Raw genomic sequence first — 276549 nt, forward strand, 5'->3', positions numbered from 1 at the left:
TAGAGGACTAGTAATTCTTGTTTCTTTGGTTAGCATCATTCAGGACAAATGTAGTTTTAGTTTCACAGAGTTTGTAGGGTACAACCAGAGAAACTTGCCAAAGGATTTGAAAGAAATGCTTGAAAAAAATCAGAATTTAAACTGGAAATAATCAGAATTTAATGTCTCTGGTGGACAAGGAAACCACAAAGGATGTTTAAAGCAGTGTGTTTAATTCCATACCAATTTCAATATCAAAGGTGTATCTCTAAACACTTGGTAGCAACCTCTGTAGGTTCCACTCGAGGCTTCATTACACTCCATGCTAAACATGGCAAGAGACAATCCACATGTAAAACAAGCACAGCTAAATAGGCAAGACAAGCTGAGACAGTGTAACAATTTATTATTAAAACTATTTAGAATAAATGTAGAAAGGGGCTGACCGGCAAAACATCGTTGATTGTCTTCATGCCTTTGTGTTCCAGGCCAAATTTATGCTTGGAGGGACACCAGGATCATGATATAGCTGGAAAGCATTCATGAAATTTCTGTTTTCCCTGGGAGGGATCCATTTCTCGTAATTATCAGCCTGAGTAGAGGCCTAATCCATTGCTTAAATTCCACCTTGATTTACATCAAGTGCCTATCCAGAAGGATTGATCAGCTGCCCTGGGTAACCTGAACATATTATACACCTCTGCCTTCCTGCCCCTTCCTGCTCCAACAAGATTACAAATTACAGGAGACTTCTTAATAAAAACCAGAAATGCCAGAATTCAGACTGAAAACATGCATCAGTATAGTGCTGTGGTTAACAATGTAAATGCCTTATACTTGTGGGATAGGGTGGTGCTGGTGGGATTTTTGGTTACATTTTTAAAATCCCTTAATCTTGTCTGGGAAGCAAACAAAATTATCCCATTTCTCCAGAGGGAGTTATTACCAGCCTCTCAGAATTTCCAGCTATACCATCCCTCAGTTCCTGCAGTGGGCAGAAATTTGTTTCCCACAGATGGGGAAGTGGAGCTTGGCAGTGATACCAACCCATTGTTGCACACATTTATTCAGACTCAGCCAGGGCTCTGTTTGCCAGTTTACTTCCTTCATTTTCATTCCACCTCAGCACAGGGAATTACCTTTGGAGATGAAGGTGGGTCTGTTCAGGCAGACAGGGTGGGATGCCTGGAGGGGACACACTTGCTCTGAAGGGACAGACTCTCATGCTGGAGGGCTCCAACTAACCCCAAGGGAAGAGAGGTGGCTTGTCAGGAAGTGTTTGTCCTTTAAAAATACCTTTGCCAGGACTAGCACCTTTCTGTTCCCGCTTGTAAACATCTGCACTGAGGAGGAGAACGGCCTTGCAACAAATTATCTTTACTTGGGTTCTTTTATGGAGGTTCTGCTCACCTTGGCAGACATATTTTGCAGGATCTTGCAGAATCTTGAGCCCTTGGGGAGTTTTTTAGTTTGTAGTTTGCATAGTTATTTCCCACTGAGCATGTTTAGAAACAGCACATGGTTCCCATGCTCTTCTTTGGGGCTTGCAGGTGGTAAAAATCTGTCCTCTCACAGTTATTAGTCACATTAATTTGTGTCCACACTAAGTGCTTAATATGAGATGATCAGGTTGAACAATTGTATATAACCACCAGTTCCCAATAACCACATGGGCACAAAAGCCAAAGAAATGGAGGGTGTTGATGTGCTCACCTCCTGTCTGTGGGTGACAGCTGTAATTAGCAGTGACTGCAAATGTGTGTGGGATGGAGACAGCAAGAGAGCTGAGCTGGGCTGCCCTGCACTGGGAGGTGAGAATGGACTGATGAACCTGTGGGAAACCAAAGACATGATCTCAGTATTTACAGCATTGCCATACCTGAGATGCAACTGCTCTTGTCAGCCATGAAAACTGAACGGTTGTGCCTTTCAGACTCCAGTAATTTCTGAATTAGTTAAGAAAAACACACATTCTGACTGGAGAACTTGGAGCCACACGGCCTGTTCGTGTGCACTTGTTGTGCCCTCTGCCACAGCTGCAGTGGCAGCTGGAGTGTGAATAGCCCTCGTGCTAATTAAGCATTCACATTAATCACTTCTCAGAGCTGTTTTTAGTGGGGTCCACGGCAGAGCAGGGCCCACAAGAGGGCCCCCAAGCCATGTTTAGGGCTGCTGCTGGTCCCCCTGGGGCACCCCAGAACTGACGGGCCCCAGGACAGCCCCTCTCCCTCTGATGCCACTGTCTTGCTCTGCTGTCTCTGATCATTTTAATTATGCAGAATTATATTTATTTTTGCTAAATGCCAGCTAATTCTGCCACTCTTCTGAGGCATCTGTATGACACTGGCACATTCCTCAGTCCTGCATCTTTGCTGGAGCCCCCAGTACTCAAAAATCCACAAGGTGTGTGTGCCCAGTAAGTGCTGCTGTGCTACAAAACACAAGGGATCCTGCCAACCCCATGGCTTTAAGGGATAGAGCCAGCAGACTCAGGTTCTGATGCTTCAAGTTTTCAGAATCCCATAAATAGGATTTTTATACAGTGTTTTTCAACAAGCTGTTGTGGTAGATTTTCCAAATTCAAAAAAATTCCAGGTACATTAAAAATGCCCAATATGCTGATGATCAGGCAGTGTCCTGGGTGTTTAACACCAGCTTGCACATGCTAGAGAGAATCCTCCTGCAGTGCAAGGTGCTCCTTACATGTCTGCTCCATTAGGCACAGGCATGGATTTAGTAGGGCTTGGGAGGAAGGGGTTTTAATTGATGCTGCCAGATGCAGCATAGACATCCTGGGTCTTCTTGATGTGGTTATAGGGCTCTGAAGTGCTTTCCATGACCCACACCATGCACACTGGGATGACTTCTGACTCTGGAATAGTTTCCACAGAGAAAATATGGCCCCAATTCCTCCTACATCTGATGTTAATCTTCAAAATACGTGGTGGAGGGCACCTATTTCTCTGGGAAGGAGGAGAAATCAACCAACTGATCTCACTGGATTTCTCTCTTCCTGGCGTGTTGATGATGCTGTGGCTGAGCTGCATCACCATTAGTAACACTTCCTGTTTCAGTGTGCAGGGAATGAGTGGGCTCCAGGAGACGCCAACATTTCCAGAATCACGGAGGTTTTCAGACTTCATCATCATCCAGAGCAGGATTTCTCAGTCCTGGCTCTAATCAACCTCTAAAATCAACATTTTAGTCACCTGAACGTTGGTTTGAAAACTCGTGTCCCCTGGAATTGCCGTGTCAGCCGGCGAGAGCAACTCCCAATTACAGGAACTAAAGGAAGTGTCCTCCTCACTTGGCCTGTAAGAGCATGTCACTGTCTAAGTCATTTCTTTCAAAGCTGACATAGTAGGTTTATCCCAGACATTCCTCTTATTCCAGAGGAGAATGCGGATAATGAACCACATAGAGAAGAGGGATCCTGTCCCCAGTTCCTGTGAGTCAGAGGGGGAAGGCCAGGAGTGTTTAATTGGCAAAGAGGAAGACACAAGGAAGAAAATGTCCCTCATTACCAGAAAGATACAGAAGAGCTGAGTTTAGAGCTGGAAACAGGTAAAGGTTTCTCAAGAGGAAGATTTGCAAGGGCACATGGAAACAGCTATTTCTGAAATAAGCCCTGAATAACTGAAAGTTGAAGCACTGACAAAGAGAGAAGATGATTTACATAATAAAAGAGGTTTTAATTAGAATAATGGGTTGAAACTGAGACAGGGAAAATGTATCCTGACAAGATGATCTTCCTGTGGGGCGCATACAATGTGTGTCTGCCCAAAGAACTCCCTTTGGAATCATGGGAAGTTTCAGATATCAGCCCACATAAGCAGATAATCCAGTGCCATCCTGATTGCAGGAATGGGGGACCTGCAGGTTTTAGGTCTCGTTTTGGGGAACCAAAGTAACTGAGGGTTTATCTCAATTGGTAGATGTTCACCTTCAGTTCTGCTTCCCTTAATTTCCAGAAATAACTTGACAAAAAGTGGAAGGGGCCTGCAGGGACAGTTAGTGAGCATCTCATATGCTGCTACAGTGGATGCAAAGTTTGGGTTTCAGTTTAAGACATGAGAGTGGGTGAATTTTTGTTCCACTCACATTTTTTATGGGTCTAAACGGATCTTTGGAGGGGGAAGGGGAGCGAACTATTCCCCAGATTTAGATGGATGAGACAGATAAAGATATTTTCCTTCTAAAAGAGGAGATTTAATGTTCCTAATCAAATGACTAAACTATTAGTTCAACCCAAAATTATTATGACATACAAGTTCCTCCCCAGCTGTGGTGATCACCCTCCAAAACCTGCTTGAGTCAAACAGTGGCAGTACAAACTTGAGCAGAAAAATGTAGTGTATAGGTGGGGCCAACGCTTTCTTCACAGTGTGTTCCCTCAGGCATTTTCGTGTTGCTTAATTCCCCTGCACTGCTCAGCCTTACCAGAAACTCTGCACCACAACTGAAGATTTACTGAGGGTACAAGCTCAGCTGAAATAGTTGGAGAATGACCATGACCTAGCTGGGAATGTGAGGCTCAGCAGCCAAGAGAAGGTTGTGCTCTGGGAGACCTCACTGCAGTGTGATGTGTCGCACGGGAGGCTTGTCTCCCTCCTGGGTGACTGTGAACTGAGAGCCAATGGAAGTAAAAAGTGCCATCTCATGGTCTTAAAACTGATTTTATTTTTTCCTCCAAAGGTTCCATGCTTGTCTGAGCCTCTCCCAGTGACTGTGCACAGCCTGTGGCCCACAGCACCAGCAGCAAGGACACGCTCACAGGACAGGGACAAGAAGCACCCACCACCTCACACATCTGTGGGGTGTGTACAGTGAGGACTGGCAAAGGGCTTTGTAGGTTTGTTCTGTTACTTTTTGCCTTAGGAGTGGCAGGGGACAATTAACAAAAGCACAAATGCAGGAAAAGACACAGGAAAAGAGTTACAGATCCGTTCTCCCCATTGCTTGTTATTGTCTTGTGCTTATCTCATGTAACTTAACCAAGACAAGGGATAACCATGACCTGAAGTCAAATACTGATGCCACTTGCAAAAAGCGGATTTTTACTGCACTTATTTCAACTTACTCAATACTGAATCTATCCCTGCATAGGGAATTGGCCAGAGGTGTGGGAATTAGAGAGATTCAGGTGGAAGTGATCACACTACCAGGTGGAGAGAGGGTATAATAAGGGAGGGAGGGAAGCAGCTTTTTTTCTTTGGCAAGGGTGGGGTGGGTGGAAGCTGAGATACAGGATTGGGTTCATCTCTGCTCTGTTATTCTTAGTGCTTACATTAGCATAGTCTCTGGGAGCCCTGGCCATGGTTCAGCAGGGCACTACTCAAATGCAGAATATAAATGTTCAAGTTCCCAAGCTCAGCTATTAAGAAGGAAGAAAAGAGCAGAGACAGACTGAAGAGTATCATGGGCTACTCATTGTGATGAGCAGGAAGGAGTCTCAGGGCAGCAGCAGCACTGCAGCTGGAGAGCTGCTTGAATTGGGCCCAGGAAGCATAGTTTAGAGGAATAGGAATTAATTAGGATGTCTAACTATTGGATAATTATGGCAGTCCCAATAATAATGCTGTTTCTTTGGACTCCTCCACCTTTGCTTTTTTGCCCAAGCAAAAGAAGAAGCTGCATAGTGACATAGTTGTACTGGAGGCTTCAGTAACTCTTTATCTTTCTGTGAATGGGACTGTTCTTTTATGGCAAGAATCCTGGGGGATAAAATCTCCAGGCATGTATATCATGCAAATATGCACAACAACATTGCTGAAGAGGCTGACTTGGCCCTGCAGTCCAGACTGCACCAACTGGTAAGTGATACACCAGTATTTTCCTGGAATGATTTTCCACAAGGCTGTTAGGTGATAGTCACACACACTTCCAGGCTAATTCATTTCTCTATGTTGCTCAGCTGCATAAAACAACCTCTTATCTCACAGTTTATGAGCATATTATTTAAATAATTGTCAGTGCTACTCAGTTGCCTGGAGTGGTGTGAAAGCTCTTTGTACATGTGTGTAGCAGCAGAGATATGATCCCAGAACAAGTTTAACTTCACAGGTAAATCTTCATGTGGCTTTTCAACATAAACTATACTGCTAGCATTGAAGGCATACACCTTCTTTTAAAACCACAGTCTCTGTGGGATGTCTTGTGGATTCTTCCCACAACAGATCAACAACTCTGAGTCCTTTTCAGACAATTTAAATGCCCTTTTTCCACGGTGAAAAATCATGAAATATCCCTATAAATCAATTAAATACTATGCTCAGTGGAATTGGGCTGCTACTACTACTTGGAGTGCTCAGTGTTTTAATACTTAAATTGTGGATTATTTTTAAGGAGTGGGGAATGGAATGATGACAGTAAGTAATTTACAATTATTCTTGCTGTTACCTAATGTTAAAAATGCTTTCAGATAATGGCTCTTCCCCTTAGTGACTACCAGTTAGGGTACTGAAAATCACAGAATTAAATACAAAATCTGAATAACTTTTAATGTGGGTTTGACTGGGATCATGTCATATATCAGCAGAGGAACAAATGCAGCTCTGACTTGCTGATGTCAGATGGCAGAACTCCAAATGCTCAATCCCTCCCATCTGGGGTTTCCTTCATCTTGTTCATTTTAGTTTCTAGTGAGTCTAGCACTTGCTAGGAAAACAAAATAATGCCAGATAGGACTTCTGCTGCTTATTTGTGCTGCACAGGCTATCCAATGCTAATGTTTTTCAAGTAATTTTTATTAAGGGATGCATGTTATTAACATTCCTGACCCTTATGGCATTTCTTTGGTAGCTGGAGCAGCTGGTGAGTGCTGTAAAGCTCTATAAAATGGTCTACATAGTCATGATAGAGCCTATTGCAAAACCCTCCATGGCTTCTGAAAAATGCTGTCCTTGTCAGAAACCTCAGGGTGGAGCAGGTCTGGGAACATAAAGGTTGAGCAGGTTAATGATTAAAACTGTAAGAAAATGTTTGCACGAGTGTGACTTACTGTACTTCTGCCTCTCATTTCCTGGCTCTTAAGCCTGTCCTTAAAAATAGCTCAGTTCAGACTGAGCCTCAGTTCAGGCCATCCTATGGTTGGCACGGGATGTCCTTGTCTGTTTTCAGGCAGATCAGCTCCAAGCAGTCTGGGCTGCAGTTCCCTAAATCTCACAGTTGCACAGGGAAGGCCACGCTCAGGTTCAGTGAGTCAAGGCTGTCCTTGTAATGCAACAAGAAGCTGTTAACACAGAGCAGGCAGGATGGAGTGTAACCTGTGTGTGTGAACTGTCAACAGCTCACACAATCTTCTGCACCTCTCCACAGGCAGGTTTGGAGCAGGGCTCTGCCTTTCTTGCTGTAGCTTGTCCCAGTTTTTCTCTTTGGATAACTGCCACTACATTATAAATAGACCACACTGCTAGGGCCTATATTCTGCTAAACCACACAGATCTGGGTGCTTTCAGATATAGCTGCTTTCTGAGTTCAAAGTCCTGCTCGCTGCCAAACCCATTTTCTCTCCTTAGCAGAAGAATTTCTGTCACTGTGGTTGATGCCAGAGGTAAAGCAACAGTCCTCAAATGCACCTTCACCCAGATTTAATGTAGCTTTGCCTCTTTTCACATTTCTATTCTCAGAGCGACTTCAATTAAACAGTTTCTCGCATTTTGTGTTGAGATCTGAGCTGCTGCTCTCCCAGGCAGGATGAAATGGCAGGATTCAGTCCCTTTTCCAGGTCATTACACCAGCAGGTAAGAGACCATCAAAGCAGCTGACTCTGGGTTGTCATGTATTAACTTGGGCACAGTCATTTAACAAGATGTGAATGATATCTCCTGATACAGGGTTTGGAATATATCACCACAAATTTGTGTTGGGCAAAGGTGGATGTGTGCTCAGCACTTCCACCTGATGCCAAATCCAACCGGCCTGGGCCTGTTTCCCCACACAGCTCCTGGGAAGCTGGTTCATTACAGGGAACAGTGCAGTGCTCCTGGCATTTCACACAGTGAGATCTGAGGCAAATGGAATACCCAGCAGTCCTGTTTTTAAAGATATCGACTTCACAGGAAGAGTTTAGTTGCAGTTTGTAAGTATATTTTAAAGCCATATTCTTTGCATTAAAATCTCTGGATCTAGGTCATAGTATCCTAAGATATTTTGGTTTTACTTCCAAATTTTTTATCTACCTCCTACCAAAAAAAAAAAGCCACCAAAACCCCACAAAAACTTGACTCTTTCTTCCCTTGGCTACAGCTGGGCAAAGATTCCTGTTCTGCTGCTTGCATGGTTCACCTTAAACTCCCATCTAATAATCAAGTAAAGACCAGCAGCTGTAATTGCACCTTGCAGGTCTCACAGGCAAAGACACACAAATTTTTAACGTACTATTTCTGGTGATAAAGGAGGAACTCTATAAAAAGAGCAGAAGAACTTATGGTCACTCTTCTGGCATGTCCCAGAACAGAATTCTGCATCAGCCATTGCTCAACAGCTCAGAATTAGCAAAGCTGAGACATGCAGCACAAAGTAACACCAGGACTGTTTATGTGAAACCCAACTGTCTGTGTTCCCACAGCCCCTCTGGGTACACATTCATCAGAAACTATTATAGGTGGGGAAAGATCTAAACACGCCCACCGTGTTTTCACTGACATTATCGCTGTGAAATAAGATTTTTCTAAGGCCTTTTCTAATTTTTCAAAGTCATAGCAAAATCCTTTTGCTTGCTGGAGCACTTAGCAGGATCCTTTCCTCATTTCTGCTTTGGAGTAGTTCCATGCTATATAATAAACTAAGCATGACATAAAGGGGGTCATTTACAACCCAAATGCATGTGCATAACCATTTTCCTTTGAAAACAGTATGTAAACTGCAGAGCAGTGATGGTTTGAGATATTCTACTGCTGCCATTAAGTCATCCCTGAGCAACTCAGCTTTAGTAACATTTCAGTGTATAATTATTGCGTGTGTGTGTGTGTGTCATCCCGCTTTGGCAGCTGTGAGGTAAAGGCTTTGTTGTCTAGCGAGTTCCTCTCTGCTCCCTAATTTCAGACGTAGCAAACCCCGTACGGCCGCGGTGCTCCGGCGCTGGCCCTGTCTGAGCTCCCCAGCTGAGCACCCTGGATGACTGGAGAAGGGTGGTTTGGCGTTTTTAGGATAGTTTTGAGCTCGAACGTGGTTTTGTTCCTTTGGCAGATGAGCTCTGGATGTTGTTGCAGCATCAGCAGGGCCCTGCTTTGATCCTTGGGCCGTTCCGAGGCTCCTCGTCCCCGCCGGAATGGAGGTGTCGTAAGCAGGGTAAGTTCTCCGGGAGCTCTGTGGGTGTTTGGGGCAGGTGATGTTTCTGGAGAGAGTGAAATCTTCAAGAGACAAACACAAAACCAGCTGTTCAAATGGAGAAGGTTTTTCTGTCGTGCTTGTTTCTGTTTTTCTAGTTTATAAACCCTGAGCTGTGCCACGTCGACTCCTTGGGCATTCAGGAGTGAAGAAAGATGGACCTGATTTCATTTGTATTTGCCAGCCCCAAATCACTGTTGCACTTCCTAATTCCTGTGCCAAGGGGATCGAAAATATAATATCATACAGGCCAAACTTTATTACATTCATCTTCCACTGAAAGTTTCAGTTACTGTGGAGACTGTTGAAAGTAAAATCCCCAGGCTTGGTAGAATAGTTTTTATTTCAACTCAGTAAAATTTCTTCTTTTTATTTAATTCAGAAATAAGCTTAAAGCACTTTTCCTCAGGGAAAAACATTGCTTTTCAGAGTCTTTTTAAACTTCTGTTAGGAAAAACCTTCATAGGAAAGAACAAATTTCTCCCTGAGAAGCAAATGAATTTTTGATAGTGCATACTAATGCCCCTCAAAAGTTTAAAAATCTTACAAAAATATGAAACTCTTTTCTATCAAGTGAAACTTTCTGCTGATAGGACTCATAATGCTTTAAGTAATGCACAAAAGTCAAAATGAAGTTTTATCAGCTTTCCCCTCAGGGAGGGGAATTTCTTTTTTATAAGCCAGTAAGAAATTAGGTCGCAGGTGCTGGCAAGTGTCATGGGCTGTTGGAAGGATCCTGTGAATGGAACAGTTATTGACAGTCACTTCCACTCCTCTGCCCCCAGGGAAGAAAAGACCTTTGTGCCATGATATCACAGCTGAGGGTTTCTTTTGATTTGTAGGATTCTCTGTTTAGCCACTTCATTTATAGTTATTGAGCTGTGAAGTTATAGGTATGTATGATTTTTCTTGTTCTCAGGCAAGCACAAGGTGAGTCTGTGATAGTGTGTAAAGTGCCTGCTTACTGTAGGAATGGCAGAATCCCATTCACCATTACAGATAAATGCTCTGCTGGGGGTCACATACCAAGTCCTCGATGTCCTCAGATCCCCTTCAAAGTAATTCTCAATACTATAAATCAATGCAGTGGTTTTGTCTTGCTGCCGACTTCAAATAAGCCACTTCCCTGGTGGCCCGTAAGTAACAATTAACTTGATAATGGGAGTAGAAAATAGTCACAATAAAAGACAATGCTCCATATCAGGTTACATAAGCGACATGATGTGACACTTTTCAGGCTGTTGCACTATTCTTCTCTACATGTCATAGATTAGAGAAAATGATAGTGGCCTGGAAGCTGTTGATGAAGGCCCTGGCTTAGTTTTCCTGTAAGCATACAATTAATCGTGATTAAAAATGAAGCAGATGCTACCTCAGCACTGTAACGAGGTACCTCTGCTGTTGTGCCTGCAGTTATTTACTTGTGCAGGCTGAGATCTCATTTAAAACAGGCTTTTTGGCTGAGACTACAGTCAAATGTCCTGTGTGCTTTTGAAAGCTTAGTCCCTGTATACAAAAGTGAAAATCTTTTTCCTTCCCAGAGTGTTTTCTTGTATCGCTGATGGCTCAGCAGCCCTTCATCATTCAGTACAGCTCCAGTGCTATCTTTGACTATTTTCACCTCTCCTAAATGATGCAGCCTGTGCTTGAGCCACTGCTAAAATCTCTGTGGTGAAAACTGGCTGCAGAGATGAGGCTTTGAGCTGCTGCCCTTGCAGAAACGTGTTGCCGTGTCTGAGCAGCTCCAGCGTCGCTCACAAAGGAGAGGCTCTTCCCTGTGGCCACTCTGTGCTTTAGAGATTTAACCTTGGTCTTTATTTCTCCAGCTCTTCCTGCCCCTCTCTCTGACCCCTCTGACTTTGCTCACCTCCCAGCTGTGCCCCTCTGAATTTGGCAACGCCTTTTGCTGACACACTTTTGGAATTTTTAGTCTGTTTCCAGTTATTCTCTTGCTTTAAAGTCACTCATTTAGTGCAGCTATTTAATGTCCATCTCCATCATATTCTGGTCCCCTCATATGTGATTTATGTCCAGTGCCACATTTGCCTCTTCCTTGAGATGGGAAATGTCTTTGCCCATACACTGCTTTGTATTCTTAAAGTACTTAGTAAGAAGTAAATAGCAGAATTATTTATGAACTGAGTAAGACAACAGTCATTTGTTTTAGCTGTGTTAAGACTAAATGTTTATCAGTGTATTCACTGACACAACATGTGTCTAGAGACTACGTGAATTGCATTTCCAATGGCATGGACAAAAACCTTTCTCCTGCCTCGACTGTGGAATATCCAAGTTCAGTTCTTTTGTGCATTTACTGCAGTGAAAGCTACAACGTGCTTTGTATGCAAGTGTACTAGGTAAAAATATTTTCTCTTTGTAAATTATATGTATGGAAGTTGTGATATGAATTCTTAGGAAATGCATCCAAACTAGGCATGTTTCCAAGTTGCTCTAGTGTGAACACATCTATCAATGGCAGAAAACACAATAAAAATTTATTTCCATGCCTGTTTCTTAAGCCAACCTTAGCAAGGTAAGGCGTCCTTTCCAATATTTGAAATTCCTATTCCATTTAGTGCCAAGAAATGACAGCTGCACTTACATGTGTTTGGGCCCTGTAAGTTCTCAGTTCTCTGTATGTGGGATTGAAAATTCCCATAATTAAACATTTGTTGTTTATGCATTAATAGACTCTATTCAAATATCAATGTATTTGATATTCCTGGCTCCTCTCTCACACCAGGTGTCATGTCTTTTCAAACACACTCCTCAATCTGCTCTTTGTATCTTGATATTCCCATAATGAAGGAATCCTGGAAGGAATCATTGACAGCACTGTGACAGGAGCAGAAAGTTTTGTGTGTACATTTGTCACATTAAGGAAAGTGGAGTAGGAGGGAAAAAAATGTGTAGTTCATTTTGTGCAAACTTGCAGGCAAATTATTTTTGCCATTTGTCCTTGGGTATGGAGGGCACTCCCCTCATTTCCTGGGAAATGCATCCCTGACCTCGTAATGGTTTTACATTCAGTGAATTTTAATGTATCCTGAACTCACCTTCTCGCTTTCAAATTATCCTGGGTGATTTAAAATGATGCCCTTGAGTGTTAGATTGAGAAACAGGGAGATAGTTATTCATTATTACTTACAGAATTCATGCTGTGGGTGTTCAGAAGCAGGTAAGGTGCATTAAGATCCTTTTGTGTCATGTGGTGGTGACAATTTCCATCCAGTAGAATCATGTTGTTGTTTTTTTTTTTCTTTTTCCTGAAGAAATGTTGAGAAATGTCACCAGGACACAAAAATTCTGGATATTATGCATGTGATGGTTTAGCTGAGCTCAGCTTGGGCACTGGATTCAGTCTCTTACTTCAGTTATTCTAAGGCAGTGAAAAGTTTCAGGGATTTTTTGTTCATTACCCTTCATGTCTGGAACCTTCCTTCAAATATTGTATCAGTTGCACAGACCTTCCTGAATTTTTTCTGGAATTTACCCCTTTCTGAAATTGTCTTGGACAAAGCAGACTACTCAGATTAACTGTAAATATTCACAAACTTTAGAGGTACTTCTAAAAGTCTTCTCTGAATAACATCCACTGTCGTTGTGATTGACAGATCCCCTTCAGTTTAATTTAGGCACAGGCTTGAATTTATAGTTCTACTGGTGCCACTTTTAATGGTACTTCATCTAGAATTAAATTTAATGAGTCAAGTATAAAACCCTCCTGCCTTGATACATGAAAGGGCATGTGCTTAGCAACTGAAAAATGAAAAACTTAAAGCCCAATCAATATTTGTGTGTTTATTTGTGTATAAATAGGCAATTTGGTCACTATACTTCCTTCAAATGAACAGGAGTCAAGTAACCATGAATCTCTCTACTGCAGGAACATGATTAAAGATAACAACGAAGTTGTTCCACTAATGGGCAAGAAAACAAATCCGTCTGGAATTCCCCCTTCAAACCAGCAAGAGAAAAAGGTGACTGAAAGCACTCCCACGAAGAAAAGGTAGGACTCCAGCTCAGCCTAAACCACTAAAACTCCCTGGTTTATCTCCTTTAGTTGATGTTGGCACTGAGATACCACTAACATCTGTATTTACACTGCAAATATGAGTGAGAGAGACCTGGTAACACAAGATGCCTTCACATGACCATGCTTATGGTGTTTATGAGTGGAAGAGTTAGGAACACATATGATGTGTTTACTCTAATGGGACAAATATTTAACCCTTGTCCCAGAGCCATCAGGCTCATATGCCAGTCTTTAAAGTCTGTTTCTGATCTATTTTGATTAACAATACTTCATTGTTTTATAAAATATTCACTTTCATTCATAATTTATATTAGAGAATTAATAAAGGGACTAAGGGTTTGTATTTAATATGAGTGGGGAAATATAAGCTGTAATTCCTGCCTGATACCATGCTATTGAAGGGAACTAAGTTGCTGTAGAGCAAGGCTGAATTTTCATTCATAAACTTTTCACTCTGGATGATAATTACTAGTTATTATGGCAATTTCTGAAACTCTGAAGGCCTAGGCAATTGTGGCTGTTCTGACATTTATAATTCTCAATAATCAGAGGAATCACTTTTCACAGAAATGGTGCCATTAGTTATTTGAGACCCACTGCCTGGGTGGTCCCATTTGTCTTTCTGTCATTAAATCCAAAAGAGAAGCTCTCTGGTGGCATATGGGGGAGATGAGGTGTCTGAACAGCTCGTGATACACCCAGTACTTCAAAAAGGGGCAATTCCATGGGAGATTGTGTGGTTGTAAGAACACTGCCAAACCCAAACCCTCAATTACTTACCTCATATCTCACATTCAATTTTGTGGCCTCCAGAACAGTAACTGTGGGGTTTTTCCCACCTCTCACACCAAGAGAGGTGTGGCCCACAACATTCCTGTGATACACAGCACCCAGGTCCCGTGAATTTTAATGCAGGGGTTTAACATGTTCTATTAATTATATGTTCTGTGCTGCTTTATCCTGTTGCTGCAAGACACTTCCTCCAACTGTGCCACCAGCAGCTGCTGCACTTCCAGGGTGGCATCTCTCACTCAACAAAACATACTGGCAATATGCATTTTCTTGAAAGACAATGACATTCTCTTCTCGAAGGCCCTGGAATTTGGATTAACAGTATATAATTAAGTACAGGAAAACTGGGAGGAGGCTGCAAACGTTGTCAGAGCCTGCTGATGTTTGTGGGCAGTGCACCAGGGCCACGTAAGCACTTGGGTATTTGCTGGCAGCTCTCCAACTGCTTTGCACGGTGGCTTTGGGGTTTTTTTTCCCCCATGATATCCCCAGGTAACCCACATGCCAGGGTAGGTGAGGTCTGGCAGCCTCCAAAACAGGGTTCACTCCATAGCTGCTGTACCTGCCAAAACCTTCAGCAGGAACACACTGCTGGGAGAGCAGGAGCTGCTCCGAGACATCAGCCTGTGATGCACTGTCCCCTCAGGGGAGAAGGTCCAGCAGAGCCCAGACCTTGGCACTTCTGGCTTTAGGGAGCCTCGCTGCAGCCTCCAACAGGTGTTTGCCTGTTGGGACAGCTCCTGCACTTCATGGTCAAGGAATGCAAAAAAACAGGATGAATCCCTGTTTTTTCCACTCCTCCACAGTCCCTCTGCCAAGTCCAGACCTCAGTGAAACAGCAGTGACTGGCACAAGTGATGGTCCTGGTTCTGCCTGGGTTTTTCCTACCCCCTGCCCAGGTAATTTCAGGGACACAGTCCTGCTAACCAGAAGTGACATTTTACTTGCTGCCTGATTAGAACACGTTCACAGGCACATCTCAAATGTTAAAAGGTCATAAAAGTTTAAATAACTACACACAGTGAATTATCACTTGGGTCACCAAGCCATTGGAAAGTGAGATGAATTAGGTCATGCTGTTTTTAGCAAACCATCAGCAGGTTGTTCAATAGGGTTCTAACAACATACTGCATTTTAGCATCACTACATGTACTTGACTTCAACAGGATTCTTTGGGGAAGATGCAGTTAAAAAAGAGAAAGAAATACCCTATGGACTAAACCATAAATATTAAATGAATCGGAAGCATTTTCCAGGTGACTACTGGAACATTTTTAGAAATGTAACACAGTTTCTGAACAGCAGCCCATGTGGGAGTTGCTACACCCACCACTGGAACTTCTCTCTCTGTGGTGAACTGTAGCAATGTTTTAGTGAGATCCAGTAATACCAAGCCATTGATTTTTGCCTCTCAACTCTGCAGGCTTTTAAAGGATGATATCTTCCTATTATTTTCATTTGCCTTTTCTGTGTTGCTTCAAATTATATTTTTCACTATAAATAATTACATCTATATTTATATAATTATTTATCAGGAAAAAAAATAGTTAAATGTCATGCATGACTGGCAAGAGGACACAGTCAGTCCTGGCTGGTGGAAATGCCTGATGTCATTTAACATGTGACCTTTCAAACATTCTGATTTAATCATTATCACTGCTGATGGGTTTGAAATGATCCATCTGATGGCTCCTGGCTGGAGAAACAGGGAGTAGGATGCAGTAGATTAAAAAGCAGTTGTGAGTGTGTAGCTGAGCAGTGACTGGGGTTGCATTTGGCTCTTTGCACTGGAGCTGAATGCAAGGCTGGTTTAGGGCTGCTGGGGTTGCTCTTAGACATGTCAGGATCTGATGCCATGTGTTCTAAAAATACCTTAGGAATTTTGCCCATCTGCCAGCATGAAAGAGCTGGGCACAGTGCTGGAGGTTGGGATCTCCCCAGGGGAAAGCAGATAAGCCTCTGTTCCAACATCTTGTTAGGTAATGCCAGAAAAGATTAATTGTCAAGCCTGCCCTAGGTATGTACTTGTAGAGCTCTGCTTGGTCTGTGGTTGGACTTGCCTTTTATTACTAATATTTTTTAAATGCACTGTCTTCAACAGTTCCCACTTTTTCCTGGAGATTGATGGTTTTGAAAGCAATGCCACTCCAAATAACACATCTCCCCCTGTGTTTTCAAAACCAATGGATTCAAATATTCGTCCCTGGTAAGTTATAGATGCATCTGCAATAGTCATACTGCAAATAGATATCTATTTTCTTTCCAGCAGCTACTCCTTATTTCTCCTTAGACTCCAGTGCTAGAATTTCACATGAGATTTCATAGCTTTTGGTCACTTCAAAGACAGAACTTCACTGGAGTCCATTGTTGATCAGTAGATGACTTATCTTTATCTACTGCTGACACTTGCATGGAATAAATCAGGCCTCAGTTTTAAGTAATTTTAAAATCAGTACTTTTTTTATTCTTAGCCTCTCATTAATGGTACATTAGAACAAACTCCACAGCTTAATTTAGCAAACCCTGTTCCCAGCTGGGTGCTGACGTCCTCCCTCTATTGCTCATTAGCAATCAAGCAACGTGAAAATGCTGAGTCTGAAATGTTTAAAGCAGCCATTTATGCTGAATGAATAGAGAAAAATTATGACTGGGAAGAATGCATGACATTTTTAAAAATGTGTGAGGTGCCAACAGCCAATAACGATGAATAAGGGAAATATGTAACAAATCTGCCAAAAGCCCAGAATGGCCAAAGGTTTTTGTGTTTCTGATGGGTGTCTGCTCAGCTTTTTGGAATTAGCTGACAGTCTGATTTTGGTTTCAGAGGAGAGAGATCCAAATTTCTTCCTCTCGTTCAGAGACTGACCTGCACAAGACACACACAGTTTTTGCCAGACATTCCTCAATTTTCTGCAGGAATGACAGATGGAATAAAAACAGACTCTGAGCTCCCAGCTTTAGTTCAAAGGGAAGGGAATACCTTCAGAGCAGTGCTGGACACCTGCATTGCTGTCCATGCATCTGTTTTGTCAATAACTTATAGTTCAGATTCCTGAAATTATTAACCTGAGGTAGTTCATCAAATCTGAACCTTGCAGAAAACAAAAATAAAAGTAAGAAAAATTATAATGAGTTTTAAAGTCAGATCTGCTTGTAGGGCTGTCTGGAAATTATGTACAGCAATTACAAAATACCAGTTCCATTGAAATCCTCTAAATATATTAACTAAATACGTATTTAAGGCCCAGTCCTCAACTTCTTTTAGCTGAAGCTTCCATTCAAGTCAGCCACAAAATGCTCCTGAGTTGCCAACAGTGTTCTGTGTAGTAAAACTTTGGGTAAATCACTTCCATTCTGGGCTTGCAACCCACGTGCTGCTACTGATTTAGCACTTGTTTTGTGGCAAATGACAAATTAAGCATGTGAAAATGAAGATTGTAGCATTCAGGATGATGCATAAGATGCAGTGATCATTTAAAAAAAAAGGAAGAAAAAACTTCTCACATTTTCAGGATCTGTAGTGAAATAATATAACACAAAGCAGATTGCTTTCCTAATGTGTTTTTTTTAAATATAATAAAATCCTGTGAGTCTCTCAATTTTTACCACTTATTTTAAAATTCATGCGGGAGATAAAATTCCAGAGTTAAAATGCACAATTTCAAATTAGACTAATTTTAGCTCTGCTGTAGATACTGCCTCCTACCACTGACTGATTCTTCATGCAGTTTGCTAAAATATCTTCTAATATCTTTGCACATGTGCTTTTCTGTTTTCTTTAGTGCTTCTGGAAATGGGGAAGACATGGATTCCCCACAGTCTCTTCAGGATGATGCCACTGAGTATAGTCCTAATGTAGACAGTTGCTGGTGAGTGGAGACAGGAATATTTCTCAGTACATTTTCAATGGATTAAGTTTATGACAGGAAAGATATTCCTTATTTTGCCTGCCATGTTTAAGGAAAAAGGTCATGTGTGTGCACGCATTTCTGATTCCTCTATAATTAAATGTTGAAATAAACAACTCTAATCTCTGCTTTTCTCAGATTTCATGCTTAGTGTGAGGATTCTTCATACCTAAAGTCTGTTTTCTAGATGACAACACAGGACCTACACACCATGCACAGCTAGGCATGAGCTGGGGGTGTTTCTGACTGGGGGAATTATTAAATCATTCTTATTCCAGAATAACAGATAATCAGGAAAGAGTTGTCAGATATGAGGTTAAAAACTTATCTTCTGCTGGAGTGCAGCATCAGGAACCTCAGCACTGAAGTCAGTGAGTTGTGGGCAGATCAAAGAAGTATTTCTCAGCCTTTGTTCTAAAAGAATGGGTGAACTGGTGAGAACACAAAACAAAACACTTGAAAAATGTGCTGGTTTATTTTAAAACACCTCAATAACCACTTACCTGAAAATAAGCAAGCTGGGAAATGTTCTGTGAGATCCATGCCGAGATATATGTGGAAGCAGGGCAGGTATGTGTTGTCTGAGGCAAGTAATTGTATTTTTATTCCCTCTTCTGTAGAAAATAATATAAAAAATATAGTAAATGGAATCAGGAATTTCGTTATTTCTTGCAATCCAGTGCTAACATATCCCAAGGGCCTGAGCAGACCAGTGCCAGGAAGAAGCTGAAGCGATTCCTATTCCGGGCAGTGTCGGAGGGGAACGTGGAGGAGCTGCAGTGTCTGCTTGGGGAGCTGAAGGAGCGATCCAGTGCCTGCACAAACATGACTGTGCCAGGTGAGGGGTGCAGATACCCAGGGGGAGACTGTTGGCTCTTCTGGCAGCACATTTGCAGCCTAAAACTGGGAATTATCTCTGTGCAGCAGCTACTTTCCTGTGAATTTGGGTCTGTCTGGAGTTATGGCGGTGGAATGTCCAACAGGAAAACCAGTGGCAAAGAGTTTATGTTCATATATATCCTTCAGGTTTAACCCTTAATTAACAAAAGTTTAGTAAATCATGATGATCTAATCCTAAAAATTCACTCTTGTAGATTATCTGATGAAAAAATTCACAGCTTCAGATACCGGCAAAACTTGTCTGATGAAAGCTCTGCTGAACATCAACGAGAACACAAATGAGATAGTGAACATGCTCCTGTCCTTTGCAGAAGAAAATGGTATTCTGGAGAGATTTATCAATGCAGCTTACACAGAAGAGGCATATAAAGGTACTGCCATCTGATACCAGTTTCAGGTATATGGTTAAACATACCACCCATAAAATACCATTCTCCTCAAACACTCTAATGATGGTTTAAATTCCTAAACCAACTTTAATTCATTTATTCACTGGTGCTATTCACTGTGAAATATCATTGATATTTCAGAATGTACTTGAGAGATTCCTGTGTCTGTTTTTCCAGGCCAGACAGCTCTAAATATTGCCATTGAGAGGAGACAGTACGAAATAACCCAGAGCCTCATAGAAAAAGGAGCTGATGTCAATGCTCATGCCCAGGGTATTTTCTTTAATCCCAAACATAAGCATGAAGGCTTTTATTTTGGTAAGTGGAAATGTGATCTTTCTGGAAAAGTTAAGAAGGAATACCCAAAGCTTTTATAAAACAAGAGCTTAACTCAATACAAGCAATAGTAAATGTACTTTCATATGTTAAGATTCTTAACACAGTCACTCTTTTATAATCTGATTTGTAATAAAACATGAACACATGTTGCATTTTATGATTTTGTAGGTGAAACTGCACTGGCATTAGCTGCCTGTACCAACCAACCAGACATAATTCAACTGTTAATGGACAATGCCAGGACTAATATTTCTTCTCAGGATTCCAGAGGAAACAATATCCTCCATGCATTAGTTACTGTGGCAGAGGACTCCAAAACTCAGAATGATTTTGTAATCAGAATGTATGATATGATATTGTTGAAAAGTAAAGACAAAAATTTGGAAACAACAAAGAATAAGGAGGGTTTGACACCACTACAGTTGGCTGCAAAAACTGGGAAATTAGAGGTGGGTATTATTTCAGTAGCATCTAAGAGAAACTAGTGCTCTGACACATCCTTTTCCAGCCTGGTTATGCTGTTATGTATCAGTAGTATTTAGTGAGCTAATTTTGTTTAAAACACAAGCAAACATTTTCATTGCCACGTTGCTTCTACCTTTCAAGGTTTCCCTGTAACTCCCCCTCTCTGTATAAAATACACATTGTTTAAAAACAGCTTGGCAAACCCTTCTGTTGCACAGAAACTCAGAAATTCTGCATTTATTACCATATTGCACTTATGCAGTCTTTGAACAGTTTCAGAAAACTCACTGGAACTGCTCTGTTACGCTGCTGTAGAATTTGGTTTTCAGAAATCTACTGAATTGTAAAAAATTGGCAATGGGATAATTTAGAATTGTTTAAGTTGAAGGAAGACATAAATGAACACATGGAAAATTTTGCTTTTATCCTTTAGAAAAAGTACTCTGACAGAAAATATGGAGGCATTAGAAACTCTGCATTTAATTCTTGGAGGTCTTTCATCTCCTACACACAATTACAAATACATTGACTTTGCACAACTGTACAAAATGTGACAGGCAAAAGGGTGGGGTTTGAGCCTGTTATGTTCATGTGCTTTCCCCTTTCCCATGACCAACACAGCTGCTCACAAATGATCCTGTTAATGTTTTAGATTCTGAAATACATCCTGAGCAGAGAGATCAGAGAGAAGCCGAACAGGAGCCTGTCAAGAAAATTCACAGACTGGGCTTATGGTCCTGTTCAGTCTTCTCTGTACGACCTGACAGAACTGGACACCACTGCAGACAACTCAGTGCTGGAAATCATTGTCTATAACACAAATATTGGTGTAAGTTGCCTATTTTTAAAATACAGATCCATTTTTTCCTAACAGTACACTCATTTCAGATGTGTTAGTCTATGTATTCCAATGAATTACTTGTAAGAGTAAACTGTAATTTTTGTTCTTAGTTTTTGTATCGGGAGCAAGATAAATTTTATACCTCTGTAGATGGTCACCTGTAAGGGACTATGCATTCAGCTCTTGAAACATGGACTAGGCATTTTGGGAATGTCTTTTCCTGCATTAGAAGCATTAATTTACCTTGTGTTTAAGTACGGCCAAGCTGGTCAGGCCAAATAAACTTCACTTAATAGGTATGTATTTTACATGTTTAGGAGTGTTTGCTTTTCAAAGCCAGAATTTTACATTTGCTCAATTCTAATACTGCCATAAAACCATAAGACCAGAAGTTCACATGACAGTTTTAGCTCCATCATAACTTAGCAGACAGAGAATGGCAGGTTACCCCAGCATGAGTGGGAGCTGTCCCATTGCATCTTGTCACGTTGGGGTCTGACCCGTCTCTGAGCACAGATGTGTTTCTGGATCAGAAAGGGTGGGAACTGAGTGAAATGCACAAAGTACATGACTGAAATTCAAGTTTTAATTGGTTTATTTTGGTTTTTTTTCCCCTACAGAATCGTCATGAAATGCTGACTTTGGAGCCTCTGAATTCCCTCCTGCGAATGAAATGGAAGAAGTTTGCACGACACATGTTTTTTATGTCGTGCTGTTTTTATTTCCTGTACAATGTAACTTTAACATTAGTTTCCTACCACAGGCCTAATGAAAATAAAGTGAGTACAGTGACTGAATCTCACCAAATTTCACTGACTTAAAATGCAGTAGGGTTTCCTGAATTGTATTGAAAATGCTAAACCAGAAGCAGTTGTTGGAATATCTGGCTGTAGGGAGACCAGGCTCTCCCACATCAGGTACCTGGAAGGAAGCAGAGCAGTAAGAGGATATAACTGCATTTGCATTTTGTGAAAATGACCCAAAATACAAATACATGACACAAAGACAGGTTGTTAAATTTCTGAAAGTGTGGAAAAGGTATTTTTCTGTTAATAGAGAAACTTCTGCTATTTCAAATATATATCTGTTAAGGGGTTAATTCTTTAAATCCACTATGAAAAAAATCCTTACAGAAAGGGAAATAAATTGTGTACCCATGTGGGGAGGTTTCTTGTTGCTTTGCCTTTTACCCTTCAGGTAAAACTGAGTCTTTATTTTTGGACCTGTCTTGCAGGCTCCACCTTATCCACTTGCTCTGACACGTGGAGTGGGATGGCTGCAGTTGTCAGGACAGGTGATGGTTATGTTAGGAGCAATATTTTTAGCCATTAAAGAGGTAAGACTTTTTATTAACACCTGTATTGCTCTGTGAAACAGCTATGAGGGTGTTTTCCCTTCAAATTTTCAAGGCAGAGATTTGATATTTTTATAACATCAACATTGTCAAATTACTGGCTTTAAGGACACTTCTGAATTAGAACTTCTGCTGGAAAAAACGTGGTATAATTTTGCCAAATACTGGAAGTCATTAAACCCAGTAACTTTTAAATTATGCCAGACATGACAGGATTTTAAACTTAGAAGTTACAGCTGTATAAAAAAACCCAACTCTATTTCTGGAAGTTATCATGTCTTATTAGTAGATGCATTATTTTAGAACACCAATGAAATTATTTTGAAAACTAGATTTTGAGACCTGTTTTCCCTTACTACCACATCTATATTTTCTATATCTGTCTACATAGAGTGTAGCCATCTTTCTGCTCAGGCCCTCAGACCTGCAGTCAATTCTCTCTGATGCCTGGTTCCACTTTGCATTGTAAGTCTGATGTGCACATATATATTTTATACTCTGTAGAAAATGCTTCTGTATCTCATGGTCACAGGGAATGTGCTGCTGTAGCAAATGCTCATCTTTTTCTCTAGATTATCAGATTTAGAGGGATGGATGTAATCTTACCTGCAGCTTTTCTGTAACAGCTGTTCTGGGGAAAATAGTTCACTGAAAGTCAGCTTAAATAAATATAATCCTTATACATTGATATACTTACACCACCTGTACTGATCTATTTTATTGTTAAAAAATAGTGGCAGTATTCATGGGGAGAATACAAAGCAGAATGCAATTACAAACTAAGCATAAAGAGTGAAGAAGTCTTGTTTTCATATTTTTCCACTGTGTTGTTAGTTTTGTGCTAGTAATTTCTCTTTTACATATATGTGTTTGTTTTTTAACAGTTTTATACAAGCTTTGCTTGTGATCTTCTCTGTCTTTTTGTACTTGTTTTCCTACAAAGAACACCTCGTGTGTCTTGTTTTGGCAATGGCCCTTGGATGGGCCAATATGCTCTATTTCACCAGAGGTTTCCAGTCCATGGGCATTTACAGTGTGATGATTCAAAAGGCAAGTTTTTCTTTTGTTTTACCTCCTTTATAATCCTCACTTGTTCTACATTCCATATCAAGTACATTTAGCAATTTAGGTGTATTTTATAGTTCATATTGAAATATCTTATTTTCAATTTATACAGGGCACACTAGATAACTTCAGTGGCAGAATCTAGTTTATATCTTCAAACTGACATTTTATTATATTAAATTATTATACTAAATATAATTGTGTTTTTTTTCAACAAATGTAGTTCTGCAATTTAATTGCATCACATGCTGTAATGTCTGTATTGTACAGAATTAGTCACCCTCACTCAACACATCAGGCTCTCAAGCATGAGATAACAAATCAGACCTTTGTGTTTCTCACTGAGACTAAACCAGTTTACTCAATGAAAGCAGTCTGATACTTTACTGTGTGCCTCACCTGTATCCCTGCAGAATTCATAAGCATAAAACTAGTCCTCAATTTTAATTTCTGACAACTATTTCATTTAATTTCTAGGTCATCCTGCAAGATGTGATAAAATTCTTAGTTGTCTATATCGTGTTTTTGCTGGGATTTGGCGTAGGTAAATATTACTGGAGAAAAGCACTGATGCTCTGTGTGAGTAAAAATTTTAGCGTTGTTATTCATAAGAACCCTGTTTTCATGATGAGAGCTCATGTTGGGGTTTCTTCTTGATATTAAGTTTAGATGTGAACAGATGAGTCATTTGGCTCTTAGTTGCCTGCAATTCCATTTGGACATGGGCTCTTTCTGCTTCCTGGAAATCCTCATCTGGCTGCTGGGTGTTGCTGGGCAGCTCTGGCTCTCTTTGCCAGTGCACTGTGAATTCTTTAGGATAAAATGCCACGTATTCCTGAAGCATGACTGTGATTGAAATTTTCTCCTGCCTTCTCCTCAGCTCTTGCTGCCTTGATTGAGACCTGCCACGAGGGTGGTGAATGCCATTCCAACAGCAGCCTGGGACCTGTGCTGATGGATCTCTTCAAGCTCACCCTGGGACTGGGGGATCTGGAGATCCAGCAAAACTCCAAGTATCCTGTCCTGTTTCTTCTGCTCCTCATAACTTTTGTTGTGTTGACTTTTGTTCTCCTCTTGAACATGCTGATTGCGTTGATGGGAGAAACAGTGGAGGATATTTCTAAAGAGAGCGAGCACATCTGGAAACTCCAGGTTTGTTTGGGAGTTTGTTTTGTGAAGTTTGTTTAGCCCAAGTTTAGCTGCTTGGGCTAAAATCTCTTGAGCTGTGTCTATGGTAACTCATACTGTCACAACAGGTTAGGCATTAATGATAATCCCCATTTGTATATGTGAGTGAATAATGGAAATAACTAATTTCAGTGTCAGAGAATTGTAATAACTTCAGATTTAACAACGTCTAAAAGTAATATTGTGGCTTGGATTTCCAACCCATGCACTGTCACATACCTTCATGACTTTTGCTCTCCTGAATATGGTGTTTCACCATCACCAGGAATCTGTGAATCCCTATTTTCCCACACAAACAATCAGTGATGTGCCTCATTACTTGGTGTTGCTTGTGGGTGGTGGGATGGAGGCTTGACATGTTATAATGAAGCTGCAAACTGCATATGCTGTGGAATCAGACAATATTGGACATGGTTAACCATACTCATTTATTGTTAATAGAGAGCCAGAACTATTTTGGAATTTGAAAAATTCTTGCCAAAATGTTTGAGGAAAAAATTCCAACTGGGGGAGCGCTGTAAAGTGGCTGAAAACGACACCAGGGTGTGTTTAAGGTAAAGCAAAGCTAGATTACTGTGCTATCAATTCTGCCTTGTAGGCTGCTTCAAGGTTACTTCTCCTCTATAAAATACTCCTAGTATCTCTACAAATTATACTGGGTGTACAAAAATATAATTTGGGGTGTTTTTTTCAGTTATGACCAATTGTTTTAAAAAAGGGGAGGTGTAGATAATTTTTGGTAAGAAAACAGATTTTCACCTTCATATATGTCTTTACTGTGCAAATATGCAGTAAATGTTACTTTGTCATAATCTCCTTTGAATGCTAGCTTAAAAGTAATTATATTTAAATTGATTGCTATTTGGTGATTACCATGTTAAAGAACGATGCTGTTTTATCAAAAATACTGAAGGTGTGTTTCAAGCTGTACTCACAGTGTGTTAAATTATAAAGCAGTCTTGGTATCATTCTCACCTTCATGTGGTACCTAACACTGCAAGGGACAGTCAGCCTTTTAGTCCCAGGAAAGCAGGTGTGGGTGGTAAAGTGTGACAGTCCCAAGAAAGAATAAAAAGGAATGAGCAGCAATGTAGCTGGGAGATAATGCATGATAATAACACAACTTATATCCAATATAAACAGGATTAATGAAGTGAAATGGACCGAGTGGAAAACACATGTTTCATTTATTAATGAAGATCCAGGGCCAACAGGTACTGTGGGGTTTTATGACACTGTATTTTTGAAAGCTTTTCTTATAAATGCTTGGATATAGTTTTATACCTTTAAAAGCATAAAATCACATAATCTAGATGTTCAGCCACACTTTACTGCTGCAAAAACTGATAGTTTACATGGTAGGGGTGTTAAATTATTTTAAAAGATTTGGAGTGAGGGTTGGTTACAAACATGTAATGATTTGTGATAGGTGTTGGATGACAAATTGCCCCTCATAAATGTTGATCAGGAAATCCAAGAGACTCCTCTGCTGCCAGTGCTGGAGTGCTGTGGAGAAAGGAGCTCAGCCTGAGGTGTCCAATGTCCCTCTGGCAGCAGGACTCAGGACACAACAGGGGCATGTGAGGATCCGGGAGACAGACTTGTTCTGAAGTTTCTTCTTGAGCCAATTAGCATTTATATTGCTTAAAGAATGAGCTCAGTAATAAGGAAAAGGGGCAGCCAGAACACTTTGTGTAAGATATGGTAGTAAACTGACAACTTGCTGTTTAAATAAATGCATATTTTTAACAAACAAAAAAAAAGATGTACAAAACTTTGATCTTGCAAACACAGTTTCTACCATATCCTGTTTTGTTTACAATGCATTTTTTTGCAGATCCAAGCAAAATTCAAGATAATTCAAGAACTAATAGCAAAAACACCTTGAATACGTTTGAAGAAATGGATGATTTGCCTGAAACTTCCGTTTAGCTTGTGCTGTATTTGATATGTGGCTGTTCTGAAGGTTAAAAAGCATCAGCAGTGGATGCTGAAAGCTTTGTGGATGTTTTGGACAGCTGTAACCAGCTGAAACACGAACTTTCAGTGACACAGTCTGATGGCTTCAACCCATTTAATCAGGGCAGCTGAGCTGAAATAAAAAAGGACTATTCACTGGTTCAGTTTTGAGCCTCTCAAACCATTGCTGTCCAAGTTTGTGTGACGCTACTCAAACTTGGCTCTAGATGTTTAACTGGATAAAAAAGGTCAAATGTGAGATATTTCTTCCTTTTGTGGAAAATTAAGGTCATCGTGATCCCAATCTGCTGGTTTTTTGGAATCTCTAACTCATGAGAAACTCATTTTGTACTCTGAACAAAGTTAAGTTCTTGACATGGAGCAAAGAAAAGCATTTCAGTTCTGAAGACGACTAAATGAAGTATGTTATTTTGAAATAACCAAGTTCTGGATGCATTTGCAGCTTTTGCATTGACTGTCAGTGTTATTGGAGGCTCAGTCCCACAAGTTGGAGAAGCCTCTTCAGGTCCCAGTAGCTTTGCCTGATCTGTTTTCCTCTGTGCAGTCCCCAGGGTATAATGTGGTGTTTACTGCTCTTTATTTATTACTAAGTGTTTGTGTCTCCCCATAAAAAAATAGGGCAGAAATATCACTCATGATGGAGGATATTTCTGACTTTGTCCCACTCATGATGTCTTTACTTTTCCTCCTTGGCTTTTCCATGCTGTTGCATCTTGCTACATAAAATAAGTTATTGCCTTGGAAGTTTTTCTGAATTCATTTCTGCATTCAACCACTTCAGGACAATAAGTCAGTATTTCTTCCCAAAATGAACAGAATAAGTTCAGTGCAATGCAATTGCAGACTTGTTTTTATTCAGAGAACTATGTAATGCATTTCTGTGGCACTTTTTATTTCACCACCTGTGATGACCTAGTACTATGAATTATATTTTTAGTTTTCTATTTCATGTGTAAACATAAAAAGAAATATTTGTTCTATGTACTTTTAAATTTCAATTAATACATGATGTGTATTCAGTGTCATGGCTTTTCATCAGATCTGTTCACGTGGTGCCTGTTTTAAAGGTGCTGTTTTAGGCAAGGCTCGGGGGAACTCGGTTCTGTGTTTGAATGATAATAAGAATTGCATTGGATTTTACAGCCAAGCCTGCTGTGGGCAAAATGATCCCAAGGACTTTCTTACCCCAGAAGAGAGCGTGAGGGAAGGACAGCACAGAGCTGTTTGCAGGGATTGGGAACGTGGCTCTCGCTGCCCAACCAGCCTCCTACAGATGCTGAATCCTGTGTTTCCTACCACGGATGGACGGGATCCAGTGGAAACCTTCAGTTATGTTTGTACAGGGCAGAGGAATTTGAGGGGAAGGACCTTCACAGACCATATAATACCTGAGCATTGTTTGCCTTCCTTAGTAGGAAATGGGAGCATGAGAAGAAAAATTCTTGTGGTCTTGGAATCTTTCATCTTTGCTGGTTAATTTTGCATCGAAACTGCCAACGAAGGATTTTGCCTTAGGACTCCACAGTTCTGTTTGGATCCTTTTCAGTGCCAGTTCTTGTTCAAAGGAAAAAAAAAAATACCTCTTCACACATCCTCAGGAGCCAGAGAGACCCGTGTTTCTGTGGGTTGTCACTGAACACAGGCTGAGAGGATGTGCTGTGCCAGTGTCCAGGTACAAAACCGAACGGACAAACTGAGGAAGGAGCTGAGGGGCTGTTTCTAAAAGTGCTTACTGAGGAAATACCCTCCTTGTGTGGCCCCAGAGCTCTGGCAGATCACACAGACTGGCTCCTGTCTCGAGGCTCTCACCAAGGACACTGTGAATGATGACTGGAGCAGGTGATTCTGCGCTTTTTATACAAAAATGTTTATTTAAATTAAAGAAATAAAACTTGTAACTCAATAAACATTCTGTCCTCTGTTTTTATTTGATTGCCATAGGAGTTACACAAAGACAAGGAAAAAATACTTTAAATTTAGTAGTAGATAAGGAAGACATCACTTTTCAAAAGGTATAATGTGGGAGTTATCTGGACAATTAGTCTTTCGGTTAATAGTTAATTAGAGTATCCTTATGAAAGTTCTTAATGTTTATCACTAAATTGTCAAATATGTTAAAAACAACTTAAGAAAATAAATTAAACCCCCATTTTCTTCTCTTTCTCAGTTCCTATGACAGACTTTCTCTCTGCAGATACAGAACAAGTCTCGAAATTCTGAGAGGTCTCCCCGTATGGAATCCTTCCGAATTTCCATGCTGAAATACTCAGGTATGGTTTGTGCATTGCTCTTCATCAAAACCCAAGTAATTGCTTAAATTTTGCCTTTTTCTCTGAAAACTTTTGGGGTACAACAGTTGATGAAAATTTTGTTTGGAAAATGTTATAAGCAGTAGGTGGATACATCTAGGAAGTGAAATGACTGTAAACTTCTGGGTTTTTCCATTGCAATAGAAATTTTCTTCTAAAGGTTCACTGGTTAAGCACATCTTTTCTTTCTGAATTTCAATATTGCTCCAGTATGTTTCCAGCTACTCAGTACTTCCTAAAGTCAACCCTTTCTGTCTTTGAATCAATGTTCAATCAGAAAGAGCTTGAATTAATCTTGTAATACTTGGAAAAGCTTTACATTTCATTTTAGTGTATTTTTCTCAGGAATCCTGTATTTTTAGCTTATTTTTATCTTTGTAAGTATAAAAAGAAAAACAAAACAAACCCCAAGGCCTCCACTTCAGCACAGTGGGAATTAGTCACATATGCAGATAGTATCATTTATTATATACCTTTGTTTCTCTCTCCTCAGCTTTTCCTTTGTCTCACATTTTGTAAGTTTATCTGAGGACTTAGTTTCAAGGCTCTCACCCCATTTTAAAAAGTGTTGGTTATTGGAGGTTTGGGGTTATAAAATAGAAAAACTGTAGGTTTTTTATATATAATGTAGTTTTGTGGATAAGCATCTTCATAAAAACTTCATAAAATATTCTTTACATCTCTAGGAATCCTTTAGAACAAGTAAACAGGAGTCATAATCAGCATTCTGACAGTATGTCTCATCTTAAAAGTGCTCAGCAAGGTTAATTAAATTACAATTTAAAATTAGATTCTGCATTTACCTATTTATTCCATGAATTACTGCTGACTGACCCTGGATTTCACAAAGAAAAACACTTTTTAACAGAAAATCCATAACAAACTCTTAAGAAGTGCTCTGGTTTGAGACTGAGGACCTGAGGTGTTTTGCATTGAGTTTAATTTTCTCTGTTTTTACAAAAGCTTGTTTCTTTTCATAATATGCAGCTTCATTAATAAATGTTGGATAGACTGTGCAGTTCCCTTGATATGGAATTACTTTTCCATCAAGAGTCAAAAACAGAGGATCACCATTGTTCAGTGGCTGCCAGTCTTGATCCTTAGGGAAAGAAAATAAAGAGGATATATTTACTTTCAAGTTTTTATATATTCTGTAATTCCTGAGTTTATGCTCAATAATTGTAATTTCTGCAGTTTATGACAAAAGCTTTTAGAAGAATTCCTTTTAATCTGCAGCTGGTAATTTTGGATGTCTGGCCCTCATTTTCAGGCTGGTAGAGGTGAACTAGAAGGAAACTGCAGATGCTCACAATTGATTAAATATATTCTAAAAAATTTTAGAATTCAAAATTAGATTTATATTTTAAAATATAAGCTATCATATTGTCTTTTTCTTTTCAGTTTTAGGTTCATAACTTATTTTAGATTCAGTGATTCCCAAGTCAGTCCCTGAAATAGTGATGACCTTAGTGAACCATAGGGAATGTCTGCAGTATTCAATGAACCCATTGGGAATATTGGCATTTTAAATATTTATTACTAAAATACACAACAATGTAGCAGGAGCAACACAAGAATACGTAGAAAATGTCAGAAATAGAAACTATTCCAGCATTTACCTGCAGTTTAGGGTGAATAATAGCAATAATTTCATCATTCTTATTCCTGGGATAATCTACTTTCTCCATTATTTTAAAAACCTCGATTGTACACGGTGGAAATTCTTTTCCTAGAAAGAATAAATGTAATTTAATGTCAAAATGAACAACTGCCTGTTAAAAAGAACAATACATTATTTATTCTCTTTAGAATGGCTCAAACCATTGGGTTGTTCCCTCAGAGTGAGTTGCAAAATGATGATCCAGTCACATATTGTAGCATATGGAGCCCAGGCTTAAATTTGCTGCTGAAATGTGACTTTTCCCTGTATAGTTAAAAAGATCTATTTTGTAGACGAGGAAATCAATGAAAGGCCTGTGTTTGGTAATGCTGCACAGCACAGAATGGTGTCAGTGGTATTTAATCTTTACCATTCCAGCACAATAATGAAAATTCTGGCATGCAAAACTGCATTATTTTCCTTCTACTTCCAAAAAAAACCCCAAACCCCACTGATAAAATGTACTCTGAAAGAATTTTAAATACCTATTTTGTCAGGATGTATTTTAGATAGTACCCTGGTCTAACCAAATCTTACCAAATGTATTGACTTTCATTTTAGAGAGCAATTCTCTCCCCACCCCTTTGTACCTGTTGAAGGGTGACAATGTTGTAGCCCAGCCTATTTTAAATATTCTCTTAAAACAGCCCACTGACGTGACACAGGAGGTTGTAATCTCTCATTACCTTCATTAAAAAGCTGCACAAAATCAAGGCCATGTTTGACAATCTTCCTCATTTTGTCCAAAATATCAGCTCTAGCAACACCTTGTGGCTGGGGCCCCACCTCGACTCCTGTTTGCAGATGAGGGAGATTATTAGTGTTGCAATAACATAACACAGGCTCACACTGCACAGCAAAAATAGGTGTCTGATGGGTCAGTGTTTAATGTTTTTAAGCAGAATTGTAAAGCACAGTTCTGTGAGATTTAAGGCAACAGACAATTTAGCTCACCAATCTGGGTCAGTTAAAGAATTGTATGTATGTTTTTGAGTGTGCTATGAGGGTAAGAGAAAGAGCCAATATGTATTTGTTTCTCTTATTCTTTTCCTCATGCTGTCTATTCATGCTGCATTTTAGAGAATTCGTTGTTTAATAGGAAAAGCAAAGTAATGATTATTTTTTTGTTATGGTTATGATTCTGTAAATGAAAAAGTTAACCAATTCCATGCAGAACATCGGTTCCCCCTTCCTTTATCACATAGGGATAACTTCCTGACTAACAAACAGTGTTTCAGCCTGATTTAGAGGACATAAACATTGATTTTCTGGTTCTGTTACTTCCTCCTTCTCCTCGTATATTATAAATATTTTCTGCAAAAAGTGAGTTAATTGAGTTTAAGAATTTCCATCTGGCTCCTGTATTTTGCAAGCCAGAACTCTGATTGTGTAAATCAGAACTCTTCAGAAGAATGAATAATCATATAAATTCAATTCAGTAAGCATATTGTCAAACAAACAACTACTGGTGATCATAACACAGTGAAACGAACACATCTGGAAACAGCCATGTTTTAAATCATTTATGGGGGCTTAAAATAGTCTTTAGTTTTCATATTTACCGACAGGATGTTTTGCTACAGATCGAGTTGTTGCATATTTCAGGCTGGGATGTTCGATGAGCAGAGCAGGGCAGAGTTCTGGAGCCAGAGCCTTCTGTGGAGACGGTTTAAAGACGTCTTTGTTATGCAAATGGTTTAAAATGTTGTGCCACAAAAGATTACTGATGCAGAAGTGATTTACACAATGTCTTCAATATGTTGCCTTTATTTCAAGGCCCTCAAGGAAGTAGGACATCTTTAGAAAATGCACAAAGCTGTGTTTGTTGGTCTCAGTTCCATTAACTCGGGCCAGGCAGCTCCACTGAACCACAACTGAGCACAGTTCTAGTCTGAGACTGCCAGCAGAGAAAAATCTCCTCAGCAGGGTTCCAAAACTTAGAATTGAAACGCTCTAAAGCAGATTTCAACTTTGTTTTGGTTTTATTTTGTTTTTAAATGTTAGGTTCTGTTATGAGGACACAGACTGTGAATTAAGCCTTATTTCAGTCTTCTTTTTTGCCATTTTTGCTGGTTTAGACATCTTTCTTGATGACTGCCCACCATTGCCCTTCATGTAATTTTAGTTTTCTGTAGCTCCAAATATCTTAGAAAGATTTACATGGAATATATATCATAAGAAAAAATTAAAATGTTAAAATAGACCTTGTTTCTAAGGAAAAAAAATTAAAATTCCACACCTTTGGCCCAACCTGGATTCCATCAGTCATTGTCACTAGAATTCAACCAGCACTTCTGCAAACCTGACTCTATTAAAATTTATCAGCTTCAGGAACAGCAGAATCAAACAGATTCTAAAGCCATATCTCTATTCCTATAAATACTGATGAAGGGAACATTTCTCATTACCCAGTTCCATTATTTTTTACATGTCTTTATTTAATGAAATTAATGTTTAACTATTTAGCATGTGTGACCCAAATTTATCCAAGTTCCTGACAGATTAGTGTGAAAGCAGATTAAATTACATTAATTTTCTTAGTTGTTATTCTAAGCATTCCTTTTTGCCCATCAGTCTTACTAATGCTCATTTTAATACATGAAGATTATGATGATTTAAAATCTGAATTACCTGATATTATAATCAAATTATTAATTATCTCTGATTAAAAAAAACCATCCTATGAGTAATTAAATATTTTAAACAGTTTTGCAGAATAAAAAATAGTATATTTAAAGAAACTACAAAATAATATATAGTAATACAACATTACAACTAATAATCTATTTTAATAGTTCATTTAAATTAGTTTTACCTTGATATAATGAACCATTTGAATTGTAAAGTCATCCCTGGAGTTTTCAAGAATAAGGGTACCACCCATGTTAGAAGTGGTGTTGTGAAGGTCAAAAATAAGGTCATAGGCATCATCACTACCTTTTGGGCCAAATATATGATTGATTTCCTGAGCCCTTCTCACTTCATATGGAATATCTTCCACCACTGGCCTGCTGTTAATATCAGCACAAAGAAATTAGTGAGCTCATTCCATGGCTTTACAGTCAACAAAACATGTATAGCCTTTTCTTTTGACTTTAATTCCATAATGGACTGGAGTTGAAATCACCTATTTAATTACCAAACTCTTAAAAAACTGGCTGAATGTGTGCTTGAAAAAAGCAAGTGGGATTGTTCCACAGGTGTTACAATTATGTGTCTTGTGCAGAAGGGTGTTAGAATCATTCAGTCTGATTTTAGCTGGAGACAATTTACTTCTCTCATTTCTTTGCATCCCAAAATTTCCCCCATGCATAAAACCAACTAAAAATTTATCAGCATCTTGAAGCACTTCCAAGATTGGATCCACCTCCTACTGATGACAACATTCAGACATCAGTCCATGATGTTTTGCCTTGGACATCACTCTCAAGGTCTTTTGTAACTTGTTTTATTTCCTATCTTCTCATACTCCATTGCTTTCAGCCCTCCTGAGTCTCAAAGCTCACAGAATATTTTGCTGCCTCAAATCTGTTCCTCCTAAGTTTTAATACTTGTGATTTCAGGTGACTCAGCCTGTATTATGCTTTAAAAAAAAATGGTCTCAGCCTAAGGAAAAGTCTGGGATCTGCTTCCAGTGTGTGTGAGGGCTCTGTAGGACACAGGACACATCTCTCCTGTGTAATAACAGCGTATAAAGCCTCTGTGGGCTCAGACCTGGTCCCTGTGGACAGTAAATCTGGTTTGGATGACAGGCCTGGGACACCACCCAAGTACAATCCAGACACACCTACAGTGTTTTGCACTAAACTCAGTTTTCTTTCTCAATACAGCTCCAGCTTTGTAATATTTGAATTTTTTAAGAAATACTGGTATTATGTTGCATAAAGGAAGTTTTTTGTGAAATGCTAACAAAACACCTTACTATTTGCATGGGTATTTAAGCATCACAGGAGGTTGCTGAGGAAAATTATGGGATCACCGCTGCTGGATCATTAGAAATGGCAAGACATAATCTGCTAGGAATATCTATATGCAGTTGATCCACTGGTGTGATGGAGGTGGATTAGATTTTTTTATGTGAGCCCTTAAAGCTCCTTTTTCTATTTCTGACTCTATGTATCACATAATCTACCTTTGTATTCCTTAGTTCTGTCTTTGGAATTTGAGGTTTCTTCACATAAAAGTGTTAAATTTATGCTTCTTATTGAAGCCAATGGGACTTACACCATTACTTGGAATAGTATAAGGGTTTCACTCTCCTTATTTGTAAAATCTTAATTTATAATCTTGAAGGTTCTACACTGAAAGGGATCACAGGAAGCTAGTCAGTAGTGCTTTAACAGGACCAGGCAACTTCATAGGATTTACTGAGGAGTATTATTTAAAAAATGAAGACAACCTGCAGGTGTCTTAATCTGCTGTTTTTTCAAGTGTTTTATGTTCAAAGCAGCTGAAAGCAAACAAAACCACTTTTGGTTTTTGTATGTTTTTCCTAAGTAAACAATTAAAAGAATGACCTCAACGCTTATGTGTTAACATCTGTTTATCTTAGATATAATAATCAACAAAAAAATTCTAAGATGAAAAGGCAGCTGAAAAGGTGTGCAGGGTAAGAGTAACTATGTTTGCAGAATATATGCAATATATATTTCCTTCAGTGGTATTCACCTTTACCATTAAAAGTGTTCTGAAACAGAATTACCTGGTTAGCATGCAACTATACCAGGAATAAGAATGTTTATACAGCAAAGTACACCTCTGGAATAGGTATCTCAAGAGCACAGAAACTTCAAATCCTATTCAAAATGTAAAATCAGTTACTATTTTACAGTAATTACAGGTTGCATTTCTTCTAAAATAATGAGTCAGTTAAATTATTGAGATTTTTTGGCTATCCTTTTGCCATAGATTATTTCTAACTTAGCTAATTTCAAGTTTTCATCTTTTACTGTACATAAGTGGAATTAAATACATTTCCCTGCTTTGTGTGCCATTCTTTCAGATACTCGGATGTCAACACTTAAATTGCTTTTATCTGCCATTTCCTGCAAATATAATTGTATTCAGGAGAGCTCCAAAGCTAAATTGCACAAGACGTGAGAAATAATGACTTTGCAGCCCAGAACTGTGATACTCCAATTCACACAAATACAGCTGATCTAATGCTATTTTAAAATGCTGTGTTTAAGGTAATGTGTTGGCTGGAGAGTCATTCTGCCAGCAATAGGAATGAATCTGTTAACACTCACGCAGTTCATTCTTTTTTGGGTTAAAGGTCAGGGATTTCAGTTATGTGACTGCACAGTTAAAGCAGCAGTGGAACTCGTGTTAACATTTTAATCTGGAAAGGATTTTTAAAACTGCAGTTTTAAAAGTAAAACAACAGAAAGCCCAACTGTTCTTACCCAAGACTGTCAGGGTCGAAAACCCGGTTGAGATCACAGTCAATGTATCTCGTGCACTTCTCCACAGCTCTGGGGTTGGTGAGAAATGGTTTCACTTCCATTCCAGGTCTTTGGATCTCAGCTCCATTCTCTTGCCAGTGCCTGACCAGTAACACCCCTGATAACTCATTGCCATGAGTTCCCCCGAAGATACCGACCCGTCTCACCGGAGGTTCAGCAAGAGCAGAGGAGGAGGAGGAGGAGGAAGTCATGCTTTTCAGCAGCTCTGACAATTGCTGAAGGCAAACCAGAAAATAATGGTAAAGTAAAACGTTTGCCTCCAAAAAGAAAAAAAAAAAATAAAATTTCTTTTCAGTAGGAGACTCTTTAAGCCTGTTTAGGTCAGATGGGAAAGAAAGTGAATGAACATTTCTCTGAGAGTTCTTGACTCCCGTTTTGAGGTGGGAGTTGCCAACCTGACCCTCCTCCCTCCCAAGGAGCCTCCCCTCTGGTTTCCGTATTTAGAAACGTCTCCAAGGCTGCTCATGGTACTGTTACACAGTTCAAAAGTTAACTTCTCCAGGAAACCTCTAATAATTTATACTATGTAGGTAAATCCTGTGCTAATGACAGTATAAAAGGCTTTTTTAATGTAAACTTTAATAATGCACTTATATATCTCTGACATTTTTGCACTGCAAACTATACGTAACAAGTATTCTTGTGTATGTTTGGTTGCATAAATATTACACTATACAAGGGCAGAATAATTTAAAGGGAGCAAAACCAGTAGAATAAGAACCATATCTTGGCTCTAGTCCTGCACAAAATGCTGAAACATCAAGTATTTTAATCTAAAAAACCAAGAACAGCTGAGTTCCTCAAAGCATGTTGGGGCTTGTACGACCTTTTTCGGTTTAGAAATCTGAAGAACAGTGATTAGAAGGAACAGGAGCTGAAATTACAGTGCAATTTATCCATGACTGACTTACCAAGCGTTCCTGGCTCCAGTTCTATCTCGGGATCTGCTAACACAGACCTCTAACACACTGAAACAACTTTGCCAGGGACAACCCTCTAACTTCTGCAGTCTCTTACTAAAAAGGAAACAGATCTAGACCGCGATGGGACAATAGTTGTGTTCTTCCCCCCCAAAAAAACTTAGTCAGCAACTTTTCTTCCATTTCCAAAAGCTTTCGAAAAGGCTTCTGAAACTTAAGCCAAAGAGCAGCTGTAACTTCCATCCTGAGGATCAAAGCATTTAGAATAAACGGTCTTAATAACAGAAAAATAAGTTTTAACTGCTGTCAGTGACAGAAGTATTTGCAATTAGTATCTGACACGCAATATAAACATAAAAAAATGTTACACTGCAAGGGAATAAAGAATGTTTATTGAACAATTCCTTTTTATTAAGATTACACTCCAGTGACTGAGAGAGTGTTTGGCTAGTGCCTGGGAGAGGCTTTATAACCCAGGCTGACAGACTGTAGGTCTAGGAAAAGCTAAACAGGATTTATCTAGACAAGTTCTGCCAGGAATATATTTCCTACAAAAGTTCCTCTCTCTGTTTCAGATTTGCTGAACCTTACAGCAAGTTAATACAGGGAGACTGTTTACTTAAACACTCAACTGTATTACTCCTGTACTTAGAAGCTGTCAGATATTTAATCAGAGTAAGTAATTTATTAAACAAAGTAGTAAAGTTGTATTTTACAGCTCTGGACAGTCTGTGCTGTCCTTTGACCCGTCTCTTCAGTGGTGGTGCCAAAATGACCATTGACACACTGCCCGAAAACACGATTTGTGATCTGCATCTGGGTTTGCTGCATTTAAACACGGCATCAATTTGAGGAATAAATGGCAAAATGCAAATGTGCAGGGTTAGAACATATAGTTTGTCTTTTATTGCCGCTAGCACTGTAATGGTTATAATTCCTTCCAAAAAGCTGAATGAAACACAGAGATCGTCTGTGCGCTTACCTCATTTAACATGCAAGAAGTTTGTCTCCTGAGAGCAGCGTTCTTAGGACAGTGACAGTGAATTTCCAAACATAAGTTTAGGAACCAAAGCCCTGGAGGTTTCTTTTATCCCCTTAGAGCACTTACGGTCCAAACGCTTTAACTCCTGGTCTCCCAGGACAGGCACCTGCCAATTTGGGGATAAATGTAAACGCTTGGAAAGTTTTAACTCTTCAGAAATAAACACTGGGACCAATCCCTTGTTCCCGTGCTTTGCCAATGTTTGCACTCTGAAAAATTATGTAGGATATTTAGTTTATTAAGAATTCAGATTGGCTTGATGTGCTACATACAGATGTGCATCTGTGATGTGCATCTGAGAGCTTGGAGTACAAGCCACAAGCTGAAAAACGTATGTAATAATAACATGTAAATGAAACTAAGCCTAGCTATTAAGGTCATGAAGGTACGTGTATGTGTGTATATATATAGTGTATAGAACTGCAATGTGGCTCTCCAGAGCCTTCCAAGGCTGAAGAAAAAGCATTACAAAACAGGCTCCAAGCATGCCAAGCACTAAGGTTTTACACAGTTGAAACCAGCCGCGTGTAAAAGCCAGAACAGTGGTTGAAGAGGAAAACAACGTGAAACTGTGGATAATTTTATTTACATCCACGTCTGTGTTTACACATTTGTGGGGATTCAGCTCCTGCCCTGTGTTCTCTTAGGCTGACGCTGGACACCACGTGGGCCAGTTTACACGTGGTAATTAAGCCCCACCGAGGACTGATTAAATGATTTAATGGTTCCTGGGAGCCGCGCTCCTCGCCCCAGCCCGGGCCGGGGGGTTCCCTCAGCGGGGCTGCCGCAGCGCCTTCCCGCCATTTTCGCACCGCCTGAGGCGCGAGCGCGCGGCCGAGTGTCCGTTATTTTTGGCGGGCTTCGCCTCAGGGCTGACCCTCACCCCTGTCCCTCAGTCCAGTCCCTCAGGGCTGACCCTCAACCCTGTCCCTCATCCTTGTCCCTCAGGGCTGACCCTCACCCCTGTCCCTCATCCCTTCCCTCATCCCTGTCCCTCAGGGCTGACCCTCACCCCTGTCCCTCATCTTTGTCCCTCAGGGCTGACCCTCACCCCTGTCCCTCATCCTTGTCCCTCAGGGCTGACCCTCACGGCTGACCCTCACCCCTGTCCCTCAGTCCAGTCCCTCAGGGCTGACCCTCACTCCACACCCTCAGGCTCCCTCCACGGCGTCAGAGCCCTCAGCCCGCGGCCGGCGCTGCCGCCTCCGTGTGAGGCACTGCCGAGGGTCGCCCTGCTCTGCCTGAGCTTACTGTTTTTCTACAGCGTTTTCTCTGGGTTTTAGTTGCTTATCTTCAGAAGAGGCCAGAAAACAACACGCTCTAAGCTCCTATGCGGTGCAAAAACTCTCTATAAATTGAAATGTAAAACTTAATGGGGTTTTATTTTACAAGCGTTTTACTGGGGGCCATTAGGTTTCATAGTGCTAGGAATATGCTTTAAATTGTATAACGACAATGGACTAGAGGCTGCTTTAATGTCATCGCACGTGTAATTGATGTATCTCACAGAAGTAAAGACTAAATTGATCTATTAGTCAGCTGTGGTAGAAGCTGCGCTTCATTCTTATTAACATTTTTAATAGCTGCGTATGGTTAACTGTCAGATCAAAATAAATGTAGAGGGAATGTCTTGTATTATTTATACATCTAAATATGCAGTATTATTCATATGCCACTGAAGGCAACATGCACCAGTAGCTAAATCTGATAGAATAGCAAGTAAAGCTGCATACAGTCTCTGTAGTATCCTCAATGTGTACATTGATACACAAAGATTACAAGTAGATTAATCAAAAAACAAATATGGCAAAGTACCTATACCTAACATGCTAATATATATTTCTTCTGTTTGTAATATTTGGTTTATAGTAATATCTTTTTGATTTGTGATGTATTTTATGTATGAGGGAATTGGCTAAAGGTTTTAGATCTGTACCATGAAGTACAGAAAATAAGTTTATTTTTGAACCATAATACTATTTTTCACATAATAATTAAACTGGTTTTATCTTCAAAGCTTTGTACCTTGCCATCACCTTTGTCTGCAATGTATAAATACGCATTTTTTTATTAGTGTTTCATTTTCAGGAATTTTAAAACAAAAATCCTTGTATTTGGATATATGTGTACTTTTAAATTCAGGAGTGAATTCAATATTTTTTCAGCACTTAAAAAAAGTGGAGAATAAAACTTTTACTTCAAAAATATAATCATTTGGGCCTTTAATCTGCAAAAACCAGTTGCATGTTATGTATGTACCTGTGGATCTTCTAAATGCAGTACAGCTGCTTGTATGTTTTAGGCTTGTGTCTGAAGTGATGCCAGTCACTGGGTCTGCAGAGTTCACAGAAACTGCCAAAATCACATGAAATTTGGATGTGTTTACGGCATTAATTAATTTACTTTGCTTATCTAACTTCCATACAGCAAATCTGGAGTAATCAATACATCGTTGCCTGTTAAGACTCAGCAAAGAAATGAAAAGGAGTTTTGGTGACACCTCAACTCGCAGCACAGCAGGTACTGGCCCTTGTTTTGTGCTTTACCACTCACACCTCATTATCCTTTTGTATATAAATATATTTTTTTATATATATATACACACACATAACTATACATGCAGTGTGCACACAGGATGTTCAGAATTCAGCCCTAGATCCCCATTTCCTGAGTGGACTTCAACGGGTTACCTGTTTATTGCAGCACAGGGCAAGATTTTGGCTGGATTCAAGGAACTGGTCACTCAGGGAAAGGTTTCCTTCACAAGATTATGTGCAGGACAGAGGGCTGGGAATATCAGTTCTGTGAGGGAATGGTCTGTTAAGTGTTTATGAAATGTAATTCCTATGGGTGATGTAAAATAACTGTTAAGTCATTTTATTTATTAAGTGTAGATTGTGTATCCTTTTGCTATTAATATGGTATTATTACTTGAATTTTAATTTTAGGTTGTCTGCCTGTACCGCTGTTCAATCAGAAAAAAAGAACTAGACAGCCCCTCACTTCAAATCCAATTAAAAATGAGCCAGGTGCCGGTTCTGGGACTCGTACATATGACTTCTCTCCCACATCATTTGGTAAATAAGATATATTTTATTCTTTTTAGAGGCTCTAAATCAAATAAATCTTAACTTCCTGATTGTATTCTGAGTAATCAGACATTGTCTTTATCAAGAACTTTATGCACCCTTTATATCTATTTCTGAAAAGTTCATTATGTAAAAATTGTCCTCCAGGAAACTTCTTTCTCCTCCATACAATTGAGCTTTTTATACTTCGTGTCTAGAGGGAGTTTGACTCTTTGTGTGTTGGAGAATGAAGTAGCACTGGCATTTAAATCAAGTCTCTTGAAACCGACCTTTTGTTTTCAGTTGATTTCAATCAACATTCAAGTCCTGTGTTACAAGAAGAAACATTTATAAGATGTCTTTCTTGTAGTCCAGAAAGGAACTTCTGTTCTTCAGTTTGGGCTTGGAAAGAACAGTGTAGAATTCTGCCTTTAGTGCTTTCATTATGGTCTACTTGTAATAAAGTTAAAAAGTTTCCTTATAATACAGTAAAAAAGTCTCTGTTGCTAACAAGTCTAATGTTTGTAAATGAACCGTTGTCTAGAGAAGCAACCTACTTGTTAGAAGTTGCCTTATAATTACAAATATCAAAGGATCCCATTCCCTTTTTTTTTTCCCACCTTCTCCTTCCTGTGTGAGCCTGTTTGTGGGACATTAAGCAGATATAGAGTAGGAGCCCTACATAATAGACCTATTACTTTTCAATCTTCTCTGTACCCATATCCAATCCTTTGCCTTTTGAAAATTAGGCTGGGGAACTGCACACCCAGAAGTGGCTGAACTGCAGAAAGCAGCAAACAGTGGGTATGTAAAAGCAGGTTATTTGTTGCTTTTTGATTTTTATTTGGATACTAATTGTTTCACAAACTATGATCCATGTGTCTTTCTTACAATAAAGCTGCTACTATGTCACTGATACTTTAAACTTATATTTGAAAGCCAAACAGAACATCAGATGGCTCCTTCCCTCATGAAACCACCAAATGCATCAAAGTTTAATTTAGCAAATGCTGGAAAAAACTTGGCTGCCTGCAGGTTGGTGGAGTCTTTAATGTCTATTATCCTTCCTTTTTGTTCTCATGTGAAAATACATCTTACATTTTCCCATATTCCTGTAGCATTCAGAGAGACCCTTTTAATTCTCAGATCATCACTGTAGTCCTAAATAATTACATTGTGCTTATGAGTCAAACCCCACTGAAATGACATATCTTTCCAGTGTACCTAATGAGGCCTATTAATTAGACCCAATATCAGGCCTATAATTCAGTCTTACCGTAAAAGTTGATTGAATTTTGCTGGTAATTTTTTGAGATTTGCCTTTACTTGAAGTTTGGCCCACTTCCAACCCAAATTTATCAATAGACTCAAATAAGATTCTATCAGTTTATTTTATATAAAAACTTATAATTAAGACTGAACACAACTGTGCTTTTACAGATTGAGGAAAAGCTGACAGATTCTGATGCCTGGAGCTGGCAGGAAAACTTCCAGCAATGTTACAACTGTCCATTTGTTCCCTTCCTCCTGTTCCTTTCCAAGGGCAAAAAGAGAGTGAATGTTTCAAACAAGACAAAATGGAACAGGATTCATTTCTGAGCTGCCTTTATTAAAGAACTGTGTTAGAAATAATAATGTCAGCACTAGAGTTTGTTGTAAAATGATTTCCTCAGTGATGGTGGTAGAAGAATTTGGAAACATCACTCTCAGAAGAAACTTTGTTTATTTTACTTTAGACTTATGGAAAAAAATGTGAATCTTGGATCAGGAAAGATCCCTTGTACAGGGCAGGATAATAATTGAGGGAAGTTTTAAGGCCTGTTGAAGTCAGCTGGATTTATGCACAGGTGTGATCCCTGCCCTGCATGTGGATTTATTTCAGTGTATACTCAAGTGCTCTAAGTCTGGATGTTTTTAAAGCTAAAGCAACAATACATAGATTACTTTTATATACCTTAATTACGTATCTGAGTATCCAGAACAGATACTGTGATACTGAACTGTGTCTGATGTTGCATTGCAGGAACAGAAATGAGTATACTCTGAGTAACACAGCAGATTCAAGGTCTGAGAGTGGAATTACTCAAAAGTTTGGGAACCTTTCAAATAATTGGAAAACTGTCCAGCAGCAAAAACCCCCTGGTAACCGTAATTCATCTCAGCTCCTCAAAACAGAAACCAGCCAGACAAACACAGCTAAAGGACAGTGGCCAGTGAAACCTAACCCTGCATCAAGAAGTCTGCAGGGTCATAGTCCAGCATATAAATTTAACTACAATATTCAGCAAAATAAGATGAATGAAAACCAAATTGATTTTGTCCCAGAAGAAAAAAGTCAGGTAAAACTTACAGGGAGAGTTAATAGGAATACACAATGAAGAAAGCAGTAAAAAAAAAAAGAAAACTGATGAAAGATGAAGCTTTTGTCAGCCCAAGCTGTCTTAGTATGAACACTTAAGTTTCTGAAAATTTAGAATTGAGATTTTTCATACTATAACTACAAATCCTCAACATTATGTTATAAACTTGCAGGGAGTTGTTTGTATATTCTGAACAAATGCTCTAATGTAAATATTGGCTATTTAGCATAATATATAAATGTCTATGTGCCTTTCAAAATTATGAGTGTATATGTCTAACTTGAGCTTTTGTCCTCCTCTGAAAGGAAGTTCCATCATCTCAAATAAAAATTAGAGACAAAAGGAATTCTTTGCGAATCCTGTCTGCAGTCATTGAAAGTCTGAGGCACTGGAGTCAATATTCTTACAAAGCTGCGCTGTTATTTGAAGTCTTAGGTAAGCACAGTTGATTGGGCTATAACTGATGATAATGGTGGGGCACCAGCGAGAGAATTTTATTCACTTTTGGCACAATAGCTGAAATACTTAAACCCCCAAAATGTTGCTGTGAGCACCATCTAATTTTCCTTCTGGGAGATCCATTCAGCTATCAAAGGTGACTGAAATAGGTACAAAATTAATAATTCAGTCATCTTCCAACATTTAAGCTTCCTCCATACTGTTTCTTTTCTTTCCTTGTTTCTAAAATGTGTTACAATTAATTTTCCTATTTTATAGGAACCTTCTGTAGAGAGGTACAGTTTGACAATAATTCTTAATACAATTAATGTAGGAATAGATTTGAGTCTGGGATGCTTCTAAATATAGGTACAGACTTTTAGTGCATTACACTTTGCATTTAATTGCTGTTGTCTGAGAAATGAACATGACAAAAGGCTGAAATGACTAAACTTTACAACAAGGTGAATAAGAATATACAATCTGTTGGCATCTCAGCTATTATTTTGACAAGACTGCAGATATTTAAGTTGATTTGCATGTGTTCCCACAGAAAGCTGATGCTGACTTGATATATCTCAGTGATTTTGTGTAGTAAATGATGTTTGGTGTCTTGGGGTGTCATTCTTAGTACTGCTCTTTGTTTACACCATGACTAATTTCTGTAAATGGCACAGGCACACTGGATTCTGCAGTCACACCTGGAGCTTATGGGGCAAAGAACTTTCTCCTGAGAGATGGAAAGGAGACCCTGCCTTGTGTGTTTTATGAAATTGTGAGTATTCTGTGTCTGTACATAACACAGGCTCCAATCCCTTTTATGAAGTTAATAATGTGTTGTTCTGATAAAGCAGAAATATTCTGTGTAAAAGGCAGGCTGGATGCTTATACCATATTGATCCCAAACTAGAGCAATAATCCTGTCACTACTTAGGCATCCTTAGGCTTCTGTTTCAGAAAAAAAGGTGGGACTTTCAGTTTAGCTTTTAGGTAGTTGATAATAACAAAAAAGCTGATGTAAATTCCTTCTGTTTGATGTTCTTCAGAATCCAGCCATGCAGAAAGCTTTTGTGGGAGGTGACATAATTGTTTTATTTGTTTATTATGCTTTGATGAAGGACCGTGAGCTTCCAAGACTAATTAGAGGCCGAGTGCACAGGTGCATGGGAAACTATGATGCAAAAAGGAACGTTTTCAAGTGCGTCTCTGTAAGACCAGCAACTGCTCCAGAACAGAACACTTTCCAAGACTTTGTGAAAATTGCAGATGCTGAGATGACAGCATATGTAAAAACAATGAATGAGATGTAGAAGTTGAAATGGTTTCTCTAGTTTTCACTGATCATTACCCAGAAAGGCTGGACATGCTAAAACATTTCCCAAAGCTAACAGGGAGGATCTGGTTAAATAATTGGAAATATCACTGTGCTGTGTTTTGTTTTCACTATTACTTTAGCTCACCCAGTTAAATATGCAATAACAGGGTTTTGTTACATAGTACATTAGACTTTACTGAAGAAATTCTGAATTAAAATGCCAAATTTTGCAGTAGGGCAACTGTCTTAGAATTCAGATTTCCATTGCTTCTCATTGTCTTCGATTTTGAGAAATTCCTTCAATACCTGTTTCAAAACGTTGACTGTATAATTCTCTTGAGGAGTATTTGGTCATGGTTTAATAGGTAACAAACATCACAAAGTTCTCTGGGTAGAAAGTAAAAAGACAGTCTTTATTCCTCTTCAGTTCCAAATAACAGGTGCCCTTTCTTTTGCTGGATGACAAGAACATGTGCAAAAGCTTTGCTAGAAATGAACATAAGAGGTACTACATAAAGATTCCACAGGATGCAGCTGTATCTGCCAGGTATTCCTTGGGTTCCCATTTATATGCTATTTGGTTTTTTTCTTTTTTTTTTAAACAAATAATCAGTATAACACCTGTATAAAATAGCAACAGACCCTGAAGCTGTAGGATGATTCTTCAAGGACACAGAGGAAGTTGAAAAGAAAGAATTATTTGAAGGCAGAACTTCCTCGCCTTTGCCATATAAACACCTTTCATGAGGGATGGACCATGTACATGTTTATGTGCCTTTTGCCTTCAGACATTGACTTTCACAGGTTATTCCTGCTGTTTCTATTTCCTTTTCCCCTACTTCAAAAGCTTTGTAGCAGATCTGTTGGGAGTTGTAAAACAAAAGACTTGTCAAGAAAATAGCAAACAGGATGGGGGTTTTTTATTATTTTATTATACAGTGTTGGCAATTGGAAATTTCACATTTAAAATAATTGAAATATTGTATCCAACAAGTCAAATACAGAAAACAGTTAATATTCTAAAAAGGAGCCAGCTAGTCAACGCAGAAACACATTAATGGAAAATACAGCTTTTAGTTACACTTAAAAAATTATATATTTAGAATAAAACTTGAACCTGGTCCAGTAAATTGTTTGACTTGCAACAGGAAAACGCTTTTACACAGTTTAACGCGCAGACAGTCTTTGTTTTAAAAAGTGATCTGTCAGTGTCAGCACATGTATTGTCAGCAACAGCCCCCTCATGTTCCAGTTGAGATCTAAGGTATGTGCTTTACTAACTGCTGTAAGAATCACTTGCACCATCACCTCCACCTTCTGTGCTAAGCTGGTTCTGAGCGTGGATGTGTCAAGGAGAGCTTTGTCTATCCACTGTGGTGGTCACATCCACGTATCTGATTCCCTTTATGTGTTATAAAATGTTAAAGTTGCACATGGAAGCATTAGCTTAACTCATAAAAGGTGCAGAATATTACAGGATGCAGAGGCTGATGATGTTCACAACAGAAGCTGAGGTTTAAGAAGTAAAGGATTTGGTACAGCAGTGTTGTGAATGGTAAGACTCTGCCATAACAGTATTTTAAAATTACAGAGGAAGCTTGAACTCTGGGACCAGGCCTGTTATCAACACCACCCCAGAGTTGTAGTCCCACTGATTCCAGTTGAATGATTGATGCTTCCAGTTCTGCACATTGAAAGTTACATTAATAAGTAATGGCAGGAATAGGTCGTTTGTGTCTACTGGGTATGTTATGGCTGTTAATAAAAATCTAAAATGATTTTTACTTTCAGTAAGTGTTTAGATCTTTGCAAAAAAAAAGTTCCTACTTTACACTAACAAATCACTTTTTCTAGTGAAACATTAAGTGAACAGTTGTAAACATTACACAAAACAGAAAAAACCCTACACAATACAGTTTATACACACTACTCAACATTTTTCAGTTGTTGGGTGGTTTTTTTTTTAACCATATTGATCCTGTCTTGTATAATGGTTCTAGTGTAAAGGCACAGGTTGGTTAGGAAAGAAAAGCCTGCATCTCTGTCTCTCTACTTCATGGTGATTATTTTCTTTTTGCATGTTGTTTGTTATTCCTCACTTTTCTGACTCTTGTATGAAAATTATCCGTTTCAGGCATTCATTAAAAAAAGTGTAAGACATTACTGAAAAGCACAGTACTGTACAGAAGTGACTGAAATTTATTCTTCTTACTTTAGGGCATTCCTTCAACCTATTTTGTTAAATATATAGAAGATTTAATTTCCTAGTCCCTGTGAGCAGAAGTGCATAGCATGTGCTCTCTCTTTCTTGGTGTACTTCATTCTACGTTGGAATCTGTATTTTCAAAGATTAGTAATGGAACTCGATAAATTTGTGTGCAGAATTTGCTCTTAGAGTGCCTGGAAATGTAACAACAGGACAATTATTTTGGAAAACAGCACAACTTTCCACTGAAGTTTAGAAGGGTGAGGAATGTAAACAAGACTGCAGAAGTCTTTGATGTATATTAAGATAACACAGTGATTGTTCCATCTGTTTGCATTTTCTTGTACATCCTCAGCACGTCTCTGTCTGTCCCTTCACGTACACCTTCCGTTACAAACAATAAAAATTCAGGAATCAGTTGGACTCAGTTAAGTGAAGAATAATAAATTTGATCACCTGGTTTGTGCCAAAACACAAAACTAAGAAGTACATCTCTGAATTAAATATAATCTATGTGATTTTTCTTTTTTAATAAATAATAGAAAATAAAAGATGAGAATAGAATTAGAATTCTATTTTTATTTAAAAGGAAAAACACAACAGGTGGGCGAGATTAGAACCCAATGTTTCTTTTGCTTAAGGCAATCAAGTGCACTTATTTCAATGCTTGATAGTAATGAATTCAGTGCTATTGTGGAAATCAGACCTCACAAAATTCCCATACAGACTAATGAAATATGGCCATTTGCTAGTTCTGACACAGCATCAGATTCTTATTAGTTGAGTTCAATAGCATTTCACTTCACTTTTGTCTTTTTACAGCAATGGACTCTTAATTGTAATGGAAATACTAGAATCTAGTTCATTCTGGCTTGGATTATCACTACATGTAAGGGCCATCGGGCACAGACAGTTTTGTAAACAGAGATTTTTGTTTTCAGCCTTAAAAAACAAACAGTACACCCCAAAATCTAAAGTCGTAATAGTTCAATGAATTTTGTAAAATTCCACTTAAAATTATAATTTAAGAAACACCAAGACCGAATTCTTAGCATTTTTTACCCCTGTTGTTAAAACTATTAAATCATCATGAAGCCTTTGGAAGTAGTTAGATCTCTCAGAAAAAAAAAAATCTAAATTTTATGCAAGTCTTCATGCAGAGGACTCTAAATCTTGGCAATTAGAGCAGTAGTAAAAAATGTGCCCACAACTTACAATACATATATAGACTAAAAAGAAACTTTTTTCTTGTATACAATTCTTTTTAGCTATCAAGCTTAATTTTAGGCCATGGCTACTAGCAGGTGCTTTTTTCACTAATCAAAATAATTGTAACAAAATATCATAATCGATTTTAAAGTTACTGGGTTCATAAAAGTTTTGACGTTTAATAATATATCAAAAGTGAATTGAAGCTTTTAAGACTTACGATTTTGAGACACAAAAGAAACTGGGAGGTAGACAGATGTTTTGAGGATAAACTGATTTTTTTTTTTTTTGTCTAAGGCATTATGCCACTATTTGTTTAGAGCAGTGTAAAGGCTGCTGATTAATCTTATTTCAATTCCAGAGTGTTCTCTGCTCATACTTACGGAAGACTATCAATGCACTTTTGGTCCTTGTGAATCTGACCTTCTCTTCCCCATCTCCTTTCCTCTCTTTAGCAACACAGCTAACTGGAAGTGCTATCATAATTTCTGCCCATTACCTGTAGACAGGAATGTTCTGTTCTTAAAACAGTAATAAAATACTATAAAATAGTGGGTATTGGAGTTGGAGATATGTGCTCTTTTGGTGCATATTTTGCAAAGAATGGTAAAAAGACAGACAACATGACCCCAACAATTGCCAGCATGTACCCCCACCCAATCTGGCAGTCTCCTGCATAGTAGATGTCTGAGTTCTCACAGAATCTCTTCACAGTAGCAGAGTTGAAACCAAAAGGGTAAACCAAAAGCCCAGAAGCCATAATGAACACTAGAGAGGAGAAAGAAAACACACCAATTATTATCGAATGTTAATTCCATTGGACAAAAAAAAAAATCCTTATCTTAGAAAGGCAAATATATATTAAAATCAATGGGAAGAGTCATAGCTTAAAACACCCCTTATGACTGGCAGATTCTCTTCCTTTTCATAATTACCTCTTGTGCACAGCAGTGGTGGGACATGGCAGCAAGGTGGGATTTTTTCATGAGAGCTCTTGCCACTACACAACTTCAGAAACGCTCCAATCCAAATTATGAAGCCATGTCAAAAGTATGATGATTCAGATCTAATGGAATCCAGAGGAGAATTCCTATGTTTGCAGATTCCAAACCAGCTCCATTTTCTTCTCAACAGCATTTTTGTGCTTGAGACAAACAATTACTTTGTTCTGCCAAATAAAAACTTTCAGTGAAAGAGTTCAAATGTAGTTTTTCAGATTCTGCTCGTGAGGTTCTGGCAATGTGAGCACTTTCTCATTATTTGCATTAGTACAGACTCAAATTGTTTAAAAAATCCCAAAGACTGTGAGATAAAAACCAATACAATAACTTTTAGCAGTGGAGTCTCTCACTATAGGTTTTTGAATTCTCTCTCTAAACTTAAGGATTAGAAAAGTTTTCAACCTAAGGTTGAGACCTAAAATATTAAGACCTAAAGTTCTTATATTACCTAATTTTGACAGCTTGGGCTCCAAAAGCACCAAATAAATACAACAGGACATGCTGTAGAAGTCTAAAGGTTCAGTATGTAAAGGCACAGGGCTAAAGAAGGAAATTTTTCCAAGTAGGCATCTTTTACTCCTTCTAGCCAAAGAGGTCTAAAATACAAGCAAAGCTTAAGCCACCCCTTGGTGTTGGAAAGCCAGACTTGCCTCCTGCAATTACCCTGCATTATCCATTAGCTTTTAATCGCCCTTCACAGATTTTACAGTCTTTAATGAATATAACATGTTACATTTAAAGATCATGGCTTACGCAATTAATTTAAGGAACATCAGGACCACTTTCCCAACTTCGAAAATAAGGCTGCCCAAGGTTTAAATCATGGCTATGATAAAGATGCATTAAAAGAAAAGATACCATCGAGCATCTTTTTCCTGCCTTCCCGTTCTTCCAGGATATTGTTCTGTTCAAATTCGGGGTAGTGATTCAAGAATAGCAGCAATCAGAAGTAACAGTTATGTTTGAGCTGATAGATAATTCATCACCAGCAAACATCTAATGAAACATTAGGATTATAAAACAAACACTACATGCTATTCTCTGTGTTTGTAATTGCCTTTCAGGTAGGGCACGTGCATATGACTCCAATTATAATATTGGAGAGGCTTAATCTTAAAAGTATCCACTAAAAACAGGCAATCACTCATTAATCTTTTTTAATTAAAAACCACTTTAATAAGCTTGAGGGCTGGATGAAGTCAAAAAGTTTAACACACTCAGCCTGTAAAGTCCCTGAATAATTTGAATTAAACCTTTCCTTCTAGTCTAAATGGAACTGCTGAGTTAATCCCTTATAGAAAACAGTAAGACAAAGAAAATGGAAGCTAAAAGGAGAGAAACTGGAGCAGCAGCAAACCTGCCAGTGTGTTTCCCTCTGGGTATCTCACTGAGGGGCACAAAGAGAAGCTCCTGCCAAGAAGTGGAGCTGTCAGAGCCAAGTGTTTCACGTGCCCTTGCTCCCACAAACACCCTCTTTCCTTTAAGGCTCATGAATAATTGTTCAGTGGTTGCTGTGGCCTTCCTCTCTTTCCAGGCACAAGGTGATGTTGCAGGAGCCAGTGAAGGGAAAAGTCCTTCCCAGCACAAGGAACATCCCCAGCACATCTCACACTCCCTGATCCTCAACCAGCTGCACCTGCTGGAGGTGCCCAGGACAGGAGGGAGCCCACAGACCTGGACACTGAGTTCTTGGCAGCTGTGTTTCTGCATCTAGGGTCTGACATTACCCAAACATGCAGAAGCTGAAGCTAAATACAAAGAAGTAAGTTATATTATGCAGATCTCCTCTCACTACACACATATGACACCACTAAAAACAATATAAAATGAAAATATAGTAGAAATGGAGCTAAACTAGACACACATCTCTTACAACAGGACAAGGGGCAAGAGCTCTAAATTAAAAGAGGGAAGATATAAGGAGGAGATATAAAGAATACACTTTCCATGATGACTGTGGTAAAACACCAGCATGGATTGCCCAGAGTGGTGGATGCCCCATCCCTGGAAGCATCCAAGGTCAGGTTGAACTGGGCTCTGAGCAACCTGATCTAGTTGAAGACACCCCTGCTCCCTGCAGGGGGTTGGACTAAATGACTTTTGAAGGTCCCTTCCAACCCAAACTGTTCTGTGATTCTGTCACCTTGTTTAGCAAAGGTCACTGAGCTTTCCCAAAAGAAGAAATAGAGCTAAGGGCCAGCACAGCCTGAAAGTCATGTGACACTCTTGCACGCCCAGGAACACAGAGCACCACCTCTGGAGGCAGAAACATGGGAAACAACCTTGGAGAACAACCAGGAAAAAGGGAGACTTTTCCTACTGCTGTTGTAAACTGTGAGAGCGTTAAACCACTGAGCTGATGAACAAACTAAACTGTGCTAATCCATGGACCTGTGCATTGTAGAGTCACTCCTGGGATGGTGCAGCTGGGAAGTGAAGCCATGGGATGCCTGAGAGACTGTGGTGTCCAGTGGGTGCACAGCACGGCCCCACTGCCACCCAGACTGCTCGACTGCATGAGGAATCTGGAAACAGCCCCGGGGTGCAAAACCTTCTGTAAAATGTTGGCAAAGCGAGCCAGTTTTAAGAGAAACAGCCACTGCTCTAAGCAACAATCAGGTCTAAAACTAAAACTTCAGTTTGTTCATTTTTTCAAAGCCGAAATAGTCCTTTTCACCATTTGGTGAAAAAAAAGTGATGCAGAATTGGAAACAATCTTTTTTTGTCATAAAATCCTTTGCTTACTGTTAAACTTCACTGTTTTTCTGACACTGTCTCAACCCCTTGCTCTGCTTCACGTATGTCCATATATGTTTTCTTTTTGATTGGGTTACACAGAATTATTTTGAAGGTTGTGCTTGACAGTGACACCAGTGTTTTGATTACCACTTGGTGCTGATGTTGCATGGTGTGATTTGATGGAAGAAGCTTTATTTTTTCGAAGGCTACAAATAATCTGTCACAGCTGAATGTACGTGTTCACGTATCAAACGGGCTGAAAAGTTACCCATGGTTTCATATCCTCAGGCATGTCATAGAATGACCTCATTATTCTCATTTAGGTGCCCTCTTTCTTACAAAGACTCCAAATATTGAATAGCCCGTTATTATCTGCAGAAGCCAAGCTTTCAGGCATGGTGCTAATGACTCCTTAATGGGGCTGTCTGTCAGCAGCACAGTGAGCTGGGAGAGCACACAAAGAAACAGTGGGGCTCCATTTAGGTTCCTCGTAGAACACTTACGCCTCTGCACGGCTTTCCAACAACAAACAGCACTTTGAGAGGTGTCAGAATACAGCAGTGAGTGCATTTCACCCTTCTGTGCGGTGTAATCCTGCTGTCGAACAAGGTGATAAGGCCAGACAACATATTGGGGTCTGTTCTACAGCACGAAGCCAACTGAGTGTGAGGGGACTTGCTGGTAAAATGGGGAGTTGAGTTCTTTTTTTAACATGGCTTGACTGATCATTTGATTCCTCTCCCATCAGGTACTGGGTCCTGTTAAAAACATGCTTTTCTTTGTTTGTTTTATCTGACACACAGTGTTTGTTATTGCTGGGTCTGCATCACCTGAGTTCTCACACGTGGTGTTTGTTGTTGCTGAGTCCTCATCACCTGAGTCCTCCCCAGTAACTCCCAGCCACTGCTGACTGCAGGGCAGCCCAAAGGCAAGTCCAGCACAGTGGGTCAACAGTAAGTCATATTTTATTTCTACTTTATAATCTCTTGCCCTCCCAAACAGTTACAGTCTCACCCTCATCCTTTTTGCTTCCCTGGTGTCCTACAGCCAGGTGGTAAATGGCAGTTTCTCCTCTGCAGGGTTTGAAAGCCAAAGCTTGGTTTTATTTTTACAAAGTAGATTTCTGAAGTTGTTTGATTTCTAAAGAAAACAAAGGAGGGCATTTCTTCCAGGGGAAATGGGGCTTTTTGTGGCAAAAAAATTGTTGGTGATAATACTGAATCAATGGCACTTCTACTCAAGGAAAAAAGAATTTGCTGCTATTTTAAAATCCAATAATCTATATCTCTTTATCACTGCAATGGTTTATTCATTTCATTAAGCTCCTGTAAAACTGTTTAATTATTTAAATCCATCACATACCATTTTCCAGTTTATTTTACACCAAAGCAAAGCTCTGCAGTTCTCTGGAGCGTGTGCAGAGGGCACCAATGTACAACGCTCTCAGATACCATGACAAAAAAAGGCTATTTCCATTTCCACTTCTTTTGGCAAGACCGATGGAGTTTTCAACATGTGAAACACAATAATTGAATCGTTTTCTGTATTGTGAATCAGGAATGTTTAAACTTGGCTAAGCTTGTGTTTATCCTTCCATACTGGTGTTGAAATGGATGGAAATCCAGAGATGGATCACAAATACAGAGAATAGAAGAAGCTGTTTTATTTTGTTGTGTTTGTTAGTATGTTTAGATGATGTGTAGTACTAGTACTTATCACCAGCAGTAAAATATGATGTGTGCATGAATTTTCTTCCTAGAATTACCTGCTGTAAGGGGATTAGTTTGTCTTAGAAGTTAATTTGCTTACTTTAGGAGTATATTGTATTCCTGATACTTGTGACAATGACAGATTAATTGCAAGCTTGTGGGACATATCAGAAAATCATTAGAATTAGGGCTGAATCATAGGCAAGCAAGAGTATTGTTCCAACCCTATTACAGATTATCACAGTCTTATGTCTTCTTGGAAGATTTTTATTGACAGAGCTTAATCTACCAAAGCAATTTTCAATCATCTCATCAAGAAGATTCCTCTTATATATAATCCATTACCTCCCTTATTAAAGCTGGCAGTTCTTATGTACAATCAGTTGACTTTGAATAACATATTTTGTCTCAGTTTCATACAGTTTATTAACCTAATAATTTTATTAGCTCCTCTTCAGCTTTTCTTTGTGTTTATGTGATTTTACTTCCATAATTTAAAATGAGTAAGCAGATGCTGATATTTTTGTAGCATGCCTGAAGGGTTTCTACGTTTGAGGTATTTTGGGCATAGGTGGGTTAAATTCTCTTGCACAAAAAGGAGGTACCTATATATCTCTTCCATATATATCTCTTCCAACAGCTGGAAACATAAAGACAAGGCTAAATAAGATCCAAGGTTATTGTTGGCAATAGCTGCACATGAGTGTACAAATAGAAACAAGATGGAATTTTGGGCTATTAGCAAGCTTAGAAATTTCCTTTTAACTACTTTAGAAAAGGAGGAATTCCCTAGATCTGAGGAGAGCTGAAATATATCTAAAATCAGCAGGCATCATTTTAAATGCCTGTTACATATAAATAAAATAAACAGGAAAGCGACTGTAAAATAAACAGGAAAGTGACCTGTCAAAGATAAAAGAAACCAAACAAAATCCTACTGTCAGAGAAACAAAACTTTGGGAGGGGTGAGGCAAACAGGGACCACTGTTAAATGCCATTCTGCTCTGCTGAGCTGCTGGCAGGTGCACGGCAGGTACCTGTAGCTCAAACTCTTGGAAGCAGCCCTGGCAATTATTCCCTCCAAGGAAACCAAAATGAAGAGCAGGGAAAAGGGATAATAATGCCCATATACTTGGTATCAAGATGTAGCTGCCTCCCTTTGTAACTGAACAAAGAGCTGGAACTCATAATAACGGCACAGCCACTCCTGACACATCACAGTTTAGCTCTTCTTTGGAAAGAATTATTCCATTGGCGTCATTTCAGTCAAACATGTTGTGATTTGAGGAGCATCTATCAGTGCTGGACTGTTGCCAAATAAGTAGATTATAGCAGTTCCTTTTCTGGCTTTTCTAAATGGTGCAACTCACGAGCTCACACTTAGCAGCTGTAATATAAATGTAGTTGTAAGGAAAGCTGTGTAGCTTGTCAACCCCCTTTGTAGCTAACAAAGGAAATGCATTCGTTTGTACCACGTCTCCAAACTCTGTGTTTAAATAAATGCTGAGTATTGTGACTCCAGCTCACAAGCTAAGGAGCTGCATCAGATATAGTAACTTGTATTTTTATATATATACATATATGCAAAACTGTGGGGAAATATATTTATATCAAAAGCTGGGAAGTGTTTTCCATTTCAGTTTATTTGGATTTAGCTGAGGTGGAATAGGAACAGGTTATTCTAAATAAAACTAGCACTGAAATAAGGGTGCCCATACACCTTTTTTACACATCTTTTTAGTGCCCCTTCAATGCCCTGTTCAGGTTCTGTTGGCACAACTCCCACACTCAGACAGGCCCTCATTCCACAAATAGCCTGTTTCAGAAATGTGTAACAATTGTAGGAATAGCTGAATCTTCCTCACTTATTAACTGAAGGGAGTGGAATCTCACTATCCAGACTTTGGAATAGAAATTCTCTGAAGCCATCACAGAGGTAATTGGGCTTGGTAATTACTGCATTAGCTGCAAGTTTATTAAGGGCCACAAAAGGAAATGCCATCCCAGTGACCTTTGGGGCTGCATTTCACAGCATGTTTTCTACATGAGAACAAATGATGAAACTTCACTATTTCTGCCAAGCGAGTGGTAGCTTTGGTGAAGATTTATGGCTGTAATCTGGTAATCTATGGGCCTAATCATGCAGTTATAGAGTTGCATGTCATTTACTCAAAAAGGCTGAAATGATCTAGCACTGTGTAGACTGTGGTGAAGGAGTGCATTTTGTCATCTGCAAGGTTAGAAGAAATACAGCCTCTTTAGCAGACTGTAAAAGAGAGACAAGAGCTAATGTTTCTCCAAATAGCAGCCTGTTACACAAAATTTTACAAGAGTCAGAGGGCTAAGAAATGGGGACTGTCAGATGCATTTGGACTGTCATTTGGAAACCATTATGATTTTCCTCTTTTGTACCGCTTCAATAATTATATAGATTTTCTTTTCTTTTTTCTTTTGAAATTATTTAAGTCATGCTCACTTCATCTCTTTCAGAGCAGCAAAAACAGAACAGACTAATAATGTAATATTGACATATTTAAGTGTTGGGTTCTTTATCTGAGAGCAGCATGTTCAGAATGTATCGTGCCTGTAATGTGCCTGTGTTCCCTTATCTCTGTTATGTTCTATTCAACAGTTAGGAAGTGCTAATAAAAAGTGCATATTTCAGTTGTTCTATTTTAGGTAAACATAACATGGTACACATTTCCTAAGCAATGCACATTGGTTAACTGTGCAACTCCGTTTCTACAAATAGCAATAGGAGTGGCAAACACTTTGCTTCTCTTCTTAATTAACCTACCCATGCCAAATCCAGTATGTTCTTCAGCACAAGCAGGGAGTTAAATTGATGCTTGAAAATTTAAATTAATGCTTCTTTTTGTGATCTTTTGGCTAAGAACAAGAGCAGCTTCAGTTTAGCATCTGATGCATTCCCTAGCAAGGAACAGTGTCAGCCTGGGTCCGTGTGCAGCTGGAAGCAGTGAGGGAGCAGACACATTATACTGTCTTTGCTTTGGAGCCAGCTCACCTGGGGAGGGGAGATGCTGCCCAGCCTGCAGCAGGTCTTGGCTCCTGCTCTGGCTGTCAAATCCAAGTTCTTAAATAGCTATTTAGAACAGGGGCTGAGGTCCAAAAGACAGGCAGTGATGTGTAGATCACCTGAAATGTCACGATTCGACATGACACATTTGCTCCCTTCTCCTCCCCACCTGCTCGCCCCACAGGTCTGCTTTAAATCAATCTTCTCACCTCTCCCAAGACTCACAATTTAAGCAGAGCAGACGCTGATGAAAACAGATTTATAATGAAGCTGGTGGCCATTAAATACCAGCCTTACACCAGAGGTGACCTTATTGTAAAGCGTTGTACAGTGAATTTATTGTGACTTTGCACATTCTATACCTTGTCTCGCACGCTGCAGACGTGGCAGCCGAGGCAGTGGTGGCAGGAGGTCTGAGAATAATGCCCACGTCTCACTTCATTACAGCTGCACTTCACATCCCAGCAGTCTTCAAGCCTCAGGGACAGCGCATTCATTACCTCTTTCAGAGACATGTATTTTACATATATGGCTGAAAGGTGATTAGAATCCCTGACAGAACAGCATTTTATCTGGAATGCAACCATGAAAAATCCGTGCCTAAAACAAAAAAGACATCCTACATCCCTCTCCTAATTGATTTAAGCTACAAAGACCAGCCTCAGTTTTCCCGGGGCACAGGAACTACCAGGAAGACACAAATTGCATGTTTTCAAATCTCCTTATAAAAACTCCTTGACAGGGGGTTGAAACCGGAGTTTTGTGTTTCTCAGATGTCCTAGTGCTGTGAATGTCATCAGTCAGCAGAAGCACACGTGCTGCCACCTGATCATAAAGAGCAGTTCTGTAACAACCCTCATTTCACGCTGCTGATTCCAGCCCTCCATAAATCAGCAACACCACAAGTAATGTTGGAAATAATCGTGTGCTCCCGAGCTCCCCTCTTTTACGGCCCAGGTGCCACACAGCTGTAGCCATATGGTGGAACACATCCTGCTGAAGTGGGTTTTAGCAGCACCTCCAGCAGTGATGCTCCCCGAGTGCTTGGAAGCTTTTTAATGCTGCAAACTGGAGAAGTGCAGGTGTACTCAGTGGTACCACTGCAGTGGTTTTCCTAACCTTTAAAAACGTCACAAATGGAATCAGCTATGGCTTAAACCAGATGCTCTGCAGCTGAGAAATGGGGCAGCAACTGCTGCTTCACTGAAAGCTGCCTGGAAATGCAGGAGGTGAGCCCAGGGCTGATCCTCAGGCAAGTCTGCTGCGTGTTGCACTCTGACCCAGCCTCCCTCAGTCAGTGCACCCTCTTTCTGCCATCCAGCTTTTCTTCCTGAGCAGGGTTTGCTCACACTGGTTGCTGTCAGTGCAGATGAATCAAAAAATGAACACCTCATATTTTGACTTCAGCCATGTTTGACCCCTGTGCTCCTCAGCCAGGTCTTACACAGCAACTGTGAGGAACGTGTCCTCCTAAAACACGTGGTCAAACACTACCAGGCTGGTTGTGCTGGTCCAGCCACCACTCGGCTGGCAGCAGACAGGTCTACTTTAAAGAAGCCCCAACCACCTCTCACACAAAGAGGTTGATTTAGTCCAAGGCTACTGGAAGAAATGAGCCAAAAGTCAGGTGGCATCTCAGTGCTGAGCACCCTGTGGGGCTGCCAGCGGGAAGGACCAGAATTCTCTTTACCTCCCACTGTGGACACTGTTTACAGGCACCTGAGCAAGTCCCTGTGCAATGGCCCCTGTCACCTGCAAGTCTGCCATTCTAGTGCACTTCAAAGGCAGGTTTGGGCTCATGTACCCTCTCTGCTGCACAGAGCAAGAAACCCAACACTCACTGATGTGTCCTTCAGTTCTCAGCTTGTAAACATACAAATTATCTTCAGGGCATAGTAAAACAACAACAACAAAAAAGAGTTGAGTTCTGAGGCAGAGGTACCTAGATTAGAAAAATCATGTAGAAATCCAGAGTAGTGATAGAAATGCCCCAAATTACAAGCTGAATAAAAGTGATTTGGGATATCTGATGATACTTATCAGGTCGGCCCAGCTGCACAATTTCCCATCTCCAATTAAACCAAAAGGCCTAGACTTCCTCCTTCATTAATGCCTCTGAAGGATTTAATGAGTTACTTCATCAGGTTAATAAATCCCTTCAATAACTTTATTACACTTTGGTACAATTATTCACGTGGTGCAGCTAACAAATGATCATCATTTATATTTCCTGACAGAATAACTTAGTTAATATATTTGGACCATGAAATACAAAATCCATAAATAAACCATGGGGACAATTGAATGTCTATGTGGGGGAGGGTTTTTTTCTGTCTCCAGTTAGGGCTGCATTGGAAATCCTGTCTCTTGTGCAAGTAACTTCAGGCAATGCTAAGGAGAACTGCAGGAGGTTGGTGCCCCTGGCAATGTCCCGCTTCCCACTGAGTGTTTAGAGGGGAGATGAGCTGCTGCAGCACATGTGCCCCTGCACATAACCCATATTTATTTCCTCCAGCACTCTATCAGGTTTAAAATCCAGCTTCATAAAGGCTGTTCCATTCCCTGAGGTTAAAATCTCCAGCTGATTTTGACGAGGCGCAGTGACACCATCAGAAAATAGCATTCTATTCTGGAAATTATTTTAAAACTGAATTGAATTGGTTGCCATGCCATTTGTTTTTCCTGTGGCATCATAGTAAATGACATCATCAATGAAATAACCTTAGGGGCAAGGGTGTTTGCAGAATCTTAACCTCCGAATGGCCAGCAGTATTACAGCTTCCTATTACCAGATTAATAATATTTATGGTAGGTAGACTGCAAGAATGGGACCACACCATTTATTTACTTACACTTGATAGCCACCTCTGGCAAGAACAAATTTCCCATTAATCACCACCTTATCTCTGTAAGAAACAGTTACTCTCAAGGACATCTGTATTATTCCCATTGTTTTATTAATACAAGAATAGCTCTGCTACGGATTTTTTGACATTGAACTTTATTTATTTTCTAGATTTTCTTTTCTAAGGGAAGCTGAAATGCTTAAATAGACATTGAACTTTCTTAATAAAAAAGCCACTTAAGGCCCCAACCATAGCGAGGGACATATTTCTCTGAATATATTTTTATGTAAAGAAACTGCAAATCAGTATCTCTTTCTTCTCTTTTTCATCTGCTGAAACTCCAGTTATGAATTCTGAGTTTCTCCAGGGAGTGCAGATGACCTTGTTAACTTGTGAGAGTGCCAGAAAAGCAGTGCCCTCCAGTCCAGGGGGTCAGGGAAGTGCAGCCAGTTTCTAAGCTCAGATCTTGTAATCAAAAAATGTATATTTCTCTCCCCTTTCACGTAGTCTATAGGTAGCATTTTAAACCTTACATATTATATTGGGCTCCAGGATAATTTTTTTTCTAATTTTTCAAAAGCACTGCATCATATATTTTAATCTTTAAAAAAGAAATCAATACAGGCCCAGCAGGGGACAATATCAGACGGCCAAATTCTCTTTCATGTGAGAAAAGCATTAGTGGAAAGACTTCCATGAGCTGAAATTTGTGGAAGTTTCTTCCAGTTTGGCTCTGCTTAGTTTCCTAAACCAGAAGATGGTTCCAGATAAGCACAGGTCTCAGGACAGCTGGAGGGACCAGGGCTCTTCCCACTAGCCCTGATTGACTTGTGTGCAATCTGCTCTGAAATAATGAAGCCACAGATTCCCATTTCCTTTCCTTTGGGCTCCAAGTGCCACACAGAGCTCAGGGCAGCAGGGACTGTGACTGCAGAGGAGACACGAGCAGCATTTAACAGCTGCTTTCCCCTGCAACCCCCTCAGCTCTGGCTGGGAGAGCAGGAGCTCCTGAGGCTCCTGTGGTTTAGACAGAGCAAAGCAAAGGACTCTGCCACCAGCCATGTTCCCCCCTCTCTCTCCATCTGTCTCAGCCAGGGCACAGCAGACAGCCCCCACACTGGTTGTGCTCATCCACCCTGCAGGCCAGAGTGTCCTTTCCATGGAAACTAGAGCCTGAAGATGGAGGAAAGGAAAGAAAGGGAGAACCAGCCTGTGCCCTCTTCAGAAGTGGCCAAGTGCTTGGCAGGAAGCACCTGTTGCCCAAACTCAAATAATTTATCTTGCACTAAAGCCTTATGCAATATCAGAATTAGGTGCTTGTGCTAGTGGAAGGGGTGCCTATTAATGTTAATTTGCTGTTTAATTAGGTGTCCAATACCATACAATGGTGAGACACTTGCTTGGACGGGACAAGCCCCCTAATTGTCAGGTGAACACACATCACGCCTGCCTCCTAAACTGAAGCATTGCTCACACAGCAATTACTCTGGAGTCTGTCAAATGTGATTTAACCAGTAATTTGTTTGCAAAGTGAAAGGTGTGCTTTCAAATATAGCAAAGGACCTTGTCCTCTTCCTGTCCCTGTGCTGCTGCTGGGCCCAAGCCATGCTGGTCCTGCCCCAGCACACCTCTCCTCGGGGACATGTCAGGTGTGGGTGGGGTTGGCTGAGCCAGGAGAGCAGAGGGGGCCCTGCAAGCCCTCGGTGAGTCTGTGCTGGTTTGGCAGGTTCTGGTGACCTGGTGATGAGTGTGTGTCAGTGGGGTGTGAGGATGCTGCTGGAGGAACACCAGCCCTGCAGGTGGGTTTCTCTGACTCAGGCACCTCTGCTCAGCTGTGCCTGCCCAGCTCCCCCCAGCCCTGCTGAGAGCTGGGACCCCCCCTCTGCCACAGACACTGGCCCCAAGGCTGCCAACCCCACACCACAGCAGTGAGAAAAGCCCCAGGCAGGCACTGTGTGACAGGGGCTTCCTTCAGGACTGACAAAAACAACCCCACAGCATTTCCATCTTCTTGCATTTAAATGTTTGAGTTAATAACATTTATGGAGCAGCACGGAGAAATGAACTTAAATACATCATTTGTCATCTTGGGATACTGAATTACACCATTACTGAAAGAGATACAGAGAAATGTGTCCAATAAACAGAGTGTAGTTTGTACAATTTGCTTTGCATTTTCCATATCCTGGAACAAGCACAGGATAGTCAGGCTCCTTAATGATCATAATATACGTGCAGAAAGAGCAGTTCCCTGAGGGCTCCTGATTAATCAGGGAAATACTCATTTGTTCTGGCAGAAGTGATGTGCATCTAGGCAGGGCAAATGATGAACCCTAAGTGCACACAGCAGCCATCAGGGGCCAAAAGTTTCCATCCATTTAACTCATTTTCCCTCCAAGAAGAAAAAAAAAAACATCACCAGGACACAACAGCACTTGTTCTTGATCCCAGTTCCTTTAGAGTTTTGTCTTGCAAAGGCAGAAAGAGGCCCTGCATTCATTTTAGAGACTTCCAAGCTAAGACATCCCTGCTGCTTCCTTAGATACACCATCCAGAGGAGGATACAAGGTCTCAGCTGTAGGATCTGATTACTGTGTGATGGACTTGGGAACAAGTTATAAGATTTAAAAGATTTTTTCATCAGCTGATCTAAATCCCTGCCTGGATTTTTAGTACCCAAGAAGTGTGCCCACTGATTCCAATCCTCCCTCCCCTCTAGCAAAGCCATTAATTTTGTGGTTTGGCACAGTTGTTGCCACCTAGAAGTTCGCAGGGCGGTGTTTGGTAGGAAGGAGGTGAATCCTTTGTGCTGTTACACGTATTTCTCTGGTGTTCATTTTCAAATTAGCCACAGAAAGGCCAAACTAAAAGCAGATGTGTCATACTTTTCTCTGTACGTTTGGAAGTTCAGTCATGGAAATATCTTTGTCAGATAAATGAATTCCAGGTCATTGGGATAAACACATGCAATAAAATACTCGTGTGTAGGAGAAAGCCTGGACAAAAATGTGATCCAACAACTCTTCAAGGAAATTGCTGTGTAAGAGATCCAGCTTTGAGGCTTACCCCAGGCTTCTGCATAACATGATAGTTAGTACTTTAAATTGGAGAAAATGTGATGGGATCTTTTGATATTTTTCCACTTGCTTTTTCAATTTCATGGGATCAGCAGACAGGGAAGGAAACCAAAGCTGAACTAATGCTGCGCTTTTGCCTCCACCACTGCCTGAACACATGGCAGAGATCTCCTGGTGGAGAACTGAGTAGCTGTTACCCTTCTTATGGGCATCCCAAAATTGCCAGGAAATGTGGATTTTTGACTTGTTTTCAACATAACATGAGAAAGAGGAAAACCAGAAATAAATGGGAAGGCTGAAATATAATTGGAAAGAAGTGGTTATTTAGTTTGGCTACTGATTTATTAATGCATGATAGTTACTTACTGAGGAATAAACCCTCACTTAAAAATGTTCCTCAGCTCTAGCTGGGATTATTTACCAGAAATAAAAGCAGTTAAAGAATTAGAATGAAATCCTGCACATACTGAGTCAACAGAAATGTTGCCACTGACCTCATTAGGCCAGGTTTTGGCCCCAGATATCTACAAAGAACCACAATTCTCTTGCAGTGTGACTAGCAGATTAATATTTGACAACACCAGTTTATCTTTCCCTACAGAATCCTTCGTTTTTCTGCAGCCAGCCTAAAAACTATGCTCCACAAGTTTGTGTTTCAGTGCAAGACAGGCAGTGTTCCATGTTCCTTTTAGGCTGTTTACCCAACGTTGCCATTCCCATTTGGCTGAAGCACTTTCTGAAATTATTATTTTGCCTCCATGTCCCTTATAAGAATTTTTGTCCTCTGAGGTATCTGCTTTCTCAGCAGCAATTTTAAAGCATTTCAGACTACAGAAGTAATATAAAATGGACTCTGTTGCTCGTATATATCATAAAGCACATGATCCTTTAACCCTGTCCTTCTAAACCCATAAGCACTCGCTTTACTTCAGTGATTCACCACATGCTTTTGCAAGGAACATTTTGCACCTGCCACCACAACACAGGACAAATGCCAGCTTTGCAGGAGAAAACATTAACTAATTTACACAAAGCCTTAGGTGGTCTATTAGCCCAGCATAAAAACAGGAACTTGTAATTACTGGATCCTCGGACAGAATTAAACTTGATTGACTACAAAAGAAGCAACAAGTGGAACAATTAACAACAAAGCCCCAGTAAACTCCTCTGGTGGGAAGCCATGGGCTGGCTGAGTGGGTGTGACAGCTCCATGTCTACCTCTGCTGTCCCAAGGGATGTGTCCACAGCAAACCTTTAACTTCAGACAGGTGAGCTCCTGTCAGAATCACAGTTCAGCTCTCTGCTGATCCGCTGTGGATTGTGTAAGACGCAACCAATAACTTACTCAGCACAGTAGCAGCCTTCCAGCATCATTAATTTTGTCAATTCATTCTTTCCCCTGTGTTTCTGGACATGGTGGTTCCTCCTCCCTGGCTGATGCCATTTCAAAAGGATACAGCTCAGTGGAGCATCATGAGCCCAACCCGGCAGCGCAGCGGATCCTGTCCCGCAAACCCAATGGAATAGTTGCTCTGTAGGCTTAAGTTCATTAAGGTAATTGCAACTGGTCAGTGTCACAGGTGCACAGTTACATTTGGGATGGCAAAACCCATCCCAAAGAAAAGCATCTCCACTTTCCAGCCCCCCAGCCACACAGGTTAATTGCAAGTTCTTGCCAGTGCCTGAGGTAAGGCGGGAACCTGGGGGTTCTGTCGCAGCTTCCGTCCGCAGTTTGATTTAATGCCCTCTCTGAGCAATTGCATCTCAGTGCTTGCAATAAGGAAATGTCATAAAGGTACCTGCTGCCTAGTCCAATATCTTTTGGCTTTGACAGTTCAAATCTACAGCTTTAATTCAGGAGCCTGGAAGCCTTGTATTATGTACACACTTAGTGGAGGGGTGAAGGAACAATATTTTATAGAGTTCACCTGTGATCAGTGACCCATGGAGGATATAACCCCTCGGACCCTGTGAAATGACTTGCAGACAAATTCATGGTCCAGATTGTTCAGCGGCAAATTACAAAGTCCTAATCAAACCCCAGTGTGCCTGGATGGACTGACTGGAATGTTTTGCCTCCGTACAACAAAGAGTTGAACTTTCAGCAGCTTGAACAAGTGCTCAGCTGGGTTCTCTCACCTGTGAGCACCCAGGAACTGGGTCAGGGAGTGTTTAAGCAGAGGTGAAGGGAGGCAGCCACTGCCTGGACTGCTCCCCCATCCCAGAGGGAGGCCCACTTGGACATTCCTGCTCCTTTTGCAATCCAATTTACATCCCACGTCTCTGTTACCTCTGTGTTCCCAGGGGTCACGTCAGGGGCTGTTATGAACTGCAGGCACGGCAGCACTGCAAACATCCCCAGCGTGTGCAGGAGATGCAGCTGTTTAATGAGCCCTGCTGTCATTACAGCAAAATGACTCAAGGACTTTCTTAAAAAAGCCTCTTATTTATGGTATCATACATTACCTTAATGCCTTTTTGCTGGGAGGTGCTTTGAAATACTGCACAAACATTACAAGGTGGTCCTGAAATAATGGGAATTTAAACACAGTCTAACAAGGAAAACATAAATATCGGATGGAAGAGAAAGAATTTGTTGAAATTGGCTGAAATCTTCAGCAAATGAGTGTCCTTAGGAAAAGTAGGCACCTCTGAGCTGGAGTTGTACAGCATATCTTGCTGTATGGGAGTCAGTGCAAGTGTGTGCTCTGGCACAACTTCCTGATGGAGAGGTCTATATGTGAAGTGTAAAAATTAGTAAGAATTTCCTTCTACCAGGAAAGCTACCTAAACCCCAACTTTATGAAACAATGCTATTATTTACCTGTAATATTCAGAAAGCAAGAGCTACTTTTTCCAGGCAGTGTCTCAGTTTTTCAAGAGAATGTCAAAAACCTGTACTGATGTCCAGTCCTCATCAAAGCTTTCCATAACCCTGACTACAATTAACCTTCTGCCTCTGCCACCCCACTCTGAAGTTTTCCTTCTTACTGAGTTTCATGTGTTTTTCCTCTGCTGTCAGTTTGATACCTGCTGCTATTCCATGACTTACCCAAAATTATCTCTGACTTCACCTGGCCCATCAAACTCCTCCCATCCCTTCCATCACATTTCAATGACATCCTCACTTTTTTTTTTCCCTTTTTTTGGGTAAAATATAGATTAAATTTTTGTATTGTGTCCAGTTTGTATTTTACAGCATTAGTTTTGGTTTGTGCTTTAATCTGTAGTGGAGAGATGGGAAATTTGATTTGTGCCAATCTCTGTGTGTGTTAGAACAGCCTTTCTTTTGCCAGATAAACACGGTCTAGATGAGCCCTCCATGAACTATCTCTGGGCATCCCTGTTTGAACAAGAAAAATATCTGCAGTCCCTATGTGGTGAATAAAGGAGATATCTGGGGTGTGCTTATTTAAACCTGGCCAGGTCCTCATGTTCCTACAGGGGATAATTACAGGTGAAATCTTAAACGGAAATGTCTTAATCCAAGTGGGATCATCTGCCAGTGCCCTTCCCATCAAAACTCAAACAGCAGCAAGGAAATGAAGTGGTAATGACAGGGCTTCCACTTGGCCTCTAAATCTCTTTTTCTTAGGTATCCATATTTTAATGAACTTTATATGCTTTTTAATGTAGGAGACATTTTGATGATTTCAGATACAGTCTCTAATTAAACATTCTGTAATTAATCTTGGTTTATCTATGTAAAATGCCAAGGAATTCGAGCAAGCCAGGTTAAGCCCTACTTAAACTCCAGGACGTGCAGGGAAGACAGTCTAACACCAGGCTTTATAAAGCTCTCCTGGGAGCAGAAGGGTGGCTGTTGGTGCTGTGTTGAGGCTGGATGTGCTCCCAGCCCAGCAGCCCACGAGCCTCTTGCCTCTCTTAACTATTTATTCAATCATTTTTCCCCAACCTTTGATGAGATTCCCATATGGGATGTGGCATTTATGAAGCCACAGATTACTTTAATCTGAAAAGAACGTTTTGGGAAACACACAGGCGACATAAATATACTGAGTTTTGAATGTCTTGGTTCTCACATGCCAACGTGTAGCATCGCATCCCAGAAAAATACATTTTAAATAATAATTTTAATGAATTTGTGGAGGGTCTGGCTCCTGTCCTGTAGACAGATCTGTGCCATGCTTGCCTTTGTTTGCTACATCTGTGAAACATCCATTATTTTTCCATAGTGTAAATGATCTCATTTCTGTTGCTTTCCCTGCGACACAGTGCCATACTCATTCCTCCTTCGAAAATTTCAGGAAGAGAAGCAATTTGTAAGAATGACAGGAAAATGGCTTCTCATCTGTGTACACCACAGCAATCTGACACACAGGGAGAGGCTCTGGTGAGATTCACAAATCCTAATTCCCACTGAGTTTCGAGCAGTCCAGATTAATAAAAAAAAATAAAAATTCACATTGACCAATTTGATCATAAAGATTCTAATTCAGCACAGGTTAATTGAGAAGTCAGATTTACTGCTATCACTTCTGGAGAGGAGGGAGATAAGCGAACACAATGACTCTTTATCAACAATATGGAGACTTCATTTAAAGAGAGAGCATTAGGTTACAGGCTGGAAGATTAGTAGCAATCAGCCTGCTCTCAGAAAAGAAAATGCACTGGGTGATAAAGATAGAAGGCATGAAGCTGGGTGCATAGAAATGAGGTTTGATGCCAAATATTACAGGTCAGATCTGAGCTATCTGTCAAGTTGGCACTGATCATTGCTGATGCACAATTATTATTACTCACCTGTGATCAGGTCATTTACCTCTATCAAGTCAATGGCTCCTCCCACCCATTTCATTTGCTAATGGCATTTTAATGAAAAAAAAAAGTCCATCTAATATCTCTTTGAGATGACTAACCATTGTATAATAGTACATAATGGTATATGAAATACATTTACTTTTTCCCAATCACTCATAAAAAGATATCAGCTGTTATTCTGTTCCTTAGCCACAACCCCATAAATCTGAGTGCAGTTCTGCCTTTAAAGGTGGCAGGCTTATTTTTCCTTTTTCTTTGTGTGCCATGTGTTTTCCATACCAAAAAGTGCCTGTTTTGTTGCGAATGACAGAGGGAGAATTTAAAGGGATGCTGGAGGATCATAAAGACTCCCTTCTATCCAATCCCAAGCAGGCATTCACCTTATTGTTCTGCTGACTAAAGAATTAGAAACTATTAATATTGTCTCTGCTGGCAGGTCAGAAAAATACTTATTCTGTAGTCGAGCAGATTAATCCAAAGGGGGAAATAACCCTGCAAAGCCCTGCACAAGCTGGGTCTCTAACCAATCCACTTTCTAAAGCCAGATGTTTTCAATCTGTTCAAGTGTTAATCTCATGATACGTCTTTTGATGCCTAGTGAAATGATTTCAACATGTATTGAACTATTAGAGAATTCATGTAATTAGTGCAGTTATTATTCCTTATGAAGGAGAAGGGATGAAGCCCTATCAGTGAGTTTTCAGTCATATGCTCATGTTAATTACTGAGGTGTGTTGGGACCTCTTGCCATTAGTTTTTTTGATGATGCTCTGGATGCTGCCCAACTTTAGCTACTCTTTTCAAAGAAACTTAACAGTGAAGTCAGACACAGGATAGTACTGGGTAAGGGGGCAGGGCTGAGGTCAGAGGTAACTGTTTTACAGAGCCCATCATGGGTGTGAAAATAGATTTGCCAATGAAGGCACTGGAACCCAGTCTCTGATATTTACTCCAGCAAAAACTGGGTAACCATGAGATGTAGTTATTCCTGAAAAACTGAGATTTTTTTTATTTCCTTCTTACACATGCCTTCTTAGTCTTTTCTTGGCATGACTTTGGTCTGCTCTGATAAGGAGCTGGTTTGAAATACGGCAGCCAGACTGTGAGTTTTAAGCCAGGGTCCCTTCCGTGGCAGGTGCTGATGGGATCTGCTGTCAGGGCCCACTGTGTGAAGAATAATGGCTTGTGAGAGGAAGGTTACAAGTGAGGTCAGGAGGCAGCTCAGGAAGCCTCGTGTTTCATGTCAAGGGTCTTAAAGTGTCTGGGAGGGCTGCAAAAACCTTCCTCTGGGGCTGCTGACTGACAGATCAGCGTTGTGATTGTAAACTGATTTGGATAAATCATGTTGATCTACCATTTGCAAAAGGCTTTAAGAGAGCTGTTGGCGAGTTATGTGTCCCTGGGACATCCTAGATCAAATCCATAGGGAAAAAAAGGAGCTTATGCCTTCCTCTGTGTCCTGCTGGCATCCCAGAGCAGCACCTCCATGCCAGGGAGCTGCCCAGCCTTAAACTGCCTTTTCCCCTCTCATGAGTCTCCCCAGACATCCCGGTTCCCCAAGGGCCATTTAGCCCCTAAATCCTTCAGCAAAGTCCCTTTGCCTCACAAGCAGACAGTGGGTTTTGTCTGTGGGAACTGGCTGGCAGAGAATACGTGCAGTTGCAGACGTCTGTGTTACCCACACGGGGTGAGGAGTTTATCGTGGGGCTCAAGGGGGTGTGGTGGGAGGTGAGGAAGAGGAATCGGTTTAAAATTAAAATGAGGATTTTTTTTACTCGTCCTTAATATTTATAAGGCTCCTTTTGCCTCACAGACAAATCCTCCAGGAGGAGATGGAAAGCTGCTCATCCTTATTTCTTGTGCCTTTAGTTCGGCTCCTCATTGTTTATCCTACTCTAAGCAAAATAACTGTTCTGGAAACGCAGTCATTTACAAAATTCAGCCTACTAAGCCTTAAACAGCAGAGACATGTCCTGCTATGTTTGTTCCTTTGTTGTTACTATGGCATTACCACACATTTTTCCATGTAGGAAAGGAAATCCCGTGGAGACCAGATAATAAAGGCTTGAATTTCCAGGGCACAGTGTCCGTCTCGCCTCTTGACCTGTTTGACACCCTCTTTCACCAAACCCGCATTCACTGAGTCCCAATAAACAGCCAGCCATCAAAGGAGACACTTTAAAAGGATTGCTCATGGTTGGCCTTGATGAAATATACATTGGAAAACCTGCATTTTAATCACCTTTGGAGTTCTGCATTTCAAAAATGGTTTTGTTTAACTACATCAGACTTGTCATTCAGGGAAGTTTCCTTCCGTAGGATGCCTGCATTTAAAAGTCAAGTTAACCAAACCCAAACAAATTTCCCAGGAGGCTGTAACAAACCAGACAAGCATCTCACACGGCCAGCTCTGACCTCTGCACTGTACCAGGTGTATCCCTGCTATCTGCAAGGGTCTGAGATGCTGCCTGGTTATCCAACATCACCAGTTCTCAACATGAGGTGTCACGAGGATTCATCAAAACCACTGCGTGTTGCTTGTTGGAACAACCTTGGCTTAAACTCTCCCCTTGCCTTGACATTAGTTTGCAAAGATTAATCCTGTGCCCCAGCCAGCCTGCTCTGCCTAAAGGCCCTGATCATTCTGAGTTGCAGAGTCGTTGTGCCTTGTTCTATCTTGGAAATAACTATTTCATGGTGTTACCTGAAATTACCTTTTGCATACATGTTAAAATTAACCATGTGTTAATATAAGGTTGTAAAATGCTCCAGGACATTCCTCCTACATGAATTTTCATTCAGGCCAATATACAAGGAAGTTATCATACTCAGAACCATCATCTTCAACTTATTGTAATGCGTATGTAGTTATGATTTAAGTAAGTGTCACCTGTTCATGTAGCTATTAGGGCAGAGTGTGCAGCTCACAACTGACTAAAGAGCAAATATCTCAAACTCAGACTTGTTCTGATGCAAAATAACATGGTTAGTTTGGGCCAGACTTTTTGGGCTTCATTTGCTATCTGTCTTCCACTGCTGTCACTTTTCCGTGACATAATTCAGAGGCACTGGCCTGGCCATCCAGGGCCTTGTATCCTCTCATCTTTCCAAACTCCATATCCATATTGCACACAGGATATTGCAGCCAGAAGACAACACCAGCCAGCACAGGATAATCTGCCAGAGGCAACAAACATACAGCTTGTGGCCTTCCAAATTCTTCAGACAACACAGGCAAACAAACAGCAGCTTTGCAGACTTAATGGATTTTAATGGATTTGATGGATTCTGCATCAGCAGTTTCTAATGGAATATTTAAAGAGGAAAAGTTCCCACAGAGATTCTGAGGAGAACTGAACTGACAGTGCAAAGGCTCCTCTTTGCAACACTTGGATGCTGTGAAAGAGAACTCAATGGCCAGATTCAAAATCTTTATCTGTTTTGAGATGTCACAGAGTTTTCCAGGGATAGGAACTGAGCTGTGTCCATGCCAGGGGCTTGTCACGTTCCACAGAACTTAATAGTGGCAAAAGACACCAGTAAACCATGACCTCCTTGATCAGGGCCATTTGACTCAATTCCCCAGAGCTGGTGAAGAGAAAGCACAGAAACTGGGGCTGCAAGTCTGCTCCCATGCCCAGAGGGAAGCTGTGACTTCAGATGGAGAGTTGTTCTGCAGTTACCAGAAAGAAGACAAAGCCTCAAATTCCTTTGTTGAGTCCAGACACATTCCTCCTAGTCACATATCCTTGACTTTGTTACTTTTGCATAATCTTTGAACTTCAGCTATTGATAAATAAATTGGTTTACAAACCAGAGAGTAAATCACCCTTCACTGCTGAGCTACTATTGTGCCACTGATTTGTAAGGGAGCTTTCAAGCTTGTTTTTTAATCAGTTTGGCTTGACATTTTCTTTTCCTACTATTATTTATGAGCTCTATCTTATGAATGGATTATGTAAAATAGTTTAATTCCAGTTGTTGCAATTTCTCAGATGCCATCACACAAAAGCTTGCTTTGACTAGAACACTCAGGTCCAGATTTTGTTCTCAGCTGTGCTGATACAAATTAGACCATCATCCACAGAGATCAGAAAGGCTTTCCTCAGATTTACAACTGCTATGAGCATTTAGGAAAAACTCTGAGCAATGATTTTCTCAGAGTAAGCAAAGGCTGCCTCTCAGCAGCGTGTTCTGCAGATGGGGTCAACCCACTTAGCCACTGTCCTCAGCTCAGAAACTGAACCTGATGATTCTTCTTGCAAGGAATTATCACTGCATTCAGCTGTGACTTGACTGCTTTTGTTGGAATGGCAGAAATGTGGATGGGTGGATTTTTGAACAATTTCTAAGATTTTGGGTGCACTCAGTGGCTTTCAAGCACCTAAAACCTGGGTGCTAATTAAAGCAAGCACATTAGTCCCCTTTTGATGGCAGGTGTTAGCTCTCCTCTGTGAGAGAACAGGCTACTACTGTAGCAAACCAACAACTCTTGAGCCCTTGCACATAAAAACTATCTCCAGATGCCAAAAATCTTGCCAGTTATTACTCTCCATTTCACAGGTTTCTCTGATCTCTCAGTATCTGACTTTGCACCTGAGTGTTGAGCAGAGAACATGTGAAAACAAGAGCTTTGTTGCTAAGGAGCACTTGGTCTGTATTATTGCCGTTTGTTTCCCTGTGCTGAATGCAGGTTCATTCCCCGGGATGAAGCACATGCTGTGTCCTGCAGCAGCTGTAGCTGAGGTGCACTGTCATTCAGAGGAGAGAGAAAGAACAGTAGCTACAAATTTCTGCTGTGTGTTTGCTCACTCAGGTTATTGCTCTGTGCTTTTCTCGACTCAGGTCACTCGGTCAAGGCCCAGCTCTGCACCCACCCAGTGTTGTGTCAGAGCAGGAGCCTCCCAAGGAGGCAGCCTGTGATCTGCCACTTGCAAGCCAAACGGGTCACATTTGTCACCTCAGCACACGGAACTAGGAATGGTTCATTTGTATGATGTTCTTGTGACAACACGGAGCCATGAAGATGATGGATGTCACACAAACCATTACAGGGCACTTTTTCAATGACTGCAAACACAGAGCAAGGCAAAAGGAATGCATTTTTGTGCGTGTAAATGGAGCAATTACAACCAGAGGCACGAGGACTGAATGTCTGCAATCAGTCCCTTGGCTGAAGGCCTCTCAGCTGAGCTACCCAGGGCTTTCCAGGTGTGCCTGGTTTGCATCCAGGCAAGGAGAGCAGGCAGGACCTGCACTGCCCAGGCTGATGCCTGAGGCCTGACATACTGTGGCCAACGAGTTTTGCTGGTGCTCTGCTGCACCCAACACAACTCTTCCCTGTTTGAACTACAGAGGTCCCAAACACCAGCCTTTCCTATCCAGCACAAGGTCTGTAATAGTAATTTATCCTTATTTAGAAAGGCATGTTATTCTAATGGCATCCCATGCCGGGCATGATACAGTTTAAAGGTTCCTCCCTGGTTACAAATGTGACCTTCATTAACTTGTCTTTGTGCGCCGAAATCTACAGGAACAGCTCATTGCATTTTCAATTTAATTTAATTTGAATGATAATTTAAAAGTTGTTTGATGCAAATGCGACCATCTGCATCCTCACAGCTGACACAGTTTTTAAAGATGAGTTTGTCAGCAGGGGTGGGGGGAGCTTGATGGGAAATAAGAGCCACGAGCTCCCAGGAGTAAACTGTGAGTGCCTGGGGCTGAGCGAGGAAAAGGAGAGGAGCTGAGTCAAGCAAGTGCTGGTTATCAAAGTTGTACATGACTATTTGAGTTTGGAGCAGTGATTACAAGTCATCAGACCATCCCAGCTCGTGGCACTGCTTGTCTGAGCTGCAGTAACTGCCCCAGGTATGTGCTCATCAGACCTGTTGGGACATAAAACACATGGAAACTCGACTGCCAGGAGGGGCTGAGCCAGGTTCTGCACTGCCCTGTGCATGGAACTCCAGTGCCTGGCAAAGACACTGGCTGTGCCTCTTGTTATGGTTTTAATTACTGCCAGTAACAACAGTGTCCTCAAACTAAGAGCTCACAGTGACTGTGTGTGATGTAGAAAAAAGCTCTTGTTTTGCTCTGGCTACATTTAAGCTGTAGGTTTCTGAGAACAAGTGCCTGCCTAATTCCTCCCCTCTGCTGTGCACCCTGCAGTACTCAATGCTTGAGGATGGTAAATAATAATAATAACAACAGTGCTAATGGCTGTTTGTTCACACTTGGTACTTTGAATAATTCGATAAAACTGAAACCCCGAAATGTTGTGCTGACTTTTCTAGAACTTGGTCCGGCTTGACTCCTGATTTCCTCCTCGAGTAGTCTGATAAAATGGGCTGTGTCCAATTCAGGCTTTTGAAAAGGAGCCAGTGGAAACATTTTGCCCCTAATGCTTCCCTGGAAGCCTTGGTCAGGAAGGATAGAAAAGAGCTCCTTGCTGAGCCCTCACTCGGCAGCAACAGTGCTTCTACCCCAGGGAATCCTGCTTGGAGACTGGCATCCCAGGAGGCTCCAACAAAACCTACATGAACTTTCTGCCCTGTACCCTGAAAATCTTCTGTACTTCAAATAATGCTTTTTTTGGCACCTGTGTGCAACAGCCATTGCGCTGGTGCTCTGGGAATGGGCTTGAAAGCTTTTAGCTAAATTTGCAAGCATCATCTCCCTTGCCAGTGTGAGTCAGAATGAGGGAAATGAGAAAAATGACCCTTTCTAATCAGGAGGGATGATTGGCTTGGCACTGTCTGTGGCTTGGGAGACCTGGTTTTAATTCTTAGCACAACCCTGCGTTCCTGAGAGGCTGAATTCTCTCTTCTAGTGATGCTCAAATTTTAGTGCTCCTCAGGAGCAGGCCATACCCATCTCTGCTCTGTTCTGGGTGCTGCTCTCCTCTCACCAGCAAAATATGAGCACGTGCTACTCCAGCACAGTGGAGCTGTAAGCACAGGCTATGCCACAACACTCCCAAGGAAGACAGACCTCTTTTTAAAATGAGAGTGCAGGTTATGAACTGTGGGGTTTATTTAAACCTAGGAACTAGATGAAATATTGTTGGAGAAACAGCACTTGCCATTGCAGAGACTTTAACTACTGATGCATTAATCTAATATTTTTCTCACCCTTCATTTAAACCCATGTTTTCTGCTATTTCTGTTGAGATCCTTAAATTGGGACATGGGAGATCACAACACCTTTGACAGCAGTTGCCTAGAATTCCCCATATGGCTCAGGGTGTTTTATTTCCCCATGTTTCAGGTGCCCCTGAGAGCTGTGTTAGCAGTCACTCAGGAATACCAAAGCTTAGAGCTACTTGTGTGGCTGCATCTGAGAGAGCACGAGGCACAAATGACTTTGTTAAAACTTGGTCCCATTTAAAGTTTCCAAGCAGCCCATCAGCATCCCTGGCTCTCTATCCAAGAGTAGAAAACTAAATGTAGTAACCTGATTTCTAATGTATGGCTTGCTCTGCAAATGTTATTTTGACTGTATTTATGGGCATTAAAATGTTATTTAAGTCAGTTTTTGGGAACAAGAAAGAGTGTTCCCTGGTTTTCTTATGAGAGAACAGACTGAGTGAATGAGGTGAACAGAGAAGCTGAGAAGGTGGTTGGGAACAGAAGCTTTAAATTGTGACTGTGAGGCTGATTTCTGCTCCTTCTGCTCTGTGTCAGTGCTGCTTCTCTCCAAACCCATTAGAGAAACACTTAACAGAAAAAAGCAACCCCTCGGGAGAGCCTTCCACCTCCTGTAGAGATTTGGAAGAGAGCTTGCATCTACCCATTAGAGAAAAAGTACTTTTAGCTTTCAAGTTCAAATGATGGATCAAAACAACATATGCTAGAACTGAACACAGTCTTGCTGGGAGGGGACTTGCCAAATCTAAGCCTGCTCAAGCAATAAATAATAATACTAATTAGGCTCCTTCCCTCAGGAGCACCCAATTTTGTGATAGTGATACAATAGGGCATTGGAGCCTCTCTTCTTAACAGATATTCAGAACACCATTGAAATGTTAAAAAAAAACCAAACAACATGCACACAAAACCACTTTTCTTGAAAACAGCCGGTTATAGACAGTTATGTTACTTGTGACTCTGTTTTCCTATCGCTGTATATCAGCCACTTCTGAAAAAAAAATAAGAAAAAAAAAAGGAAACAGCAGCTGGTCTGACTATTGCATTGCTATGCAAGACAGGGAAAGCAGCTATTTTATGTGAATACTGATTGCAAGTGAGAAAACTATGGACACTCTTTAATTTTCTCACAATACTTAGTTTCCTGGTATCAAACATCTCTGTGATAGAAATCTTATAGTTTGGCTTTCAAGAGGCAAAATCACTTTAACTGGTGTGTTAGAAGGACTGCAGATTTCATCTGTCACTGAAAATCCTTCTGTGCTTCCTCTACAAACACACAAACATCAAATGGTGGAGCTCTTCCAAGGCTGTCAGCTCAAATACCCTTTACTGGTCTGGAAGATGCTTAAAAAGGGAAGTTTCAGAAACAGGGATGAGAAGACTCATGTTTCAGCTTCTCCAGGCTTGCTGCAAAAACTCCCACTACATGCATTGCCCCTTGCTGCTAGTTCAGCAGCAGGGCTGGGAATTCAGCTATTTTTTCCCTCTGGATGTCTAAGCTTTGGCTTTTTCCTCTGCCTAAACCTTGAAACGAGTGAGAGGAAATGAATGGTGCTTTTCCAGCAGCAGCTCTGCCAAGCCCAGTTGGAAAGCCGTGGCTGATGTGCCATTTAGTGCCATGAGCAGCCAGCAGTACTGGTGCAAGGGGGGCTGTTAGTGCCTTTGTTGTAGGAGAATTTTAGCACTGCTGGGGTAGGAACCCCCCAACAGCTTGGTAACTAGGCCCTCACCCCCTCGTGTCCTCATAAATTAAACATAACAGCAGCTCCTGCAGACAACCGTGTTCTAATAAATCATGTAAATAGTCTGGGAGATTCACTGCCCTTTATTTCACTTGAGTCCCGTAACTCAGCTGTTAATTGGATCTGAGATAAAATCTGTTTTACTGCACGTTCCCTACGCAGGATTCTGTAAAGTTCTTTCCAGAATAATAACCTATAGCGTTTCCCTCTTTGTTTTGCTCCCCTCTGGCACCAAGGAGAGCAGTAAGGCAGCACAGCCAGGTTCAGGAGAATTTTCCTTCCTTGTGGCTCTCCCAGTTTGCCCATCAGCTCCAGTCCCCAGGGGAGGCTCACCCTGGTTTTTGCAATGGCAGCACAGCTGCCGACACTCGGCTGCTCCTGCCTCCAGTCCCAAAGCAGTGGTTTCCAAGGGGCCTGGCAAAGCAAAACCCCTTTGGAGCAATTATCCAAGGCTGTTCTAACCAGCAAATATTTTATCCTAATGGTAAGTTTGTTTGTCAGAAAGATACTAGAAAGTTTTGGTGGTTTAACTGGTGTAATGCACCTTTTCAGCTGGAAAATGTCATTGATGAAACAGATGTGGGATGTACAACCAAACAGGCTTTTGGAGGTTTTTTTTCCTTGGGAAAGGGAACCCCAGTTGTTTGCCCCTTGCTTTCCACTAATTGCATCACAGAAGAAATTTGATGTCTTTTTAGGATAACTGGTTAAAGAGATGAATAAAACTTTCACCTCTGGGACTGAGGAAAGGGGAGCTTTTTTTCAGGATGTTCTCTCAAAACTCAAATGGTTTTAGCAAGAAGATTTTTCTGTGAGGTCTCTTGCCTAGAAATTGTCACCTCCCTGGTCCTGTCCTGTACAGAATGTGTGGCACCAACTCGGCATGTGGCCCCTTTTCCCTGGAAAGCACCTTGCCCATGCCTTGCTGGGCACAGAGGTGACACAGCACATCAACTGAGCTACAGCTGCCTGGATACTGGGTTTATTGTTTAGAGACCCAACCTGAACCGGTATCTCGGAGCAACAGCAACATAATTAGCTTTAGCAATTAACACTGCTTAACTGAAGCTGCTGCAGGACCAAAGGCGCTTTTTTAGACCGCAGAAGCAGCAATTAGCATTTCATTAAGGTAACAAGCCTAGAGAGGCTACTGAGCCTGCTGGGGTCTGCTGATCTAATTTTGGGAGCCATCGATAAGCCCTAGGGGCATTAAAGTGAGATGCATCAAGTCTTTCATCACCACATTTGGAAAGCTGAGTGGAAAGTGGCATTTTCTTGATGAAGGGTCACCTCAGTGTACAGGTGAGGTGGCACTGGGCAGCACTAACTCTGAAAAGCAGGTGGGTGCAGTTGGGTCTGTACAGCCCAAAGAATGAACCTGGGGCCTCATGGGACCCCAGGAGGCAGAGGTGGTTCAGGGAGGCTCTTCCACCTCCAGCTTGCAGGTTCTACCTCTAATTCCCTGTTTTATCAGTACCCCCAAGCAAACATCCTTTTTGTTAGTGTTCCAGAGCAGAATATATTTGTGCCCCAGTTTCATGTTCGGTTCTTTGGCTGGTTTGGTTTGAAACATAACACGTGTGTTGGGAAACAGGCACTTATTTTTGCTGGGTTTGTGGGGTTTTTTTAAGTCTTGCCTGCAGTTGTGGCTCGGTGGTTTGTTCACCTTAAATCTGAGGTCAGTTCTACCTTGAGGAGAAGGGGCTGACACCACACAGCCAGGTGTTAGTGCTCTGGGTCAGAGTGACCGGGTACAGTCACCCCTGGGGAGTTGGGATGGTGGGGAATCACCCCATGCATATACAGCTTTGGAGCACCAGGTTTCAAAACCCATTGATACACTGCATGTCCCTCCCTGCCATCATTTGTGCATATTAAACTCCAGCTAACACAGCAAACAGTGTTTAGTGGTTTTTCTGGGAAATACCACCGTAGAATCAGCAGAACATACCTTTTTTTTTTTTTTTTTTTTTTACTGTTCCTTGGCATAACACAGGGAAAAAACCCATCCTGCTATGAAGCTCTCTGATATTCTGAGGGTTACTACCCAGTGCAGCTGCTAATGGAGCCTCTTTTCCTTGCAATCTGCTTTGCTTTTCTCTCTGCTTTATGTAACCAGTAATTGTCAGTAATCTGGAAGTTTGCTAAAAAAATAGGCACAGAGCTGTACTTCTGGGAAAGGGGCTGATATGATAAAGTCAGGAACTTTCTAAATAGCAGTTTTATTGGACGGTGTTTCTGTTGCAGCCAACAAGGAACGCTTTGGTGTCTCTCTTCTGAATCAATGCTGTTGGGGTTTGGAGAAACATTCCTATGGGATATACATTTTTTATTTCCATAAGGGCTTTCTCAAAAGAGCCTGTTTCTGGACATGCTAGAAAAGTTGGAAGGCTTTCCTGTTTCCTGAAGATGAAAACTTACTAAGGAGGAGAAAGTGTGTTGCCCCATTTGCTTGTTACTTTGATTAAGTGAGAAGTTTTTATTTATGACTGTGTATCAGGCTTGGGATTTTCGAGGGGGAAGAATAAGAAGAGAGTCTCTAATCTGGCTGCCATTGAGTTTCTGCCACTGGGCTGCACGGAAGGGAAGGAGCTTGGCAATGGGACACCCATTGATAGGCTGGGGACAGGCTCCCTCCCTGTGATGTTGGCGTTCAACGCCCTCTGAAACTCTGTGACCCCAGCGCTGGTCACCAGCGTTTGTCACAGCTCATTACACAGCAGGAATGTGGAAGCCCAGTGACCTTTCCCAGAGGGACAGGCAGAAAAGCAATGGCACAAAAGAGGGAAGAAAATGTTGTACACTTCAGAAGGGAAATAATTGAATGTTATTGTGATGGAAAACACTGGGCTGACAACGGGCAGGGACAAAAATGTTCCTTTTAGGGTGTCGGTTGTGGGCTTTGGACTTCTATTCAGCTGGGTGCAGCTTCCCTTGCTGTAACCTTTGGCTACCAGGGAATTTCAGCAGGCTGGGGAATAGCTCTCAGATCCCAGTGACAGTGGGGCACAGGGAAAGGGAGCACGTTGGTGATGCACTGGAGCAAGGATCAGAGGTGGGAGAGTTGGGGATGTCCTGCATGGCTGCCAGGCAAAGGAAGGGGGGGGCCCAAAAGGGACATTTCTAAACTTCTTAAAAAGCCAAGGCAAACTTTCAGCCTTTGTCCTCAAAGCTCTCCAGCTTCTGTAGTGGGAGATTGGAGCCCCTGGGACTGCTCCCAGCTGTGGCTCCAGAGTTTCTCCTTTGAACGGGTCCATGTTTCCAACCAACTTGTTCCTCCCTTCATTTTACTTCCAGTTTTTATTTAATCTGACTTCTCCTGTCTCCGGAGACAAACTGATTAATTCTTTTCCCCTTCGTAGTCCCCTGAGTCCCTTGTTCAATCTTTCCTGCCTCAGTGAGATCTTAATAAATGCTGCCTGTGGCTGGAAGTGGGATTGGGTCTTGGCACTGTAATTAATTCTTTACTTCCTCCATGGCTTCAATATGCTATTTACAGCCGTCAGCCCCTGCAGGAGGGGAGGTTTGCAGACTGCCTCCAACTTTTCCCTCTGATTAATGTGTTTTATCCACCTTGCTTTCTCCTTGCTCTTTTGCATTTTTTGCTTTGCTCTGTATCCAGTTTACTGTTGACATATGAAAACACTGATGGACTTCCAGTTAAAATGCAATCTCAGAGACAATTGCCAGGCTTTTCTGCTTGCTGGTGCTCTGTTATTTAAAAGCCTCTTGGTCCAGGCTGGCTGCTTGTGGCAGGACATCCAGACCCATTGCAGCTGCATGACCATGCTCTGACTGTAATCTAAGTGCTTTCTGTAGCCTCCAGCAGCAGCTTACAAGATTTTAACTCCAGCACACTGACTGTCAGCCCAGGGAGTGCTTTGGAGGCACTGCACAGGAGGAGGATGGAAGCAACTTGGAGGGAGGTGGGTGAGATGCAGCACGAGTCTCTGGGAGGATTGGAAGGCCTGAATGAGGAAAGGGTTTGTGGCTGCTGGCAGATCAGCAGAGGGGAGCACAGTGAATGCTTGAAGCCTGCAAACACTATAGAATTATGTAGGCTGATACCATGGAATATAAATAGGAGTGGATAGAAATTAATCTAGGGATAATTGGGCTGAGTGGGGGAGCTGTTCCTTGCTGGCTGTGGGAGCTTCCAGCAGGGAAGGAAGCCCCTGTTTGATATTGAGGGAAGTGCCCCAGCCTTCTGCCTGGGACCTGCTCAGGGTTTCAGCAGTGAGCTGGAAAGCTGCATTCAATATGCCAGTGAGGAAGCGAATGCAAATTTCCTCCTTCTCTCTCTTTTGGGTGAGATTTATGCCACCTCCACATGCACAGCCTCCTGGCAGCAATAAATCACAGAGGGGGAGGGAATGCTGCAAGGAAACTGTTACCCTGCAGTTCCTGCATCTGCTCCTGGACATGGAGCCCCAGCAGGGCAATCCTGGAGCACCACATGCTCCCACTCCTTCCCACTGCTACACTGGAGACCACCCTCCAGAGCCTGAGGATTTGCTTTTTTAGTCATCTGCCTTCCCTCCCTCTGGTGCAAGTGTTGCTTGTGTGCCCAGGCTGAGATGGAGCCCGTCAACCCCACCCTGGCAGACAGGTCTGTTAGAGACGAGCCCTTTGCCTGCTCTGTGCCAAAGTCCTCCCCAGCCTGTGATGAGCTGGGCACCCCCAGAACTCCAGGCCTGGGCTGCACTGCAGACCTAAAACTGGTGGTGTTTCAGCAGTGCCCTCACCCATTTGGACCCATCGAAAATTCACAAGGGCTGGAGGGCCTGGTCCAGCCCAAATTGTGGCTGTGCCCAGCTCTGGCCACAAGAGCTGGTATGGGTGGGAAGCACTCTGCTCCATCCCAATGAGCATTAAGTCTGCTCACCCTGCAGGTCTGATACAGCTTCCTTGACCCCTCTGTCACCTGACAGAGGTGTCTGGGTTCAGCTCAGGGAAAGCAGAGGAGTCACAGAAGCAAAATCAGGAAATATGCCCTAACAGTATCTCTCATCTGGGGACTAGAGAAGCACCAGCAGCCCCCCCCCTCTCCTTGGGCACTCTCAGCTGTCACCTCTGCACTGCAGAAATGGAGGCAGGGCAGGGCCACAGACAGGAAAGCTCTCGGCACTGGTACCAACCCTGCAGGGCAGTAGCTCAGTGCTCTGCTCCAGTTTGCAATTCCTGACAAAACTAACCAGCTGATCTGACAGACCTTGTCTTTCCCCAGTAGCCTCAGCCACCTCCTGGCCTTACCTTGCAGCCCTTCTGCTCCTGGGACTCTGGCTGGGCAGCTCAGGACTGGAGGCACAGGAGATGCTGATCCCCCTCACACTGGCCATGAGCAGAAAGCACAAGAAGACACGGAAGGGACAAGTTCCCTCCAGTGCATCGTGCTGAGCCCAACGCGCTCCACTCCCCAGCACCCCTGCAGCTCTGCAGGGCTCAGCCAGGGCAATGAGCCCTGCTCCAGGGGAATCCGGGTCCAACCTCTGGGAAAGGCATTTGGCTGCTGCCTGGGAGCACCTGACTGTGGTTTAATCCCCTCTCAGGGCAGAGCTCTGACCAGCCCCCAGCACAACTAGGACAGCTAAAAATACTCGGTGCACAAAAGAAGTAGTAATTTGGGCAGGACTGAGCCAAAGGGATTTATCTCAAATCAAAAGGTTCAAGAGGTGCAAAACGTGGTCCCATCAGGTCAAGCATCAGAAAAGGAGCAAAGATGTGAAGCAGTCACAGGCCTTAAGGAAAGCAGCAAAATCTAAGGATTTTGCTAAACTTCACAGCAAGAGCAGCAGAGCCTGTAGCAGCAGTGTGGGGAGGTGCCTGCTGATTTCTCCACCATATGCTGACTTTACCTTTACTGTCAGTCTAAATTCTGCCAATTATTAAATTATCCAACTTGCAGCAGGAATGCAGTTAGATGTGATCCAAATGGTGTCACTACAATTATGGTAATTATCTGAAAACAAGCCAATTACTTCCCTCCTCCTCATGCCAGTTGGTACCAAGATAGCAGCTGTTCGAGGCAAATTTGTTATCACATTACTGTACATTTGTTAAAGGTTGAGGTTATAGATTCTAGCCTTTTAAATATTAAAAATGCTATAAAGTCATGGAGTGTATAACATATTAGGATTTTTTTTTTTTTTAAATGTCGCGAAGGGAGAAATTTCTTTTATATGCCAAGAGAGCTGGTGGGGAAGTGATTTACTCATGATGGCTGGCTGGAAATGTGTACTTTGCAATCAGCAGACAACCAAGCTATAAATTAACCTGTGGCAGCTTGTTACCTCTACCCATGTAAAATGAACTAAATGCAAAAGTTTTCTGAGGATCTTTTACATTTCTCTTTCTTCAGTTTTTGGCGTTCGGGGTGCTCAACACATCCAGAGGCATCTTGCAGGATTGGCCCCTCTACTGGATGCACTTTCAGCAGCTCGTTCAGTTTGTCAAGTCTTTTGGCTCATTTAATCCTGTGAGAAGCAGCACCACTCCCTGATGGAGAGTGAAGCAAAGGAGAGCTCAGTCTCCCAGGCAAAGTGAGTTGGGCCAACGCTGGGCAGAGCCATGGGAAACACTTCACCCAGGTGAAGAGGCTCCTGAAAAGTCATGTTATTGAGGCATCTTTTACTTTTGACCCGTTCGTTGCTGAAGGTGTCAACATGCAGAGCCCACCACTTGCAGCCACTGCCAGAGGTGTGAAGGAAGTGCCCTCAGAGCACAGATCACTGTGACCTCTTGTTTTGCACAGACCTTCCTTGCAGAAACTGGAGTCTTTCATCCTGTGTTAGCCACCATATCCTTGCTTGGACTGACCTTAAGTTTTTTTCCCTGTGATGTTTTGAAATCTTTGGCTTTGATGTGCGTAAAACACTCCTTTCAATAAATGTCAAGAGCAGATTAGAGAAAATTAAATGGCAGAAAGAAGAGATTCTGCCTTTTGGCTTGAACAGCATTTTCATGACAACTGAATGAATCTGCTATGAAAAATGTGAATTTCCCTCTCAGTGCTCCAGGTACATGCCAGTGGGATCTTTATATCTGTGAGCTTAATATACACCCCCATGCATCCATAATTCCCTGCAGCTTGTGTGCAGCCACAGAGCCAAGTCACAGGGCAGAGCCCAGCTCCCAGGAGCAGGTTAGTGGCATTATCCTGCTGCTTTGCTTGAAATAATTAGCTGTGCTCACAGATGACCTTCTCAGCAAGCCCTAAAGGCTGACAGATTTGGGTTATATTGGAGCAATGGAGAGCAGCACGTTGCAGAGTGCCCCTCCTGGAGAAATCCTGCTGCTCACTCCACTGCCAGCCCCAGGAGCTGGAGCTGGGCATGGCGGTGCCCACGCAGCTGCAGCAGGGGGGCTTCTCACTCCCACAGACAGAGGATGCAGCCACCGGGCTCCACCACTTCCCTGGGCATCCCTGGTACCTTCCAACATTCTTAACTGATACCATCTGCTTTCCTTTTCCTTTCCCAGGAAGTTCTTGTGGCTATCAGAGCCACGTGCCAGGACTCTCATTTGGGGTTGTGTCCAGTTCCTACTCCCTCGGCAACACGTGAAATACCACCTCCCACAGGAGAGTGCAGGTATGCTCTTCCCTCCTGATCACTCAATTCTTCCTTGTTATCATTTAAGATTTACTTATTACCTTCATCCTTTTGCTTCACATGAAGTTATTTTCGTGTTTGTTGCCTGTTAAAACTGCCCAGTTCAGATTTCACCCTGTTAAGCAGCAAAACATTCAACCACAAGGATTACATTTGATAGTGTTTTTAAAAAAAAAAAAGTAAAAAAGTAATCCAGGCAGTCCCCTGCCCAATCACAGCACTAGATATGAGTGAGTGTGTAAACAGGTTTCTGCTTATCAGTCCTGCTGCTATCTGCTGCACACAAACTGCTCAGCCTCACAAAATCCAATTTCCAAGAGGTTAGAGGAGGGAACTGTTTGCAGAAACACAGCAATACAAATCTCCAAAGCCACAGCCCTCATTATGCTGATGCTGAAGAGAGCAATGATGCTTGATGACTCCTGGCACCTAAAGGTGACGTTTACTTTTGTGGCTTTGATTAGAATCAGCCCAGCTTTGCCACGAGGTTGTTGCCTCCTGTTTTTCCATGCTTTTGTGGTGGGTCAGAGGAAGCAGTTTGAGCCCCCACTGTGGCCCGAGCAGGCACTGGGCAGGGGGGGTCTGCAGTGCACCCTGGCCTGGCAGCACAACCATCACCTTCTGTTTTCCCCTAAAAAGCTTGGAAACTCAACTTGGAAACAGTGACACACTGGCAGGAGAGACAGGAACACAGCCACTGCCTCCCATGGGGTGCCTGTACCAGGCATGGAGTGAGCAGGAGAAGTGGTGTGTTCAAGGTACAATGTTCTGAGCTTTTGCCCAAGACCTGGATGTGGGCAGATGCTGCAGCTCAATCCTGGAAGAGCTGAGCCCTCCAAGTGCCCACTGGCACTGGGGAGGAAGGAGCACAGCACTGGGGATGCCACTGGGGCTGGACCTTCTGACCTGGCTGCTGTAGGTGACAGCAGGAAGGATACAGCAGCATCCAGGGGCAGCAGGGATGTGAGATATAAAAGGAAAATGTCCCTCAGCCCCTGTCACAGACACGAGCTCTTTGTTTATTCCCAGATAGAGTGATCAGGCAGCAGCCAGCCCACCTCTGCTCCCAACACCTCCTGTGAAGGGCTGTTGCCCAGAAGTTCACTGCATCAGTAAAAATGCAAACTGTGAGCTGATTAGCTATTCATAGATAGTCTTTCTTGATTAGCTCACCATTAATATTTCAATGTCAGAACTGGATGCATACTGCCTCCCTGCTCTCTTCCTTCCTGCTTAATTAATTTTGACCATCACCAACAACCGTCTCCGACAGATAGCAGAAATTGAAGTGGGCTGTTCCATGACTTTGCTTGCTGTAAACAGCTATTTGCAATTCCTTTTCATACATCACCCAGCCGTGACAAAGAGATCACGGTAGCAGAAAATGAGTCTCCCTCGTAAGGACTTCAGAGCTCTGAGAGAACATTTGCTTATTCAATAAAAATAATCAAATAGACAATGCAGTAGGCACAACTTGGCAACCAGATTTGTGTCTCACCTAGCAATCAGCTGGCTGTTATGCCATTAAATAAAAAGAAAGGGAGAGAATTGTTAATTTATCTTTAAGAAGAAAGGGCCTTTGATGTAGGGTAGCTCATAAAAGCCATGATGTGGCCCAGCTGTGAGGGGGTGTGATCATTGCTGCAGCCCCAGCAGTGGTATGAGCAGCTCACTTCATAAAATGCAGGTTGCATGGCTGCCCGATGCCCAGCACACACATCCATGGCTGATAACAGGACGTGCTGCTAATAGTCTGTTTGATTTTATTGATGTGCTCAAGATATATGGGGGCAGGAGGAGCAGTGAGGCAGCAATTATACAGCAGTGTTTGTTCCACCCCAGCCCAGGGGACTGTCTGCCTTCCTCCTCCTGGGCCTGGAGGGATGGGGAGCTCTCCTGCATGACAGGAGGGCAGTTGCCACCTTCCAGGTCCACGGGGTCCTGACACAACACACACACTGGGATTGGTGTCACAATGTGCCTGCTTGGGACCAAAGGCAGCACTGGGTTTAGGAAACAGTATTTTTGTCTTTCTGTGCTGTCTTTTTGTCTTGCTGAACTGAAAAATAAGCCCTCTGCTACTGGACATGCTCCACATCTCCATCCATTGCTGCAAATCACCCTGCCCCAAGCTGCAGCCTCTCCTTTCCCAGGGAATACACCCTGATGGTGACCCAAAGCAAGCAGAAAGGCAGGAGCAGCGTGTTGCAGCTTTGCTCAGCTCCATCCCCTCCACACCCTAACTCAGGCTGTTAAATGCCTGGCCAGAGCTCACCATCTGCTTCCAGTCTTCTAGGAATACCACTGAGTAATTCAATCAAAAAGTAGAAGATCCTTGTTTCACTGCATCATAAGTCACTCTTCAAGTAATTATAATTTTATACCCCTATCAGGAGCAACAGGGGCTGTTCATTTTATGGGCTTTAGCAGCCAGAACTGTGCTTCTGCCAAGGTTACGGCTGGGAGGAGAACACAATTTAACATTTCCTCAGCCATCCAAGGCTTATCCATGTTTTCAGCTTTCTGGTTAGGCAAGTGAATAAAGCCCTGAAGGACCAAGGCCTTTGTCCAGGAGTGCTGTTACTACAGAGCATAGAAAATGTGCTGGCTTGGACCAGAAGAGCCAACCAAACTATCAGCATGAAGTTGATTCCCAGTGGTGTGAACATGCCAGGTCTGCCCTTCCAGGGCAATGCACAGAGCAGCTTCTGCAGCCCAGTGATTGCTGCCTAACCAGGGAGCAAAATCCTACCTTATCCCAGCAGCTGGAGGACACACAGCACTCCATCCATCTCACACTGCCTTAGAGAGGTCAGATGAGATTAGTTCAGGGGAAAATCCCTACCCACTTGTTCCATCCAAGATGCCTCGGATGCAAGTCATAGGACTTAAAAAAAAATAAAATAGTCTTACAAAAAGATCCAAAAAGGAGCCTTTTGTCCTTTCAGGAGCCTTCTGATGCTCTTTGGGGTAATTTCCCCACTTAGACACTTCCCCTATCCTGTCTCCCCAGGCAGCCATCCCTTAGCACCACTGTCATTTCCAGGGCCAGTGCTCCACCAGATATTCAGTCTTTTAAACAAATTTATTCCCTTGACTTTGAAAAGGACTTCACCATGTTTCCATCTGTGTTTACACTCCATGCAGGGTCAATTTCTCCTCTGAGCAGATCTGTTCCTCACCAGCACAGGAATCCGACTCAGACAGATCCTGCCAGGAAGGCAGAGCAAAACATTTCCGAGCCAGTGCTCGTCTGGGAGCTGTGCTACGTGTCCACACGGGGACTGAGACCTCTGCCAGACTTCCTGCATTGTCAGGCTGTGCAAAAAGGAAGTGGATCTGGCCCAGAGCCACTGCTCCTGTGTCTGCTCCCAGGGCTAGCTCCCCAACTCACCCAGCACCACCTCCAGTTATCCAGGATACTGAAGTCCAAATGCTCTTCAGAGTAAGCAAAGCAAGACTGAAATGCTCTCTGTCCCACCCAGGCAGCCAGGAGCCCACAGTCAGCTGGGACCCTCACGGTCAACCAGGGCTGTAGGTGTTGGAAAGACTCATTTTGGTTCTGTTCTCAGAGAAATCCTCTCTCTGTGCATCCCTGCTCCTAAAGCCAGACTGGCTGATACATGGACACAGCTGTTTTTAACTGCCTGGGCAATCTGTGACACAAAGGACAGTGAGCAGCTGCCACCCAGATTTATCACTGTGCTCACCAGGGATGGGCCAACACATCTCTGCTGTACAGGAATAGCAAGGCCCCGTAATGACTTCCAAGGTGGATCTACAGATAACATGAGCTTCATCTAATCTCAGGAACACAGATTCTGAGGCACTTGGGGGGTCAATTCTTCACCCTAAATTGACATCAACCTTCAGGTTTCAGGGCAGAATCTTGGTGCTGGCAGACAAGTGTACGAGCTGATGGCACCTCTATAAACTGTCCTGCTCTGCGTCCTGAGAGCTCCTTGTATGTTCAGATGCCTGTTAAATTACAGCCAGGATCCAACCAGCACAGCAAACATTTATGTCTCCCACCAAGGCTGTCTTCTTGCTGCTCATATTGGTTTAGAACATCTCAATAGGCCAAAAACTTCCAACGTTGGCAGACAGAGAGAGCTGAGAACTGGGGTTGACCAAAGCTCCCTGAAATGCATCCTTGAACAGACTGAACTACAAACTGCTCCTGACAGCCCTGAGCTCCCTGTCAGCATCAGAGAGGACAGGGAGGCTTTTTTTCTCAGCATTACACCCTTCACTCAGTCCAGATGGATGAGTGAATAAAGATGACAAGATCTCTACACAATTGCTTCAGGATGCAGAAATTCACCTATGAGCTCCTTCCCCACAGCAAGGGAGGATATTCAGGTGGTCCTGGAGGGGGTTTGCAGGGATCTGTGTCCATCTTCCCAGCCAACAAACACGAGCCAAGCAAGGTGGGGGAGAGGGAAAAGTCAAACTGTTTATGAAGAGAAACATCAGCTGAACACATAATCACATAGCAAGGAAGTCAGGAGACAGGATTCTTAGCACTGTGGGCATGCAACCAGCAGGCTGGGCAGCCACTAATCACAGCTATTAAATGATAAATGCTCTGAAGCCTTGTAGGATCTGGTTTGTTATGCAACCTGAACTTGCAAGGGAAGAAGGACCCTCTCCTGCAGTGGTTCTGTCCTGCAACAACCAACAAGCACAGTTAAGCTTCATTAAAACCATTATTAAAGCCACCTCTTGCCAAAAATTCATGAGGGGCCCTGCTTGGAAAGGTATGGCTGTTCCAGTAACACCCCTGAGCTCCAACCTGGTGCCTTGAAAATGTTAGAATGAGAGTAAATGTCATGTGTTGTAGAAGAAGGAACTGCCTGGAAACTGAATGGAGAGTCAAAGGCAAAGAGAAGCAAATGAAATATGGATTTTCCCATCTGAAGCACATGGCTCTGGCACAGTGCTGGGCTCCTTGGGGCTTGTATTTCCTCAGGGGCAGCAGAGTTGGAGTCCCAGTGGCACCTGTTATTTGTAGTTTCCATTTATTACAAAGCACTGTTATTATTTACAAAATATACTTTTTTAATGGACTGCTACTGCATCCAAGTGCAATAACTGGTCTAAGCTCAAATCCCTAGGAGAGCTGTTGAAAGAGAAGCAATTCAGCCACATATTAATATGACAAGGATTTCCCCAGGTTTAAAGGAATAGAAAATATGTTTTGTACAAGTGAAATAGTTCTTTCTTGCAGTATAAAGCTGCTCTTTTCCAATGATAGCAATGAAAGGATATTGCTTCTGTCACTGATGCCACTGGAAATGTATTGCCCCTCTCCAAGGAACCAATGAAAGGACATGGCTGGTTTGTTCTCTAAATAAGGCTACTGAGAAATACACTGCTGAGTTCCCAGCCTGGAGGGAGGGCAAAGGCACCAAGTCAGTAGGTTTATGCCAAAAAGCACCTGGAGAAAATCAAAGCATAGTTTGAGAGCTAAGCAGAGGAAAGAAAACTGTTCAGAAGTCAGCTGGTAATTAATCCCTACCTCCCCTCACCGGGGTGGAGTAGGGCTCAGCTGTACAGCACAGCCAGGATCTTTCTCCTTCAGCAGCTCTGCACCTTGTATGAAATGAGCTTAAACCCTGGGGAAGGCTGATCTACGCTCAACCTGTGGCAGGGAGCCTGGCCATGAGCAGAGCTGCCAGCCCCTCTCCCTTTTGCTGCTATTGTTTAATGGTCTGGCTCTCCAGTGAAGATTTTAGGGTTTGGAAGTAAAACCAGGAAATGGTTCTCAAATCAAGATGTTCTGTCACTTGAATGTATGCACCGAAGTGAGCACAGAGAAATTACTGTTTCAGCAAAGTAAAGGTTTCCTCCAGTGAAAGGCTGAAGTTGAGTCGATGTTTGTGGTTCCACTTTCGTGCTCGTCCACCTGCAGATCTGACAGGTTCATTTTGCTCCCCTGCAACATCCTCCCAGGTGACACCTTCCAGTGGGAAGGCAGGTGGAAAAAAAGTCAATTGTTGGTTTTATCATGGGAGTTCACCAAATTCTTAAACATGCAGAGACTGGTGGAGTAACATCTGGGCTTTGGCACTGGTGCCCAGCATCTCTACAGGGTTCAGAGCAGTCCCTGCCCCAGGACACACTGGCACAAGGCCCAGGATGGTCATGGCTTTTACTGAGTTGAATTCTGGAGGAAATTGGCAAAAAATGCAGCAGAAGAGGACTCGTATCAGTGAAAGTGAAAAAAATGAGAGCACAGGTAACTCAGGTTTAAGCAATGCTGGTGCTGGAGTGAAGCACCTCTTGGGCTGGGCTGTGACTGAGCCCCTCTCCAGCGCCCTGGCAGCAGGCTCCTACCCTCAGATATTCATTAATTGTGTCAGGAATTAGTGAGAGCCCACTGACTGAATAATAATGTGTCAGAGGCAGTTTTTTGACTTTGCTAATGTAATTAAAGCAAGCAGGCAGGAAAGCCTTGCACCAGGGAAGGAACCAGGGCTCCTGACAGTGTGAGTCAAGACAAGGGGAGAACAGAAGAGCTGCCCTTGCAACTCAGGAACTGGAATCATCACCAGACTCAGCTTTTATGCTGCTGTGTTTTACTTTCCTGCCCAAGCACCTTGCACCAAGGCTGGACTTGGCTTATTTTTGGCAGTTCTTCTCTTGCTTAGCCAAATCTTGCAGTTTCGAGGGACCTTTCCTAAATGGCTGGAAACAGCTTTATGGCAACATTTTTTTAATGCTGCTCTGATGATTGAACACATCCAGCAACATCCTTGCATCAGGACTGAGCATGTTTTTCAAGACTGCCACAAGAAGAGGGCCCTGCATTAAAAGCCACGACGCTATTTTTAAACAGAGATGGGGGAAGCTTTGGGTGATTTTAAATCAAATCAGTGCCTGGACAACAGGGCTCTGCTTCCCCCCTGCCTCTGCCTCCAAGTTCCTCTTCCCAATCCCAGGGATGTCTTGTGACAAACAACCCTCAGCTTCAACAGGATGGGGCTCTGGAGCCGCCGCAGCCACAAACACGTCCATCAGGAAACCGGCTGTGGGTCGGCCTGGCCTGGGCTGGGAGGGAGGGGGTGGGAAAGGCTGCACAGCCTGGGAACGGCTCCCACCCTCGTCTGCTCAGCCATCCCTGAACATTTTTAGTGTCGGTTGCAGCGCTGGTCTCCCAACCCCAAACTGTCCCCTGCCCTGGGGACACGTCTGCTCCATTTCTGTCCCCTCCCAGAGGTGCTGCGGGGCCGTGCTGTGGCACTGCTGCACCCGGGAGCGCTGGGCGTGTCCCCACTGCCCGGTGGCCCCTGCCGCATCCTTGGACATTGCTATCCAGCACTCCCGAGAGCTGCTGGTGCCACAAGTCCTTCAGTGCACTGGAAGGCACTTCAGGGGAGGTGCCTTCCCCTGGTTGTTATTTCAATCATGATTTCTTGGGGAGGGATCCAAGACTTTGCATGGGAGTGATGGCTGCAGGGAAGGGAAGAGTTTCACAGGCTCCTAATGGCAGGTCAGTAATTACCAGGCAGCCACGACCCCTCTATTTGCTGCTCTGTGGCTACACTAGCAAAGGTCAGAGTATAGAGGCAGCTTGGTTGTACACCCTCCTGGTGCTGTTTTTATCTAAGTTACTAATTACACATTACCTGTATGTCACCAGGCTGATCGATAGGAGTCTGAGGAATCAATATGGATGTGGATGATGGTGCTGTTTGCCATTCAGAGCCTGCACACGCTGGGAAAAACAGGGCACCATCGATCCCAAAGGTGGGCTGAGATGCAGGGCAGGATGGAAGGCACACTGAGGGGGGAGGACCACACTGCCTTCCTAAATGACACTGACACAGACACTGGGACAGTGTCCTGGCCAGGGACCTGCCATGGCTGTGCTCCCCCTAGCACGTGCCTGCATCCCAAGACTGGGGCAAACCTCCCACCCCGCAGCTCTCCCTTGGGAATGGCACGAGCCACTTTCATCTAGGTTGCTTTTCAGTCCTTGGGACTTAGTACTATTTAAACAGTTCACACTGATCTGAAAATTGACAATTCTCCCTCTTAATGTATTCTTACTGGGTGATCAGTGCCTGAAGTAATCACAGGCTACTTGAAAAATCACAAGGTCTCCTGCATTTTGCTTTGCTGCTTAACTGACCAAAAGCTGAGGCCACCTCTATAATGCCATCATGTTGCTGCCAGCAAGAGAGGTCTTGGCTGCAGAATGCAATCAAATTTTGCAGGAAGAAGCTCTTGAGACTGCCATGAAATTTGGGATTACAGCGTGGCTAAATGAGGGAATTGCATAACTGGGGCTTTCTGCCTGTCTTGCTGGAGTTCTGTGACTGTTCTGATTCTGTCGTAGCGATGCTGGGAAATTGCTCTTTGAAACCAAAAGAGCCCTAGAAAGGCATAGGCAGGTCAGGATCATTTGCCCTCAGCACTGGGTTTGTCATGAGCAGTGAGTTGATGGTGGTAGGATCAGACAGAGAGCAGTGTGGGGTGAAAGCAAAACTCTCCCCAAAGGCTTCCTCATGCTTGACTGTGCCTGTGCCCTCAACAAGGTGCAAAGCTCTGCAGCCCTCTCCTGTCAGGCCACTTCCCAGGCGCTTCTTGGAGACCAGGGAATGGATCAGCACCAGTGGGGCAGCTGAGGTGTTGGATCAGCCACCCCTGGCCAGCAAAGCAAGAGCCCTTTGCCTGAAAAGCACGTGGCGAAAAGCTTTGAAAAAGCAACACAATCCTGGGCTTATTGAGGCTTTTAGGGTAGCAAAAGGAGCCTTGGAGGGGGGCTGCTAGTCCTGACTATGAAGACTTGTTGCCTTTCCTAAGCAGCAGATGGAATCGACTCCAGTGCTAGAATAGTCACCAGCAGCTTAATCCTACAGAAGACCCAAAATCCTTCCCTTAGTCCCACCAGCCCCAAAAGCAGAAAACTGCCCAGATTTGCTGTTTGGTGGGGTTTACTCAGCCTCAGTTACAATCTCAGTTGTCACAGTAGCGAGCCTCACTCCCCTGGAGAGGCCATTCCCATGGGAGTGCAGATGCTCCTGGGCCAGGGAGCGGACACGGTCCGTGCTGGAAATCTGGCAGAGGCTGTCCTGACTCCCGGCAGCCCCAGCCTTCAGGACACTCCTCTAGCTCAGTGATACTGCTGGGGCTGTGTGGGCTGTGACAGCTCGGAGCAGAGCCTTGGGGCTCCCCAGGGTGTCACTGACAGGTCCCGTGGGTGAAGCCAGTGCCTAAAACACCAGGATGGTCCCATATTCCTTCCAGCCACTGGAAGGAGCAGTCACTGGGAGTCACTCGAAATCTGGTCTAAGAGCTTTGCAAAGATGAGCTGTAATGTCCAGCTATAAACCACAGGCTCTTGGCCAGCACGTGGAAGCCACCAGAGAGGTTGTACAGGAACAACCAGCTCTGGAGAACATTCTCTGCCCTCCCCATACAGCCCCATACAGCAGGAGACATTTCTCCCTGGAATTAACTCCTATTTTTAAAATCCCAGCAAAGAGGCTTTTGCTGAAGAATGACTGTGGCAGGATTTCAGCTGTGCCCCCATTTGCCCTCCTTGTCCCTGGGCTTGGCCCCAGGACCCTTCTCCATCAGCAGTGATGGGCTGCAGCTGGGGACTGGGGCAGCCCACTGACCCACATAAATGGGCCACCTTGGCTGCCCCAACCTCTTTGGAGGGGCTCCTCTGCAGGTTTGGGAGGAGGGATCCTCCCAGAAATTTAATTTCAGTGAGCTGACATCACAAATGGGGAGTGAGCCCCGTCTCTAATCTCTCAGGAGCAGCTTTGACTTTGTGAGAGCTGAGCAAATGTTCTTTTATCCTTCCCCCTCTCCCTGTTGCTCCTTTACCCTTTCATTAGGGCTCATCCTCTTGCCATTTGCGTGGAGATGTTGGTTTGTTTATTTTCTATGGGGTGGATGCCAGGCATCAGGAATCATGTGTTCAACTTATGGTGGCAATTAGCCCAGCTCTGAACCCTGATGGCATGTCTGCATCTGCAATTAGTGCTCTGCTCTGCTCTGTCTGCATGAGGTTTCTATCTTCCTTCCTTCTGGGGCTGGAAAAGGCACAACTTGGACCTCTAAAAAAATTGCAAGAAAGTGTTAAAGCTGGAGTTTGACTGCCCTTGCTGTGGGGCTGTTCTCAGGATTGATTCCTGAACCAAACAGGAACCAATCCTTGGCCTCTGCACTTGGATTTATGCAAGTGCAGCTCGGGGCATCTGTCTGAGACAGTGCAGAGCCTGTGGGAACTGATTCTGGCTCTGCTGGTGCCTCTGCTCATGCACTTTATGGCCTGTTTCATGCTCCTGGCTCAATGCACCTGGCTCTTTATTAGGACATCACATTGCCCGAGTCAATGATTTATAGCATTAAGCTTATTTACTTGTGTCTTTGGTGCTTTGCAAAATACCTCAAGTTGGATTTTTGGGATGGGAAAATGGGAGCAAAATTTGGATTTGGGGGGAGAAGTGTCAGGGCAGGCAAAGGAAAGGTCCCTGTAGGACCTGATGTGCTTCAGGGAAACCTGGGTTCTGGGAGAAATATGGTCCCCCTCCTCCTTCCCAGTGCTCTGCCAGCATCTTGTGGGGTTCCCCTGGCAGAGTTGCACACCCCCCACCATCAGAAAGCTGCTCTACCAAACCTCATGGGCTTGCTCTGCTTTCCTTCTCTCCCATATAAATTCACCTGTCCTAAAATCCCTGTTTTTCTCTGAGATAATGTGATTTTTGGGGAGCAGTTTCTCTCCCTGTCACCTGCAACTGATTTCTATTGAAGAGCTTCCTCCTGGGGAGGGGGTAGAAAACAGGGAGAGAAATTATGGAGGGGCAGCATTTCTGAATCCAAATACATTAAACCATTTAATTCTGTTGACTCAGGGCTGCCTGGCTCTGAATGGGAATTAATCCACAGTGCACAAAATTAAAAAGCACATGACAAAATGCTTAGCAAGGCACTGCCAGGGTTTAAAGCAGCCCATTAGCTTGCTCGAACGTACCCAGTAAATTTTCATTTGTCAATAACGCTTAGAGCCTACAGTTTATTTACAGCCTGTTCAATATTACCAGCACCCCTCGGAGCGCCTCATTTGTATTTATCTGCCACAGTTGCTTTCCTTTCCAGGGACTCTTCCTAATCTCTTGCTTTGTAACTGCTTGTCTTGTTGCAGAGCCAGACGCAGCAGGAATGTGTCCCCCTGCCACAGGCAAAGGTAATGTGGGGTTACCCCTTTCCATCCCAATTATGCCCTGCATGGGAGGCCACCTGCAAGGCCACCCTGAGCCGCCTCCCAGTGACCCACCCCATCCCCGGGATGGGGCTGGGACCTGCTGCCATGGGGCTCCACCAGTGTCCTGCACCCAGGGGACCCACTGGCTGCAGCCACCAGCCAGCACAGAGGGGTGATGGGAACCCCCAAACTAGGAGATGGAGATAGGCACAAGCAGCTGCCTCTATGGACCCACAGCCTGGCTGAGCTGGAGCAGCCATGGCTCCTCCATCTGCCCCAAATCAGCTCCCGTGGGATGAGCCCTGGTGAGGAGAGCGTGTAACAGGATTTCCCCCAAAAGCTGCTTGAATGCTGCCAGGCAGATAACAAAGCCTGTCTGACCCTGAGGATTTCTCCAAGGAAAGGATTTGATTCTTGGGCACAGACATGAACGGGCAGTTTAATCTCCTGTCATGGCTCATGTCCAGTTGGGGTCATTTGGTCCAACACTTCAGCTCACAGAGACGTGGAGAACAGGTCTTGGATGGAATTTGTCCCTCCACAGGGAGAGCAGCAGGAGGACAGATCTTCCCCAGCTGCCTGCCTTCTTCCCTCTGCCTTCTTACCTCTGAGGCAGAGGTACAGGCAACTCAGTGCAACTATAAGTGGATGCAGCATCAAGAGGAGGTGGGGCTGGGGAAATACAGGACAGGTTGGGCAACCACCTGTCTCAGGTGTAAAGCTCAGAGAGGAAGATCCCTCCAGAGGCTAACCATTAACAAAATGGCCCAAATGGAACTGCAAACTTCACAGGGGACATCTACTAGACCCCGGGAGGTGCAGCAGCACCCTGCCAGCAGCCAGCTTGGTCTCCACCACTCACCACAGCCCCCTGTCCTACATAAGATCCTGAGCCAGGAGCAGTGAGCAGGACCTGCAGCTCCAGCTCTGCCAACAGACCTGTGTATGTGGTGGGAGGTGACATTGAATAGATTCTACAAGGGTGGATGCAGGAGGCAGTTCCTGAAGAGCCATTCGCTTTACTCCCAGTGTTGGTTGGGGTTTCCAAGCACCTCTTGCTGCTGAGATCCGACACTCCGTGAACAGACACCCCATCCTCCCACCCCAAAGAGCCAAGGCCCCGTCACTTGCCTGCTGCTGTCTGCATGTATCCAGCCAGGGTGCAGACCCGCCGCTCGCAGGCTCCGCCGGGCAGCAGGACAGCGACGATGGCCAGCAGGGAGCTGAGGGCCAGCAGGGCACAGCCGCCCGCACACAGCACGGCGCTCGTCTGCAAGGACACAGGGGCTGTCAGCGAGCCACCCCCGCTCTGTCCCCACCACACCTCCCCACAAATCCCCCCTCTGCAACTGGGAAGTGAGGCCCTGTCACAGGTGACTTCTCCCACCTTCTCCCTTCCACCTTGTGTTGCTTAAATTCACCGTTAGGTCTGAGCCCACGGTTCACCCATCACCTGGTCCCAGGGGTTATCAGTATTTGGGCTACAGTGGTAATAGCAAATGTATGACATGCATGAGGGGCTATGTCACTATTACATGTGTCATTTGATGTCTGTGATGTGTGTTGGTGCCTCTGCTGAGGGTGAAATCTTGTGTCAATGCCCGCCCCAGTAGGACTGGCAATGAGGGGGGATTTGCCACTGATGCTCCATGGTGGGGATCCCACTGTGCTGCAAAGGTTCCATTGCAGCTCTGCCAATACAGCAGGCTGCTCCCACCCCCTGCCCAGCTCACCTCCAGCAGTGTAAAAACTGGGAAATGCACTAATTTATGGCAAAACAGGTCATCCTTGGGTACCCAATCACTGCACCGTTGCTGTTTCTGTCCCCATTGCAGGTGATGTTTCCACCTCTGCCAACGGGATGGCACTGGCAGTGAGCTCGTCCCTGTACCATCAGGGGCACGTGCCAGCCCAGCCAGGGGCACAGTGTGGCCAGGGATGGTGAGAGGACCCGTGACCCTCCTCCTCCAGCACCCAGCTTGTGGCAGCAATCAAAGAGCGTGAGGGCACCTTGGCCCCAGCACTGCGGCAGCCACGTCAACTCCTGTCATTTCACAGCAAATTCCATGGAATGTTTCTGGCTTTGGTGAGTCACCCTGCAGTAACATCCGCCTCAGCTCCCTCAGGCACTACAGCTCTAAGACAGGTCTCATTCCCATCTTCCTGACAAGCCTTGCTTTTATAACCTGGGCAGGAGCTGCCCTGAGGAGCTCAGTCCCACTTCCACTCTCGTCCAGCCTTCTTGTCCTGCTGAGACATCCTGGTTAGGAATGCATAACTTTCCTTCTTTATTTTCCCCCCTATATATGAGCTTTTGGGCAGCCATGGTTACTACAGAAACAAACCCAATATGTGTTTCCATATGGCCCCTCTCACCAAAGCTGTTACAAATCAGGAGTAAATAATCTGCAAAATGAAAGTTATCCTGCAGGAACCACAGGCAGGCTGACTGGGGGAAGAGGAAGTGGATTTACCCTTGGCTATGGGGGCTCCAAACAGCTAGAAAAACTCCCACTAGTGGTGTGGCCCCACAGGTCTGGCACTGCCCTCATCTACCTGTGTTATTCACTGCTGAGCTGGTTTTTAGCAGCTGGACTGGAAGGTGCTGGATGGCACAGCCACTGCCTGCAGGGTCCTGCTTGGGAGCTGCCACTGCTCCAAAAAGGGACACACTGGTTCTGGTGAGGGACAGGCCAGGGGAGCACGGTCACAATCCTGTCACCCTGGTGTGTTTCCCTCCATGCTGTGCAGTGATTAGAAATCAGCATCTTATTTATAGCCTATTTATGCACTGCACAAGCAATGCAAATGCTGTCCCAGCAATAAATTAATTCCTGACATGCAATGTAAAAGGCACAGCAGTGCAAACAGCTACCCAGAGAAATGGAGAGGCTGTTCCAGCAGGGATATCTGCTCCTCTCTGTGCCTTCCAAGTCACTGAGACCTGAACAGAGAAGTGCTGCAAAGTCAAGGCACCCCATCAGGCATGGGGCAGCTGCCCTGTCCATACCCCAGGAGGGATCCACAGGGTTTGGGGTGGGGTGGGATGGGTGACCCCATCACACAGACACCCTCCCATCATGGGGCCCTGTGGGGAGAGCAGCCCCAGCCCTGCTCCCCACCACTCCCAAGGCAGCAGCATGGTGAGGAAATCAGGATTTATAACAAAAAAAGGATTACTCTGCCTGGCATCTGCATTTCACCTTCCGCCCGGCAAAACCATCCTCCTTTGCGAGGACCATTAATAATTTACAGTGATGAATTTTTCAGCAGAAAGGGGTCTTGTGAAGCAGGCTGGTTCCTCTCTTGTGTGAAGCATATTATTTTTAATGATCTAGGTTTTCCTTAATTGTGGTAGCACAAATCCCCTAAAAACTCACAGCTCCTGCTGGAAACAACCGATGAGCCGCTTGGGCTGCTAATCCCCACGGAGAGGTGTGAAGATGCTTTTCAGGACAAAGTGACATGAAAAAGGGTACAAACAGGACGGGTGCAGGTGAGTGTTACACTGACTGAAGAGCTGGGTCTGGTCTGGGACCTGCCATGAGGGTTTGGAAACAAGAGTGTGGAGTCCCAGGGTCACAGCACCCCGATGTGCACAGTGGTGGCCAAAGAACCATCAAATCCAACCAGGCACTGGCAAAGGGAACTAAGGTCTTGTGAATAAATGTGAGAAAATTCATATGAGAGTAGGTAAATGGTGAGGGTTGGTTTCTGCCATGTGGGCCAGGAATGCTGGAACACCAAATGGCCATAGGGCAGCTCTAGGGGCAGAAGGGGCAATGCCACTGAGCAGGTTTATGTGGGGCACAAGGGATGGCAGGGGAATAGCTGTCCCAGCATAGGGGACAATGGAAAAGGCACGGCACAGGGCAGATGGCAAGAGACCCTGCTGCACACTGACACTCTTGGTCTGCTTCCCACAGTATGCCAGGACACCACGGCCAGAGCTGCCTGAACACTAGGTGTGTGCTGTTGTCACCTCCCAAAACACTGGATATGCTCTTGGAAACCAGAAATTTTTCCTTTTGTCGCAACCTTTCCAGGGCTTCAGCTGGGAACTATTCCAAGTGCTCCTGCCCTGTCCTGGAGTCACACCTGCAGGTCAAGCAGCCGCTTTTGAAGGAAAATAACAAGGCTTAAGTTTGAAGAAGTCCATGGAGCAAAGGTACAAAACAGCAGCAGCTAAAACCCTCTCCTTCCCACTGAGTAGCACCTCCCTCTCTCTCTTCCCTGTTTATGCCTGTTGCATCTTGAGCGGAAAGGAGAGGATGCAGGAAACAGGATGCAAAGGCTGAAACCCAAAAATAGACTGGAGTGGGGGGAAAACCGGGATGCACAGAGGCCGCCTCTGAGGGCCCAGTCAGGAGCAGGGAAAAGCCCATTCCTCTCAGCACAGAGCACAGGTCCCAGTGCAAATCCTGCCAGGGAGCAGCAGGACTGGGTGAGCTGCCCACCCCTGGGCACTGCAGACCCTCGAAGGTGCCAGGGAGACCCCCGGGGGGAGCCTGGGGCTGTGAGCAATCCTGCCTCTGCCACGCAGGGAAAAGACATTAAACCATGTCAGATTTTCTGCTCCCACTCCCAGGGAGATTAATTGTTTATCCCCAAACAAATTAATCGTCCCCTGGTGGGACTGTAAATATGCCTTTATGTAGCGTAATAAATTCCGATTAACAACAATCCCCTGCCCGTTATTTTAATATGTTACAGGTCTGACATGAGCCGTGGCTGTGCCATTCACTGAGCAATAAATCTGATGAAGATGCTGTTTCATTCACCAGAAAAAAAAAAAATCAAAATTAAGATGTCACATAATGACTGTCCTGGGAAGAATTCCTTAATATCCCTAATGAAAACTTTTTAAAAATTAACTCATCTTTTGAAACCAAAATCCATGGGCTTTCCAGCTTAAAGTGGAAAGGGTGAAGGGAGAAAAATCTGTCCAGTCCAACGAGTTAGTGCTGAGAAATGTTACATGGTATTTGGCTTGGCAGAGATAAACCAAATTGGCAAAGCTCCTGCCATCACATCCTGTGAACTGGGTCACACCACGATGCACATTAGTTTATTAATGCAATTTATTAATTGGAACTTGACCACCCCCAACAGCTGCTATGCTGGATGGACCCGGAGCTGTAGGCTGAGGGAAGCATTACAGACTGCTTGGGTGTTTCAGCCCTGCTCAGAAGCTTAAGCATCTTTGGAAATGGGAGCAGAAAATAAATATCCTAAATAACTAGGAAATAAAGCCACAGGCTAAGTGAGAAAAAAAAAGTGAGGGTCACAGCATGTCTGGCTTTCTAGGGATGTCTGTTGAGACAGAAAATGTTTGATAAACCCCAAATGAGCTGGAAAAAAAGGGTAAATTCAATAGTAAGAGAAGAGGTGGGAAAATTAATCAAACCATTTTCATTTTTACAGGCTGTCCCTTCCCGTCAGAGCTCTCTGTGGTTAAATATTCATTATAGGAATATGTTTTGGGGTTAAACTGGGTAGTGCTGTACCTGGAGAGGTAGCAAGCAAACAGACACCAAGGTTTTACACTTGTTAAAAAAATAAATCAGTGCTGGGTGGAGGTGCTGAGAGGTGACTGGGGGTTTGGGTTTTGCAGCAGTGCTGGTAAAGACCCAGGTGCCTTCTCCTTGGGCAGAGGTGCAAGGGATCTCGGTAAAACCAGGGAATATCCATCTGGGCACAGTAGAGAGGCTCCTGCCTCGGTGGGAGACGCTGCCTGTGCAGGGTGGGTGGATGGAGCCTCACAGCTTGTTCATATTTCCCCCACACAAGTCACAGAAACAAACATCCGCCATCTGGTCGGCATTAAAGCGACGGCCAGGAAGAGGATCCCACACGTCCCCATCTTCTCCTCCCCGGCAATTACCTTCCTTTCAGTGCCATCGGAGAGCTCTCTCCTTCCTATTTGATCTTCCCTCTCCTTCATCCTGGCTCCCATGTAAATGACATCCCCTGCCCAGGATCGCAGGGAAGTGCCCAGTGTTGTCCGATGGGGATGGTGGGAGTGGGTCCAACCTCCCCAGACCAGCCTGGCAGTAACGCAGAGCCCCAGGGGTGATGCTGCCGGGGAGGTGGTGATGTCCCAGTCCCCTGAGATGGGATGTTTTGGCCTGGGGCACACAGAGAAGGAGAGGAGCTAACAAGGCTCCAGCCATCATTTCTTCCTCTTCAAATGCAGGATTTGGTTGATGGGGACCTGCCCACACCACAGCACGCACAGGGGGTACCTCTTCCCAGCCCAGATTTAGCTGCTTGTGCACAAAATTCAGCACCACCTGCACCAGGACACAGCTCAGCCAGTTCCAGCCTTCCAGGAAACTTTCCTGCTTTCCAGCTAATCAGGTATTCACTAAAACACCGGAGGGATTAATGCCCAAACTGATTCAAGGGGGGGGAGGAAGGCATTTTTTTAATTAGGGAGAAAATAAGAGACAGATAATATGTCTGATGAATTAAGGCTGTCTCTCTTTCAGTGCCATTGCATCTGGGGATGCTGGAAAGCAGTTCCTAATGGCACTGCTTTATCTAAGAGGATGATGGATAATGGTGAAAGAGAGAAAAAAGGGAAAAAGTAAGACATTAGCACATCAATGGTGTGCCTGTGACCTCCATCAAGGGATGTGAACCAACTTAATGAAATTTTAATTAGGCAGCAAGCAGTGCTCTGTCGCTGGGTACCAGATCAGCCCTTCTTACCCAAGCTCTGTTATTATCCTTCCTTGGGATAAGCCCTTTCCTGGCACTGGCAGCAAAGCTGGGCTCATCGCCTTGGCCAGGGAATGCCCCGCAGGTCACACCACTCTCCCATCTGGCTTTTCCTCACCAAGCCAGTGGAGAGGAGCCTGAAGGGAGTGGGACTTGCAGCCTCAAGAGGATGGAGGGAATGTCCCACTGCCAAAATGTCCCTGCTGTGTCCCTGCCACCCTGTGCCAGACTCCGCTCTGGGCCCTGCAAAGGGGAAATGCAACGTTCACCCCAAAATGTCTCTGATGCACCAGGACAATGCCCTTCCCAAGGCCCGGGGTTCAGCATTTGCTCTTCCCCGAGCAGGTGTGTGGGCAGGTGACCCAGTGTGAACTGACCATCACTGTCACGAGTGGCCACATCTCAGCTGAGCCCCAGTCCCTGCCCAGCCCCTGCAGCCCAAGCAGTGGCCCCAGGGCTGGCACCCACCTCTCCCTGCTTTTGTTTAAGTAAAGCAGCTTCCATCTCCCTTTGAGAGCAGTGGATAGAATTAACCCTGAGAGCAGCCTGTCTGCATTTCCAATTAACCTGACCTCCCCTGGCCCACCCATAAGCTGGTCCTGTCTCAGCACCCCTTTCAGCCCAGCTTAGCAGTGAGTAGGTCACTGATCAGTGAGTCCTGGTAGTGGTTTGTGGCTTGGGTACTGAAACGTGGGGCCACAGCCCAGGAATTACAGGTTTCCCCAACACTGGGTGTTTTCTGTTCTGTTAATGTAGGTCAAAAAACTCTGGGTGGCTGATGAAAGGAGATAAAGTTTACTGCGAGGCAAATGTGCATGAAGGGAAAGATGGTGATTTCAAGAATTCCTTACACTTAGGACTTAACAACTCTTGCCAATGCTGTGTAAGTGCAATTAAAAATCAAATGGATTGGTAGAGTGAGCCAGGAAAGATCTGCTCTCTTGGGAAGTTCTTAGGTTGAGGAGCTAAAAGGTGATTTCCTGATAATCCCAAATTAACATGTTGGCTTGATACATGACTCTGGAGGTAGAGCAGACCCTGCCCAAGAGCCAGCACACACACGGCTCCCTGCTTGGGTCATATTGCAAGCCAGGGACTCCCAAAATTCTCATTTCTCCCTTGTGCCAGAGCCTGCGCTAGAAGAGGAGTGACAGATTTTCCAAATATCTTCCCATCTCCATGAGCAATCTCCTGATTCACTGGGATCAGGGCTGCTGTGTAACTACTCTGCAAACCTGACCTGAGCAGGCAAACCTCAGATGACATCAGAGACCCAGGGCTGGACTGACACGGCGAGAAACCAGCAATGAAGGTTTGTGAAACCCTTCAGCATTTCCCAGTGAAAGGGTAAGCAGGTTTACTTTACATTTTCACTAAGCTTTGCTGAGTCTTTTCAATTCCTGCTTGAAAAACCAGGAAAGACCCACTTGAGGAACTCCTGGGGTCGTACAAAGCCTTCCCCCCATCCTGAGCAGGTTGTTTTGGGCTCTGCTTCAGCATGGCATCACTGGCTCCATAGGCAAATGGTCCATGTGGTTTTACCCTGACTATCATGGGCTGATCAGCGTCTTTGTTATTTTAGATTACATGCTTGGCAAAGCCTGAAAATAATTGGAGACTATCTGGAAAAATAAAAATAGAAATTTGAAATGTGGCAGCACTAGCTTCCAAAGTGCAGCACTGAGACAGGAACCCATGAGCCAAATGCTCCCACTGAAAGAGAAGATAAATTAGCTCAGGATGAAGCACTATTTTGCATGTACACATAGGCACAGAGTGATCTGGCACCAGGAAAAAGAAGAGTACTGAGATGCAGTGAAACAGCTCAGAGCTCAAAAGTTCACTGGTTTCTCCCAGCTCTACCTGTTGGCCTCCCAAAGCAATCCCCTCTCCCCACAGTGCCTGCACCCCTTGGGACATCCCTCTCCAGCCCTCACAGCTCCAGGACTTCTCACAATGGATCCTCCTTTCCATTAACTGTCTGTGTAAGGCCCTCACTCATAAATTGGCTGGGCAATCTCACCATCCTTTCTCCTCACTTGGCTCCAGCCAGACCCTCTCCAGTTCCCATCAGCTCCTGCATGGTCTCAGCCTGTCCTCAACATCTCCAGCCATTGGGAATATTTTATTATATTCTAATCCATCAAAGAACCATCATGATGCTGAGCATGGTGCAAAGCTTCAGCAGCCTGAGCACTGACAGGGTTAAATTAAAGGTACCCATGATATTAGAGAGCTGCAAAGTAATTATGAAAGGAAGCAGAAAAAAAGCCAGCAACTCTAAGCAGACATGAAGGCCCTCTTAAGAGAAGAAAGGCATGTTAATTAACCTCCAGACATGATTCAAAGCATCATTTGTAGCATGATTAACATAATCCCCCAATTGCACACACACAAATGGCATTAACGATCATTTGCAGGACTGAACGGCTCCCCCATCCCTTCAACAAATCGGCACATTTGAGCAGGGAAACCGCTGGAAACGTGCACGTTTCAGGAAACAAAAAGAACAACGTTCCCCAGGGACGGACACCCCGGCTGTGGGCTGTGCCCACCCCGTGTGCTGCAGGTGGGCATCCTCCCCAGGTGTGCTCTCAGCATCCTCCCCAGGTGCTCTCAGCATCCCCCCAGATGTGCCACCAGCTTCATTCTAGAAGAACTCTTGACCCTGTGTCACCTTTTGCTCCCTTTGCCAGCCACAGCCACAGCTCACACCCCCCTCACCAGCCTCTGCCACTTCAGCAAACGCTGGGGGCAGTTTTCAGAAGCTCCCGGATTCCTGTCAATGTTTGGCTCGTGGCTTTCGTTTAAAAAAGGAGCTGCCCACCAGATTGCTTGAAAGATTGGAAATGAATGCCACAGTTCTGAAAGCAAAGAAAAAAAGAGCCACAATTTCCCCATCTCTCCAAAAAGGAGAATCTCCTGCTCGAACTCGTGGACAGGGTTCCCAGCACTCAGCTCCCCCCGTCCTGAGCACCGAGGCGTGTGGGCTTGGAGGCTGCTCATGCAAGAAAGCCAAAGCTGTCACCTGCCTCAGCAAAGCTGTCAGGGATATTTTATCATATTCCACCCCATCAAATAACCATCACAACAGGTATTCCCACAGTCATCATGGCAGAAAGGTGGTAGGGGAGCACTTTCCTCTGAAAGCCACTGCATGGTTTGTTGTTCATTAATTATCTGGGCGGTATTAATAAAGGTGACATGGACATGTCACCAAAATCCCCTGTAAACTCCACTCAATTCATGTGATATTCATCCTTTCACAGCCCAAGCTCAGAGGCTTTGCACTACTTTGTATTCTGGATGTCAGTGTTTTCAGAGGCTGAAGCTTGTTCAAATGAGTCACTGCTGAGCTTCATTATCTTTAAAGTTTGTTATTACTTGGGAGTGTTTATCTGCATCACATTTGCAAAAACATCTGAACAAAGGCCAGCCCATGGAAACAAGAGCATTTTTGCACCTTTTTATATAAATAGGAAGGAGTTTATACAGCTGGTTCTTTTCTTTGCAATTCACAATATTTGTCTTTAATGCCAATTTTAAGGACCGTGATGGGATTTAAGCAATCACAGGCAGACCCGGTGTCCTGGGAGAGATAACAGCGCAGCTCCACGGCAGGCTGAGCACCCCAGCTGCTGACACCCTTTGTGCCGGGCACAGCCACGACCTCTCGGGGATGCTGCCCTGTATTGTGATCTGGAGGAAGTCCACGCTTGTGTGTTCTGAGCAGCAGCAGTGAAATCGCACTCACGACCTCGGGGTAAGAAGCTAAGAATGAAGGGAGAGGAGGAAGAAAGGGCAGGGGCAAGCAGGGGGCGGGATATTGGGACCAGGCTTTGTGTGGTCCCAGTGTGACAGGCAGCTCTTTGTCACCCTGGGACACCACGACAACCCCAGGCCCCACGGGACAAGCGGGGAGGCCTTGGTCTCCTTCCTCCCAAAACCTGGTAAGAGCATCACCCAGGGGGGCTGGGCAGGGGGCAACCACAGTGCCCCCCGTCCAGGCTCGATTTCAGGATCCGGTGTCCCAGGGGCAGCGGTTTCAGCCACCTCCCTGCTCCCTCCTCCTCGGCAAACTCAGCCAGCAAGTGATGCTCAATACCCCGCTGGCAAGCACCAAAATCTCTCCATCTTGTCCCCCGACTCCCTCCCTCCCGCAGGAACCTGCCCGGGCAGGTTGGAGGGACGGGAGGCCCCGGCAGGGCGGGGTGGCCGGGTCGGACCTGTGGCACGGCCGGGACGTGCCCACGGCCTCACTCGGGCTGCACTGACCCCCACACCAACATGAGGCTTCCATGCAGCACCCCAAGCACAGCCAGGCATCCAAAAGTGGGATGTGACCCCACAGCGACCGTGGGATACCCAGGGAGTGCTGAGGAGATGCTCAGAGGAAGGACATGGGGGGATGCAGGGGATGAAAGGGATGCTGGAGAGCAGCACAGGAAGATGCAGATGATGCTCGAAGGCAGCGTGGGGGATGCAGGGGATGCCTGGGATGCTCAGAGCAGGACAGAGATGCTGGAACACGTCTGGGGGACAGGACAGGGGATGCTGGAGTGATGACAGGGGGTCCTCAGGGACGTGAGGAAGACCAAGATACTGGAGAGTCTGGAGCAGGTCTGGGGGGATACCAGGAGGTGACGGGGTGACGCTGGGGAGCCCAAAGCAGGCAAGGGAGGATGCAGAGGAGGTGATGGGGATGCAGGGGAACCCGAACCAGGCAGGGGGGGATTCTGGGGATGTCGGGGAGCTCGAAGCAGACAGAGGGGATACCGGGGAGGTGATGGATGATGCCAGAGAGCCGAGGGAAGGGCAAGCGGGATGCCGGGGAGGTGACAGAGGATGCCGGGGAAGTGACGGGGGATGCCAGGGAGCCCGAAGCAGGCAGGGGGGGGATGCCGGGTCGGTGATGGGAGATGCCCGGGATCCAGGGAAGGGCAGGCGCGATGCCGGGGAAGTGACACGGGATGCCGGGGAGCCCGGGGGAGGCGGTGGGGGGTGCCGCGGCGGGGAGGCGCTCACCTGCCAGGAACCGGAGGGGATGTCTCCGAAGCCGCCGGGGCCGGCGGAGCCGTGGCAGCCCCGGGGCGGGCCAGCGCAGCGCCAGAGCAACCCGAAGCCGGCGGCGGCTCGGCCGGGCGGCAGCAGCCAGGCCGGGGAGAGGAAGGCGGCGGCGCAGGCGGCCAGGAGGCCGGCGGAGAGCAGCGCCCAGAAGCAGCCGACGCCGCTGCACATGGTGCGCCGGCGGGGCTGGGAGCCCGCGCCCCGCGCCGCCCCCGCGCCCGCCACCGGCACCGGCACCGACAGCATCGGCGGCGCGGGGCGGCCCGCGGGGCCGGGCGCGGGGCCGGAGCGCTGCCCGCGCCCCTGCGCGCTGCCTGCGCGCTGCCTGCGCCGCCCGCCCCGCGGGGCGCGGCTGAGCACGGGCGCGGTTGCGACACCCGCGGCGGGCGGGGGGAATCCCGGGGCGGTCACCTGCGCGCACGGTTTTGGGCTGTTTTACGCCGTTTCGCTGCGGGGCGGCCGCTAAAGAGTCGTTTTATTCCTGCGGTTGCCGGTGATGTTTTTAACACACGCGCGCTCCCCCCACCAGTGCCCGCGGACGGCGATGCTGCGGCTCCGCGCCCGCTGCGATCCCGGACGGGGACACGCGTGGGGAATGAGGGTTTGCGGGGGGTTTCTCGCAGCCCAGGTGTCACCGGGGGGGGGGGGATTTAAAAACGCGGGGTCCTCGGCTCCTCCGTGGGAGGGAGATCTGCTCGGGGTCTGCTCGCTTTGAGCGATGTCAATTCTATCCCTTAATCCCGCAGGTTTCTCCAAAGTCTTGGGGGCAGAGTGGGGAGAGAGCGAGGCAAAGCGGCTGCCCGGGAGCCTGCGCTTACTTTAGGTGTAAAAACTGCGCCTCCCAGTGCAGATGGATTTTTACAACAGTCATTCTGAAACTTCATGGATCAGGTTTTATTCCTTCTAAACCTCCTGGTCGCTGTCGCTGTGCAGCAGGAATTGATGTCTTGTCCTTACGCCTCGCAGATCTGACGGGGTTTTCTCGACCTCCAGAAGCTCAGCTGTCCCCCCGAGCGGACCCACGTCCATCAGCCGCAAGCCAAAAGAGCCAAATCCTTTCTTAATATAGCAAAAAATATCTTTATCCCGCCCGAACGTCCTCAGCCGTGTTTGAGGCACTTAACTGCCGACACCGCTGAAACAGTTAAAGGTATTTTTGTTAAAAAAAAAAAGGTTTTCCTTTAGATCCGGGGTGCGTTGCTTGGTGTCTCAGTTGCAGCCTTTGGAGAGGGCTCAGAGCCCGGCAGTGCTGGGAAACCCGTGCGGTTCCCGGCAGCAGAAGCCGGGGGCTTGGCACCCTCTCCTGGTGTGCGCCCGGAGTGCTGCGGCAGGAGCCGGGCTGCCCCGGGAGCGAACCGATGGCAAATCATCCGCACTTCCAGCTCAGTTCACGGGCACAACCTCCGGGATAACGCGCCGCGGTTCTGTCTGGATGCAGCGTTTGGGCTTCACGGGGGTGTGTCTTGTCCTGTGGGACATCCTCCATGGGGATGCTGCTTGTCCTGTGACTTCCACCAGAGTTTTGAACGGACAAAATCACACTCAGCCTCGTTTTTTCCCCATATCCCTGGGTTGCAGAAATACCCGAGAGCTGCCATGTGCTGCATCACTTCTTGTACTCCTTGAGGCATTTAGAAAAGCAAAGAGGGGAAAATAAAAAGCGTAAATGGAGAAATGCAGAAAATGGTCTTAAACAAGATTATTATTTTTTTTAACTTTCCACTTAAACGAGATTATTGTTTTTCAAGTATTTAGGACACCGTAGAATGGCCAAAAACTTGGGAAAAACAAGGCGGATTGGAGAAAGGTCATCTGAGGTGAGTCCCACACAGCTCTGGCAATTCCATGTGGGCAGAGCGGAGGTGGGAACAAGCTGCTTTGTTTTCACTAATTCAGAATAATTCCGGAGTGGCACTAAAGCCCTGCAGAAAAGGCTTCCTTGCTGCAGGAGCAGCCTGGGGAATGGCTCAGAACCTGGTGTGTGAGGGCTTTTCTATTTGTCTCTGCTCCTGCTCAGTGCTCCTTCCCCAGAGCTCGGCTGCCCAGCACATCTCCAGCAGCTCTTTCTGCTGGGACTGAGCCTGTTTTTCCCCTTTCCCCCCCCACCATTTTACGCTTCAAACCTCAAGTTTTAACCCACCCACTCACCCACTGAGAGTCACCCCTTGCTTGTGCCCAACCACCAGGCATGGAGGAAGAAACCTCCCTGCTTGGGCATGTGCTTAGTGGAAGGAGACAAGGAGGAGTTGCAATGTTTTAATGAAACCAGTTTTTTTTTTTCCAGGCTGGGACTGGGAGAATTCTCTTCTTTGAAATCCCCAGCAGAGTTGAGAAGCCAGTACCAACCCTCCTGTTCCCATGGACTGAGGTCAGCCACATCCAAATTTGCTGGGAATTCTGTATGTGCATGCAGACACTTGTTTTCCCATTTAAAAAAAAAATAAAAAGGAGAAAAATATAAGTCTGTAATTGAAGCTGCTGAGACTGCAGTTTCGGAGCAGCCCTGCTGTGATGTATCAGTTCCTTCTTCTTCATTTTCCAGCTTCCCCAGCATCCTGTTGTGCACAAATATATGTCTGTGCTGCATCTTTCCCACTCTCCCCCCCCACTAATTCTTGGATTCTTAGTGATTATGCCTGTATTGCTTATTTTGCAAGATGTCTGATTATTTGTTTGAAATAATATTGTATTATTTTTTAACAGTTCCAATGGCAATGTTTGGAATATATGGTTTTTAAGCTCTAGTGTGTTTCTGTACAAAGGCATTTTTGACTCCTTATATATTTTGGGCATTATTACTGATTCCAGAGTAAGATCTCAGCTGTTAAAGCCCTTAGTCATATAGTTTTTATTATTTGTATTCCCAAAGTAGTGAGAAGTCTAAATGTGAGAGAGAATCTCAGCATCATGTGAATACATGTAAACAAATGAACTGTCCCACAGATGTGAGAAATGGGAATGGCCTCTAACATGATTTGTTACATTTGTGTTTTTGTGCTGTAACTGAGCAGGGCAGTTCCCCGTGATTAATTACCCACGTCAAAGACGCCAAAGTCTTGTTCTGCTTTATTAGTTCTGTCTAAACAAGATCACTCCATTTAGATCTTATTAAAGTTTGTTTATTTTTCTAGCTGTGGAGAGGGAAAAATCACCAGGCAGGGAGGCTTTTTTTTTTATTTGAATATTTTAATTCAGGGAGGAGTCCCTCAGCTTCTCTGACATTGGCCAACCCATGTCCTGAAGTCATGTTTCAGCTGATTGCTCAGACAATTAAACTCTCACGTGCTGTTAAAGACTCCGGAACCTGCTGTCACTCACTCTTCCAGTTCAGATCTCCAGTGACCAACTGCAGATTGGAGCTTCAGCCCTTCTCCACATTCCCAGAAAAGGGAGAAAATTTTAATCCAGGAAAGGTAATTCATGTCAGACCCTCATATCTTGAGGTTTCCTCAGTTATCCAGAATCTGATGCAAAGAAAATTGAATTATCCCAAAGACTCTGACAGGTTGGATGAGGTTTTTGGAAAAGGAGCTGCTGTTTGAAAATGAGTTGCAACAGAGAAGGTTACATAGAAGGTTTCCCTCACCAAGTGGGATGAGCAATGCCTGCAATTCACCCATCGAAAAGGATGTAAATCACTGCATTCTTCTTCAACCCCAGCATTGAAACCCAAGAGGAGTGGGTGCAAATTTCTTTGACAGAGGCTGTTAATTCAGTGTTCCCTGAGTCATCCCATTCTTTCCTATTTGCTCATGTTTTGAATGTTTTAGTCTACTAGCAGTCTCTTAGGTTATGTGCCAATTAAATAACTCCATTCATTATGCAGAAACCATATAGGATAGTTCATTATCCCCCAACCAGCCTCTGGGCGTGTGTACAAAACTGTATCAAAGAGCATCAGTTAACAAAAATAATATCAAAAGAGAAAATGCAGTTGCTACAGGGTGTTGATCAGCTGCACTATCCTGCCCAAGAGACGGCTCCAGACCAGCCCTGTAAGACCCCCATGTACCTTTTATGCAATTTACAATTTATGAGTGTTAATTACCGAGTGTTTGTAAAGAGCTTTGCAACACTTGGGTGAAAGATGGTGCAGGAACTTTCGTAATGATTATTAATCACATCATTTTCTCGTGGCTCAAGCACCGAGGGCAGGACAGTTACATGGCAGAGGGGTGACACGGGGATGGCAGAGGAAGAGCTGCAGCTGCCTCCTGTGATCCCTGCACCTCCTGCAGGGATTGTTTTGGGATTCTCGTGGTGTTTTGTTAATTGGGCCCATGGAACAAGGTCCTGGGGATCGAGCCCAGAAATGTCATGGCATAAAACACCTCGCAGAGGAACTGGGCTGAGAGTTGTATGCTTGGAAAGGTAATTCCTGCCTGGTATGGAGCACTAAATCCCACAGGAAAGCGACTCAGTTTGTGTCTCTCCCTTCTCACCATTGCTGGAGTTCATGGCACTCACGGCAGATTCCCAGGAAAAGGCTGGATGGTTTGCTGCACGGATCAGGTATGGTTTGGGGAGAGCTGCTCTCTGGGTCCGTGTCTCAGTTTCCTCATACACAAACCAGAATTTATAATAACACTCTTTATACAGTGTTTGCAAAGCATTTATATGAGAGCTCTGCTCCTCAGAGATCAACCTGAGTGCTGAGTTATAATGACAAACGTCCTTGGTGGCTGAGGAAAGAGCAGATTTGCCTCGGGAGGATAATTAAGAGGATTTTTGTGGCAGGATCCGGGACGCAGACGGAACTGACTTATCAGACAGCAATTGCCAGGACCCGGCAGTGTCCCCACGTCCTGACGGGCGCTATGCAGCCTGGCAGGGATTTCTGGTGTGTCCTGGTGGTTTGGGATGGAATGACGGAGCTGCCACATTCCTGCAGCAAACGAGGCACCGACCGGGGCCACGATGTGCCCTTGGCATGAGGGACCAGAGCTGGGGCTGCAGAGCCCACAGACCCTGGGCAGGGGTCGGATGGGGGCCGGAGCTGGCCATCCGTCCCCGTGTCCGTCCCCTCTGCTGCGGCCTCTGTGGCCAAAGGGGACATTTTGGGCCACATCTCAGAGGTCTCCAGATTCTTTGCAGGGCACTTGGCTCTCGTGGCCCTGCTATGACACTTGCCCGCTGTCACCTCCCCTCAGGGCCATTGTCCCCAGCCCTCAGGATCACTGTCCCCTGCCCTCAGGGCTCTCCCCTGCCCTCAGGACCATTGTCCACTGCCCTCAGGACCACTGTCCTCTGCCCTCAGGGTTATTGTCCCCTGCCCTCAGGGCTCTCTGTCACCCGCGCCCACGGGACGCGCCCGAGCTGCCGCAGCGTCCCCAGGTCACCTGTGCCCTCAACCAAGATGGCAGCCCCCGCCTCCCCCGGCCCGGCGCCCCTAGCCCTGATCAAAGATGGCCGCCTCTCCTCCCTTACCGCTGTGGACCCTTGCCCTCACCCAACATGGCCGCCGCGAGCCATCCCCCTTTTGGCCGTCTCGCCCGACGCCGCGGCGGCCATGTTGCGTGCGGGCGCGTCCCGCCGTGCCGCGCGGCCACGCTGGGCGGAAGTGGGCGCGGGGCGGTTGTTGACAACATGGCGGCCGCGGGCGCCGCCGCGGGAGGAAGAGGCGGAGGGAGCGGTGGCGGCGGGCGGGGGCAGGAGCCCCATTCATAGGGACCGGCCCGCGCCCTCCCTGCCTCCCACCTTCCCCCGGCCCGCCGGCCGCCGAGCCCCCCCTCCCCGGCGCTATGTCCTTCTTCAGGAGGAAAGGCAGGGGGGCGGCGGCGGGCGGGCGGCCGCCGGGCTCATCCCCCGCGCGGCTGCCGGGCCCCGGCCCTGCCGCTCCGGCCGCGGTGAGCGGGCCCCGCGAGGACGGCCGGGCCCTGCGGAGCGGGCTGGGCGGGAATGACGGTGAGTGTCTTCCCCGGGGGTGGGGGGGCTCTGAGGGGATCGCGGGGTCTCGACCCCTGGTGAGCAGCTGCGAGCGCGGACCCGGGCGGAGAGGGGCCTGTGACACCCCCCACACCTCCCGCGGGCTCTGAGCCTTTTAGCAGTTTACAGGTAATTTTGTCACAATGCTGACGTACGTGGGTTTTTACAAAAATACAGTAGGCTAGAAATGTACGGCGGCGGCTGAAAACCCCAGTTAAAAAGGGAGCTCATCACACCGAGCTCTTTGTGAAAGCCAGAGGAGTCACTGGCAGGTTATTTTGTCGTTGGTTTGTTATGGAGCACAAGATTGGAAATTTAGGACTCCTGAATTATTTATAACGCTCCAATGGCACAAATGGATGTGGTGTAAGTGTTGTTTGAGAGTGGAGCGTTTTGAGGGCGCTTGTGCTCGTTCTGCAGTGAGGGGCACTGTGCTTTCAGTCCCCACAGCTGTGGTTTGGGTGGTTTTTATAGAAAGTGGCACCTTTTAGGAAGGGCCTCTTGGGACAGTTCTGTCACCTCGTGACTCTGTAGCTCAAGCAGTGCAACCATTGATCTTTGCCAGTGGCTGATGCAGCGCTGTCCTAAAGCCTTTCTCGATTACTGAACCCAAAATGCACATCTTGGGAGGGAAGAACGTGGTACCTGAGGTGGTGATGTTGCTCTTGGCTGACACGTCCTCTGGGGCTTGCTCAGCCCAAGTAGCAACGCTGAAAATGTCATTCCTTGTGGAGGTTAGTTCTGGAAGAAATGAGTCTAAACTGTTCTTATCAGCAGATACGAAGACTCTGGAAGTCCACTGAGGGCTTTGCAAGTGCCATAATCCTTTTTGGAGTGCTTACATTCAAACATTGAGCTGCAGAATGAAACTTTCATGGTGGTTATAAACTCTTCAGAAACAGCTTTTGCTGCTTCATTGGTGGGAATTGTGGAGCTGATGTTCCATCCTGGTGTGTGATCATAGGGACAAGGTCAGCTTGGGTGGAAACTTTCTCAGGGAGAAAGGAATGAAATGTCTGATTATCTGAGATGTGTAATTGAGGATCTGTGTTCCTTTGATTAAAGGATCTTTGGTCAGAGAAGCAAATCAGCACTAAATGCCCGAGAGAGATGCTGTGAAGGAGAGAAGGGGAGTAACCTTTCATCTGGGCTGTACATAAATACTGCTTTGTGTGATCTCCATTTTTAGATTTGGCTTTTAGAGAAGATTTAAACTGCAGCTGGGAGAAAAGCAGCACTTTAAAGCTTAGGATAAAACTGTAGACCCACGCAGTCCGAAAAACATACAAGCACCAGGGTTCTTGGGGTGAGCTGTCGTCGTTTAAGAGGATATTGCACTGGGTAAAAATTAGAACTATTTTTAAATTAATTCATGACAAGGATCAAAAAACAAGAGTGAAATGTTTTTATAGCTCGGGCTGTAAAATAAAGGCCTGGGAGACTGAGGGTGGATAATGGGTTGAGAAATCAAAGTGTAACAGTTGAAGCAGCAGCCGGGCGCTCGAGGGCAGGTTATGAAACTGCTGCCAGTGGATCAGACGGGTGACACGCTCATCCCTGGGGACACCTTGGGAATAACGTGCAGCCCCGCTGGTTGGCCAGTCCTGGGAGGTTCACACTGGTTTTTGTGCACTGTCTCCTGGGTTTGTTCATTCTGGAGCATTTCAGGATGCGAATTGAAATTCCCGAACCGTCACGTGAGGGTTTGGCGCGTGACCCCTTTGGAATGGGGTTGGCTGCTGGAAATCTCACACACCCTCGGCCCTTGGTTTCACACAGACACCACGGGACATCCGCTTTTTGAGGGAAGTGAAAGTAAATTCAAGTAGTGAAACCTCACTCCCTGAAATTTGATGTTGCCGTAGATAGGAGTTTGCTTTGTCCTCTGGAGTTAAGGACATTCCTTTGTGGGGCTCCAAGCTGCTGGGGACAGAGGCAGCCTGTGTGTAAGGGGTTTGGAGCTGGAACCTGGAGTTTGTATTACCAGTAGTAAGTAGGTAATTAGAGAGGAACTGAATAGCTGGTAAGAAGGAACAGGCCTATTTAGGCTGAAAATAGGCTTATGGAGGGCTCTTGTGTGAAACTCGGGAATTACTGCTGATAGTTAGGAATGGGTTTGATGAAATACTGGAATAATTTTGGAAAGAGAAGGGTTTGTAGTACTGTGTAGAGGTTGCTCCGTTCCCTTTGTGCCTCAGTGCTACCTCAGACCTGCAGATTTTCTCAGGGATTTCTCTCCCGCCCATCAGTTCCCAGTTATGTAAAGGCTGGTTACTCTGTCACAGCTGCTTCCGGGCGGCAGGAGGTCAGTTTGTGAAGAATCCGCCTCTTTTAATGGACACTTAAATGTCTCTGTCAGAGAACGTGCTCGCTGGTAGCTTGAATTTTAAACCCCGAGTTGCCAGTTTGCAGCCCTGCAGCTTTTCTCCTCGCAGGGAGGGCTGGCAGGCAGCGCTGCAGCCACCCGGGCAGGGCAATTATGTAACCGGAGACTGGAGATTCCCTTTAAAATATTTAAAATCCCTAAGTCAGGATAGGAAGGGGTTGGGTTTTGTGTTTTTTGTTGGGTTTTTTGTTTGGTTTTTTTTTTTTTTAATCTGCTCGTGTTTTGTGATGTAAATGTGGTGATTGTGCTGGGCTGTGAGTTGTGGTTGTGTTTGGAAGGACTCCACAGTCGCTGTTCAGGGATGACCTATTTGTAGTCAATAATCCTCGCCTGGAGCAGTGAGAGAAGGTTTCTGTGGTAGATCACGTTCTCCAATATCACCACTTCATTTTTCCCCCCTGTTTATGCCATCCTGTTTATGTATTGTGTTTATGTACTGCTTGGGTTCCTTTATTTTTGTTTTAAACAGATCTCCTCATTCACTTCCTTTCGGAGCTTCCTTTAAAAAAATAATAATATTTTTTTTAAACATTCCCCCAAACACTCTTCCATCACAGCTTTTTAAACTGTTATCTCCCCATCAGTTGCTTGCCCGAGCTTTGGTGATGGTTAAGCAATACTATTTGTGAGAGAATTAAGTATTGGCAGTGTGTTTCCAGAACATTTCCGTGGTATCCATCATGACTGAGGAGTCAGGAGGCTCTAGCTTTGTGGAGCTGGTTCCATGTCATCTCTTCAGTGGTGTGAGTTGTGCTGCTCCTCCTATAATAGGAGGGAGATGTTTTTAGGTGTGTGATTTCTATTTCATAGAGTGCATCAGCCAGTGCCCTGAACTTAAAACACCCCTTTCCCATTCTTCCCCGAGCCTGGCTTTAATTCTATGGACAGCAGACATCTTCCTCCATGGTAATTTTAACATAATATTAATTCATGGATGATAAGATTTTCCTTTTGAAAATAAACCAACAGGAAAGCTTTGAAAGCCTCTGTCAGTTACTGGGTGTGCAGATTTAAGGGAGAGATCAGTTTTAACAAAAGCATGGCTTACATCTACCTCTGAGACTTGCTGAAGTTGGGAATTCTGTGTCCATTCTCAGGTAAATGCCACTAGTCACCCAAAATAGCATTAACATTTTCCCTTGTATTTTACAGTGAAAGGCAAAGAACAAGAAAACACCACAGATGTGAAAGCAATTAAAAGTAAGATCAATATTTTGTCTATAAATTCAGATCTCTCCTGTCATCTGCCATTTTTACCTTACCCAGCAGGATCATTTCCTTACACTGAGCGCAGATTTGACCTGTGCATCAAACCCAAAACAAACCCAAAACTTAATTCTGTTTCTGAGTATTTATAGTAACTAATCTCTCCTACTCATCTTGCTGAATCTGTAGGTGCAGAGGGTTATTAAATTATGTCAGCCATGAGCTTTAATTCAAAGTGATCAGGCAAGTCGGTCACCTTGTGCATGGTGGTTATTCCTTATCTGCAACAAATTGCTCCTGCAGTTTCTTGCTCACACATGGTGTCCTTTGGAGTTTGGAAAATGCAGCTTCACTGTGTCTGCAGGATATGATTTAACTCTGTCTGATGTGGCTTGTGAGGCTGAAGATGCAAATCCTGGTGAGAAGGAATAGCTGTTCTGCTGCCGCTCCTCCCATGTGGTACAAAGATCTTGCTGCTAAATCTGTTAGAAAAGGGAAAAAAGTCATGATGGAAAAGAAATGTATAAACTCTGGGAAAACAAGTTTGCTTATCCTGTCAGTTTTTCTTGTAGTACTAAAAGGAGATGAGGTAAATGCATGAATCTGATCTGTTACTTTTATACCCTCAGACAAAATCCTGTTTCTGTACTTGTTAATGTGTTATCTGCATATCAAGACAGAAATAAAGACTTTTTCACCTTGGTGGTCTCTCAAATCAAATATGGGAAACAGTAAGTTGTGTATGACATGATGTGGTGCTGTCCTGAGGCTTCGGAGCAGGTGTTTGACCCTTAGATAAAGTAGAATAATTTTTTCTCAGATGTCCATCATACAGAATTAAACTTGAATCTAATTTACAAAAGCCCGGAGCATTGTGAGGAGTGTGGCTCTGGTTCTACATGAGTAGCCTCCACCAAGTTCTCCCATTGCTGCCCTCCCTTGGCCTTGGAAAAAAAGGTATTTTCTCCATCATTGCTGGTATGAAATACCAAAGGCTTTGTAAGAAGCAGCAAGTGGTGTCTTGGTACCAAACACTTCACAGTAACTCAAATGTTTTAACCCTCCTGTACCGTTGCTCCTGAGGGATCTGTTACCTTGACATGCAAGTCTGAAATTGTCGACTTCTGCCAGCATGTGTCATAAAATTGGGAGTAAAAATAAAGTGACGCATCATGGAAGTCATAAACCCCAAGTTTCTTGACACCTTGATGAAACACATCACTGGGAAGTGGTGTGCTGAGATAAGGTGTCATCTGACGTGCTTTATTTTTGAGTCAGAGGTGTAAGATGTCCCTGCATGACATCCCAGTCTAAGGCAGCTTCCTGAGAGCTTTGGAAACTGCTGTGAACGTGTTTTGTTATTTTCAGCTTTGTCATCAGTTGACAATTAGTTGATGCCTTTTCGCTGGCAGAGGTTTGTGAGAGGAAGTTCTTCTTTGTTCTAACACCCAGTCATGTCCTAAAACAGCCAGAGGGGGTTAAGCTCACGTGGGTTTCACAGAGGTATTGCCTTTTTGCTTTTTTTCCTCTTAGAACCAAGTGGAGACAACAAAAATATTTTGAAAAATCCTCGTGTTAAAACTCACAGGTAGCTTTGTGGTTCAGGGGTTTGTAACACAGCTTAGCCTTCAAAAAGGCGTGGGAATGGATTGGCAGGAGCACTGGAATGAAACCGAATTGTTGACAGAGTATTGAGCTGTTACGATAGTGGTTATCAAAGAGGCAGGAAGACTCAGGAATAATATTTCATGTGTGAACTTAGACTTGGCCTCTCTTGCTTTGCTGCTGAATAAGGAAAATCGATTTGGGTGGGAGTGAATTTATTCTTGCTGTAATAAAACTCGAGGTCTTCCCTCTTGTCAGAGCCTTGATCAAAGATAACACACAGTGGTACAATGAGGTTTTAATAAGGCTGAATCTTGCAAACTCCCTGGCTCATTTTGGGGTGCTTAGCATTGGGTTCTGTTTAAAAGAGGCCTTGGGGTCCTTGTGTTTTAATCGTTCCTGTCTTGATTCCAGCTCCAATCCCAGTACATTCCCCTCAAAGAAGCACTAGAAATCATGCCTTGCTGGAGGCTGCAGGACCAAGCCATGTGGCCATTAATGCCATCTCTGCCAACATGGACTCTTTTTCCAGCAGCCGGACAGCTGCCCTTAAGAAGCAGCCAAGTCACATGGAAGCTGCTCATTTTGGAGACTTAGGTAAGGCCTCATCACCTCTGGAATAATGTCAGCATTTCTTTTTTAATTCTGGTATACTCACCATCCCTTGGTTTTCAGGCAAGTAGATGAGTAATAAGAATGTGGCTGCTGTTACAGTAACATCTCTGTTACCTGGGAGGGTTTTGAATGGGGACAGCAGTTTGTTTGTTTAAAAAGGTTGCTTTACTTTATGTTCCACCATTATTTTGGAATTGTCCTGCAATGTAACTGTGAAGAGGCACTTTTGTATCCAACGCCCACCTCTGCAGTACAAGATGGAGTCATTTCCTCTGTGTTTTCCTTTAGGCAGATCGTGTCTGAATTATCAGGCTGAAGAGACCAAATCAAGCCTTTCAAAGACCCTTGAACAAGTCCTGCAGGACAGTGTAGCCCTCCCTTATTTCATCCAGTTCATGGAGCTGCGCAGGATGGAACACTTGGTGAAGTTCTGGTTAGAGGCCGAGAGCTTCCACTCCACGACGTGGTCCCGCATCCGCGCGCACAGCCTGAACACCGTGAAGCAGAGCTCCCTGGCAGAGCCAGTGTCACCCTCCAAGCAGCAGGAATTGGCATCATCTCCTCCAACTGAGTTGCTTGAGGAGAGACTGGAGGATTCTGGCCCAGCCCGGCTGCTCCGGGCCGAGCCCGCGGCATCGGGCAGGAAGGACAGAACTGGGAACAGCCAGAACCACGTGCTCCCGGGTCAGGAGTGTGGCAGTGCCAGTGTTCTTTGTCTAAGAAAGTCGGAGACAGGGACTCACTCTCTTCCAGCTGATCAGCAAGAATCTTCCAAGCTTTCAGTGTCAAATAGAAACAGCCCCTCCTCTGCACTAAAGGACTTGTCAGGAAAACTCATGAAAAGTAAGTGCGTTGAAAAGGTGGGAAATGGGGAGTGTGCAGGGAGCTGCCTCAGCTCTCATGTTCTTAGCAAGGATGGTGGGATGTTGGGAGGAAAAAAATTTTATGTATCAGTGATATTAACTTGCTGTATCAGCTGCTGGTCAGTTTGAACTGTGTATTCTTTGTCTCAATTAAAAGTAAATATACTGCTGAAGAGACTTCAAAATCATTATGTGCTCAATCAGCTTCGGTTGCTTCTGTTCTTACATCTGTAATTGTAAGAAATGAAGATGAACATTGCAATGTCCTGTTCTTCCCTCACCTGTCCCATCCCAACTTAAAAAAAATTGCGGAAAATTTGGATGAAGGGACTGAGAATTGATAATTAACTTTGCACGGAAGGTAAATATCCTGTATCACGTAAAATAACTTAAGTAATGATTACAAGAGGTTACAAGAGGTGTGTAGAGATCTGTGTGTGGAATGTACTGTTTTTGTTCTTGGATTTATTTGCTAGAGTTCCTCCCCTTGTAACTGATTTGTTGTAATTTGAATTCCACCTCTTCAGAGGCTACTGGAAGTAAGGATGAAATTAAAATATTTCCTTTTGGTAGTAAGCTACATGCACAGTAACCTGCTTCTCTACGTTGCATCCACTCAGTCCTCCCTCATTTGTGCAAGTTTACAGACAAAAAAGGAACATTTCTTTCTTCATATCAGTTCCTTTTGTTTGCCCAACTGTTTCCTCGTGTTGCATCCCTTTCTCTTTGTTTTGTCTTTCTCATTTAGTTCTTTATCATGTACCTCAAAGTCACTGAAACAAGGGAAATTATATTTTAGTCATGAAAAGCACCTCTGCCTTCTGATGCCTAAAAAGAATTTGAAAGCACTGGTCCTTCCTGAGAAATCTGAAAAACATTTTAGTGTAATTTTTTTCTCTCTTTCAGAGCAGAGTCCCAAGTCTCAAAAGATGATGTGTAAAGCACACAACTTGTTCTGAGGCATCCCATTTTAAGATTTTTTTTTTTTTTTCCTTGTAGTTCCTTTATTATTCCAGTGATTTCTTTGTGATGAGAGCTAGAAATTGGGAACTTCACTTGCCAGAAAGGTGCTGCTTCTGGGACTGAGGTGTGCAGCTGAGGAAGCAGGTGCTGCCTTGTCTGGTGGCAGGGAAAATTCAGAGCACGTTGCTTTACTCTGTTTTAGTCCATGCTGGGCTTTTTGTGGCCTGGCTGGAGATCACACAGCCACTGCAGCTTCTCAGCAGCAGAGTATCCAGCAGTGCACTGAAAGCTTCATTGGAGGGAACTTGTTGATGAGGAGGAGGCACTTGCTTTTCTGAAGAGCAGATGTTTGTTATTCACTCCCTGTTTCAGACCAAGGAATTCAGAGTTTGATTCTGTGTTTCTTCCTCGCAGGTATAGAACGGGATGCAGTTAGTACTTTTACCAAATATATTTCTCCAGATGCTGCTAAACCAATCCCTATTACAGAAGCAATGAGAAATGACATAGTTGGTAAGAATTAATGCTGGTTACCCATTTCAGAGCTGCTCCTTCCCTATAAAAGTGTATCTTTAATACCTCACACACTTGCATTTATTTTTATTTTTATGAATTTTAAAGTCAGTTGTAAAATGCTAGTGGATTACAAGTATCAGTGGGTCTGACCTTTCAGTAGTGATGTGCAATATCCCCAGAAGAAATTTCAGAGATTTTACTTAAATTAGGGAAAGAATTACTGGTGGTTATGGAGGGGATCCAAATTTGAGTCTCAATGGAACATTTTAGCCATAGTACTATCATTTGGCCACCCGCAGTACTTTAAAAGCTCTTTTTGCTCAGCCAGAACCAGTTGATTCTAGTGGATTTGAACTTCAGTTTTTCAGTCACTAGTCACAATTCCGTCAGCCAAATCCATATTAAAATTGCCCTGGTCTTTCTTTGCAGCAAAGATTTGTGGGGAAGATGGCCAAGTGGACCCCAACTGTTTTGTTACAGCACAGTCCATAGTGTTTAATGCAATGGAACAAGAGTAAGTTGGTGGAATGATTGGGATTCTCATGTCTCTTGTCCTTTTGCTAAAGGTTCTGTTAAAAGTGTTTATGGACACATTTTTCTGTGCAGCCTTCTGTATTTGCAGCTGCTCAGATCCCTCCCTCCAAACCCATTCTTGTGCTCACTGCTGCAGTTGGCTGTGCACGCTGTTGTCGTGTTCTCTGTCTCTTGTGTTGTCTGTAAACCTGCCCTGTTTCTTGCTTGTTCTGCTTTTATCCAGCTGAAAGTATCAGACTTCTGGGTGAGAGCTGGTTGGTTCTTAGGGTGCCCTGAATGCTGGTGACCCTCCATACCTAATTGTCCCTCTCTCTGTGCAGGCACTTTAGCGAGTTTTTACGAAGTCATCATTTCTGTAAATACCAGATCGAGGTGCTGACTAGTGGGACTGTGTATCTGGCTGACATCCTCTTCTGTGAGTCAGCCCTGTTCTACTTCTCTGAGGTGAGTGTCAGGCTTTGGGTTTGCTTTTGTATTCCTTTCTAGCAAATGAAAAAACCTGTTCATTCCTTGATGGCTTTGGATTAGGTATTAGAAGAAATCCTTCCCTGTGAGGGTGGGGAGGCCCTGGCACAGGTTGCCCAGAGAAGCTGTGGCTGCCCCATCTCTGGAAGTGTCCAAGACCAGGTTGGACAGGGCTTGGAGCAACCTGGGATACTGGAAGGTGTCCCTGCCCATGGCAGGGGATTGGAATGAGATACTATTTAAGGTCTTTTCCAACCCACAGCATTTTGTCATTCTATGACTAATATCATTTTAAAAAAATGAGGTGTACCTTTTTCTGGGAAAAAATGCATTAAATTATTTCCTGCTCACATGTAGAACTAATTCAATTGTTCAGACCCATCCACTGTATTGTGGAATGAGTATTTGTGCACATCTTCTCCAGTCAGTGAGTGCTTCTGAGTGTCTCTTTGCTTTGTAGAAGCTTTGGCATAGTCATCTTGACCTTGCAAATTGAAGTAGTGACTTTGAAAGCCTTAAGTGTTATTACAGATAACAAATCATTCAGCAGTGTTACGTGGAGAGGGCACCAGGTTGGGATGTGATAGGTTAAATGTGGGATTTCACAGTTTCAGGGTCCTGCACCTGTAGGGAATCAGCTCTTGAAATACTTGTCCTGACAGTCTGACAAGCTGATGTAGTTTGGAACAGCAGGTGGGAAAGCTGAGACAATGTGCTGAGTTCAGTGTAAACTAAGTGTAGCATGAAAATGGTGTTTTCTGTCTTTAGCGTGAGACAAATAAATAGTTTTTTGGAATCTAAATGTGAAAATTTGTACAGAAATGAAATATCAAAAGTTTTTAATTTTTTTTAAACTAAATCTGTCTGCAGCAGAAAAAAATTAAAAATATTTGTGTCCTGGTGACAATTTTGCATCACTAATATACAGACCATGTTTCTTGTTTCAAATGGGAAGGAGCAGGTTTGTCTATGCTTATTGAAAGTTTCTTGCTAAACTTCTTTAATTTCTCCTCTTTTTGTGATTTCCCTTCCAGTACATGGAGAAGGAAGATGCAGTTAATGTATTGCAGTTCTGGTTGGCAGCAGATAACTTCCAGTCTCAACTTGCTGCCAAAAAAGGCCAGTATGATGGGCAGGAAGCACAGAACGATGCCATGATTTTATATGACAAGTAAGGGAGTTCAGCAGTTCCTTGTTTTTGTGCTTGTAGTTTTGTGTTCCACTGTGCAAAAGGAAAATTTCATTTTCAAACCATAACTCTGCAGTCCTGTGCTGTTCTGCTGAGATGCATTTTATTCAGGTTTGCACACAGGAACTTTTCACATTTTTCCTTATACATGAGGAGAAAATCCTTACAAGGATTCCATTCTTAAACATAATTCAGAATTTTCAAGACTTGATTGCTTGAGTTTATTTGGTTTGAAGTATCAAAGCTGATTGGTTGCCATTTGAAAATGTAAAGGATTTAAACCTAATAGCAGGTACATCACTGTAGAAAATCCTTAATGTCCAGATACTTAATGTCCATATAAAGTAGGCGGTAGGAACTGATATCACACATAATAAAAGCTTGTTCTTAATGTTACAAATTATTTAGTGCTTGTTCTTAGTATTACAAATTATGTTCCTTTTTTTTAAGGAAGCAGTCAGATCCTTTTTAATATCAAGACTTTCAGGGGAGAAACTTTTCTCCTTTAATTTGTGTTTCACTTTAGCAATAAGACAACTGGAAGACAGACATCAAAACTGCTTCCAGGAAAAGTCTGTTCTTAAGTATGACTCCTTACCACGAGCTTGTTGAGTTATTACCAAAGGAGGAAATAATAATTGGAGAGGAAGCAAACAATTCAGCCTGAGGCTCATCACACCCATCCATAAACTCAGCTTTCAGTGATCTGAGCAGTAGAGCAGATGCTGCTTCAGAGTTCTGGGTGTTTCCTGCTCCATTCCAGCTTCCCTGTCCAAAGCTGTGTGTCACATTCTGCTCACCAGTGATCACATCACACTCTGCTGCTTTTATCTGTTGTGCCTTCAGGGCAGGGCTCTCAGAGCCATTTCTGTGAGCGGGGTGTTCTCACCTGCAGTACCTGTAGTTCTCACCTGTAGTCAGTGGGGACCAGGTGTGTGCAGTTGTTTGGAATGTCATTACTTCAGGGCCTGGGGGACAGGTGGACTCTGACCACCTGCAAAGGTTTGCAAATCTCTCTGTGTTGTTTGTGCTGCAGGTACTTCTCCCTCCAGGCCACTCATCCCCTGGGCTTTGACGACTCGGTGAGGCTGGAGATCGAATCCAACATCTGCAGGGAGGGGGGGCCTCTCCCCAACTGCTTCACCACTCCCTTAAGGCAGGCGTGGACCACCATGGAGACGGTGAGACCCCCTCCTTCAGAACGGGTTTGACAGTTAGAGAGGTGATGTGGAAGTTCTGCAGTGTCCCCTTCAGCATCCCTGATTTGTCCTGTTCTTTTACTGACTTCCTGTTTGCCTGGATAATAGATAATAGCTCTGGTAAAATTTGCTAGGCTGTTTCCCCCAGCCTGATTTGAAGATACCACCCACTGGCTGCTGTTAATGCTCTGTGAAATGTTTGTCTCAGGTAATTAGTGCAGTTTAATGGAAGTAACAGAATTTCCTCCCATGTGAATTGCTATCAGCAGCTTATTTTATATCTTTAGAAAATTTTCCTTTCTCCTAGTAGGAGTTGTTTGCAAGTCTGATATCAGTGCTGTGGCTAATAATGTAACTCTGGGGTACCCAGATACTAGAAATGAGTGATTTGATTCTGGAGCTGCAGAGGAGTTTGAACAGCATAGCAAAATACCTGTAAGCTGTTGGGCTGTCAGGCTTAGTTTCTAAAAGGGGAAAAAAAAATCTGAACTTCAGTTCCTGTACTGGAGGATTTGTTTAATAGACAGTTGGGTTTGTTCCTTTTGCAGTAGGATTAAAATTTAAAGCAATGTAGTTGCTAATCCAGAATAATTCCATGTGTGGACACTTCTACTTGTGTTCTGTCTACCCAAGGACTGAGATGCTTGTGTGTCAGCCTTGAATTAAAGAGGATTCTTTCTGTCTCTCAGGTTTTTTTACCTGGTTTCTTGTCCAGCAACCTTTACTACAAGTACTTGAACGATCTCATCCATTCAGTACGAGGAGATGAATTCCAGGGAGGGAATATTGCACTGAGTATCCATGGCCATGGCAGCTCTCCTGACAGTGATTCCATAGGGGCCCCCGATGGCTCTGCCTCCCAGGTACGGATTCCTTGGTTTGATTCTCTTACAGCAAATGCTGCAGTAGCTTTTCTGTGTCTGTATCCAAGTTCATACACTGTAAGGAAATATCTCATGATTTGAAGCTTCCCATTCCACTTTTATTTAAAGCCTGTTCCATTAGGATGAGTTTAACCTACTGCTGCTAAGTTCTGTCAGATATTGGCAGGGAAGGGTATCTGTGGTATTTGTTGTACCCAAAGCCTTGTGCTACTTTTAGTGCTTTGCCATCAAAGTTACATTTTTATTAAGCTGTTAATATTACTGAACACTGTTTCATAGTGCCATAACATTTAAAAACTCTTTTTATTAGAAACAACCTTTTTTTTAATCAATAGGAAGCTGTTGTAACTTGGAAGCTGTGCTACCTGCTTGTAGTATATTTAAACCTCCAAATTTGCAAGGAGGGAGTACTCCTCCCCTGGTTGCAAAGTGGGGAATAAAATCTGTGTTCTTGAAAACATCCTGCTGCTTGATAGTCTGAGCAGGGGGAACTGCTGGTAATTGGCTGGATGGTTTAGGAAATGAAGTGCTGCACTCTGTGCTGTGCATTCCTTCTTGTTTGAATAGGAGAATCTCTGGCTCTCTGCATATTTTTGCATAAAGAGCAGCACTTAGGCAGAGCAGCAGGGAAGGAGGTTGCAAGGCAGCTGCCATGGATGTTTCTGTTCTGTGCCCAGGTGATAATGGATCGCTGTGTGTTCCTGCTCTCCCTGCTGTTGCTCTGATGTTGCCTTGGCTCTTTTCGTGATCTTACATAAATACTCCAGGCCAGAAGATAAATGTTTGTTCTCTGTGCATGGGGGAGGCATCTGTGTTTGGGAATTGCTTCCCAAGTGCATGAGAGGGATGAGTGAAGCTTTGGAGGTGGTTCAGTGCTACAGGCTCACAACAGATGATTTGTGTGCACACACAGATCTGTTGAGCTGATAATGCTCAGCCCTGACACATGTGTGCTGACCTGGGCAGTGTGTCTTTGGCTCTGGTCACAGAACTTTGTCATCCTCTGTTTAAAAACAATGTCATGCTGAGGTAGGAATTCATGGCTGAGTAGATGCTTTCTAATTGCTTTATGCTCATTTATAGATTTGATGGAGGTCTATCTAAGTGTTAAAAGCACTATAATTGCAGTTTTGTTAAGAAGCTGAGTTGTCTGCATTGGGCACTAATACTTAGAATTTTTATTTGTAGTCCAATGTCAAAAAGGCTAATGTTAAAATCCTGAAAAATTTTGATGAAGCAATAATTGTAGATGCTGCAAGTCTGGATCCAGAATCCTTATATCAACGAACATATGCAGGGTAAGGTTCATTTCAGTGTATCTCATCCTTTCTGGTTATATGTTTCACCTCTGTTTCATATTTGCCCTGTCCTCCTGCATGAAGAGGAGGCCTAAACAGAAGATATTAGTCCATGTCTTAACATGTGAAACTAAATTTATTTCAGAAGTGTGATTTAACACTAATAGTGAATGTTTCTCTGACCAGAATGCAGCCAGAAAAATATTTCCAATTGATTTTTCTCTTTGTCCCAGTTATTATTCCTCTTTGATCCCAAAATACAGCCAAGTGGCTCCTCTTTGGGGTTGGAATAGAAAAGAATAAGTTCAGGCACCTTTAATATCATAATGGGCAAAGGGAATTTTATTTCTCCCTACCCCCATGGAAGAGAAGGGCTTATACTTCATTTCTTTAGCTGATTGTACAGTTGTGCTTTGTTATAAAGCTCTTCTGCTCTGTGGATCTCGTACAGAAATTGTTTCTAGAGCTACCTGGCTTTTCTATTGCACACCAGTCCTTTTAGGTCCTATAAACTGTTTCTCCCTCATGACATGTTTTTGTGATAGTGCAGAGCACTTGCCAGCCCTGCCTGCTGATAGTCCATGACTGAGTCACTGAAGCATTTGCCTGCTTCTAGTTTCTAGAAGAACTTTTCAGATACTCTTCAAATTCAGATGCATGAGAAGAGCAGGAGGTTTTTCCCAGTGTATCAATTTTAGGTGGAAGAGATGGTGCTGGGTAAAATGTCAGTCTCCTGACCCTGGAGTCTTTGTTGTGGTTGCTTTGTTGTTTTCCTGACTGGTAGCTTTCCATAATGCCAAAGCTGTCCTGGTAACCCATATGGTTCTTTACCCCTCCTCTCCTCAGGAAGATGACATTTGGACGTGTCAGTGACCTGGGACAGTTCATCAGAGAATCTGAACCAGAGCCTGATGTCAAAAAATCAAAAGGTTTGCTTTCCTCTTTCTCTGCATTCCTGTAAACGTCTGCAGAGCTGCTCTCTTCCTTACTGCAGTCAAGAGAAGCAAGATTCTTGACTCTTTCCAGATCTGTTTTAAGCCAAATAGAGCTGTTTAGGGGATTGTCCTATACTGAAGCAAACCCCATCTCTGGCCCAGTTTCCTATCCAAATTCTGCTTTTCTGGTCCAGCTGGACTCTGGGGAGTATGAGCAGCCTGTGGGTGTCAGAGCTGTCGATGGAACCTGGCAGGGATGGAAGCTGCTAGCAGCTGAGCTGATGATCAAACCTTCAGAGATTTGGTCTCGAGATGAAAAAGAACTGCAGCTCTTCACATGCTTCCCACTCAGGCTGGGACCTGCTGTTAGTGCTGCTTTCCAGCTCTGGTAAAGGCGGATGGTTCGGGCTCAGTGTCAATGAACTGTGGCTCCCACACAGTCCCTTGCCTCTCATGCCACTCCTCTGTGCCCTCGAATGCCAGCAGGGCAACCCCTTCAGAGGGATGACAGGAATTAGCTTTGGGAGAGGTGTGTGCCACAGTTTGCTAACATACCTTGCTTGCTGTTTTTATCTCAACCAGGGTCCATGTTTTCACAAGCAATGAAGAAATGGGTTCAAGGAAACACAGATGAGGTGTGTCCTCTTTCATGTTGTCCTTGTGACTTACTTTCCAGTATATATGAGGGAGATAAAGTATTAAAGTCCTTAATCCTGGCTGTTTCTCTCAGTATCTTTTTTGCTGCACCAACAAGAACTGTGAGACTGTGTGCTAAATATAATCTGATTGCATGGATGTGTGAAACTAGTTTGATCTTTGCCAGTGCTTGCTGGTTTAACTAATATAATGGTTAAATGTGTGCTTGCAGTCTGGGTTTTTCTTATTGTAGTGTTATATAAAATCATAGAATGGTTAGGATTGGAAGGGACCTTAAAGATCAAGTAGGAGTGGAGGTGCTGTTGTTTGTTTTTTACCATGAAGTGACCACTGTACATGGATTATAGGCTGCATTTTTCTCCCCCTCAGAGGGGCTTGGACAAATCCCCAACAGCCAAATCTAAAAACTTCGCTAACTCTCTTGGAAACTGCATCGAGCCATAAATATAAAAATAAAAGCCAGGTGCATTTCCATCAAGGGAGGACACGTTTGTACAGGTCACTGAGTTGTGGAGGTTAACCACGACTCCAAGTGCATTGTGCTGAGGGCACTGTGTTTTTATTTCAAGAACCTGAAGCTATATCTGTATTTTGGGCTGTTTTTTCCACGACAGGCTCAAGAAGAGATGGCTTGGAGGATAGCAAAGATGATAGTCAACGACGTCATGCAGCAGGCGCAATGTGAACAGCCTTCGGAGAAGGTTACGAAGGTGAGGGGGTGGAAAGGCTGCCTGTCTTCATCTGGCTCAGGCCAGGCTGTGGGAGGAGCAGAGCTCTCACTTGCCTTCCTCGTGCCTCTGAAACCCACGCTGGTAAATGTTCAAACTGGCATAGCATGATATGAAGAAACAAAGGTTGGAAGTGTTTCGGCCTACGGATGATGTAGGAATTTCTTAACAGATGCCTGTGGTGGTTCTCCTCTGCAGGCATTAAGCTGGTCTTAGTTTGAGTCTTTACAAACGGCCTTATTAGTTAAAAGGGTGATTTGTGTTGCAGGATCAATACTGTAATTCCTTACTTGAGTTCACACTTGCTGTTTCTTGTTAATCAATACTTGTACATCTGCCTGAAGTGTCAGTAAAACTTGGGGCAGTTGTCCCGTTGGGTGCACTCATTTACACAGTTCTGTCCTTAGACTTTAAAAGGACACAGCAGCCCTGGCCATAGGCTGGGGGTTGAGTGTTGTGTGTTGGTGTTTGGTGACTGTGGTGGTGTTCAGCCCATGTGTTCTCTGTTTAGTTCTGATGCAGCAGTTGGATTTGGTGAAATGTTGGTGACAGCAGGTTACCAAGTTAATGTCTGGTACTTCTGACTGCCTAAAAATTAACTGGCATTATGTTTAGTTGTGGAAGGTAATTTAGTTATTAGACCCAAATAGGTGAATCCATAGTTTCACTATGTGACTGCTTCCTTTCTAATAGACCAGTTATGTTTAAATAACTTGTGTAATGATTTCATTTGATAGCTTGGCTGCAAGTGATACAATTCCAGTCTGGCTGGATGAAAAGGTCCCTCAGCACAGTATTTAGAAATATCAAGTGGCTGCAGATGCTCTGGATTCAATTATGCAAATAATCAAAAGGTTGAGTGTGTTGGGATTAGATTTGGGGTTTTTCCTCTCTCAAACATACCTGGCTTCAATGTTTTTAAACACAAAATATCTTTCTATTGAGCAATTGCCTTTGTATGTTTTATGGTAGAATGTTCTCTAACCCTGTTTTTCCTTTTCCAGCTATGATTTTAGAAACTCCAGAACAGGAAATCTGTTTTTCCACTTCGAGAATGAGTGAACTTTCCCTTTTGGTGGATTCTTTAACACAGCCAATAAAAACAAAGCACTGTTACTTCAACCGCCGAGATCTCCCTCATTTCTAAGGAAGAATGAAAGAGAAGCAATCCTGGACCTCCACTGTAGAGAGTGAAGAAACACTTTTTCCTGTTGTATGTGGCATTCACAGTAATGATGGTTTTTAGAGATGAAGATGCAGTTTACAAATGTGTCACTGAGAAACTGTGATCGACTTCACAAATACTTGACCCTGTCTCAAAAAGACTTTTAAGCAAAATGTCTGGAATGGGACACAGACCACAGCAGAGGGGAAGGTTTTGCTGTAATTTCTAGTTCTACTACTTATAATTTTTAAACATAATTGCAAAGGCCTCGGGACACATCCCCTCCACTGGCCACTGGAGAGGTGAACCTGGAAGGGTGAATTCATGGGCAGTGAATGACCTAGAAAGTTCTTAAGTTTTATTTTCCGTTACTTGAAATAGATGAGTATTCAACTGTAAGATAAATGTATTTTACTTCATAACTACATTAACTTTGAGGGCAGGATAGAAGGATCAGGAGCGAAGCCTGGACAGTGTAACTCCTCCTTGCTGAGCTCGTGCCCCTGCACACACACATCCCCTCCTTCCACCACGGAGCACACTCGGATCCTGCACCTGGGCAGCTCCCAAGCCACGGCTCCGAGCAGGTTGGACCCTGGAAACTGCTCCATTTTCTGTCCTCTCCATCCCACGAGCGAGGAAAAAAAGTAATTGCTGCCATTCTCCACTGCTTGTTGTCCTCCAACCAACACAGTATCTAATTCCAGATGTTTGGTTTACAAAGAAAAGCAATTTTTAATGACCTCTGGCCTTCTTCCTGACACTGTCAACACTTACCATGTTACACAGCACCTCTTTTTTTTTTTTTCCAGTGAATTGATTTTTGCAGGGTATCAGAAGTACTCAGTGTCTCACCATTATGTTACTGCTGCATTTTTAGTATACAACACTTATTTTGGGTCTTTTTTTTTTTTTTTACTCTGATAATTGCTTTTTTCCTCAAACTTGTGCAAAGGAATCACTATGCGAAGAACTCAAATCATTTCCAATGTTCAGAATATCTTGATTGACTAGCAGGTGTTATTCTGTTGCAATATTCGATTGTATAGAGACACACTGTATTGTCTATGAAAAAGCAAAAGGAAAAAAAAGGCTGTGTATAGGTTTTTGGTACTATGTACCACCTCTTATTTCTCTCATACCCAAGCATTCATGTACTTAAAACATACTATATTTAATTGTGTTTTGATTTAAAATATATAAATATTAAAATTTGTGTCAATTTTCTGTTTTCCTGGGATTTGGAAGTTACGTGGGGTTCTTTTAGTGTGAGTTTTAGGGGTTTATAAAAGAAACAAATCCCTGAATGCTTTGTCCTTGGCAGTTTTGGCCACGTTTCCTTAATGGATTTTGTTAATGGCAGTGTGGTGAAATACTAAATAATACTAGTAATAATAATCTAATCTACAGGACTAAATCACAGGACATGTCAGAATTGGCTGGGAAAGGGGTAGAAGGGGCAGGGCTTGGTGCTGTAATGCAGTATTGAACTGTGCCTGCTTGAATCCTCTTCTGTGCAGGAATTTAACCCCTCACCTGTTCTTGGTGCGAGGCTGACTCAGTTTTCCAGCTGGGCAGGATCCAGACTAGCCCGTGAGCGCGTTCAGGGATTAGAGGCCCCGGGTTTGGGTGTGAGTGTTGCACAGGGCTGAGTTCCTTAAGCTGTTGTGCTGTCTGAGGTGGATGTGGTCACATGGAGTGTGAGACTCGGCTGACCTTGAGTCGTTCTGGGTCTAGTTTCGGTACCGAACACCGGAGGTGTGTTTTGGAAGGGCACCAAACCCCCTCGCGTGGGCAGCGCGGGCGGTGCCCCGGGGGAGTCTCGAACCCGCGGCCCAGGGTCGGCGCTGCCCGCCGGCCGCCAGGGGGCAGCAACGCCGCACCCGGCCGCTCCCGCCGTGGCCACGCCCCTTCCGGCCCACGTGGGGCGCGCGCACATGGCCGCGGTGAGCGGGAGCGGGGAGTGGGGTCGGATTGCTGGAATTCCACGTGGGATGCTGGGCGGGTGGGGATGCTGGGGCGCTCTGGGGTTCCCCCGTGGGGCTCCCGCTGACCCCATCCCGCGCGGGGTCCTGCTCAGTGCGGGGGGTTTCTCCCTCCCCCGGTGTCCACGCCGGGTCCCCCCGTAGCGGCTCCTTCTCCCCCACGCGGGTATCGTTGCCCGGGTGGGGGGCTGTCCCCGCTGCCCGGTGGGGTTCCTGGCCCTAAGCGCGCTGTCCCGCAGAACATGTCGCCGGACGAGGATGTGCAGCGGCTCCTGATCCAGTTTCGGGATGAGGCAGGAGAGTCCCTGGGCTCGCCCTTCGACGTCCCGGTCACCATCACACCAGACAAGCTGCAGCTGGTCTGTAACGCCCTCCTGCAGAAGGTGAGACCCCTCCCGAACTGCCCCGGCACTCCCGAGCCCTACCCGGGGCTGCCCCTCGCTACCTCACCTGCCCTTTCTCCCGCAGGATGAGCCGGTGCCTCTGGCCTTCTTCGTCCACGATGCCGAGATTGTGGCGTCGCTGGAGAAGACCCTGGCGGGGCAGAGCGTGGAGACGGAGAAGGTGCTGGACATCATCTACCAGCCGCAGGCGGTGTTCCGGGTGCGGGCGGTGACGCGCTGCACCAGCTCCCTCGAGGGGCACACCGAGGCCGTCATCTCCGTGGCCTTCAGCCCCACCGGAAAGTACGAGGGTCTGCCTGCAGGCAGGGGGCTCGGGGCTCGGCAGCAACTGCTCTTGTCCTCTCCTGGGGACACTGTGCTGAGCTGGGGTCTTCATCCTCTCCCAGGTACCTGGCGAGTGGATCTGGAGACACCACCGTCCGCTTCTGGGATCTCAGCACGGAGACACCGCAGTTCACGGCCAAAGGTGAGTGTGGGGTGTCCCTCAGGGACCCCCTACCTGCTTGGGGGACAAGCAGAGCAGAGCCTGGTGCTGCCTGAGCTGTGTAGGCAGAACCATGGCTTGGGGAGGGAAAGGCTCTCTTTGACGAAGTGGAAGAAGAGGGGCTGGCCAGGAGGAGCACAGGGGGTTCCCCCCATCTTGTACTTCCTTGGAGTGGCTTTCTGCTGGGACATTAAGGATAATCACAGCTCTCCACTCATGCCCACTCGTGCTCTCTCTGCCAGGTCACCGGCACTGGGTGCTCAGCATCGCCTGGTCACCGGATGGCAAGAAACTGGCCTCGGGCTGCAAGAATGGCCAGGTACGTGTTGGCTCCCTCTGTGTGGGGGTGGGGGTTTGGAGACCCTCTGCAGCCCCATTCTGAACTCAAACCAAACTTGGTGAAGGGCTGTGGGGGATTAGGGGTGAAGGCTTGTGTTTCCTGGGCTGTGAGGGATGTATCCAGTTGTTTCAAGCAGGATTGCTGTGCCCCAGAGGAGCTCTGTGTGTGGATGCATTGTGGTATTGCAAGTAGTGTCTCCAGACTCTGTGCCAGGCAGAGCTCTGGCTTTGTCACCTTGTGGACCTCTTGTTGCTGAGTCCTGTCTTGTGGCAGATGCTTTTCCCTCCGTGCAGGAAAGAGTCCAGGCTCTAGATGTGGTCCCTGGCAGGCGGCTCCATCACAAGGGAGGTGTCTGGATTGAGAATGGTTATTGCCCAGCCAAGCCAGGGCTGCTGTTAATGTGACCCAGACATGCAGCAGCAGCCTGTTTTGCAGCGTTCTCACACAGATACAGCCAAATTCCCTCTTGTAGAAATGTGAAGGGGGCTCTGCCCTGGCTGTGGGGAAGAATGTGTGTGCTTAAGGTGCAGAAATGCCTCAGGAAGCGGGAGCACTCAGCTAAACGCGAGTCAGGAACTTGCTGAGCTGTAGAGGGGCAGTGGCTCACTCTGACCTTCGAACAATCTGGGAGCAGTGAGAGCAGCCATGGAACTGCCAAGGTTGTGATTCCATCCCCAAGACTGGGCCAGGGTGGTTCTGCTGTGGTTTGGTGCTGGTCTGGCTTTAATCGAACCCAGGGAGCTTCTTGTCCTCTATTTCCCTATTTTTCCCAGGTTCTCAAGTAGGAGATGACTAATACCTTGGCTCTTTAGATGAACATTTATGTAGAGAGAGAATCAACAAGAGAAAACCAGCATGTGTCCCACCCACAGAATCTGATAATAAGCAGCACTTAGTGCGCTGTGGCTTTCGTCGCGCTCTGCAAACACTCACTGAGTCTCTGGCACAGGGTGGCTTTTTGGGGACCTGTATCCGTTTTGAGTTGAGTCAGATAATTTAGTCAGATAATTTGTAGCAGCAGCGCTGTAGGCAGAGAGGAGGGCAGTCAGCTCTCATTCTTTTGGGTGTCAGCTGACGGCTGCAGGGATCTGGAAAGGCACCCAGCCCCCTTCCCTTGCTCCTCCCTGCCTCTGCCAGTTTCAGCGGACACCAGGGACACCTTTGCTTCCTAAATGGAGCTCCAGCGTCCCTGGGATTCACATGATGTCTGTGGCCTGACGTGACCCTCTCGCTTCCTCTCTTGGACAGATATTTCTCTGGGACCCAGCCACGGGCAGCCAGATCGGCCGGGTGCTGTCTGGCCATTCCAAATGGATCACATGTCTGTGCTGGGAACCGCTCCACATGTAAGTGAAGGGCCAGCCCAGCCCTTCCCCTTGACTCCTATGGAAAAGAGCAGCCTGACCTGAAGGGCATTGCTCCTGTTTGCCTTTCTCCTGTTATGGGAAAAAGCATGTGCAGGAGAACGGCTCCCAAGGTGGGCTGGGAAAAATGTGTCCAGCTGGGAGAGCCAGGAGCCCCAGCCATGAAGTCACTGCCAGGCTGTGCCTCTTTCCCCCTGTGTAAAAGACATACCTGCCTCTGGAAAGCACTGCTTTTGTGGTGCTGGACAAATATTTGGTGTGCTCCTCTGTGGCATGCTGAGCTGGGAGCAGGGAAGCCTGGAGGTCTCCAGGTGCAGGCTCTGCAGAGCATTCCCTCCTGCTCTCCTGATCCTGCTGGCCTCTGTCATCCTGTTTGTTTATCATGAGGGATGATTAACTGTGCAATCCCCTTATCCCTTTGATCAGCTAAAGCTCCCTCTGGGAGAGGTGGGTGGAGGGGGCAGTTATAGCCAATAATCCAAGACATTATAGAAATAAATAAAAAAAGAAAGAAAAAAGGGTCCCTTCAGTGCAGGGCCCTGCAAATTGAATTTGCCAGTAGGAAGCTCCAGCTATTTGCAAACAATTAACTGGATTAGCGAAAAATTACTGTAAAGGAGCACGAGGAAATGGAGAGGAGAGACATGACCCTGGCAGGGCTGCACTTCTCTTTTCTCCAGCCAGTCCCAGTGCAACAGGAGGGGCTGTTCTTCCTCACTGCTCCTCATGGCACCAGGCTGAGCGATGAAGGTGTTGTGCAAAGGACAGAGGGTTGTGGCTCCCCTGTCCTTGATGGGTTGTGCCAGCTGCTTCCAGATGTGTTAAATTTGTCCCCCTAAGCCACGTGGATGGACGTTGCTCCTTTCAGTCCTGCCAGCACAGGAGCACTGTGTCCACAGGCTGGAGATAAGCATGGCATAGGCAGGGGAGCATCCAGTGCATTCCCAATGCCACTGGTCTGCACTGCCTTGGTGAGGCTGGTCCCCTGCCCAGGGCTCTCCCCAGCCAGTGCCTGGGGAAGGTGCCAGTTTTGGGGTGCCCTCTTAAGCCAGCTGGTTAAAGCTGTGCCCTGTGCAAACAAGGTCATTACCAAGGGCTCAGGTGCCAGGTTTACCCTGGATTAATGCCTCCAGTGTGCAGCCCAGGAGCTGGTTTGGAGGAATCATTTGTCTGCCTCTCCCCTGCTTTGTGGGACTTTGGTCTCTGTAAGTCAGTGCTCTGCCCCTGCCTGGCCTCTTGCAGATCTTAAGCCAAAAGACAGTTGTATTTTATTGACTTCTGGACCCTTGAATCCGCTGGGGGTGGTGGGGAAAGAGCTTGGTGGAGGAGCTGTGTGCGCTGCACAAATGGATTTGATCTTCTTTTTCCCCAGAAACCCAGAGTGTCGTTACCTGGCGAGTGCCTCCAAGGACGGCAGCGTCCGCATCTGGGACACACTGATGGGCAGGTGTGACAAAATCCTCACGAGCCACACGCAGTCGGTGACGTGTGTGAAGTGGGGGGGTGATGGCTTGATCTACTCCTCCTCCCAGGACAGGACCATCAAAGTCTGGAGGAGCCAGGATGTGAGTGAGGCAGCAGCCCCGGGGCTGCTGGCAAAGGGGGCTGGGCACAATGTGTGGTAGCTTTGTCTGCTCTTCCTGGCACAGCTTGTGCCCTGGAAAACAGAGCTGCAGAGCAGGTGCTGTATCTTCTTGACCTATCAAAACCTGTTGCTTGACACAATTTGGAAGGGGTGGCTGTTGTGCAATATTTTCATCTCTAAGAGCATTAAATGGGGCTAAAAGCTGGAAACATCCCAGAGGCAACCTGTGCTGGTGGGTGTCCTCAAGCTCCTGTGGGAAACTGATTCCTGAAGCTCAACTGTGTCGTTTCTTCCCTGCCGCAGTCCTGCCTGCTGCTTGGGCGAGAGGGCTGGGAAAGTTTGGTGTTGGTCCTTGCAGCCCGGTGGGTCTGGTGGGTGCTGGGCAGCCTGGCTGTGTGCTGCCTCCCTCCCTGAGGGGTGGTTGTGTCCCCAGGGGGTGCTGTGCCGCAGCCTGCAGGGCCACGCTCACTGGGTGAACACCATGGCCCTGAGCACCGACTACGTCCTCCGCACCGGGGCCTTCGAACCCGCCGAGGCCACGATCAACCCACAGGACGTCAGCGGCTCCCGTGAGTGCAGCACCCTCTTGCAGGCGGGGGGAGGCAGGGGGGAGGATAAAGGGGAGACCTGATACCATGTTGCCACGAGCCAAAGCAACCTTGGGAGCTGGGAGCAGGTCCTGTGCTCATGTCGGTCGTGCTGACAGCTGTGATCTTCCTCGCCCTTGCCAGGGCCGAGCAGTCTGGGGGATGGGAAGGTCGCTCTGTTTCCAAGGGCTTTTGCTCCCAAATTGCCCTTGGCAAAGAGGAGGTGGGTGAGAAGTCACAAATGCGTCTGCTTGGCCCACGGAGCCAGGATTGGAATTGGCATCTCAGGGTTATAAAGTTTCCTTTCTCCGGATTGCATATCTCTCTTCCCCTCTCCTTTTCCCTTTCTCAGTGGCAGAACTGAAGGACAAGGCTCAGCAAAGGTACAACCAAGTCCGGGTGAGTCCCCTTTGTCCCTGCTGTCATTTCTAACACTGCCACTGGTGGAAGCAGTAAATGTGCACAGTGGGCTCTGGGCCCCAACACTGGTGTGCTTCCAAGCTCTCCACACCTGGCCCATACAAGACTTGGGCTCTTTCCTCCCTTTCTCAGGGCCAGGAACCAGAAAGGCTCGTCTCGGGGTCAGATGATTTCACCCTGTTTCTCTGGAGACCAGCAGAAGACAAGAAGCCGCTGGAGAGAATGACAGGCCACCAGGCATTGATCAACCAAGTCCTCTTCTCGCCAGACACCCGGATAATAGCCAGTGCTTCCTTTGACAAGTCCATAAAGCTCTGGGATGGTAGGACAGGAAAGTGAGTTGTTTTGTTCTGTTGCTAGTATAGGGTCTGCAGGGGTGGGCTCCAGTGTCATTGCCAGCAGCCCCCTGCTGTGTTCAGCATCTCAGCAGCCTGAACTCATGCAAAGTCATTCTGCTGCCTCTGTCTTTTTCTGCCCTTGGGAAGTCCCTTGTCTGGCTCTTCTTGTGTCAGGGGGTCTTCTTGTGCTTGGCTGTGTGTGTGCAGCGCCACTGCCACCCAGCCACAGCACTGCCTGGCACCTGTGGCACACACAGTCTGCTGCAGGGTGAGTTCTCTGAGCTGCAGTGGGATGGGATGTTCCACTCGGCTGATCTCCTGAAGATGTGTGTGTTGGGCACTGTAGACTGACCCAGTTTAAACAGTTCCCGTGCCAGAGAACAGCTTGTTCTGGATGATGCAAATTCTTGTAGTTACAAGTGGTGCTGTTGGTGTTTGGATGCTCCTGGAATCCAGCTTTTAGCCTTCAGCTGGAGTACTGGTGAGCTCTTGGGGCAGCAGTCCTTCCCTGCAGAGCAACCTTTATGCTCGTGAGCTTGGCATTCCTGTCAGTAATTTTAAAGATCCCTCTAAATCCAGGCTGCTTGGCCAGAAAAAGGAAGAACGCATCTGTGCAGTAAGGCTGTAGCGTTGCCTGCTGGGTAAGAGTTTCTTGGCAGATGAGGTGAGATGAAGAGTCATCCTCCAGAAGGTTCTGAGTCCACCTGGGAGGGTTTTTAGATGGACTGAGCAATCTGTGGACTCTGTCTCGCAGTTGACTGGCTGGGGTGTGCTGAGCATCTTGTGACTGGGCTGGTTTGCTCACGGGTGGAGAAGAAACAGGAAGACCAGGGCAGGTTTGAACAAGCCGTGCTGCTCTAACAGCTTGTGCTCTGCTGTGCTCAGGTACCTGACATCGCTGCGGGGGCACGTCTCGGCCGTGTACCAGATCGCCTGGTCGGCCGACAGCCGCTTGCTGGTGAGCGGCAGCAGCGACAGCACCCTCAAGGTCTGGGATGCCAAGACAAAGAAACTGGCCATCGATCTTCCTGGCCATGCAGATGAGGTGAGCTGTTTGGTTGAGGTGAGGTGTTGGTGTTTGAGAGAGGCAGGAGTGACTCCTCCTCCCAGCAGAACTAACTGTCTTTTCCGTGACATCAGGTGTACGCAACGGATTGGAGCCCGGACGGACAGAGGGTGGCGAGTGGAGGGAAGGATAAGTGTTTGAGGATGTAAGTAACCTGTTGTCTGTCCATAGAGGATGTTGCAGCTACTCTGTGTCCCTCAGAGCCACAGGCTCCTTGCAGAGACCTGCATGGTTAGGGCATGATCTGTCCTTGCAGAGAGCACAGCGCTGGGTCACACTCTGGCTTGGAGACCTGACCTCCCTCAGGGCAGGAGCTGCTGCTGTCCCTTGGCAGCTGACTAGAAAGCAGAGTCCCTGTAGCTGAGCAGTCTGGGTGAAATTTGACTCAGATATTTTGGCTCCTGGAGAGGGGAAAGAACATTTGTACCAGTTGGTCAGACCTTCATTTCTCACCTTGCTCCCTCTCCCAGTTATGCAGATGGACAAATTCCTGTGAGCTGGCTGCCATTTGACCATGGCTGGTGAACCCAGTCCCTGGGCCCTGCTGTGCTGCTCCCATATGGTGCCTGTGGGCAGCACTGGTGCCCAACCACAGGGACAAAGCAGTTCTTTCCATTTGCAGATGGCGTCGATAGGAAGAGAGACACGAAGCTGCTGGTCCTGTCCTCGGCACAACGTGCCTGGAAGATCTCCAAGGGGAAGGATGACGGAGGCCGACCCGAGCACGACTCCCTGTTCCTGTTGGCTACTCTCCCTCTTGGACTCTTTCCTTATATTTATTTAAGGAAATTTTAATTCTAGTTCTTATTAAGAGCTGTGCTTTGCAGGATGATTTCCTCTGAACATTACAGGAGGGATATCTCATCTGCCTGCATCTCAACTGGCTTTTTATTGGAATTTCAACCTCACAGAAGCCCTCTGCCTTGAAAGGGGCAAGTGAAGGGCAGGGATGGCTCTTGCCCTTTCTTGGCTGTGTGAAGAATCCTATGGAGAAGAGGGATTTAGTGGGAACTGAAAGGGTTGTCCCTGTGTGACCTTCAGAGAGAGAAGTGGGAAAATTCAGGACATCAATTACATTGCAGAATTGTGCTCGGCTGCGTGTCTGGGACAAAGATCTGCTGCGAATAAGGTCTTGGGGCTTCTCCTTATTGCAGTAAGATTTTGCCTTTCCACTCAGCCCACTTCCCTGTGGGCTGTGCTGAGCATTATCTGTGGATTCTCTGCGTCCACAAAGGATAACTCCTTCACTCGTCTGTTCAGGGTCCAACGTGCATGGACTTCAAATGACTGCTGGAGCTGTGCAGAGTTTTCAGGTCTCAACAGCTCTTGGAAATGGGGAAATGAGACACTTGTGCCTCTGAACAGGGGAGGAAGCATCCATTTCCCATCCACCGCTGGCTCAGGGGGGAAGGAAGGATAGGGTGGGGAAGGGGAAGAATGGAGCTGGCATTTGGGGTGGTGTTTGTCCCTTGCCCTGGATATGTGCTGACAGCAGGACTGGGACTGTCACAGTAAATGGCAAAACTTCCATTGCACAGAGTTGGCTCCTTCTGGAATTTCTTAAGTGCATTTACTTGCCCAGTGGGTGAGAGGGATTCACACTGTCAGTTGTGTATTTCTAAACTTGCTTATGAGCCTTTTTATAAGTCAGTTCAGGCTTCCAGCCATCATGAGACGAATAGACCTGGATTTGTGTTTATTTCCAGGATGCTTATGAAACAGGGAAAATCAAGATGTGATTACTAAGGAGCAGACAATTATATTGTCAAATTTAGTTGCAGCAGGTTAATATGAAGGTCAAAACATTCTTCATAGCCCTCATCCTACAGTTGCTACTCAGTGATTACAACAACTCAGAGTGGGAGTTTGAGTCTCAGATGCTTCCCAGCTGCAGAAGACGCATTTTAGGACTTTTTTCTTGCTGGCAGGATTGCTTTGGAGAATTAAGAGGGGATGGTGCAGTAATGGCCATTTGCTTGTTTGCAAGTGTTCAGGGGAGAAAAAGACTGGAACAAAGGGTTAAATCTTTGATATGGCTGAGAAGACAATTTGTGGTTCCTGTTGTTTCTCTTTTTGCCAGCGAAGTCAGCAGGCTCTGTCTTTGTGGGATCTTTTGGAAGACCTCAGTATCCCCTAGCTGCTCTTTCATTAATGTGCTTCTTCCAGCTGGTTCTTGCTGACAGTGAAGGCCGTGTTGCATCCAATCTGCATAAACAAAACCTTTCCTAACGCACTGAGGTAAATGTTGTGGGACAGGGTGATTTAAAACTGTAGCTGATAATTCTGCCTCCCCAGACTGCTGTGCCCTTGGGAAGGAGAGGAGCAGGTCTCTGGTAGTGGCCAGGAAGTGTGCCTGTTTTGAAAGTTTTTTGGGATGCTTGTGCTAAAGAAAACAGTCCACCCTTGGGAATTCAGCTCTGTGTCCCCAGGTCTGACTTGCTGAAAGCAGCAGCTCCTGGTGTGGCTCTTTGCAGGGGAACAAGCATCGTTCTCTGCTTCCTTCCCTGAAGTGCTGCACGGGGTCACTGTGCCCTGTCAGTGCTGGCTGTGTTTTGTGTTGGAAGCAGGGCTGTATTGGAGCTGAGGGAGGCAGTCCTGCCTGTGGGAGCTGGCTTGGCTGTGCATGTGTGTAGGTGTACCTAAAATAAATCAGTGTACCTTGTCCCCTGATTTCCAAACCAAAGCAATTGCTGTGCCCTCTGGCCGTGCTCCTGCCATCCCTTCAGACTCTGCTTCTGTGACATTTGGCACCAAGCAGAGCCTGATTAAAACCCACCTTCCTAATGCTGGAGCAGAAAGGTTTTCCAAAGGGAAGTGAGACCTCTTGAACACAAAAGAGAGGGCCTTGCAACTAAGTTTACACCAAAATAAGCTCTCTTGCCCTTAATCTTTCTCTGATCTGATAGCAGGTACATTTTTGAACCACGCTCAGTGATGGGTTTGCATGTAAACCAAATTGTATTTTCTTATCCAAGCATCTGCTACTATTTTTATCATTCATACAGCACCAGCCTTCATACATGCTAAGTGCTGGCCCCGCTCCAGCTGTATTCCTGAGCAATTCCGTAACACTCCTCCCAGTTTCATTTGAATGCGGCACTTCCCGGGCCTGGCTCTGCAGTCTCCCGCCTGGAGAGCTGCTGCCCTTCCCTTCGGAGCTGGCTCCTTCTTGGCAGGAGGTGCAGCGGGCGCGTGACCTCCCTCGCTGGGGGTGGGAGCTTTAATTAGCCGATTTTGGGAATTGCAGATTGCAAATTAGGGCTGATGGTTGTTATTAACAGGGAAGACATTACTTTTTGTTAAAAGGACAAATCTAGAAGGTAAGGCTGGAGCTTTCTGATTGCTCTTCTGGGAACGGCAGCACTAACCTCTGCTGAAACAGCTGAGCTTTTCCAGTGCTGTGTGAAAGGAATCTCGGGATCTGCTCCTGTGTTTCAGTCCAAGTTCCTCCTGAGTTACTTGTTAAACATCCCACACAGGTTTTCCTACCACAAGGGCGTTATTTTTCACTGGTAATACAAGAATAATTTTAAGCATATCCAGAAACTGTCCCACAGAGCCCTCTGACACTTTCCTCTTTAAAAGCTGTGATGCCACCATTAATTTTGTTACAAGTCCCCAGTGGGAGGACAGTGATGATAAGGACTGGGAAGCGTGCCAGTCCTCTGAGAAAGGTTTACCTGTCTAATAAATTCCTGAGTATGATGGAGGGAAGGAAGGGATATGATAAGAACACCTAGAGTGAAGTAGATCATTTGGGATAGCGTTGAGGCGAGCAGTATGGTGCCAAACTCCTGCCCTTTGGAGGCTGATTTAGATAAGTGAGGCCTTAGAATCCTTATGAAAACTGTTCTTGGGGCTGTGTGTCCTGCTTATCCATGCAGGAGGGCTGGCAAGTGGTGTGTGTGTTGTGCTTCCTGGGTTCTGGGTCCTTGGAGCCACACGTTGCTTTTCTGCTTGACTCAGATGATCTCTTGAACATTTTCCCGGATCTGTAATTTAATTTCCATGTGCATGTTTATAGCCTGGGGAGAGAGACAAGAAAAATCTTTCAATGAATAGGAAGAAAATGATCTTCATTCATTTGTCTGCACGAAAAGGAGCTTCTCTCAGCTTTTTTTGGGTCAACCCAGGCACTGTTCAGATGATGTTTCTACCTCAAGGCTGCATTTTGGCGGTATGGCAGAAAATGGCTTGCTGTGAAGACCATTAGTGCTTTTGAGGATGAAAGGTGTTATGGAAACTCAGGACAGTGACGTCTGTGTTTTGGGGAGCTGCTACCAGATGAAAATGTACTTCTCTGCGCTCGGACAAGCAACCTGGAAGGTGCTAATTTCTTCCTCAATGCTAATTTCTAGCTCTTGTGATCAAGAGCCCTGTGTCACACCTGAGGGACCAATTGGCTGAACCGATGTAGTGCAGCTGGGAAGGAGCCACAAAGCCATGTCTAGTGCTGCTCTTCTGTTTCCTCCACTCTGACTGTATAAATCAGTGGTCCTCACCAAGCTATGGGTTGCCAGTGGTCTCTGTCAGGGGGCTGTGGCTCTTGCAGAGTGTGCTATTAAAAATGAACAAACTCAGGGCACAGTATCTGTGCTTTTGAAGGTTGATTACCCGTGGTACTGGTGCCCGTTGCCTGGTGGTGCTTTTGGAGCGTGCTGGGTGTTTTATTGTCCTGCCACGTGGCTGTCAGAGCGGGGCATCCCCCCAGGGGCTGCAGGGCTGCTGCGCTGCCAGCACTTAATGCCAAATATCCATGTGGATTCCTTGAGGGAGGGAGGAGCAGCAGGAGCCCCATGGGGTTATCCTGCATCGCCGTCCCAGTGTCTCCAGTGTCGAGGCTCCCTTGGGGAAGGGCAGGTGAATTCATTCTGTTCTGCCTCTGACCCCTTTCGGCAGCAAAAGCAAGTGAAGGTGCTGTTTGTAAATAGGTTTATTGTAGTCTGGGTGCTGGAGATACCGACATCCCAAAACTCTCCTGGACACCAATCAAGGCCCTAGCTCGAAGGAGTGACCCGCATGCAAATCCCTCAGCCTCCTGAGCGCTGTTCCAGAGCTCAGCCTTCGGATCCCGCTCGGATCCCAGTGCAGCGTGTTTAGTTATTCCGGTCAAACCTCCCTGCCGCTCCTGGCTGTTTGTCCTTGCTGTGCTGAAACAAACCTGCTCGAGGGCTCCAGCTCCATTAGGAGGACAAAAGGACATCAGGCAGCGCTGCTGCCGAAGGGAGATGTGTCTGGGTTTGGAAGTGGGATGCAGAATGGGTGGCTTAGGAATTACTGTTGTGGCATTCTCTGTTCAAAAGGCATCTTCTGAATGAATTAATTTTTTTTAGCTTCCCGAAAATGTAGCTGGTGACATTGACTTTGGGGTGAGGATACATGCTGATGCTGAGAGGATTAATACTGAATGTGAGACTCTGTGGATGGCAATAAACAACCAGTTCTCGGGGAAATTATTTTCTGAATCAGAATATTTAACACATGGAGGCTTGTGGGCTTTTTCCTGGTTTAAAGGGGCACTGTGAAGAGTACTAGAAAGTGTCTGTTACTACCAACACCTTAATTTATTATTAACTTGGAATATTTTTACATCTCATTTATTCCTTACACGGGGGTGTTCTGAGCTGTTGAAATTATTGGTCAGCTTTGCTTTCTCAGTGTTGCTTGTTGGGGTAATGCCACGGATGGATTTTGGATGGGAGCTCAAAACTTCAGCAAATAGAGGGGGATTCAGTCTGGAGAGGTTTTAAAGGCCTTCTGTTCTCTTTGGCACAAAACAGATTTCTTAGTATTCCTCTGATGTTATGATTTAGACATATGATGTCTAAAGCTTAAAGTGTCCTTCATAAGGCTCTCTATCTTCCCTTAAAAATCTCTTGCTGAATACTTTTTTAATCTAAGTGCATTTTCTTTGGAGAAGTCTTTAGCTGCAGAGGTTCTGACATGGCACATTGGCCCCAGTAGTGCCTGGTTTTGAGTGCTAGAAAGTGAGGGGAGATAAGTGAAGAATGGGGAGAGGCCCAACTGCGTAAATCCTCGCTCAGTCTCTATTTTGATCTGGTGACACTGAAAGCAGAGCCTGTGTCATGTGGGGAAGGCACAGCACAGCCATGTGGGGTCAGAGCTCTGCCCCCGTGACCCCAGTGCACCCCCTGCATCGACTGGGGCCCATGGGGATAACTGGGAGGCCTGAAAGAGCCTGAACTGGGATGTGGAGGTGGCGTGATGGTGAACATGGACAGAGAGGAGGGGCAGAGAGCAGTGAGAAATGCAGAGGAAAGGAGCATAATTATGTAAACCTGGAGGTGAAGGTCAAAGGCTCCATGTGACTGTTGTGTGGTGGCTGCTTGGTTTTCTTTTTTTAATGTTTGTACATGCTGTAAACAGCCCCAGGCTTATCCAGAGGTGCTGGGAGACAGGCTGTAAATTACAGGCGTTGTTCTCCTTATAAAGAGTGAGCAACTCGAAGTGTCTTGGGCTGACAGCACTTTGCATGTTTGCTCCTCCATTGCTTCTCCATTCATTGAAGTCCCTTGTTTTAGGTTTGATGTAGAGTCTTGCTCACTGATGGAGCAGGGACTGGGCTGAGAGTGTGCTGGGTAAGCAGTGCCACTGCCCTGGGAGCCAGGGATGATCCCATACCTGTCTTCACACTGTCCCAGCCCTTGTCCTGCCCTGCTCTGTGCTGGGGGCAGATGGCCTGTGGGGCACTGACTGTCCTCCCTCCTCTGCTGGTGGCCCCTCAGCTTTGTCCTCACTGTCGGGTGAGCCTGAAGCAGCCAAGGAAAGGACTGAAGTGAAAAACAAGTGTGAAAGTGATGGCCGGGGGTGAGGGGCTGGAGTTTGGCCGCCCTGCCCGGGCTTCAGGCTGAGGGCAGGGGTGGGCCCAGGGGCCTGGGTCGCTGTCCTGCCTGAGGGGATGAGCAGAAGGGACCCCAGGAGCCATGGTGGGGCGCGGGGAGAGCTCGGCGGGTCCCTGGGAGGGCTCGGTGGGGCCCGGGCTGTGGCGGTGACCCCGGCCCGGGCCGGCCCCGCTCCTGAGGCGGCGGCGGAGGGACCGCCGGGTTACCCGGGGTGAGGCACTCTTTGGCCGCCCGCGGAAGCACCTGAGCACCGGGGCCTGCGCAATGCGGCCTATAAAAGCCGCGGGGCGGCGCGGAGGTCTGGGCACTGGCAGCCGGGGCTGGCCGAGTGCGGATCGTTGGGGGAGGCGCTGGTGGAGCGGTAGGAGCCCCGGGAGGCGCTGACGGCCTGAGAGACCCCCCCGTCCGCACCCTCACTGCTTCCTCCCCTCCCGCGAGGGCTGCGGCGGCGACAGCGACAGCCATCCCTGGAGCTGCGGGCCGCGTCTCCTCCCCTCCTCGCTGGATGCTCTGGAGCTCGGTCCCTGAGCGGGGCCGCGGCGCCGGCAGCCCCCGCTGTGGCGGGGCCATGGGGCCGGGCAGCAGCAGGGCGAGGAGCCCCCTTCCCCGCTGAGAAGGCCCCCTGGTCCCGGCGCCGATGCCGCGCTGTCCCCTCACACCCGGCCCCTGAGACTGCCCCCTTTCCCCTCCCCATGCCCGACGGAGCCCCTCGCCTCGGTGACGCCCTGCAGCAGCCCCGCCGGCCCGGGGGTCTGCGGCGGTATGAGAGGAGCTGCCCCCGCCGCCGGGGGCAGCCAGGACCGGGGCAGGCTCCCACCCCGCCGCCGGCTGCCGTGAGGCGGCTGTAGCTGGAGGAAGAGCCCCTTTGTTTTCCCTCCGTCCTTCCCGGGGGCTTCATGCCCCGCTGAGGGATGATGGAGGTGGTGGGGGACTTTGAGTACAGCAAGAAGGACCTGATAGGACACGGAGCCTTTGCTGTGGTCTTCAAAGGTCGCCACCGCAAGGTAAACAGCGATGGGGCTTCGCCCGCAGCCGGAGCGGGGCTGGTTACACAACCCGGGGCCCGGAGCAGCCCCTCGGGTGGGTGACAGCGGCGGTGGGGGGGGGTGTGACCTCTGGGGAGTTTTGGGGACGAAAAAGAGCCGGAGGAAGGTGCGGGGTGGGCGGTGGTGCCGAGGCTGCCCCGCGGCCCTGAGCCGGGATCCGGCCCCGGCCTCCATAAACCCTGTATTTTTTTTCCCCTGCCCTAAACCCCGCCGCGGTCCCTCCCCGCTGTTGGCAGCTCCCTGACACAGCGGCGAGGGGAGAGTTTGCAGCTGTAGGGGAGGCTGAGCCCTTTGTTTGTCGGGAGGGTCATGTTTATCTCGCTGGATAACGAGGGATCTTAATGGAAAAATTGTCTCCTTTGGGGATTGGCTGAAGATTTCTTAAATTCAGAGGTGTCTGGTTTCCTGGCGTGACTCGCTAATCGCCCTGGATATTCATAGTTACGTTATGGTTTCTCGATGCTGTGAGAGTTTATTCTGGTGTTGGTGCCTAAAGGGCTTTGCCTTCCAAAAAACACCCCATCAGGTTTATCATCTTTTAGGATTAGGGCAGTGCTCGCAGCTTGGAGAGACACAACGCAGTGATTTGGGGGTTAAAAAAAAAAGGTGGGGGAGAAAGGGAAACAGGAACTTTAAAGGCCAATGGAGATCCTTGCACCTTACAAAGAAATACTTAATTTATATGTTGTCTATTTATATGTTATCCGAAAATAAGCTTTCTTAAAACAGATTTTTTTTGTGCAGTTTTCAGCTGCAGAGCGTAAAAAGGCTGTAAATGGAAAGTCTTTAAAGGAAAGTTAAAGTAACTCAGTCACTGCCAGAGGACTAAAAAGCACCACTACCAAAAAATAAATGGGATATTACTTGGTTTTTTGTTGTTGGAGGGTTTTTTAGTGCTTTAGAATCCATTAAAATGCAGTGTAGCTGCAGCTGGATTTTAATAGCTGTCTAAGCTATTGTGGAATGGAATAGTTCTTGATGGTGTCATGTGATGTAGAAATCACTGTTGGATAGAGGAGGGGTGATCTTGCAACTTTTTCTCAGTGCTTTACCGGATAGTTGTTAGAGGATAAAGTTAAAAAAAAAGCAAAACCAAAAACTGACAATACAATTTTTGTTTATTTCCAGAAAACTGATTGGGAAGTAGCCATAAAGAGTATTAACAAAAAGAACTTGTCAAAGTCACAAATCCTACTCGGAAAAGAAATAAAAATCTTAAAGGTATGTTAATATGCAGTGATTTTTAAAGCTGCTTTGCTTGAAAAGGAAAAGACTTCTGACCTAGTTCATTCCAGGTCACTGGTGGTATCACGGTAATTGCTATTGTGCTGTTTGTTTCTTTGTTACTAATCCAGAAATAAAAAGCCAAAGGAGAAAAAAAAGAAAAATATACATATTTAGTTCTGGAAATGTCTCAGAGCAGGTTATGGGTGTGCTTTTGTGGTTAAAAGTGGAAAATTGTTGTGGAACCAGTCTCTGTGCTTTGCTTGTTGCACATGTGGAAAACTCTGTCCTTCAGGATGGCCAGTGTGGCACCTCTGCCAAGCAAATCATAGCTGAGGGCAAAACATCAGCCTTTGATCTTTCTTCACCTCTTTTTTGCCCGAAAGCTGAAGTCAGCACGCTGAATTTGATTCCTGAAGCAGTCTGCCCACTTCTGAGTTGGGTTAATTGGCTTAAAACATGTAGTGTGGCTCTAACAGAGGGAATGCAACAGAGCATCGTTTGGTTTTTCAGTGCTGTTTTATGGAAACATCTCCCTGGATGGTCATTTAATATTCTCTGCTTTCTTTCCATGTTTCCAAGCCTCTTGAGATACATCACTAGTTTATATACCAATATATAAGTATTATAGTATATTTGTTATACCCAGAAATTGCAGTGTTTGGTCTATTAGTGTGCTGCAAGTACTTAGCAAAGACGTTGGTTTTTGAGCAGTTACAAATAATTGCTTGAGCTGTCCTGTTTCATTTGATGTTATTGGGTTTGATTTCCTTTGTATTATGAAAGCAAGAAATTGTGTAAGACTAGAAAATTAATTCTTGTCAGTTTTCAGTGCTCATTAAAGGATCTTGTACTCCAGTACTTTCTGTAACAAGTCATAGACATTAAGTTCTGGAACTAAATGTTTTTATGACCTCTGAAGATATTGCCTAATTTGCTATTCCTGTAAATATTGTCTAAATAGCTGAGATTTCCTCCAAATTCCATCAGATGGTCTTAAAAAGATTCTCTTAGATTATCACCAAATCAGCACTATCAGCAAATTAAATTTAAAATAATAATAGTAGTAACAATAATAGCCTATTTCCATAATACAAATATTTTGTTTTACAGGAACTTCAGCATGAGAACATTGTAGCTCTTTATGATGTCCAGGTAAAATATATTTTGATGCCTTTTTCTTCATTAAAATTTGCTTAGGACAATGTAATGCATATAACTGTATAGAGCAGAAAATTTTGAATGGCCATATATTTGTCATCAGTCTGGTGTTCAGAAAAAGCAAGTGGCAGCCTGAGAATCTCTTCAGAGGCCGTTTGTGTAGTTTGGTTCTGTCTCCAGAGGAAAAGCACCAGCTGGGCTGGGAGCTCTTGTCAGTGGCAGGAACTGTTCTCCTGAATTAGCCTTGTTTTAATTTAATTGGAAAGTGGGTGTTTGTGGGTAACAACTGGATACATCTGAAGGAAAATGTGCTGGTGGGATCTGAATGGATGGAGCAAGGGGCATTAAGACAGTCAACATAGTTAAAATAGTTGTAGACAAGGAGCAGGGTCTTGGAGATCTCTGTAACAAAGAAACGTGTTGTGTAGTCCTGTGTCGTGGTGAGGAGGAACTGAAGTAGAAAACCATGATCACACATGTCTGTATCCCTGTTGCCTGTGTTCTAAAGGACAGGATGAAGTATAAAAGCCTAGCAGACACTTGGATCTTTTCAAGTAGGAGAAATAAGTATTAAATTGCTTCAAATTGTCTTCCTCTCTTTGTTCCCAGAATTGTGCCTGATAAGGTGGAGGAGCTGGCTCTCTAGCCTATCTAGGGTAGAGTGTTCTACTTAGTAGGAAGTACATTTTTGTATCCTAAGGCCTGTGAGTTGTTGAGCAAAGCTAAATAAGACATGAGGTAGCTCATACAGCCATTTGTTCTGCTTGAATGAGAACTATACCTTCATCTCCTGGGCTTAATTCTAATTTTAAGTACAGAGTTACACTGATGAAAAAAATTACTAAGAACCACCCTTGGGGCATTGCATAGTTAAAGCAATGCAAAATAGACATTGTGACATTCTTCAGTGTTTTCTGTCTTGGCACATTCACATCCTAAAAGGTTTTCAGTTTGTAACTGTGAATCTTTAACTGTAGAAATCTGTGCTCATGGGACATACCTCAGGCAGGCTCAGGTTCTCCAGTGTCCAGGGCTACAGGGCATGTACTGACTTGTCTTGACTTTTGGTACAAGCAGTGATATTTGTGTAGCAACAGATTGTGCATCAGAACTTCCCATTGGGATGTGTGTGGAGTCCTCTCCCTCCCAGATCTCGACTTCAAAATTCTTCATTCTGAAGGATGTTATCTGCTCTGAGAGGGAAAGTATGGTCTCTTGTGCTTCCTGAGGAGACCAGGTTTTACTGAGTATTGCTAAGTGGAAATAATCCCTCAGCATCCTAAATTTAGTATATCCAGACATCTTAAAAGCAAGTGGAATTCTTGACTGAGGGCGTTGGTGTGTGAGCAAGCAGCTGAGTTTCAGATTTATCATTTACAGTTGTTTATATGTGAAGATTCCTTGGTGAGCTTTGCAGCTCAACCTGGGGGGAGTTGACTAGATCTGTATTTTGATGATTTAACATTGTGTATCTTCTGAGCCTTGTTCTTTTAATTTATGCACATAGGAGGAGAGGACAGAGCCCTACGCTTGTCTATGGTTTCTTTACCTAAAGGTTATTTATAAACATAACTTTCATGCTTTTCTGTTGTACCACAGGAAAGGGTGTCCCTCGAGTTGACAGAACTTCTGGAATGATCAGTGCTGTACTCTCCATTTGAGAGAGGGATCTTGCTGCTTGTCACCAACTGTTGTGTTTCAATAAAACAAACAGTTAAAGCAAAGAGAAAGGCAAACCTGTGTCTTGTACCTTGATATATTTCAAATACATCCGTGGCAAACACAAAACTTGGCAATATGATGATGCTACTTCTATAGAAGAAATTGCTTTGCAAAATATGGTCTAAAGAGTGTGACACTTGCACAAAAGAGCTTTTCCCTTTCTGAAGAGGGCTGTGTTTGTGAAATACAGACCTCATTAACTTGTGTGATTACATTAATTTATAACCCAGCAGGAACGAACACTATGCAAGGCATTCTCATGTCTTGTAGGCTGTTACACCTACTAATTTTCTTTAGCATTTCATCTTCTAGCATGTGCTGCCCTTTTTGTTTGCCATGGCATTTTGAACACAGTGATGTAGTACAGCAGATAAGACTTTAGGATTTCAAGCAATTTCTAAGTTTACAGAGGCTATTTTTTTTCTCTTGGTGCTAGAGCCAGTGGAGTCTGTGGCACAGTAGCAAGTTCTCAGTGTGTCTGGGAGTCTGTTTTATTTTTGTAGTTCTGTTGGTCTGAAGTTTTTCTTAACCTTGGACAGTTTGAAATAAAAAAATGTTTCAAATGCACTGTTTGAACATTTAGCTGAATAATCCAAGAGCTGGTTGCTCTTCAGATAGAAAAGGTGGTGTGCAATGAAAGTGGCAAAACTAAGTGAAAAAAGCGTAAATTGATTGCAATGAAAAGCAAATATTTTTACATCTCTTAATATTAAATGAAATTATGCTTACTGGCAGTACTTTGAGATTAAAGCTGTATCCCTGCATAGCAATTTGTGAATGAAAGGGTGGGTAGTTATTTTTTTACATATTGCAAAAGGCTGTGGATTGATTTTTCGCAGGAGGTGGTTACATTCCTTCTCCTTCATCTCTCTTCCTTTATGGTTGTGTTTCTGTTGCATGGTCAGTGGACCAGTCACACAAGTCAGCATAATAAAGACACATACAGCATTCAGGTTTTAATTAGATCCAAGAAGAACTTGTGGCCCATTCTGCTGATAGTAGAAGAACGTTTTAAAACCTCCTACCTTGCTGATGCTACACCTCCTGTGAATACCATTTTGATGTGTTACTAGTATGTCTGGAGTGCAGGGAGTTAAATTACTAGAAGTGCCCATTCATCTGGAGACACACCCCAGTGAACTGGTGTGTGTTAATGCTGTGCTTTGGTCGGCAGAAAAACGTTTTGTTCTGGAGCCAGCACGATAATTGCCCTTGATTTCTGTAAGGTGGTTTACGTGCAGCACTGGCAGGTTGGAGCTGCAGATAAGCATTTTATGTAAGCAGAGCACACCACTGCTGTTTGTGCCATCTCAGGAGGCCAGGGAGCTGCATGGTGGTGCCAAGACTTAAGGCATTTGTGGAGATGCTCAAATACGAACCCTCCATCTGTGAGAGGCAAACGTTTTGCAGTGGCAGGGCTCTGGAAAACAGTCAATGTGCAGCTCACCTTTAAATGTGAAATTAATTCTTTGTGAAATGCTTTAAGAACCCTCAGGTAGAATGGATGGATAGCAAGATGTAACCTGTTAAAACATTTTCCCCCTATCTTCTGGGCAGGAGTTTGATAGTCTTTCATTCAAGAATTAAAAAAATCCTGAATCTCTAAAATAGTACAAAGATCCAGCTCTTTTCCCATGGTGGTGCTGTGGGATGTCATTCATCCTGCAGAAGAAGATCAATCTAATTGGGGAAGTGGAGCCCTCTGTTTTCTCAAAAGCAAAAGGAGTCTAAAATAACCTCTAACTCGCCAGCATAAAGTACACTGAGATCCTTGGATAAAGTATTCTACTGAAGTATGAAGGTATCACTAAGTTATTTGGAATGTGCTATATTTAGGGCATGAATTTACAGTTTTGTGCAGTCCATGATCCCAAGTGTGTGCTGAGTAGAACTAATCTCACACAGTGCCAGACAGTGCCTGTTTTAGCAAATAATTTAATTCAAGACCTCTCTAGAATGTCAGCCCTCAGAATGAAAGCCTGTAATGTATCTTGGAGATAACGTTTTAGGAGAGTGAATTAATGTCTTCGCTGTATGGAGTCTGAAGTTTGCTATTTGAACAGTAGTTTAGGGAGAACTAATTTCTAGAGTGTTATTGGAGAAACAGTATCTGGACAGAAATGGTTTCTTGACTTGGCTTGTTGGTACAGAGCAGACAAAAGGACTGCAGCTGCTTCTGCTGTCCTTGGAAGCAGTGAAAGCCAGTGGGAATGAAGCCAGTGGTCCTTCTGGGACCTACACGTCACCCTTTGCTTATACACAGTGCCCAGGAGTTCTTGCTAGGGATGCTTATGGAAGGAACTTGTGGTTTTACCAGTGGGAATTAAATACCTCTGCTTGATTTACCCAAGGACTGCAGTTGGTCTGGTAGTGTTGCTGATGGTTCTTGAGATATTTGCTTAAGCATCCTGTGTGCTGATCTGTGTGTCTCAGCTTTGATTGCCTTCATACTCTCATATAGCTCTTTCTGAACTATTGTCTTTTCAGTGAGAATGTCTCAATATCTTTAGTTTTTCCCCCTCAGCTCCTTGCTTAAGGCCTTTGTGTTTGTCAATATCCTTCCTCACTCTGTGTGGAAATAATCCTATGGGAACGTGCTGTTCAGATAAAAAGGAAAATCCTGCCCTGTAGACACTGTGAAGGTTTTGAAACACTTCCTGGCAGCTGATGCCAACTGAAAAGTTGGTTATGATGGTATTAACCTGTGAGGAATGACACCAGTGTAGATGTTGGAGGCTGGGGACAACCAGTTAGAATTTGTTCTGGCCCCCAGAACCAAAGAGCTGGAGTGACTGCACGGTCCTTAGCTTACCTGCTGTGCCTGGATGCTGTAATGTGAATTTCAGAACTGGTTCAGAAGGTTTTCTAGTAGATGAGTGTGTTAAACCTTAGGTATGCTGAGGGCAGTTCTGCCTTTTCAGTCCCCTTCCCCACCTCCCATATATGTTATTTAAGTGCAGCATTTCACATAACAGCAAATGAATGATCTGATTATTGTGGTACATTCCTCCATGGCTGATTGCTCTTTTATGTGAATAATTGGCAGCATGCACCCCACCTGAATCCTACAGGCACATGTCTAGTGACATTTAGTCTGAGGCTTAGCATGTAGTCAGAACTAACAAAATGTTCACTGCTTGAGGTGACAGGAGCTGAAGGTGGTAGCAGTTGCTGCTGTGGTGCACTTGCAAAGTAAAACAAGAGCATCTGTAATACAGTGAGAAACAGCCTTAAAAAGGTCTGGACCAGTGCTTTTTTTACTATATCATTAGAATTTTTGCCAAATGTATTTAAAGCTCCCCAAAAAAAGAAAAGCGTGTTCCTGGCCAAAAAATTATATCTAATAATGCACAAATTAACAAAGCAGAAAATTAATCAAATAATAGCAGTGCACAAGCTGTCAGATTAACTCTTGTGCTCTAGGGACTCCCATCATAAACTGCAGCAGAATCTACAGACTTGGAGCAAAAAGAGAGTATTTATTTGCCACAGTTCCTGCTTTGGCAGCTCAGTAAGCTCCTTGCAGACCTTCAGCTTGTTCTGAAGGAGTACTTCCATCCCAAAATGAAATCTAGGGAATGTTTCTGCCAGTACGCTGCAGTTCTAGCAACAGCTATCAGAAGTAACCATGGATGTTTTGACTTCTTTTTCAATTAATGTTTTTTAAATGGAACTACTGTGCTGAGATTGTGACTTGGGATAAAACTTCCCATCTCTCGAGACAGCTGTTGGAAGGCTGGGATTAAAACACAGCAAATACGTGTCCTCTTAACCTTCTTCTCTTATGTTTATCTGTTGGCTTTCCTAATTGTAAATTGGTTTCCTGTTAGCCTTTGCTATATTCTACTTCAGCTTGCAAGTAAAACCTAGATTCAGGATAAGAAGGAGCAAAAGTAGGTAGGTTTTTGTCAAGAAAACTCTAAGCAAAAAAGCAAGGCACACTGGGCAAAACTGATTGGTGATTGTTGCAACACAGCAGATATTTGTTTTGCTTGATTGTTTATCTAGGTAGTACTGCAGGTCAGAACAACTCCAACTGCAGTGATTTTATGATCTATACATCAATGCAAATTTTTGAAAGCTCTGTTATCTGTTTCAAGAGGCAGTTGAAAATAACTTGCTAGATCAGCTTTATTCCTGAATGTTAGATCTGAAACATGCTGGTTTACTAAGCTTTCCATTTTTGAGCACTTCACTCTGTTTAGCAAGTCAACAGAAATCACAGGTCTGGGGAATGGTGATAGGAGGGACTTTATTGTTCAGCAAAATAATTTAGAAGGGAAAAATGTGTCTCCAGAATTGACATGTCTTTTCTAAATATATTCCCCACATGGAGATCACTTTCCCAGTCAGACTGGCCAAGAACTGTAAGGTAGAATCTGAGCAACTGTGAAAGGGTGAACAACTTCAGCTGTTTTGAACTAAAAGTTGTTTTGATGGGATATTGGAAAGTGTTTAGTTATGAGTTAAAGTTGGTGCAATTTTGTGGCTGGGGAGATTGGTACCAGTACTGTGCAAACTATTACTTCCTCAGTATGAATTAGATAGGACTTCTGAGTCTGGGAAAATGTCTGTGAAATCTCTAATCTGTTCTGCTGATTTAATAAAAAAGGATTATCCAAGCTACAGGAAGGAAACACACTCTGCTTCTTACTGTGACTTTACTCAGTCACTTGATTCATTTTTTTTTTAGTCTAGAATATCAGTCCAAAAAAAAAGGCTCAGTAGTGCTATTTGAGGGGAATCCAGTGTGATCTGTAGGAATGACTTTCTGAACAGGTGAGGGCTGGTGCTACAGGGCAAGTCATCAGCTCCGTGTTTCTGAAGAGAACAGTTCATTTGAAAGGACTTTGTTTCCAAGGGAATCCAGAAAACACATTCTCTCAGCTCTGTGATGAATAAATGTCTGTCATGAGCTGAGCGTTACATCCTGCCTTAAGCTGCTGTTTTTGTGCAGTGCTGAGTGGAGGCACTGACGCTGTGGAACATCTCTCTGATTCATGGGATTGCAATGTTCGGGTGGAAATGCACTGGCTGAGCTGCTTTCTTGTCCCTGCAGAACGGGCAGTTTCCCTGCTCCTTAACTGGGCTATTCTTTTGCACGTCACAGTTGTCCCTTAAGTGAAATGATCCTCAGTTGGCAGAATTTTCAGTTCAGTAAATTGGGATCTCAGAGTTGCTGTTTGTCGTTTTTTGGGGTTCCTGAAGGAAAGTGAGATTCTGTCTTGGAAGGTGGTGTTGCAAAAGGAACATTTATCATTGTGTATTTTCAGTAACTTGCAGAGCAAGTAATTACTAATCTTTTTCTGCTTTGATGTATGCACTTTGGTTTTGAGGTGTTTATAGCAATGTAAATTATGGTTCATGTTGGCCACGGCTGTTACAGAAACATTGAACAATTGGGACTTCCTGAAATGTGATCTACTGCTGCTTTAATATTCTGTATTAGTTGGAGTTTGCCTTTCATTCCCAACAGATTTGATTAATGTTCCTAGAAACCTGCTTTCTTGGAAGCTAATTTTCAAATGTAAACAAATCTTCAATGTGCTTGATGTTCTGGGCTGGAAAGAACCTCAAATGCATTTCTGTAACACAGACACGAGTGACTAAACTAAATGTTTCCCAAAAGTGAGGCAGCCCAATCAGTTCATCTGGCACTGTATTACAGTTATATGTAGTTATCTGGACATCTGTATCTGTGATGGATTGGTAGAAATTGGCTTTATTGGGTTGTGCCATCCCTGAGCTCTGTGCTGTGTGTGGATTTAGGGTTGTTGGTTTCTCTGGCTTGGGCTTGTGGGCCCATTTTTACTTTTATTTTTCTTTTTCTTCACCTGAGCTGTCAGTGAGCCCTGGAACACGGCACTCTGGTGGCAGTTCTTGCCAGTATGGACAGATTGAACATGTGCTGAACTTTCAGTGCAAGCACTGAGAAAGGTGGCTGAGCTCACAGCATTTATTTTGCAGTGCAATGTCCCTTTTGACTTTCTTGTGACTCTGTTCAGCAGAATACAGTCAGACTGTCTGCAGATCCACTTCCCACTGGGACATGTGCCTGGCCTTGTCTGGTGCCATCTCGCTCTTTTCCTTCAACTGTCTTAAAAACATATTTTCCCACAATCTGTCAACCTTTGTTGAAGTTTATTTTTAAAGGGAAAGGGAGGTAACATACTGTGTAACTAAAAGCATCATCCTGTTTAGTGTATACTGCCCTTATGTTTCCTTCCAGTTCTCTTTGTGTTCTTTCCTTTCAGCCTTAATCAGCTCAGAGGGGAAAAACACTTGTACTTTATAAAAGCTCTCAGAGTGTCTTCAACTTTGTAGGCACAGCAGAACTATTTTATGCAGGAGACTTTGTGAAAAACAATATTGGTCGTTGGCATTGGCAGGTCGGCCCTTTCTCCCATCACACAAAATAAATATTTGGAATAAGGCTGAATGTTTTTATTACAGTCAGGTTTAGGCACATATTTTTTTTTTACTGCATTTCTGTGGAGTGTGTAGATAATTTCCAGTAGAAGTTAGGTAATCTGTCTTTCAGGAACTTTTCCCCAGTTACAGAAGAGGGAATTGAGGTTGCAGGTGGGTCACGGGAGGTCAGTGCTTTGGAAGATCTCAGAAGGATGAACGTAACAACTCACAGCTCTGCCACGAGGTGCACTGAAGGGAGATGCTTCTGCCAGTGACTCACCGAGGGAGATACTTAACAGAAGTATCCATGAATCCTGAATTAATTATCCTATAATATAGCGTTTGGGAATCAGTTTATTCCAGACAGTTAACTGCTCTGTGATTCCTGCCTGACCTCGGCTTGTCGGATGGCAGAACCAAAGCTTGTTTCACCCAGGAGTGGGGAACATAACCTTGGAATTCCTCCTTAGAAAAAAGTGGTTGTCATGGCCAAATTGTCTTGTTTACAGTTTGTAATTCTGTCAGTAGATTTGACTAAATATCACTATCCTGTTAGTGACTGATTTCAGCAGTGCCTGGTAGCCAAAGTTTATTTGTTTGTGAGGGTTCTTCATGGAGAGGTGCTGCTGGTGGAGCATCCAAGGCAGGTGAGAGCCAAGGGACACATCAGTGGAAAATGATATTTCTTAGTGTATGATGCTCTGTCAAATGATTGCTCTAGTCTTCAGGTTATTGCCTGGTGATTGATTTATTTCTTTTTTACATATGCAAACATTTTTGGAAATGTGAAATATTTAATGGTGGAGAATGTGCGCATTTGCTACCTTCTGAAACAGTGGCTTTAACATCAGATTTCTCAGTGATTGAAACATCTCACTTTATACCTGGTAAACACAGGTACAGGTTTTATCTTCTCACAGTCTTAAATCTGTTCTCTTCTCCTTCTCTTTTAGGAAATGCCCAATTCTGTCTTTTTGGTCATGGAGGTATGTGTTAACATGTATGTTTGTTTCTGGTTGATTTTAAAGACTTTTAGACAAAACTACTCCTTTGCACAGCTGCAAACTAACCATGACCTGTTGAAAAAGCAATTCTGAAAAGTAGATGATGAATTTCCTATGCCTCACTAAATTTACCAGCACAGTTTGATGCATAAATTATTCAGTTTCATTTTATGAGTATTGATGAAGTGTTGCACCTCAAATTGTTAATTACAAATAATAAGGCAAACAGCTGGAAAGGATCTGATTTTCATGAAAAGATTACAAAGTAAAAATGATGTAACCAGTATTTCAGTGCTTGTGTTTTGAATAAAACCCTTTGTTTTCAACAGTACTGCAATGGTGGGGATTTGGCAGATTACTTACAAGGTAATTGATGGCTGTTTTTCCCTATTAAAAGGTTATTGCATTACATGTTTTTATTCTGTATTCTGGATATCTGTTGGTGCTTCTCTGAGATTTTTTTTTTTTTTGCTTGTGTTTTAAATATTGGTGAATGAGGGTACATGTAATAATGCACAGACAGAAAATGAGGTTTTTTTTAGCCACAGCTGAATGTAACATTCCCTTATTTGTAAATGAGGGAGAAGCTGTAGCTAACCATTAGTAGCATGCTGAAAATTGTGTGGGTTTCTATTTCTAAAATGGCATTTTGGGGGCTGCTCCCAGTGTTTTGGTTCCACCTGCTTTCTTTTCCAAGATGTGAACTTAAAAATGCTGAATTACATAATAATGCTTTCAACAGAGGCAGTGCTGGCTTAGGAGAGATTTTTCATGGCTCTGCCCAAAGCGAAAAGTTGCAGAATCATGACAAATGGATTCCTTTTACAGATACAATTCTGAGCAGAGATGTTAATCTTCATACTTTTCTCGATGAAAATATTCTTCTACTTGCTTTTGCATCTCAGGATCTTGAAGGAATCTTTTTGTGCACAGCCATTGTTATGGTAACTGTGTATATTAAAAGCCTAATTCACTTCCCATTAAAATCTTTGGAAAGACTTGCACAGTGAAACCCAGCTCCTGTGTTCAATAATTCTTCAGGCTGCAGAATGAGATATAATACCTTCTGAAGAGACTTTGAAAAGTCCATCTTATTTTTTCCCCTTCAAAATAAATTTTATAATGGGTAGAATTTCTGAGCAGAGTGGTTCTCTGCATCCCTGTAATCATTTGTTTAAAGGACAAGGTTTATGGCTTTAGGCTGTAACATGATTTTTGGATACACTTAATGTGAAATGCTTTTATTTTCTTGTCTCCTTTGCCCTTTGAGCAAGTTTAGGATTTAATGGTGATTGGGAAGCTTTACAATTAAGATGCTACTGAGTTGAATAAACTACTGTAAAAATAGATAATTCAGAGCTCTGTATCTAGTGTAAATCTATGATGTATATGTTTTTGGAAGAGTATATACATTTGTAGAAAAACACTGGAGATTGGATTGTTCTGCATGTAATTCAGTCTGATTTGATGGTAATTCCCTATGATACAGTTGCCTTCATTATTTTCACAGTTGATCACTGTCAACTCTTATTTTTTGCCTGAAGATACTGATATTTATTTCCTCACCTGCCCGTGTGTGTGTCATTCCCAGCTAAGGGGACCCTCAGTGAGGACACCATCCGAGTGTTCCTGCAGCAGATTGCAGCTGCCATGAGGATCCTGCACAGCAAAGGCATCATCCACAGGGACCTCAAACCACAGAACATCCTCTTGTCCTATGCCAGTCGTAGGAAGTCAAGTGTCAGTGGCATTCGCATCAAAATAGGTAAAGGTGCTTTTCCTTGGTTGAAAGGTGAATCGTTGTTGTTGGATTGTTTCCCTGCTCAGTAATGTCTCTGGTTAAAGCTCAGAGGGGGGGCTGGCTATGGTCTGTATTACATTGATGCAAGTCTAGAATGATGAGCTTTGTGCCGTGATGTAGTTTCTTGAATCATAAAGGCCTTTTTGAATCTGCAGGACAAAGAAACCTATTTAGCTGATGTTTCTCGTATCAAACTATTTTAATTAGACCTAGGTCTGGAACTTTTGAAGCTTGGAGTAGCCTTTAGCACATTTCAAGATTGTGTGCATGTCCAGGCACAGTTCCAGCTGTTTGCTTTTTTAGTGGTAGACCCTCCTAAGGGTTATTTGAGGCATTTAGAAATGTAGGTTATGACCTATTTTTGTCAAAGGGAGGTTTGGCATTGTAACTGGGGAGAGCTGTTAACTGTTCAGGATACTATCAAACTCCTCTTTGAGGCCACTTCAGGAGTTTTAATCTCTCTTTGTTGTCTGATAAGTGTCCATTTAAAAATACCTTGTTTTTAACAAGTTTCTTTTCTGTGCTTTTGCTCAACCAAAATCTAAGATCTGTTCCAACTTATTCAATCATCTGAACTGCACAGAGGAGACAAAACAACCTCTCTGTCCTTGATAGTTTCAGATGCTTTTGCCTACATGGAAAATTCAGGCATCTGAAACTTGACTACTTCTACCTGATGTGATTTCACTGGAGCAGATTGTATATTCATGATTCTTAATGAGCCATTTATATTTAGCCAGTGACTTTAATCCTTTCCTGCTGACGCCAGACCAGCCTCTCTGCAGCTGGAGAGGTGGCTGAGCAGCAGTTTGTGCAAATGATGTCACTGCTGTTTCTTGGCTTGTTTCTTTAGAAGGTGATACATAATTCTTTCCGGGTAACAAAGATTTTACTCTTCCATGTGGTTACCTATATATTAAACCTGCAGTTTTTCAGTCTCACTGGTAATTGTAGCAGATTTCAATGTAAAAAATTGAAAAATTGTGTTTCTTTTTGTTGACCAACGTGTTTCTTTACACAGCTGACTTTGGGTTTGCTCGTTATCTGCACAGCAACATGATGGCTGCAACTCTGTGTGGTTCCCCTATGTACATGGTAAGGACAGCACATTTCACATTGTGTTGCTTATCTCAAACATCCTCCTGCCAGAACAAAATAATTGACTGCTTGCAGATTGGCAGATGCCTGGTGTTGCTTCACAAGCATTAGGGGCAGTGTGCAGTTCCCCTTTCCATAGTTTTACTGCCTCTTTTTTCTTGGGATCTGGAGATTGCGATGGTTGAAATCAGAGAGATGTTGAACATTTCTCAGTGGGTTTTTTTTGCCCACAAGGAGAACTGCATAAACCAAATAAATAACACTTGCCTCTTCTTCCCATACGTGCCAAATGCTGGATGCTTTCTCTAGAACATCAGCATTTCTAGTGTTCTCTGGTTTTGAAACACAGCTTCCATTTTAGGTAGAACTGTTACCTCTCAAGTCATGTGATGCATGTTAAAATGTTAATTTTCTCTTGCAATAAAGTGGTCTCTGTTAATACTGCTCTGGCAGAAGAACTGTAGAATTCATACTGCTGTGGCTTTGCTTTATTGTTCTCCCTTCTGAGATCTTGCTGTTCTTTCCAGGCCCCTGAAGTGATTATGTCTCAACACTATGATGCTAAAGCAGACCTGTGGAGCATAGGAACTGTGATTTATCAGTGTCTTGTTGGAAAACCACCTTTTCAGGTAGCACTTTATTTCCTTTTTCCTCTTTCCAGTCTGGAGGACGTTGCCAGAGCTCTTGCTTCTTGTCATGAAAGTAGAAGTAAATGATGGCTGAGTGTAGTGTTGATGCTGCAAAGGCCAGATCACTTAAGAATACCAAGGGAGAAGGTGCTTATGCTTAATCTGTATCACCAGTGTGTTCAATCCAGAGGGAATAAATAAATAAGGATACTCAGTGCTGAAGTCACTGCTGTGCTTCGGGTTTTCTCCTTTAATGCCCCTCTGCAAAAGCCTCTTTTACTGTGTATGTATGTGTAGGTACAAAAGCTGTTTTCTCCATGAAACTGAGCTTTAATTAATCTACATTTTTATTTGACAGGCCAATAGCCCTCAAGATTTGAGAATGTTTTATGAAAAGAACAGGAATTTGATTCCTAGGTATGTCACCGTGGCCTTTCCTGTCACTTACACATGTTGACTGAACACTTTGTCATCTTTGTGAATGCCTGGGATTCATAGAAGTATTTGCTGTTGCCATCTTTACAAGGATGTAGAGTGATACCAGTGACTCGTGTTGCATCTTGCCTTCCTTGTACCTGGCTGAGTTGAAAGGGTCCTGTACTAAGGCTGTAGAACACGGGTAGTGATGACTTAGGGATGTGGTGGAATGCTGATTTCCTGAAATTCAATGTGCTATGCATTATTTAATGCATGCATTAAATTTAATGCATGTTTTACCTCCTCTTGTGTGCAGTATTCCTAGAGAAACATCAACTTATCTGGCTGACCTGCTGCTGGGTTTGCTTCAGAGAAACCAAAAGGATAGAATGGACTTTGGTATGTATTTTTTTTCTCTTGCTCTCTTGACTTTCCTTGTTAGTTGTATTCATGTGACCAGAATAATTGTCTTGACCTTTTGTCTGAAGCCAATTACATGAAAAGTGAAGTATTTTTTTTTTCTTCTCAGTTATCATAAAGAAAGCAGAGTAGCTAAAATAAATCATTGGATAACCACTGTCAGGACTGTCAGTATTCAGTGATGCACATAAATCCTGACTTTGTTGTTGAGTAGGGAAATATAAATCAGTTTAATTCTTTCAGCTGTGCCCATCCCTTCCAATGTTAACTGATATACCTTAAATTTCATGCCCCAGTTATATTTCTGTTGCTTTAACTGGTGGTTTGGCTTCAGACTGGGAACAGATATCTCTGATGTCCATGTGATTGCAGAAATGTAACAGAGCACTGGAAGAACACACTTAAAGTTGCTTTAAATGTTTTTCCCCTGTTCTTTCTTCTTGTAGACTGTAAATATCATTAACTGTACTGATGGGGATCCAAACTATGTATGTTTGATTTGACCTTCAGAGCTGTTATGTGTGGATATCTGACGTCAGTGAGAGATGTGATTTACACCAAAATTGTTTCTATTTGCAGAGATGAGTTCCTGGTATTGTGCTTAGGTATTACTAAGAGAAATATTTTCACTGGGTTGTTTTTTTAAGCCCCAAAACATTAGAAACAACAGCTTTGTATTTCTTTAACTCCCATAGTTTGGAGGTTAAACCTGGTACCAACTAGATGGATACCCTCAACAAAAGTGGACTTGTTTGGCTCCAGTTTGCTGCTGTGTTTGGCCTTTTTGTCTTTAGCTGGAGACCTTTGGTTGCAGAACATTGTTCTAACTTAAGATTTCAAGGCCTCAAATCCCTGCTGTTGAATCCTTCAAACTGGTTACAACTGTTGCCTCTTCAAGATTAGTCAGGAGTAGAGTTGAGATTTGTATGTGTTTCTGGATGGTCTGTTACTCACTTCTGCCTCAAAAAGCCTTTGTGTTGCTGGGCTTTTGGTTGCCCATTACTGCACAGGCAGTAATGCTTTTTCCTTCTTTTGGTTTGTTGGGTTTTTTTTAATGCAAACTCAGGCAGCTTTTTTAAAAGACCTCTGTTGAAAAGTTAAATTTTGACTACTTCTTCTTCGTTACATCTATATGTCATGATATTCGTGATGGTTATTTAAATTTAATAGCACTATTTGTTGTTGCAGTTTTATCATAGCTGCAGAGAAAGAATCTGAGGCCTGAAGTATCTCCCCTGCCTTCAGCAACACTTTCCCCCCGGCCCGATAAGGGAGGGAATTCAGCTGCAATGCCAGGACAATGTAATTATTAACTTTTAACACGAGGATCAGGTGTTCCCGAGCTTTTGTACAACACCTGCTGTTCTACTTTATATTGCTGGAAGATCAACAAGATTTCCAAAGCTATTTTTACTTTAACAACAGGCAACTGGGCTCAGTTACACACTCTCCCTTTCACTCCCTTTGCTAAGCACATTCCAGAGCAGCCCCTTTGAGGCCCTTGAAGTGGCTCAGCCAAGGAAAACATGACTTTCATCACTGCCATTCTGCTTTCTATTTTTCTTTCTAAGCACAAATGCTTTCTCCCACTACCCCAAATGATACAGTGAATTTCCCATGTTGGAAGAAACTGTAGGGATCAGCACACCCAGAGTGCAAAGTGGAATCAATTACTCACAGCCCATGTTTGTGATGTATTATTTCTTCATTTAAGTTTTTAGAAATATCAAATTGCTCACTCCTGAGGAACAGCATTGTTTTTCCTCGGGTGTTAGAGCATTAAAGTTCACAAAGCTCAGCAGCTGGATTTCACCAACCCTCAATTTCCCTGAACTGGCTGAACGCTGCTTCTTGTAGAACAAAACTTTCCATATGAACTGGTAGCCAACTGGTTATGCTCAGTTAGAAGTACCTCAGCATATCCACTTACAAAAATAAAGCAAAATGTTTCTATTGTAACAGCAGCAAGTTAATTGAAGAACTTGTTAAAGAAATGGTGTTTAAATCTGCTTTATGCCATGAAATGGCTGCACAGGTCGTGTTCTGCTGTTGGGGAGTGGGAAGGGGAGTGGCTGCTGCTCTGCTGTGATTTTTGGCCACCTGAGGTGTAGCATTAATGGGTTCAAAACTAAATGTCAGTCTTTGGGAAAGGCAGAAGTGAAGATACTTTCAGTGTCTGATGTGAAAGATGCTCCCTGTTCTGAAGAGCAGACTGCAACTGAATTAGTACCACAGAGAACATAATTTCCTGGGAAGTGTAGGAAGGCTTCTTGTGTACATGATTCTGAATTACTGGGGGATATCTGATGACTGCACTTAAGTCTGATTTGCCTTGCTGACTGATGTTTGAAGTTACTCAATTGATTTTTGTTTCCTTTCCAAATACTATAGCAGCACATAACATAGAAGGCTTTAATCTTTTATAAGCTCTTCGCCCTCTGGCTCTGAAAGGTTGATTCTGGGAAGGCAACCATTTATCACCCTCTGCAATATAGTCTGTGAATCCTGTCAGTTGTACATTTACTCACAATGGTGGTTGTTTCTTTTTCTACAGAAGCATTTTTCAACCACCCTTTCCTGGATCATGTTTCAACAGTCAAAAAATGTAAGTTTTGGTTTTCCACTTATTTGTGTAAATGATGAATGTTGGGGGCTGGAAGGGAGAAGGATCTGCCAAATATCACGCTAAGTGTTTATGAGACATTTTCCTCAGTCTGCCTGTTGTTGTGCTCTATTGTAGCCTGAGTGTTGAATCCTTTCTTGTATTGTGCCAGATGGAAATGTGATACTTATTTACAAGTTCCTTTGACGTTTCAACTGAACTTAAATACCCTCGTGTGACTGAGGATGTGCTGTGCTTATAACTTGTGTAAGGTTTATGAATGAGAAGCAGTGAGGAAATTTGTTTGAAATTCAGCCTTTCAAAATCTTAATCCCATCTTTTCCCCCCCCCCCTCTGGGTTTTTCCTCCTCCAGCTTGTCCTGTACCAGTGCCCACATACCCAGGCTCAGTCTCTGGCAGTTCCTGTGGTAGCTCCCCCTCCTGCCGCTTTGCTTCCCCCCCAGTAAGTTCTCTGTGGTACAGAACAATCTCTAGAAAATACTTTCTGTGATGTTTTAAACAAAAGTTCCTGAGTTTTTTAGGTCTTTTAATTCTTGAGCAGTGTAAAGCTGTCTTGTTTTAAGAGCAAAGAGCAAGGAATACCCCTGTCTTTTGCTAGAATGCCATCAACGTTTTGGTTCTCTCTTGCTTCTTGTGTTGCACTCTGTGGGGTTTTTTTGCTGTTTTTCTTTATTGTTAAAGCAAAAATACATATCAAATGCTAGAGTAGCAAATCTATAGATATGCTAGTATAGTTTGCAATGTAATGATTGTTACAGATAAATTTTGAATTGGCCTTTTTGGCTAAGGCCCCTTATTACAAGCCAGTGCCTTCAGTCTGATGTGGTGTTTGGAAGAGGTACATCTGTACCATCAGGAATGATTGAATAAATCACAGTTGTTTAAACTCACAGCCTGATCAATATAGGACTGTCTAAATTGACACTGCAGGGTTATCCAGTATTTGAAATGTCCAAATTGAAATATTGGAATACTGAAATAAATTTGATGTTTCAAAAAAAGTCTAGGCTGATTTGGGGGGTTTTTTTGGTTGGTTGGTAGGTTTTGTTGTTTTTGTTTTGGTTTTTGACAAAACTAGTGTTGATTCTTACTTTGGAAGCTTCATAGTTAAAAAGCATTTCTACTTTCTGAATCACTGCATTTACAGTGGTTTTCTTACTTTCTTTTTCTCACCAACCCCCTCCAGTCTCTGCCAGACATGCAGCACATTCAAGAAGAAAATTTGTCTTCCCCTCCATTGGGTCCTCCTAACTATCTGCAAGTCTCTAAAGACTCTGCCAGTACCAGTAGCAAGAATTCCTCTTGTGACACAGATGACTTTGTCCTTGTCCCACACAATATCTCTTCAGACCACTCATGTAAGAACCTTCCTTGTTTTTACATTTTAACCCAATTTCCACTCATAACAAAAGTTTATGTCCTGTTACTTTTTGGCTCTCTCTTCTCTAAATGTGTCTGAATTCACAATGAAATTAATTTCTTTAGTTTGATTGCTCTTTGGAGGGAAACTATTTGGTACTGCATGTCCATCTGGGACATTTTCACCTTCAATTGAACAGCCAGATATGCCAAAGATACTGAGGTGATTCAAAGTCATGGAAAATATTGGGATTTGGCAGTAGGAGAAGAGAGTCAGTTGTAAACAACTGCTGATAAGAGGCCCAAGGGTTCTCTTAGTGGAGGCAGGCACTTTGTTTCCTCCAGACTAACTGAACAGCTCATGCTGTACAGCTTTAGATAATAAACAAGTGCAGGTAAAAACATAAATGTACAAGGTGGGGCATCAGGCTGAGCTTATACAAGAGACAGACTTGGATGTAGCACACTCCCATTTTACATTATCCTCCCAACCTGAACTGCACAAAGTCAGCTGATTTCTGTACAGTGCCACCAACTTGTGTTAAATATTTGACTAAAATTAGTGCCCGAAGGGCTATTTTTATAAACATCCCAATGCTGATGTCTTGTAGTCTTAAACAATGGATTTTATTTCAAAATTATTGTAATTAGCGTGGCAAAACCCCACAAACAAACAACCAAATAACTTGTTAAATAACTCCCTTCCCCAGTTACGTTTCTGTTGGTGGTCACATTTGAGGTATTTTCCCACCAAAAAACAGTTTGTGGAAAACTTTTGTATGTTCACAGAAACGTTTGTGTTTTTTTCCCCTACAACAGTGATACTGGAGGTTTATTTTTTGGTAAGATTCTGCTTGCTGACGTGGGTTTTCCCTGTGTTCTGTTGCTGCAGATGACATGCCGTTGGGAGCAGCTGGCAGGCGGGCTTCCAGCGAGTTCTTGATGTGTGGAGGGTAGGTGTGCTGGGCTTTCTCCAGAAGAAGTCTCATGTTCTAAAGTTGGTGCTGCAGCTGCAGAAGGGGTTTCTGGGGTTTTGGCAGTGACGGGGTTTCATAGCTGTGTGGACTTTATCTTAAAGTCGAGGTGAATTTAATGTGAATATCTAAACAGCTCGAATTCAGGAAGTTTTGCTTCCAGGTAAAGAGTTTCTCTGATGTGAGGACCTGTCTTTTGACAGTGGTTTTCGTTTTCGCAGGCAGTCACCATTAACTATTTCTGGAAGCTCAGGAACTGTACAGAAACCATCCTCAGCCTCTTCTCGAAGTACTGCTTCTGGTACAGCCAACAGGTGTGTGATGTAGCCTTAGGACTTCCCCTCTTTAAAGAGGTTTTTCTGCTACTAAATGTTTTGGGTTGTTTGTTTTCTTTTAATTGTGGATGTCTACTTGGAAACTGGACTGAAGTAGAAGCCAGACCTCTTTTTTTTCAGGCTCTCTACATTTCATGCAATCTCTGGTGCATCCCCAAAAGATTTCCTTAAGGAAAGAGAGTTTGTTTAAATTTTGAGCTGTTTAAAAGCAGAAACTTGAGAGACATAACTGACTTGTCTTCTGGTATGAAGCACAGCACAGTCTTTGTTTAGTGAGTCCAAATGTTGAATGCAGATGTATTTTAAGAAGTAGTTGTAAGAGAAGAGGAACTTCGAAAGCCCAGATTGCTGTGGATTTGTGTCTCGTGGCTGGCTTGGCTTGTCTCTGGTCACTGGGTGTGGCTTTTGTGAAGTGATTACTGTGAACTTCGTATTTGTGTCTCACAAGATACCAAAGAAGTCACATGAAAGAGCTAAACATACACTGCAGGTTTTCCATCAGCAGGACTGGTAATTAGTGCCCTTTCTTCCACATGACTGTGGGCTTAAGTTTCTGCTTGCTTGACATAGAACTGATTTTCATCAGTGGTGCCTGGACTCTTTCCTGCGTTATATTGGAAAATGTAAAGCTTGATCATGGTGTTTAACTACTCATGTAATATCTAAACAGAAGGGTTAGATGTGTCATTTGATCAAGTGATGAATTTCATAATGTTTTCAGTACAAACAGAGGCAGGATGAGTGGCTAACTGGGGAATAAAGTGATTATGTTGGGTGTATTTTTGGCTTATGCCAATACTAGAGGGCTGCAAGTCAGCATTATTTGTTTAGAAATGCTTGTCACAAGAAAAGTTTGCTACTTTGTGCTGATCTTTGTGCAGTTTGTGAAATCTGCTGACACGGGGCTGCCAGTACAGCTTTTAGTCTTGCTGTTCATGTTTAAGGGCAGATAATGGGGCTTGTGAAGATCCATTTGCTCTGAATTGGCCATGTACAGTGTATTGTAAGTACACTGTAATATCCTATTTTACATTGTGTCAGGCAGAGTTTGAAGAGTTACAGGTTTTATGAAAATATGCCAGTTATGTTATCTGTACATTAGTAAGTTAAGAGCTAAATGGTCACGTGATTGGAAACAGGTGCCTACTGTTCACACTCTGTGTTTGTACTATAATAGTTTGATTTAATTATTGGTTGAGTAAATTCAGTAACTGAATTCAGGGCTACTTGGGGCATGGTCTGAAGAAAGCAGAGTTTAGTTTGGGGTTTTGGTTTTTTATTTCCTGAGGAGGGTTCTTTCATTGTTTTTGTGGCTTGGGGATTTTTTCTTTTTTTTTTTTTACAAAAGGTTATGACCTGTGAAATGGTGAATTTTTCTGGTTAGCTGATCAAACTGAGTGAATTGTACTCATAGTTATGCTGCTTTATGTCACACAGAAGAAGCTGTTGCACTTCTCAGTCTCCAGCCAGAACGGGCAGAGTAGGTCGGGGTGGTTCACTCTCCTGTGGTTTATTGCTAATTTTATTCTCTGGATCTCAGAGAAACAAGATTTGCATGCAGCTCTGCACACATCTGTATTGCATTTTCTCTAACTGGTAACAAACCACATCAGACTGGAGGATGCCTGACCAGAGCTGAGCTTTGGGCCTGAGCTGGAGAGCCCTGATGGGGCTGTGCCTCCCAGCACTGCTGCCTCCAGTCAGCTCACGGCTCAGGAGCTTGCTTGGACATACCTGCAGGGCTGTGGGAGAGCAGGGGAAGGCATTTTCCATGCTGAGGTCTTTAAAAGTTGAAGCGCCTTCGTGGTCTCCTCAGTGTCACCGCCACACTTTAATTGACATCTGGTTCCCCTCTCCTGGGGGTCCAGCCTTGGGAGCTTCCCTGTGCACCCTCAGTGTGCTGTGTTAGTCATGGCAGGTTGCCCACAGCCTTCATGTGGTTTCCACTTGTGAGACCTTCTCCTTGCCTGGAAGCTTTCAGGCTTTCTGCTGACTGTGTGCCCACAGCCCACTTCCAAATTGCTCTGTGGTATCCAGAAACTGGGTGGCAATAGAAGGACAACCTTTCTTTTGCTAAGGAAGTTCTGTGCATATTAGGAAGTAATATTTCATTCTTAGAGGTAGCAAAAAGAATAGGACAAATAGAGTCAGAAACCCAGATTTCTGTTCAGCTGTAGCCGTGTGGTGAGTGCTGTAACTGCTTGTCTTCTAGAATTTTTTCACATTTCTTCGAAGAATATGTACTTTTTCTTTGAAGACACGGTCAATAAAGGACCAGATACTAAACTGATTATCTTTGAAAAAGCCTATTTGTCTGAAATTCTTTCCATTGAATTCTGTCTTCCTTTAAAACTGTTGGTAACTGATTACATGCAGCGGTTCGAGCCCCTTATCAGGCAGCACACTGAGGTGATCCCGGTCACTGACACTGCAGCTGAACTTGGGTTGTGCTGATCTGCACTTGGAGTCAGTGGATTAATGTTCAGGTGTGTGGTTTTGGCCCTTTTGTCAGGGCTCGGTTACATAACGTGTTTTCCTTTCACAAGTTCACGGTGTCTCTGGGGATATCTCTCGCTGTGCTTTAGTGGCTTTTGTCCACATTCCAGCCCTGCTGCTGAACTTCCTGTTCCTGGCGCAGTGGGTTTTCCTAGAACGCTATTTTGAAGTGTGGTAAACACAGAGCGGAGCTGGCAGGAAGTCAGAGGGATCTGGGGATCGCTGTGGTGCGTGACGGAGGGTTCCAGCCCTGCACTCCCAGCTCCGTCTGATCCCAGCCAGTGTGGGAGAGGCAGGTGGTAGTGAACAGTTCCTGATCTTCCTCCGCGCGGTACTGCAGCGCAGTATTTAGGACAAGCCGAGATCACAGCGCACCCAGGGAGCGCAGAAGGAGTTTGTTTGCCTGTTTCCTAGATTTTCTTGAGATTTCTACAGTGGTACGATTCTGAGAGAGACCTGTCTGCCTGTATTCATCTCCTGTCCCCACCCCTTCCAACTTCAGGCACTGTCAGCCTTCGGTGTCCCCCCGCAGCGAGACGGCGCCTATCCCGGTTCCCACCCAGCTCCGGAATTACCAGCGCATAGAGCAGAACCTCTCCTCTACTGCCAGCCCCGTGTCCAACCCCCACGGATCACCGAGGTCAGTCTGGGCTTTTTAACTCCTTCCTCTTGGTTCTGGTTTGTGTCTCTGCCCTGGCAGATGTCCGTGCCTTCTTGCTGATGTAATTTTTTTTTTCTGCACAAAAACACACCAAAGAGACGTTTCAATGATAACAAATAATAGTCCTTCACAATCTCAAGATTGTTGGATGGGTACTCGAAATATGCCATGAAAACAAAATGAGCTTGTTCTTTCGCTCAAATACAAAACAAGAAGGTAAAAAGATGAAGTCTTGCTTTTTTATTTCTCTTTGTGCATTGCATGGCATTACATCATAAATTAGAATGTCAGCAATAAGTTATGTTTTGTTTTCACACATGTAATGATGAGATGAATGCTTTGTTCTGTAGAATATCAAGGAAACATTTTTTGGCATGCCAGTTAGCCAGCTTGTTTTGTTACAAAGCTCTAGTGAGCCAGGCTTATTCTCTGCCTTGTGGTCTACAGGGTCGGGATGGTGAAGGTCAAAGTCCCATAAACAGGCTACTCAGAACTCTGGAGATCTTTACAAAAACAAACCCCAGAGTTTCTTGCATTTTTATTCAGGATCTCCGATTTTATGATAGTTGCTACTCTCAGGGAAAGGCCTTTCCCTTAAACAATCTGTTTTCAGTTTGTTCCATGTACAGTTCTCTGACCTGTACCCCAGACCCAATATGAAAACTTTGTCAGGATCTTTGCTGATTTAAAAATTGGCATTTGCAGCAATACATTTCACTTGATTGTGAAATTAAAAATTTGATGATCAAGTTTAGAGTGTACTGTTTTAATGTTCTCTAGTTAACACATTATTATGGCACTGAAAGTTAAAAAGTCTATCTGAACAAAAGGAATTAAAACTCGATTATTTTCATTACAGGAAGCTTAGCTTAAGTTATTAGGTTAATAAGCTTCAACATCTAAGCTTCCTCTTTTAAATGTATTTTCTTTAACTGACCATTCTCCTCAGGGGATTCTGAAGCTTGTCTCAAGGACCCAGTTACCACAGTGTGTGTAACCATTCTTTTCACCTTGCAGAGCTGGAGTTGTGAGACGCTCCAACACCAGCCCAATGGGGTTCATGAAGATGGGCTCGTGCTCTCCAGTGCCAGCTGACACTGCCCAGGGGGTTGGGCGCAGGTTATCCACAGGATCTTCCAGGCCATATTCTCCTTCACCACTAGGTAAGCCCATAAATTCTTAGCAATTAGTAAAGCTTTATCTGGAACAGCAATTCAGAATGCTCCATCTTGCTTGAGATGACCTTCAACCACAATCTGCCCAACTAGGTCATGTGTGCAGAAATAATTTCTGTTAAATTACAGTAGTAAACTAACTAGGTTTTCACTTGCTTTACCTTCACATGTAGGTGAAGTATAAAGTGTAAATTCACATTTTGGTTTTGTTTGCATAGTTGGAACCATACCTGAGCAGCTTGGACACTGTTGTTGTGGACAGCTTCAAGGACATGAATCAAGGAGTAGAAACTTCTCAGGTGGGTGACTGGAAAATGCAACCAGTACTATTTTGATAGAGCTGCTAGAGTGTCTCGTGAAGAGGAAGGACAGCCAACACACATTAGTAAGGTTAATAGGAGACACTGAGTTAGTGGTGCCCCAGTTGTGGACTGTGTGACACCTTTCCCCACAACTAATTCCCTACTCAGTAAGAGAGCGACTGAAGTTTCTTTTTCTCAGAATGAGAAAGCAACTCTAATGAAGCCTGTGTTTAAACAGGGATGGTTTATAATGAATGGTAGTAAAGTGCTTCTCAGAATCTGGTCTTGATAGACCAGCTCTGTCATGCCAGTTCTCAGAAAAGGGAGGAAGAGCTGCCAGTGTACAGCGTGCAACACGTTTTCATCATTCCTTTAGGAAGTCAGCTGGGATCTGGTGTTAGTGTTGCTAAGCAGTCACTGAGCTTTGCAAGTCATAAATTATGATGGCATGCCAGCAGGAAAAAAAAGATCAGGAAGAAATAGAACTTGGAGATGTTCTGAGATTGTTAAAGATGGAATTGCACTGTAATGCCAGAAGGATCGGGCAAAAGAATATGCAATTCAGCAACATATTCTTTTGCTCTGTGCACATTTTGGGTGCATTTTCTTCTTTGACTTTCTAAGATGTGATGTTGAAATGGTGAGTCTTTCCCCTATTTAAACACTTTCCAAAATCATCTGGAGATGATAGAGCCTTCATTTCTTGGAGTAAGTTGGAATAAGTTCTATGATGTGCCTTCATAATTGCTATGCCATTGGCAGGCTCAACAAAAGGAATGAGTGGATCCTTAGATTTGAAATAGTATCTTTTCTTAAAAAGTGAAAAGGGTGTGTGTATACAAAGCCCTGTGTATGGCTTTCTTGTTGCAACTTTTCTTTGGATAGAATTTTGTAGGGCTCTTGGTCTAGTGCCTTTTGCCAGTATCAAACTGACTTGTACTTGTAACATACCACAGCACTGCCTTCATGGCTGTAAGGGTTTTTAATGTTTCATTTCTTCACATGTTTTCTGCATTCTTTTCCTTGATTTTGTTTCTTTGTTTCAGATGACTGCCATGGTATTTCTATTTGTAAAATACCACAAATGGCAGCGAGCCTGTTTCTCAGCACTTAAGTGGGTATGGGAAGCAGTCTTCTGCTTTGGGTGAGGTGAGGTCATCTATGCTGGGACTTTTCTAAGGACTGAAGATTCTGTTGTAATGTAGCTTCTGAACTAATTGAGCTGTTCTTGCTGCCAGTGGCAGCAGAGGACACACTTCTGATTCAGAAGCTTTCCCTGGGGTGGCAACAGCACTAGAACAGTAACCAGTGAGGTTTAAGACTTATTCTGAAACGACAGGTGAGGGCTGTCAGTGCTGTGAGACAGATGAGCAGAGGGATTTCAGACAAGCAAATTCTTGGCTGGAAAGTTAATGAGAACTAGACTCAATCCCTCTGCTAGAGCTGCAGGCAGACAGGCTGTTCTAAAACATTCTGCTTAATGGGGTGGAATGAAATCAAGACAAAGTAGCTCATATTCAAAACCTAACTAGCAAAAGCATAGGCTTGAGAAGGTTCAAAGAGGTGTCTTAACAGCTGGGCACTTCACTGAGCAAACTGCAAGAAGTTTGTGATGGTTTTTTGGACCATACATTTATGAAATGGAGCTTATCTCAGAAGATTGTCATGGCCAGCTTTTAAAAACCCTCTCTAGTTTTATGATTCATTTTCAGTTTTGTCCTGTTTCTTTCTTTCTTTCTTTCTTTTTTTTTTTTTTTAAAGCATGAGTGAAATTGTCAGTTCTTTGAGGCCACAGACAGGCATTTTCTCTTGGAAGCTGTGGCAATAAAGCTGAAGTATTATGTACTATTTGTAACCCTGCCCAATTCCTTATCATGAGACATAAAAACATATGCAAGGAACAGACTGTTTCATCACATTTCAGGTTCCTTATTTTGAAAGAGGAAGGGCACCTTTGAGTAGGTGAGATGTTTATAAGAGATATTTCCCCAAAGCCCTCTGATTAAATGACAACTTGCAGCTCTTCCATTTCCATTTGCTGTAGGAGAAACTTCGCACTCCTACCTAAGTGTGGGCTTCCTTTGCAAGCTTTTGAAAAAGTCTGACAGACTAAAAAGCAAATGACTGTCCAAAGCAGTGATCCCAAACTGTTCCATCTGGATATTTTGATTCTCTTTAGTACCCAGTTTTCCTGCAGGAACATGAACTGCCTTTGTGTCTGCAAATGAAGTCGTTGCACACAAAACAAGTCATTAACATGCAATGTTGTATTCATGCACTTGTTTGCAAGAATATCATTCCAGGGCTTGAGAACATCTATTCAACCAAGAGTCTTGGCTGCTGCACTTGGAATTTCAGTGTTGGTTATGCCATTCCTGCTGAATCCAACCACGTTATTTGTCTTGATGCAGGTTGCCAGATGTATTGCAGCTGCCAGTACAGCTGTCACCCTGAAATCTTGCCTATTTGGCAGCTTAAACTTCTCATCAGTGTACTGTAGCCTTAGTCTAAATAATCCATGGGCTAAATCCAGTCTCCTTGCCATCTAGTGAGCTAATGATCAAACACATCTCAATATTTGCAGTCCCAACTGCAACTCCTTTCAGTTTAATGTTGTTCTCTGGAATTTTGGGCTTTATCAGTACATTTTCCAAGCACTGTAAGCAGAATTTTACTTTGTTTCTCATCCCCACAGGTTCTCCAATACCGCCTTCTCAATCTCCACAGTCACTTCTGATGGGAGCGAGGTTGCAGAGTGCTCCTACTCTCACAGATATTTACCAAAACAAGCAGAAGCTCAGAAAGCAGCACTCGGACCCAGTGTGCCCATCCTATGCTGGGTATGGATACAGCCATTCTCCCCAACCAAGCAGGCCAGGTAGCCTGGGAACATCACCTACCAAACACATGGGATCCTCACCCAGGAGCTCAGACTGGCTGTTCAAAACCCCACTACCAACGATCATCGGCTCTCCCACCAAGGTTTGTTAAGTTTGCTGTTGTCAGTCAAGTGTGAAGTGGTAACACACTGCCTTAAACCATTCCCGAGAATATTTTGGGGTTCCAACTTTGGGGGTATTTGTTCTTGATGTTTGGTGTTCTTGCTCTTGATTCTTTAAGGCAACAGCTCCTTTCAAAATACCTAAAACTCAAGCGTCCTCGAACTTGCTGGCCCTGGCGAATCGCCAGGGCTTGGCCGAAACCCCGCTGCAGCCTAAAGATATCGCTGACCCAAGAGATTTCACACACTTCCACTCGACCCAGGGAGCTGACAAACAGGCAGGAGAACAGCACAGCAAAACTACCTTCGGCAGGTGGGCACCACAGTGTTTGTAACCTGGCACGCTGGGGGGGTAGCTGGGCAGAAGAACGCGCACTGCACGCGGCGACTCGGAGGGGACGAGGTGCAGACAGTGAGCTGAGAGGGGGTGCTGAGGTTTGCTGTGTGCTACAGAAACATTTTGTACTGGGTTATAAATATAGCAGGGACTTCCTGCAGCACTTTGTGTTGCTGTCTGCTTCCCTTTTGTTTTGATTGTGTGAATCTGGAATTTCATTGCCTCTGTATAAAGCCTGTCCAGTTTTTTGCTTGAAAATATCTACGGCAAAATTTGCAACGTAAGTTTTTAAGAGAAAAAGGTCTCTTTGTTTTTGTGGTTAGCTCTATTTTAGTAGATCCATGATAAACAGCAAGAGTTCAATACTTGCTCTACTTCTGTTGAAAAATTCTCTATGGTACTAAGAATCTGAAAGTCATCCTTAGTTGCAAGTTGGATGATCTTACTGAATGACTTTTTGGGAATTTTTATTTTTTCCTATCCAGGTCTGTTAGTACTGGGAAGCTGTCAGATCAACAGGTAAAGACTACCCTTGGGGGCCAGCTATACCAGGGCAGTACAGACAGCCTGAATACAGAGCGGCCAATGGATACAGGTGAGGATCAGAGGGATATATCCAAGCTGTCTTAGGTGCTCGGGTTTTTATGGAGTGCCAACTAGATACAGTTCTGCTTCCAACTTCAGTGACTGGTTCTGACAATTTTTAGCATCAGCACAGAAGGCTTTTTTTAATCTTTAGGGGACTTGTTCCATTTTTTTAGCATAGCTTTAAAAATAACTGAGACAGGAAAATATCTATTTCTGTGCTAAACACAGAAATATCTCGATTGCCTGTAGTGGCTGGAGAGGTTTGTGTTTTTCTGATTTACTTTTATTTTTGTTTCAATATTTGTGGTTGTTTCATTTCTTAATTCCACTCTGATTTCATAGGAAAGCCAGTTTATGTAATTCTGCATCTTTTTTTTAAACTGTAAACTTGACTATTCTTGTGTATCACCAAGAATATCCACTCAGCTTCTTTTATTTCCTGTCAGAAATTTTAACTAGTCTTGGATCTACATCAAACCGTGTTGTGTTGCAGTGCTCCAATTTGCTGCATATAATTACTCATTGGTGTGATTACATGTAATAGGGGCTAACTTGCTGAAATCTTCTCTTCCAGCTCCAGCAGGAGCCTATGGAATTGCAATGGCCACTCCATCCATGGGAAGCGGGGCAAGTTCTCGGGCTGTCATGTTTACTGTGGGGTCCCCTCCCAGCAGTGCCACCCCTCCTACCTGCACCCATATGGTCCTCAGAACAAGAACCACCTCAGGTAAGGCTTTCCCTGACAGCTGTGGACTGTTCTCAAACACAGCATTTAGGCTTGTCCACTTCTTGGGCTGGTAAGCTGATTGCTGCCTTGCACAGGTCCTCCAAGCCATACAGTAAAAGTGCTCTGTAAAGTGGAGATTAATATCAGATGGTTTCTGCCTTTCCCCTCCTAAAGAGGGTCAGGTGCACAGATTTACAGTACAGCAGTGTGTAACCTCCTGTGTCCACAGCTTTACTCCACCACAGGGAGTATAAACTGTGACAAAGGTGGAGAGGAAAAATTAGAATTCTGAGTTTCGGCTGCTTCTGTGCATTGTCCCCAAGACAGCACACAAAGGGTGGGAGCTGACTGCATTTTGGCATGTGTCAGCTGTGCTGCCAAATATGAAGGATCTCAAGGTTAAGGCCTTCATGTGCTCAGAGTGAGCAGAACTCTGCAGCAATGTGCTGTTGTGACCTACAGCACAACCTTTGGGCTGCACTGTTGGGCTCTCTGCCTTGTAACCCTTGTCAGCCCTATCCCAGAATCTGTGTTACGAGTTGTCACAGTTGCTTATGGGGTAGCCTTTGCATTCTCTACAGAGCAATGCAAGGAGCAACGAGGAGAGCCTCCCAAGGGGAATCTGGGATGACTCCTGATCTGTCACTTGCTGTCATCCTGTGGGACAGCCTTTTAGACTGAATCTGTGTGTTATTTTTCTTGTAGTTGGATCAAACAGTTCTGGAGGGTCCCTCTGCTCCACTAGTGGCCGTGTATATATGGGCTCTCCTCCTGGTATTTATATGGGCTCTTCTCCTCCGGGGGCCGAGGCGGCTCCGAGTCTGAAGTACATGCCTTATGGTACTTCGCCTCCCAGCCTAGAGGGCTTTATCACTTTTGAAGCTCCAGAGTTGCCTGAGGAAACCTTAATGGAGGTATAGATAAAAATAATTTAATGTTTTATAACGTATAATGTTGCTAAGACAGAGATGTGGCAAAACCAGGACTGCTCCGTGCACTCCATAGTTTCCACTTCGCTGTCTCGCCTGTTCCCGTTTTAAGATCTTGAAAATATTCCTGTATCAGTTGTGGCCAGTTTCTCTGTGGTAGTTGTTCCTGGTGTTTCATATGTTTGAGCAGGTAACCAGAGGAACATGGCTGCTTTTGTCCACCAGAGCCTCTGTTTAATGCCAGCTCTCTGGACGTGGGTGCTGACAGTAGCAACGCCCCTCTGAGCATTTAAATGATTCTTCACAGTCAGGGGATGACGTTAAATCCTACTTGTGGGAAGAATGTCCTACATTTCTTAAAATGTGTGGGGGAGTGACACTTTAAAAACACAAATTGGGGTGGTCTGTCACCAGAACACTATCCTTGGGCTGTACATTTCTCAAGACAGATTGCTGTTCTGTTTTCTGATTCACATCTTGCTGGAAGGTGTTTGGGTCTCTGTATGATCTAATCTATATGTTATATAGGCAGTATGTTGTATTCTTCCCACAGATGGAGTTTAAAATGTATTTAGACCTACATTATTAATGAAAGTCTTATAAATATTGCTAAGATATGTTTGGTTAGTTTTGAAGGCTAACTTTTTTTTGAGCAGAGACTGCGCATGTAGTGTCAGCTTTACTCACCAAGCAGGAATGAGTTGTTAGCTCCAGTTGGAATTGTTTAGTCTAAACAGTAAACTTTGGCAACAGCCACCTTTTTACACAATATAATTTTAGAACTAATTGTAAATTAGAGTGAAGGAGATTAAGTATGAAGCTTGGTTCTTTTGTAGTTATCAAGTCTATTATATAATAAAAGACAAATGTTACTCCTGGCTCCTCATACAAGTGCCAAGCATACTTTTGTGTTGCTGAGATGTCCACTTTGGTTCCTTTAGTTCTTCAGGTTTCAACAAACATAGAACTCCATGTACCAGTTCCTTTGGCTTTGTTGAAAGAATCTTAAGTATAAGCTACAGTATCTTGAATTCATTAGCAGAGAGAGAATCTGTTGGTCTGATTGGACCCATTTGGTCCTGCAGTCCTCAGTGCTGCCTCTACCACGATGTGATTTCTGCACAGAACTGGCATAGCAATAAATCCTCAAATGATTAGCAGGAGTTTTAACCGTGCCTGGTGGCTTACAATGGTTAAACTGTTGTCATCTCCCCCTCTGGCAGAGAGAACACACAGACACACTGCGTCATCTAAACATGATGCTGACATTTACAGAATGTGTTCTGGATCTGACGGCAGTGCGGGGAGGAAACCCAGACCTGTGCACTTCTGCTGTGTCGCTGTACCAAATCCAAGAGAGCATCGTTGTTGATCAGATCAGCCAGCTCAGCAAAGAGTGGGGGTGAGTATGTGGTCAGACAGGATCAGGAGAATTAGCCAAGACTGAACACATCAAATGTGTGTTGAAACCGTGCCCTTTTTGTTGGGGGCGCTTGATTTGCTGTGTAGAATCTTTATAGGAACAAATTTTTTAACAGCTGAAGACAGATCAGAAAACAGCAAATGACAGGGAGATGTTTGCTAGCAGACAAATAAATGATCAGTGTTTTCTGGTCTGCCACATAGGCTGGGGAAAGTGGTGAGGAGTTCAGGTTGGAGGTGCAGCAGTGCCTTTCTAAGCGTAGAAACTTGTGCACCAGCTTCTGTCAGATCTGAGCCCTCATCCCTTCCTGTTGACTGAAGCAGTAGGACTGAGGTGGAGGTTGGGAAGGGGGAAGGAGTGTCCAAATTTCACTGTTTTTTCAGTTGAACAACAGCCTTAACACAAAATCAAAAGCAAGGAGACATACGAGAAATTTGGAGTGGTGAGAAAGGGCAGTTCCACTTCCTGCCTTCTTCCTGAAAAAAAATAAAATAAAACCCACCAAAAAAACCTTGCAAAGTGTTTGCTTTTCACAACTGAGAATTCCAGGGGCATAGGAAATGACACTGTGAGAAAAGTACACCCAGTCACTTGTGGTGAGATGCTGACCTCAGGCACTGAGTCCCCACAAATAAGTGTTGCTTTTTAAAATGTCTGCAGTAAAGCAGTTTGTATTTGCTACTGCAGCTACTAGATGAGCAGATGTCCCCTCAACCCGTGACAGAGTGTTTGTGAAGGGAAGGGAGGGGAGGGGTGGAGTTGCATTTTAAACATCTGTCTTCCTTTCCTGCTGTTGCTGGGTCCTGTGGAGGGTTGTGATTAAAAAGTGGTGTCTGCCTATGGCTCAAATGTGTTCCAGAAAGGTGTTTTGATGCATAGTTATTATTTTTTTTTCCTCCCTCTCCCTAGACAAGTGGAGCAGCTGGTGTTGTATATGAAAGCTGCCCAGTTACTGGCATCTTCTCTGCATCTTGCCAAAGCACAGGTCAAATCGGGGAAACTGAACCCATCCACTGCTGTTAAGCAAGGTAGATGCAACATCATCTGATTTGCTTTGCTTGTGAATTTTCTTTGCTGATACATCACTCAGAAAAGTTTCAGTTGCAACATTTGTGTGTTTTTCTTCTGTACGAGAGAACTGAAGATATGTACAATTGCACAATTCTGATAGTAAACAAAGATGCAGCCAGAAACTGTTAGGGAATGGGCAGTTATTAACTTGAAATGGAAGTTATTTGATATATAGTCAAGTCATAGAAGGGGTGGAGTAAATAAACATTAAAAGCACAAGTTTAAACAAATTTACTTTGGCAGTGCTGAGTAAAGCTGAACTTAGGCTATGTTGTTGGTTTGGTTTGGTTTTTTTTAATTTCTTCTTACCTTTCTTCCAGTTGTGAAAAGCCTCAACGAGAGATACAAATTCTGTATTGGCATGTGCAAGAAGCTGACTGAAAAGCTGAATCGCTTCTTTTCGGACAAGCAAAGGTTCATTGATGAAATCAACAGTGTAACTGCAGAGAAACTCATCTACAGCTGTGCTGTGGAAATGGTAGGTCACTCATTTTACCTAAACTATAGGAATTGTTTCATCCTCTCACATCCCTCTTCCACCTAACCAGAAAACAGAATGTATGTTTCCAGAATTCTGTTTATGGTAATTTTTGTTAGTGTTTCGTTCTCTTTCCTGCCCTGCCTTAACTGTGGCTAAAGTTCCTGGCAGATACTGTTCCACAGGGATGTTTCCCCTACATCAGCACATTTGGAACATAAGCACTAGGAAATAAACTCCTAAACCACACAGCCCTGTGTGCTCAAGTCTCACCCAGGAAGGCTCACTAAAGCATAGGAGTAGCTTCAATCAATCTGAACATCAGTCTGTTCATACAGAGCAAAAATAGTAGCAAACATGTGGAAGCTTTTTCATTACTTGATATTTCTGTCTGCAGGTGCAGTGACTGTACAGGAAACTTTAACTGTTTTTTGGAGGAGAGGGAATTCTTTTTAACATCAGTGTCACACAAAAGACTCTGGCAAATACTGTGCTTAACCCTGATAACGGTGTAGTTGTGCACGGTTAATTTGGCTTCTTTACAAGAGAACATAGGTATAAGAACGAGCATATTTATTCATTTGTTGTTGTAACACATGGCAACACAAAAGATCAAAAAGTGCTTTCATAGCTTTTATGTGCAGAATATTCTCAGTTAACACAGCACAGGTGCTATAGCCTCTCAGACTTGGAATCACAGAAAGTCTTGGGTTGGAAAGGACCATAAAGACCGTGTAGTTCCTACTTAATTTTGTTGTCTCAGTTAAATTAAGCTAAATTAAGGCTCAGAAATATTTTCCTACGGACATCAATTCCAAATTTTTCATTTCATCACTTGCCTAATGCAGTTCATGCAACTGAACCTCCTGACTGATTCCAGGTGCAGTCGGCGGCTCTGGATGAGATGTTTCAGCAAACTGAAGATATCACATATCGATACCACAAGGCAGCCTTGCTGCTGGAGGGACTGACTAAAATACTGCAAGACCCTGCAGATATAGAAAATGTACACAAGTGTAAGTTCATGTTGAACACTGACAATTACATGGAGTTGATTGTAAAACAACACTGGTCATCACCTGTTGTGTCCCTCTCTCTGCAGATAAATCCAGCATCGAGCGAAGGCTTTCCGCACTCTGCTACAGCACAGTGGCTGTGTACGAGCAGTAGGAATATCCTGAGGACCAGATGGTGTGAACATAAGGGACCACATCAGTGATACTGCACTTTTTTCACTACAGCTTCATTGTTGTCCTTGTTCTGCCCCATGTGGAAGATGATTCTTACATTTCTGTGGTGACTACCAAAGAAACAGCAGCATATTTCAAAGAGGAGAAATTCCAAAAGTACACTTGCCTTACCGATCCAGCAGCTCCTTTTCCTTCCTAGCAACAGAATTTAAAAGAATCTCTCTTCACATTTCAAACTGATCCTTGTACGTGTGCTTTGAACTTGAACGATCAGGGTTTGTCTTTTTTTCCTCATGAGGTTTTTAAGAGAGTGGATCCTTCTGCGTCAGGTACAAAAAGACACTTCCCTCAGAAGATTCCCTCGAGAGGTTTTTAAGCTGTCAGTAAAATGTGGCTGAGTGAATTTGGGAAACCCTAACCATGTGCAAGTGCTGCTTGAAGCTTTTGGGGCTAAGCTGCCTTGTATTGGAGCTCACCTGTTGTAAACATGGCTCAGGTTGTGATATGAAGGGATGGAAAGAGCGCACTCTTACACGGGGGAAAGGTGGTGATGGAAGAAATTCTCTCCATCTGTGCAGAATCCCCAGGGGGTTTTCAGCTGATGTGGATACAATTTGATGATCTTCTTCCAAAATATTTTGTTTTGCACTAATTTACTAAAGCAACTGTATATTCATTTTTGAAGAACTATATTAAAAAATAATTTAGAGAAAGAAGGCACAATGGACTTGGCTGAATTTCATTTCAGTGTACATAAAATTCTTTTCAGAATTTCAAATGTAGCTTCTAGAAGACTTTCAAACAAACTGTAAAAACTTGTATTCATGTGAACCTTTCCATTTTATACCTATTTGTCTAATACTTGAGTAACTACTGCTCTGGACTTTCTCAGTAATAGCAATGTTGAGTTGCTGGTTGTTTGCTTTTATATAGATTTGGTTGCATCTTTTGTTGTGCATGCAAAATGTGCATTAATGCCTGCAGTCTTTAGGGGTGTAATGACAGTTCTCTGTAGTTTGTTTCTCGGGCAGTATTACAATAAATACTGTAAACTGAAAGGTTCTGCAAGGAACCATGCAAAAAAAAAATTACCCAGAAAATAATGTTGCGGTTTGAGATGCTGATAAATTGATGTAGAATCTCTACATAGAGTGTGTGAAAAATCAGGATTATTTTGTGTGCATTTTGGGGGAGAGGTGGGAAGCTTCATTTCGCCTTATAGGCATTATCATTTCAAGCATCCCATGAGATCATCAGGTCAGCGATTTGCAAAGTATTTAGGCAGATCAGCTTCTCTGGAAATGGTTCCTATACTTTATTTTTGGGACTTTTTTGTTACTCAACTGCTTGAATACTTGAATAAACCATTCTCCAGGACAAAATCATTTTAATCCTCTTAAACACAGTGGTCTGAACTATTTGACAAAGTTGTACAGGGCTTACACATCAAAATATTGTTTCAGTGTTCGGATAACCATGTGTTTCCTTTACTTTGACAGAGTAATGTACTTTTTACCTTATTTATCTGTATGAAATTCCAACAGTTAATTTGAAAGTGTTTGTTTATATAATGTTTGTATTTTTAGGTCTTTAATACGGTGTTTCTACCTCTCCTTTGTAATTGCATGCATTATTCTTGGAACTAGGTAATAACTCACTGAACTGTTGCGTAATAGCCTTTTTATTATGGCCTGTATAAATGTATATTAAGGTAAAAATAAATACTGACACTAGAAGTGTTTCTATGGTACAACTTGAGTTTCTGTGTCTCTGTAACCAACGGTGTTAAATTCAGGGAGAACAGTCTGTACTTGGCTGGTTAAACCAGTTGCTGAATGTTCCCCTCAGCAACTGGAGCTGCCACCAGGGCAGGATGGGGCAGCATCCTTGAGTTCCTTATCTCTGGGTAGCTCTGGCACAGAGTGTCCCTGAGTTTGTTTTCCCTGGCTTTAGGAAAAGAATTTACCCTGCTTCTTTCTTTTTTAATTATTTTTTTTTCTTAACTTGGGCTTGAAAACGAAAATGCTGGGTAGGATCCTGGGTAACAGCTGTATGTTCTTTCAACAAGGTGCTTATTTGTTGCCTCTAGCAAAGAGGAGCTGTCTGGGCTGCCAGAACAGCCTATACAGAGCTAATTGGCAAAAGCTGGCAGGAAGTTACAATTTCTATCCACAGCTTACCAAAAATGGGCTTTGTTCACCTTAGAGCTGATACCCTCTCCCCAGCTGAGTGGTGCTGTGGTAGCTGCTAATGTGGCTGTTGTATTTCTTAGTTGTACTATCAAAATTTTCCCAGTTTATTACTGTGGCTGGCACATAAAGAGGATGAGGAAGGAGTGAGCAGGGAATGCTAATGACATGTCTGAACCCAAATCTAGGAACAAAGCAACAGCCTCAGTGCACAAGACTAGGAGATAGGCTGCTTTTCCCAGGAACTCACGGGTTTTTGTTGGTTTTCTTTTTTTTCCTCTCAGGATTCAAGCTCATTCTCCTTCCCTTCTTGCCAGCAAGACTCCAGCTGCACAAACAGGAGGAGAAGAAAAGGGCCATTCTTGCTGGCTGTTTTCAGGAGGAGGAGACCAATGTTCATGGCCTGTCTTTCTGCATAAACTCATTCCACAAAGATCCTGAAGCTGTCCTCTGTCTCCGGCTCCCCGCGCTAAACAGCAGGTGCTTGTTTTTACCAAATGCTTTTTTTTTCCCCCAGCTTTTGAAAGATAGAACTTGAAAGGAGATATTTGATGTGCTTTTCTAGTTCAGCTCTCCAGCATCTCCTCAAGCTCCATGTTCTGTACTTGTTCCTCTCTCTCCATAGTGTATATTGTCAACTCGGGAGTCTAAAACACGTTTTGACTCTGACATTTGCTGCTCTTTTATAAGCAAGTTGAACTCTCAGCCCTTCCTCTGATGCAGAGAATGAAATCTAGTTAATTTGACTTGCAACTAACACGCTACAAGTTACTCCAAGAAGCATTTTTGCTGCGTGAGTTGTTCCTGAGACTTGCTACCTTCTGCGTAGTTCTTGCTACTTGCTTGTACAGCTCCATCCAGGTATTGCTGTGTCATCTCAGAGTTCAGAGGCAATAACTTGTGACTCACCCTGTTGTGGTGCTGTGCTCAGCTGCACCCAAAAGTGAAGCTTGCTTTTCGTCTGGAGCAAGGAAAGCTGGATCCTGCTGCTTCCAAAGCTTTGAAATTCAGATAGGCTGGCTCGTGACCTGACTTGTGACCCACCTCCTTTTTGTTTCCTGTTTCCTCTCCTTTTTTTTTTTAATTTAAATTCTAATCCTTTGACTTTTATGTCTGCTCTGAGCTCTGCTTGCTACTATCTTTTTTTGACTGTCCAGGACACCTTTTAAGTCTTTAAGGAAATCTCCTTTTATCCTGAACTTCCCTGTCCGACCTGAGCCATAGCCCTGGCTGTGGCTTTTTCCAGAGTGCTCCCATAGCTCCTCCTTTCTGCAGAGGAGTGAAGTCTATCCGGGTAAACCCTCTCCTGAGGTCTCTAAGTCAGCTGGAGCCCGGTGGAACTAAGCCTTGGCACTGCTCCTTTGGACAAACACCTTTTCAATAGGCTTTTGTGCACGGCAGGCTCCCCCCTCCTCTCTGCCTGAAAGCAAACCGAGTGCCAGTGGGGCTGTTGAGTCTTGTTGCAGTCCTTGTGCCAATCATTCCCATTGTTTCTTTGTGTCGCTTTTCACATTTTCCATGGCCCCAGCTATGTCTACAATGCAGCCCACAGACCACGGCTCTGTACGACACAGTATCTCCTTCTTGCCACTCTGAGATCAGCCACAGCTTTCAAAACAAGTGATGCCATAAATGAACTGAGCTCTATTTATTCTTGCAGGTTCCTTAAAACCTCTCCCTGTTGTTCATCTTCTGTGCCCGCTTTTACGCTTGAGTGCTGTTTGCGCTTTGTATCTGCCCATCTCGTGCCACTGGGCGGATTCTGTGACTTCTGGAAAACACTTGGGATTGAGGCTAGGCAGACATTTAAGCAGAAATTGAGGATTGTCAGCCTAGCTCAAAGCTTACAGTTCTGTGAGCGTGGTGTGCAAGCTAAACAAATATTTATTGATTAGCTGTGTTTTTTGGTGGACTTTTGAAACCAAATACTGCACAGCTTATCTTCCAAACCAAAGTCCTCCTTCCCCAGGGCTCTGCTGGGTGATTTTGGGAGCAGGGCAAGGACCAGCACAAAGGGCTGCTCCCCAGGGCAGGGCAGGAGCCTGTCTCATTGCAGTTAATTGACTCCGAAAGGGGAGCAAGGGCTTCAAGGAATGAGGGGAGTCTCGAGCTCAGCTGCTCAGTAAAACCTCTCTTGTTGCTGTAAGTACAGCCCTGGGGATTAGAACCCCCCCCAGCACTGCTCACCTTCTGATTCCTGTGGAGTTCCATTATTTACCAATAAATAGTTCTCTTTGTTGTTTCTTAGTGACTGAGTAAAAATAGAGAACACTGCCAGCTCCCAGGCGTGGGGAGCACACTGCAGACCACGTGTCTCACAGGTGCTGTCTGGATCACTCCAGATCCCACACTTCCCTGAAATCTCAGCTGCTCCAGGGAGACTCAACTAGTATTTCGCAACACGTAAAACACCCTCAGCTTTGTTTCCTGTCTGTAACTGGCTGAAAGTTGTCCCTGACAAGGACCAAAAGGGACCGTCTCCCAGGATGCTGTCTCATTTCTGTGGAAGTGTGGCACAGCCCCAGCCTGCTGACCGCTGGGATAACTGGGAGCTGGGATGTTTGCTTCCCATGTGTGATGCCAAGCACAAGAAGCGCTGTCGTGACATGAAAACCCTCAGGCTGAAGGCTGAGAATTTTACAAGCTCTGGAGAATGGCCACTGTGGAAAATGTAGGTAAATATCCATCTCCCTGCTCCTGCTGACATCCTGGGCTGGTGCATTGCAGCACTGTTTCCCCAGGTAATAATCACACTGAGAGCTCAGACTTTTACTCTGGTTGCAGTAGCATTAACTCCTTATCTGATTTCTCTTGGACCTCCAGACATCGTGGTGCCTGGACAGAGCTCTGACCTGCCCTGCAAGGATGCTGACAGGATCAAGGAGAGCATGTTTGCATCAAGTAATGCTCCTGCAGAGAATGTTCTACTTCTACAGATTTCTTCAATGCAAACCCATCTTTCCATACATCACCTGGGAGAACCCTGTCAAGCCCAGCTCGTTTTTCTCTCCTGTGTTGCCTCCTGCACACAAGTATTGGCAGTTGCTCATGTCATTCTTCCCCACAGCTGGGTGTTTGCTGCTGAGATTTGTGCAACAGCTTGTGAAATGTTCACACTGAGCCACAGCCTGGGAGGTGTTAGGGAGGCCAACTGACCACAGCTGGTGTTTGGGGGGAGTTGTGGTTCAGCACAGTCATTGAGAGCTGTGTTGATGTGGGAAAAGGAGATGAAAGTTGTCAGGGGAAGGGGTGCTCCATTCTAGGAGCCCTGTGTGTCAGAGATGTGGTGGGCAAGGATTTTGTGGGGAAAAGCTCCAGCTGAGGAGCACTGGCAATAAATGGCCTGTTTAGAGGTAGCGTGGCAATAAATAGCCTGGCACTAAAGGTAGCGTGTAACAACCTGCAAGTAATTTTTAAATAATCCCCGTGCACTTCTTAGAACAAGTTGTGGCAGGTCTATTTTTAAGAACCCAGCCTTGTCTCATCTCCATTCTCTGCATATTTTTTGGCTCGGTTCCCACGCAAGTGCTGTATCAAGGTTAATTCGACTCTCCTGGCCGGGTAGGCTGTTTCTGCCGCTTTGCTTCGCCTCCCACAAAACACCACATTGCCCGGCTTTCCTCCCTCTCAGGAAGCTGGAAGGAGGGCAGGGGCTGGAAGGAGGGCAGGGGGCAGTCCTGGGTGCAGCTGCTCCGATAAGGCCCAGGGGAGGGGACTGCCCTCCTCCCGCAGTGCTCTCCGGGCTCCACGCCCCGCAGCGTTTCACAACCGGCCCGGCCGTGCCAGATCCGCTTCCACCCCACGGCGGACTGGGGCATCCTTTGGAGCGGACGGCGCTGCCCCCACACCGCCCACGGCTGCGGGGAGCACGGACGGAGCATCCCCCGACGGTGCGAGCCTCAAGGTACCAGCGGCACCACATCCTTCACCCCGCTCTGCTCTTTGCTCTCTCGGCAGACCCTCTCCCGCCCCGGGGCCGCCCCGCACACCGGGACCCCCGGGCAGCGCAGAGCCGCCCGGGGCGGTGCGGGATGGGGAGGGGAGCGGGGGGGGCCCCGCGGCCTCGCCCGTTCCGGTTCCGTCATGTGAACGGAAAAAGGAAGCGGGTGAGGCAGCGGCGACCCCGGTGGGCGGCGGGGCCGCGGGGGCGGAGGGTCCTGCCCGGGGCCGGAGGGCACCGGACCGGCCGCGGGGGCAGCGCGGGGCAGCCGCGGCCTCACAGCCACCGGTTGTCGCACGGGTGTCGCACCAGCCCCGCTGGCGCTCGGGGGTCCCCGGGGGGTTCCTCGGAGGGGTGACATCCCCCGGAGTTTCGCCCCCTCGCTGGGCATCGCTCGTTGCGGGGATGCGGGAAAAGACCCTGCCTGGAGCAGCCCTCGGTTCTTCCCCCGTGGCGTTCCTGCGCGCCCACTAACGTTCGCTCCCCGAGCTCCTTGTCAAACTTTTCTAACTCGGGAATTATTTGAGGTTTCAGAGAGACGCGGCGGCTTTTTCCCCACACTGGAGCTGGGGCGGAGGTTGGGTGCGTGTCCGGGGCTCGTGGGGAGTGTCAGGGACTCTGTGCGGCAGGGAGGGCCCACGGTGAGCTGGGTGTTGCTGTGTCTCCCCGCAGCCCTGAGCAGCCATGGAGAGGATTGAGAAGGTCGTGAGGCAGGCGAGAGCCGCCTTCAACTCGGGCCGGAGCCGCTCGCTGGAGTTCAGGATACAGCAGCTGAAGGCCCTGGAGCGGATGGTGAAGGAGAAGGAGAAGGAGATCCTGGCAGCCCTCCATGCGGATCTGCACAAGGTCTGGGTCAGGGAGTTTCTCCCATCAGCCCTGCATGGACAGAAGTCAGCCCGTAAGACAAAGGCAAAGGCCAGGGGTTGCCTTTGCTGTGCCAGGTGGCTTTTGCTCTTGTCCCCCATGGCCCTGCCAAGGTCTGCTGCCACCATTTCTATGAAGGAGGTAGTCTAAGGCAGTACTGCAAAGGCAGGCCCTGGCTGTCAAGTTTTGGCTTCTGTCTTACACCCTCCAGACTGAATGTGTTCTCCAGGGATCCTTTGGGGCACCGCTGCCAGTGTCAGAGACTTTCAACCAGCAGAATTTGCCTTTTGTCCCCACTGCGGGTGCGGGAGGTGGGTGCCTTTGCCGCCCCCTCCCCAAGCTCCCTGTCGCTGCAGGGCGGGCCCAACGCGTACAGCCATGAGATCCTGGGCGTGCTGGCGGAGCTGGCCCTGACCATGGAGAAGCTGCCGTCCTGGGCAGCCCCTCAGCCTGTGAAGAAGAACCTGATGACGATGCGGGACGAGGCCTACATCAACTTTGAGCCTCTAGGAGTGGTGCTGATCATCGGGGCCTGGAACTACCCCTTTGTCCTGGTCATGCATCCTCTGATCGGGGCCATTGCAGCAGGTGGGGCCCGTCCTTTGTGGGGCTGTGGGTGGGTGGTGGGGGAGAGGAGGGTGAGGGCTCAGAGGCCGTGCTGTGTCTGTCCTGTAGGCAATGCCGTGGTGGTGAAGCCGTCGGAGGTGAGCGAGAACACGGCTCAGCTGGTGGCTGATCTCCTCCCCCAGTACCTGGACCAGGTGAGTGTGATCCTGTGCCTGACATGACTGTCTTGGTCTGTCCTGCTTCCAAAGGGCTCCTGCAGGTTCAAGTCAAATCAGTAGCCTGCTCTCTTTAAAGGAGCTTAAGCCGGAGGCACAGGAAGGATTGTATTACTCTTAAGAGTACAAGGGTGTGTTGACATATTCTTCCCATCTTTGCGTAACCTGGTATGCTCACATTACATAATGCTGCTGCAGCCTGGTAGTTTTTTTGGCACTCGTGACCATGTGCAGAGGTGTGTGCATATTTTCCCCTGCTGTAGCTGCTCTTTTGGAGCCGTGCCAGGGATGCCCCTAGGTAAGCACAGGTTTGGTTGAATGCTGGCTGTGCCTGGCTCTTCCTGAGAACTGGGCACCATGGCAGTACATCCAGGGTTATCGTGTCCTGCTGATCCACACTTGTAGCAGAATGTGTTGTTTCTCCTTCACTTGCCTGACTGTTCTGACGTCCACTGCACTCTGTCACTGAGATAGTGTTGCTCTGACAGCACAGGCAGTTTCCTCCAGAGAGTTAGTGCATTCCCTAGGTGGGAGGTAAGAGCAGAGGAAGGAGACAGCCCGTGGGAGAGCCCGACAGTCCTTTGTGCCCTATGTCTTACTGTGCAGGAGCCTGACTCAGCCCTGGCTTCAGCCTCCATTTCATTAAGTCTCTGTGACACAAAGTGGGAGGTGAAACTTCATTTCAGGGGAAGGAGCAGAGCATGCCTCTGTTATTGCTGTCTTTTGTCCAGATCCTGAAGTATCTCACAAATTATCCTACATTCTGCCACGTGCAGAGTTGCTGCCTTGATATGCGTGCTTTAAATCAAAGTAACTGTAAGGCTCTGGTTTGCCCCACAGGAGCTCTACCCCGTGGTCACTGGAGGAGTTCCTGAGACAACAGAGCTGCTCACCCAGAGGTTTGACCACATCCTCTACACTGGCAACACTGCAGTGGGCAAAATTGTGATGGCAGCAGCTGCCAAGCACCTGACACCCGTCACCCTGGAGCTGGGTGGGAAGAGCCCCTGCTACATCGACAAGGATTGTGATCTGGCCGTCGCCTGCAGGTCAGGCCATTGCACCCCCTCAGCAGTGGGGCAGGGGGCCATCTGTGGTCCAGTGTCCCCAGCTCAGGTGCTGTCAGCTGGGCTGTGGGATGTGGAAGGGGCTGACAGTGGAGAAACCACCTCCCTTTCTTTCCCCTGCAGGCGAATAACATGGGGGAAGTACATGAACTGTGGGCAAACCTGCATCGCCCCAGACTACATCCTCTGTGACCCATCCATCCAGAGCCAGGTGGTGGAGAACATCAAGGCAACTCTGCTGGTAAGGAGGGAGTCCCTTGTGCTGTGGGAGTTGTCCCCATTGCAGCGCAGGTGTGAGTTCCTGGAGCTGTGGCTGTTGGCAGGTGTGTTGAGCACTTTGTTTCTGCTGTGCCCTTTGTCAGGAATTCTATGGGGAGGACGTGAAGTCGTCTCCGGATTATGAAAGGATCGTCAACAAGCGTCACTTCAAGAGGGTCGTGGGCTTGCTGGAAGGGCAGAAGATCGCTCACGGGGGAGAGAGTGATGAGGCCTCCTGCTTCATAGGTGCTTGTGGCTGCTGCTGGGGAGGGGAGGTGGCAGTGGGTGCCCTTTGGGGTCTGTGTGTGTGTGCCTTGCTTGGGTTACGTTGCACAGAGACAGTGCAGTGAGGTCCTGTGATGGACCAGGTCTTCTGTCCTGCTCACACTGTTCTCCTGTTCTCCGGTTTGCTGCAGCACCGACCATCCTGACGGACGTTTCCCCGGATTCCAAGGTGATGGAGGAGGAAATCTTTGGACCCGTCCTGCCCATTGTGACCGTGAAGAGCGTAGAGGAAGCCATTGAGTTCATCAACCGTCGGGAGAAGCCCCTTGCCTTGTATGTCTTCTCCAACAACAAGAAGGTGGGTCTGGGCTGTGCCAGAGAAAATGAACATGATGGCCTGTTGTCTTGTGACTCCCTTCCCAGTATCCTCAGTTATGTGGCCTGATCTCTTCTGGGCCTTTGTAATGATTTGTTTGTTTTCTTTTGCTAGTTAATCAAAAGAGTCATCTCAGAAACCTCCAGTGGGGGTGTGACTGGAAATGATGTCATTATGCATTTCTTCCTCTCAACCTTGCCCTTTGGTGGTGTTGGTAAGTTACTGCAGCTTCTTAAGCATTGGGACTTGCCACACTGTGTGACCCAGGGAGCAATCCATGGTACCCCTGTGCCTGTTGCAGCCCAAGGGTCTCTGTGCATCAGATCTTGATAATAATAATAAATTCTGGGAGTGCATTAGGGCAGGAGCCAGAAAGGGGAAAAACCTTTAGGTGTATTTTTGGAAAGATTAAAGCATTTAGTGCAGACTGATGTGAAAGGTACATTAAAAACATGAGCTGCAATCGGAGGGATTAGCAGTGATTAGCAGGTGGAAGGGGTAGGACTTTAGCTTGGGGAGAATTGGAACAGGTTATGGATCAGTCCATGGAAGCTTTGCAAAAGAAGGTTTTGGGGGTTACAGGCAGTGAACCAGTGTGAACAGCACACGCTGACCTGGAATGGGAACACGGAGGTGTACCCTGCAAAGCTCCTCAGGAAACCATCTCACACAGCACCAGTCGGATCCCAGAGCCCTGGCACGGTGCTTTGAGAGGGAGCTAAATCCAGAGAAGAGCTGGAGACAGCTCAGAGGCACAGGGACCGCTACAAAATACTGGAGAGTGCGTAGTGAAAACGAGGTGGGGAAGGAGCAGGGTGGAGCACAGATGGACATCTTAGAGACTGAGAAGTGCTGCGGGGAGGAAGGGTCAGTTGTCCTCAAGTGGCCAAAGGTTTGACCAGGCTGTGCCTGCGGGGTGACCTGCCTGGCTCGTGTCCCTCAGGTCACAGCGGGATGGGCGCCTACCACGGCAAGCACAGCTTCGAGACCTTCTCCCACCGCCGCGCCTGCTTGATCAAGGACCTGAAGATGGAGGGCACCAACAAAATGCGGTACCCACCTGTCAGCCAGAAGAAGGTGGATTGGACCAAGTTCATCCTCCTGAAGCGGTTTAACAGGGGCCGAATTGGACTGGCCCTCCTGGCCCTGCTGGGGGTGGTGGCAGCGGTGATGATGAAGGTGAGTTTTGGGTCTCTTTGGGTCTAAGTGGGTGCATGTGCAATTCACCTCATCTTCTGCAAGTTCAATCTTTGCAAACTGCAGCCCTTCCTTAGAGCCTGGCCTCCTTTTCTCTCTTGAGACTTTTTTTTTTCTGTCCCACCTCAAATTACCAAGATCTGCTTCTCACTCTTACCAGTGGTCTGTAGAATAGGAATGTCCCCAGAGAGATCTCCTGGGCTGCTGTACTACTTGTTGCACTGCTCTGGTAGGTGACACCCGTGGGATGCTCCCTCCAGAGGCAGAGGTTGGTAGTTCTGGACCGGTTAGGAGTGGTTTGAACTCCAGAGTTTCCTTCAGCAGTATTCGAGCTGCTCCACAGCCCTGACAGCTGCAGTTTGTGCCATGGCACCCTGGGAAAGGAAGCTGTGTCCCAAAGCCTGGGTCTACAACCTCTTCATCCTTGTCCAATTTCAGCCCCTGTCTGACCTCAGTTCAATTATTCCCATTTCCTCCCTTGTTTCCAGCTGGGTAGTGCGGAAGGGTGGGATGTCCTCCCCTCTCTGCAGGAGGCAGAGGCCTGCTGGTGCTGGCTGGAGGCCTCAAGATGCCTCCTGAGGTGGAGGAGCAAGATCTAAATCTCCCAAGCGAGATCACTGTTGGTTCTTTTCTGTGTCTGACAAACCAAGTACTGCAGTGCCTTCACTGGCTGCTCCTCACAAGGCTCAGCTGTGCATCCGTGGGGTTTAGTGAGCTTAAGGGAGCAGCCCAAGGGGACAGGAGGTGGCAGGATGGATCAGGACTCTGCCCTTCAGTCTGTGTTGTTACTGCTGTGAGGAGAGGTGCAGAAGCCCAACAAGCCAGGAAAATAACCTGCCCACATATTCCAGGAGGAGGTGCAAAAGCCAAAGAATTGGCTCAGGCTTTGAGGCACCAGCCAGGGGGGCAGGCCCTGTTTAGGTGAATGAGGGGGGAAACTCACGGCATCTTGAAATCATTTGGGTTTCTCAGAACCACCAGTCTGTGCTGAAGAGAAAAGCCCTCTTGATTGTGCTGGCTGTGCAGAGGCTGGGCTGGCCCAGCGGGTGGTAAGGAGGAGCAGGTTTCAGAGCACTGCTGTGGCTGTCACAGTGAGGTAGGAGCCTTTTTCTTCTCCTGTGTGTAGACCTAGTTTGAGATCGGGGAGAGCTTTGCAGAGTGGTGAACGTGGGGATTGGAGAAAGCTCCCCAAGAGCCAGAGCACGACGCTTTCTCTGGCAGTGCATGGAGCTCGTCCGGCATCCGAGATAACCGTGCAGTGCATGCTGAGGGGCAGGAGGCAGGCGAGCTGCGCCCTGGGGGAGTCACCGAGTGAAGAGGCTTTGCTTCAGGCTGTTCTAGAAAGGGAATTGGTTTTGTCTCACAAATCCTTCACAGGACCTTGGTGTTGTTTTGCTCTCACAGGTGGTTTACTGATGAAGAGGAGAAGGCCCCGTGTGCCAGCCGTACTCTGGGTGCTTGCTTTGTGTCTGTTTCCTTAAGCTGGGAAGTCATTATTTTCTTTTGTTCTGGGTGATTTCAGTGAGCTGTCGAGCACACAGAGTAGCCTTAGAGAGGCACTAACAACAAGAAGGCTCAGACTCCTGTTTGCTAAAAAGCCATGCTGGAACAGAGGGACCAGAGGGGACAAGCTCTCCGAAGGAGGACTGCAGAGCAAGAAACTCCAGTCCCTATCTCCACCCCATGCCATGCAGAGTGCTGCTTGAGGGGCACACCAAACCACTTACCTTCCTTCAGTGACCAACAGGAGCTTCAGTTTCAGCAATCCTTGGGCTGACAGTTTTTGGGATGGGCTGTCTCCTGTTGTGCTCTGAACACCCTCCCTCTTGGTGACAAGTCTGAGACAGGCCATGCTGGCTGATGCATTTGACCAAGAGTGATGGTTGTGAATGAACCCAGTGAGGTTCCCCTTGACATTTGAGGTGAAATATTCATGGATTTCTGCAAATTGGAATCATCCACAGCTGGTCAGGGAATGCAGGCTGGGGCTCTGGGTTTCACCATATGGCTGTAACAATTATTTAACTGTTAGAAAATTACAAAGGTGGTACCTGCACTGCCTGTATTGTGCTGATGAGCATCTTACACTCGTGCAAAAGAACTTTCAGGCCTGTTTAGAGAAGTGGGAATGACAAAATACCTTGTGGGTTAGCTCAGCTCTGTGCAGCTGCTCCCTTATTCCCAGTGGGATGGGAAAGAGAATCAGAGGAGTGAAAGTGAGAAAACTTGTAGCTTGAGAGAAAGATAGTTTAGTAGGTGAAGCGAAAGCTGGGAATGCAGGCAAATTAAAGCAAATTGAGGAATCTGTTCATTAATTCCCCTTGTCAGGCAGGTGTTCAGCCATCCTGGGGAAAGCAGGATGGTGACTTGGGAAGACAAATGCCATCATTGCCAATGTCACAAATCCAAAACAGCACCATCCTACTATGAAGAAACTTAGTGACTATGATGAAAGTTAACTCCACCCCAGCCAAAGCCAGTACAAAGCTGTTCCTGGTCAGATTGCTCCAAGGGAAAACAATTATTGAAAGAGTGTGTGCTCCTTCGTGTTTGAGCTTCTGGGGCTGCTGTAATCTTGCAGTGGGGCATAATGTGGGACTTGTTCGAGCTTGGGAGGAGGATGCTGAAAGAATTGAATGTAAAAGAGCCTTAGAAATATTAATGTCAAAATAAGGCAAATTAAAAAATGATTACTAAATGCAATTAATATAGAGTAGAAAGTTATATTTACTGTGCAATAAGTAGGATTTCTTCGTGGCTGGTGAAAATCCATGTGCTAAGCCTTTTTGATGATATATTTTGCAAGTACTAAATAAACACCGAGAATTTAAGTAATAAACCGAGTGTGGTAAGTCCCTGGAGTCTCCTGAGGAATCCTGCTCATCCTCTGCCACTCCCAGCTGTGGCCATGGCTTGGCCAAATGTCACACATGTGTTGTGAGATGTCTCTGCCCTGGTTCAGGGGGACATGTGATCTCTCTGCTCATGGGGAAGGGTCCCCCAGAGCTCTGGCAGGCACTGAAGAGGTGCCTGGAGCCAGGGAAGGTGTGGGATGAGCTGGGGCTGGGGGGGCTGTGGAGGAGCTGGGCTACTTCTCCTGCACAAATCCATCCCTGGATTGCCTCCCATCTGCAGGCACGGCCTGCTGGTTGGGGTTTGTTCAGATCCCATGTCTTGCATGTGTTGGCTCCCAACAGCAGCTGTGGCATGTGAGAGGCGCTTCCCCGGCCTCATGTGCCCAATGTGGGCAAAGCCACGCGGTCTCTCGCAATCCCTGAGTCACTGCCCCGGCTGGACGGGAAGATCCAGGGCTTGTGTGTTCACAGCTGAGGATAGAGCTGGGTAAAGGGCATCTTGTATCTAGCAAGAGCCCTGGGCCCGGGCCAGCTGCCCGCTCGTGGGAGGAGGGATCGCTCCGAGCCATGGCAGGGGCAGGGCTTGTGCCAGCTTGCACTCACTGCGGGACACTGGTGGAGAGAGAAGCTTCTCTGAAGGTAACTTTCTCTTTTCCTTCATTTTTTAACGAGTCATTTGCTTTCTTGGACAGGACTGGGGCTGTGTGAGGCGGCTGTGGCAGCAGGCTGGGAAGGGCAGATTTTAATTGTTGTCGGGGAACCTTGATGTCTAATTTGGTTGGGCAGGGATGCAGGCAGATCCTGACTAAAAAGTGCTGCTCCTGGGAAGCAGGATGAAACCTTTTGTTTTGTCATGTTTTGCAAAGACATGGGAGGGCCTTGGAGTTATGGGGAAGTCGAGTGCAGACGGGCTCTGGGCACAAAGCTCTGCTTCCAGCCGGCTGCCCACCCAGGCCGTGGTCATCCCAGTGTTTTGGTTCCTTGGGGAGCACCCTGTCAGTGGAGGGTGGAGTGGCTGGTGGGTTTGAGGGTATCCCCAAGCTGGGAGAAAGCAACCACAGAGCAGGATCCATCAGCCATCCCCAGACTGGTGTGAGAGGTGCTGTGTGTTGGACCCTGCCAAGTAGAACAGGGCTTGGAGAGTGTGGGCCCTGAGCAGTCGCCTTGGGGGCAGGAGCTCCCCTCCAAGGAGGAGAACATCTCCCAGCCTTGCTCTGGGTGGGACATCTCATGGTGGTGACCCCACATTAAATGTTCCCAGGGCTGAGCACCCTTGATGGCCCTGTGGTGAGCTGGGTGTTGCTGTGTCTCCCCGCAGCCCTGAGCAGCCATGGAGAGGATTGAGAAGGTCGTGAGGCAGGCGAGAGCCGCCTTCAACTCGGGCCGGAGCCGCTCGCTGGAGTTCAGGATGCAGCAGCTGAAGGCCCTGGAGCGGATGGTGAAGGAGAAGGAGAAGGAGATCCTGGCAGCCCTCCATGCGGATCTGCACAAGGTCTGGGCGGGCAGGGAGTCTCTCCCTTCTGCTGTGCACAGACAGTGGGCAGCCCTGAGGAAAGCAGGAAGGCCAGGGGCTGCCTTGGCCATGACTGGTGGTTTCTGTCTGTCCCCCACCATGGACCATGACTTTGCTCGGACTCTCCAGGCTGCCGTGGTGGGTGTGGGAGGTGGGTTCCTTTGCCATATCCTCCCCAAGTTCCCCCTTATTGCAGAGTGGGCCCACTGTGTACAACACTGAGATCCTGAGCGTGCTGGGGGAGCTGACCCTGGCCATGGAGAAGCTGCCGTCCTGGGCAGCCCCTCAGCATCTGAAGAAGAACCTGTTGACAATGAGGGATGAGGTCTTTGTCAACTTTGAGCCTCTGGGAGTGGTGCTGATCATCGGAGCCTGGAACTACCCCTTTGTCCTGGTCATGCATCCTCTGATCGGGGCCATTGCAGCAGGTGGGGCCCGTCCTTTGTGGGGCTGTGGGTGGGTGGTGGGGGAGAGGAGGGTGAGGGCTCAGAGGCCGTGCTGTGTCTGTCCTGTAGGCAATGCCGTGGTGGTGAAGCCGTCGGAGGTGAGCGAGAACACGGCTCAGCTGGTGGCTGATCTCCTCCCCCAGTACCTGGACCAGGTGAGTGTGACCCCGTGTTGGTCCCCAGGTTTCTCTGTGCCATAGTGATGCACAGGGTTGGGGTGGCACTGACACCATTGCCTTGCAGGAGCTGTACCCTGTGGTAACTGGAGGAGCTCCTGAGACAACAGAGCTGCTCACCCAGAGGTTTGATCACATCCTCTACACCGGCAACACTGCAGTGGGCAAAATTGTGATGGCAGCAGCTGCCAAGCACCTGACACCCGTCACCCTGGAGCTGGGTGGGAAGAACCCCTGCTACATCGACAAGGATTGTGACCTGGCCGTCACCTGCAGGTCAGGCCATTGCACCCCCTCAGCAGTGGGGCAGGGGGCCATCTGTGGTCCAGTGTCCCCAGCTCAGGTGCTGTCAGCTGGGCTGTGGGATGTGGAAGGGGCTGACAGTGGAGAAACCACCTCCCTTTCTTTCCCCTGCAGGCGAATAACATGGGGGAAGTACACAAACTGTGGGCAAATCTGCATCGCCCCAGACTACATCCTCTGTGACCCATCCATCCAGAGCCAGGTGGTGGAGAACATCAAGGCAACTCTGCTGGTAAGGAGGGAGTCCCTTGTGCTGTGGGAGTTGTCCCCATTGCAGCGCAGGTGTGAGTTCCTGGAGCTGTGGCTGTTGGCAGGTGTGTTGAGCACTTTGTTTCTGCTGTGCCCTTTGTCAGGAATTCTATGGGGAGGACGTGAAGTCGTCTCCGGATTATGAAAGGATCGTCAACAAGCGTCACTTCAAGAGGGTCGTGGGCTTGCTGGAAGGGCAGAAGATCGCTCACGGGGGAGAGAGTGATGAGGCCTCCTGCTTCATAGGTGCTTGTGGCTGCTGCTGGGGAGGGGAGGTGGCAGTGGGTGCCCTTTGGGGTCTGTGTGTGTGTGCCTTGCTTGGGTTACGTTGCACAGAGACAGTGCAGTGAGGTCCTGTGATGGACCAGGTCTTCTGTCCTGCTCACACTGTTCTCCTGTTCTCCGGTTTGCTGCAGCACCGACCATCCTGATGGACGTTTCCCCGGATTCCAAGGTGATGGAGGAGGAAATCTTTGGACCCGTCCTGCCCATTGTGACCGTGAAGAGCATAGAGGAAGCCATTGAGTTCATCAACCGTCGGGAGAAGCCCCTTGCCTTGTATGTCTTCTCCAACAACAAGAAGGTGGGTCTGGGTAGCAGTGCCTCTGTGCAGTTGGATCCTGAACTTGGCTGGTGCCAGACACAGCTTCCTGCAGGGTCTGTGTCAGTTCCTTTTCCATGTGAGTTGCAGCGTTTGGCTCACAGGGGCCATGAGTTTCCCCAGAGCTGCTGAAGGGCTCTGGGTTTGCGTGTCTCCCCCTCCTTTCAGCAGGCTGCCCACACGGGTGGGTGCTGACTCCTGGCACGTCTCCTGCCCTTGCTCTGGCCTCTGTTGTGCCAGTTCAGGAATTCAGGGCAGGGCTTTGTCCTGGCACAACAGCCCCAGGTGGTTTGTGTGGGAGGGCTGAGAAGCACCCCAGGCTCTGGGTGGATGCACCTCTGCCTCTGATCTGTCCCACTGAGATGGAGCCTTTTGAGGTCACGGCTGTTCCAGCCGGGCAGATCTTGTGCTTAGGTGATGTAAACTGGCCTCTCCCATGGAACAAGGCACAGACTGTGCCCTGCACAAAGCAATGGGGTGGAAGCACCAGCTTGAACCCTCTGGGAACATGGCATTGTGTCCCATCTTGATTTTCCCTTGTTCTGTGCCATCTCCCATTCTGGGTAGCTGATCAGACGGGTGATATCAGAGACCTCCAGTGGTGGCATGACAGCCAATGACGTCCTCATGCACACGGTGGTTCCGGATCTGCCCTTCGGTGGTGTGGGTGAGTCCCTGCTCCTCCCCCTGCCCCTGGATTCAGTCTCCCAGCAACATCCTCTGACCCATGTGCTGTTGTGCCCCTTTGGGAATTCAGGAACTTTCAGCTGCATTTTCCCCATTGATGTTATTTTCTGTGGGGTTTTTTTCTGTTATTTTCTCTTTGTAAAAAGGCTCATTAGTGTTTTGGTTTTTAGGCCTCCCAGTGAGAGAGGAAAAGCCTCTGGCCCATATGTGAGCTCTGGTTCTCCTGTGCTGGGGTGTGGGATAAATTGCCTGGGGCAGAGTGGGTGGCTGAGTTTCCACAGTCACTGGCAGGCTCATGTAGCAGGGACAGCCTGGCTGTAGGCAAAGGGCTGAGGTCCTGGTTGTTGCTGGTCTCAGGGTGCTGAATGTCCTCCTCATGTCCCACTCCTTGAAATCATAGATTCAGTTCCTCCTGTCACCGACCCCTGAGAAAATTCTGAGGGAATCAGGGCAGCCCTGGGAGAGTTGAGAACTGGTGCCATTAACCTTTCAAGGGTAGGTGCACACAACCAGTCTCAGCAGCAGTTCAGGTCCTCACCTATTTCTGGGTAGTTAATAAAGCTGCTCTTTGCTTCTGTGCCCTGGGGGAGCAGAGCAGCTGCTCCAGGCGTGAGAAGCAGCATGACCAAGCTTCCCCCGTGTCCTGGGGGCTGTCAGACAGAATTTAAGAAGCGCAGGTGTCTCTGTGCATGGTGTGACCTGCCTGGGTTGTGTCCCTCAGGTCACAGCGGGATGGGAGCCTACCATGGCAGGTGCAGCTTCGAGACCTTCTCCCACCGCCGCACCTGCTTGATCAGGGACCTGAGGCTGGACGTTCTGAACAAAATGCGGTACCCACCTGTCAGCCAGGAGAGGATGGATGTGGCCAAGTTCGTCCTCCTGAAGCATTGTAGCGACTGCCGAGTGGGACAGTTCCTCTCGGCCCTGCTGGGGGCTGTGAAAGCAGTGATGGCAAAGGTGAGCCTCGGGTCTCTGCTGTCCGTGTGAGTGTGTGCTCCCAGCTCTGCCCCTGAGCCCCATCTGCCCTCAGCCTCCACGCCCACATTTCCTCGAGCTCTGTTCCTTCCCTGGGGGACTCATCCCTGTTTTTGTGCCTTTCCAGATATTCTCCCCCTGACGAGAGGGGTGATGGGCAGTCAGCAGCTTTCCAGCCCCGGAACCCACCACTTGCTCCCTGCGGTCCTAGTGCTGAATTTTTCTCTGCTGCAGTTTCATTTCTTCCAAGGCAGCCAACACACTGAAGAGGTAGAAGACAAGAAAAAATACCTAGAGCAGAGACAGTCCAAGCTGAAGGCTCCAACTCCTGCTGAAGCAGGAATTTATCAAGACCTAGGCCATGTGTCATGCCTGAGCAGTGAGTGCCAGATGGAAGGAAACAGCATCCACCCTGCTTTGTAAACAGGAGCTTATCTAGAAACTCTTGGGAATGGGGGAGTGTTTGTCACAAGGGTACCTAAACAAAGCCAGTTGTTACTGAGCCTGTTATCTACTTAATGCCTGCCTGATTCCCATAGGAAGCTGGCTCATTACAGCAATAAGCCTAGCAAATTGTGGGTCTCACTGCAGGGGACAGTCCAGGCTGCTTGTCCCCAGAGCAGAGGGAAGGAGCCTGGAAGAACCTGCAGCATCCCATCCTTTATGGGACTCATGACCGAGTGGGTTGCAGGGAAATCACCCATAGCCATGTAAGGTGTGCAAAGGCCACCTGAGTGACAGCAAAGGCTCTCTGAGCTGCAGCCACACTGTCCCAAGGACTCAGGGAGTGTCAGGGACCACAACTGCACTGCTGCTGCACTGCTTTTGGGGCTGCTGGGGCAAAGACAGGGGCTTTGCTGCAACCAGGGTGCCAGGTCAGGGATGTCCTTGGCCAGAGTGGCAGAGCAGCCAGCCACCTCATCTGTAACTCATTTTCAGGTTTTTATTGGTTTTTGGGTAGTCTTTTACCTCCAAACTTGTAACTGAGAGCTGATCTTGACCCTGGCTGAATAAAACCTTTGTTTTACTGTGAAGGCCACCTGGGGCAGGGCAAGACCCACGTGTGCAGCCCCCAGCATCGAATGTTCCCTGCTCCGACCGAGCCCCCCCTCAGCCTCCACCCAAAGGAGCCAGCCTGACTCCAGCTGGATTTATTCTTTATTGGGCATTTGTCACAGAGCAGCCGTGTGAGCTGGGCTGTGCTCAGCTCTGGTTAGCTCTGAGCATGGGCTGGAGGGGGTCACCCACACGCTCAGTGTGTCAGGCAGCCTAGAGCAGCATTTTGGGTGTTGGAGCAGCCTCAGGGCCCGTTCCCAAGCAATGTCTGAGCAGTCGCTGCCGAACGCTGTCGGTGGCCCTTTGACTCCTGTGGGACAGGCCAGTGCTGAATTTTCTTGCTGGCTGGTCTGTGCTTTTAACATCTGTCCATCAGGAGGGGCTTTCACCACAAAAACAAGTCCCCAAAGTCCCTGCTGTGAGTCAGTGTTTGCTGGTCATCAGTTTTACGGCGATGCCAAGCGCAAGCACAGCGATGGCTGCAGCCACTGCCAGCCCACGCCGGATGATCAGCCCCTTGGTGACCACAGGGGTGGCCCGAGAGGAGATGGTAGAAGTGGCTTCCTGGAGCTCCAGCTGGTACGTCGAGCCCTCCCTCCTGGTGATGCCCGTGAGCACGACGTCGGTCTGCACATCCACTCCCGCTGCAAGGAGAACGGGACAGCGTCTCTAGGGGCTTTGGGGACACTGAGGGGTTTCTTGGGAGGGTTTTGTCAGAGGTCTGAAAGCACGTTACAAACAACCCAGAGTGTGGAGATCTCCAGCTCTCAACAGAGCTTCAGTAGGACCTGGTGTCTGCAAGGTGAGAACTGCCCAGGGTGCTCGGAGGTTGGCCCTCCACCTCCTGCACCCTCCCCAGCCCGCACTTGTAATTACTGTTCTCCCAGTAACTGAGGGCATCACCAGCACTGCACTGCACCCCCTTTTGTGGGCTTGTTCCTGACTTATGTGAATCCCTGGGGACACTTCCTGGACCCAAACCCTTCAATGCACGCAATGCCCAGCTCCCCCATCCCACCATGCCCAGCTCCTGGTCATACCAACACTCCCCAACACCGCTCTGGCAGGGAGGTAAGTGTGGGGCTGGGGGGCTGATCCCACATCAGGGGGAAGCTCCTTGCAGGAGGGTTCAGGGCCCAGGTTTGGCTCCTCAGGTGGTGGCTGGGTCACTCCTGCACGGCGCTGAGCCTGGGGAGGGAACGTGCTGGGTTTAGGCAGCGACACGTGGTGTGGGGAATCCCCACTGAGCAAAGGCAGTGTGCTGCCACTTATGGGGTTCAGGTCCAGGGAGACCCCAGAGCTGTTGGGGCACAAGGTGATGCTCAGGGCTGAAGGGCTGAGTGCTCTGTGCTTCATGTCCCCCAGCCAAGGGTGGCACCAGGCGGTGGCAGCAGGCACAGAGGGAGACCTTGAGGCCACTGAGTGCATGTGCAGGAGGGAGCTGAACACTGGGATGTGAGTCATGGGAGCACTGGGTTTAGCTCGGGGCACTGGAGGACAGCGCAGGCCATGAGATTGAGCCCGTGCTGCTGTCTCACCCCAGTGCCATCACAGCCAAGGCACTGAGGACCTTCCTGCTGGCAGGGCACAGTGCTGGTAGTGCCTGGATTACCTTCTCAGCTGCTTTCTTCCAGTCCATGCGGGAGATGTAGATGATGAAGCAGGTGCAGAGGATGAAGACACAGGCGAGCATGCTGAGCCACAGGCCTGCAGAGGGCACGCCAGTGTCAGCTGGGGTAAACCCAATGGAGACAGCATCTTGGGACAGCAGGTCGAGGACAGGGATGGCACTAAGGTCAGCAGGGACACAGGGATGGGGCGGTCATGGGTGCCTGCTGCAGGGCTGCCTGGCACACCTGGCAGCAGTTACTTCTTCCCAGTACGAGTAAAAGCTCTCAGCAGTTGTAGGGGCCGGGCCAGCCCAGCCCAGCCCAGCGTGCCCTGTCCCCAGACAGATCCGAGGGAGGGCAGATCCGAGGCAGGGTCATGGTGAGCCATCAGTGGAGCTGGGGGGAGCTGCATGTACCCGTGGGGGATTTGGGGGCGTGCAGAGCTGGGTGCCTGGGGGTCAGTACCTATGACGCCGATCTTGGCCACGAAGAGCAGCACAGCTGCCAGGGGTAGGCCCACACCATAGTAGCACACGGCGTTGAGGATGGCTCCAAACTTCTGCTTCCCAATGCCTCTGAGCACCCCCGCACAGGCACCCTGCAGGGAGAGGGAGAGGGGCTGGGGCAGGGACTGCCAACTCGGCTGAATTCAGGGCTGTGCTGCTTCCTGCAGATGAACCAGCTCCCCGCCTCTGCCCCTTATTTCTGTGTCCCTGGCCAGTCCTGTGGGTCACCATCTCTTTATACACTCCGTATTTTCTAAGGGATGATCCTGGGATCCCTGCAGGGTCCTGGTGTGGGCACCAGTGCTCACCTGCAGCCTGAGGGACCCTCGGCCCACCGACCCATGATGCTACTGCTCAGCACCGAGGTGCCCTATGGAAAACAGCAGTATTCCCTGAGACTTACAGTCGTGGCTTCAAACAAGTGGAAGACAACGTAGACAGGCATGACCCATGCCACCAAGTCAGCGATCTCCCTGGGGACAGAGACAAGGCAATGATCACTTTTGGGAACTGACCTCTGTGCGCCGAGGCCAGGAGCTGGGGGCACTCACTTGTCCTTGGTGAAGATGTATCCCAGCACGTTCTTCGTGGAGGCTAAAATGATCCCCACGGCTATGCAGAATGCCCCTGGAAACAGAGCAAAGTGCTGAGCCCAGCCTGGCCATGATGCAGAACTGCTGAAGGGAGAGAGCAGTGGGAGAAGTGGCAAATGCTCCCTGCCCCTGCTCTGCCTGGAAGGAGCCCAGAGGCAGAGGCTTCCCAGCGTGTCATGGACCAACCTGTGCAGAGCAGGCTGGTGGTGGAGGATCTCTTGGCCGTCTCGAAGTCTCCAGCACCCAGAGCATTCCCCACCTGCACACTGGCAGCTGTGCCGAGCCCCAGGGGGATCTGCAACCACAGGGCTGAGGCTCGTGTGTGTGTCTGGGTAACTGGGTTGTCACAGTGACAGTGGAGTAACGACCCAGCAGAGAGGGGGATGGAGTTCAGGATTTGATTTGAGGCATCTCTGTAGGAGGGATAGGCAGGTGCAGGGAGAGGCTTAAGTGCAGAGGGGGAAGATGGAGGTTTGCTGGAGCTGATTTTTGCTGGGTGCCTGTCTCAGGATGGTCCCTATGGAGCCCTGATCCGTAATAATAACCCCAGTCCTTACCATGAAAGCAACGACAGACACCTCATAGATGATGGACTGGGCGGAGAGTTCGACAACGCTCAGCAGGCCTGGGGGAGAGGAAGGGGGTCAGTGCTGGCTGTGGGTGCCCAGGGGAGAGCTGCTCTCAGCCCCTGCAGATGCTGCTCTGGGTCATCTCCTGGCAGCTCCTCTCTCTACTGACCTATCAAGAAGCTCCCGATTTCGTAGGTCCACCACTCAATGCACATCATGAGCATGCTGGGGATGGCCAGGGAGGTGAAGCTGTCCCACTCCAGCAGGCACTCACTGGACCAGCCTGCAGAGAGGAGAAACATCACCTGATGGATGACCAGACTGGACATGTGTTACACCCTGGAGAGCACCTGAGGCAGCTAGAGGTGCCATTCCTGTTCACAGCCACCAGGGCAATGCTCCTCAGCTCCACAGGACCTCTAGCAGCAGAGCTCCACCTACGTGCTCTCCGATGTTGTCCTGTGGGCCACAGGGCAGCACAACCCTCAGCCCATCCCTCCCAGAGCAGAGTGTCTAAGGGCAACCTCGTGCTTATGTCTGTGCTCATCCGGCTTTGGGGCTGAACCCTTGAAAGCCTCAGCAGGAAGTTTCATTTCTCCAGAATTAATGTTTAGTGCCCGGCACGGACCCTGCCAGCGCTCGTGCATGACGTGCTGCCACCGAAGCAGCTCTGTGGTACCCGGGGCATGTGGGGCTGGGGTTAATATTTCACCATCGGGACAAACAGAGTTTGTCTTCCATCAGGAATGCTTGATAGAAGTGGTGGAAGTTTTATGGACACCTGGGTAAAGCATGAACCAGAGGGAACGGGGGGGATGCCCTTACCTCCCCAGGTCTTCACGTGGAGTTTCCTGCCTATGATGTACAGGAACAAGAAAATGGCTTGCGAGTACTGAGCAACGGTGTTGGACCAGGCAGAGCCCCTGCAGAGGAAGTGAGAAAGGTCTGTCTCCATCCTGCTTACGCCTCCCTGGCCTCAGGGTGCTGGGACATGACGTCCATGCCCCTCTGAGCAGCAGATGCTCGGTGTTCTCTTGCCACTGCCAGGTGCCACATTGTCCCCTCCATGGGACACAGGTGCAACTCACGTGATGCCGAAGTGGAACACGTAGAGGAAGATGCAGTTTGCAGCCACATTGACAATGTTGCCAATGACCCCACTCAGCACCAGCGGCCACATGATCATCTGCAAAGAAGAGGGGACAGGGCTACGGTGTCTTCACAAAGGCTCCGGGAGGGAGGTGTGAAGGTCCCCACCAGCCCCCGGGCTCAGCGCCTTTCCCAGGCAAAAAGTAAACTTCCAGTGACGTTGCCTGCTTGGAAAATGAATGTGTTGGAGGTAAATCCCTAATGTGGGGAAGTATGAAGGGAGGTGGATGGATACACCTGGCTGTGGGGTGGGGTGGGGTGATCTACGGGGTTAGAGCTGTTTTGGGGCACCTGGGCAGTGGTGGGTACAAATGCTGCCTCGTTGCTGGGAATGGTGAGCATGGAAACCCTGGGTTCATGGTGGAAGGGAGCACTGAGCCGGGGCTGACCCTTCCTGGGTGTGAGGACTTCAGGACCTACCTGGTTCTGCAGGTATCTTGTCTCCAGGTTATACAGAAAAACCGCCTGCAAAGGAAATCGGTGGATGAGGTGAGCCAGTGCTGAGCAGTAGGAGTGGGATGGCATCCAGGGTGCCCACAGGGACTCACCGGGAGAGCAGGGACAAACGCCATCACATAGTGCTGGGTTAACCTGGGGGCACACAGAGGCAGGGTTAGGGAGGGGCAGGGCCATGGCCACCCTCCTCTCAGCCCCACCATGCTGGGGAGGGACAAGGGGCCATGGGACCACCTCACCTGGAGACCTCGGGGTCCTGCCGGATGAGAAGCATTAACTGCTCGATGTTGATGAGGATGGCACAGCAAGGGAAGCAGCAGAGGAGGATGATGATGGTGGCACGCTGCAGGATCACCCCCACCCGCAGCAGGTTCTTGCTGCCATAGGTCTGCAAGGCGAAGAGGGCAGTGGTAAAGTCAGCTGGTGTTGGGGGATAGAGACCCCACAGAGCACAGAGCAGCCATGACCACCCTGAAGACCACCCAGGAAGGATTTGGAGCATGGATCTCCCTGTTATGGGATTGCTACCCAGGGACAAGCTTTCCCAGCTCGCAGGAGCAGCCAGGGCTCCATGGGGCATCATCAGCTGATGCTGGAAATCCCCGTGTTCCCAAGACAAGTGCCAGCATGTCTTACCCACCTGTGATATCAAGGTGTCACATGCTGAAGTCAGACCATAACCTACAGAGATGGCAGTAACATTTATAACCTGGGAACGGGAGTCAAGAAAACAAAGAGTGAAGGTGAGCATTTAAGACTTTCAGGTAGGGAGAGGGTTTAAAAGGAAGAGTTGCAATCTGAAATCTCCTGTCCTTTTCTGCTGCCATTCCTTTATCCCATCCCAGCGCCAGCGGGCCAGGGGGGAGATCGTGCCTGGCACTGGGAATGCTTACAGCGATGGCCAGCGTGACGGAGGCCAGCTCAACCTTGCCCAGGTGGCCACAGAATATGGAGCTAACGAGGTGTATCAGGAAGATCAGCAGCTGGATCAGGATCTAAGCACAGAGGAGAGGAGAGGCAAAGGTTAGTGATGGAGGTGAGCAGGGGTGGTTGTGCTGGGGGGGGGTGTCTCTCCTCCCAGGTCCTTACCAGCGGCCCCGCCAGCACCAGCAGCTTCTTCACGTCCTCCCAGAAGTTATCTGGGACCAGGCGCTGAATCCAGTGGCGTTTCTTCTCGCAGCTCCCGGGTGTGAGATTGTCCTGGCCAGCGGCCACTGCCTCACCGTTCTCCTCGGGGAGGTTCTCTGTCTTCGTGCTGCCATTCTCCTCAGGAAGGTTCTCCTGCTTCATGCTGCTGCTCTGCCAGGGGAGTGGAACAACCCCTCCCTCCGCGCTCTGTTAAACCACGGTGGGGTGAGCAATGTGTAACCACGGTGGGGTGAACTTCAGCCGGGGCTGGATGATCCGACCACACGTTCCCTGCTGCTGATGGGAAGTGTGGGCAGTGGGTCAGGGCAGGGCATGGAGCTGGGGAGCCCAGTGAGGGTCCTGGCAGTGCAGTGGAGCCCGGCAAGGCACTTACTGCCTGCCCTGAGCCAGCATAGGGCCTGAGCCATCCCAAATCTGCCCTGCAAGCCCTCGTACCTCTCTCCTGCTTCACCACAGCTCCACCAGCCAGTGGGCTGGAGGGTTGTCTTCCTCTTCCAGCAGTGAGGGAGGATTCTTGGATCTGTGTGTGGTCTCTGGTGAGCTGCTGCCGGCAGTGGTGGGGCCGCTGCCTGTCTCGGCCCCTCTCATCACAGTGACCAAGACAAGCCAGCCCCCTTGGCTCCAGCTGTCGGCCTGGCACAGCCCCACCGTGTCGGGTTTCACTGGCACAGCTCCCCCAGGCCAAATATAGTGTCCTTGGCCCACGGGGGAGGCAGGCAGAGGGAGCTGCTCTGCAGCTCAGACCTGCTCCTGCATGGAGCGGGAGGTGGGCTGGGGTAGCTCATGGGGGAGAGCGAGACCTCCCATCCCAAACCTCCCGGGATTCTGAGCAAGGCAGAGTCTGCCACAACCACCCACAGCTGGGCAGAGGCCCTGGGTGTTGGGGATGATGGCAGTTTCAAGCTCGTTTACATCACATCTTTTCATTCCCAGCCCACAGGTAACCAGCACCCTGAGCCAGGGTGACAGGGAGGTGCCATTCATCTGCTTTACACGGGATTTACCTCCAAGGGCCCAGCATGTGCCACGTCTCAGTCACTCAGCTGCAGGTAAGAGCCTGGGACAGGGCCAGAGGGACCCAGTGCTGAGGGCAGGCAGGGATGGGGAGTTTGCATTATGACATATGGCAGTTCTTTGGTGGTTCTGGAGGGCTGTGCAACACATCCACCCTCTTCCCTGGCACTCAGCGGTGCAGAAAGCAATTGAGGAGCACAAACCCTGCTTTTGTATTCGAGGGGAGCAGAGTGATAACACTATACCCAGAGCCAGCCCCAAACCTCAGGGTCAGAAGCCTGAGGCTTTGTCAGGCTGCACAAACCAGACCTATGTCTTTCCTCTTAACAGCACAGTCATGCCAATGACCAGGGTCATGCACACACCACATTAAACAGCCCAACATTTACTCAGAAAACTTCATTGTATCAAAATCCCACCTTACAAAAGTGCAAAGAAGAGTTGCTTTAGGCCCTGTGCCTGCCCCGCCACAGGGGGAGCGGGGCCAGGGGCCAGCAGCCAGCACCCAAATGGCAGCCAGACATCTTCCAGCTGAATCCACCTTGCCCTGCACTGTCACAGCAGCTGCAAGTGGGCTCTGCCACGGCAAGATGCTGGCACAGGCCAGGAAATGTGCTGTGGGCAGCAGGAGCCCCTGCCATTAGCAAATGATATGGACAAATGCCCTCAGGGGGCAGGACAGCAGCAAAAGGACCCTGTCTCCTCCCAGGGTCAGCCCCGGGATACGCTCCCGCCTATCATGAGTGACATCCCAGTGCAACGCAGGAGAGGAACCAGCTCTCAAGCACTTTTTTTCCCAAGTGCCACATCTTCACCCCCTCTAAGAACTCTGACTGTGGGACAAAACATTGTGAGTTAACCAGAGCAAAGGGACTTTTTGTAAAGAAGCGAGGGGGAATTCCTTCCCCGCACCATCCTCCTGGGACATCACCACGTGCCCTCCTGCTCTGTGCACACTCCCCAGAGTCACTGGCTCTAGCCATTGCCAGTCAGGAGCCGGACCAGGATGCCCACCAGCAGGACAGCCACAGCAGCAGCAGCAGCCAGCACACGGCGGAGGATCAGGGCCCTCCACGCCACGGCACCAGGAGCAGGGACAACAACAACAACGGGCTCCTCCTGTGTGATGAGCTCGTGATCAGGTTGCCTCTCGCCCACCACGATGTTTTCAGGCAAGGCCACGGTGTCCACGGTGTCCGTGTCAACAGAGGTGTAATCTGTGTGACAGAGAGGCCAGTGCTGCAGGGAAGCTGAGCTGCCAAGTCAGGGGCTTCCAGCCTGATGCTACACAAGAGCCAGTGACAGTCCTGGGTGTCCTTTCCCAAAGCTTGGGACACTGGGACATGCCCCAGCAAAGTGGCAGCTGCCCCCAGGTGAGGCAGACATGGGTTGGCAGCCCAGGCTCTTCCTTGAAGCAGCCAGCACGGTGACAGGGTATCTTGTACGCTGTCACTAAGGGCAGACCTGGGACCAGCACCAGGCACTGTGCTCTTTCCAGCCATCTGAGCCTGCAGGACAGACATGGCTGCCATGACTGGGAAGGAAAGGAAGGGGTTGGGTGGAGAATTTGGGCTCCCACCTCGGTGTCAGGCCCGGTTACATACCCACAGCAGATGTTTTGTTAGCAGCTGTGCCATTGGAGTTCACATCTTCCAGTTGTACTTTTGTTCCAGTTCGGACTTGAGCCTAAAAACACAGGGAAGAGTTGCTCTTCTCAGGGCAAGGGTGTCCTGCCCAGCCCAGAAAACTCTCCAGTCTCCCAAGACAAGCATGCTTAGCACCAAATTGCTCCTCTGCTACAGAAGAACAGATCCCAGTTCACTTCTGCCTCCTCCCAGAGGGCTGTTGCATTGTACTGGGACAGGAACTCACCCAGCACCTTTCAAGTGTTACCAGAGAGAAGCACAAATCTCACCTCCTCTGCAGCTTTCTTCCAATCCATGCGGATGACAAAAGCCAAGAAGGAAAGGGCTTGCACAGAGATGCAAATGATCATCCCAACCCACAGACCTGCAGCAATGGGAAGTTACTTCAGGGAGGGCTCGAGAAAAACTTGCCTTTGTCAGCTACTGCCACAAAGCCCAGGGACCTCAGTGGGGTCAGAGTATTGCCCCATGTCCAACCCAGTCTCGATGGGAAAGGAAACAGCTCCTGGGGCAGCTGGGAGCAAGCCTGGATTTACTGGGACATCTCAGCACCCATTTGATGGGGGGTCTCAGCACCTGCCCCAAACACACCAATGTGCAATCCAGCCCCACTGATCCACAGGAAGATCCCGGCACGAGTTCCAGGGCTGGGCCTTTGCTCACGGCAGCTCATCCAGTGCCAGGTGGAGGACACACGTACCCAAGACCCCCATCTTGGCTGCAAACATCAGTGAGACGCCGATGGGCAGGCCCAGGGTGTAATATCCGACGGCGTTGGCGATGGCACCCAGCTTCTGCTTCCCGGTGCCCCGCAGCACTCCCCCGCAGGTCCCCTAAGGAGGGCGGGCAGAGGGATCCCTGTCAGGTACCACCACAGCAGACCTGGGGCCTGGCATGGCCCTGGGAACAGGGGAACCCACAGCACTGAACTGCAAAGCCAGGAGGGAGCAAAGCCACGTCCTGGAGCACACAGTGTGGGCTCCTGTTGCTCCAGCTGCCACCAACAGGCACCGCCAGCGGATCCCACAGAGCTTCCCGTGCTGCCCAGGTCCCTCTCCCCGGGACACAACAGGAGGAAACAGGTCAAAATTACTACCTAATGAGTTTATGAGCACTGCCAGTATGCTGGGAGCACACAATATCTCTGAACACCCAGCTGCTCACTTGTGCTGCTTTGATAAGACAGTAAAAATCTGGAGCCTTGCCAGGGGAGAAGAGAAGGAAAAACTGGGTTGTTTGCAGCGATGCCAAGGGACAACTACAAGCACAGGGGACACCGAGGTACCACAATCAGCTGCCTTGACAGCTTATCAGTTGGTTTCTCTGCATCACTGTAACAGGTCAAGAGTGAGCTACAGGCAGCTTTGCACCCTCCACAGCACCCCAGCCTGCAGGGAGGAATCACTCCACATGCTGGAATACTCACTGCTGTTGCATCAAACAAGTGGAACGGACCAAAAATGATCATCACTTTGGACACCAAGTTAATGATCTCCCTGTTGGGAAGATGTATGTACTGATCAGGGCAAGCAGCACCAAGGTTCCCACATATCTCCCTCAGCCAGCTGTAAAGGCTGATCCCAGTTCCCTGATCCCAGCCTGCTACCAGGGTAGTGCCCCAGTGTCAGAAACCTCTGTGCTTCCAGGCAACGGGGAGGAACCTTTGGGAACATGTTTGCCAGGTGGGGGTTTATGAACTCTTATCTGTCAGCAGCTTCTGGGATATAAATAACACCCTCCAAGAAGGTGATGATACTGGAGAGAAAGCTGTTAACGCACTTGTCATTGGTGAAGATGTATCCCACCACGCCCCTTAGGCTTCCCAGTAAAGTTGCAACCAGCACAGCAATAACTCCTGAGAAGAAAAAGAAATAGTCACATTGTTTAAGGGCAGCACGTCCTGCTCCCGATCCAGGCCCAGACCTCAAAGGCTTCGTGTGATGGGGATTGGACTTGGCTGACCTCCAAGTGATACTGCAGCAGAGGACAAGTCTGTTTTCCTCAAGCTCTCCCCAGATACTCCCTCTGCCTTCTGGAGGGGGAGGGCAGAATGCTAAATTGCAGTTTTAACTACCAAAGCTTTTGCACCAGGCTCGTAACAGAAAAGAGCAGTCAGGATCTTGCCTTGCCTGAGGGGTCCAAACAAGTGGGGTTTGGGTTCCTATGGGGGGTCCCCAGCCCTGTGAGAACTCAACTATTTGCTGATAATTGCCCTTCATTCCCCTCTGCAGGACCTGAGCTCACCTGTGCACAGCAGTGCAGTGATGCAGGAGGTCTTGGCTTGCACCACATCCCCCGATCCCAAGGCATTGCCCACCCTGACACTCGCAGCCACGCTGATGCCCAGAGGCACCTGAGCAGCAGGAGACAAGAGGAGGTGAGTGGCAGCAGAGCCTGCAGTGACAACAGAGCCTGCAGCAATTTTTTTCTTCTCCAGAGGGGAATTTGGGACAAACTGGCATGGCTGCAGCAAAGGGGTTTTCCATCTGCAGCACACCTGGATGTGCAGCTGCTGTGGCAGGTCTGAGAGGCATCACCTGCCTGGTACTGCCCCCTGTTCCCACCTCAGATTGACCACAGAGCCACTGTTTGGGGGCTGCTCCCAGGCTGTTTGGGGTTTCCTACACCCAGCCCTTACCATGTAGGCGGCACAGGCGAGCTCGTAGATGACGGACTGTGCACCCAGCTCCACCACACTGAGCAGCCCTGCAAAAGATTCATCACCTCCTTTGTTTGCTGACAAGGAGGCAGCGACTACAGGGTTCCCACTGAAGGGATGGGAACACCTGCAGTGTCCTGCAGACCCGGTCCTGTAGGTGAGGAAGCTGCTGGCAGGAGGAGCTCTGGGGACACAGTCAAGAAGCAGCCACCAGAGCAGGTACAGCTGTAAGGCAGCCTGTTGAACCACAGGAAAAAGAGGATTTGGACTCACCAGCCAAGAAGCTCCCAATCTCAAAGGTCCACCACTCAATGCACATCATGATCATGCTGGGCACTGCCAGCCAGATGAATGAGCCCCAGTCCAGGAGGCAGTCCCTGCTCCAACCTGCAACGAGGACGTGAAGCAAAATGAACACGTTCTCCCTCTCCATCCCCAAAGGGGAACCATATGCTCTTCTGGACACTCTCAGAGGACAACCATCACTGCAGCTCACAGGACACCTGCCTAGGATTGCTGCTGTGCCATGCTGCATTCCTGAGACAGGATGTTCAACAAGAATGTATTTGGAGCTACAATAAAGGCCTTGAGGACATGACTTGAGCATCTTCCCACTGTGAGGGGATGACAATCCCTTTGTCAGATGCTGGTGACAGTGCCAACAGGGTCAGACACTGGTATTCTGAAGGATTAAACTATAACAGTACCTCCCCAGGTCTTCACATGGATCTTCTTCCACCACATGTAAAGGAAGAGGAGGATGGCCTGGGTGTACTGAGAAACAGTGTTAGCCCAAGCAGAACCCCTGCAGAGAGAGATAGGCAAGTTACAAGTGACATCCTTCCCAATCTCCTCAGCTGCAGCAGGAGAGACCCAGTGGGTCTTGCTCAAGCCCTGTACCACACAAGCCTTGCTCCCTCCAGCCTCATCTTTGCAGGCTGGTTGTCTGGGGGCAGAGGGTGGCAGAACTGGGCACTCAGGACACCCCCCCCAGCCCTGAGCACACAGGGAGAGACTGTGACCATCCCTGCTCACACTTACACCATGCCCAGCTTCAGTGCATAGAGGAAGAAGGCGTTCATGGCCACGTTGAGGATGTTGGCTGCAATCCCGGTCAACACCTGAGGCAGAATGATCGCCTGGAAGCCAAGGAGGGACTTTGGAGTTTGATTCCCCAGTGCTGCCCAAGCCCCATCCAGTGAACACAAGGGAGAACTTCAGCAGTGCCCAAGGAGAAAGCCAAGAAGGCAGCTCCTGTTCCAGGTAAGGCTGAGCTGTGTTAGACATGCAGAAGGTGACACGCAGAAGGTGTCATGCAGGGCTTAGGAGATGGTGCAACCCATAAAACAGAGTTGGGAAGTAGCCATAAGGAAATGGAGCCAGCTAAGGGTGGTTCCTATGAGCTCTCCCAGGGCCAGCTGGGGGGCTATACATCACACATTGCTCAGCCCAGCTCTCCCAAGAACAGGATGAACTCAGATCCCCAACTTTATCCGTGTTCCTGGGAATACCTTTAATGTACAGCCCAGAACTGGCTGGTTATACAATACCTGACTTAGTAAATATCTTGTCAGCAGCTGGTACAGAAACGCCGCCTGCAAGAGTCAGGATTCAGTTCATCATCAGACCGTGGTTCAACAACCCTCGAACACTGACAGACCAGTCCCCCCACCACCTTCTTGGGGTGCCCCAGCCAGCACCTTCCCGACACCCCGTTCCTGTGCTCTGTCTGAAGTGTGGCACCTGCCAGCACTGCACCCAAAAGAGTAACAGAAGACACCTCCCATTCCCACTGGGAAGAGAGATCAGTCTCCAGATGGGAAATCTCCTATGCTTCCCCATCAGCCTGAGAAAGCTTGGAAAGCTTAGAAGAAAGGATAAACCTACAGACCCTTATTCCACAGGGATACTGTTCCCTGCCTTAGAGAAGTCGGAGTAACCAGCTGGAGCCCAGCAGCTGTGAGTGTGTGAACAGCAAGCTCCAGCCTTCATTTTGGAGCTAAGAGTGAGCCTGGAGCCCCTGGTTCCAGTGTCCACCACCACTTGTGTGGCCACAGCAAAAGCCTTTGTACAGGAAGATCAGAGACCCCGTGTTTGCTGGTCCAGCAGCTGCTGGCCAGTGCACATCTGTTAAGGCACAAAGTCAAGGGACACACTGTAAAACCCTAAACCTGCCCTGTGAGCCACACAGCAAAGGCCTTCCCTCCTTTCCTTCATGTTACTAAGGGACACAGGGCTTCTAACAGCTTTAGCAGAGACTTACAGGAAGTGCTGGAATAAAGATCATCACGTAGACCTGAGTTAACCTGGAAAGAGAGTTGTTTCCCCAGTTAGTATTACAGCAAAGCAAGAGCCAAGCCAAACAGCGTTGTGCTCAAGCACCAGAGAGGCTTGATTTCAACACTGCAGAGCAACCCACCCACAGCAAAAAGCCCGATCCAGAAGGGCTGGATCTCACCCCTGACCTGGAGACCTCGGGGTCCTGTCGGATGAGCAGGAGGATTTGCTCAGTGTTGACGAAGAGTGCCCAGCAAGGGAAGCAGCACAGCAGCAGGATGAGGGTGCCCCGCTGCAGGATGGTGCCCACCTGCTTCAGGTTCTTGCTGCCATACGTCTGAGCGAGGAGAGAGAGAGGACCAAGGTGGGGGTCTCAGGGAGCCAAAGGGTCTGGGCAAACTCTTAGGGCAACAACAGGCTGATTAAATGCATTTCCCACATCCTGCAGTGGTGAATGCCAGGCTGGTTGGGTGTCACTGGCCTTCAGCTGGATTGCACATCCCTTTGCTACCCAAAGGGACCCAGGGCTCCCTGGGGGAGCTCCAAGGAGGGAGCAGGCTCCAGCCAGGGTGTCTGTAACCCTGTTCTGTCTGGAAGCTGCCACCCCCCTGCTCTTTGTGCCCAGATCACACTGCACAGGAGGCGAGACAGCACCAGGTAAACCCCATCAGGCACAGGAAAGGGGGAGCTGCCACTGACCTGGGTCATCAGGGTGTCACATGCTGAGGCTAAACCAGACCCGATGGAGATGCCTGTCACGTTGATAACCTGGAGGAGAGACAGGGATTCTGGCCCAGAGCACTGAGTCCCTCCCAGCTGGGTGGGTAGACAGTTCTGCTACAAGTTTTTGGGAAGTTTCCAGCCCTTCTCTATTTCTCAGAATAACAAATCTTGTTAACTAAATAGACTCTTCTCCCCTCTGCTGGGGAAAAGGATCCTCTAGGAAGGGGTGAGTATCTAAAGGACCAGTGCTGCTCCCAGCCCAGGTGCTGGCCTTGCACTGGCACAAGCACTGCCTGCTCAGCTCCCCTCTCCTGCCTGTGCTCAGGGCAAAAGGAAGAATATTTTGGTGGGTGTGATGTCTGTGTTGCATCAGGCTGTGCTGATGCACAGGGCCCTCACACATACGTTCCTACAGGTTTGAGGTTTTTTCTTCTTTTTTTTTTTTTTTTTTTTTTTTTTGCAATACCTAATTTGTGTGTTTTAAATCCGAGGGGAACTGGAGTGATACGTACGGACACAGCCAGTGACACGGCATCCAGCTCAGCTTTCCCCAGGTGGCCACAGAAGATGGAGCTGACCACGCTGATCAGGAACCCCAGCAGCTGGGAGAGGAACTAGGATGAGAGGAGAAGGAAACAGTGAGATGAGGACCCATTAGGGCTTGTGGAACATCAGCCCTCCCCCAGGAGCTGGCCTGTGAACAGCCAGGTTTCCTGGTGTTTCGGTCTATGCCTCCAGGCCAGGGCTCTGCTGTCCTGGGAACCTGTCCCTGCTTGCCAACGCTGCTGGGGCGTGGGAGGCAGCTCTGGGACTCACCCAGGCTCTCCGTGGCTTTGTGTTTCAAAGCAGACATCTACCTGCCCTGCAGTATTTTGGTGTTACACAGCCAATCTACCAGATGACCTCATTTACGGGAGGCTTAACGGCTTCACTAGAAATCCTCTTTCCCAGGATGAAGGTTGCAGAGAGAGGAAAAATAAAACGTCCCAATGCTTTTTTCACATTTGCGTGCATCTGTGGAAAACTATCCTCCAAAACCACAACATCCTCTCCTCCTGGAGATACGCCAAGGCCATTCTCTGTGTTCCTCTCCAGGGCCTACAGCGAAGTGCAACGATGCTGCAGCAGAGATTGCACTCCAAACCTCATTTTCCCTTGGCAAGAGGATGTCCCTTCTACAGGCGTCCAGGGCACAGAGTTGTGGCACAGCTCAAACCAGATGGTAGGTGTTAATGTTCTTACCCACTGAGGGGTGGGTACAACTGGAAACCATGCCCAGGGTCTGCTTGTGCTGCTTCCCACCCAGCAGTTGGCAAGCCAAGAGCCCAGCACCGCTGGAGAACCAGCTCTGTGGGGTCAGAGGAAGAGCAGAACAAACCCTTCTCCTCTGCAGACCTCCCACTGCTGCCTGCAGGTGCAGTCCTGCTGCCAGGCCCAGGCATGCTGGACCTGCTGCTGTGAGTAATCCCCACAGGAGGGTCTGGTCTGTACCTCCATGACCATCCCAGCACAGGATTTGACATGAAATGATCAGTGACTAATGGCAGCTGCAGGTTTGGGTTTGAGGTTGTCTGTGCACGTGGAGGAACAGGCTGTGCCACAGGTGGGACAGTTGAGGGGACCGAGGGGGCTTGTTGTGTTCAGCTACAGAAACTGAAACCAGCCTGTACTTCCCCTGCTGACTGATCTCAGCAAGTCAGTGCTTTGATGTCAGGGAGGGTGTCTCTGAGAAGTTTAGCAGTTGGCCGTTATTTACCAGATAAAGCAGAAGGTTAAAAGCACAAAACTTCACGCGCAGTTGATTCAGACCGGGGCTGTTGGTGCGTGCTTCCCCTTGCAGAAACCTCTGCAAAATGTGTTCAGCACTGTCTGTGTTGACTACCCAAGGGTGCATCTCCCTCCAAAGGGTGCACAACCTCCAGTTCCAGTCCAGGAAGGACTTCAGGACAGCGAGTTATAAGGTACCTTTGCACCCAGAGCCTGCTGCAAGGGCTGGCCAAGGAGCTGACACTAAGCAAAAAGATTTGCTTGTCACCCAAGGGTAACGTGGCAGTGCCGGGGCTGTAGCCTCGTTCCACAGAGCAGTTTAACACCTTATCCCCCTCACACCCCGAGCCCACCGCTCCTCTTCCACAGCCGTATCGCAGGGCAGCACGGACCACGCCGGGCAGCAGCAGGAGCTCCTGGGGCGAAGAATAAGCATCTGGGCGCCAGCCAAGGCACGAAGGGTGGCGGTTTAACCCTGGCTGTGCCTGCAGCAGCCGCGGAGGGACCAGGTTGGCCCCGTCGCGGGCGAAGGGCATATCCGCGGTCGCGGAGCCGTGCCCGGAGGCTGAGGAGGTCAAGGCTCATCCCCGGGGTCAGCCGGGCCCGAGGTCTCTCTGCTCCGCATCCCGCTGGGCGCTGCCCGGCTCCGGGTGGCCGAGCCCCCGCCGCGATCCCCCGGCCCAGCACCTCCGGCGGGAGGGCACCGTGTCCCCCCCGCGTGTGTCCCCCGCATCCCTCCCCGCCCCGGCTCTCACCACGGGCCCCGCCAGCCGGGCCAGCTCGCAGCACTCCCGCCGGGCGCCCGCGGGCAGGAGGCTCCGGGCGCCCCGCAGGCACCGCATGGCCGCCCCCGCCGCCATGGACCGACCGCCGGCCCCGCCCGGCCCCGCCGCCCGCCTTATGGGCACGGCCGGGGCCGCCTCCCGCCCGCGGGGCCGCGGCGCTGTGGGCGGTGCGGGGGATGCTCGGCGCGGAATGGAACGGCACGGTAGGGTCATGTCCGTGATCCGGCTCAGGGCCGGGGAGCTGCGCCGACTGGAGTGGGACACACCACACACACACACACAAACACCCGCCGCGCTCTGCCCACGTGTGCGGGGATGGGGACTCGCCACACACACACACGTGTTGGCCAGAGCCGGAGCGCACGGTGGGGTTTTGGGGGGCGTTGGGGACACTCCCGTGAGGGGGAACATGGGCTGGAGACTTCCCGTTTGTGTTGGTGCGGGGTTTGGGGACCTGCTGCGCGGGGAGAAGGGCCCCCTCCCCGTTTGCTCACCGACATCTGCAGCTCTCCTGCTAATCGGCTGTGGGATGGGGACCCTCTGAGGAGACCACACACGTGTTGGCCAGGGGTTCACCAGAGGTCCAGAGACCCCCAGGTGGTGGCTATGGACTGGGGACCTCCTTGGAGGGTGATGGCTTAGGACCCCCTACGTACTGGCTGTGAAATCCAACACAGGGGTCTCTCAAAGGCAGGGACATCTGAGCACAGATGCTCCCAGACCAAAGGAATGTCCCCTCTGCCACGTGCATCGTGGTAACAGTGGGGGCAGCTGGCTCTGGGCACCTTCCTCCTCTCCTCCATCCACCCACCAGTACCCCATGAGCAGGGTGACCTGGGATTGCCCCCAGTCCAGGGATTCCCAGCCAGCAGGCCAGTGCCCAGTGGTGCAGCTGGTGTGGAGATTGGAATGGCTGGGCTGGGGTGGCCGTGGCCGTGTTTGCCCATTACCTGGCAAGAAGGAGTTTTTGGTTTGGGTGGGAGCTTGGGTTGTTACAGGATTGAAATTCTACCTAAGTGCAGGTGCTTGTAACCAAGTAGCTGTAACCAAATCTATTGCTAATGCACGGAAAATTACAGTGGAAAGTGGGGCTCGGTTTTCCAGCTGTTTAAATGCTGCCCTGGTGCCTTATAACTGTCGTGTCACCAGCTAGAAATGTAAAATCTTGTTAATGTTTCACTTTTCCCCTTGTTCCTTCAGGTATGATGTGACATCATGAAAAAATATATAGTAGTAGTGGTGAGTCATAGCCACAGTCATTTTGATTTTATGTGCCATGATGAAATTGGGGTGTTTCAGGACAAGAGAGTGCTCCTCTCCGTGGTCCTTCCTTCCCCTGTGGCCAGCAGAGCAGCGGGTGTTGGGTGTATGTGCCAGAGCCTGTGCTGCCTGTGGGATGGTGCTGCAGGGGCAGCTATGAAGAAACAGAAGTAGTTATCAGCAAACGGTGTGTCCTGGCTGATGGTGTGACTGTCACCAGCCCGGCTGTGAGATGGCCAGAGTGTTCCTGAGGCGCTGTTATCTCCTCTGGAGGCAGAGGGAAGTGATAAGACTCAGATGGTGCCATTCATGGTCCCTCAACAACCAGTGCAAGTGTGAGTCCCTTTGAAGTTTACTGGTGACCCTGCTGAGATCAATACCCTGGGCTGGCAAAGAGTGGGGAGAGAATCAGGCAGAGACCTGGGGAAAAGGACTTTGAAAATAAAAAGCCATATCTTTTCAGGCTTGGGGGAGAAATGTTACCTCCCAGCCCCAGGAGCCAGGTCCTGGGCTAGTCCCCAGAGAGCCAAACACACACAAGAAGGGCTGTGATTGAAATCCCTCTCCTTGTGTTTTGCCGCTGCTATTTGAAACCAACTCTGTTTGCTTTCAGAAGTGCTGTTTTGTGTTTCTGCAGTGACATGTGAATCCCAATCTTGCTGGGAAGCAGCAGAACGGGCACCCCAGGACCTGGTCTGATGTGCCCTGAGGCCTCCCCCATCACTGGCAGGACAGACTGGGTGCTGGCTCAGCCTGCCCTCTCTCAGATGGGCCTGTGAGCTGCCAAGGGGGATGTGGATCTGTGCAAACGCTCAGGCTGAGCCCTGCCCTGGTGCTGGATGGCCCCACATTCACCCCTTCCCTTCCTGTGACGGGGACAAGGACCTTGCCAGCTGCCCGACAGGATTCAGTGGGGCTCATCTGCTGGAGCCCCCAGATGATGAGGAGGGTCAAAGGTAGCACAAGCTGCCCTCAGCAATCCGGATATTAACAGAGTTGCAACACCAGTTAGAAGAATTTGAAGGGTCAAATTCCACCGCAGTGTAACATCGTTGAACTCGGCTGTTTTAGACCTCCAGCGAATCTGGAGCAGCGTTTTGGAAGGGTGACACCTTAGCACAGACCTGTTTAAAGGAGTTAATGTGTGACTGGCCCCAAACCAGCTGGAGCAGGCAGATGGCTTGCCCTGCTGGAGCTGGTTTTGGCAGCTGGGACCCTGTGCAGTTCTCAGCGATGCTGATGTGAATCCAGAAGAAAGCAGCTGAGAGCAGAAGGATTGCAGTTGGCTTGCATCATCTGCAGAGCAGGATTAGCCCTTTTTTATTGCAGATTCCCAGAAGATGGCTACCCTGGGCTTTCTCTGGATATGTATGTCCATATTCTGAAATGCAGCCAACATCCTGCTACTAAAATAAACCCCACAAATGCACCATGTCTGGAACCGTCGCGATTAAGAGCTACCAAATAAGAAAATAGTCAGGACACAATGGATTTATGTCAAACACTGAACTGTTTGAAGTGTGTCCCTTTCCTTTAAGAGACCCTACTGCTGGCTAGTGTCCAGATGCCATGGAAAATCCGCTCCCCTCCGTGCAATGTGGAATTCAGGATACAGCTAAATTAAACACTAAAGAGCCTTTTGCAGTCAAATTAGGTTTTATTTGTGTCACACTATAGGATCAGCTGATGGGTGTATATCCCCCAGCTCGGTGTCATTCGTGCTAGGCAGAAGCCACAAAGCCTGATGAGCTCGGAATCACAGAATCATTTAGGTTGGAAAAGCCCTCTGAGAGCGAGTCCAGACATTAACTCGGCACTGCCAGGTTACCCCGTGTCTGTGAGCGCCACATCCACGCGGTTTTCGAACACTTCCAGGGATGGCGACTCCACCACTGCCCTGGGCAGCCTGTTCCAGGGCTGGACAACCCTTCTGGTGAAGAATTTTTCCCAAATACCCAACCTAGACCTCTCAGGGACATTTCCTCCTGTGCTATCACTTGTCACCTGGGAGAAGAGACTGACCCCCCCACACCTGGCTACAATCTGTTTCCAGGTAGTTCTATAGCACGATAAGGTCCCCCCTGAGCCACTTTTTCTCCTCGGTCCCATCCCGGGGTGGCTCGTGCGCGGTGTTCCCGGCAGGTGGCACTGGAGCCCCGCAGGTCCCTCCAGGCGCTCCCGCAGCACCGGGAGCAGCACCGAGGACGGGAGGGGACGGAGAGGGGGGGGATCCTGATCCCCTTTTCCAGCCGTTCTTGTCTCCGCCCCTCGGGCTCAGCGCTCTGACCCTGCCTCGCTCCGTGAGTATTTGTAATTTTCCGTGCCGACAAGACCCTAATGGGCATCGGGTGTTTGTTAAAAATCCGGGGGAAATCACAATGTTTGGCAAATATGGTCCAAATATATGCCAAATATTTGGCAAATACTTTGGAAGAATGTTTGCTAAATAGTGAAAAATGCAATATATACTAGTCAAAGGGGATGCAATATGAAAACAACAGTACACAGAAAAAAGGAATAGGAGTTAGAAAAGTGCAGGTGGGCACTATATAGACAAGAAACTGCTTGTTAAAAGCCCTGGGGTGTTGTCTTGGCTCTCTAATACCAATGTCTCAAGTTGGTTCTCAAATGGGCAACCTGAAGCCATGATTTTGCTGTGGAACCAGCACCTAGGCAGACACTCAGCCACTCACCATGGTGTAACCTCAGTTCAGTCACACCTCACCTTGTGATATTGTTCAGTAATAACAGCTGCTTTTTATTTTATTGTTCCTTAAGAGAGAGAAATGCTTTTGACTTGTTCTGTATTTCAGAGCATCTTCCTCCTGCTTTGTTCACTAAAGATGGGGCCAGACATATTAACTGCAGTCGTAAATATTATTTTTACAACAGCAGAATATTTATCTTGCTGCATGGGTGGGTCGAGTTCGGGGCTGCAGACTTAAAAAACAGCTTCCCTGCCCTGAAGAGCCCAGATACTTAATTAAGGCAGATAAGGCAGGATAAATAAAAACAAGACAAAACTCCTCTTGCTTTGAACCACCTCTAGGGAGCAGGTCTTGGCAAAAGAAAAGAGGGATTGTAAAGCTGTAATAATAATAATAATGATAATTAATTGTATTTATAAAGCATCCCCTAATGGCTCTGGATGCTACACAACGATTTTAAATACAACTGAAAGCAGCAACCATTACGAGAAGCCAAATAAGGAAGGGCTTTAAAAATAAAGGTGTTTTTTACAGTAGATAGTAAGGTTTCAGTGGGCTGGTTTGGGGCTCTCCTGCAGCATGGACACACGGACATCAGTCAGAAGCAGCTGAGGATCCTGCAGTGAATTCTACAGGCTTGCAGATTGCAGGCTCTGATTGCAAAGAGCAAATACATTTTACAGCCTGGTTTGCATGTCACCATTTCTGCTTTATTTCATTTCTGTACTCCAGCCAGCCAGATGGTGTAACTCAACGCAGCCCAATTTACTTTTATATTTCTGGATTGGCTCGCAGGTTTTTCTGCCCTCATTTGTTAGGGGTAAACATGTATTTACGTTCGATTTTGAAAATAAAGAAGGGAAACACTTGTTCTGAGGGTTTGGGGAGGGCTGGTCCAACCCTCACCGCCACATGGGGCCAGCGGGATGTCACAGCACGGTTTGGGTTGGAAGGGACATTATTGTTCCACCCTCCTACTGTGGGGTGGGAGATCTTCCACTAGAGCAGGTTGCTCAGAGCCACATCCAGCCTGGCCTTCGCTTCCAGGGATGGGGCATCCACAGCTTCTCTGGGCAACCTGTGCCAACACCTCACCAACCTCACAGGGGAGAATTTCTCCCCAGTATCCAATCTGCCCCTGCCCTCTGTCAGTGGGAAACCATTCCGCCTTGTCCTGTCACTCCATGCCCTTGTCCAAGCCGGTCTCCATATCCCTTGGAGCCGCTTTAGGCGCTGGGAGAGGGGCCGGGAGAGGTGCAGAGGGAAGCGGTCCAGGATCGGGGCCGGTCCGGGATCGGGGCCGGTCCGGGGCGGTGCAGAGGGAAGCGGTGCAGAGGGAAGCGGTCCCATTCCCGGGACCGGGGCCGGTCCGGGGTGGTGCAGAGGGAAGCGGTCCCATTCCCGGGATCGGGGCCGGTCCGGGGTGGTGCAGAGGGAAGCGGTCCCATTCCCGGGACCGGGGCCGGTCCGGGGCGGTGCAGAGGGAAGCGGTGCAGAGGGAAGCGGTGCCATTCCCGGGATCGGTCCCATTCCCGGGATCGGGGCCGGTCCGGGGCGGTGCAGAGGGAAGCGGTGCAGAGGGAAGCGGTGCCATTCCCGGGATCGGTCCCATTCCCGGGATCGGGGCCGGTCCGGGGCGGCGCTGCCCGGGGCGGGGGCGGGGGCGGGCGCGGGGCCGCGCGGCGCAGCAGCGCCCCCTGGCGGGGCGGGGCGTGCTCGGGCGGCGGGCGCGGAGCGCGGCGGGAGCTGTGCGGGAGCGGAGCGGGATGGCGGGCGCGCTCACCGACCTGCTGGGAGAGGTGCTGGTGGCCGCCGACGGCGAGGAGGTGGCCGTGTCGGCGCTGGCCGCCCGCGGGGTCTCCCTGGTGGGGCTCTACTTCGGCTGCAGCCTCGGCGGCCCCTGCGCGCAGCTCGGCGCCAGCCTGGCCGCCTTCTACGGGCGCTTCAGGGGGGAGGCGGCGGCGGCCGGCGGGCAGCGCCTGGAGATCGTGTTCGTGTCGGCCGAGCAGGAGCAGCAGCAGTGGCAGGAGGCGGTGCGGGCCATGCCCTGGCTGGCGCTGCCCTTCGCCGACAAGCACCGCAAGGTGAGACCCGCGGCCGGGTGGGGGGCGCGCCCGGGGCTTTGTCTGGGGGCGGGGGGCGCCTTCCAGAAAGTTCCCCCGGGAGCAGGGAAGGGGGTGTCGGCTGCTGTCCCGCGGGGCGACAGCGCCTCGCCGGGCTCCTGCGGGGCCTGGGAGCCGCAGCGCTGGGGGAGCCCCGCAGGCTCCGTCCCGCACGGGTGGGGGGCAGGAAGCCCTGGCCGTGGGTCGTGGCTTGTCGGGGGTGGTGGCACCCGCTGGCCTCGAGGGGTCCCGCGGGGGAGCGCGGCTGCGGGCGAGGCGTGAGCGGAGCAGCTCCTGCGAGCCCGGACGGGGGGCTCGGCACCGCTCAGGTGGGAACCAGAGCTTGGTGTGGGCTGGGGACGCGGTGCCCGTGGGCTCCCGGGTGGGTCCGGGCACGGAAGGGGGCTGTGGCCTCCACCAGCCGTGGGAGGACACGCGGTGGTTGGGGAGCGAGTGAGCCCGGCTCGGCCGGGAGCTGCTGGCGAAGCTGCCCGGCCAGTTTGTGGGATGGGGTTCGTTGCTCTCGTTTCGCACTCGGTGCGTTCAAATATTCTGCCAGTTACAGCCTCTCATCTGGAGAGTTTAATCAGAGAGACACATAATGGACAAAAGGCGCTGTTAAGACCCCAGGCAGGGCGGGGTGTGAGGGACGAGGAGGCACAGGCTGAGCCTCCAGTTCCCAACGAGCTCGCGACGTTTGTAGTTTAAAAAAAAAAAAAATCCTCTTTACAAATCTAATCTCTGGAAGCAATTGGGCAAGAATTAAAAAGATGGTGCCCCACAGTGCCATTTCTAAACATCTTTCCAGCAAGGGATTGTGGCTGCTGGTGTGGAAGCAGCGGGCAGGCTTTGGTTTGGCTTTGGTGAGGCTCGTTCTCCGCTTCAGTGGGATTGAGGTAATGCCGGTAACCTGCGGGGTCAGGGGCGGCTGAACCCCCTCAGGCATCCCCCGTGTTCGGATGTTGCGAGGCTGTGTTGGGATGAGAGGGATGACTTCTTCCTGAATGGGTCTCCCAACCCGGCTCTGCCAGCACTTTGCTCTCTCCTTTAGGCAAAGGAGTTGTTTAAGGAAAAGTTGGCTGTCTCTGGCAGCACTGAGTGATGTCCCTGCCGCTGAGAAGGGACGTAGCTTTGAAACTCGGAGTTGGCTTTTTTTGCCTCACTTGCTGCAGTTTTTTGTCACTAAGCCCCCAGTTCGTTAAAAGCTCACACGTGTTTAATGCCATGCACCTGGATGATGATGCTGCCGAAGGGCCCCAGTTTGCCCCTTTGAGGTCCAGACACTTCTAACTGGGAGCTTGCCCGAGTGGTTGGGATCTGAGATCAGTTTCACTGATCAGAGGAGCTGTAACAGAAGCTTCGTCCTTCAGAGAAATTACAGTTTAATTCAGGTTTCTTTAAAACCAAACCATCTTCCTACAGGGACATGAAAAGACTGTGGTTCCAATTAGTAGGTTACCATTTCCCTACTGAACATTTTAGATTATTTAGATGGTGGGACTTCTGCTTGCCATATTTGCTTTAAAAATTCCACTGCAACGCAGTTAAATGGTTGGGAAATTGTAGAAGTGGAAGGTGGCATTAATTTTACATGCTGGCCAGTGCTTCCATCTATTAGATTGGAAGAAAACATGAAATAAAAAGATTATGGGGTCTTAAATCCTTATTCCAAGAAGCCCTGAGTTAAATTCAGGATTATTTTTGTGTGGAGTGTAAAGTAATTGAAGCTCATGCTGTATATTTTCAAAACTAAGCAGATGTGATGTGGCTTTGGAGGAAGCTTAATCTATGGATAACAGAGAACCTATTTGTAAGTTGTAAGGGCAATTATGTCAGGATATCAGATTTCTAAACAGGAGATTTATAACCTGCAGCTCAGGCAGTTAGAAGTTTCCTTGTGTAATAGGCTGATTTTTTAAATAGTTGGGTTAATGACCTGACTCTCCAGAAAAGCACAAACTTTCTATTTTTCAAAAACATGCCAGGGAGAGCTGGGGATGTCGAGCATATGTTCAGTAACTCACGGGCTTAATTTGTTTAAAAACAAAAGCATTAGAGGAATGTAGGCAGTGCTTTTGAGTTATGGTTCCTTTGCACCAAGGGATACTCCTAAACCCCAGTGAATTATATAGATTTATGGGAAGAAGGGGATATTATAGATGCAGAGTAGAGAGAGCGAAAGGGTTGGAAACATTGAGAGCTGTGTCCCTGAACTCTCAGCTCCCTGAGCCTGTGGAAGGAGGCTTGGAGGTTGCAGGGCTTGGCTGGGAGAAGCTCTGCCCAGCAGGGTCTCATGTGGGTGATGCCAGGACTCAAAGAGTTCCAGAAGTCCCTTCCAGCCAACGCTTCCCGTTGTGGGTTGGTTACTTTATCTACTGAGGCCATGAAAGCTTTGGGGAGAGAGGATGGCTTCCTGTCCTGTATTGGCTGTAGCATCACTTTTGTTGCTCAGAATTATTGAAAAATATGTCTACTTATCATCGTGCACATTCTCTCTCTGGTGTACTCTGCATTTTTCTACATTTCTCCTTCTTCCAAACCCCGGGCATCAAGTGTTGATAGATCCTAACAACCAGGCTCCTTTCTGGGTTTGCAGTAAAATTCCCACAGTCCTGAAAGTAAATTAGCATCTTACTCTCATGGTTATTGGGGAAAGTAGTATGAATTGTCAAAGCAAACAGCCACTCTTCATTGAATGCCTCAGTAACTCAATAATGCCGGGGTGCAGTTACCAGGGACAACCAGTTCAATTTGAGTAACTTTAGCATACAGCAATTTCTGTCTCCAAACCAGTAATAAAAGAAAGCAGTACAAGTCAGCAAACATCTGGACGTGGGGAAAGCCTTTGATTAATGAGGAGGATGGCATTATGCCTCCGTCTGAGCCACAGCCAGACCTATTATTGGGTGTTTTTCTTTCAAGGACAAAACCGTAACGTGCCAAATGAGATTGGAGGCCTTTAGCTCGTGATACACGTCCCTCAATTAAGCTGTTCAGCCCCGGATTTGGGCAGCTCGACGTAGCTGCTGGTAATTGATTTGTCCTCCGATAGCGCCTGGCATTGCCGAGCAGAACGTGGGGGAGAGATGTTGCTCCGCGTCTCTGTTCGTTTGGGGTTTTGGTTTAACGTCACCCCGTTGTTATCTGCTTGCATGAACATCTGCTCAAGTTCTGGAGGGTTGATTTAATAACAGCTTTAATTCCTGATTGCTACTGGGAGCCTCAGTAATGTAAACAGCCCCCATCTGTCTACATGCCCTGATGTCCCCCAGCGCCCACAACGAGGTATCTCCCTTCCTGCTGTCGGAAGGATCCCAGACTTCTCCTGGTGAGCTCCAGACCATCCCTGCTGCGGAGTCCACCTACACTCGATGTGAATTTGGGTGCTCTTCAAGGGCTTATGGCACACAGGCTGTTGGAGGAGGGCAGAGTGTGCTGTCCTGCTGTGGTCTGTGGGACATTTTGGTCATCTTTGCTAAAAAAGAAAATAAATTGGCCACGTTCTTTGTTGAGTAGATCCTCTCACACTTCTCCGTGTAGGAGAGTTGGTGCTGGAGGAGAGAAAGCTGTAAGCTGGTTTGCACTGGGAGAGCAGCAGTTTATCTTTTGCTGTTCTTTATTTGCCTTTGCTTTTGTTTTTACTTGGCCCAGTCGTCTTCCTCATTCTTTTTAATCTTGAGTTTTCTACTGACGCTTGCTTGGTGCATCCACACAGTGCCAGAGTGGTGTAGGTTTGTGCTTTGCCTCCTGTTTTGTGTTTGCTCTCTGCTGTATTTAAGCATCTGCTTGAGTGTTGATCAGATTCTTCTTGGGAAGGCAAACCCAGCCTTGGGAAGGCTGAGATACTTCTGTTCTGGATTTAAATAAATGCAAAACATGTTGGCTATTTTTCTGTGATTATTCAGTCGAGTATCTGAAAACAATGTGAGGATCTCTCTTTGCTTGAGCTGGTAAATAACCCTTCAGTTGGGACAGAATGATTTTCCTTTATATTGAAAGTTGGGTTTGTATTTTCTCCCACATTCACTAGTAATGTGTCTTTTGCTGAATGGTGTGACAGAGGCATGTGATGTGTGAAGATGTTTGTTCTGTCTCACCCAAAGGAGGGGAAAGGATTGAATTGGTGGTTTTGGATTTTGTAGTTTTAGTGTTGATGGATAAAAAGAGACAAAACTCTTGCTTGTTTGCAAATATATCTTTGAAGCCTTTTACAACAAATACCCTTTTTTTTTTTTTAAATTAATTATGTTCTCTCTTCTCCCCCACGTTCTCAAGAAAAAGGTGTTTTCTTTCCCTTTGCTTAAAAAGATCATGTACTGGAGCCTCTCCTAAAAAGACACCAAGTACTAATTTTGTGGATAGAGTTTGTGCAAGAAATGGTGGGGAGGAGATAGAAATGTCATTAAATTAGATGGTACACAATTTTTTTTTGTGGAGGAAAAATCCTAAAGCCCTTGATTAGAGTTTAAGGTACACCCTGATATTCAGGGACTCAGAACTTTTCTGTTTGAAATCTGTCTGCTGAGATCTGGGAGGCGAGTGGTCAGCACAGATGTGGGATTTGTCTAACAGGAGATTTCGTAAATCACTTGAAGCAGCTTTTGAATTTCATCATATAAAAATATCTAGGTAATCACTTTCAGCTGTATCCCTGACTTTGTATTTCTGGGGTGGGAATGTATATGAAATCTTTGGCTCGCGGAGCTGCAGATTTGAAAAATATGGTCTTCTCATGACATAAGGCTATTGAGTATGAAGCAAGGCATTAGCAGCACCAACTGATTCTTTGTTTGCTTTGAAACTCGCTGGTTCTGAAACGTAAGAATGGGAGATGTATGAAAGGAGCAGAGGGAAGCCTGTGTGCTGTTTTTCATTGTGGCATCTTAATCCAGATGTTGAAATGAAAATGTTCGTTCAAAAATGCACGGTTGACAATTTCATTTGTTACTCTCAGGTTGCAGAACTAAGCAAAGGAACTTTGCTTTGTAAAGTAATCAGTGCATAGCTCTTCTCCAAAAATGCATTCTTTAGAGGCTGAACATGTAGCAGCTTTACAAAAGAAAGTGCAGAACAATGGAGCGTTTTTCTGTGTTGATTTTGAAGAAGTGCAACAGTGAACTTCAATTATGACTGAGGAATAAGCTATTCAGTATTTCCACATCGTGCAGATGACACAGAAGCCAAAACATTTTGAATTCTTGTTGTTGTTGATGCCGCTTTTCCACGTTATTTCTGTGTATGTTTTACACAGCTTTGCAGTGATCCTCCGTACAATTAACAATCCTCTCTTGTGCCAGGACCTAATCCTTCAGTGAAATCCCTGTGTCAGTAGACAGCAAGTCTGGGGACTATCCTGGTTCTGTGAGTGTTGCAAAAACATCACCGTTGTCCTTGGAGGTTGGATTTCCCCGTATGTCCAAACTGTGGCCTGCCCAAGTGCTCTCCCTGGGGCAGGTTCAGTATTTTAAAAGTCTTGCTGACGTGTGTCATCTGCTATGGTGTTTATTGCATCCTTCAGTGGGTAGTTGCCCACGTTTGAGAGCCTGCTTGGACATCTTTCCATTGTCCAATTCTCCCAGCTCCAGGGTGGGGAGAAGCAGTGGGAGCTCTTGCTGATCACACACGGTTGAGTGTTGTTGGACTGGGCTCTACACATCCCATTCCAAAAACTGACATCAGGTTTGCGTTGCCTTTACATGGTGGCTTCTTCAAGTGGTTTTAGTTTGAAATGCAGTAGCTGTCTCCTTGTTTAGTACTCCAGACAATCCTTTTGTACCATTGCCTGTAGGTATTTCTCAGTGCTGAGAGAGCTTGTGTGAAATCCGTGGTGAGTTCATTGCTAGCAGATTGGGGTTTTGGGCGAGTCCAGGATGGTTTGGAACGTTTTGATCCTTTCTCATGGACAAACTTTTAATGTTTCAAAGCGGTGCTTGGTGGGATTAGCTCGTGTGGCTGGGGTAAGGTTTCACTTCTCCTGAATTGCATCTGGGTAGAGCTCTCTGTTTTGCATTCCTGTTTTTTTCAGCCATGCTCCCAGCATGGAAGTTGGGGTATGGTTTTAATCTAAGCCAAGTCAGGAAATATTGCACTTTTTGGTGACCAGACCAGGGGGATTCTTGCCCCAACTCTCCTCCCAAGCAATCCAGATTCAACGTAGTGATTGTCTCCACCTTATTGCTAGAGTTTGATGTGAAATGTAGGGAAATAGGGAAACTTAAGAGGGTACGGGAGGCTGTGATACAGCAGGCTGAACTCTAAATTCAAGAAAACAAGTTTGAGCAGCTTTTGCCTGAGCATTTGCTTGATGAGAAGCTCGTTGGTGTGTGTGTGTGTGGATTGCTTCCTCCTCCTTCCCCTCCCCATTTTTTATCAGGGAAACAAGTTCCAAGCAAAATATTCCAAAGTGATATTTAATTACTCTTTAAAATGCAACTATTTGTCTTATCAGCCATGTGGATTTCTATATGCTGCTTTGATTTGACAGTTAGTAGTTTGTAATTTTTAAAAAGCTTACACGCTCCAGGAATCTGTGATTTTTGTGCTTTTGAAAGTCGAGATGTTGAATTAACTGCAGCTTTGAACTATTCACGGGTAATTTCAGGCCCCCCGCTTTCAGCAAATAACAAGCTGACTCCTGAGCTTTCAGGCTGGCTTGAATACTGAATAATCAGGACTTTATAGCTGCGTGGGTTCTCTAAACTGGTTCCATGGCACATCACAGCGTAATGCTCGATAGGTTTGAAATGTTTTTCTCGACAGATCACTTTGTGCTCGTGCCATCTCCAGATAATAACGATTAGGAAAGGAGGGAGCACTGTCAGCCTGGGGAGGGTGCTCGGAGTCCTTACAGCTTGGGCTTTGGGCACATTAATTCCCCTCTGTTCTTGGGGTAGGAGCCCTGATGGGGGATCTAGGGGTGTTTCGGGGAGAGGGCTTTCCCTGGCACTGCCTTGCAGAGCAGCTTCCTCTGTGCTGGCTGGAACCGCTGCTTCTCTGCTCATGCTCTGCGGGGAAAAAAACACAATTAGAGTTAAATCTCTACGTTGTAAATTAAAGACGAGGTCAGTGGAGAAACTGGGAGTGGGATGAGTTGACAAGTAAGCAAATAGACATGTTAAATTCTCTCGTGGGAAAGTGAATTATGCGAGTGTTTCAGATTACAACATGAGCGCCTTGTCTGATAGCTGATCGCATTTTCATCATCCCGGTTTTCCAAAGAAAATGTAGTGTCTTATTGATTTGGCATGGAGCACATGCCAATTAATGGAAGGGTGGAACTAAAAAGATGCAGGAATTTCTGCATGCTCTCATGTCTGTCTTTCAGCACCGTGAACAATTGCAACCAACAATTAATATGTAAAGAATTTGTGGTCTTTATTTAGTGTGAGTGACTGACTGCTCAGTTGCGTCAGGGTGTTAGCCGAGTGTTTCCAATCTGACCAAGCCCCTGTTTGGAGCTCAGCAAGCCCCTCTGGCCTCAAAACAGAGCAGTGGGATCCCCTGACAAGGCATGGGGTAGTGGGGGTGTGCGGGGTCCCTGCCTGCACGGGGAGGTGGGCAGAGCCCAACCACCACTGGTTCATAAAGGATGCACTCCGAGTGATAGGTGCCATCACAATTGTGGCTAAATCCAACCTGACTTTAAAATATTTTAATGGAGAAAAGATGCAAAGGTCCCATTAAAAATTAATTTTCCAAGAGTTACCAGATTTTTATTCCATGTCTGAGGCATGAAAAATAGCTGGTGGCATCCTCAGCTGCGAGCGGGAGCTCGGCGGGGTTGGACCCCAGGGAGTGGGTGGCAGCTGGCACAAGGGGTCAGATCCCACTGGGAGGGATCTCGGAGAGTCTTGGCTTCGACAGCTGAGAAGGGAACATTGTTTTATGTTTCAGGGCAAGGATTTAAAAATCTAGGTGAGAATTAAGTAATGTTTGCAGAAGAGAATAGAAGGCAACTGAAACAAATTGCAACTGCGTGAGAGAGCAGGAGAGAGAAATTTTACTTCTCCCTTGTTCCCAAGAGATTCCCACTGGAGAGATGAAGTCATAGCCATTACTTCATTAGTGTTAACTCAGGATGCTGACAAATGAGCCCCCTTGATTTGTGCCGGGCCAGTTGAAGAGAATACTTCAGTGTCTGTCTCCCTGTGCCTCGGCAGTCGCTGCCCTTGCTGTGACGTTGGCAGAAGCCCGCGCTGATTCCCCGACCAAGCTGATCCAGCTCAGCATTTGCTTTTGAACTGCCACTGCTTCATCCCTCGTGCCAGCTCCGAGTTGGCTTTGATAAATCCTGCTGTGCAGGAGGCAGCAGCTGAGGGATGGGCGAGCAGCAGCCTTGCACTTGCCAGAACCTCTCCATCAACACCCCAGCCCGTGCCCGGCGCGGGGAGCGTTAATGGTACCCAGCGGTCCAAATCCTGCTTCCAGAGCAAACAGGAGGGTGTAGGATCTCACCCTCAGGTCTCACAGCGTTGCTGTGGGAGTCCCTTTTGGAAAAAGTGTGAAATTTATTGTAAAATAAATCCTCGTGCTGAGGATCTTATGGCGGATCTGAGCCGCTAAATCCTCTAAACCTGAGCCTGCAACTTCATTGACAGGGCCTCTCACTTCACTCAGCTCCAAGCTTATGGTTTCACTGCTCCAATATTTTTCCATACATGGAAGCATTCCTGCCCCAGCCTGGGCTAATCCTGACATGCCACTGCATCTGGATGTTAGCTCATTTCTCGCAGCTGACACTGTGCAAAGGCAGATGTCTGAACTTACTTTTGTTTAAAATAGATGTGATTCAGCCAGCAAAAGTCTCACCTCATAGGTAAGCAGGGGGATTAAAAAAAAGGAAAGAAAGAGAAGAAAAAAAAAAAAAGGTGGTTTTCCATTTTATGAAGCTCCCAGAGCTGTTAGGTGGATGAATTGGCCCCCAGTAATTCCATGCTTTGGAAATGTGTAGTATTTAAATTGCAGAGAGGTAACAAACCACGTGGTGTGTGTCTCTGGCACAAGCTGAACCCATCTCCTCGCCGTGGCTCAGTGGGTGGAGAGGAGCCCCTACCCATCCCATTGGAGTGTGCTCCCAGTCTCTCCGCTCTGCTCTGATGGCTCTTCAAAGGCTCTGGGCTGTTTGATGCGTGTTTAGTAGCTCAGAGGAGCTGGGACTGCTGCGCTCCTGCAGCTGAGCCGGACGCCTTGGCCATGCCAGAGAAAAAGAGGTGCTTGTGCTGGTGAGCTGCTGCCTGAGCTGGGGGCCTGTTCATAATCCCTTCCTCACCGGGACGGGCTGTAAGTTTTAATTAAATGTCTGTGAGGTGCTCTACCATCCTCTGCTGAAAGGCCCTGCGTGAGGGCAGTGCCTTTGAATAAAAGCTAGAGACCTTTCCCACCCGCCGGGAGAGAGCTGGAGCTGCAGCAGTGAGACCCAAGCTGTTGAATCTGAACAGATGTCGGTTCTCCCCCACTTCCATAGTTCAAAAGGATTATTCTGCCTCTCCCAAAAAAAAAGGAGAAACACAGTGATCTTACTAGTGTGGTCAGGGATCTCGGCTCCATCCCCTCCTTCTCACTGCTAGTTAAGAGGTTGCATGCTGGGCAGGAGGGGTGAGTGGAGAGTTTTGGTTGTGGCCTGTGCTGTTGTGGTTGCAGTTCAGTATCCACTTGCCTGGGGCTCGCTGGGGGTCCTGGTTGTGAAATGGGTCCTGGTTTGTCCGCTCTTTGCTTGGCTGCTGCTGTTGTGTGCAGGAATAAGACAAGTTGAACTGAGCCAGGGTAAAATAGGTTTCAAATGAGCCAAGCTGTGTGATGGCGTGGGAAGGAGATGACAGTTTCCAGATCTGCTGTCAGATCTGTGAAGCAGATGAAACCTCCTTTGTGGGACTGTTTCAGCCCCTGAGAACCAAGTGAGTCCAAGAGTCACTGAGGTCAGTGGTGCCCCCAGTCCCACCGAGGGACCCTCATCCCTCTTGTTTGCCCCTCCAAGCGCAGCTCAGGGTCTGAGCAGCAGCAGTGCTATGGTCTTTGTGCACAGTCTTGGGTCTGGTGGGATTTCAGTGTCAGACAGGTCACCGGGGCATTAGAAATATTCTTCCCCTTCATGTTTTTTTGACTACTGTTCTGTCGCTCTCAGAGCAAATCAAAGGGCACCAGGCTACAAATCCTGCCGTGCAAGTACTGCCTGGGTGTTTGGCTTGCAGGATTGCTCCTCTTTTATCAGCTGATATCTGTGGCTTTAAGAGGGCAGGGAGCAATGCTTATTTGCTTCTCAGAGGCTGATGACTCTACAAACTGATTTTTTAGGATGCTCCCTTTTTAATTGAGGTTTGTGGCTACAGGACAGAGGTCCCTGTGCTGTGACATTACAAACTGCTTTTAATGAGCTCTCCCCTGTAATCTCTGTGCTCAGAGACTTGCAAATAGCTGCATTCATTAGGGAATTCCTGCTGTCTTCATCCCATGGGCAGGGAAACAGCGGTGAGAGAGGTCTGGAAACTGGATGAGTGACCAGAGCCGGGCTTTGCTGTCGCCACTGCCATGATTTCCAGGTCCCAGCACCCCAGTCTCCCCAGAAAAGCCCCGTCTCACCAGCCCCACACAGCACATGAACACGGCTCCCAGGCCGTGCTCTGCTTCCCTGCCCACCACTGATCAGCCTCGGCTGTTGCCCCCCCGCTGCTGCCGCCGTCCTGCCTTGTGCTTCCAAAATCGGTTCGTTCCAGGGTTAGAAAAGACCCGGTTTTGTGTCCTAAAGCGCTGGATTTCACAGATACAGAAGGGGAAATGCCTGCAGCTTGATCTGCTAATCCGAAAGCATGGGAAGTTGTTCCTAGGAAGATTTGCTGCCCGGATTTCTCAATGCAAGTTTGCTCGAATAGGGTTTGTTCCTACAAGGAGTTGGAGCAGCTGGATGCCTCCCACCAAGATTGCTGATATTTAGGTCTTTGATTTTGGCGGAGACGCACAGCAATAAATTAGATGAGAAGGGGAGTTTCAGAGAGTAGTACAGATGGTGGGAAACTGAGGGTAGGCACTGCTTAAGTGCTAACGTATGGCACAGCTTTGACTCCTTTCTTTCTTAAAAGAATGGAAAATGCTCTGGGCTGCTGCACCAGTGATTTTGCCTCCCTCTTGTCTTCAGAGACCTGTAGACCACCTCTATTGGAGTGCTTTCTTGAAGGTCAAGAAAGGATTGTCCTGTGTATGCTCCTGCCTGTGGCACAACGATGCCCTCCATGCCTTTCTGTCCCTGTGCCAGCCTGATCCTGGCTTGGTGCACACTTGGGTGCTCTGTCTTTGTTTTTCTGCTTTTCTCTCTGGGAAAGGTGACTGTTAAGAGAGATTTCTTGCATCCTTGTAAGTCTTTTGCTTTTTCCCTCATTGGGTCTGACCTGGTTTAGGTTTTGTACAGCTGTGGGGATTGAAGTGGAACCATTTCATTTCCTTATCCACCTCCGTCCGCATTAATTCGCTGTGTCTCCCAACTGATGGTTTAATTATTGTGCATGACAGGAGCATCCAGGGCCTCGATTGGCAAAAGGTGTCTATCTCTAAGGTGGTGCACAAAGTAGATGTTTGCCACCCTGGTTGCTCCCAGGACACGTTTTTGCCTAGAAAGGCAGTTTCCAAACCAGTTAATTGCCACGTTGTGAAGTAGAAGGGTAGGTGGCTGTCCCTGCCTTTCCCTGCAGGCATGTCCCTGCAGGCTGTGTGGGACCAGTGCCTCTTGAGGTGGAAAGATGGTGATGTGGTAGGTTGGGAAGAGCCTCCTAGGCTGGGAAGACCTGTCTTGCAGTGGGATGGTGAGTGTGGGAGAAGCAGGAGGATGGATGGATGGATGGAAAGAGCCATAAGGACCAGGCTGGAGCAGGGAGTGGTGCCTCACCTGGAAAGTTGCTTTGCTCCAGACAGCCCAGATTTGACTTGCAGGAAGGCTCCAGGTTTTACTTAATTTTAAAAACTAAACACACTCTGAGCCCTGCACGTTTTATGTTGTTTTTTGACTGGGACTGACCAAGCAGTGACCTTGCACTGAGCCACATCCAGTGTCCTGGTTTTGGTGTTTGTCTCCATGGGGATTTGCTGCAGGCTTCACAGCTGAAAAAGTGGAGTCATCTGCATAAACCCCACTAAGTCTCTAGGTTAAGAGGCCACCAAATACCACCTCTGTCTGTGGCCATGCCTCTAATTATTAAAATAATAACCCCAGGCAGAGCTTGCAGCCCTGCCGGCAGTTCAGGGTCTGTTGTGCTGGGCCCTGTTGAGACAACAGCATGAGAAAGAGACAGTCCTTACCCTACAGCTGGTTACCTAGGGAAATGTCCCCCTCACACCATGGGGATGGGGTGGGTGCCTCACACACAGTGACAGGCCAGGCTTGATGCCTCCTGCCTTCTGGACTCACAAGTTTGGGATCTGGAAGGGGAAATGCGGAGTTTCTGGCCCTCCTTTCTGTCTTCATGATGCTGCCTTCTCGGGGCTTGAGACTGGAGATGGGATTTATACCTGGCACGTGGCTGGGGGAGAATAAGTTCTATAAAAATGCCATCTCTGGCCCGGAGTATCTTCATCTGTTTCCTCCCCTCGGCTCCCAAGAGCCAGAGCAGGGATTATCCAGAACAAATCCTGTTACCCAGCTGCCTCCTCAGTGAAGGAGTCACTGGGCAGGAGCACCCCAAGGAACGTAAATCTGTTAGCAGATGACATCACAGGTGAAGATTTTTAGGGTTCCTTTGCCGGAAAGGGGCAGTGTTGATTGCCAGGCTTAGTAGTGAAGAATTTGAAGTTGTGATTCATCCCTCAGTCTATGCCTTAAGTATGCAGTGGTGAAGCTAGGAAAATCTGTGTATGTATAAAGTGTTTCCTCTTAGGGAGCTGAGAAACCCTTAGGTGCAGCAATTACTATTTTGCTTAATTGGGATTGAAATACCAAATGCTCAGAACATGCCAGCTCGCGTCTGTTGTGGGGAGCACTCAATTGCTCAAGAGAAAGGTCTTTTTCTTTTCATCCTGCCACACTGAAGAGAAAATCTATTGAGTAGAAAAATTCCTGACATTTTTTGGTCATCTGCTCAAAGGTCTGTCTGGGCCCGTGGAGGTGGTACTTGGTGGGGAAAGTCATTTGTGAGAGGCAGCTCCCAGGAAGGAAAGTGGTGCTTTGCAGATTCTCAGACTTGTGGTATTTAGTTGGGTATTTTACTTTTTAATTACCCCAGCAATTAAGCACAGTTACAGATTGTGTTTTGCCTTTGCTGATCTATGTGAGCTTCTCACACGGCATTTGCTGGCCCTGAGGATAAACCAGCCTTGTGCAAAAGCCACGCTGGCCCTGAGGAGGCATTGGTGTGTGGGTGGGAATCATCACCCGTGTGGATGTTTGCTCCGACCCTCTGCTGACATACAGTTGAGGGGCAAACAAACTGTGCCAGCGTTTTCCTCCACTTGTTAAATAATGATAATCAGCCTTGCAGTAGCTGAAGACCTGACAGAGCTCACCAGTGATGTGTGGGGTGTTGGTGCTGTGGGCTCGTGGCCAGAACATGAACTTTGTAAAAAGAAATTAAATTTCTTCTGTAGCTGAGCAGATTGCACACTGTGCCACAGAGGTAGAAGAGGAAAAACTCCTGCCTCACATGAGCTTGGGCAAACACTTTTCTTGCCACTTCGTTTTTTTTTCTCCACCATTACTCAAGCATTTGCTTTGTTCAGAGCTTTGAGCTACGTGAACTGGTGTGTAATTCCCCTGGAGGGTACATCGCACTGACACAGAGCTGCCAGACACCTTCTGATTTCAAAGTGCCACTTTACTCGCACATTTTCAGTGTTTCTTGTTTCTGCTGGTGAAAGCAGCTCCCGACAGAGAAATGGATATTGGTGTGAGCAGCCCCCGCTGCTGCGCGGAGCCTGCTCGGCTCATCGGCTGAATGAACAGTCTCATTCCAGCTTCCCTGATAAGCGCTGCTGAAGAACCCTGCAGGGTTCTTCCCCCCTTGCTTAGCTAAGTGTTACTAAAGAAAATAAATTTAATCAAGTCCAGACCTTTTTGCAGGAGTTGCCATGCTCTTCTCCCTCGTGTGCTCTCCTTCCCCTCACCGGCTCGGCCAGCGCTTGCCTGTTGTCTTGGAAGAGCCTTGTTTGCTTGGTGGGGATCAAAGATCCCACAGTGACCATCCAAAGAAAAGAGCAAAATCCCAGTGGTCTACCTGCTGTCCCTCTGCTCTCCTGCCCATTGCAGCCCATCCAAGCCCATTTTCTGCTCAGTTATGAGCTCTTCTTTGTTCTGTTTACACTCTACTCACCAAAAGAGGTTGGAATCAGATGATTTTTCTGCAGAGGATGTGATTTCATTGGAGAGAAGCGGCAGTTTGTAAAACAATCCGTGGGATTAGTGGCACCTCGGCTCCTACGCGATATTCCCACCCCCTTCTCGAGTTTTATTTCATTGAAGGCTGAAATTTCCATTTCTGTTGATGCCCTGCCAGGCACTCCAGCAGGGTTACTTTCCCTTGGATGTAGTTCAAGAAACCATCATTCCTTTTCTCTTATCGTTTCTCATCAAAGGGAGAGGAGTGCCTTCCCTTCACTGCCCTGTTGCCTCCAGCACTGGCAAGAGTAGACAGCCATGGATGTCCTTCAGACCCACCATGCTAGAAATGTGAATTGGAAATTGGTGTCACGGAAGCTGAAGCATCCTCAAGAAAATATACTTAAACGTTTAAAAAAGCCCAGACAGAAGTCTGTTCAGGATACTGGCAGAGGTCTTGGTTAAAGCCTGTGCATGTCAGTGGGGTATCTTGAATCTTGTTGATGTATTAAGTAGACTGTGTTGGGTGAACTGGTGTGTCTCTGCTTCCTGTAGGTCCACCTGATTTACCTGACCTCTCCTTATCCCCTGCCTTGCCTTGTCCCAATGAAACTACAACGGGTTTTCAGGTTGGTGGGGGAAAACCCCTTTTCCTAGAGAGAATGTAGGGGTTCACTGGATTTTCAGAGAAAATGTATGAGCTTCACTGCCAGGAGAACTGGCCGAGCAACTCAGTGGTAGATTTGAAATGTTAGCTTTGTGGCTTTTGTCTACCAGAGCCTGAGCAGTATTTGATGTGTAGACATGTTTTCAGACATTTCGCATAGAGAAGGTGTTGGCAGGTCTGTTGTTAACACCCTTGCCTTTAGGCCAAACTATTGAAAATTCAAGTTCAGCTTGAATCTCATTTCAATGGCTTGGAAGGCTGCAATCTGATGGGCTGAAAAATGTCGTCCAACTCCAGCCCTTATTAGGAGCTTAATCTGAAGCGCAGCCAAAGCCCAATAAGGGAGAGGGCAAAAAAAAGAAAAAAAGGCAGTAAAATGGAACAAGAAATGTGCATCCAATTTACAGTATTCCTCTGCAACCTTAATTCATCCCCCTGTATACATTACGGTGCCGTTTCTAATTACGGGATCACATATGGTTTTTTCCATGGCACCCCTGCCCTTGCTGCTCACCCAGAGCAGCCAAGGTGGCTCAGTGAAGGATGGGGCTCCACGTGTAGGACCTCAGCCCTGCACGGCACAGGACTTGGAGGCAAGGGAGTGAGGCAAGTCGTGGAAAATTAGCGAGGGGAAAGTGCTGGTTAAGGAGACGGGAATTCCAGCTCTGCCTCTGCCGCGGGGCTCGTGTATGGAGCTGGGTAAATTGCTTTTCATGCACAGCGAGGGACTTGATTTCCCGGGTCCCCAGGGTGAGGGTTGAGTTGCAGAAGTGCCGAGTGCTCCTGCTGCAGATGATCTCATGGGAAGTTGTACGTCAAACATTTAAAATGCCGCTCGGTGCTATTTATTTTTTTAAAAGGGAGCTGTAGGCTGATTCTGGAACTGAATGCCCAGAGCTTCTCTGTAACTCTTTTCTTCGGCTATAAACCGGAGGTGTTGTGAACGTAGCTTTCTAGGATTTTATGAAAATAAATTCAGGCTCGTTGGAGAAGTGTCCCAGTCTGCAGTGGCAAGACACCTTCATTTTTGCCTTGGAGCAGCACACAAAAAGTGTGAAGTGAAGAGAACTGAGTGCTGTGCATGAACAACCAGACGAAACCCAAAACTGAATAATTCCTCGCTTGTTGAGCATCTATTCTCGGTACGAACTGCGTCAGGACTGTGTGCACACATGGTATGTGGCCATGCTGTAAAGACCCTCTACAAATGGGCCAGATTAAAGCTACAGAGACAACATATTTCCAGCACATCCCAGCTTTTCAGGGCTTGGCAACAGTACTGTTTTCTTAATGTAGCCCTTTGGATGCAGTATGGTATAAATTACAGCACTGGGTGAGCAAGGAGTCATGTGCAGAGGGTACAGGCATCACTGTGTAGCAAACACTAATAGGGAGGAGACTGAAGAGCTCGGTCCTGAAGATGGTAATTCCTTTGCATTTCTGACCTGTAGCATAAAGTGGAAGGTTTTTGGGATCGTCCAGGAAGTGTCTAGTTTAGGCTGCTAATGCCAGATGTCTGCTTTTGGCTTATCTGAACGGGGGTTGCATTTGATCTTTAGGTTGGACCAGTGTTGTGTGTTGGAGCCTCACTTGCTTAAGTCCTGTGTCCATAGGAAGAAAGAGGTTTGAGGGAGTTATTTTTTTCTGTGGTTTTGTGGAACTCTATACCGTTGTCTGTCTCTAAGGAAGACGTGACGCACGATGGCTTTGCAGCTATGCAGCTGATGGAGAGGCACATAGCTGTGGATGCTGCCACAGGGATGCTCCAGCAAGAGGGTTGGACAGTTAAGGGGCAGGTAGAGTTCCTCTCCCTGCTTCAGTACCCTTTGGACTTTGTTCCAGCTTATCTCCTTCCTCTCAAAAACATGGATTAGGAGCTGCAAGGTTCTCTGCAGGAGGAGCAAGAAGAGCCCCTTCAGCTGTGCCATTGGGCCCTCCAGGGCTGTGCAAGGGTTTGAACACAGCTCGCTTCAATCAGCAGATGTTGTCAGGCGTGCACAGGCAAAACCTTGCTCTAATTCAGTAATTATAAAAATTCCTGGCAGAAGCTGTGTGTGAGTCAGCTACAGAAAAATTACTTAAGGGAAAAAAAAAAGAAGTTTATAGAATTAGGCTGACTTTAGCACACAAGAAGGGAAGTCAGGGCTTTCTGTAAATCCAGTTGCTGCTTTAAAGCTGGGCAGCTTTAGCTCGCTGTGTCCTTTCCTGGAGAGAGATGAGATGGGAGAAGCAGAGCAGTGAAAGCCCAGGAGCTCATCTTACCCTGCCTGTGGCTCCCTGAGGAAGAGGATGGATGGAGAGTTCCCTTTCCACTACCTCAGGAGGGCCAGTGTCCAGCCTGGGAGCTGGCGTGGCTTTGGCTTGGGAATGAGGGCAGGGCAGCCCCTTCCCTGTCATCCCTGAGGACGGGAGGAGGCAGTTGCTGCCTGCTCAGCCTTTGCCTTTCCCCTCACTGCACACACCAGCTGGCACAGGGATCCGAGGAAGCCTCAGACGGGTCTTGACTTATCTGCAAAGGATGTTCCCAGCACTGTCTCCTAGGGAAGCTGCCTTTTTTTGCCTTCATAAACATTGGATTTAATTTTATTTTTGTTATAACCCACATAACTAATTTCCCTTGGAATCTTTTGCAGGCGTCTGCTCTCAGTGTGTTTTGGCCTCACTGCCCAGTGCTGGTTTTGAATCCCAGTCCCAGTGGTGGGAAGTTTTTAGAATGAATGCCAGTTGTATTTTTTTTTTCAATGGAATCACAGTGTCTGCCTGTGGGTTTTAAACAAATATCCTTGCTTTTATGTTTTGCCTGCAAGTAGCCAGTATCCAGAGGGTGTGTAGGCAACCACAGTGATTCGGCAAGGATGCAGCACTTCCCCTTTGTCAAAAATGACTGTATTCTTTTTGTACCCTAGAATGCACCTCCCTGACCCTGCTGCTGTGCCTTGTTCTACCCACTGCAGCAGGCAGGATCTGTGCCTTTGCGTGGGGCCGTGCAGGTTCCCAAGGGTGGTGTGTGACAGCCCCAGCAGTGAGTAATTTAAAATTACACCTGGGGAATGTGGAGTAGGAAACAATCCTGCCTGGTGCCTCTGGGAATGGATGTGTCTTCACAGGGTTGACTTTTCGGGTGGGCAAAATGAATTTGCTTGCACTTGTGCTGAATTTTTTGCCTCCGCTGGTTCCTTTCTCGCTCTTGTACCTGGTTTTAAGATGTGGCTCCCAAAGAAGATGATAATTTTTCAGGATGAAGCAGCATCCTTTTGATCCTGACCTTCCCTGTATTTCCTTTTCAGGATGTCTTTTGTAGTGCAACCTCACTGAGCTTCCTCTGCTGCTGCTCTCCCTTGCCGACCTGCCGGCACAGGTTTTGGCAGGAAGGGGAACATCTCCACACACTGCTGTGCCAAGGCATGACCATGGATGCTGGCATCCCTTCCTTTAACAAAACACCAAGTGCAGCCTCTCCAAACTGCCCTGTCTTGCCCAGGAGCGGCTGGGATCCAGGGAGGGCTGTTTTCCCAGGAAAATACAACTTTCCTGGGGCAGATGGCGGGCTGTGGTCAGCCCATCACAGCCACACGTGTGTTACAGTGACTCTGTTGTTCAGGTGCTTTTCATCATTTCCATTACAAAATCTAGTTTCAGCAGCACTACCTTGTCTGTGAAGTTGCTGTTGTTTGGGTTTGGTTTTTATTTTTTATTTTATTTTATTTTTTTAAACACCATTCTCTGATGAGCTTTTAAGAACACGCAGCTCCAGTGCAGCAGTGACGCCTGTAGTGCTCATCAGCTTTACTTTTTATAGTCCTCTTCCCTTTACTCTGCGGTTTTCATAGTTCTTTTCCCTTTGATGTTGGTCCCTTTCAGCAAAGGAGTTTGAAGCTGCTCTGGTAGGTAATAGCTGATAGATATTATAAAGTATTAGTAAAAAATGGAAAGTGAGCAGAGGACCGTGCAGTGCTGGTACCAGCAGGAACACACAGTGAAAATAGTTGATTTTAGTGTTGAGGAAGGTCAGTATAAACTTGTCTTTCACCTGGGATGAGAGAGGGAGGCAGAAATCCTGAAAACTGGTTTGTATCTGACTGTAGCTTCTGTAACTGAAGAGCCATCTATATCCTAGAAGAGGCTTTTATTTATTCCTTGGAATCCAGAGTTTTTAGAGCATGTGTTGGCCATGTAGACTCTCAGCTTTGCCATAAATCTGTGTTTTGGCAGTGCTTGTCCAAATGCCATATTATCCAGAAAGGAGTAGGTAGGGGATTAGAGCAGAATCCTTTGCTATTTATGGACTCCCTTGGGGAATACATTGTAATATTCTTTTTAATGGGCTAAAAGGTAACCACAACAACCCAAAGCTGCACATGCTAAATCTTCCCTGTGGCCCTCCTGTAGATCTGCAGGGCGAATGAAGGGGGGTATCTCAGCTTGCAGATCTGAAATAGTGTTGTTCAGGCTTTAACGATCTGCCACCTGCTGATTCCCTGGGATTCAGGACAGAATCTGGGACTTGTGTTAATTTTTTTTTTCCTTACAAATGGGGCTGGGTTTGGATCTTCAAATCTCTCCTCTCCTTAGCAAGAGCAGATTTGGAAAGCGTTAATTATTTTGTACAGTCTGTAGAAACGTCTTTCTGTAGGAGCTGCTAAGCCTTTCCCCCCCGCTTCGGCACCGTCATAATAAACGCGGGTCCTGCGTATCCGGGTGTCCCTGTTGGAATGGGAAAGGAGGAGTGGGCTGGGTGCCAGCCTGCCAGATGGAGTCTGGAAGTATTCAGCAAAGCTCTTGGCTCAGACTGTCCTGACACCCTTCACCAAACTGAGCAGCGAGAACTTACAGGAGAGGGGCTTTTCTCCTCCTTTTGAAGTCGTCAGTAATCCAAAGTGCCACATCTTGTGTGCACAGAGTTTAACCTCTTGGGCTCCAGCTCTGCCCAGTGGAGAGAGAAGCTCCTCAAAGCATAAAAATCCTAGTACAGCTGTGTTTGAGTTCTGTGGTGCTGTAGAAGGGTCTGTGCAGGTGGACCTCTTCCCTTGGCTGCTTCCTGGCAAGCAGCACCACCGAGGAACGGGCACCTGGACCCTCAGACAATCTTTCCTTTGCCCACCGCCTTACAAACCAGGTGCGTAGTTTATAATGTGCAGAGTGAATGCCATGAGCTTCGTAAACTGAAGTCAAACCAAGTTTTTCTGTAGGGGTGCAGCTTTACAAACCGGCTGGCTCTGGTTTGGTTTCTCCAGGCTTGGGAATTTCCTGGGTTTGGGTGTTTATCCCAGCTACCCAGCCCCAAGCAGCTCCTGGGGCATGTGTCTGCAAGGGGGCCACAGTGTGCTCCTTGCCTGCTCTGTGGGGGGGGAGAGCAGTGCAAAGGCAGTGAAATGCTGGTTTCTTTTGCAAAACTCTTTTGCTTTTTATTAAGAGCAGCAGGTTTATTCTTGGAGAAGGGAGCACAGCTCACCTCCCTCATCTGCTTTGTGCAGGGCTTAATGTGGCCCGTTTTTTTGTATGTACTCACTGAGAAGCTGCAAAAACCAGAAGCAGTTGGATGGCCAGAGCTTTCTTTCTCCTTTATGTGCCTGTCTCATTGGATAATACTCGTGGCCTTGCCTTTTTGTTTACCCTGGGGTTTGTTATGACACTGAAGGTGGATTTTCTTGGTTCTTGAAAACCGTGGGGAGGGACTGTGTGTGCATCTTCATCTGTTTTCGCTGTCCCCTTTCAGTACAAACAAGTTACCTCTTAATCTCAGGATGATTTTTGTACAGTTTTCCTTCAGTTCTGGGTTTCTGAGCCCTTATTTCCTACCTAGGGAAATGGGCTTTTTTCCTTCTGTGCATCATAATTCCTGGATGATTCCCATAATTTATCTATGGTAGCTTGTCAGCAGAGACTTGGAATGAAAGGCTTTGTAGTGTGCTGCTTAGCTGGCTGTATAAACATGAAAGTACCAGGTTTTTAACTTGCTCACATGGCTTCCCTTTGCAAAGCTTTAGCCAAAACACTCTGCCAGATAAAAGGATGCTGAGAAAGCCCAGGTCAGGCAGAGATTGTCTGAGAAGGAGTTATAACATTGATCTTTGGTTTAGTTTTATTTCTTGTAACCTCTCAGTAAGAGCAGAGAATGAGGATAAATTGTTTTCATCTCTCGGCGGTCGGAGATTAAGATGGATGAGGCAGTGGGTTGCCTGGAAGAAGCTGTTAAGTAAGAGCCTGGCTGTGACCCCCCTCTCTTGCGTCTTGGATGAAGCTGACTTCATGCTTCCTGCTTCCCAGGCTCCCTTCCCCACGCTCCTCCTTAAATATCCAAGCTGGTGAGTGATTGCCTTGAGTTTTTTTTAGCTCTTTGAACTAGAATAAATGAGAAGGGCTCTGGGGATGAGGCCTCTCATCGGTCACTTGCCTTTCACCTCTGAGGACAGGGGTTTGCATCAGGTGTGGCGTTAAATATGCGGGGTTTGGTGCCTCTAAGGTCATGTCCTGCTCAGCCTGCCCGAGCTGCTGGTGCAGTTCTGGAAAACCAAGAGTTTTAGATCTGAGCATCATCCTGTAGAGTTTGGATAAAGAAAGGATGAAGGAGGCTTTGGATAAGAGGCAGTGTGGTGTTTGGGTTCAGCCTTTGGGATTTCAAGGTCTGTTTGCCATTCTGTGTGCGAGGTTTCATGGAACAGGAATATATCTCTTAAGCATCCCAGATTCAATCCTGCAGGGAGATGTTCCCAGGAAACTTTGACTAATATTCATCCCAATTTTGGAGCGCGCAGGAGAGGTGTACCGTTGGGAAGTGGGATTTTTGGGCTGGCATCTGTGGGAGCAAAGGCACTGTGCTTGTGGTGAGGGCTGTACCGCGGCATTGTTATGCTTTAGGTATTTAGTGAATTCTGGTTTTATAATGGAGTCATTTCATCACCAAAACGACCTGTGGGGTTGAGAATGCGAGACCCTTGGATAGAGGAAATGCGTGTTTGCCCTGCTCATGAGGAAAGAAACCCTGTTAGAGGTAGGGCAGAAGCTGTTGCTGTTTAGCAAGGCCGGGCATGGCCTACTTAGGGCTCACTTTACATGGAAGATGTGAAGCTGCTGTGCTGGGGCAGAGCAGGAATGGGGCTGGCCCTGCTCAGCCCCGCAACAGCTCCTGTCCCTACCCTGGAGCAGCCCTGCCTTGGCAAATCCTGCCTCTCCTGCCCCTCTGATCAATGGCAGCCTCGTGTGGGTGGTGAGAGGCCGCTGGCACCTTGCGCAATGCTCTCTTGGTGTTCTCATTCTGTTAATGAGCGTTTGAAGACGATGCTGGTTGGGTCTGGGTGGGGGTTTGCCACTCTGGGGCTGGATTGTTGGTCCCTTGAGTTCTGCTCTGAATGCTCAAGCACTGATGGGGAAGGAATGTTGGAGAAATGCTCAGCTTTGCACCCGGTGAATGAGGCTCCCCGGGGTGCTGCAGTAGCTGGAGTTGAGTTCTGAAGCCCCAAGAGAATTCCCTACAGAAACACATCTCTGCTGTTTGCTGCTGCTGCTGGAACAGCTCCTGGTTGGTATCTTTGATGCTGTCCCTAAGGAGGGACTGAAGCTTGAGGAGGTGTTTTTACTCTCTGTGCTCTGTACCCCAAGCCAAAGGGCTTTTGGGAAGGGGAGGTGGTGGGTGCCAGCAGGTCGGGCAGGACGCTGGGCAGTGGCTGCTTGCTTCCCTGCCTTTCCTGCCCTTTGATGTGCTGTGGGGTATGTAATGAGCATCTGCCCTCTTAAGAGAAAACAGATTTGAGTTCTGAAGTTGAAAAAAGAGGGAGCAATTTTGTTTAATCATTTTCACACAGATCCACAGGCGTTTCTGTAAGAGCAAGAGGCATCTGGTTCAAGGGCAGCCTTGGCTGCTTTGAGCTCTCCTGCAGCTTCTGCAGTCTCAGGCAGAGATTGATGTTCCAGATGCTGTTCTCAGCAATCAGATCAATGACATTCTTATTTAGACTTCTCATTTTTAAAAGGAAAGAAAAAAGGTAGATTATACTTTTTAAGATCATCTGAAGTATCAAAGATCTGTGAGGTTTTTTTGTTTTGTTTGTTTCCCAGAGCAGGGCACTGGAAATTCTTTCCCTGTTTATGAACACCACTCAGAAAACAGAAGTGAGCTGCCTGCCTTGGTACCTGGGTATTCACTCATTCCCTCCCTCCAGCTTCTAGTCACTGCAAGAAATACAGGATTTTTTATTCTGAACACAGAGCATTACTTTCAAGGAGAAAGTCCTTAAATGCAGTAATGCCCCTGTGCCCTGCAAGCTGCACAGGCTGTCCTGGTGTGTGCTTTTGGGTGTCTCCAAACTTGTGTATGTGTGGGAAAATTACTGAGTGACGGGGAAAGTGCTGGGAAGCTTTGTGGATTTGATTTAAATCTGATGAAGATGCGAGGCCTCTTGCCTGGTCGGTGTTTCAGATGCTGGGGTGGCTGCAAAAATGGCCGCTGTGAGTTTGCTGCTGTGGTTTGTCAACCCCAGGCTTGTTATTTACCCGTTTCCATCTATCGGGTGTCAGTGCTGCCCTCCCAGAGCCTTGTGGTGGTCAGTGTGTTGTTTTGGAGGTGAAGAGACCCTGGGAGAGAACGATGTCACTCGCCAGAGTCCTTGGATTTGGCAGGAGCGCTCCTTGTGTTGCCATCGGACTCCCATGGGAATGAGAATCCTTAACTAACTGCCCCAGCTCTATCTGCCACCTTGGCTGATGAGTTTTAATTACTGAGATCACAACTGCTGTGTTTTCCTTGGCGGTGTTCCTTGGCTCCTGACATACCCTTGGGCTGTCCTGGGATGAGAGTCTGATGCTGATCCATAAAAGCTGCTCACCAAGGGGAGCAACATCATCTTGTCCATCTCAGCTGGGATGGACCCTGAACTCTATGCTTGGCTTTTGGTGGTGGAATCATGTGGTGTCCAAGCAGACCTGAGGTCTTGGCCAGGGTAGATGTCACAGGTTAATTTTTGCCCCTTCAAGTTGTGATCACAGCATGAGATACAGAAAAAAAATCCCGCAAAGTAAACTGGAATTAAGCCACAGGTTTTGTTCTCATTAGTGTAAAATCAGAAAATCTGCTGTTTCTGAGGCCTCTAAGGAGAGAAGGAGAATTAACTCCTGGAGAATGTAACCAGAGGATACTTAAAAGGCAAATTGTTCACATACTTTCTTTAAAATTTGCATGAGTGTAGCAAAAGGTCATCGCAACTGCAGTCTCCTCCTCAGATCCTGCCTGCCGGTGGCTGATTGCAAGAGCCTGTTGCTAAGTGTTCCTGGAAACGGAATAAAGATGAAGCAAGATAATTGAACAAGAGGAGGGAGAGGAGGGGAAAAGCTTGGAGCTCACAGCGGAACCGCAGGGCTGCCAAACGAAATGAGTGTGTTGGAGTTTGACTCCGTGGCTGCGTTCACTCAGTTCTGACCCAGGGGTGGGGAAGGGGTGGCTGAGCCTGAAACTTCATGGCAGATCCTTGGAAAAAGTCACTTGGACACAAGTGGATGATTTGCTTGCGCTTCCTGTGGCTCATCCAACTCCAAACACATTGCTTCCTAGCATCGAGGCTGGAACGGGAATGGGAAGACAGACTGTGCTCCCACGGTGCTTTGTGCTCTTTTCCTGGATAAAATCTCTGTTCCTGCAGCACGGATTTAGTTAGCCTGGGATCGTCTTCTGGACAGTCAGTAGTCATGGAAAGCAACAGGTTAAAACAAGAACGCAAACAGACAAATCCAGAGCTTGACTAAGGCAGAAAGCCTTCAACTCCAGGTGACTTGAGGGGTGTTTTCTGCCCATCTCAGGCAGAAAAGAGGCTCCCCTCTGAGGAAACAACTGGTGATGGTTTTGTACATTGCAGAATAAACCCCTGACGCAGCTCCTTTTTATTGCTGAAAAGACAGGGGAGCAAAACTTCCCTCCTTAACTTTGGTCTTTCTTTGGTTGAAGCTCTTGTAAAAACACCAGACTTTCTCCATCTCCATGGATCGATTTCCTGGAAACAGTTTTAGTAACTGTTTCTGGAGTGATTTTTATCATCCTAGAGCATTTTACAAACTGAATGTAGTAACAGCTGAAATGCAGCCACATCTGAGGGAGGTCGCTGCCAGCACACAGAAGTCTTGGGGATTTTATAGAAGAACAGACGATTGGCTCTTCCTTTTGCACAGAACCTCCATTATGCTCACCAAAAAGACGAGGCAGCCCTCCTGCCACCCAGCCCTCTGTGTCACATCCTGGTTCACCTCGGCGGCAGAGCGGGTGCTGGGCATCCTTGGCTCCCTGAAGGCTGCGGTCTCTGAGCCTCCCCCTCCAGCTGGGGCTGGCTGTCAGCAGAGGGAATTAATGCACCACATCCTATCTGACATTTTGAACACCCCCGTGGGATTCACGTTTCATCAGTTCCTGGCAGCAGCTCCTCGGTTTGCCGCCGCTGCCTCTGTGCCGTGCTCGGGGTGGCAGGAGGGACGCGGCGCCCAAGGCTCGCTCACATCACCTTCCCGGTGCCCTGTTTCATCTGTATGCTGACTCACGGGCTCTGGCACCTTTGGGAAACTCTGTATCTTCTAACTTCCGTCGGCGGAGCTTTTGACCTTGATCTTTCACTGTCCTTGTTCATCTTTTTAGTTGGTTCAGCAACATGCTGCTGCTCAAGCCTTAAAATCAGGAAGAGGGAGGCCCAGCCTGCTGTCCCATTCCTCCCTTGTCAGTGGCTCCGGAGCTGGGGGCCTCTGGTGTCTCGGGGCTGGGTTTCCTGGGACGGATCGTGTTCCCTCGCTTGCCCTGCACCTGGCCCTCCATGTGTGTGTGTCACAAACCCCTCAGCCCCGTCTGCCAGGCCCCCTCCGGGCTCACCCCATACTGGTTGTCCCTCCCCTGCCTCTGTGCCCAGCCCATACCATGACTCTGCTCCTTTCCCTACCTCTCTGCTTTCTCCTCCCAGCGAATGCCACCAGCTTTGCTGGAGCACAGTGTAATGGGAGAGCTGCTCTGCAGAGGAGCAGCTGGGTGAGGAAATATCTTCTCCAACTTCCCTCCTGCTGGCTTGTGCTGCACTTGAGGTGTTGGAGCATCTGAGCTGTGGGCAGCTTTGTTCTGCTCTGGTTTTAATGTGTGCAGGCGGTTAATTGCAAACTTGGGACTCTCAGTGGTGTTTTCCCATTTAAAGGTCATTGGCTCCTGTGGGTTTATATTTCCAGTCCTTGTGGCCTTTTTGCTGAGGGGCTGAGTATCAGTTTGGGGAACAGGAGGAAGATGAGAAGTGCTCAGCAGGAGAGGGTTTTCCAGCAGCCTGTGTTACATCTGCCCTGCCAGTGTCACGAGTCAGTCGGATGGTCTTCCCTGCAGGGCACCCGGTGCTGGCTCTGGGGCTCAGCTGTGCTGGTGAAGTGTGTTAGGAGGGCACAGAGGCCCTGAAAGCACGTTGTTATCAGTGGTTTAGCCCAGAGCAGTTTTGGTGGTATGATGTTTGCATGGGGATGGACTTCATGGCTCCAGAGGAGAAGTTCCCACGAGCGCCGTGGCTGCGCTGGGTCGGCGCAGGCTGTGGGATCCCTTCTGCGCCAAGAGCCGAGGAGGAGTGGGATAACTCCAAGCTGTCACTGGTAGGGATTGCTCTTTCCAGCTGGAGCTTGGGAGCACCTGGGTCTGGTTAGCTCCTGGCTTGTTCTGCGCTGTGGTTGCAGAGTGAATCCCCAGAGCTGTGCCGCTCTCCGAGCTGAGCAGAGCCTGTTGCATGCAAAGCCCAGAGCTGCCCCGGCAGCGTGGGCTGCGAGCAGGCGCTGGGGCTGTGGTTATGGCCCTTCTAGCTCTGCAGCTGTGTAACCTTTGCACGAAAATCCTCCTTGGGTTGCAAACCAGGAGCGCTGCCAGATGAGATTCAGTGCTGTAGGCTCTGAGACGCCGAGATGGATGCAGCTGTAGGGAGGGCCAGACCAAGCAGTAGTGCACCCTCTCCCGAGATCAGCTGGAGAAAGGTGCTTGTTTTTAAATGGTTTGAATGTTTGCAGTGATGCAAGCGCTGTGTTGAGTGGAGGTTTCTGTAACAAAGCATCAGCAGTGATGCGATGGATGAGCTATTGCATTTCAGAAGATGCTGTATGATGAGCAGGTTTCCCACCCATCCAGCGAGTACCTCAGCAGCTGTGGGCACAAGAGGGTATCTGAGGTGTCTTGGTAGTTTTAGAGTCCCATGTAGCTGGTCTGGGAGATGGCCTGTCCGGGGGAGGTCACTGCTCGCAGGGCTCCTGGCACTGCAGCATCCTGGAGCCCTCACTCCCCAGGGTGTGTTACAGTGCTAACAAATACTCCATTGTTTTCCAGGATTTTGTTGGTCTGATTGTGTAAGGTTTCCTTTCGGATTAACCACTGAAAACAAAAGAGAAACCACACTAACACCTCATTGTGTGCATTAAACAAAAAAAAACCTCAAACAAATCCCGATTTCCCTGCTGATTTAAAAGGCTTTTGTGTTTGGTGGGAACTCTGTCTAAATTCAAGGCTTTTCAGAAGTGTTTGTTTCTTAATGATCCGGGATTGCAAGGTGTTTGACCTCAAGATTACTGCCAGAACTCGTTGCAGGCAACCTTCAAGTGAACAGTAGCAGCAAAAGCAAAGGCAGTGGGTAGGAAACTCAGGTTCTGGCAGACATCCTGCTTCCAGTGACAGATGAGACTTGGGACCAAGAGAGGCTCTGAACTTTGATTCAGTGTCCCAGACTGCCACCCCACCCCTCGCCTTTCCTATGAACAGATGGAAAAATATCCCTTCCCTGAAGAGAGAGAAAAATTATTATTTTTTCTCATTACCTTTGTGTTTACAGAGCTATTTCTTACTCAGTGTTAGTCATTCAGGGGCATAATTTGTAAAGGCCTTGGCTGATGCACTTCTACATGTGTCTTAAATTTTTCCCACACTTTAACTCCCGCTGTCCTCACTGCTTTTTATGTTTGTCTTTCTGTCTTACCTACCAGGAAAGTGTGAAAAAATGCCAATGAAAACAGGTAACAGCAGGTGGGTTCTAGGTGCTGTCAGACCCCCTGGGTTCTTCACCCATTTTTGTGCCTCCTTTCCCTGGGGGTAAAGGGAGAGTGCTTGGCTCAAAGAACTGCTGGGAGAAAAAATAGGTATGAAATATCTGGCTCACGTGCAAACCTACTTTTAAAAGATAAAGCAGGGTGTGCACATGGAGGAAAAAAACACCATTTATTGCAAGTGCATGGAAGTGTATTTCCTAGTCCTGGGAACAGTGCTGTATGCTTAAATTCTGCATTGTCTTTGGGCTGTTGAATACAATTTGAGGAACACCTGGAAAAAAAAGATGTTTATAAAAGACATCCTCATACTGTTGATGGACCAGCCTGTCTGGTGGCATCCTCCCTGCTTCATTTCCTCCCTGTGTCGTTATCTGTGTGTTTAGACAAATGCTGCTTTGCCCTCACCCTGGGATCAAATCAAGCTGCCAACGCAGCACCTCTTTGAAACCTGCACATGTAAAACAGCCAGGCCAGCTCCCGTGTCTGCTGCAGGCCCCGGGGCTTTGCTCTCCATAGATCATGTTAAGCGCTCTTCAGCTCTGCTCAAATTAAATGTTTTCCTATCAGATGGGAGCTGCGGAGGATCCAGCCTGTCAGCCTGCGTGTGTGTCAGGAGGAGGGGAGGCAGCCTGTGCTCTGAGCCAGCCATATGCTGCTCTGCCCTCGACTGAAATGCTCAGCTCGCAGCCCCTTGCGCGGCGTAACCCGGGAAATTGTAAAGAGCAGCGGTGCCAGCGCTGGGCAGCTGGGGTGGTGAGAGGGACAGGATGGGAGGAAGAGAGGGCACCAGGACGTGAGGTTGGGCTGGACCAGGTTCCTCACCCCGGGGCTTTGGCTGTGGAGCTCCTCAGGGGAACAAAGAGTAGCCTCCGCTGGCGGCCGCTGTGCCAGAAAACCCCGTGGAGAGGATTTCCTTTTGCTTCGCTTCCAAACCTTCTGCCTGGTTGGGAAGAACAAAAGCCCAGGGTTGCAATCTGGCTCCTGCCAGGGTCTCCCCTGACCCCCTGCTGGCTGTGGGGCGATGTGGGTGGCTGCAATCTGGACTGTGCTGTGCTGGTCTCCCACCATGGAGCTGCAGCAAGGAGAGGGTGGAAGCGACAAGCAGGACTTTCGGGTTGATCTTTTTTTAATTCTTTTGCTCTCACTAAGTCATATTGTGGTGGGGCAGTATCCACAGCAGGTGCTGCCAGGCTAAGTGCCAGGGAAAACTGGTCCTAAGGTGGTTTTTAACTGGGCTTTCAGCCATTGCAGACAGCGTGCACACGGAGGGGAGCGGTAACGCAGCCGCCCGGCTGCTCACGGGTCCGTACGGACCAGCAGCCCCAGTGCCCTGCACTGTCCGTCTCAGCTGTTCACATCAATCTTGTTTATTGCAATTCCAAATCCTCCCTCCTCAGCTCATTAACGTTCTCGGAGCAGACGTCTCTCTCACCATTGTATTTTGTAATTAGATTTTGATTTACTTTCAGAGGGAAGCAGCAGCACAATAGCCATTAATTTATCCCAAGCCTTGCTCGATCTCCTCCGTGTCACGGGGTCAGACCTTGGCGTGCACCATCTGGTCTCCCCCCAGTATTTGGCTGCGTGTTGTTCCTGCACCGTCCCCCTTCTGCTGAGGGGGTTCCCTTATGCACGAAGGGAAAGGAGCAGCGAGGGAGGGCAGGAAGAGGAGCCTTCGCTCAAGCTGAGCTTGAATCATAGGGACAGGCGTGAACCAGATTTAAATCGACAGGGCGAGGGAGCAGCCCGTTGTCTGCAGAGCCTGGGTGGCCCCTGGTGCTTGTAAACCCTTTAAGGCACGATGTAAAAGCTGCAGTTTAACATTGTGAGAGCGAGGACAGAGAGGTCCCCTGCAGCGCCGGGCCGAGGGAGCAGGGTGGTGGGAATGGCTGGGGATGTCTCGCCAGCCCGGAGCCGGTCTGTGTGGCAGAGCTGGAGGCAGAGCTGGGCAATGGGCTCTGCTGGTCCCTGAGGCCCTGGACCAAGGGCACTCTTCCACCCAAGTGCTGTTTCTGTGTTCCTTAGACAGACTTGATATTTCAGCCCTGGAATGAGAGACCAGCAAAAGCCGAGCTCATGCTGTAATGGCTGTGCCCTCCAAAAGTGGGTTTTTAGAAAAGTGGCTTTACCCCTGATTCAGCAGAAAGCAGCAGCCATCCACAGCAGGAACATTTTGTTCATTTTGTTGCTGCTTTTCAGTTTTTGTACTGCCTTTGTCTGTCTGTCACTGCTCAGGGTGGAAGCATGGATTGCAACATAAGCAGAGCCAATGTCTGCCCTCTGGACCTCCAGACAGAGTCAGCTCCGTAACCTATGGAAGATGGAAGCGTGAGAGCTTTTATGGTCCAGTTTCACACAACAGCAGAGAAGTGCAGCCCCCAAAGAGGGTGGGAGGACCACTTTCCCACTGGCCAGGGCTCAGAGCACTGCGAGCAGTTGTGCTTTGTCTCTGCCAGCGTTAACTGCTGCAGCTCAGGATTTATGTTGGTGACTGAATGCGACCAGGACTGATAAATCAATCAGCACAACCAAAAATAGCGCCTGGCAGCTGTTGGAAGTGGGGGATCCCTTCCCCACCAGTATGTGCAGAGCAGGAGGGGATTTCATCCACCTCGGCCGAGTGCCAGCCCTGCGCAGAGAGAGCCGTGGGCTGCTGGGGAGACCTCTCGTCTGACACCTTTATCTGGAAAAATTACTGCGGCTGTCTGCAAACTCCTCTCCAATGGGTGTCTCAGCCAGGCATTTCCCAGTCACCATGGTAGGGGGAATAACCCAACCAGGGCCGGTGTAGAGAGCAGCCTTGCGGCCAACACCGAGTGCTGCTGTGCGGCCCAACGTCTGAGGATCGCCTCAGACCTCAACCATGAGTGATCTTTTAAAGCCTCTCACAGCTGGTCGTGGATGGAGTCGTGGAGGGGAGCCCAGGGCAGTGGTTTCCAGGACAGTGTGGTGATGCTTTTGTGTAGGGATAAAGTTACCGGAGGAATCCGGTGACTCTGGTTTTTCCGCTGGATGGCTGCACTTAAACCACCTGCACGGGAGCCAGGGAAGTTTCTGTAAAGCTGGTCAGCCTGTTTGGTGTCTTGCAAGGGGCTGCATTTCCTTGCTGCTTCTCCAGCGGGTGTCCTGGGGTGAGCATGGAGTGTAGCAGGCGTGCAGCCTGAACCAGGAGCGAAGGGCGCTCCGAGAGGATCAGCTCCTTTCAGGCTGAATAGTCCGTAGATTATTTCCACATCTGTGTTAGCTTTGGCTTGATCCCACAGATTTGCAACAGCTGTTGGGAAGCAGAGCAGAGATCCCCTCTTTAAATGGATGATCAAATCCTTAGAGTGTGGAGTATGTTATTTCTATGTCATCCTCTTCACGGCAGGAAAAACAGCTTTTCAGAGTTGCTGAGGCAGCACTCTGCCCTGCTGCCTGAGCCATCATCCCGTCAGCCTGCGGTCTCAGAGCAAGTTGTAATTTGCTTTCTGCATCCCACGCCCAGCCTGACACAGGAGCCTTTGTGAGGTGTGTGGTTGTGCAGGTACCTGTACCAGGGATGCCTTTTTTCTCCTGGATACCCCTTCCTGCATGGGCTACAACCAGTGGGCGTAAGCTGACGGGACCAAGGAGGAGCTCGTCCGTTTTCTAGAACCTGCATATGTGCAAACCCCTCACATTTTACCCTGAGACAAACTAACCAGTTTGCCACAAGACGGGTTCGGTCATCCCTGGGTTCAGAGGCTTTAAGTGGAGATCAGATGTCCTTGCTGGAAGCATCAGTTCAGGTGCAAAACAGTGGTGTAGCGTGGGAATCCCACAGTGAGCTGCCTTATTCAAAAAGCCCAGCTAAAATGAACCAGCCCCTTTCCTATCAAGGTTCTGCTCTTTCAGGTCAGACCTGCAGTAAAAGGAGCCATCAGGCTTCCTTCAGAAGCGTCGGACAGGCTCTGGAAAGCTGAGTCTGGCTGACGAGAGCCGGGGCAGTGGGAATGGTGGTGGATCCTGGCGCTGGTCCTGCAGCGCGTGCGTTTCTCATTCCCCGTCAGCTTTTCTAGTGCACAGGAGAATCATCAAACCAAACTGCTCCCACTTTAAACAGCACATTCCTGTACAGAATTAATATGGCTGGTGCATGGAGACCACTAATTTCCAATTCCAGGCTTTCATAACTAGGCTTAAAATGGCAACCCAGTTCCAGTCCTCTTACGTGCAATTGTCGTGTTTGTTGGTGCTGTGTGATGGATTTCAGTGATAACCCAGGTGGCAAATTTGTTGCAAATAGGAAGTGCAGCTCAGCATGAAACTTCTTTTGGTGTTACCTGTGCTGGTGGGTTGTGTCTGGGAGCAGTGGCTGTTGCACAGTTGCAAGGTAAAACCTTTCAGTTTGGATTGCTTTTTCTTGCTCGTCCAAGGTGTGATCGAGTGTGACATGATGCTCCTTGGGTTCGAGCCTCGGAGCCCGGTGATGGACGTGCTCTCCCAGGAGCAGCAGTTGTCACATTGACCTCTTCTGATGCTTTTTGACCCTTCTGACACACACCTAGCTCTGTGCTTGCTTGAGGGTGTTTCTTCTGTGGACCCTCACTGATGAGTTAGAAGTGGCAGCCCCCATTTTGTGGGGTCAGAGTGTCTGGATTGCAGATTACCTGTGCCATGGATGTCTGGGAAGCCAAGACCAGTGCCTGCAGTTTGGGTCCAGTGGGGCCTGGTGGCTTACACATCCTGAGAAGACCCAGGACCAATTGTTGGCAAGAGTTGCCATGTGTGCCGGACCCCGTAGACTGACTGGAGCCAGCTGTGCCCCACTTGCTCTGGTGCTTTGAGCAGGCTTGGTTTGGTGTTATCCCCTTATCTGGGGTGTTCCAGCCCCATCCCGCTGAGCACAGTGAGTGGATGTAGCCTCTTGGCTCCGAAGTGCAGACCCTGCTGCTTCCCCAGCCAAACAAAACTGCCAGGACCCGCCGTGGTGCCCCAGGGGAGCTGCTTCTGTATACAAAGGACTTGGCAAAATGAAGTGTAATGTAAGCAACTATTTAAAGAGAACGATCTGATTGCTAGTTGTAATTTCCTTATTGTTTGCAGCACCCTGTTAAATGCCTGTGATCCTTATAAAGGGTTTTTTCCCCACCCTTTAAACTTCACAGAAGTGGGTTTTACCTTCTGTGGTTTGAAAACCCTCATTGTGAGGGGGCTGGTTTGCACTGAGTACAATTTCTTTTTTCTTTTCATGCCCAAGGCCGTTTGGTTTGGGAATCTATTGTGTATGAGTTGGCTTGTCCCAAGAAATATGTCTATTGGAAATGGAAGGCTGGTGGGTAGGACACAAAACCTCACCTCTCTCTAGGTTCTAGTGGATAGAGGTTGATAGAGTCTTCCTAGATCAGTGGTAACACTTTCTCTCAGACTCAAGAGCGTTATGCTAACACCACTTGAAAGCAGGCTGACACTGTCACTTATCCAGATACAGCTTCTATAGAAAGGTGTTGGAAGAAATATTTAATACAGTGACACTAAAACCTGAATGTGGATGTGACTTTCTCCCTCAGCTGGATCTCTGGTGAGGTCTGCACCTTGCATCCCATTCCTGCCCTCGTGGCCTGGTCCCCAGATCATTCCCAGCTCGGGAAATGGAATTGCATGTCTTTGCAAATCAGGGACAGGACAAATCAGTTGCAGAGTTGTGGCCTCTTCCTCTGGAAAAACACCTGGGTGTGGTTTCTGTGTGAGATACTGATGGAAGCAGCAGGATGTTGTGTGATGGTTTCTCTGGCTCTCCTGCTGGCTGGCACTGGTGGTCCCTTTCTGTGCTTCTCCTGTGGCTGGGTTTTATTTTCCAAACCAGAGCAAGTTGTAAACACACGGAGCCCGAGGGGCTTTGCAGAACAGAGCTTGATGTTAGGGGAGGATGGTGATTAATTTCCTTCCCCTCTGGCTCTTGGCTATGGTTTGGCTTTTTTGTTTGAGCGTTTGATAACTCACCACTGGGCTGTTGAGGTTGGGAATGCTTGGAGAAGTGTAAGGAAATGTGGTGATGGCAGCAGCTCCTCCATGCGTGGTGGGGACACCGGCTCCTGTGGCACGGCCAGCCCACACCTGCAGGCTGGGCTGTGCCAGCAGCCGTCATCATCTTGTTCCTGCTCATCCCAATGAGCTTCTGTGCGTGAGTTAAGCCTCAAATTACCCCGTGCCAGAAGCACACACTGAGAAATGTCAACTCAGGACTGTGTGATACCCAGAGCACTCAGTCACCGACCTTGTGCAGAGCTGAGCTCGCTGCAGAACGTAATGACCAGCAGACAGGACCATCCAGACCAGGATGCCCAAAATGTGGCCATCAGGCTGCGTGGCTTCTGCTCATAGCCCTTGGGGACCATTGTGAAGCTGGCAGTGCAGGATAGATGAGGTATGTGGCCCCCAGGCTGGTGTCAAACCCATTAATCAGCTCCTGGGAACAGACCTGGGAAGCCCCAGTTGCAGAAGAATAATTTTTTTGTGTGTTGACCTTGCATCCAGCCTGGCTGTGTCTTGGCAGGGGTTACTGGTTTGTTTAATCAACACTGAAATGGGAGGGGAGGAAACAGCCAGGGAAGCATTACAAATTGCTTCAGAGCAGTGGCATTAAAAGTATTTGTGCTTAGCATGTCTTCTAAACAAAGACCTCAAAGCATGGCAAATATTAACCCCATTTTACTTGCAAAGAGGAGGGGAAGCTTTACCTGTGCTCCCAGGTAGGTGTGAGACACATGGTGGTCTCACTTGAGCTACCAAGAGGATAGTGGTCATGGTGAGGGTCTCTGTGGGCGCTGGAGGTCCAGGCTGGCCCGGCAGCTCTTCCTCACATTCCTTGACACTCATTCCTGAAGCACCAGTTCTGTTTCTTTGCTCAGCTTTGACCTCTGTTCTAAAAGATGCGAATGCTCCAAAATCTTCCTCTTCAGGCTGCCAAGTTTACCTTTCTTATCTCCCCTCCCAATCTCTTTTACAGCTGAAGCTGTGGAACAAGTACAGAGTCTCCAACATTCCTTCCCTAATATTTATCGATGCCTCCACCGGGAAGGTGGTTTGCAGGAATGGCCTCCTGGTCATCCGAGATGACCCGGAAGGTAAGACTTGGAATCTCTTGGAAACATGGACACACTGCTGCCTTTTCATTTCAGTTCATTCTGAATTGCCTGGGGGGGAGGGAACAAAGAACTACTGTCATTAACTATTCAAAGCACTGTGCTATTTTCGGCGATAAATTTTCTGCACCATTCCTGCCAGATCTTGTGTTTTGGTTTTGCTTCTTGAAAAGAACAAAGAATTTCCCTCCAGGATTTTTGTCTGGAGTGCTAATGAGGAAAAAGTTAGGCTAACTGAAGCGTTCAGTTTGGATTTTTCCCTGATGGAGGCACGTGGACAGAGTGAGGGCCCAGACTTTCCATACCTTGGGAGCAAAATCCTTCCAGAATACTGAGTAGGACTTCATCACTGACATCACACTCTGTTAGAGTGAATTTCCCATTACTTACAAATTAAACAGAGAAATGCCACCGTTCTCCCATGCTGAGGTTTACTGTGCTGGGAGTTGATATTAAATCCATCTTCTTCCAATTTGGAAAAACCAAAATGAGCAAAATGTGTGCCCTAACTCACAGAGCCTGCAGAGATCCATCAGTCAACCGCTGTAGTTGTCCATCCACACATCTTACTGGCTCATTGTTTCTTCATGCAGCAAATACTGAGCGTGGTGACTGAGTCTTTAACTGAGTGGCAGGAGCTGTACAGTAAGAACATGTTGTGGCCTGAGCCATCTGTGATGTTTCCTCCTCTCTGGCTGAACACATGGATTGATTGCTCTGGGAGCTGGCAGCAGATGATTCAGAGCGTGTGTTTGTGTGTACACACACAGCTTGCTTTGGGGTACAAAGGGTTAGTGTAAGATTTTATATATATATATATATATATATATATATATATATATATATATATATATATAAACACCCCATCTCGTACATGTATATAGCGAAGGTTTTATAAATAACAAAAATACATGTATATACGTAAAAATACATGGTTAATGTCAGTATAAGGGACATAGTCTGACTGCATTCCTGAGCACGTACCACCTTGCCCTCTGTTGGTAAAATAAATGCTGTTGATAAGGAAAAAATGCCTCATCAGGCTCTAAACCAGAGCAGGCTTTGTCAAGCCAAAGGTGCTGTGACTCAGGCTCAGGGTGCAGCCTACCTGAGAGAGGGAGGTGACCCTGGCTGCAGTGCAGAGCTTGGCTCCCTCACCCTGGGGCAGGGATGACGTGGTGAGTTGCTCTGCATCCCCCATGGATGGGAATAAACCCTAGTGGGATTCCTTAGATAGGATCCCCTGCATCATTGCAGAAGGAGGGATGGTTTGTCTAGTGGAACTTTCTGAGCCTGCAAAAGCTGCACGTGCATGTTACTGTCTCGTGTCTTCTTTCCACCCCTACCCTGACCCTTCCACAGGTCTGGAGTTCCCTTGGGGGCCAAAACCCTTCAGTGAAGTTGTTGCTGGGCCTCTGCTAAGGAACAACGGGCAGACACTGGACAGCAGTGCCCTGGAGGGCTCTCACGTTGGGGTCTATTTCTCTGCGCACTGGGTGAGTAGTGGGTGCTGTGCAGAGCACTTGGAGTGGGCTCAGGGAGGGTTGGTCAGACCCCAGGCTGGTTGGTGTTAAAGGGTTTGAGATGCTCTGGTCATTCAGCATTGCAGTGGCCTGCCACCTTCAGCTGGCCCTTCAGAAGGGGAAGTGATCAGATTTGAAAATCAGGAGGGGTTTTGTTGGTACCTTAAAGACTGTAAGCCCCAGCCACGTTCAGAGCTGCTGCCTGGCACTCCAGCAAAGATGAGGTCACACCTGTTCATGGTCACTGTGTCACCTGGGCCTGCTGCATGTGGGTTTGGCCCTGAGGAGGAGACAATGTCCTTATCCACGTGCTGTGTTTTGCAGTGCCCGCCGTGCCGGAGCCTCACAAGGGTCCTGGTTGAGTCCTACCGTAAAATCAAGGAGGCAGGCCAGAAGTTTGAGATCCTCTTCGTCAGTGCAGACAGGTGAGGCAGCACTAACACCCTGTGCAGGCACAGCTGGCTTGCCCCCAAGCTGTGAGCATTGTTGGCTTGATCTGTGGTGGAAATTTGATCTGGGGCAGAGCAGGTTGGCTCTGATGTCAGAAAGGCTGAGTCCTTTCCCTCTGCCCAGTGGTGAAGTGCAGAGGGGGCTCAGCAAGGGCAGCAGTGCTGCTGCTGCCACCGTGGGTTGGCATTCAGATGCTCCAGAGAGTTTGAAATATTTTATTGGGAAAAAAATGCACCGTGGACCTCTTCTTGAGGGACTGGGGGTTTTGAATTTCCTCTGGCCCTCCCCAGGTTGTGTCTGCCAGCAGAACATACCGGTGGGCTTTGGTGGAAGGGATGAAGGGCTTTGCAGGCCAGATTTTTAATGAGAAAAGAGCCTGGCAAGTGGAGAGGCTCTGCTCTGCATCCCATGCCCTGTTCCTCTTGCACAGGTCAGAGGAATCCTTCAACCAGTACTTCAGTGAGATGCCCTGGGTGGCTGTGCCCTACGCCGACGAGGCCAGGCGGTCGCGCCTGAACCGGCTCTATGGCATCCAAGGTAGGAAAGGCTGCACTGATGCACAGGTCTCCTCTCTGCTCCTTTTGTTGAATATTTGTAATGTCTCCCCTTCTTTAACTAAACCAAGAAAGCAGCAAAGCAAAGCACAGTGCCCCAGGCAGAGCCGCTTCATGTTTCTGCTCTCCACAAACTCACATTCCTACCACCTGCCAGGCAGGCTGTTAGTTGAAACAGGACTTCCATAAACAGCCTAATTCTTCCTGGAAACTTGGAAGCTGTTTTTGGCTTGGATGTTTTTTGTCTAATTACCGATTTATTTATTTTTGCTTTTTCTTGAAGGTTCAAATTTCGTTTTCTTGCTGTTTTATGTAATGCAAAGGCAGGCCGTCGTTCTGTGCAGGGGCTGAGGAAGATGGCATCTGGTTTATGTTAGTGACATGAATTACAGAAGAGAGAGTGTTTGATGTAAACCATGGCTTTGCTTTTACTGTACGTGCCAGTGCCAGAATTCCAGCAGCCCCAGCTGCTCGTAGGGGCAGGGAGAGACTCTGTCTGTCTGGGTGGCTTCAAAGAGTCACAGAGATGATAAAATCTCACAGCAGCCCTCCTGGGGACTGGCACCTTGTTCCTGCAGGGGACAAGCTGTGGCACAGAGCTGTGTAAGGTGACTGGCTCTCACAGTCTCATGTATGGACATACAGTTTGTCCCTGTGGTTAAAGTGTCTTGCTGCAATGTGGCTCTTTCTCATCCATTTCTGTGCAACATCGGTCAGGTGGGTGCAGGCTGGCAGTGGTAATATGGTCTGCAGGGAAGGGGGAGTGTAGCCAAAGGTGGCCAAGGGCTTGGGAAGAGTAACAGGAGAAATAATCCCTCCTTGGGGTCCTCTCCGAGCACCCCTTCTGGCGTGAGCTCAGGTGCTGCTGCTCAGCTCTGTTCCCTGACCTTAAACCAAGAATAACCATTTGCCTGCTTTAAATAGCCATCATTTTGCTGCTTAATTGCCTTCCCATGAGGCAGGAGCTTTCCAAATTCATCCGTCTTCTCCCCGGCCCGCGCACAAGCCTCTGCAGTGCTGGTTTCGGCTGAGAGCCGCAGGACTGCTGCCAGTTTCACTGGGACTTTCTGTAAATAAGGTGTCCAGACATGGATACTTGAGCACCAGGCATGCTGTATCCTGGGAAACAGTGACAACAGCTTTCCCTCTAACTCCAGCCGCTGGCTTCTTAAAGGTATCTCTCTTTGCTGTGTGCTGACCTGAAGATGTAAATATTGGCTGTTCCCCTGCACCCCAACCCCTTCCCCTGCCCAGGGAGCTCCCGTGTCACCTCTGAATCCCAGCTCTGTGCAAACTTTGGGGTTGACTGTCTGTTTGCAGTCAGGCTCTTCACACCAGCTGTAACAAAAGCTTCCTGCAAACAGAGCTGGATGTCGTGGGCTCCGCTCATCACCATGGGTGGTTATTCCACCAAAATGGAAAATCAGACCCGTGTAATCTCATCTTCCTTTCCCCAGACGACTCTGATGCTGCCACACATCTTCAAAGTTCCCTTTGGAGCTGCTCCCTTGCACCAGTGGGAGCTTGTAGCCTGTTCAGTGTCCAGGTTACCATCCTGGTGGTTGGGCTGTGAGCACAGCATGCACGTGGCAAGGTTTTCTGCTGTTTTTTGAAGGCTGGGTACTGAAACAACAGAAGAGCTTGTCTTCCCTGTCTGCTTTAAGTTCCTGAGTGGTGGAAAGCAGCAAGAGAGTAAAATCTCGTGTTGTTTTAGTCCTGTGTTGGCTCCTACAGCATTTGAAAATGCTGTATAAATGTATGAAATGTAAGTTGAGTTATTGGCCTTTATTTGGGTTTACTTGAATGCCTCTATTCATAACTCACATGCAGTCTGTATGTGAGGCTGTACTGCACCACCTCTAGTAAATTGCTTCTGGGTGCAGTTCTCAGGACTGTCCTGAGAAAGAGTCATGTCTTGTGTCATGGCTGCTTAGAAATAACTCCCTGTTGTGTGGGCAGCTCCTGGTCTGTGCAGTCCTGCCTTCGGTGAAATCCCCTGGCCTCAGCTCTCCTTCCGATGGGATGAGAAGCAGTGATAAATTTTACACTTAGTTAGGAATTGCCCCTTGTTCTGTATCTTATGAGATTCTTTTTGAGTTCCTGAATATTCCCTCTGGACTCCATGGTGCCTCTTTGGGATTTGCAATCCCTTCCAAAAACCATTGTTTCTCCTCTGCCCCACGCTTTAGCCCAGACACCCACAGGTCACTCTCACAGCCCGGGTGGTGGGAGCAGCCTGGAAGTCGCTGTTACGGGAGATTCCTGGAGCTTTCTTCCGAAAAGATGAAAAAAGAGCAATAAAACTCACCACCCATCCTGTGTTTGGTGTGGTTGGTTCAACGTAGATTGTGATTTATGCACCCAGCAGAGTTCATGCAGATGAGATTTCCGTGTCGGATATGGGGTTTAACATATAAATATGTAAATGTCTTGCCAGGTTCGGTAACAAACCATTTGGCCCCTGTGTTTTCATAAAATGCTGGCCCCGTGGGAGCCAAATCCATTTTCTAATGCGTAAAATCCAACCCAGCCCGTCTATGCTAATTCCCATCCAGGCTTATACAATATTCATTGCAGTGTCTGATCGCTGATTCTTCTTGATAAGTAAATTCTGGTGTTATGACTTAAGGCAATTACCAAAACCCCCAAAAGGCACTAAAATAACAAATAGTGGCTGGGATGAGCAGAGAGAGGGCTGGGGAGGGGGGGAAGTATTTGGGTTAGCAGGTATGAATGAGGTTAAAGGCAGTTTCCCTGGTCCTGCAGGTCTGTATCCCCTGAAAAGAGGATGTATTTGTTAGGGAAGTAGTAACAAAGGTCACCTGAAGGCTGATCCTATGGGATGCCACCACACGCCTGGTAAGGCTGTGTCCTGACCCCAGGGACTTGGACAGGGATGTGAATTACCTTAAAAATGACTCTGTTTTCTGATTCAGTTTTGTATTTGCAGTTGGAGGTTTAGTGGCTGGGTATTTGGGGAGGGGGGGTGTCTGCATATGCAAATCAGGTAAAATCTAAAGGAATGTTTTGAATAGTGCATGAAATCCTTGATAGCTGCAGAATCACAACAATCTGTGTCTAAATTGGGCCCTTAATTTTCCCAGATCAGCAAAGCTCATTTGACATCTCTGCCTGGTTGTGCTGTGTCATTCAGGCTGACTGATGACCTGAACCGGAGTCTCTAGAATGTCCCTCATGTTTAATGGATGGAAAAGCAGGCGTTTGGGTTGGGAATCATAAATGGATAGAGATCCAAACCATGTGGGATGCTGAGTACTGTGTGCTTCTGGCATCAGGAGTACTTTGTGCCTGTAAGGGCAGTGCCAGAGTGAGATTTCCCAATTCCATCCCGTCTGTTTAACCCATCCCTGCCCTGGAGCTACGTTGAATACCAGCAGGTAATGAATAAGCCTTTTTGTGATACAAAATGGTTTTCTTGGCATACCCTTAGGATCTGCAAGCCCAGCCATTGGGTGGGTTCCTGCACTGCTGCTTAGCACCAGCCCAGTGCTGTGCTCACAGCCCCAGCACAGCAGCAGGAATGCCGGGCTGGAATGACGGGAATGCGGCCGCTGGCCCGGACCTGCAGGCAGGCTGGGACAGACAGATGGCCGTGTATTTCCTAGAGAAATGCCTAAAATTCAGAGGGCTTGTGAGTAACCCACTGTTGTACAAACATGGGAGCACAGAAGCCTGGCAGGGGCAAGGATGCTTAGTGCCCAGAGAATGGCTCTGCAGGGTATTCCTGAGGAATGAGCTTTAAAATGAACCTTTGGGTGAGGGCAGGAGGATTTGAGTTGTCTCAGTTTGCTGGTTGTGGTTTGGGGGAAGTTGCTGGTGAAGGATATGCTGGATAGGGAGCACGTCGAAGCCCGGGTGATGAGCAGCAAACGGCAGCACCTGACACTGACTGTGGTCATTTCACGTGTCCCTTGGGGCCTGATCCCAAGCTCTCCCTTCTTCCTTCCTTGTGGGATGTTTCTTTGTCTGCCTGATGCCAGAGGAATGGTGTGCTTTCCAGATGAAGTCACCAATATGAGCCACTCTGTGACTGTTTTGTGGCCGGAAAGCTGGTGCCTTATCAGATGGGATGGTCACCAGCTGGTGTCCACCCTGCCCCACTGCCAGCTCCTGTGTAAAAGCTCCTCCTTTATGACAGGGCTTTCCAGCCCCATAGCTCAGGGCAAAATGCTGCTTTTTCCCAAGGGCTAGAACATAATTGGATATCCTCCGAGCCCCATCCTCCCCAGTGCCACAATCCTGTAGACCCTGGGCATTGCTGCTGTGGAAATGGCTGGGCCGTCAGTGCTGAGTGCTGGAGGGTTGTGGGGGTTCATGGAGGAGTCTGTGGCTGCTAAAATGCATGGTGTTCCTTCTGGGAAGGGACACACCCTGCTTCCTGGCCGCTGCTGTCTGTGATCCATGAGTGTTCCTGTGAACCGGGACCAGGCTCGTCCAGCAGCAGCTGCTAGGATGGGAGAGCACAAGTGGCACTTCTGCCTGGCACTGTGCAGGAGGGAGCCTGGGAGGAGGGTCCCTGTGTGGTAGGGTGGGGTTTGCATCCAGGAGCACCAGACAGCAGTGACCCCTGCCTGCACTTGGGCAGGGAGAGACAGGCAATGCCAGAGCCTATCTCTCTGCTTCCTGCTGTTGCTCCTGAATTGCAGTGCTCTGCTAGGACGGAAACAGGATCCAGGGAGCCTGATCCCCACACCGTGAGCTGTGGAGAGGCAGCAGCTCGCTGGGCTCCTGCCAGAGCTGGAGGCGATAGGAAAAGGCCTTTCTCCCCACACCCTGTCGCTGGCCAGTTCATGCTGTGGCTGATCCCCCCTGTTTTTTTCCATCTCAGGCATCCCAACCCTCATCGTCCTGGACTCCAAGGGAGACGTGATCACGCGGCAGGGGCGGGTGGAGGTGCTGAACGACATCGAGTGCCGCGAGTTCCCCTGGCACCCCAAGCCCGTGCTGGAGCTGACGGACTCCAACGCTGTGCAGCTGAATGAGGGCCCCTGCCTCGTTCTCTTTGTAGGTATGGAGCTGTGACAGCAGAGCCTGTGCTCGGGAAAGGGGCTGGGCTACCTGCCAGCTCGGCTGGAGCTGGCCATGGGGCTGAGAACCTGCCTCTGGTGGTGACAGTGTCCGTGGGAAGGGACATCAGCCCATTTCCATCTTCAAGAGCAGCGCTGACGTGTCTGCAGAGGCCACAAGGGAGAGAGCTCCCTGTGGAAGACCCTCAGGACAGACACAGCCATGGGCTGCTGCAGCTCGCAGGGCTTTCCCAGAGCCTGCTGTGCCCGTGGATCTCCCACAGCTCCCATGCACCGACCCGAAGGATGTGATGAAGCAGCGATTGGCAGTGCAGAGGAGCTGCCATGTCAAAGGTGCAGTGGTGGCTGTGGACAGGAATGCTGATGAGGTGTTGGGGAGTATGAGAAATACACTGTCACAGCTGGTGGTGGTGGTGATGGGAAAAGCCTTTCTAGAGCAGGGACTTCAGGCACACGTGACATTCCAGAGGAGGCAGAGGAAGTGTCTCTAGGAGGGATTATAGCTCTGCTGGAAACCACATCTCAGGGCTTGAGTCCCTGTGCTGAACAGGGCTGTGACAGAGGAGCCTCTTTCATGTTCTCTGGTCCTTGATTTCCCCTGTAGGGCAATGACTGCAGGACAGGGCAGGCTTTTCCCCAAAGTCCCCGTCCTTCTTCCAGTGCTAACCCACACGTGAAGTTAGAAACTGGCCTAGAGCTCATCTGAAGCACAGATGGCTGTTTCCTCATCGCTTCCCTGCTAGCAATGGACAGGTAAATCGGGCAAGGGCGTGGCTGGGATGAGCTGTGCTGCAGGCTGAGCCCCAGGTGGGCAGCAGAGAGGTGCACACAGCATGCCCTTGAGTGCTCTGTGGTGCTGTGGTGGGGGGTTGCTGAAGAAGCCCCCCTTGCCCTGAGCCTCTTGATGCTGTGCAGGGGTCTAGCCCAGGGCAGGGCTGGTGTCCTGCTTCCTCATGTGCCCTTTGTGAGCAGCACACCCTTCTCTGCAGCGCTGATAACATGGCCCTCGCTCCTTTCCTTCCTCCCTCTCAGATTTCCTTTTGACCCTGGTTATTTATTCAGCAGAGCCCAGCAGGGGATGTGAGCACAGAGCCAAAAATCCTCTCCTCACGCGGGAAGGACCGGCTGGCCACGCCAAGCCTGATGGATTGGGGCTGGCGCTGCAGGCCTCTGGAAAGAGTTATTTTTATCTTGCTCTGAGCAAAGTTTTTCTATCACCTTGCTGCAAACAGCTCATCAGGAGAGCAGCTGGAGCTCTCCCTCAGCGCTTTTGGGGATGGATGGTCTTGGTGAAGTCTGCCAGCAATGTGCTGGGGCAGAGATGCAGCTGGTGCTGCATCAAGGCAGGCACCGGGGATGGGGGCTCCTGGCCAGCCCGTGTCCTGCTGGGGGGGTCTCCCAGCACTCTAGTGCTTGTGCTGCACAGGCAGCAACACCCCCAGGAGAAAGCAGGCTTAGCAAGTGCTGGTGGTGAATAAATCCTGTCCAATCTACATCCTTCCCTGGAGAGGTTAGGGCTGGGTTAGCCAGAGTGTGCAGGGCTGCCTGGAGTGCTGCCAGCAGCCGATGTTTGTAGAAAAATCAATCCCTGCAGACACCCCACAACTCCGCGTATTTATCACTGCCATGCAGGACTGGCCCTGGAATCCAGTGAGCAGCGTCTCTGGAATCTCCTGCTTTGCTTGGAGAAGCCAGAGAGCACAGGGATGTGTGGAGCAAGGGCAGAGAGTGTTCTGGGCATGGACATTGCCTGTCCCAGCAGGGGGCTGGACCTGTTGGGTTGGGTGGTTACATCAAAGACCACGAGACTGCACGAGACCAGGAGACAAGGGGCCTCTCTCCCACCTCCTTCCCTCGTTTTTTTTTTGTAATGCTGAAAGTTGTCCCCGAATTGGAATCATTTAATCTCGATGCTGCTCAAGGACACAGACTCTCCTCTCTCTAGCTCAGTATTTGAACTTCTGTGGTGGCTGGCGTTTGATTGATGTTGCCATCTCTTTCTACTCTACCTCTGTCAAATCAAAGCTGCCTTCACAGCGCTGCTGCTGCAGAGACTCGAGCAGCAAAGCTGCCGATCAGCCGTCCTGAGGCAGAGGGATGCTGGGTGGCGGGCAGGGGTGCCAGGCAGCCTCAGATCAGCGCCTTCCTTTGGTCTTCAAAACATGCCAGCGCCGCAAAAGCAGCTTTTTTTTTTGCGCCTGTTTGTCCCTGTGCGTCAGCAACAGCACCAGAGAGTGAGCACTGAAGTATTTGGGGAGCAGGAGTTTCTCTTCTGTTACGTGTTTCCCTGTCTCACATGAAAGGCGTGTTTCAGCTGCTCCCTAATTGCTACAGAGCTGTGTGGCTTTGAAGTTGGTGCTGGGCATCCGGGCCTCCCGTTTTCCTGAGTGGTGGTGCTGTGGGATAGAGCTGCCAGCGCCCGGCCGGTTTGCATCCGTTTGATCCTAACCTCCTTTTTGCCTCGCCTCTTTCGTTTTGTCTGCCCACCCCTGTGCCCTGCAGATTCAGAGGATGACGGAGAGTCGGAGGCAGCGAAACAACTGATTCAGCCCATAGCTGAAAAAATCATAGCCAAGTACAAAGCCAAAGATGAGGAGGCGCCGTTACTCTTCTTCGTGGCGGGTGAGGTAAGTGAGAGCAGAGCGCAGGGCTGTGTCCTGCTGGGTGGGAGGACTGAGCTGGGTTGGGGACTGCTGTTGCCATTGTTCAAGTGGGTAAACTGAGACAGGGAGCTACTGCAGCTACTCAGGGATGACAGAGAAAAAACAGACTTGAGGCCTGGCTCAGTCCCTGCTCTCCTTGCTGGATGTTACTTCTGGCAAAGGAGTCCCAGATGTGTTTGCTCAGAGGCGGAAAAGCCTGACAGCAGGTGAGGGAGGTGCTGAGGACAGGCAGAGTGGGGCTGCAGGATGTGGGAGGGAGTGGAGCCACCACGGTGGGGCTTCCAGCCTCATGCTGTGCTACCTGCTGGCCCCTCGAGCCCTGAGGCTGCATGGGCAGGAAAGCGGCTGGGCAGGGGGAGAGGAGCAGGGTTTGGGTTTCAGCTTGGCCCAGCCCATGAAACAAGGGCTGATTCCTGAGCTGGCCATGCTGTTCTTGGCTGGGATGGTATTTGGAGCATGTGCAGGCTGTGGCGTTCCAGAGTCAAGATCTGTGGGAGAGAATGGAAATGGCAAAATAGAGCTTCTGCCTTCCCTTTCCCCCGTGCAGGCACTTTGCCCTGCTGCAGCCTGGCAAATGAGGAGGGTTTTGTGTAAGGGTCAGGAAAGCTCCCAGTACTCCCAGGCCTGCAGTTCCCCTCCCACGTTGCTGCTCAGGGCCTGGGCAGGTGGCAGCGGCTGCGCCTGCTCTGTCCCTCCATGCCCACGTCACAGCCGCAGTGTGCCGTGAGCGGGGCCCTCCGGAGCCGCCCTGCGACAGAAGGGTCCCCACTGCCACACCCCGGCCCCCCCGGCCGGGAGAGCCCCCACCACTGCCTCCCACAGCCCCGTCAGCCCCTCCGCAGAGGCGCTCCCGCTCCCACCGCCGTGACGGGTCTGTGAGCGTCCCAACCCAGCCCTGCACCCTTGAATAAGTCCCTTGTTGGAAAGGCTATTTTAGGAGGGTCCAGGACCTTCCCCCCTCCCCCAGAGCCTGCGAAGCGTTTTCCTCCTGCTCGCCGGCTGTAGCTGAAACATTGCTGCTATTCATCCAGCTCCCGACGTCCCTGCGGCGGCCGGGACGAAGAATGGGGAGCGTCCGGCACGTCCCATTCATCCGTCACCTCAATAGCCGGGAGCGCTGGCCCCGGGTCTCCGCTGGCCCCCACGCACAAAGCAGCCCGGCCATGGACGGAGCTGGCGCCTCCCATTCCTCTCCCAGCACCGTCTGGACCGATTTTGCATTGATTAAAAATGTTCCTTGGTCCCTTTGCGGCGATCGGATAAAGGACGAGGCGTCCCGGAGGCTTCCCGACACCTGGGCTGGGAGGCGGGAAGGGTGGGGGGCGAGTGCCGAGGCGACGGGCCCAGCCCTGCTCGCCCTTCCAGCCACGTGGTCCGGCTGCGCCAGAAACCCCTGCAAAGGAAGGGGAGGCGCGACCAGAGTCCCCCTGCGCTGCCGCCACGCGCTGCAGAGCCCCGGCCGCCAACCAGGTGCATGGATTCTCTTACTGCCTCTGGAAAGGGGTGCGGAGGAACGCCCTGTCTCGGATGTGGTGCGTCGTGGGCTTGGCCGGGAGCGGGAGATGAATCGCCCCAGCACCGGCTTTCACACTGCACAGCCTTGGCGAGATACTGTTCTCTCTGCCCAGAGCTGTGCTGTGCCTGGCTGAGGGGAGGGCAGCCCGCTCCCCCTGTAAGCAGCCTGCTGCTCTTGTGCTTGCCCAGACACTGGGACCTGCTGGTGGAGTCATGGTGTTGGCTCATGTCCCATTCCCGTTCTTTGCTTTGCTCTGGATGTGCTCCCAGATCCATTCGGTGTCCAGTCCCTGTGAGCAATGAGGCCGTGGCTGTGTTGAAACTGGGGGCTCGCAGTTCCCACATTCAGCACTTGTCCCCAGCTCCTTGAGCTGTGGATGCCCCAGAAGCCCCAGGATCAGTCTGGGTGTGCTGGGAGCAGTGCACTGCATGGACAGTGTTGGAGGAGTGCACGTCCCATTCCAGCCTGGGATAAATCAGCCCGGTTTGGTTTTGGCTCAAACCACAGGCAGGGCAGGCAGCAAGACAGGTGCTGCCTGCTACACTTGTGGTCCTGCAGTGCTGGTGCAGAGCTCAATCCCTTGCGGGCTGGACCATGCTGTGGAAGCAGCAAACTGCTCCTGGTGTCCTGGCTTTGTTGATGACTCCCCTCTCCCTCTCCTTTTGGCCTCCAGGACGACATGACCGACTCCCTGCGGGATTACACCAACCTGCCTGAGGCTGCACCCCTGCTCACCATCCTGGACATGTCAGCCCGGGCCAAGTACGTGATGGATGTGGAGGAGATCACGCCCGAAATCGTGGAAGCCTTTGTCAGCGACTTTCTAGCAGACAAGCTAAAACCCGAGCCCATCTAAGGGGGCTTCTGCGCCAACAGACATTATTTAAAACTAGGTCTCTCTTCCGCCGCTTGTGGATTCTCCAGCGTGTCCTCACGCCCGACCCAGTATCCAACCTTCTTGTGGTGCCTTGTTTTACGCAGTGAATCCTTCTCCTAAGCAAACTCCTTGAGATGCACTTTCAGCAGGGAGTTGTTGGCGTTTGGAGACTTCGCTTGTGCTTCATGGTGATATATTCTCTAATAACCAGGCCAGAACTGTTACCGTATCCTTACTTTATACACGGCACTAGCTAGCAGGCAAATTTCCTTGCATGGTGTTCTTCCCAACGTATGCATCAGGCAGTGGATGGGGTTCTTGGGGCTCTTTTCTTTTTCCTCCTCCCCCTTCTTTCCTTTCTTACCACCCCTGCTGACTAAATGACTTCCAGGAAGCAATAAGGAAACTGTTCCCTTTGCCCCTGGCTGGTCCTTCTCTCCCATGCAAGTGCCCTGACGAGGCCAAGACAAAGTCTTAACTGCTGACAACCTCTGAAAGACCACAGCACAGCCAAGCTCTTCCTCCTGGGGGTGAGACCTTTCTGGTTGGGTTTCCCACCTCCCACTCCAAGCACCGACAGCCTTAGGCAGCGCTGGCTGTGCATGTCAGGGTCCATCCGCCCGCAGTGGGTGGGTAATCCCTCTTTCCTTCCCTCTCTGAGCCAGGAGGAGGATCACCACCGGGCTGCCCTCACCTCTTGTATCTCCCTTGTGCTCTCCCTGTCCCCCCTCTCTGGTATGAATTGTCCTCTCCCCTCTGTGTTAGTTGATTGAGCTGTTTTTTGTAGGTGTGTCCCAAACTCAACGTTAATGGTGCTGTTCTTTAAAAAATAACCAAAAAAAAGGAAAAAAAACCTAAGGAAAAAATCTCTCCCTAACCCAAGCAGCACAGCCGAGCCCCCGAAAAGTGACATTGTAAAAACTGTACATGGTGATTGGAACTTTGTAATAAAACTGTTACAATGACCTCGTCCCTGGAGGTGCCAATTGCTGCGTCCAGCTGTCGGGGGAGAGGGACAGCCTGTGTGTGGGAAGAGGAGCCCCCAGCCAGACCCCAAGGGTAGGTGTCAGTGGCAGCAGCTCCCAGCACTGTGGGGGCTGAACTGGGATCATGTGTTCCCCTCATGGGCTCACACAGCCCCTGCCTGTGCCTGGTTTTTTGGGGGACAGGGTGGGTTGGTGCTCCCCAGGAGGGAGGGAGCCATTTGGCAGCCGGTGGGGTGCTCCCAGCCTGATGTCCCGCCTGAATAGCACGTGTTGTGCAAGCCACTGCTTTTCCCTTTCAGCTCGTTAGTCAGCCATGGCAGGATTATGGCCTCCTCTTTTATCCTGCTGCAGCTTCCCACCCTGCCAGGAGCTGGGAACAGCCACCAGCCTGGCCTGTATAAATTCCCCCTGTGTTTTGCAGGTTTCCGAGGTTCTCGTGTTCAGCGGTGATGAACTGCCTGGGGAGCAGTTCAGGGAGCAGCCCACCACCTCCTGGCAGCAGTGCAGGCGGGACTGATGGAACTCAGGCACCCCACACCATGCCAGCCCCAGCCAGCCAGGCAAGGTTGGAGTGCTCGTTAGAGCACAGGGTTTGGGTGAGCACAGGCAGGACCCATTCAGGTGGCAGCAGTTTGGCCTTTCTGACCCCAAAACCACAAGCAGCAGCCAGGCTGGGAAGGACACACGCTGTCAGTGGGGCCAGGGCAGTGCAGACGCTGCTGTAGCAGCTGTGCCCTGACCCCGCCCCAAGGTATCCGAGGCCTCCCAGGATCTGCCGGCTGAGAAGGGCCGGGCAGCAGGGAGCCAGCTGAGGGGAGGGGAGGGCTCCCACCCAGCCTTTCCCTTCTCACGAGCATCACCCTGCGGCCGCCGTGCCCACCGGGAGCCACACACTCATCCCAGCACTGCTCCAGCACTGCCAGAGCCTTAAACACTCATTTACTGCAAACAAACAGCCCGAGCTGCTCTTTTATTAACTCTGAGGGAACCGAAGGGAAGAGAGGTGCTCCTTAAGCACCCAACACGCAGCAGTTCAGCCTGCTACAGGGACCTTCTGCCTGTCATCCTCCTTGTGCCTCCGCAGCAGCTGCCTCTTCCCCTCAAACAGCACAATGGCAGCAGCAATAGCAGCATTCAGGCTGTCCACGCCAGGCACCACGGGAATGACCAGTCTCTTCCCCCCCGTGCTGGCTGCGAGGTGCAGCGCGTCCGCGCTCAGGCCGTGGGTCTCCCCGCCGATCACCACGGCCACCGGAGTCCGTGCCCAGTCCTCGTAGTAACACTGCGTGGCCAGCTCTGGGATATCTGCTGCTGCCGCCTCATCCTCGTGGTCAGGAGCAACCTCGGGTCTGGATTTCACAGGAGCTTTTGTGTTGCCAGGAGCAGAGCCAGCCCTGCCAGCCCCTCCTGGCACGGATGTGGTCTTGGCCGGAGCGCCTGGGTCTTTGTTGTCGGCCACGCACACCTGGGTGCCAGCAGGAAGGTTGCTGGGAACAGATTCCCACTCCAGGTTGGCGATGATGGGCAGTCGGAAGTGAGCCCCCATGCCTGCACGGAGCACCTTTGGCTCCCATGGATCCACACAGCCTGAGAAGGAACGGGGAAAAACAGTGACAGTGCAGGGACTCCCACAAAGACGGGATTCAGGAAATGCTGCTTCCTGCAGCGGATCATGTCTGTGCCAGGCACTCCTTACAAACTTGGGAATATCTTCAAGCACCTCATTCCCTGCCTTACCCCCCAAATTACTCAGACTAAACTCTTCTCTTACCTTTGGTGATCAGCACTTTCTCACAGCCTGCTCCTGCTGCGGATCTCAGAATAGTGCCCAGGTTTCCCGGATCTCGGATATTGTCACAGATGAGGAGCAATGGCAAGGAGTTGGTGAGCTGAGCGGCAGGGTAAGACATCTTGGCATGGTCAGGCTTGGAAAAGATGCCTGAGGAGACAAAATGCGACAGGTTTCTGATTGACCCACCCCAAGGACTGGGCTCTGAGTGAGTTGGCCCAATTCTCTCTAAAGATGTGCTGGAGGAAGCGTTAGGACAAGCACCACCTAAAAGGAGTTTGAGAAGAGTTTGTCACTTTACAAGGGAAAGTATTTCCCAGGATCATGCTGTTAAAAATGAGTGTGTGCTATTAAAAACCTTCAGTGTGCTCTAGGAGCCACATTCAGTTACCACAACAGGCCAAATCAAAGGGAATTCTCCCAAATATAGCACTCTTCACACACCATCAGAAAGTCTAGGGAAAGTTTATGGAGAGTCATTATCCTGAGTATGAAATAAGCTTCCCTTTGAGCAGCATTGTGACTGTTCCCAAGGCAACTTACCTAGAAGCCCCTGAGGAGTTACAAGGTCAGACCAGATCTTAATGTCTTCAAATTTCACCTTAATCAAGCTGGCTCGTTTTATCTCCGCCTCAGGCAGCTCCTTCAGGTGCCCCACAGTGCTGAAGAAGAGTGTCTGCGGCACAGCTCCTGCCTCCAGTGCATCCTTGATCAGCCTGTGACCCTCCAGCAGGACCTTCCCGTTATTATCCCGAAACTTCTTCGACTTGGCGATAGTCACCACTTTTCTGTGGGGAAGTTAATCAGAGAGAATGGCTATAACGCTGACAACACCTTCAGTCTGACCTTTGCCAGCCCCCAAGAGCTTCATTGGGAAGTCACAAAGATGAT

General features: G+C 47.0%; 12 protein-coding genes and 2 long non-coding RNA genes across 28 annotated transcripts in view; 8 read left to right on the top strand and 6 right to left on the bottom strand.

Moving 5' to 3' along the window:
• The first annotated feature begins 5575 nt into the window (after nt 1-5575).
• TRPV3 (transient receptor potential cation channel subfamily V member 3) lies at nt 5576-26546 on the top strand. The gene is made up of 21 exons (XM_027743692.2): nt 5576-5792; nt 7608-7721; nt 7922-8059; nt 9169-9270; nt 13196-13318; nt 16239-16343; nt 17920-18006; nt 18726-18883; nt 19140-19316; nt 19512-19652; nt 19842-20122; nt 20791-20967; nt 21600-21758; nt 22214-22315; nt 22725-22798; nt 23218-23383; nt 23876-23942; nt 24279-24550; nt 25028-25140; nt 25730-25800; nt 26424-26546. The coding sequence occupies exons 5-21, from the start codon at nt 13200-13202 to the stop codon at nt 26516-26518; spliced, it is 2364 nt and encodes a 787-aa protein (XP_027599493.1). The 5' UTR covers nt 5576-5792; nt 7608-7721; nt 7922-8059; nt 9169-9270; nt 13196-13199; the 3' UTR covers nt 26519-26546.
• Nucleotides 26547-28473: 1927 nt separating this feature from the next.
• Nucleotides 28474-38252, bottom strand: ASPA (aspartoacylase). The gene is made up of 7 exons (XM_027743844.2): nt 37903-38252; nt 35941-36215; nt 33351-33546; nt 32098-32191; nt 31222-31329; nt 30495-30604; nt 28474-29974 (listed from the first exon to the last, which is right to left on the bottom strand). The coding sequence occupies exons 1-7, from the start codon at nt 37912-37914 to the stop codon at nt 29762-29764; spliced, it is 1008 nt and encodes a 335-aa protein (XP_027599645.2). The 5' UTR covers nt 37915-38252; the 3' UTR covers nt 28474-29761.
• Nucleotides 38253-38935: 683 nt separating this feature from the next.
• On the top strand, nt 38936-87452 carry SPATA22 (spermatogenesis associated 22). Of its 6 annotated transcripts, XR_005563473.1 has the most exons (13): nt 38936-39324; nt 40390-40482; nt 40911-41039; nt 41780-41834; nt 41970-42065; nt 43054-43369; nt 43696-43825; nt 44506-44603; nt 51094-51321; nt 53102-53251; nt 83001-83658; nt 84122-84231; nt 87400-87452. XR_005563473.1 is itself a non-coding variant. In XM_027743793.2 (10 exons), the coding sequence occupies exons 2-9, from the start codon at nt 40440-40442 to the stop codon at nt 51271-51273; spliced, it is 1047 nt and encodes a 348-aa protein (XP_027599594.1). In that variant the 5' UTR covers nt 38936-39324; nt 40390-40439; the 3' UTR covers nt 51274-51321; nt 53102-54383. The 6 variants fall into 6 exon arrangements, 5 of the variants coding, with proteins under 5 accessions (XP_027599594.1, XP_027599570.1, XP_027599585.1 ...); XM_027743793.2 differs by lacking the exons at nt 83001-83658; nt 84122-84231; nt 87400-87452 and having other exon boundaries at nt 53102-54383; XM_027743769.2 differs by lacking the exons at nt 51094-51321; nt 53102-53251; nt 83001-83658; nt 84122-84231; nt 87400-87452 and adding an exon at nt 44875-47905.
• Nucleotides 48059-107541, bottom strand: TMEM211 (transmembrane protein 211). Its single transcript, XM_027743855.2, has 3 exons — nt 107225-107541; nt 96608-96746; nt 48059-49326 (listed from the first exon to the last, which is right to left on the bottom strand). Exons 1-3 carry the CDS (start codon nt 107510-107512, stop codon nt 49100-49102), a joined length of 654 nt encoding a protein of 217 aa, XP_027599656.2. The 5' UTR covers nt 107513-107541; the 3' UTR covers nt 48059-49099.
• A 5329-nt stretch (nt 107542-112870) lies between these two features.
• On the top strand, nt 112871-131630 carry AKAP10 (A-kinase anchoring protein 10). 3 transcript variants are annotated; one of them, XM_027743725.2, is made up of 15 exons: nt 112872-113170; nt 116730-116777; nt 118803-118985; nt 119292-119846; nt 121244-121342; nt 121775-121859; nt 122200-122323; nt 123379-123515; nt 124570-124714; nt 125422-125595; nt 126805-126914; nt 127761-127843; nt 128432-128484; nt 129121-129216; nt 130239-131630. In XM_027743725.2, exons 1-15 carry the CDS (start codon nt 113008-113010, stop codon nt 130242-130244), a joined length of 2061 nt encoding a protein of 686 aa, XP_027599526.2. In that variant the 5' UTR covers nt 112872-113007; the 3' UTR covers nt 130245-131630. The 3 variants fall into 3 exon arrangements, with proteins under 3 accessions (XP_027599510.2, XP_027599526.2, XP_027599520.2); XM_027743709.2 differs by lacking the exon at nt 130239-131630 and having other exon boundaries at nt 112871-113170; nt 129121-129459; XM_027743719.2 differs by lacking the exons at nt 116730-116777; nt 130239-131630 and having other exon boundaries at nt 129121-129459.
• LOC120323209 lies at nt 116010-146028 on the bottom strand. Its single transcript, XR_005563451.1, has 3 exons — nt 132835-146028; nt 117040-117265; nt 116010-116339 (listed from the first exon to the last, which is right to left on the bottom strand). It is a non-coding gene; the product is annotated as an uncharacterized LOC120323209 (long non-coding RNA).
• Nucleotides 146029-146151: 123 nt separating this feature from the next.
• Nucleotides 146152-184187, top strand: ULK2 (unc-51 like autophagy activating kinase 2). The gene is made up of 28 exons (XM_027743540.2): nt 146152-146839; nt 148010-148102; nt 149219-149260; nt 158353-158385; nt 158733-158769; nt 159995-160168; nt 161226-161299; nt 161830-161931; nt 162290-162348; nt 162665-162747; nt 165323-165373; nt 165745-165833; nt 166578-166749; nt 167643-167703; nt 167946-168038; nt 171058-171195; nt 172234-172379; nt 172610-172690; nt 175389-175675; nt 175814-176007; nt 176517-176626; nt 177194-177346; nt 178052-178260; nt 179499-179677; nt 180608-180726; nt 181090-181247; nt 182128-182263; nt 182350-184187. The coding sequence occupies exons 1-28, from the start codon at nt 146747-146749 to the stop codon at nt 182415-182417; spliced, it is 3234 nt and encodes a 1077-aa protein (XP_027599341.1). The 5' UTR covers nt 146152-146746; the 3' UTR covers nt 182418-184187.
• Nucleotides 184188-188416: 4229 nt separating this feature from the next.
• Nucleotides 188417-196174, top strand: LOC113999829 (aldehyde dehydrogenase family 3 member A2-like). 6 transcript variants are annotated; one of them, XM_027743584.2, is made up of 12 exons: nt 188417-188530; nt 189239-189412; nt 189787-190018; nt 190106-190191; nt 191053-191261; nt 191403-191520; nt 191642-191783; nt 191954-192120; nt 192253-192352; nt 193082-193317; nt 194308-194431; nt 194740-196174. In XM_027743584.2, the coding sequence occupies exons 2-11, from the start codon at nt 189251-189253 to the stop codon at nt 194386-194388; spliced, it is 1533 nt and encodes a 510-aa protein (XP_027599385.1). In that variant the 5' UTR covers nt 188417-188530; nt 189239-189250; the 3' UTR covers nt 194389-194431; nt 194740-196174. The 6 variants fall into 6 exon arrangements, with proteins under 6 accessions (XP_027599385.1, XP_027599394.1, XP_039236948.1 ...); XM_027743593.2 differs by lacking the exon at nt 188417-188530 and adding an exon at nt 188780-189148; XM_039381014.1 differs by lacking the exon at nt 188417-188530 and adding an exon at nt 188780-189148 and having other exon boundaries at nt 194858-196174.
• Nucleotides 196175-197392: 1218 nt separating this feature from the next.
• Nucleotides 197393-201642, top strand: LOC113999850 (aldehyde dehydrogenase family 3 member A2-like). Its single transcript, XM_039381019.1, has 11 exons — nt 197393-197408; nt 197509-197682; nt 197900-198131; nt 198219-198304; nt 198393-198601; nt 198743-198860; nt 198982-199123; nt 199294-199460; nt 200046-200145; nt 200887-201122; nt 201268-201642. The coding sequence occupies exons 2-11, from the start codon at nt 197521-197523 to the stop codon at nt 201280-201282; spliced, it is 1467 nt and encodes a 488-aa protein (XP_039236953.1). The 5' UTR covers nt 197393-197408; nt 197509-197520; the 3' UTR covers nt 201283-201642.
• A 638-nt stretch (nt 201643-202280) lies between these two features.
• Nucleotides 202281-209551, bottom strand: LOC113999817 (multidrug and toxin extrusion protein 1-like). Of its 3 annotated transcripts, XM_027743551.2 has the most exons (19): nt 209233-209551; nt 208664-208748; nt 208169-208501; nt 207973-208074; nt 207720-207788; nt 207319-207467; nt 207172-207214; nt 207044-207088; nt 206563-206660; nt 206300-206397; nt 205644-205757; nt 205463-205530; nt 205092-205200; nt 204864-204939; nt 204716-204785; nt 204272-204404; nt 203809-203903; nt 203237-203384; nt 202281-202840 (listed from the first exon to the last, which is right to left on the bottom strand). In XM_027743551.2, exons 3-19 carry the CDS (start codon nt 208367-208369, stop codon nt 202620-202622), a joined length of 1839 nt encoding a protein of 612 aa, XP_027599352.1. In that variant the 5' UTR covers nt 208370-208501; nt 208664-208748; nt 209233-209551; the 3' UTR covers nt 202281-202619. The 3 variants fall into 3 exon arrangements, with proteins under 3 accessions (XP_027599352.1, XP_039236952.1, XP_039236951.1); XM_039381018.1 differs by having other exon boundaries at nt 208169-208414; nt 208664-209551; XM_039381017.1 differs by having other exon boundaries at nt 208169-208504; nt 208664-209551.
• On the top strand, nt 208233-213606 carry LOC120323210. Its single transcript, XR_005563452.1, has 3 exons — nt 208233-208432; nt 209162-209277; nt 213120-213606. It is a non-coding gene; the product is annotated as an uncharacterized LOC120323210 (long non-coding RNA).
• On the bottom strand, nt 209612-219197 carry LOC113999569 (multidrug and toxin extrusion protein 2-like). The gene is made up of 17 exons (XM_027743119.2): nt 219070-219197; nt 217060-217161; nt 216524-216592; nt 216013-216161; nt 215811-215853; nt 215098-215142; nt 214589-214686; nt 214255-214352; nt 213821-213934; nt 213527-213594; nt 213133-213241; nt 212668-212743; nt 212315-212384; nt 211589-211721; nt 211158-211252; nt 210847-210928; nt 209612-210459 (listed from the first exon to the last, which is right to left on the bottom strand). The coding sequence occupies exons 1-17, from the start codon at nt 219172-219174 to the stop codon at nt 210218-210220; spliced, it is 1698 nt and encodes a 565-aa protein (XP_027598920.1). The 5' UTR covers nt 219175-219197; the 3' UTR covers nt 209612-210217.
• Nucleotides 219198-224805: 5608 nt separating this feature from the next.
• On the top strand, nt 224806-273866 carry NXN (nucleoredoxin). The gene is made up of 8 exons (XM_027745033.2): nt 224806-225151; nt 260117-260234; nt 261615-261748; nt 262100-262200; nt 262656-262762; nt 267629-267808; nt 270330-270454; nt 272680-273866. Exons 1-8 carry the CDS (start codon nt 224834-224836, stop codon nt 272860-272862), a joined length of 1266 nt encoding a protein of 421 aa, XP_027600834.1. The 5' UTR covers nt 224806-224833; the 3' UTR covers nt 272863-273866.
• Nucleotides 273867-274807: 941 nt separating this feature from the next.
• Nucleotides 274808-276549, bottom strand: part of MRM3 (mitochondrial rRNA methyltransferase 3) — a 2567-nt gene continuing 825 nt past the window's right edge. The window contains exons 2-4 of the mRNA XM_027743106.1: nt 276202-276446; nt 275641-275808; nt 274808-275456 (exon numbers count right to left, since the gene is read on the bottom strand). Of these exons, the coding sequence (XP_027598907.1) occupies nt 274903-275456; nt 275641-275808; nt 276202-276446 (967 nt within the window). The 3' untranslated portion in view covers nt 274808-274902. The remainder of the gene's footprint in view (nt 275457-275640; nt 275809-276201; nt 276447-276549) is intronic.

The sequence above is a fragment of the Pipra filicauda genome, unplaced genomic scaffold (assembly GCF_003945595.2).
Source record: "Pipra filicauda isolate LSUMZ 115617 unplaced genomic scaffold, ASM394559v2 scaffold211_size2331000_pilon, whole genome shotgun sequence".
Classification (NCBI taxonomy): Eukaryota; Metazoa; Chordata; class Aves; order Passeriformes; family Pipridae; genus Pipra; species Pipra filicauda.

Coding starts and splice junctions, on each gene's coding strand:
- LOC113999850 (XM_039381019.1), top strand. CDS start 197,521: ATGGAGAGGATTGAGAAGGTCGTGAGGCAGGCGAGAGCCGCCTTCAAC. Junction 198,305..198,392: donor TCCCCCAGTACCTGGACCAG/GTGAGTGTGACC, acceptor ATTGCCTTGCAG/GAGCTGTACCCTGTGGTAAC. Junction 198,861..198,981: donor ACATCAAGGCAACTCTGCTG/GTAAGGAGGGAG, acceptor GCCCTTTGTCAG/GAATTCTATGGGGAGGACGT.
- NXN (XM_027745033.2), top strand. CDS start 224,834: ATGGCGGGCGCGCTCACCGACCTGCTGGGAGAGGTGCTGGTGGCCGCC. Junction 260,235..261,614: donor CATCCGAGATGACCCGGAAG/GTAAGACTTGGA, acceptor ACCCTTCCACAG/GTCTGGAGTTCCCTTGGGGG. Junction 267,809..270,329: donor CTGCCTCGTTCTCTTTGTAG/GTATGGAGCTGT, acceptor TGTGCCCTGCAG/ATTCAGAGGATGACGGAGAG.
- LOC113999569 (XM_027743119.2), bottom strand. CDS start 219,174: ATGGCGGCGGGGGCGGCCATGCGGTGCCTGCGGGGCGCCCGGAGCCTC. Junction 214,687..215,097: donor CAAGATATTTACTAAGTCAG/GTATTGTATAAC, acceptor CTTGGCTTCCAG/GCGATCATTCTGCCTCAGGT. Junction 210,929..211,157: donor GGAAGAAAGCTGCAGAGGAG/GTGAGATTTGTG, acceptor CTGTGTTTTTAG/GCTCAAGTCCGAACTGGAAC.
- TRPV3 (XM_027743692.2), top strand. CDS start 13,200: ATGATTAAAGATAACAACGAAGTTGTTCCACTAATGGGCAAGAAAACA. Junction 19,653..19,841: donor GCATGAAGGCTTTTATTTTG/GTAAGTGGAAAT, acceptor ATGATTTTGTAG/GTGAAACTGCACTGGCATTA. Junction 22,799..23,217: donor GCCTGGTTCCACTTTGCATT/GTAAGTCTGATG, acceptor GTTTTTTAACAG/TTTTATACAAGCTTTGCTTG.
- SPATA22 (XM_027743769.2), top strand. CDS start 40,440: ATGAAAAGGAGTTTTGGTGACACCTCAACTCGCAGCACAGCAG. Junction 40,483..40,910: donor CTCAACTCGCAGCACAGCAG/GTACTGGCCCTT, acceptor TTTTAATTTTAG/GTTGTCTGCCTGTACCGCTG. Junction 42,066..43,053: donor AAAAACTTGGCTGCCTGCAG/GTTGGTGGAGTC, acceptor GTTGCATTGCAG/GAACAGAAATGAGTATACTC.
- LOC113999817 (XM_027743551.2), bottom strand. CDS start 208,369: ATGAAGCAGGAGAACCTTCCTGAGGAGAATGGCAGCACGAAGACAGAG. Junction 207,468..207,719: donor GTGACACCTTGATATCACAG/GTGGGTAAGACA, acceptor TTCGCCTTGCAG/ACCTATGGCAGCAAGAACCT. Junction 205,531..205,643: donor AATCGGGAGCTTCTTGATAG/GTCAGTAGAGAG, acceptor CCTCTCCCCCAG/GCCTGCTGAGCGTTGTCGAA.
- LOC113999829 (XM_027743584.2), top strand. CDS start 189,251: ATGGAGAGGATTGAGAAGGTCGTGAGGCAGGCGAGAGCCGCCTTCAAC. Junction 189,413..189,786: donor TCCATGCGGATCTGCACAAG/GTCTGGGTCAGG, acceptor CTGTCGCTGCAG/GGCGGGCCCAACGCGTACAG. Junction 192,353..193,081: donor CTTGCCCTTTGGTGGTGTTG/GTAAGTTACTGC, acceptor CGTGTCCCTCAG/GTCACAGCGGGATGGGCGCC.
- ASPA (XM_027743844.2), bottom strand. Junction 30,605..31,221: donor TGTGCAGCTTTTTAATGAAG/GTAATGAGAGAT, acceptor TATTCTTTCTAG/GAAAAGAATTTCCACCGTGT. Junction 29,975..30,494: donor TTATTCACCCTAAACTGCAG/GTAAATGCTGGA, acceptor TCTTTCCCTAAG/GATCAAGACTGGCAGCCACT.
- ULK2 (XM_027743540.2), top strand. CDS start 146,747: ATGATGGAGGTGGTGGGGGACTTTGAGTACAGCAAGAAGGACCTGATA. Junction 167,704..167,945: donor GAGTTCTTGATGTGTGGAGG/GTAGGTGTGCTG, acceptor TCGTTTTCGCAG/GCAGTCACCATTAACTATTT. Junction 177,347..178,051: donor CAGAACAAGAACCACCTCAG/GTAAGGCTTTCC, acceptor TTTTTCTTGTAG/TTGGATCAAACAGTTCTGGA.
- AKAP10 (XM_027743709.2), top strand. CDS start 113,008: ATGTCCTTCTTCAGGAGGAAAGGCAGGGGGGCGGCGGCGGGCGGGCGG. Junction 122,324..123,378: donor CCCTGTTCTACTTCTCTGAG/GTGAGTGTCAGG, acceptor TTTCCCTTCCAG/TACATGGAGAAGGAAGATGC. Junction 125,596..126,804: donor CCGATGGCTCTGCCTCCCAG/GTACGGATTCCT, acceptor TTTTATTTGTAG/TCCAATGTCAAAAAGGCTAA.
- TMEM211 (XM_027743855.2), bottom strand. CDS start 107,512: ATGCTGTCGGTGCCGGTGCCGGTGGCGGGCGCGGGGGCGGCGCGGGGC. Junction 96,747..107,224: donor TCCCCTCCGGTTCCTGGCAG/GTGAGCGCCTCC, acceptor GTGTCCTTGCAG/ACGAGCGCCGTGCTGTGTGC. Junction 49,327..96,607: donor ATACATGCAGACAGCAGCAG/GCAAGTGACGGG, acceptor TCTCCTCTCTAG/TGTTCATTATGGCTTCTGGG.